Source organism: Mesocricetus auratus, unplaced genomic scaffold, assembly GCF_017639785.1.
Source record: "Mesocricetus auratus isolate SY011 unplaced genomic scaffold, BCM_Maur_2.0 Super-Scaffold_100008, whole genome shotgun sequence".
NCBI lineage: Eukaryota > Metazoa > Chordata > Mammalia > Rodentia > Cricetidae > Mesocricetus > Mesocricetus auratus.
Window position 1 is genome coordinate 37401645 of NW_024429192.1, and position 246190 is coordinate 37647834.

General features: G+C 38.9%; 2 long non-coding RNA genes across 2 annotated transcripts; both read left to right on the top strand.

Moving 5' to 3' along the window:
• The first annotated feature begins 11931 nt into the window (after positions 1 to 11931).
• On the top strand, positions 11932 to 231705 carry LOC121141930. The gene is made up of 3 exons (XR_005878900.1): positions 11932 to 12062; positions 92093 to 92234; positions 231590 to 231705. It is a non-coding gene; the product is annotated as an uncharacterized LOC121141930 (long non-coding RNA).
• On the top strand, positions 60593 to 77191 carry LOC121141931. Its single transcript, XR_005878901.1, has 3 exons — positions 60593 to 61264; positions 72861 to 73063; positions 76578 to 77191. It is a non-coding gene; the product is annotated as an uncharacterized LOC121141931 (long non-coding RNA).
• Positions 231706 to 246190: the final 14485 nt, after the last annotated feature.

The following is a 246190-nucleotide window of genomic DNA, read 5'->3' on the forward strand; positions in this document are numbered from 1 at the left end:
TCTCCCACTCTTACACCAAAGTCGGCTGCGATACTTCCTCAATAAGTTATTTGCATGTAAGTCCTTGTACTGTTCCAGGGTCTGTTTGGGGGAAATCTGGCCTGAGGTACCCTGTTTTCAAGTGGGTTTGAATTTTATTATTGCTATTTTTAGAATGTATAAACCTCTTTATATAACTGAAATTCTACCAAACACAAACATCCACTCTTATCCTATTTGAAACTAGTTTTAAACATATTATTAGTAGGTGTATAATCATTCATTGGGGTCTAAGTTTCATTAACATCTTTGGATTGTGAAGTATTTATGTTGCTTAAATTTATGAACAATTCTATGATTGTTTAGTATTTACTTCATTTTATTATTCTATGATATAGTTACAAAACATGTATGTTCCTATTGAAGTCAACAAAATTTCTGTATTTTTATTGTGTACGTGTCTTGAAATTTGTATATTTCTGTAATGGCTAAATCAAGATAATTAACATGTACATTATTATCTCACATAATTTTTTAAATGTCTTTGAAATTTCAAGAATTGTCATTAGCTGTAACCATCATATTGTACAACATATTGTTTTAAATTTATCTCTCTTACTGAAATTTTGTTCCTCTTGACCAACATCTTCCTAACATACCCTAAATGAATAGCCCCTGTTAGCCATCTTTCTTCTTCAAGTTTAACTTTTCTAGACTCCTGGCCTCTGACTCATTATGCAGCTAAAACTAGCTTTGAGCTCCTAATCCTCTGTTTTAAGAGTTGAGATTTGTGACCTAATTTGCATTTCTCAAATCACTTGATGATATGAACATTTTTGCATATACTTCTTGGCCATTTGTGTGACTACTTTTGAGGAATATCAATTCATGTCCTTCACCCATTTAAAAGCTGCTGTTTGTTCAACTATTGCACTGTTTGATATCTAACATATTTTGGAAATCAACTTGTTATCTGATGTGTAGATTGCAAGTATTTTCTCATGTAAAACATTTATATAACTTGAATAACTTCAAAAGACTTTACTGAATAGACATCCTAAGTTTGCCATCAACCTTGGAAATGCTGGAAAAGATTAAAGTCCTAGATGCTACACAATTTTAATGATGATAGTAATAACCATTATGTAACCACCCATCACCACTCCAGTATTTTCTATTAGGTATTGTGTCAGATGCTTCACCAAGATTATTTTTTTAATACATATGAACACCCACCCACACACCTGCCTACATACCCACCCCACAGTAGTGTCAGCATGCTGGCCATTTTACAGGCAAAAAGAGTGAGTTGAAGTGGCATTGCTTTTGCAAACAAATGTGAATGGGGTTGTGTGAAGGAAGAAGTGACCATGAATGCAGTATGTACTGGGTGCTCAACCGTTGACCACAGAAAGCATAGAGTCCGAGCAGAGACATTCTCCTCTTATATATTAGTGGTCGAAAGTAGGGGCTTATACTCAGAGAAAGATCAGAAGAAAGCAGCTCTCTTTTCCCTGTGCTGTGCACGATGTCTCCAACCCTGTATCAGATGGAAAAATCTCAAAGATTTCCTAGTAATTATGGGTTTTGCATAGAAAAATGTTACTGTCTGTGAGCAATTTAAATAAAAGAAGATTTACTCAGCAGTAAAGTACTAACTGCTCAAATAGAGGGAGCATATTTGCCTTTATGCATTGTGAGCATTTTCATGATGGCCATGCTACGGGAAGATGACATTGACAGGAAGTCATGTGCTGCTGCTTTTCAACTGATGTCAACTCCCATGCTCTGCTTCCTATGACTTATTCCAAAGACTTTTTTGTTTCTTTTTGGTGTGGTATAAAAGATAGGCAAGCAGAGTACAAATTAAAACTGGACTTACTTAAAAAAATAAATTTATTTTACATTCCAGCTGCAATTTCCTTTCCCTCCATGACTTCAGCAACCCCCACTCCCTCTGTTTCCACCCTCACCCCTCAAATCCATTCTTCCTCCTTTCTGTTTAGGAAAGGGCAGGTCTTCCATGAGTGTCAACAAAACATGGCATATCAAACAGCTGGCCTTACTTTAAACTGGTCAAACTAGTTAATCCAGTTAATTTTAATTTGAGTGACAAAGTTTTATAATATTTAAGGAATATAAGGAAATAGTAAAACTAACAATAGTTCCATTTATATAGAAATTTATATAAATTTTCACATTATTATTTGATGTTACAACAATATAAGATAGAATTATCTTGAGCCTTAACTATGACTTCAATTTCTACATATTATGAAATGATAGACTGAGTAGAAAAGAAATCCTGAAGTTGCTTGCTCCACAACAAATTTATCTTATAAAGGGTTTGTGATGCAATGATACATGGTATCTTAGTTTAAAGAAACAAAAGAAAAACCTAAAAAGTGTGCATTAACAGTCATGTTTGTGGTGAGACTTTATGGGTGTGTCTTCTGACATTCATAGGAGACACAATCTACAGCAAACTCCCTGTTCCTCTTACAGTCTTTACGGTCCCTTCTCCTCTCTACAACAGTTCCAGAGCCTCAGGTGCAGGAGTTGTGTTGTTATCAATTGGGACAGGACCCTAGAACTCTGCATTTTGATTGGTTGTGATTTCCTGTAATGGTTTCTATCTGTTATAAAGACAATTTTCCTTAATAAGAAGTAAGCACAGTTATGTATGGGTATAAGAACAACTATTAGAATCTTTAAGTAGTGACATTCTGCTCTTAAAGTTGACCATAAAGGTAATGTTGTCTGAGAATTACTGTGTACTCTGCTGACAGATTTACAGGGACTGTGTTATAATCTCTACAATATTCTGATGAAAGACACTCCATTAACTTTATTTTCAAACAAAAGCAAGGGCAGCACAGAGAACTTGTTGACAGGCAGTGATCATCTGAGCATCAACTGGATGTCAGAGATACGAATGTTGAATTTACTGATTATTTTTTACTACAGGACAAATATTAAGGACATCCAACAGAGATATCTACATAAAAACATTGCTATTTAGTAGTATTTAGTAGAACAACCAAACTAGGTGAACTGTCGATGTCACCATAAAGTTTTCAAGTTAGTAGACTTTCTCAAGCAGTCTGGGAAATTCCTAGTGTATAGGTCACTGGGCAGGCCTCAGTTATGCAGTAGACTGCTGAGAAAATGACTAGCATCTCTCTCTAGCAGTGGCATCCAGAGGGGGAAGGAGGAGGTTTAGTTCACTTACCCACAGATGCCATGTCAATGTTTGCCTCTGTGTCTGTTACTAATCATGTTTTCTTTTTTAAAAAATCACAGTTTTATTAGTCTGTCTATTGTGTGTGTGTGTGTGTGTGTGTGTGTGTGTGTGTGCCCACATATGTGTGCAAGGACTACTTTTGAGAGTCAATCTTCTCCTTCCACCATGTGGGGCTCAGGGAAGCAGCAAATGTCTTTACCTACTCAGCCATCTTGCTAGCCCTGATTATAATTTTTAATGCACTGAAACTCCTGAAGCTGGATCTGGGGAGACAGGAAAGTCAGTAAAGTGCTTGCTGCATAAACATGAGGCCCTGCTTTAGAGTCCCAGAATCCTTGTAAAAAGCTGGGTGTATTGTGTAGATCTCTAACTTCAGTTGTGGGGAAGTCCTCTACCTTCTACTAGAATCCTAGGATTCTAGGCTTTCTGGAAAGCTAGTTTTGCCAAGCCATGAGCTCCAGAATCAGCGAAAGATTTTGTTTCAAAAAATTAAATTGTACATTGATAGGGGAAGACATCTGGCATCTTTCTCTCTTCTGCATATGCACTAGTATGCAGACCTGCACAACAGACTCTCTCTCTCTCTCTCTCTCTCTCTCTCTCTCTCTCTCTCTCTCTCTCTCTCTCTCTTTCTCTCATTTTTTCACTCTCTCTCCCCCACCCCCACCTCTCTCTCCTGAACTCAGATAGATTTGCCTTGTTTTATTAAATATTTATGTTTCTTGAAGATAAAGGAACAGTGAAGAGTTAAACATGATTTCTGTGAGAGATAACAAGGTCTCAAGACTTCCTTTGGAAAGCTGCTGTATAAATCCCATAAACAGCACATCATCATTCAGACTAAATAATCTCTCTAGAGTGTAAAACCTTGTCTACATTTGACTCAGTTCCAAAAATACTGGATTCTCATAGATATATTTCTCTTCTCAGAATGGCAACTTCCTAGTGTCCGGCATTTTGAGAAAACCTGTGTTCTGTCAGCCTCTAAGAGCACAGATCTGTGTGTTGATCAAGACAGAAGTGAGACTGAGAAAACCCAGAACTGAGGTAAATAGTTCCAGGAAACACCAGAAGGTCTGTCACGATGTTCTGTGGTATTTCAAGTGATTTTTAAAAAGGTGAAGTTGGGGTGAATACGAGAGAAGATAATTTGAGCTTAATATGAGAAACAAACAAACAAGAGTCTGAAAAGCACAATGTGGATTTTATTTTCCGTGTAATGTTAAGATAACTTTTCCCCTTCGTGGAAATAAGAAACTGTTGGTGAACTTGAGTTGAGGCACACTTTGAAAAATAGCCACATCCTTTGTCATAACTCCCTCCATCTTGAGTGCTTATCCCTGATGAATGACCCTCTCTTCTGGAACAGGTGGGAGTATTTCTTCTTGAATTCTTGCAGCGAGGTACAATTCAGGGCCACAATTTTGAACAACAGAACAACACTGAGTCCCCCTAAAGTGTGGTATGTGAGGGCACAAAGAAACCAGCATTTACTGGAAGATTACCATACATGGGATAGGGATGTCATAGGTTATTTTTATTGGGGAGAAATCACTTACATGAGAAACCGATAACCCAGAGTCAGCACTCCGAGCATCCAGTCTCAGCTGCTCTCTGAGACCCGACTAGAAGCCTGAGAGAGAGCTCACCTCTCTCTTCTCAGGCCTATATCCCACATGCCCCATATGCGCCTGTGGCCATGACCAAATGGGCATGGTCAGAGCCACAGGTACCTAGTAAGATCTCTCCCTACAAACTTTGCTTTCTCAAAATGAAGCCTTTGCAGTTGTTTGCTACTGAGACACATTTATGAGACAGGTGGGAAGGACCCACCTCTCCCTGGGCACTAGTAGTTGTGAAACACTCTTGAACATTACTAGATGCTATTGAATGCCATTAAACACTGTTAGAGTAGTTAGCTCTGTGTTGAACTCTTTTTTATTGTAAATATCCTTTCAATGTTTTCTATGAATAAAGAAAATGTTCGAGAGCAGGTTGCTTGATGACTTTCTATTATGCCCTAGCAGTCTCCAGTGGGGATGTTCTAGCCAAGAAGCTGACAGTTGGCTGGACTGCCACCCTTCATGCATGACAGACTTGCTTCTCTTTCCTTCCTTCCTTCCTTCCTTCCTTCCTTCCTTCCTTCCTTCCTTCCTTCCTTCCTTCCTTTCTTTCCTTTCTTTGTAACATGTTATAATCTTACAGAGGAAACGAATGGCTGTGGCGAATCATTAAACTGTGGCTGGAGAAGACATGCTCAATTCACAACTACACCAGACAGTCTGGACCAGTCTTTGAAAACTGCATCCTAAGCAAGATAAGTCTGAGTGAACTCTGAATGTTGTTTTACTCTAGCCAGGGGAGAAAAGCTTTCTTTGGTGTTCTAGCAGGTGACTCATGACTCGTGTTGACCACAATTCTTCACTTACATATGGAACTGTGCCATGATAAGTATGAACCTCTTCGCCACACCACTTAGCCCTCCTGGTTGTATACCCAGGTTGTCTGGCTCACTCTCAGAGTTAGTGGGGCTACCCCCAGCATTGCAGTACGAGGCGTAACAAAAGGGTTTTTCTGAATGCTTCCTTTAAAACAGTTTATTTTACTATTTTTGATTATCTGTAGGTGTCTGTGTGTATGGGCACATGGATGAAGGTGGTAAATCCTCTGGAACTAGAGTTATAGGCAATTTTGAGACACTTGATGAAGGTGCCAGAAACTAAACTCAGGTCATCTGTAAGAGCAGCAAGCTCTCTTCATCCCTGACCCCTCTCTCCTTGGATTGAACTGATCTGGCAATATGAAGAGAGGATAGGAAAATGACAGCAGCAGCAGCAATAGCAGCACTCAGGGTGGCCAAGTGGTAGAAGCTGTGGTGGTGGCAGCAGCAGTAAGAGTGTGGCTGAACAGTTCCAGAGTGGCCAGGGACAGAGGCACTGGGAAGTAGTGATGTAGGAGATGGCAAAGTGGAGAGGAAGTGGAAGGCTGCAGAATGTTAACGATGAAAGACTGTAGACCCCACTTGCTCAAAGAGTTCCAGGGGGCTACAAAGCCCTAAGAGCTGAGAGTCTGACAGCTAATGCCTGGGAGATCTAACACTGTCTGGTGCTGGCAATCACTGCTACTAAGAGCCAGGCAGTGTACTGGCTGCCAAGTGCTGGGCTGTTGGTGATCAAAACCCAGAGCAATAAAACCCTGAAAGACACTAGTCTGTAGAGTTTGGAGTCATAAGCCTTTAGTTCTCAAGATTTGGAGTTAGAAGCTTTTAAGTGTGTAGTTCAAACCCCAAAGTCTTTGGCATTTAAAAGTACAAGTTTTCCAATATAAGAAGAGCTCCTTCCAGTTTTCTCATGGTTTCTATTACCCAGTGGATTAAGTGACTCCTATCCTAACACCATCCTTCATTTCCAGCACCTGTTGTCTCTCCTTTTTGAAATGATTGCAAGTATTTGCTAATATCTTACTACCCCAGTCCCTCAAGGTGCATTAATATGCATGCAATTCTGTAAGAGATTGCTCAGTCACAGGCTCATGCTAAGGTAGCTTTCTTATACATCCTAGGACCATCTGCTCAAAGACAGTGCTGCCCAAGTTAGCTGGTCCCTCTCTATTGCTGTTAAGAGTCAAGCTAATCCCTTACAGACCTACCCACAGAGCACTTTGATAAATAAAAGTTCTTAAGAGACTCATTAAGAGACTGTGTTGAGTTGACACATGTTACTGGATTTCAATAAAAAAAGACCACATCCTTAGTAATGGAAACAGACTGACTTCAATGTAGAGATGCTGCTATACAATCAGCTTATCATGATGTGATTGGATGTGTAAGATCCTGTTTAATAGAAAGAGCTCTTCTCCACCTCCTGAAAAGTCATTTTTATTGTCACCTACTAGGACTTCTGGTGTTTGCTGACAGCTACTGTACTTCTGCATATCACCTCAGTTCTGTCTCTCTATGTGATTTTTGGTTTAAGAGATAAAAAATGATAACACCTTAAACACAAAGCCATAGTTCAATTTTCTAATCAATGCTTTTGATTTAGGAACAATAAACGTAAACATTGTCAGATATCCAGAGGCCTTTTCTTGCATGGCTGAATTGGATAATCTTATTGTCCTCTGTAATAGCATTCTTTATCCTGTATTCCATATTCTCTTATCTCTATCCAGAAATGTTCCATCTGTCTCTCTTGATGTTTTCCCTCTATCTCTACCTTTATTCTTCCTTTTTCTCTCTATTTTTCCTCCTCAGCTTATATACCTCAACAAAATCTTTCTGGTAATATAGATATTACAATGTGATTACATTCTATTTTTCAAGTAAATTATTACAATGAATGTAAGTAAAAAACTGCACGTTATCTGTATCCCTTACATGACTAAACATTTTACATATTACAGGTGAAAAACAAATTATCCCCAAGAACCTACATACATTCATACCCAAAACAGCTTGTTATAGATTAACAGAGTGTAAGCAAGAAAGGTATTCATCTCAGTTAGTTGTTTTATTGGAGGAATGTATTTTGTGGTTACAAAGAAAGGACCAATCACTTTATTACATCTGCCAACATTAAGATGAAAAGAATTTAAGCTAGCTGGGCTACTGGGACTCAATTGCTTTTCTTAATCATTAACCTAAGCCACAGTCTATGTGGCTCCTCAGTAGAAACTCATGTGCTACAGCTGTGTGGCACTTCCTTGTTTTATTTTTTATTCTATACAGTGTCTGCTTTATCAAATACAGGGGCAAAATTTTGTCCTACCTTTGCCCATGTTAATTTTTCTACTAAACAAACCTCTATCATAGTTCCTTATTATGTTTATTAAAAACCCTCACTCATCAAAATCCTATTTAAACTAACACTGTGATATAAAATCATTGTTTCAGTTAAACTATACAGCTTAGGAGGAAATCTTCTTCATAATAATTCACAGGTAAAAATGCCCAGTAGAACAGGCAAAGAGCAAAAGTTTCCTTCTATGTCTTTATGGCCCATATTAAAGGCATGTCTTTCTGACTCAAGATTTGGATTGCAGGTTTGTGTCTACCAGCCTAAAGATCTGTGTATTCCTCTATCAAAGTTCCAGACTAGAAGTGAATTTACCTACTTCAAACAAAGCAGAAAATCTCTCACAGGTGTGCTCTCCATATCTGGATTGTAGTTCATTCAAGATATTGTCAAGTTGACAACTAAAAATAGCCATCACCTTGTCTCAACCTGATCAGTCATGGTCTAGATGTTTTTATAATAATAATGATAATAGAGGAATTACTGCTTTAGTGGTTGGAATTGGTCCAGGTAAATAGCAGCTGTGGGGTTAAGTTCAGGTTATTGAAAACATTTTCTTGAAAGAGATTGCATTTGTTAAGTTATTTCAGGGAGTTGTCTCTGGGAGAACTCAACTGAAAGATCTCAGGTTTTCTCCATTCTAAAGGGAAGTTGCAGTAATAAAAAAAGTAGAGTGGTATGTGGTAAATTTAACAAACTATTTAAAGTCTAATACAATACTGGTGCCACTTAATTGGGTTTCATATCCATATTAAACTCTTATCTATATGATATATATACATGTATATATAATAATGCTTTAAATCTATGTTTTCTAATTCTTCAAATTACCACTTGTGATTATTACTGAATTAGTTCTTTAAATGGTAGGTAGACCACAGAAAGTTCCTGCCTTGGCTTCTTACATAGTTTGTTGTCATGAAAGTGATGATATCTATAATACTATATTTCAGCAGAAGAAAATGGGCAGATGTAGAGTATTGTGACTTATTAAAAATATTCACTTCTCCTTGCTTGTCAAGAACAGTCAAAATAGTTTCATATTTGATCATATTTACCATATTCCCCCCAACTCTCACCCAATTTTTCTCCTTTCCTAACCACCCAACTTTGTGACATTTTTTTAATTCTTCAAAACCAATTTTTTGCTGCCCACACATTCGACTTGTGGTCTTCTAGTGGACAGTGGTTTACTTACCAGGTGCTACAGTTCTAGAGAAAATTGACCCTTCCTTTCCCATCAGCTAACAATTTTCAACAGCTCCACATCAAGGGTTGGGATCCCATGCCCACCTCCTCTCTCTTTGCTACATTTTGTTCTGACTTGCACTTACACCGAATTTACATATGCTGTTGCAACTACTGTAAATTCATATATGTAGCTGTCCTGTTGTGTCCAGAAGATAATCTTATAATATTCTTGTATAACGGGCTAAGAACTTGCTTGATTTCACAGAAGAAAATAGTGTTGAACCCAACTTTGAGCAGTCAAAATGTGTAGGTCCAAGCTTAAACTCATGCTCTCTTACTCAAAATTTCTAATATAGATATCAAATGACTTTTACTGTGAATATTCTCAGGATACGATGTTCCCTTCAAGCCCTATGGTAAATAAGTGACTCCTTATCATGAGCCATTACACGAGTTAGTGTGTTCTGTGGTTTCTTTATCCCTTGGCTTAACCTTCTGACTCTTCAAAACTATAGTCTGCAAAGCCCATTATTACTTTCACTTGTTGAAAGTATGGCCAGTACAACCCATTCACCAGAGTATAATTTCATTGCTAGATAGTGTGGACAGTTACATAACTCATGGAATACTATTATCATTTGGAATAACAGGTTTTGTTGATCATTTATTTTTTGGTACTGTTTTTAAGGAACTTAGAAATACTGTGCTTAATTTTTATAATGACTATGTGGAGTAAGTAGTAATAATATTTCCTTTTCTGGTAGGGGGATTTAAATCTCAGAAACTAGATAAATTTACCCAACACAACAAAAATCCATAGCTCATAAATACCCTGGATACACATATAATTATGTGATGGGGAAGTCCTATGTATATGTCAATAAAGCACTTTTGGCCAGTAGGGAAGCAAGATAAGTGGGACTAGGAGTCCAGGAGGACTCTGGGTAGGAGAAACACAGGGAGTCACGATGTAGTCGCCATAGGGATAAGAAGTTCAGAACTTTTCTCCAGTAAGAGAAATACTTAGATTAACAATTATGGGTTAAATACTTAAGTCAGAGCTAGCCAGCAAGAAACAAACAAACGGCCAACAGCTTCATAATTAATATAGCGTCTTGTGTGTTATTTGGGGACTACAATGTGGCAGAGCCCAGGCAACTGGTGGGGAAAAACCAAAGCACCTGGCAAGGAAAAGGCTTCACTCTACAATTATGTTTTACTAGTTTCTCACTACATAGCTTTGGTTAGACTACTTAACACTTATATTTACATTAAGAAAATCATAAGAATTTATTATAGATAACTTGGAAAATATATTAAACATACTGGGAAAAGGAAAGTGATTATCTAGGTTATAATGCATAGTAGGCTTCTACTTATATTTACTGATTAGACTATTGCTTTCTTTTTCCTTTTAAAATTTCAATCTTATCACATGTAGAGTTAAAATGTATGTTTGGAAATATTTTCTATTTATAAAGAGCATTTTGCAACATAACAGAATTACCATGTATCCCAAATTCAGTTTCCCCTTGTATTACCTTTTCAAACTACGCTTAGAAAGGAAGATACTACACATAGTCCAGACTTAAGGAGAGCTTTTAAGTATTATGTATGATTTTAAGTGTCAAACTTTTACTAATTATTTTCTGTGCTTTTGTATATTTTGTACAACTGTTATATTGGCTACACACTATACTGATGATTTTGCTATAGTTACAGATTTAATTGTTCTTTTTGTTTATTCTTATTTCATTTAAGAAACGATCATAGAAGTAAAATTGCAGATTAATGGCATGGACAAGATTCTTGTTGCATGCAGTTGCATCAAAGAATTCTAACAGTTTGTATTTCAAATAACACAGCAAAATGGTTCTATCTCTTGTATTTGAACAATATTGCTTTCATTACTTACTTTTTTGGATAAGCTGTGTTTTATTATTTCCATTTGCATTGCTTTTTATAATTAGTAAAGTAGGCCATTTCCTCACGCATTTTGACTGTCTTTATCTTATCTATGGAAATAATGACCCAACTATATCCAAAGGGCTAGAGAGAAAATTATGAAGAAACAGGTCAGAGGCATACAGTCCTCTAAAAGTAAAACAGACTTAGGGAATTCTTGCCCTAAGTGATCTCTGGACAGTTAATGAGGACAGAAAGCCCTTATTATGGAGGTTTGAAAAGTAGACATGATGTAGACACTGGTGTCTTTATTTAGAGAACAGTCGTTAGCTAAATTTAATCAAGACTCAAGGAACTCTTTTGGTGCTTGGCAGATGTTCTGTGTCTAGCTTCCCATTTGCCTCTGGATGATTCCTGCTACTGGTTTCCTATGTTTTGAACATACTGCTTTCTTTCACTGAGAGACATCTTGTCCTTGTCTGTGGCAATATGGAATTACTCATTAGGTGTTGGCGTCTTGTTAGGATTTCATAAGACTACCCAAAGAGCTTTGGCGACACACAAACCTCCGAGCTGGAGAAGATCAAAAGTAGCTTGCAGGTCAAGAGCTATTCACTATTCATGTTCCTTCAAGATGACTTTGAGAATGCAGGACGTAACAGCTCACAATTACTCCAGTAGCTACATGTTTGTTATAGTGGAGAGGCAATTCACCTGTCTCTTTAGAAAGCCGGGCTTCTATGTTGCCATAGCGACCATTCAGTACACTGTGTAGAGTACAGCAGGAGCCAAGCATTAGCAAAGTGGGTGAAGGGTTATGATAGAAAACATGAGATTAGAACAAGAGGGATATCCAGGAGAGCAACATCAGGATGAGCTCACTGACGTGTGAGAAGATGAGAGTGAATGGAGGACAACAGGAAGGATCAAAGTTGATTTGGGCCTCAACAGTAAGCTAACAGAACTGCTGCTAGGAACAGAGAAACTCAGCAGAGCCTCTGTTTGGGGGTCACAGTGTGGATTCTGTGTTCTACCCTGTTCCTCTGTGTAGTTTCTGGAGGAGGTAGAAGCTGATTACTCAAGCTGAGAGGATAGTCTAGCTACCACAGTGTAGTTACTAAAGTGCTTATTGTAAACGTCTTCTCAGCCACTTAGTGAAAGGTTTGGATTTTAAAATCAGTGTCTGTGGGAAGTGTATAGAAATAAGCTGACTTTAAAATGTTGTCTACCTGGAGAGGAGCCACTCTTCACAGCCCCATGCCTTCCTGTTCCTGCGTCTGGTGACCACGACTTCTAACCATAAGATTAATGGAGCTTCATGCTTTCAAACATTTTCCCATAAAAGTTAAACAACATTATCATTTTCAGGTTAAAAGAAATGTCTTTTCAAACTGGTCAAATTATATCCCAGACTTGCCAATTCAGCAGATTACTGTTGGAAATTGCTATGTGGTAACCTTCCTGCGTCACTGAATTTTAATATGTTAATTTTGTAGAGTGAGGCCTGTTAACATATGCTGAGACATTCCTAAGAGATGTGGTATGTTTAGATAGGCAAAGATGTTTGACTCTGCTGATGAACCTTCATGTTAATTCATTTTTTAAGGTTTTTTTTTACTTATGGCAAGGGTGTGTGTGTGTGTGTGTGTTTGTGTGTGTGTGTGTGTTTAAACTAGAGGTTGACATTAGATATGTTCTGTTTCTCAATCATTGTCTATCTTGTTTTTGAGACAGGGTCTCTCTTGAACCTGTAACTCACTTGTTTGCCTAGACCAGCTGGCCAGCAAGCCCCAGGGAGTCTCCTGTCTCTGCTTCTCTAGGGTTGAGGTACCAGTATGTGTGACTACAACTGACTTTTATGTGTGCTTTAGGGATCTTTATATTGTGTCTCATTTGTTTACCAAGTGAAACATTTTTCCATTCTGACGTTTAGCTTTTTGCTTAATAAGTTGCTCATGATTCCCACCCCTAGCTAAGGGCCTATTGATAGTTGATGGTTTCAGGGGATGATGAGCCAAATTTTTTAAGAGTCCCTAGTGGATGAACCATGTTCTAGTGAATGACCCCACAACTAGAAGAATATTGTCAGTGCAAACAGAAGTTGGGAGGGGTGAAGAGGTGTGGTGTTTCCAGGAGGAGGGAGAGGAGAAATAGGGGTGAATATGATAAAATATATTGTATTGCCCCCTCAAGAATTAATAAAAATATATCAAAAGAGTAATTAGACATTTTCTTCAAGCTTAGGTATTATCAGTCATGTCAAAATCTCTCAATAGATCATCCTAGATTCCTTAGTGTCTTATTACCAGCTCCTTCAAATCCTTCTACAGATTAGTTTGTGTGTGTGTGTGTGTGTGTGTGTGTGTGTCTTTACTACTTACTTTTTGCTCCAGAAATCTTTTTTAACTTTTATTTATTTTTGCTTCATGTGCATTGCTGTTTTGCCTGCATGGATGTCTGTGAGAGGGTGCTGCGTCCTCTGGAACTGGAGTTACTGACAGTTGTGAGTTGTCATGTATATGATAGGAATTGAACCTGGGTCCTCTTTTAGAACAGCAAGTGCTCTTAACTGCTTAGCTTCTCTCCAGCCCTACTGATTTCTTCTCAAGAAGCTTTATATTGGTTCTTGTTTATTAAGACCTGTTTTAGAGGTCATATATTCTCTCAAGCCTTTATAATGTTTTGGGGGGGCAGGAAGTTGTGTGTATGAATTAGTGGACTTCAGTAGAAATCTCTCTCCCCCAAGTCTTAATGTGGGAAGTGAATTCAGCATTGGTTGCAAACATTTTGTTTTTTCTGTTGTGGCTGAAAAACTTCTTTCCATATTTTCTTAAGTGTCCCCAATCATTGGAGCACACATGTCAGTAATCACTCAAAACAAAGCAAGATTTAAAAAAAAAGTGAACTACAATTAGAAAGTCAGATAGATATCCAAGACCTCTCCTGTGAGCTGTTGCAGCCTCCATGAATTGAAGCTGCCTTCTGACTGGACTCCTATAGATGCTGTAAACTGCAGAAAAATCAGGTTGCTTTTCTAACGTGTAGCTAGCTACTCAAGCTAGAATTTGGGAGGCCAACAGTTCATTGCTTTTCTGGCCGTCTTTTGATAAGCTTTGGTGATCAGCCTTTTTAGCTCATCTTCCTTAATCTGGAAATAGAAGTTTAAATACCCATGGCTCAGGGTGCTTTAAGGCTTTGTTTCAAGGGAAGAACAGCACATTCTTCATCCACAAATCTTTGCATCTTTGGAAAGCAGCTTAGCTTTTTGTACTATATTCCCATCCGTATGTTCTATTGAGGCATGGGTGATGACTTCCCTGTGTCTCAGACAATCTGTACATTTCACTGTAGTGATCTAAGATTAACCACTCACTCTTCATCTCTATAACACTAAAAACCTTTTTATTTTTCCTGCTTCCTGGGAAGATGTTCACAGTGAATGAAATAGCATTTTGCTGTGAACAGCCTCTGCTGTCCTTCAAGTGGGTCTTATCCACTTGCTCCCTTTCACCCCTAGTTTAATTCCTTTCTCTACCTGTCACCTTCTGAGGCATGTTTAGAAAGGTGACTTGCTGGCATCTGTTTCTAGCAGCCACTTAAGTGTTGCTTGGTATTAGGAAGCAGAGAGAGACAGCTGAGGAAAAAAGCATCTTAGGTCGTGGATGTTTGCACATACAAACTTTAGAATTCAGGGTCTTCCCTTTGCTCACTTTCTACTTCCCTATGTTTAGTTTAAGCAAAAACAAACAAATAAACAAACTAAATAAATAAACAACAAAACAACAACAACATATGTAGTTAGTCAAAATAATAAGTAAGAACATCTTGCTTACACCAGAGGCTTATGAAGTATGGGTGACTGTCTTTCCATACTCTGGCTGATTGGCAGATGATTGGGGAAGCTGATTTGGATGCCTTTAAATGAACTGAGCTGTGATAGATAATTCAAAGGGACTATTTGTCACTACTGAGGGATCTATAGTAATATGGCTGACAGAACATTGTTTCGTTGATTTCTCTGGAGAAGACTGGTCTATAGGTCAGTGGATTGAACGGGGAAGAACCTCTTGAAACATGGTGGAATTCACTGAATCTTCTGGGGGTTGGGTGAAAAGACAGAACTGCAAATTCTCATTCTTTCCCATCAGAGTGGGTCATTTTTCTTCTCCTGTCTCTGAAGATCCAGATTGTAGACTTTTTCCCTTTGGACTCTGAGACTTGACCCAGCAGCCTCTTGGAGACTCTCAGTCCTTTAGCCTCAAACAGAATTGCATCACTCAGTTTTCTGACTTGGGTGGAACCATGCTATTGAGTTCTCTGGTTCTATATTATGCCGATGACCTATGATAGGACAACTGTGCATCCATAATGTGAACCAATTATCCTGAAAAATTAATTTATATTCTCTCTCTCTTTCCATCATCTATGTCCCATTATTTCTTGTCTATCTGGAGAACTCTTGCTAATACTGCTGTGCCTGCCAGGAATCTTGTCCTGCTTCAAGGAGGCATACAATTTTAGCATTCTTAGGGGAAAGCTTTCAAAATTCTAGGGATGACTTCTCAGTCAACTTTGGAAGACACGGTGTTTTGCAATCTCGAGCAGACATTAAATTAGTATAGCTCTTCTGGGATGATAATATGAACACACTCAGATGCATGAGTCCCAATAGTCCTTTCAGGTTAGTTACATAGTGTATTCTCACATCTCTGTGACTAGCAGATACCTATTTGCATCTATTGGCGTACCTAGGTGAATAATGTTACAGGTTGTTTATGAAGAAATAGCAAGTCATAGAAACAATAATAATAGCAGTTTATAATAAAACTTTAAAGGCATTGAAGAAGTCATAAGAAGATGGAAAGATCTCCCATTTTCATGTATTGAACAGATTAATACAATGAAAATGGCCAAACTACCAAATTGAAGAAGTCATAAGAAGATGGAAAGATCTCCCATTTTTATGTATTGAACAGATTAATACAGTGAAAATGGCCAACCTACCAAAAGCAGTCAATCCCAACCAAAATTCCAAAACAATTCTTCACAGAAATTGGAAAAAATCTTCAATTTTATATGGAAACAAAATTGCCAAGATAATTAAAACAATCTTTAATCAGCATCTTCAACATATGGTGCTGGTCAAACAGGATGTCGGTGTGTAGAAGAATCAAAATAGATCTATATTTACCACCCTGCACAAAACTCAACTCCAAGTGGATCAAGGACCTCAACAGAAGACTATATACTATGAGTCTGATAGAAGAGATAGTGGGGAATAAGCTTGACTTATTGGTACTGGAAAAAGTTTCTGAACATAATACTGATGGAGATTGTGACTACATGCACAAGATCTGCACAGGTTCAAGCCAGTAGATCCCAGCACAGTACAGGGGAATGGATACATTGCACTACCCTTATCAAGAAGATTTCTGCAATGGATACCCTCTGGTAAAGGAGAAAATTTTTCTCCAATTAATTCTCACTGGGTATATCATATCAACCACATGTCAGATTAGGCCCCGTACCCAGGAGCAGTGGGCTGATCCAAAATAAGATCAATGGCATTTTTGCCAATTTGGCATTTTTTTGTCTTATTGGTCTTTTGCTTGTTTGTTTTGATGGAGTTTCTTCTCTCTCTCTCTGTATCTTTTTAATTCATTTCAAAATTGATTAATTAATAATTTAAAGATTAATTAATAATTACTTTTTCAAAGAGAAAGAATAAAGAACATAAGATTGGATGAATAGGGAAGTGGAGAATCTGGGAGGAATTATCAAAATATAGTGTATGAAAATTTTTTTAAAAAATTATGATAGTTGTATTTTAAAATTAATTACCCTCTGTCAGACACTCAAGTAGAGATATTCATTAAATTATCTCACCTTATCTTTAAATGGTGAGGTAGGTATTTTCTACACTTTACATATAGCTAACTTAGATTAAGGAGCCTGGTTAAGGTTCATGATTTCCATATGGCTTGGCAGGTGTGGCTATAAAACTCTTGCAATTTACTGCCCTTCATGGAAACAAAGGTGGTGCAGATGGATAGCCCTGGAAGTGCAGAAACTCACACTTTGCTTTATAAGAACATTCTTAAGTGGAGACATGAATTCAAGGGCACTTTTCAAAAATAGCCTTTCATCTCATAAGCCCAGCTCAAGCCTTCCATCAGTTGCACGGATATTCTGAGTCCTGAAAAATGGAGACCAATGTGGTGGAATTTCTAAAATAGAAAAGACCTTTTGGTCTGTATCGGAAGTTTTTGCTGGCTGCTGGTGGTGGTTTCTTCATTTTTCTCCTAATTCTTGATTTCTCCAGTAGAATGTAAGCATCTTGGAGGAAAAAGACATTTTTTTATTGCTGGGTAGTGGGAAATAGCTACACCAAGAACACAGAAAATATCAAATCTGCTATGTATTTGCTGTTAGTTGAACTAGGCTGGTCTTGCCGCTACTGTGTGTAATATGCAAAACCTGCCTTCTACACTGGAGTTGTAGAGATCTCAGCACAAAGTCGGCTGCAGGGTTTGGCTGGAGGTAAGGTGAGCTTGTGATTCTGTGTGCATCTTGGGGATTCCCCCAATGAAAGAGGGAGTGGCTGGAAACACTGATCACATTTTATCAACAATCCCTTCTCTACTAGAAGCACTGTGTCCTTCACTTAGCCTCTAACTTCTTTCTAGATTTCAAATGCCTACCTTTCTACAGAATCATGAAAGTATGAAGTATGATTTTTATTTTACATCCATTTCTCTCTGTGTGTATGAGTGAGTATGTGTGGTTGTATGTATATGCGTGAGTGACAGTGTGTGTGTATGAACTCACATGCATGTGCTCATACCTTAGCACATACGTAGAAGTCAGAGGGAACCTGCAGAATTTGGTTCTCTCCTTCCATCATGTGGGTTCTGGGGATTGCCTTTACCTTCCTAGCTATCTCTCTCGTCCAGGTATCTAGTTTTCTGATGTGTTATATTGTCTTTTACTTAAAATTGCTTTTAGGATGCTGTAAAAGGATGTAATCAATAGGTATGCTTACAACTGTTGATGTTACTAAGTAGAACCTCCTGAAAGTGGAGCATCTTTTGAGACAGTTCCTTTGTCTGGGACACTCTCTCCCTTTAAATTAGCCTCCTCATCCTTGGAGTTATGAAATAGGTCCCAGGCTAGAAACCACATGTCTTAGTTAGGCTTTATATTACTGTGAAGAGACACCATGACAACTCTTATAAAGGAAACTGGTGACTTACAATTTTAGTCCATTATCATCATGGTGGGACATGGTGGTGTGCAGGCAGACAAGGTGCTGGAGAGGTAGCTGAGAGTTCTACATCTTGCAGGAAGTGGGAAGTAAACTGGGACAGTGGATGTGGCTTGAGCATGTATGAGAGTTCGAAACCTGACTCCACAGTGACAAACTTCTCCAACAAGACCACACCTACTCCAACAAGGCCACACCTTCTAATAGTGCCATTCCCTTTGGGGACCATTTTCTTCCAAACAACCACTTTCCACTCCTTGAAGTAATATTGCAGTGCAAAAATGCATTCAGTCCAACTTCAAAAGTTCCCACAGTCTATAATAATCTCAAGCTTATTTAAAAGATAAAGTTCAAAGTCTCTTCAGAGATTCCTGCAATTTCTTAACTATAATCCCTGTAAAATAAAAATAAAAAATCAGATCACATACTGCCAACATATAATGGCACAGTATATACATTACCATTCCAAAACAGGGAAAGGACCATATCGAGGAAATGCTGGACCAAAGCAAGACTGAAAACTAGCTGGGAAAACTTCAAACTTTTTATCTTCATGTCTGATGTCAAAATGTTCTTCAGATCTCCAACTTCTCTCAGCTTTGTTGACTGCAACACACTTGTCCTGTGATGGTTCCACTCCCTGTTAGCAACTCTTCCCAGTGGTATCCCAGGGTTAAGCTGTGGTATCTCTAACATCTTGGGTTCTCTGAGGCAATCTAAGCTTCACTTTGTTTTTTAAAGATCCATTTAAGACTCCAGGAGACATAAAAAAGATTTCTCATATCTCATATATACCCTCCAAAACATATATAACCCTCTACAGACTGTCATCAAACCAACCCAAGTGGGCACCTGTTACAAGCAATCATTATCAAGCAGGAATAACACTTAAATTGTTTTCTTTGTCATGTTGTACTTACTAATGGCAAATATGTAATGATAAAAATCTACCTCTGAAATGTCCATAAAGAGAAATATCATTGTCGAGTGATTATTTGGAGCTCCATCTATCCACTTCCCTTTTCAAACTTCAAGCAGCCAAAAATCTTTTCATTAATTTTACTTTTTCTAGAATGGCATATGTTTGGTTGGATTTGTATACATCTTTATGTCTGGCTTCTCTCACATAGCAGTATGCAGCTAACATTCCCTTTCTTCTTTGCTGGTGTATTTTCTTTTATTATTGATTGATATTCAATTGTTCTTGTGTACTATAAATTATTTAACCATTCCCTCTGAAGGGTATCTTGGCTACCTTCAATGTTTGACAGCTGTGGATAAGGCATAAATAAACAACTCAATACCAGGTTTTGTGAGTTCAATGTGTTTGTCAACTGCTCTGTTTGCCTTTTGCTTAGGAGAAATATGACCTGCTACAACTTGTTTCCATTGGTGACCTGATCTGGTTTCCACGTTGACTGTCTCTGAATGTATAAAACCATCCATCAGGGATGTTCCATGTCATCTTTTTTAAAATTTAAATTAGAAACAAGCTTGTTTTACATGTGAATCCCAGTTCCTTCTCCCTCTCCTCCTCCCCTGCCCCACACTGGCCCCCTAACCCATCCCCTTTCTGCTCCCCAGGGAGGGTGAGGCCTTCCATGGGGATCTTCAAAGTCTGTCATATCATTTAGAGCAGGGTCTAGACCCTCCCCCATGTGTCTAGGCTGAGAGACTATCCCTCTATGTGGAGTGAGCTCCCAAAGTCCATTCATGTACTAGGGATAAATACTGATTCACTACCAGAGTCCACACAGATTAACCAGACCACCAAACTGACATCCTCGTTAGGGGGTCTGAAACAGACCTGTGCTAGTTTCCCAGCTATAAGTCTGGGGTCCATGAGCTCCCCTTTATTCAGATCAACTGTTTCTGTGGGTCTCTGCAACCTGGTTTTGACCCCTTTGTTCATCACTATTCCCTCTCTGCAATTGAATTCCAGGAGTTCGGCTCAGTGTTTAGCTGTGGGTGTCTGCTTCTGCTTCCATCAATCACTGGATGAAGGCTCTTGGATGGCATATAAGGTAGTCATCAATCTCATTATCTGGGAAGGAGCATTTCAGGGAGCCTCTATACTACTGCTTAGATTATTAGTTGGGGTCATCCTTATAGATCTCTGGACATTTCCCTCACACCAGATTCCTCTTCAACCTATAAAGGCTCCCTTTATCACGGTATCTCTTTTCTTGCTCTCCTCTATTCTTCCCCTGACTCAATCTTCCTGTTCCCTCATGTCCTCTCCCTTACTCTTGTCCCATTCTTTTCTTCTAACTCCCTCTCCCCTCTCCTCATGTTCCCAATTAGCTCAGGAGATCTGTTCTTTCCCCTTCTCTGGGGGACCATGTGTGTCTCTCTTAAGGACCTCCTTATTTCCTAGCTTCTCTGGCAGTGTGCATTGTAGGCTGGTAATCCTTAGCTCTCTGTCTAAAATCCATATATGAGTGAGTACATATCATATTCGTCTTTTTTGACTGGGTTACCTTACTCAGGATTCTTCTAGTGCCTTCCATTTGCCTGCGAATTTCAAGATTCCATTGTTTTTTTTTCTGCTGACTAGTACTCCATTGTGTTAATGTACCACATTTTCTCTATCCATTCTTCAGTTGAGAGACATCTAGGTTGCTTCCAGATTCTGTCTATTACAAACAATTCTGCTGTGAACATAGGTGAACAGTTGTCTTTGTTGTATGAATGTACATATTTTGGGTATATGCCTAAGAGTGGAGTTGCTGGATCTTGAGGTAGACTGATTCCTATTTTCCTAAGGAACCACACCATACTGATTTCCAAAGTGGCTGTATGAGTTTGCACTCCCACCAGAAGTGGAGGAGTATTCCCCTCTCTCCACATTCTGACAGGGGCAAGATGGTATTTCAGAGTTGTTTTGATTTGCATTTCCTGATGGCTAAGGATGCTGAGCACTTTCTTATGTGTCTTTCAGCCATTTTAGATTCCTCTATTGAGAATTCTCTATTTACTTCTGTACCCACTTTTTAATTGAACTATTTGGTGTTTTGGTAACTAGTTTCTTGAGTTCTTTGTAGATTTTGGAGATCAACCTTTTGTCAGATGTGGGGCTGGTGAATATCTTTTCCCATTCTGTGGGCTGCCTTTTTGTCTTGTTGACTGTGTCCTTTGCCTTACAGAAGCTTCTCAGTTTCAGGAGGTCCCATTTATTAATTGTTGATCTCAGTGTCTGTGCTACTGGAGTTATGTTCAGGAAGCATTCTCCTGTATCTATTCGTTTGAAGGTACCTCTTACTTTCTCTAAGAGGTTCAGTGTGGCTGGATTTATGTTGAGGTCTTTGATCCATTTGAATGTAAGTTTTGTGCATGGTAATAGATATGGATTTATCTGCAGTCTTCTATACACCAGCCTCCAGTTATGCCAGCACCATTTGTTGAAGCTGTTTTCTTTTTCCCATCGTATAATTTTAGCTTGTTTGTCAAAAATCGGGTGTTTGTAGGTGTGCAGACCCATATCAGAGTTTTCAATTTGATTTCATTAGTCTAACTGTCTATTTTTGTGTCATTACCAAGCTGTTTTCAGGACTATAGCAAGTTCCTTTATTGTACAGGGTTGTTTTGGCTATCCTGGGTATTTTGTTTTTCCATATAAAGTTGGGTATTGTTCTTTCAAGGTCTGTGAAGAATTGTGCTGGGATTTTGATGGTGATTGCATTGAATCTGTAGGTTTTCTTTTGGCAAGATTCACATTTTTACTATGTTGATCCTACCTATCCAAGAGCATGGGAGATCTTTCTATTTTCTGGTGTCTTCTTTAATTTCTTTCTTTAAAGACTCAAAGTTCTTGTGATACAGGTCTTTCACTTGTTTGGTTAGCATTTCCCCAAGGTATTTTATGTTGTTTGTAGCAATTGTAAAGGGTGATGTTTCTCTGATTTCTTTCTCAGTCCTTTTATCATCTGTATATAGCAGGGCTACTAATTTTTTTGAGGTAATCTTTTATCATGTGACTTTGCTGAAGGTGTTTAACAGCTGTAGGAGTCCCCGTGTCGAATTTTTCAGGTCACTTATATAAACTATCATATCATTTGCAAATAGTGAAAGATTGACTTCTTCTTTTCCAATTTGTATCCCTTTGATCTCCTTTTGTTGTCCTATTGCTCTAGCTAGAACTTCAAGTACAATATTGAAGACGTATGGAGAGAGTGGACAGCCTTGTCTTGTTCCTGATTTTAGAGGAATCACGTTGACTTACTCTCCATTTAGTTTGATGTTGACTGTTGGTTTGCTGTATATAGCTTTTATTATGTTTAGGTATGTTCTTGTTATCCCTGATCTCTCCAAGAGCTTTATCATGAAGGGGTGTTGGCTTTTTCAGCATCTAGTGAGATGATCATGTGATTTTTCTTTTTCATTTTGTTTGTATGGTTTCTTGACATTTTAGGTTACCGTTTGGTCAATTTTCCTTTGTTTAGAGGGTCTAATCAATATTCCAGTTGTCTGCTTCTTAGTAAGATCCACTGTCAAAGAAGATGACCAAAGAACAGATAAAATAGGATCAGCCTCAAAGGACTTAGGAATTCCCACTTGCTTTCCATTGTTCAGGATGTCATTTTAGCTTGTATTCACTTATTGGGAAACTGTTCCAGTTGATTCATTTAAAACTACACGTATTTATCCAACCTAGGTTAGTCTTCTCCAAATTTTATCCATTCGGAACACTTGTAGTACTTTTAAAACTCAGAATAAAGCATCCTATATTCATATTTTGAGTTTATGATTTCCCATTGGGACTGAAAAGGTGGTTCAGAGGTAAAGAACATTTGCTGCTCTTCCAGAGGAACCAGGTTCAATTCCTAGCAGCTACATGGCTCACAACTGTCTGCAATTCTAGTTCCAGGAGATCTAATGAACATTCTAGCTTCTGTGGGCACAAGTCAGGCAAGTGATACACAGAGATAAATAAAAGCGAAACAGCCACACACATACACATTTCTTTAAATAAGAAAAAAATAGATCATTGATCACTACTTTATATCTCTGGAGTGTATTCTCTTCCCTCTGAGTATTTGTTATTATATCACATCTATTCCCCATTACTACTTGTTCAAAATGTTGTTCTTAGAATAAAGAATCATCTATTTATGGCAGGGCTTCTGGAAAGTCTAGATGAGATTTAAAAAAAAGGAGGAAGAAAGAAAGACAGAAAGACAAATAGATGATATGATATTCTAGTTTCTTTTAGATTGTTGTGGTAAAGCACTCTGACCAAAAACAACTTAGTGGGGAACTTGACTTATTTGTCTTAAGCTTCCAGGTCACAAGCATCACTAAGGGAAGTTAGGATAGGCACTTAAGTAGTGTCTTAGGGTTCCTATTGCTGTGATGAAACACTGTGACAGAAAGCAACTTGGACAGAAAAGGTTTTATTTCTGCTTATGGTTCACCACTGGAAGCAGTGAGGGCAGGAACTCAAACAGGGCAGGAACCTGGAGTCAGAATCTAATGCCAAGGCCATGGAGTAAGGGTACTTACTTGAATACTCCTCGTGGCTTGTTCAACTTTCTAATAGAACGCAGGACCACCTGCCCAGGGTGTCCCTACCCACCCTCCTCCATCAATCACTAATTAAGAAACTACCCTACTGGCTTGCCTGTCTACAGCCTGATCTTACATAGGCATTTTCTCAATTGAAGTTCTCTCCTCCCAGATGAGAGTTTGTGTCAAGTTGACATAAAACTAGTCAGAACAAACTGGAATTGGAAGGCAGAAATCATGGAGGAGCTCATGCTTCGCTAACTTTCCTACACAGACCATCTGCCTAGGGATGGTGCCACCCACAGTGGGCTGGGACCTCCTGCATCAGCTAATAATCAACATTGCCCCCAGCCCCAGCTTGCCTATAGGCCAATCTGATCTAGACAGTTCCTCAGTTGTCTAGACTGAAGTTTTCATCTCAGATGACTTAATGATGTCTCAAGTTGACAAAGCTAACAAGACAGATGGTCACTCAATGTCATAGAGTTAAGCATTTTATAAAAGATAAATATTTACCTTTTCCTGTACCTCTTCCTGGTCTTCTCTGAACACACATACATACACAGACACTTACATGCACACTAATAATATTTATTATGTATTTATTATAAAGGTTAGTAGCTTTTGATTTATTTTATTGTCTTTTTCTATAAAATTCACTCATTTTACTCTGTCTCTCTCTTTAATAATAGTATTGCGTTCACCTCTAGTAGTGCTATGGAGATCCATGTAAATGAGAGTTATTCAGTGTTTTCTATTTCATGAAATTCACATTTCTCCAGTTATTTTTCTACAGGTAGCATGCATATAATTAAGTCCTTGCAAACATCCATGATTTTTTTCACAGAGAATATAGAACTGTGAGACATAGAGAGGTATTATAAAAGGTTTTCATGTATCTTACCAAACTGACTTTCAGAGAGTTACAAAAATAATCTCATACTTAATTATTTAGAAACTTTGTAACTGTTTTATTTAGCAGGTATATCAGTGACAAAATGTTGAGTAAGTGGTGTAATGACAAGATTTTGGAGTTAATTTACTAGTTTGTAGATCATTCTTTCCAAACTATGTTTTCCTTCCAGTCAATACCATACAGACAATTATTTATGCAGCTTAATAATGCAGATTGTCCACTTTTCTTTATTTTAACAACAAGGACTTCAAAAAACTGTTAGATATTTTGCTGAAGTCAAGATACTCTACATCACACTGTTCCTATCTGTAAAGATATTTTAGTGTTTCCAATGGCTAGAAATTTTATTAGTTTGATGTAACAGTCTCAGTTAATTTTGCTGATTTCTAATGATTAGTTTTTCTTTAACAACATTGTTATATGGAACTTTTTGCAATGATGGAAATATTCTATCCAATATCACAAACATTCTGTGTGTGTGTGTGTGTGTGTGTGTGTGTGTGTGTGTGTGTGTGTGTAAAACAAGTGGTGAAAATGAGGCTGGTACAACACAGCAATGTATTTTAAACAACAAGAATCATACAATTTCAAATAATGGGATGTCAATGGGGTCTTCTGTATTGGGCAATGCAGGTATACAAGGTAGGACAAATTATTTATCAGATAACCCATATAGTCTAGTGGAAGTCCAGTATTAGTCTAAGAGATTCACCATTCTCCAAATACCTGGGTTTCTCACACACTTTTTGCTCACTCTGTTTTTAAACGCAAGTTTTTGTCTCCATACCTTTGCATAATTTCATCCTTCATAATTTGTGATACATGGCTGACAGTAATCTCATTCAATTGGTTTATGTCAGCCAGTTGTTTTTATACACTGAGATAATTGAATCTGGTGTTATAATTTCTTTCAAGGCAAACTGGTTTCATTTCCTCTAACAAGGTTTATCTGAATCTTACATTGTAAATATCCTTCTTGATAGAAAAAATATTAAGCAAAATGAAGGATAGATAACTATGTGCTGTATATTTCATTCTTGGCATTATTGCCATCTTTCTCAGAGCCTGGGGCTTACCCTACTTTCTCTTCTTGAAGCTGGTGTTGCTAACAGTGCATTTTCTGTCACCAGTAGCAAGTTTTGTTTCAAGCTGGTATTGCTTCTTTCATAAGCATTTTGAATTTGTGTACTTGGGCATCCATATTGCTGTTGTCCATCTAGAATCACTGGCATTTTATTTCTCTCTGGTATTTTGTGCAATTTGAAAATTGGAGTTTAATAGGGGCACATGTGGCCATTGATTTTCTTTAATTATGACTCCCTTTGCAGCTCTAGGAATCACATACATTGTGTTTTCACTTACATAGACTTCACCAGGCGTGGTGACTGACCCCTAAGAGTCAAGTCTTGAGTCAGGGCTGAGAATTTTCAAATGCTTAAGATACCGACTTTGCCATCAAAGGATTTACACGCTAGCAAGAGAAGCAGTCTCATGACTTAACATTTCATGAGCCACGTGTCATGGGTATTTGCTCAATAACTGCGTTCACAATTTCCTGGATGAGTATATGGGAAGGACAGTGTTAATTATCCTTGCAGACCCTGATGTACACAGTAGGAAGGTTCCAAACAAGTCAGAGAAGTCCGTTGAAAACAAAACAAACAAGCAAACAAACAAAAAACAGGATGAAGAGTTTGTAGGACAGAGAAGGGTGCTAATGTGGTAGAATGGCTTGGAACAGAGGTCAGGAGATGGTATGATCTGGAATTCATGACTGTTCTTGAAGCTCAGACAGGTAACTGACTTCTTGGAGGAGTACAAAGAGATAAGGATGGTGTTTAGGGGTTGCTCAGTATTAGTAAGGGAGCTTGCATGTCACACTGAGGCATTTGGATGTAGTCTAAATAAAATAAAGTGTAAAGTTCTGGAAGCAAGGAGATAAATGACTGGAGTCCTCCGACCCACATAGGACGTGTTCAACTCCAGAAGGTTCGTGCAGGACTAACGATTAGTCAAGGGGAAGTGCAGGAACCAGAGTCCCGCAGAGGAGCCAAACAGAAGGTTCAGATTGATGGTATTGGATAACCGACGGCCGTGGGGCAGGAACAGGCCAGAATGTGACTCACCGGAAGGTGACTCACCTGCCTCAGATGGTTCTGCTGCTTCCATTGCTGTGCACTGTTTTTCTTTAGTCACTGTCCCTTTAGGGTCTCTGAGTGTGAGGTCACGTCTACCCCTTCTCGGCAGACATTGTTCCAGTGGCTGACATGAGTTAATGGCAGCCAGTGTTTTATTCTTCCTGTCCTGGCAGTTCCAAGATGTGATCATCACACCTAAAAGAAAGTCCTCATTTTTGAGGTCATTTTAGATACACAGAAGAATTTCACAAACAGTCCAGCAATTTACCCCCTAGTGTTCATTCATCTTTACCCTGTTAACATCTGACATAATGCAGAAATGTTAAAAATTAATGTTTACCTTAAAATTAAGATATTACTAATTCTATCATGTATTTGGATTTCACTAGCTTTCCCATTAATGTATTTTCCTATGGCACATTTGTGTGAAATTATATATACATAGCTTCTTCCTGTCACAGAACTCGGAAAATATTTCTGTACTTTTTTTTAAGTTGTAAATATTTTTTTCATGAAATATATGCCATGGTTTCCCCTTCCTTAACATCCCACAGACCTTCCTCACCTTCCACACATTCAGTTCCAAGCCTTCTTCCTCTCCAACCAAGGTTTAAAACAAAAGTCCAAGCAAAGCAACATACGACAAAAAAAAAAGATCTTCAAAAATACCATTCAGTTCATTTTGTCTTGGTCATCTACTGCTAGGCATGGGCCTGCCTTTAAGTGTGGTTTGCTTAACACCTAATAAGACTCCATTGGAGTTGTCAGTTGGAGATAGCTTCTTAGTTTGAGATGGAAGCTCAAGTTCATACCCCCTTCTTAGTGCTGGGAGCACGTCTGGCCTGGGCATGAGCAAATCCTGTGTGTGTTGCCACAATCTCTGTGAGTCCATGTGTGCATCAGTCCCATGTGTCTGGAAGACAGTTTCCTTGGTGTCATCTAACCCCTTTGTCTCCTATAATCTTTCTGCCTCCTCTTTCATAGTTTTCTGAGCCTGAAGAGAGGATTTGATGAAGGCATCACATTTAGTAACTGAATGTTTCAAGGTCTCTCATTCTTGGCACATTGTCTGGCTGTGGGTTTCTGTATTTGTTCCCATCTACTACATGAGGAAGCTTCTCTGGTGATGACTGAGCAAGACACTGATTTATGAGTATAGTAAAATGTTATTAGTCGTTGTATTGCTTTGCTCCTTTAGCAGAACAATTGTATTTGGTTTTCTCCTAGGTCCCTAACCTATCTAGTCTCAGGTGTTGGCCACTTAAGCAGTGTCAGGCATGGGTTCCATCTCATGGAGGAGACCTTAAATCCAATCAGATGATGCTTGGTTTCTCTCACAATGTTTGTGCTGGTATTGCACAAACTCTGAAAATTCTTATAGATAGGAGTGCTAAGAGAATATTCTAATATTTGGTCATTGACCCCAGTTGCTGACACACGCCTCCTCAGACTTTTTATTAAAAAATATTGTATTTATATATGCATATGATGAATTCTGATTATGGTAACTCCTACCTACTCTCATTTCCCTCTATCCCTTATTAACTCTCATCCCTTCCCCACATTCATGCCCTTTTGTTTGGTTTGAGGCCCCCCAAATTTAACCAAGGCCATCTGTGTGACTCTGAGCCCAGTAGGTTCTTCAGTGGCTATACTGCCAAAGATGATGACTGCCCTTTACCTAAAAATCCAGCAGTGGTTCAGTATGGAGAGGTACAACCTCTTGGGCCTCGATGATTGGCTATTAACAGACCTGGTTTTGTGCAGGCCCATCACATTCCCTTCCCTGCTGAAATTTTCTACTCCCACTACCCTCCTCTCTCTTTTCAAATCACTTACGCTTGCTATCCCTCTCCCTTAAGATGTTCCCTATTCTGTGGCCCTTTTCTAGCTTCCTGGCTTCTATAGGCACTCAACGTTAAACACACACATCCAGAGAGGTGACACTAAGATCCATATATGAGACAGAACAGGAAGTAGTTCTAAGACTATTTCAAGTTCCTGGGTGTTAGAAGCATCTGACTAATAGATCCCTTGGGAAAGGCCCATGGGGTTTCCTTGGCAATAGAGACACCTTTTGTTCTAATGAGGTATCCCTTGTTGTTCTGCTGGATAGTCTCAAGACAGTAGCTGGGTTCCAGGGAATTAGTCTTGCAACTAGAAGGTCAGACCTTTCAACAGCACTCATCCTCTAACCTCTGTGAAGACGGAGTGGGACAAAGGCTGAAGAGTGAGGTGGTCACCACAGATCAACAGTATAGTTGATAATAATTTCATAATAAGGCCTCCACAAAACCCCAAAGTAGTAGAGTTTGGGGCACTGTCAGGATGCTGAACATGTACCTGGAGTGTGGTATACCTTGAGAGAACATAATGTCTACTGCCCCTTCACACATATCTTGTCATGTGTACCTCTCCATCTGGCTATTCCTCTGCATCCTTTATTATATCCTATGCTATTATAAAAATAGAGCAAGTGTTTTCCAGGGTCTAAAGAGGTGGCTCAGAGGTTAAGAGCACTCGTTGCTCTTGCAGAGATCCTCAGTTCAATTCCCAGCAACCACATGGTGGCTCAGAACCATCTATAATGAAATCTGGTGCCCTCTTCTGGCATGCAGACAGAACAGTGTATACAGAATAAATAAATCTTTTATAAAACAGAACAAGTGTTTTCCTAGGCCATGAGAATTATTTTACTAAATTAATTAAATCTAAGATGGGAGTCATGGATACCCTGATTTATCACAAGTATAGGGGACAACTTATTACTTCCGGTTGACATTTGTTGTGAGTGGTGGTATTGCTTGACTAAACTTTTAACCTGTGGGATCTGATTCTGAGTTCAGGTAAATTCTCCTGGAATTCAATTGAATCATAGGGCATGTAGTTGGGGCCCACTAGAGAACTCCCTGTTGTTCAGGGAATCAATTTCACATCTGTTGTTTTACTTACATATTGCATTATGTAAGTAAAAAAAAATAATTTGATATTCCCTTTTTGCAGCATTGTGTCTAATTTATTACAGATCTTTAGTTTTTCTTTGTCTTTCATGAATGTGATGCTTTAAAAGCACAAGTTATTTTTTAATTAAGTATTTTTTATTTAAATTAGAAACAAGCTTGTTTTACATGTCAATCCTGGTTCCCTCTCCTCTCCTTCCCTGCCCACCACTGATCCCCTATTCCACCATCCCCTTTCTGCTCCCCAGGGAGGGTGAAGCCTTCCATGAGGGATCTTCAAAGTCTGTCATATCATTTGGAGCAAGACCTAGGCCCTCCTCCCATGTGTCTAGGCTGAGAGACTATCCCTCTATGTGGAATGGGCTCCTAAAGTTCATTCGTGTGCTAGAGATAAATAAATACTGATCCACTACCAGAGGTTCCATAAATTGCCCAGGCCTCCTAACTGACACCCACATTCAGGGAATCTGGATCTGTCCTGTGCTGGTTTCCCAGCTATCAGTCTGGAGTCCATGAGCTCCCCCTTGTTCAGGTCAGCTGTTTCTGTGGGTTTCTCCAGCCTGGTCTTGACCCCTTTGCTCATCACTCCTCCCTCTCTACAACTGAGTTCCAGGAGTTCAGCTCAGTGTTTAGCTGTGGGTGTCTGCTTCTGCTTCCATCAGCTACCGGATGAAAGCTCTAGGATGGCATACAAGGTAGCCATCCATCTCATTACTGTGGAAGAGTATTTAAGATAGTCTCTTCACTATTGCTTAGATTTTTAGTTGGGGTCATCCTTGTAGATTTCTGAACATTTCCCTGGTGCCAGATTTCTCTTTAAATCTATAGTGGTTCCCTCTATTATGGTATCTCTTTTCTTGCTCTCCTCTATTCTTCCCCTGACTCAATCTTCCTCCTCCCTCATATACTCCTCTCTCTTCCTCTTCTCCCCTTCTCTTTCTCCTAACTCCTTCTCCCCTCTCCCATGCTTCCCATTAGCTCAGGAGATCTTGTTCCTTTCCCCTTGTATGTCTCTCTTAAGGACCTCCTTATTTCCTAGCTTCTCTGGAGGTATGGATTGTAGACTGGTAATCCTTTGCTCTATGTATAAAAATACATATATGAGTGAGTACATACCATGTTTGTCTTTTTATGACTGGGTTACAGCCCACAGAATGGGAAAAGATATTCACCAACCCCACATCTGACAGAGGGCTGATTTTGAAAATATACAAAGAACTTAAGAAGCAAGTCTCCAAAACACCAAATAATCCAATTAAAGAGTGGGGTATTAGAACTAAATAGAGAATTCTCAATAGAGGAATCTAAAATGACTGAAAGACACTTAAGAAAGTGCTCAACATCCTTAGCTATCAGGGAAACACAAATCAGAACAATTCTGAAATACCATCTTGCTCCTGTCAGAATGACTAAAATCAAAAACACCAATAACAGTTTATGCTGGACAGGATGTGGTAAAAGGGGAACACTCTGCCACGGCTGGTGGGAGTGCATACTCGTATAACCACTTTGGAAACAGTATAGAGATTCCTTAGGAAAATGGGAATCAGTCTACAATAAGATCCAGCAATTCCACTCTTAGGCATATAGTCAAAAGATGCACATTCATACAATAAGGACATTTGTTCAACTATGTTCATAGCAACATTATTTGTAATAACCAGAAACTAGAAGCAGCCTGGGTGCCCCTCAACTGAAGAATGGATATGGAAAACATGGTACATTTACTCATTAGAGTACTATTCAGTGGAAAAAAACCAATGGAATCATGAAATTTGCAGGCAAATGGATGGTACTAGAAGCACCAGTTATTTTCATGGGAGACCCCTCAAGATGCATTGTTCATGACTGACTTGAGATTATCCTGTATTTCAAAGTACACCATTGGCCCTTTACAGTCTTTCATGCCAGAATATATATTTTCTGTATATGTTATTTGTGATGTTTTCGTTGCTTTGTGAAATAATGTCTGCCAGCGTCTCTACCAGAAAGTTTCCATTTCTCCTTTTTATTACTCAACACTTCAAGGAAGATAATTTTAGATATACAAATATATTATTTCTGCTTAAACTTTCACCCACTAATTTTAAACTTCCTTTGGTGAATCATATCTCCAACAATTATTTCTGTAAATGTCTGATGGCTATTTTATATGTATTAAGTAAAATACTTCTACTAGGAAGGGCTACCTATTTATATGTCAATAGACATTAATTTTGTAATTAGAAATATAATCTAGCATCACTCTTATTGAAATTCTGACATTTTGTGACCAGTAGATGCTTTTGTAAGGCTCTCTTGACCTTTCAACATTGCTGAATTTTTAATTTCAAGACTGTTCTTAACTTTCCACCCCTGAAAGACAGTGCAGCTTCTGTGTGTGTTTTCCCTGTGCTAGCCCTGGAATCTACCAATTCTCCAGGGAGCACTCATGACTTTTGAACATGTTCCCATCACTTCTCTTTTGCCAAGCAGTTCTTCATTGAGAACTGGAATTGAGTCAAAAATAACAGAATGACATATTAAGTGATCTCTTTTATGCTTCCTCAAACTTTGGGAAGGAGAAGTTTTTATTATGATATTCTGAGTTGGGATTCAACACTGTTAGTGCCCCTTAGTACAGCTGGAGTATTGTAGATAAATTACTCCACTTCTTGATACTTTGCTCTGGTGAAACAATTCTCCTTTAAAGTGACCTGATGTTTGCTTTTTCATGCCTCATCTCGTAATAAAAGCTTCTGCTAACTGCAAGTGTCCCCTAACTCCCAATGTGTTGATTGGCACACAAGTGATTACAAACAGTGCCAGTGAGTCATTTTCAGTTACCATAGAGCCTTCACAGTTTGTTCCTTGTCCTATGGTTTCCTTCCTCTCTTGTGAATCAATGGAAAAGACATTTTTCTCTTTCATAGCTTCTGGTAAGAACGGCCATCTGTAGGACTCCTTGGGAACCATTAGTGTAAATGGTGGAGAGCAATGAACTCCTTGGTTCTTTCCGTTTGACCTCAGCTGTTAGACATCACAAGCTAGCACACCTGCATTTGATTTAGGCTTATAAAATGCTTGATGAAACATATTCAAAGTTTTAGCATTTTCCAAAACAGCGTCATTCACGAATCTGTACTTTAGGGAGGTCTTAGCAGGGTAGGGCCCATCATTTCTGATAGAAAGATTTATTTCCAAAAGGGTTCAATCACACAGTTGTTGAGTTGGTGCCATCTGTTACCTACAGCTCAACTGCAACCATTTTTGGGGCTTTCTGCAAGACCCTCTCCATAAGGGTTGTTTGTGCTGCGTCACAGTATGGTGTTTTTATCTGAAGTGGAAATATTCCAACAGACAGAAAGTGGAAAGTCTCAGTCTCTTCAAGATTGCTTCTGGAAACGATCAGATCTCATTTCCATTGTTTTCTGTTGGTGCAATCACAGAGCCCATACACATTCAGACAGAGGGACTACACAGGCCATGTCTTAATGATAGGAGCATCAAAGAATTCTTGGTGATGTCCAATCTGCTACAATGACAAACAAAATTATGAAACTAAAAAGTAAAATCGCACTAGCTTTTAACAGACCCTATAAATTGATAAAAATATGAAAACCCAGTAGAAACATGGCCAGAGAACATGAGTAGATATTTTACAGAAGAAACAGAAATGGTCAATAACTATATCAAATTAATTTGTTTAATTAAATGAACTAGAATCAACAAAATTTTATTTTCTTTCTTATTAATTTAGCCAATTTCTGAAAAGGATAGATTATTGGGTTATGTGTAATAATTCAGAAAAGTAGATATATATTATACATGTAAATACTCTTTCTATACATTATATAAAAATGGAAATGATGAGGGCTTGGATATAGCTCAGTGGAAGGACACTTGCCTAGCATACACAGGAACTCAGGTTCAATTCCCAGTACCACATATACAGGAAAAGTATCACATAGTAATATGACATGTATGTGTGTATATGTGCATGCATATATGTATTTAATTATACTTATGTACTTATAATCCCCCAAATGCAAATGAAAGTCAGAGATTTGGGTGAATTATTCTAGGACTTTAGTGTTACAGTTTTTAAAATATTAATGTGTTTTTATATTATAAAGGTAAGTAATGATTTGTTTTACTGTAATAGAAGTAAAAATATTCTCATTAAATAATATTTCCGTTGAAAATCATGAGCCATTTTACTACACTGATGAGCTGGCCCTGGTGAAATAATAGCTTTAGGCAAGGACCATCAGTGACTGACAAAATGAGCAACCAGCTTGTACCAGCCTTCTCTGCCAGTCCACATCAATACCTAGGAAATTACCTGCCCCCCAAAAATTATCAAACTTTAATCTGATTAAGTCTGTTTTTCTCAAGAAATAGACCCTTATCTCAAATTTCAAAGATACAGATTGAGGAAATCTTCTTGTGAACTTGGCCAAGTTACATTTCTTCTTGTTCTGAAAAGTGAGAGGTTAGACTGAAAAAAGAATGAAGTCTCTGTGGACTTCCAGTTTCCAGTAATCTGTTGCTCAGCTGCTAGAGTCACATGCTGTCACTGAGCTTTTAATATTTCATGTGCCCTCTGTTTGTTTAATACTTCAATGTGGTTCCACCTGTGTTCAAACCTTACAGAAAGTTGGAGAAGGAAGGAATGCATTACATGTAAAAATAAAGAGCAATCAGTAAATCCCAGAATGTGGGAAACTAAATGTTAAATGAAGGAGGGAGGAAGAAACAGAGAGAGAGAGAGAGAGAGAGAGAGAGAGAGAGAGAGAGAGAGAGAGAGAGAGAGAGAGAGAGAGGTGGGTGATAGGGGAGGTAGAATCCCCTTTTGCATACCTCGGGATTTCTAAACCTTATGACTAGAAAATAACGTTTTGGTCTGGATATTTTTCAGTTTTTGGCACCCCTGCCACCCACCACATCCCACCTCTGCTTTGTCGGGATGATGCCCCCTTCCCAGGCAAGTTGTGCCAACCAAAAGTGTATTCAAACATTGATATGTCTCCTGGGAGCAAATATCCTCCAAGTTTAGTTCAGTTATGTATGTATGTCCAAGAAGCCAGGCTGGAGAAGCTTTCAACTGAGTTCAGAATGTACAGCTTTGCTCATTTCAAAGTGTAACTATCTCCGCTTTATTCTTCGTCTTTTGTCTTAAACAAGCTGAGACAGCAAGGCCTTCTAAGGATGTTCTAGTTAGCCTTAAGTTATCCATCAGGAAAGCCCCAATCAAAGAAATGCCTACATCAAATTGGCTTGTTGTCATGTTTGTCGGGTATTATCTCAATTATTAATTGATGGAGAAAAGCCCAGCCCACTGTGGGTGTTACTGTCCCTAGGCAGGTGGTCCTGAGCTATAAAAGAAAGCAAGTTAGCCGGGCAGTGGTGGCTCACCCCTTTAATCCCAGCACTCGGGAGGCAAAGGCAGGTGGATCTCTGAGTGTTCGAGACCAGTCTGGTCTATAAGAGCTAGTTCCACGATAGGCTCCAAAGCCACAGAGAAACCCTGTATCGAAAAAAAAAAAAAAGAAAAAGAAAAAAAGAAAGCAAGTTAAACATGAGCAAGGGAGGGATCCAGAAAGCACTGTTCCTCCTTGGTTTCTGCCTCGAGTTCATGTCCTAACTTCCCTTAGTGATGGACTGTGACCTTGGAGTGTAAGCCAAATTAATCCTTTCTGCCTCTAAATTGCTTTTGGTCAGAGTGTCTTATCTCAGCAATAGAGGTCAAACTAGAACAAAGAAGGTGGAATTTCTTGACCAGGCAGGGCTGCTGGCCCTTTGGGCTCATCAGCTGGCTACCTTTCTGTGACCCAATAAATGGACCATAGAGCAAACAAGAGTCTGTTTGCTCACTTAATCCTATTTTATGAGTTTTTTTTAAACCAATAACTCCTGACATTTACCTACTAAGGTTTTTTTATTTGTTGTTGTTTTGTTTTTTTTGGGGTCCTTAATACACAGGGAGGGTGAATGTTTGCCAAGTTACTACTAAAAGCCTGGTTGTTATCTCTACTTCACTGGATGTGTGATGCATTGATAGGGGCCCCACTCTGGTCAAATAGATTCAGACTCAAACCCCATCCAGAACTCTAACAGCTTTTATAGTTACAAGCAAAACAAACATTTCTTTCAGTCTTCTATTCATAAACAACTTGTCAAACTCACAGATGTTTCATTTCTCATGATAACAGCTAGGGTGCCTAGGAAATAGATCACCTAGCAACACTAGGTTGAGGCAGGTGAGCAGACCAACAGAAAGGTGTTGTGCAAGCATTTTCAGGTCTGTTCTGTAAGGCTCTCGGTAAAGGTGCCTAAAGTTTCCACTGAAAAGTCAACATTTCATGTAAGTGCATGGTTTCTCCAGAAGTCTTTAGCTACATTACAACATGTTATCATGGAGAAAGAATGCACCAACTGCATACATCCATGCACATGCTACTTAGCCTCTGGTTGCTTATTAAGTTTATAGAAATTGAGAGGAAAGTCTTCCTATGGGTTGAAGTATTCTCCTATTGAATACTTGGTCCTCAGTCCATGGCACTGTTATGAAGACATTCTGAAAACTGTCATTTGATTCTCTAGTAAGTCTTATTGAACACCAAAGTCTGGAATTGGACAAATGCAGCTGTATAGATCTAAGTATCCTCCTGGTTGACTGGCAGCAGATATGTAATAACTCACAAATATATAGGTTATCATTGAGACCCTTAAAATAGTTGGAGAATGCTAGAGAGATGGCTCAGTGGTTAAGAGTACTTGCTGTCCTTGCAGAGGATCTGAATTTGGCTCTTCACACCCATATGGTTAGTCACAACCATTTATGATTCCAGTTCCAGGGGATCTAACACCTTCCTACCTCTGCAGAAATCAGGTAGACAGTGGTACCCATGAATACATCTGTGTAAAACACCTATACACATAAATTAATAAGTTGTAATCATCAAAAACTAGTTGGAGGATGCTCTCTCAGCCTGGACCCTTGCCCTGGATGAAATGATAGACTCTGGAGATCCACCATGGAGAGCCTCACCCTCCCTGGGGATTGGAGTGGAGATTGAGTGGGAGGTCTGGGGGACCTGGTGGGGAGGGCAGGGGAGGAGGGGAGGGAGATGAAGCTGGGATTGACATGTGAAACAAGCTTGTTTCTAACTTTAATAATAATAATAATAGTAATAATAATAATAATAACCTAAGACGGGCCAAAAAAATAAAACACAACTAGTTGGAGATGGAACCTTCTGAAGATTAAGTACCACATTATATGAATGGGATTGAGGCTTTGCCTGCTGTTACTGAGGAGTAAAGAAAGACTGAAAACTTGCAAAGTCCTCATAAATGGATGGAAATCTGACTCAGGTCAGAAGTACAGCAACCATCTTCCAGGATGTTACTGTTTACTTTGTTTGGTAGCCTCAGGATGCTCAGTGCAATTCTTCAATCATAGCAGTTATTTCAGTAAATAAGCCTTCAGTACCATCATGAAGTTAATGATGCTTTATTCCCCTAATGAATTTTAGTCCTGTGCCAACCACAGATCCAGAACCTTAAACTACAATTGATCAAGAAGTCAGAAATGTCTAATTTTCAAATGTACTTGAAACATGAAAATATATAGTTTAAGTAAAATAAGTAAAATGCATCTTGTGGTGAATCCTGCAACTTTTTCCACTAATTTTTGTCTATCATGAATATTTTCAAACATTTCACATTTCAAAAATGTGAAAAACATCACATTTTTCAGGGTACATTAACAGATACACTTAGGTGAGACTGTTAGCATTATCTGGGTTTATAGTTAGAAACAGCAACAGAAATTCAGAAAAATGGTGGTATTCAGTTTCATTTTAAGTCATGTGAAGTACTCATTATAAACTGATTTTTAGACCCATTATTTTCTGCTTTCTTCTAATTTCTAAGGGAGTCATGTTACTTGAACTAAGTCCTTCTCTTGAAGTGTTTTAAAGATTTATTTTGCCTCTTTGGGATGAGATGAATTATTTACTCAAATGATATTAATCTTTCCAACCAATCTTATAAATTTTGCCTAGATTCTGCATCCAGATTATTTATTGATCGATTCATCTTTGAGAGGAAAGTATTACTTTATTATACCTTAGAAGCTCCTCCTTTTATTTTTAAATTTTATTTTGTGTGTGTATGTGTGTTTGTGTATGTGTGTGTATATGTGTTTGTGTATGTGTGTATATGTGTGTATGTGTGTGTGTGTGTGTGTGTGTGTGTGTGTTGCCTATGTGTCTTTCATGCAGCATGTATATTCCTGGTGACTGCAAGGTCAAATGAGAGCGTTGGATCCCCTAGAACTGGAGTTACAGATGTTTGTGAGCAACCATGTGGGTGTTGGGAATTGAATCCAGGTCCTCTTGAAGAGTATCCAGTGCTGTTAACTGCTGAGCCACTGAGCCATCACTCTATCCCTGCTCCTATTTTATAAAAGTAATCTTTTTTATTTTGTTTTGAGAATTTGAATTATAGTCACTTCCAACTTCTGCCCTTAATTTCTCCGAGATCCATCCCACTTCCTTATTTCCCCCAAAGAAGCCTTTAATTGAAGCTGAACTTTGCATCTTCCATATAAATTGAGATGATTGAACTGATTATAAACTTATGCAGGCCTAAAATGTAATTTCAGCAACTGTCCTGCAATTTATAAATACTATATTACAAAAATTAAAGAGGAGTCATTTAAACTCTTAACAACAATAACTGTAAGAATTTGAAGGAATTTGTAGCTGGATTTTGGATGCACTTGTGTGTGTGTGTGTGTGTGTGTGTGTGTGAAAGAGACAGTGAATGTGTATATGTGTATGTATATGTGTGAGAATATATGTGTGTGAAAGGGTTGTGTATGTGTGAGTTTGTGTGTGAGAAAGAGTGAGTGTGTGTGTAAGGAGATAGAAATCAATGATCCATAACTTACCTAAAGAACACCTGTTCTTAGATCCTTGACTTCTGACAGTGAATTGGTTTTCTCGATAGCAAGTTTAATTAGTATCTTTGCTGCTGTTTAAAGAGTTCTTGTAAAATTCCCCAGTTGTTAGAGAACTTAATAAGAAAGTTTCAGGTGTTAAAAGTCATTAGGTACTTAGAGCGATAAGCCATAGAAGGACTAGGTGATACCTGATAGAGTCATTGTGGAAGGCATTTCTGAAAACAGAACATTTGGAGCTTGGGCCTGAGTGACAAGCATGGAACTATTTATTTAAAAAATAAAAAGAGACTTATTACAAATGGTATAGTTTAAGGGCTTAGTCCACATCTCAGAACCATTAGGAAGTGGGAGAGTCTTTAAGAAGTGGGGTTACTGTGAGGTGTTTATAGGCTGAAATTGTGTCTTTGAAGGGGAATGTGGGACCTCACTCCTTTCCTCTACCTCTCCTTCACTTCCTGGTGGTGGGTTGTGTGGCTCTGCTCTCTTACATCCTCCACCATGATTCACTACCACTGGCCCCAAGGAATGAAGGTAACTTACCATAATCTGAAAGCTCTAACACTGTCAGTAAAAGGAAACTTTTTTTCCATATAAGTTTTTTAATCTCAGGTATTTTTTTATAGTAAAGTTGACTAGCATGTCAATGCAAGGGAAATGGTAAAAAAAGGCATTTGGGTAGGAACAGGTATTTTTTGTTTGTTTGTGTTTTGCACTTGAGGAATATCAAGAAATGCCAGTGGTTGAATGGAGATGACTCAGACAAATTGCTGGTGAAAGAGGAGGGGGCGGGGCCAGGTTATGTATACAGCCTTGCAGGCTATGACGAGTTCTGCGCTTATGGACACCGAACTATTACCAAGATATGATTGATTGAAAACATTATTTTTAAAATGTTTTGATTAATTAGAAAGATTCCCATCATATAAAACTGTATATTGACTCTTTATGGATAAAGATACATGGGATATGCGTCCCAAAAACAACCTCTGAGGGTTGACTTTGGGTTGTATGATCTCCTTCTTTTCATTTTTCTATATTGTTGTAATTATATACTAGAAAAACATAGCCATGCTTGTCAAATGTACATATTCCTCTTTGACTAAGATTTCATGTCAAGAAAACATGTGTAGTAAAGTAGCTTCCAAACTCAGGTGTGAGAGAGGGAGATTTAGAAAGAAAATTTTGTCAACTTTAGTTAGCAATTACAGAAATAAAATGTGTTTGTGTGTAGGGAGGATTTCAATGGATATAAAATATTTAAAAGACACAAAAAGTCTGCCGTACCCAGAACACAATCAGTGAAATCCCTTTTGTTGTATACCAAAATCAAGTTTTTTACAGGCGAGTGACATTTTGAGGGTAAATATTTATAAGCAAAAAAAAGCATAAAAATATGTTTTAAAAGATAATTCATTTGAATGGAATTTCCCTGTGTGTGCAAATAATGTTGCTTCCAGAAGTCATTGGTTATTAAACAGAGGTTCTAGAGCTAGGTGTGGAATAACACCCTAACACCTTTTTGTTTCTGTGATAAAATATCATGATCGAGGCAACCTATGAAAAAAATAGTGTTTATTTGGGGTTACAGTTCCAGAGGGATATGAGTTCATCATCGTAAGGGAAGCATGGCAGCAAGTGACAGGGACAGGAATCGGGTAGACCACATCTCCACAAACAAACACAAACTTGAAAGAGGGAACCGGAAGGGGTGCCAGGCATTTAATCTAAAAGACCATTCCTAGTGCAGTACCTCCTTTAGCAATGCAGGACATCTAACCCTCCGCAAGCAGGGCCGCCAACCGGGAACCAAATATACAAATGCCTGAGACTGTAGGGGTGTGTCTCATCCAAACCACTGCACGCCCAATGAGCTATTGGTTACAGAGCCTCCCTCCACAAGTCGTTGCCATCTATCTTGTTAGGCCTGCAGAACTTGTCGGTAAGACCCTCATGCTGAAGACACCATAAGTTTTGCCTTATAACATGGAGAAACCAAGGTGGAACTTAGTTGAAAGTTTCCTCCACGCTGGCTAATTTTCATGGTGCCAGAAGGTGCTATATGGTTTGCTGTGAGAGAAAAAAAATATCACCAGTGGTCTTACCCTGTGGTCATCTCTGTGTGCTACAATACTTACTGACTTGTCAGGCAAAAAAGTGTTTCCTGGAGCAATAGCGAATGGCTGTCTGGGGATATCCAGCTTCTCTGTGATTGGTTTTGAGGCTCTCCTCACGGGAAGCAATTCATGCCTGGCACTACAAACATGACCAGTGAGGTCATAGGCCTTAGGGTGGGATCCTACACTGTTGCTTTACTAAACAGTGTTGTCAAACTGTTTCCTAAATAGCTGTGTCTATACAAATTGATAGGGCTGCTCTCAACCTTGGTCAGAGAAACTTCTGCTCACAGTGGGTGGCAGTCAGTGTAGAGATGTGCAACTGGTCAAAGGGCTTAAATGAGTGACTGCTAAATGCTCAGCTCTGGTGTCTGGAGAATACTTGTGCTCCTGTAGAGGACCTAGATTCAGTTCCTGGCACCCACATAATGCATCACAACCATGTGTGACTATTGCACCAAGGGACCTGGTGCTTTCTTCTAGCCTCTTCTGGAATCAGGCACACATGTAGCCCACATACATAAATGAAGGGAAACACTCATGAACACAAAATAAAAATTACTACATTTTTTAAAAGGGCTCAGCCCTAAGAAGGATGTCTGTCTCTATTACCCTCTTAGTTGCAAAGGGAATACTGTTGATAATGGGGTGGGATGATTCTGAAAGCTGGAAGATGAGGAAGAGAGTTGTGAAATACTGTCTTCTGGCATGGCATGGCCACTGCACTCAGGAATTCATAGCAGCTGCTGTTAACTGAACAAGGCCTGCTCAATACGGAAACCATTAACAAATGAGCATGCATGGGGAGGGTACCACTCCTGGAAGAGGTACTATAGGCAGTTAATGGTTGCTAAAGGAGGAAGAGTAATTTTTTGTTGTTGTTTTGTTTTCCCGGGATGTAGCCATTTGCATATTATCCATGCTCTAGTAAATAACCCTACAGCCACACTCATGGAAGCAACTTTGTTTAAACCTGGTGGGTCATTAAAAAGTAGACAAAAAATTGGAGAGATGCATTGACTTGTTTGGAAATGAAACAGGTTCAGAGGGAGGGAAATAAACGAGAATATTACTGACGGTAAATATGATCAAAACATATACATGTATGAATACGTAAAAAGCTTTAAAATGATAACAGAAAAATGGGTAGGAAAAGAAAAGTGATATGTTGTTTTGACTATGCATTTTTTCAACAGAGATTTTAACATAATCTGTACTAAATAAACAGGTAGCAAGTGTGAGTTGTAGTTAGTGAGATTCTGGTGGCTGTAGAATAAACATGAACACAAAGGGAAGTAGTGAGGATAGAAAGAGGGTCAGGAAGCTGTCAGTTTCAGATGAGACTTGTCAAGCTGAGGAGTTTCAATACTGTAGTAATAAATTACTAGAAAATTATTTTTTGTGTCTTTTCTCATGAAAGCATTTCTGTTTTTCTATATGACTCTTTTTTGTAATCTATGGTCATCTTTTGTACCAACAAATTACCACATTTTTGTGGTATCAATGCAGTTCCAATGTGTATGAGCTTGAGCTGGGTTTGCATTTCATATGTAAGAGCTGTATGTAACAGTCCCAAACAAACTAGAAAGTGTCTTTTAATGCTATCAGTTACTTATGGAGTAATAATTGAATGAGAACCTCCATTTTTTTCTGCCTGTAAAATAGCTTACACTTTATTTTACAACTGTAGAAGCAGCTTCTGTGTATACAATTAAACAATCATTTGTCTTTTAGCAAGAAAGTAGAGAAGCATTCATCATTTCCAGTTCATCTATATCAGGTTGTTTGCTCCCCAAAGACAAATACTGAATTTCTTCTTAGCATCTCTAGGTATCTTCTTACCTGGGTGGTAATTTTAGAAAAACATAGAAGGGTTTATTTGCACCTGTGTCACGCTCAGAAGAAAAGCATGTGGACAGGAGCACAAGGAAACCTTGCTAATTCACATAGATAGCCCACTGTTTGCATGACTGCCACATAATTATAGACTTTGATTTGAAATCAATCATATTTGGTGAGTTTTGAGGGTGATGTTGCTTCCCACTCCCTGTCACTATCTCTTCAGATGGGCTAGATTGTTGTCAGAGTTGGATTGTATACCTGGTCATATTTAAACACACACTTTATTCTTCAACTTTGGTCCTGTTTCTTTATCCCAAAGGATTGCACCCGACCTTTTGTTCACTTGGGTTTTATGGGCTTAGACTTGACTTTTAATTCTTAACCTAGGAGCTGCTGCTGTAACTGTGGCAACCATTGCCAACCTAGCTCCCACTTAGACTCTGACTTAGGGATTGTGGAATAGAGCTGAGTGAGGCTAGTCTCAGACTGGAGTCTCAGGCAGTACCAGTACTGTGTATAAGGAGAAGGGGTGAGACAATGATGAGTGGAAAGCATGACAGTCTATGAGTCAACCCATGACCATGACAAATACAGCAGCCCAGGCTTGTGAAGGACTATAATGATTGCTAGTGACTTTCTGTAAATATCCCTGTCCACCCTGTCACTGACACACGATAGCCTTTTCTCATTCGTTTCTGTAAGTCTAAACTGAATGGGTTTTTTGTTATTTAGCTCTGACCAACACTTAAAAAAAATTAAACAGGCTATGAGACTTACTACTGAACATTTCTGACTTAAGATTTGAGGATTGAGTCACTTTTTAATTCAATTAGTTACATCCCCATTAGATTCTAAAAGGAAGTGCAATTTTTGATAGATGGGAGTTAATATTTATTTAACTTTTTATGTTTCTTACTAAAACATAGACAATGTAACAAACATTTTCAAAATATTTAAATATATGTAGATATTTAGAGAAATAATAGATATCCTTTACATGGATTTATAACTGCATTATAAATTCTGCTTAGTGTAACTTGACCTTATTCTTAGATTTTTATTGAAATTTTCTGTAGTCTTAGGTCCCTTTCTACTTGTATTTAGACTTTTGGGCTCATTTACATTAGTTTGGTATTAAAAACTACCATAGTCACCCAGACTAACCTCACAAATCTGTTTTCAAGCACGTGACATTTTGACTGCTTTCACCCATAGTTTTCTGCTGAATCTTCTTAGCTTTATGGAACAGAAGAAGCAGAAGAGAGAAAAAGAGGGAGGGCATTCCATCCGAGGGCACAGTGGTTACATTTCTATAATTACATGGATGCCTTAATGAAAAATGCTGAATTCCTACCAATTTATAATCTCCTGGGAAGTATATGGTATTCACAGTTGAAGCACTGTACACAGCATCCCTGTCTTATGTTATGTGCTCTTGACAATATATTCACAAGTTCATTGTATAAAGTCTATACCGAAATGGGCTTGGACCTATGAAAATCAAAAAGAACAAAAAATATTTCTGCTCCACGTAGGTTTTTGGCAACTGGGACCCATTGCTAAGTGATGCACAAATGTATTATGGGACCCAGGAATAAGTGGCAGGTATACATTCTACAACAAATGTTCATGTTCAGCAAGTATAATCCACAGTAATCACTCAAAAAGACTGGTACTCGTAAGTTTACAATTGTTTTTGCATTGTGTTCCTTCCTGTTCCTTCTGCAAATTACAGCCTGGTGATTCTCTGGCTTAGGAACCAGAGCATCTGCATTCTCTGAAGTAGAAATTTACTTTCACTGCTTCAGGACTGAGAGCAAGTAATGGGCTTTCGGTGGAGTGTCTCAAGAATATGAACAATTTAGACTGACACCATTTAATTTCCTTTTAAAACAAACACATAAACAAATAAGTGAAATAGGTTGAGTAAAGAAACACCTGAAGAAACGTGTCATCCATTCACAGGTCAGTTCTGGTCTTTGCCTCAGGTACTATTATTGCTGCTGTGATTATCAAAACTGAGTGTGATCAGTAGACTTTTAAAGTAATTACGTTTACAGTATCATGTGTCTACTCAGCAGCTGTAATCATTATTGCTCAAAGGATAAATGTACTAAGTTGTCTTTGACTACCTAGCAATGGCCTCTGAGAAGGATAGAGAAGCGTGAACTTCTTTTTTTTTTTTTTTTGGTTTTACGAGACAGGATTTCTCTGTATTGTTTTGGAGGCTATCGGTCCAGCCTGGCCTCGAACTCACAGAGATCCGCCTGCCTCTGCCTCCTGAGTGCTGGGATTAAAGGCGTGAGCCACCACCGCCCGGCAAGAAGCGTGAACTTCTTTATCTACTATTTTTTTTAAGTTTTGCAGGAAACCAGAACCTCTGTAGCTTTAGCGAGCCCACTGCTGCTCTGCTACATTAATGTTTATTAAATGTAAGCAAGGAGGCACCACCTTTGTGAGTTCTAGGTTCCTAGGCTTGCAAACTTCAGAACAGGAAGGAAGCAGTTACTTATAACCCACAGGCTGAAAAGTTTCTGCAAAAATGGTTTCTCTTTTTTCCTTGAAAAAAAAAAGACAGGTCAAATTATTCCTTGGTTCACGGCTGCTCTTGGCCTACAAACCTGGACATGGCCCATGTCAACAGTCTGGGACCAGGGCCTGTGTGGCTACTCTGATTGGCCTGACCCCCATGATAGCAAAACCCTCAGACACCAACATGTCCACAGTTGGCAACCCAATCCCCTAGCAACGGCATTGCCTTCCATGTTATCAGGATCCATGGACATCAACACAGACCCTGGCTGTACTAGGGCCACGGTCCCAGACATGACTCTTGACAGAAGCCCTGGCCCAGATGGCACCATGGCTTCAGTAGCAGCACAGCCCTTGGACACCAGTAAGGCCACGGGATGCAACCTAGACCCTTGGCATCCATGTGGCTCTTTGATGGCACCCTGGGCCACGGACATTACAGACCCCAACTGTGATAGGACCACAGACCCGGACACAGTCCCAGCCAGCAGCCCAGACTTGGACATCATTATGGCCCTAGGTGACAGGGAAGGCCACTCAGATTGGCATGGTCCCTGTGGTAGTGTGATCCTCTGACACCAGCATGGCCTCAGGTGGCAGCCCAGCCTCCTCGCATAGACATTGCCTTTGATGTTATCTCAAGCCACAGACATCAACACAGCCCCTGGCTGCTGTAGGGCCACAGACCCAGACATGGTCCTCAGCAGACACCATGTCCCCTGTGGCAGGAGGACCCTTGGACACCAACATGGTCACAGGATTCAGCCTAGACCCTAGGTGGCACCATAGACCACAGACATCACAGATTCTGACTGTGATAAGATTACAGACCCAGATACAGTCCCAGTCAGCAGCCCAGCCTCAAAAGTCACCATGAACTTAAGTGGGCACACAGATCCCTAGCTTTAGTGTGGCCTTCAATGGTGTCAGGAGTCATGGACATCGATTCAAATCCAGCATGGCTGTGATAGGACCACGGAAACAAAGGGTATTTTAAAAATACAAATCCATTTTGTGTCTTAGATTATTTTGTGAATGGAAATTTGCATATATTAATTTAATCTTAGGAGGAAATGGTAAGTTTCTTGGTTCTTTGCCAAATATTAGAAGGATTAGCTCACTTTGTAGACATACTATTTGCTTAATGGTCCAGACTTCGATACAAACACAAGCAGAAATGCAGAATAACTGAATGTTACCCAGGTTATTCCCAAGTCTGCTGCCAGGAATTTTAATGCCTTGTAAGCTCCATTTGACCCACTTTGCCCTCTGTCTCCTCTGCAAATAAACACCAAAGAACTGGACAAGCTGAAATCTTTACTGAGAGAAGAATGCTGAGGTTAAAGATCATGGATATTTTCTCCAAGTCATGATGTACACAAGGTTTTCTGATTTATTTCACAGAGCACATATCACAGCAGTGCTTTGGAGTTGCCTGAATTAAACCAGATAGTTCAGACTGGAAGTAAACAACAAAAATTCCTTCTGTACCAATCATTTCAGATTGTGGAAATTAATACTTCTTCAGATAAAAATCTTTGTTAGGAGTTATCTTCATACCTGAAAGCATCTGTTGCCTTAAAAGACTATTTTTAAATGTGTGTGTGTGTGTGTGTGTGTGTGTGTGTGTGTGTGTGTGTTTAGACATATTTTAGGGTGTAAAATAAAAAGCAGAAAATGATGTAGAAAATTTTATATATTGACTTGCTATTTTACCACTCTTGCTATCTCTCTTTATTACTTCTTTTTCTCTTGAGTATTTGAAAACTAATACCAGGAATTATATCATTTTGGAACATGCACCTCTAGTCAAAGAAGTTTTCATATTTCATAACTATGCCATTACTCAATTTTATAAAAACTGAAAATATTCCTTAATGCTGTCTGATATTGAATATCCTCCACTATATCTCCAGCTTGGACTCTGATCAATCCCTTACCCATTTTAGTCCATTTAGGACCCTGGTTTCTCATGAATGGGCCCATTAAGGGAGAAAGTGAAGTGTCCTTTCTTCATTCCAAGGCATCAACTTAAACCTTCATTTCCAGCTTTCTATTTTTGAACTCAGGTGCCACTGCCATAGGAAAATGAGATAAAAAATGAGACTCACATCAAGTTATTTTTCTGCTCAAGAGATATTAATCCAAAAACCTTAGAGTGCTTTCTCATTAGAGTCAGATTCCTCGGCACTTTGGGAAGTAATAGAAGCAGAGAGTGAGTCCAGCTGCTGTGAATAAAACAGAGTTCCCTCCTTGCTTCCCTTTCATGGGCATGACACACTTGTGTATACTTCCAAGTATCTATATAGCTCTAGCTATAGTGGATCACTGTTTCTGCATGTAGTGGACTCTTGTTTTATGCTTACTGTGTGCAGAGTGTATTAACAAAAACACAGGGCATGAAGCAAAAAGAACGCAATGAAGTACAAAGGGACTCAAAAGAAGTTTTCTTTTTATTGGGATGATGCTGGTCCCAGGGGGCACTTAACTTGGACCTTAAATGAATTCTAAATTTTGAATGATAGGAAAGAAAAGAGGTCCATTGTAGAAGAAGGTGTGAGAAAAGGCAGACAGGAAGAGAAAAGCAAAGCTCTTCCCGTGAATAATGAGAGCAGTCTGGAGAATATGGTATTCTCTTCAGGTCAAACATCACATAATGCCGTGACTAGCCATGTCACGCAGCTAGGTGTAGCTATATAATAACACAGTAAACAGAGATTCCGGTAACTCATATCCCTTGCTGCTGCTGGGAACTGTTAGTCATCCAACATACTTAGGATGTCAAGACAATGATTGTTAATGAGTGACCAAGCAAGAAAACTGATGACTGTTCAAGGCATCCAATCCAAAGAGATATAATAATTAATCCAATATTTTACCTCCATGTGGTTGGGGATTTCTCAAGTACCTCAGAAAGTTTCAGGAGGTCACATTCCACTTTTTGTATGACACTAGGGCCTCCTCTTTTAATAAATGGCTCGGTCATTATTCTCCTGGGATTTTTTTGTTTGCTTGCTTTCTTAATTTTTCAGATTTTAAGCTATGTTATTAAATATTGCTTAATTATTATGATATTATCAAAATCTTGTTGATTCTGTAACAAGGCTTGTAACTGCTGTCATTTCATGGCTAAAGAATGGATTCAAATAGGTGATGGCATTATTGCTTTGAGTTTGTTGTTCTGTATTTGGCGTTGACCTGCAGAAAATTATTTCATATGTAGGCTATCCATCATCCAAAACTAGACAATGTTTGTGCCTTATGGTGCTGTAGAAAAAGTGTCTTCTGTCATTCCCAACATGGCCTAGAAATGCATTTTCAGCTGACAGTGTACCATATGTTGATTTTGTGCTAGTCACTGCATCAGGCAGATCATAATTAGCTGATGTAATCCTCATAGCTATTGTACAACAGAACTGAACATAATTGTCTTTAATGCAGAGATGAAGAGGCTAGATCTTAGAAAGTGTTAGTAATTTATGCTGGATCACATAACAAGTGGCAGAACTGGTTTTGAAGCTTGTCTTGGCTGTTGTGACAGGGCACAGAGCACCTGCATGTGACGGGGACTGCGTATTGAGATGGGAAGCTGGCGGAGAGTGATCTGATGGTTCTTTCCCCCTTTCTGTCTCTCCCAATCCCCACCCGTTTCCTCATTTCTTGTTCTTTCATTTTTCAGGCTTCTATCTCTCTGCTTCTTTTATATAATTTTCTGTTTGATTACCATTCATTTATTTTATTGATTTACCTTTATGGTGTTAGACCTTGCCCATGGTAAAATTAGGATGACAGATAACAAGCAAACAAATGAAGGAACACATATCACACACCATTGTGAATGTTGGTTTTGCATTGCCCTATGGACACAAAGAAATAAAAAGAGAAAAAGAAAAAGATCTGAGGTCTAGGAGACTATGCTGTACTAGTGTTGTGTCTTTAAAGCAAGAGAACCATGCTTGTCGGTGGAGAGATCCAGGGTGCCTCCTGATAGTCCTAGGAGATAGAGCTGGAGAGAAAGGCAGGGGCCAGATCTGAGGCTAAGTTAGAATCTGGGATTCACTATCAGGCTTTTACATTAGGGAAATGCAATTGTGGTTTGTATAGGTAGCATTTCATATGATTGTTATCAACATGACTAACTTCTATGTCTGGAAAAAGAAACCCCAAGTTAGTACCAAGATTGTCCTAGGCAAAAGAGCTTAGTGAGTTCTTCTCCTAACTCATCTAACTCATGGTCTCAGAAGTTCAGATCAGCTGTGAAAGAGGCAGCTTCTGTGAACTAATCCTCAAGAAAAGGTGTTTTACACACACACACACACACACACACACACACACACACACACACACACCCTACTTTCCCTTAGGCCCCTCTTTCCACATCCTTTTGTCTGCAAGGTTCAGAGCAACTGTATCACCATAGTAACGTTCTGGGCAGTTTTGCTCTGCAGTTACTCCTGAAGGCTGGGGGAAATTCAGGGAATTTCTCTGCAGAGGACAAACCCATGGAGGAAAGTGTGCAGGAGAAGCTATAGGAGGCACTGGAAGTTGCAAAGAACAGACAGATGGTAAGAGAACTGCAGGCCCACCATTAAAATATATTAGTAAAATTGTATCCTTCATCATATTTTAACCTGTGTGCCTGTGTCTATTTGTGTATGTGTGTGTGCATGCTTGTGCAAACCAGAGGTCAACCTCTGATGCCATTCCTCATGAGCTATTCATTTTGTTTCTGTGATAAGGCCTCTCATTGGCACGGGGCTCACTGATTGATTTGGCTGATTGGTCGGCCAGTTCCAGGTATCCACCCTAGGTATGGGATTACAAGTTCATGTTGCTTTGCACAATTTCTTAAATGGATTCTGGTGATCAAACTCAAGTCCTTTATTGGTCTGAGCTTATACATTTTAAAAATATTGACGACCTTGATTTTTTTTCACTTTTGTGTTTAAGAAATTACCAGTGGCAATTCTACTGTGTTGTATATACATTAGCAATTTTGTACTGAAATGAGAACTTTTCTCTTTTATCTGAATATCATGGAATCTAGGAGCTCTAACAATCTAATGCCCTCCAATATACATCTGGACAACTAACCCATGGCAATCAAGCATAGTGAAAGTAAATGATAGTCGATCCAGTGGTCCCAAGAGCACAGTGATTGAAGGGAATGATGATAATTGCCTGAGAACTTGCCTCATTTCAGGTACTGCCACTATGCTGATACTGATTTAACCAATACTTATCAAAGCAGTTCCAGCTCACTTTCCCCCGACTTCTTCTCTAGCTCAGTTCCAGCTCACTTTCCCCCGACTTCTTCTCTAGCTCAATGATACATTCTCCCTATGTCCTTTCAAGTGTTTCTGTGACAACTCATATAAACAAGCCTCTTAGGAGCACAACCTTCCAGAGAAGAATTCTGGTAAAGAACTGATCCTAAATAAGGCAGTGGTGGTGCACACCTTTAATCCCAGCACTCAGGAGGCAGAGACAAGTAGATCTCTGTGAGTTTGAGACCAGACTGGTCTACACAGAGAATTCTGGGACAAGGAGAGCTACACATAGAAACCCTATATTGAAAAACAAAAACAAAACAAAGATAGTAATCCATGTGTCTGGTGCTCCTATTTAACTACAACACTCAGGGAATCCGATTAAGGCTGCTGGTTGAATGTTTCCTCCCTCGGATTCATTAATTGAAACTTGATGGCCCAGGTGACAGTGTTAAGATACGGAGTAAGGCAACTTTGATGGTGTGAGTTATTACTACTTCCCTGACTGCCCCAGCTGATTTTTGTATACTTTGAGTGTGACCAGTTCTAGAGTGAAGGAGATTCAGTATGCCTGTAGTTCTCACTTTTTCACTATTACAGATGCAGCTTTACATAAAAATAAATGTCAGCTGAGGACTTTCATTTCAGCTGGTTTAAAGCAACAGAGACTGCACATTCAGAGTCAGAGTTCACATTCATGCTCAGGCATAAAAGTGACATGTCCAAATGTCAATCATTGGTGAGGTATTGGTGTCCTTATATGTAAAAGCAGAGTGTGGGCTAGAGGGTTTTAAAATTCTCTATAGCATGACCTTTCAATAATAAAGTCCGTTAAAGGTTTGAAGAAGATGAATCAGTTAGCTGAGGTTCAATGCCATAGGGAAGGTTTCATGGAGGAGATAAAATGTGAACTAAGGGGTCACCGGATGCAGATGCATGGTGTCATCAGGGCAAGTTGACGTTTCCTGAGTGAATGTTTCCTGCCAAGGGCTAGAAGCACTAAGGTGACAGGCATGGTATTACTAAAGTATTAAGATTGTAGATAAGGAATTACAGCCAATATATAGTGAAGTTAAGTTACTCACAGTAGTTATGTTCCATTGAGTCACAACACTCATCAAATACTATTGTTTGTTGGGGAAATACAGGGTTACATTCTGGTAGCCTTAGGCCACAATATCTTCTTCTATAGATGAATACATAACCCTTTTTTTAAAAGAGCATTTAAAGGTACTTTATTGAATATTTATTATTGATTAGTTAATACTGAATTCACAGATAGCAAAATTACATCTCATTCCTGGATATGACTTAAACTAATATCTACATATTATCCCTAAGGAATATTACAGCTACAATGCAGTCAGAAACACTAACTGATATTTCAACAGTATGATTGATGACCATCTTACACAGTGAAATCTCTAAGCAACAGAACAAAACACGAAAACATCCATGGTACACATGAATAAGGCTGCATGAAGGAGACTCTTTTACAGACTGATAATTGAGCAAGAAGGGAATGTTGCCCTGCTTGACCTCAGTAAGAAACATGCATGTTAGATAATATAAAGGTTTTGATGCTTAGAACACTGTAGCAAATAATTTTGAGAATACATTACTATCAAGTGAATTCAAGGTCCAGAAAAAAACATGGCATGTAAATACATGCTCTTGTGTTTTAGCAAAATAAGATGTCTTTCTCAAATTGGGAGACATCTACAGGGAAACCAGTCCTTTATTTTTATCTGGACTACTTTTTTCCCACATTAGCAATCTTGATGGTAAATTATGAAAATTGAGCTGATTAAAATTTTATGTCTCAGGGTTTTATTGCTGTGAAGACACACTATGATCATGACACTCTTATAAAGGAAAACATTTAATTGGAGCTGGCATACAGTTCAGAAGTTTAATCCATTATTGTCATGGTGGGAAGCATGGCAGTGTGCAGGCAGACATGGTATTGGAGAAGGAGCTGAGAGTTCTACATCTGGATCTGTAGAAGGGACAGTAAGCTACAGTGGGCTTGAGCTTTTGAAACCTCAAAGCCTCTCCCCTAGTGACACACTTCCTCTAACAAGGCTATATCTATTCCTAATAGTGCCACTGCCTATGGACATATGGGGTCATTTTCTTTCAAACCAACACAAAAATGAAGAGTGAAGTAAACTCAATCCAAGACACAAGATCTTCATGTATATGAAATACACAAGCTTTCCTGATTACAAAGTTCTTGTTATTTTATATCTGGACCAGTTTTGAAAAATGTGGTAATAAAAGTTGCATTTGTTGACAACCTGTGTTCACACCATTCATCTATATTAGTCCAAGTTCAGCAACAAAGTGCTTAAATGTTAACTTTCTCTTAGTGCCTGCAAGATTACTTGAATTATGTTGTATATTGTTTACTGATGGGATACATTTTGAGAAATACATCATTAGGCAATTTTATGACTCTGTGAACATCACACAATGTATGTGTGAAAACATATTTATACAATTTACTGCTGATGTAGGCTACATTGACACATACATTAGTCTTTTGCTTTTAGGGTATTGATAAAGTAAACAACATGATAGCAAATTAAAGCATAAGAGAAAATGATGTAACCAAGAAATGTAAACTTGAGATTTATGAAGCTGTGACAGGCATAACACAGCAACTTTTAAACTATAAACTTTAATAAACAAAGTGTATTCTGAAATGGCATTAAAATATAGTATGACAAATACACAGAGCAACTTTTCATTTATTTTTATCAAATGTATTGTGTGTTGTACATATTTGCATGTGCTGTATCTTTGTATAACTATCAGCATGGAAGGCTTATTTATACCAGCATTCCAACAGTTATGAGACTAGTACATTGGACTGTGACACTTGAAGCCCATACTGTAAATAGGTGTAGAGATTTTAGCTCCATTAAAGTTTTATAGTACAATCATCATATACACAGGCCATTTTTGACCATTGGGTTGGTGGCTAAATTTTCTCCCACTTTCAGATTTTTTCAATAATGGTTTCCATGTGTTTAGAGAGTTATATCATGTCTGAGTTTATTAATTACTAGCATCCTATTTGTGATGTTTGGGATGGACCTGACCATTCTATGTCTGGTACTAATTGGGGCAGCTTTATAGTCCATAGAATGTCTCTTATTGGGCTGGGTCGCCAGTTGGATGTATTTGTTAATTTGGTAGGCACTGCAGTAGGCTCTGAGAAGAAGAAGATAGATAAAATATCCATCTTTGAAATGTCAGTGATTGCCAAAAGCATAATAAGGGAGTCTTAGATACTAAAATACCGGTAGCATTTTACATTACAGGTACCTATTTATCACTGTTAAGGTAAATGGTAAAGCAAGAGGATCAACCTCCTTGACCAATCCTCTGGTTTCCCATGCTTCAGACAACTTCTTGAACTTACTTTGAAACAAAGGCTTTCAAAATTAATCCCTTATAAGGAGACAGAGACAAAAATCAAGTTCTGGGGGGAAATGTGACTCAAGACAGGAACGTTTCTCAAAAAGGTTTTCCCCCTGGCTTCTTTCTACTCATATACCCCCTCCAAAGTACTAGCTCATGGGAACACTCTACAACTCTCTTGTTCATGCCATGAGCACTTTCCTGTTAGGTAATAAACAACAAACTCAGTACATTGTCAAGGCACCATTTAATGTAAATTTATATGTAGAAGCGCAAACAATAACTGAAGATTGCAGGCCAACTTCTCCTAAGAACTGCTAATGCAGGAAAGGGCTTGTCTAGGGAGTGTGGAGTGTTGCTGTTGGTTTTGACTTGTGGAGACATGCTCAGAGTTATCCTGTCCTTGGTACCTGGGGACCAAAGTCTCATGTTCTGCTGTGGCTTTTCTTACCAGATAGGATCGTCTTTGTTTTAATACACATCTGTCCCCTGTAAAGACTTCTTCTAGGAAGACCATTTTACCTATGTATTTCTTTATAGGAAAATTTAAAACATAGAAACTATGTTCCAATGGAAACCTCTGCAAATGAAATAGCGTGGGTGTTGTTGATAGATGAAGATAACAGAATTTCTAATGAATGCCTCTTCACCCCATTGCTGAGAGCTATATGAAATCATTTGATCGAATCTGCTGATACAATGTATACAGCAGGAAGGGGATGGTAATCACACAGGGGTGAGGTATGTGGAAAAAAGGGCCTTGCTACTCTATTAATGAAAATTTCTGGCTCTCAAGCCCCATTTTTCTAGTTCCACAAGAAGAACACCCAAGATAATTCCATGGTTTCTTAAAAGACTAGTTAAGATTGAAACTCCTCATTTTATGAAGTTATGACAATAATTCTTTACAAAATTTTTGCAATGTGAAGTAAAATGACACATATTATATATGTAAAGTGTACTGTGTATATATTTTCACTACTATTATTACTACTGCTATTAATATTCTTATGTGCACCATATAGTTGTACACTTTCTACCAGGGTCTGAAGAAATTGCTGGTAAAAGTTCACTTCTTTTGAAGAGATTGCTCTCTGATTTCATTGAGCACTCCTTGGTTTTCGTTAAATTTCCACAAGAGTCTTGCGGCCCTTTAAGAGGTAGGGCCTCTTGACAGGTCTTTATATTAATAAGGTTATACCTTTGAAGGGATAATGAGATTCCAGTCCTTTCTTTTCCCTCTCTTTCACTTCCTGACCCCCAAGTGGGCAGTTTTGTTCTGTCCTGTGCTCATTTCATGATGCACTGCCTTACTACATAGTCCTCAAAGCAATGGAATGAATCAAGTGTGGACTGAACCCTCCAAACCTGTGAGCACAATAAAATTTTTCCCGTACAAGTTCATTCATTTCATGCATTTGTGATGATGACAGAATACTAAAAATGCATGCATTATAAATAGCTAACACATACACATACATGTACACACACATGCACCACACACTAAACATTGATTCAGGTCACTTGCTCAGCTGACATGGGGTTGCTCCTGTGTCTAATTTATTAATGTGGTGTCCTGTATTTTTACTGTTGACTAGATGATATGAAATCAGAGTGGAATAACTTGAAGTCTAACCAACCATATTCCATGTTAAGACATATATTCAATTAGCAGTATCCTGTCTATTCTACAAACAACCTGAATCTGATTGTTGTTATTATTATTAATTACCATTATTATTACTTTTTCATTCAGAGTTTACTAACAGACCAAACAAAGTATGATGTCTTGAGTTATTCTGTGATTAGGATTCTTGGGCTCAAAACCATTGGCAAAGGATGATTGTGGTGGGAGGAATGGTCTTATGAAGTGCCAACTCCTGAGTACTTGCAGGACCAGGCTGGCAAGATGGGGGCCAAAGAGAGGAGTGTGGGAGGGTACTTTGCCAAAGGCAGTTGGGTGATTGGTACATCACTAAAATTCCTCAGCAAGTTGCCTGTGGTTCTCTGGCTTGGGGGTCAGCTGCCAATGCCAGAAGTGAGATGTCAGAGCTAGTTTGTAAGAATAAATGTTCAAAATATTTTGATTTTTGGCCAGCTCAGTCTCTTCTAATCTAGTTTCTATATACTGTGACCGCCCCCCCCCACACGGCACCCCAATTCAGTGAAGTGTTTTTCCTCTTAGTTTTAGTTTTACTTCTGGAAAGTGAAGTTAAAACAGAAAGAAAATAGAAAGCATCAAGGAGAAAAAAAACAAACAAAAAACAAAACCAGCCTTGCTTCTGCTGGAGGGAGGGTTGATTAGAGCCTCAGATCCCTTCTTCCTGGCTTCTTCATGTTTATTGCACACATAAATCAGAACTTTTGAAATGCAACCCTAGAAGTGATTGCTGCCTTTGCATTTTTTTCTTTGCTGAAGAAGTGAACATCTCCTCTAACTGATTGTGGAAATACAATACTTGGAAAAAAATTCCTTTTCTTCATATACAGTTGGATATAGAAAGTTACTGTTAGAACATTTTTCACACTTAGCATGAGCAGTATATGTGATTGTGTATAGTTATGTAATCAGAAGAAACTGAGAGGATCGATTGCCGGATTCTTTTGACTTTAGAAGTGGCAGACTCTTGGAATGCAGCGTTTCGAACATTCAGCTGGAATGGGGGAGCTAAGTTAGGAAAAACAAGTAGATATGAATGTGTTTATATCTCAGACTGGCAAAGTGGGTCAGGCCACTTGCATTCCCAAGGGGATTATGAAAGTTCATCTTAGAGAACCTGAGTGATTACTTGGACTAAAACCGAGGAATTGCAACAGAACACTCATGTCAGGTTCTCAGGGTGCATTCCTGTGACAAATAAGTTTAGTTGGAGGGGAGAACAACCAGTAGGAGTTTTTCACCTGCCAGGGAAAGAGCTATTTAAATCTTATCTAAGACCTAACATCCTGAAGGTGTGTTTCATGGCACCGGAGCACTGGGAAGATAAAAAGGGGCATTTTCTGAACTGACCATTTCAATGCCCCTCTCCTGCTCCTGCCCCAACCATGTAAACTCTGTGTTAGCAAGAGGCTTTGACTCTGCTGAATACTAATTTCTAGTATGTGACTAGCTCCTAAGACATACACAGTAAATTACATATTTTAAATTGAATAGATATTTTAAAATTAAATGAATAAATTTACACTTGGGGTAACATGGAAGTCATTTATAGAGTTAGAATTTAGATGCCTATTGGCCTTCAAGCTGAATATATCAAGATTAATCTTAGTAGCTAAAAATAGAAAAGCATTGCCCTTGGGTCCAAAGATTTATTATATTGTGTCTCCATATAGGGAGACAGAATTTGTCAGTGTCTTATATAAAACAATATAGTTGGTCATAACACAACACAAATTGACAGTGGGCTGTGCCTGGAATAAAAGTTCCATCTGATAGTAGGCTGCACTGCTAAAGATATATCTAGACTAGGAAATGAGATCATATTACACTTGTCTTATGTTAATCAGGTGGTACATGAACTTCTATTCTGGGTAACTAAACTAAAGCAGATGTAACCAGCTGAGTAGGCTAGCCAGGGCAACAAGAAAATGGGAAGTCAAGAGTAATTGTGGTGTTGAATATATTTGTTCAGGAGACCCCAATAAAATTTAGTAAGGTTTAAAATACCTGAGTGCCTATTCTTTGGAAGAAATATTTGTTTATTCATTAATGTTTATTTAAATATTTGCTTATTTTAAATATTTACTTAAATATTTAAATATTTTTAAATATTTATTTGTTTTCTGGTATGGACGTGGGTGTGTTTACCAGTCAGCCACACAAGGAATGCACAAAGGTTCCAGTGCCCAGTTGAACCTGAGGATCTATAACATGTGTAGAGAGAAGCTATTAAGGCAGACAGAGCTGGCCTGAAGGGTAGGATGCTTCGCTGAGCAAGCCTTGATATTGGGATTCTTACTCTAGGCACCACACTACCGGTATATAATTTTAAGAGTATTTTTGTTTACATGGTCTGCTCTGTTCTACTTTAATAGTATAACTCAGAGCACTTGGAATTTATACGTAGGAATGATTATTTCATTGACCAAGTGCTTACCCTACAGCAGCTCTGCATTCTGAAGTATTTTCTAGAAGTCAAGATAGAAGAATGCACAACCTTCACCCTCTTTCCTCAGAAGCCTTCTGGTATTGTGTGTACAGTATCTTTGCCCTGAATATCAATGTTTTATCTAGAGGCCTTGTTCTCAGAGTTTGCTGTGTGATGTGTATGCTATTGGTTTTCTAAAGAGGCTGGCATTTCCTTGGAGGTGAGAATAAATCCTCAGTATCAGTTAACGCGGTGATAAAGTACAATGGTTGGCATAATCATCGATACTCAGTAGAAGCAGGTCAACCTGCATAGGTCACAGTCCTACAAATGTACTGAGAAACAGAACACAGCCTGTGGAAGTATAGTGGAGGAATGGTGGCTTATAAACAAAAGGAATCCTTAAAGCTTCATGAGCGGCACCCTGAGGAGTGTACGAGTGAAGTAGGAGGGGAGGAGCTGAAAAGGCCAGACTGCCTTCATGGATGATGGAATATTAAGCACAGAACCTTAGGTAAGTCATGACCAGACTGTGAGTCAGGGCAGATAGGCATTGTGGGTCTTCCCTAGAAGGTCTTTTTTGCCTCAGAAACCACTTAGCCAAATATAACATTCAGTAGCAAGTAGCACAAAGAGCAGGTTGCAGAAATGTTAGAGTATCCAGGGTTGAGGTACATAGGAAAAGGAGGAGACAGGGTTAGCTAATCTTAGTAGGAGCAGTCTCTATAGGGGTCTTAGACAGTAAATGTTTTCAGGGGCTGCTACAGTGGGCATTTTCTTCACATACTGTCAATATTCACTCTGGAACCCCCAAGGAAGGCTTTTCCATCCCTCTGAGCCTTACCTGGAAAGGTTTTGTCACCCCCTTGGGACTGAAGTTTGGTGGGGGAGGTGCTTGATGTGGCGACACCCATGTTAACAGCACACACTCACTCAGGGCTTCCAGCCCCTCCACATACTCCACCTCTTAAAGGTCACATTGTCTCTTAGCACTGGCACTGACTCTAAGGCCCTCCCACACACAAACCCTGGGAGGAAAACCACACCTAAGCCATAGTACACAGTACGTGAGTTCAACAAATGTTTTCTGCGTGGTTATTGATGTGTCTAAAGTGAAGAGACCATGCTGTGAAGATGTCTATGTGAGTCTGAGGGCAGACAGCTTTAGGTTGGAGAAGAAAGAAGAGACAGAAGGTTCTGTTTGTAGCATGATGAATTTAATGAATTAGTGGAAGACTATACTGAATAACAGCTAAAGGTTGAGATTCAGGAGGCAAGACAAAGTTTTTAGTCTGATAAAACTAACAGAGGTGGTAGAGAATGCTCAGAGTGTTTATAATGAAAACTGGGTGGATCAAGATAGCAGTGGAATAAAAATCTCCAGAAAAACATTTGGCTGGCTGGGCAAATACTACCCTCCTTTCATGTGGGCATAGGAAAAGAAAAGAGTTGTCATAGCACTTGGTTCTAGTATAATATAAGAAAACATACAATGAAGTTGAGATAGAAGTCACAAATTTTCTTTATCATCTTCCTTCCAACTCAAAGAAACACAGCACAGAGAAGGATGCCTCCCAACCTGGGGAAGGGAAGGAGTTAAATCCAGGATTTAGATGAGGTCAGTACCAGGTTTACTGTGGGGGAATCTCAATGCAGGCAGAGCCTGTGGCATCTATTACTAGGTAAGAGCATGTACATGAAGCCTGTGTTAGCATGGTAATCAAAGGACTTCTTTCTTAATTTCTCTCTCAGGCCCAGGACAGGGAAGGAAATGCCAAGCTTGGTCTTAGAACTCTGGTGAGCCAATGAAAGCCAACATCAAGCAAATTCCATTAGTTTCAGTACCCAGGTCAGTACACAGGAACAGAGTCTCTGGCCACCCACATCCACCTTCTACCCAGTGCCAACTACATTGGCCCCAGTTGAACAAATGTGTTATAGTCAGCATCAGTCATAACAGGTGTCTGGGCCATTGGTTCATTTTAGCAGCAGGTAGCCCATAGTATCTTAGTCATGCATCATTTCTGCATTGGATTCAATGGTTTGTGAATACCAGAAGAAACAAAACAGTGTATTGTTAATCACATGACTGTCCACCCCATCCTGCTCCCAACCCCAAGAAGTATGACATCAAGGGAACCATTGTCCTCCAGGAGAAGGAAATAGTTGCCAAGTTGTTGCTTTGGAGCTCAGGACTAGACTTTCCACAGTAAGGTAAAGTGCTAGGGAGACTCTTAGCACGTAACCACAGGCACCCAAGACTCCGACAGTTTATTATTGAGCTGCATTACCTTTTTCCAGCATTTTATCAGATCTTTCTGAATAGCGCATCCGCTGCAGAACTGAGGACAAAAATAGAATGTGTAGCTTCAGAGGTGAAATCGTGACTATACTCCAATTATACTGGCAGCAAATCTGAACCTAGAGTGTCATCTAGTGCTCAAACAGCAACGGTGACCAAAGGTCAGATACAACAGAAAACCCGTTTAGAACTTCTGGATTATGAAGACTGGGACATTTAATTATTGGTTCCTTTCACTCAAAGCTATTATTACTCCTTAATAGCTGTTTAAAACTTCCAGGATATTGGCCTCACCTAAGATAAGACACCAGAGAGACTGATCACATAGCAGCTAATATAGGCAAAGTCTTGTACGGAGACCTCCAAATAGATGTTTTCAGGAAACTCAATGAGGTTCAAGACAACTCCAAGAAAACAATTCAGTATTTTATCAGCAAAATGGAGTGGACAAACAAACCATATCTAAAGCAGAAATACTTGAGCTAAAAAAAAACTGTTTTCAGCTACGTGAAAAATGGGATGGAAGGCATCAAGGACAGAACAGACCCAACAATGGCAATCTGTTGGGAAATACACAGAGAAGAAAAAAGAGAAAAGAGTGAAAATGAAAGAAGGAAGCTCATATGGGCTTTGGGATAACTTCAAAACAACTAATCAGGTGATGCTGACACTACAGTGCTACAAATGTTACATCAGACAACTTCCCAAACCTAGAGGAGGCTACAGATATATTCCTATATAGGAAGATCAAAGTCAAGGTCACAAGTCAGATTCTACTCAATGGAGAACAAGCCAAGATACCTCACAATTAAGATGAAAGACTGGGAAAAAGTCCTCAGGTGAGCGGGAGAAAATACCCTATCCTTGTTATCGGAACTACCCTTCTCAATGACACTTGGAAGGCCAGGGACGAGTATGACTGTGTGTTTATAGTATGGTATAGTATAGTATAGTATAAACAGAACAAAACCTGGGCTGGTTAGGAATATCATGCTTGGAAATGCTTTCCTTTACAAATGAAGGCAAGATAAAATTCCTGAAGAATAGCTGAGACAAAGTATCGCTTTTAGACTTGTCTCATAACAAATGCTAAATGAGGTTCTTTAATTTGAAAGAAAAACCTGCCTATAAGAAGAAAACAACAAAAGGCAGGAAACCCATTGATAAGAGTAACTATGCAGAAAAAGTTTAAGTTTATTAATACTTTACATGTTGTTTCAACAATAAAAACTGAAAAAAAGCAATAATGAAATCAGTATATTAACACTCGGGTGATGCAAAACATGTAAAATTAGACACATAAGTTTGTATTGCTCCCGGGCATGAACTGCATGCGTAGATCTCTTTTTATCGTAGTCTTCTGTATTTCCTCTTTTGTTTCTCTTCCTGTCTTTACACTGTTAAGGAGCTAGCATTTCAAATTAGCTTCTTATAACTGAGTTTTTAAAATTCAGCTCCATTGTAGCGGTTATTGATAACAAAATGGCCACTACAGAGGGATTAAGACACATGTTGGTGGTGCCTGCCACTCAGTGAGCTGACCCAGGGTGGAGAGGAAAGATGGAAAATTCCAGCAGCTGCCAGAGTCATTTTGCTCCAGGGACATATTCCTCTTTCCATTGTGCAGAATCAGGTGCTTTTACTTCTATTTGATGAAGAAAAAAAATGAGTTTGAACTCAGAATCTTGCCGTTGGAAAATCGCTCCCTGACCAGCTTTGCCTTGCTGCTTGCTTTTGGATTCTTTTGAGCAATCTGAGGTTCTTTTGAATGATTTGGAGCAGTTGCCATTTCTTGACTGGCTTTGTCTTTCTGTGTTTTTCTGTTGAACAGTATCAGTTATTATTGTGGTGGAGTTGAGAGCTCTCCATTGCATTTGACACCTGACCATAACTCAAAGTCAAGGACTGCAGAGATAGGTAGAGAGACACAGCTCTACCATTCCTGCAAGCCAGAGGCTTAGGGAGACATGGTTAGATCTGTGTCTAGGGTTTGCATTTTCCCTGCTGCATCCTTGTGTATGGGGGCCTGTCAGCTCTAGGAGGGAACAAGACAAGACATAACTTTCCAGAGTGATAATCGTCTTAAAGTGTTAGGTCCATAATCTAACAAGAATGCCAATTGTAGGACAGGCCTTGTCAATTTGGAAGCTCTCCTGAGAAAATTTGGAGTTCGGTTGAATGATCTGGGGACATCTAGCATGTGACAGGAAAGGTCTGGGGCTTTCTTGAGCCACTGGGGCTGTAATGAACAATTTGGAATAGAGAAATCACAGTGTTGAGACCTATCACGATCTAGGTAACCATAAAAATATTGGGTTTACTAGGGAGAACTTATATAACTGACTAGTCTTCTATGAGCTTGTAGTGACTTCTAAGACAGTAACAGGGAAGAACCCAGTCTCTGACCCTGGAGCTAAGAAGTGAAAACTGCCTGTTCTAGAATTAATATGCCCTCCCAGTGAGAACTTCTACTATACACTTAGAGATTAATATAGGAAAAAAGTTCTTTCATACAGCATGTGTCCAGCTCCAGATACTGTTCACAGAGGAGACTGCTGGGAATAGAAGGTTTTACTTATTTATACTTTAGGCTCACTCATTCAACATATGCTGTTATCCTTAAATCTCTTTTAGCTCCTGTCCCCAGGTTATACTTTGAACAATTTAAAAAGAGACAGGAGTCTGGCTACTTGTGTAGATGTGAAATTTATTTAAGTACACAGTGTTGTTCTTTTCCAATCCTTGCCCAGGTTTATCTTGTCCACCTGGCACAGGGAACTTAAGGGCAGACCAGGACTTTCCCTGTGGCCCTGTGCTGCCACTCTGAGTTGCCCCTTAGGATAGGCCTAATTGCTGGTGGAAAGTCAGGGTCATCTACTTTGGTTGTGGTAATGGAGGACAAGCATTGTGAACCTAAGCACACTTGCACCCTAAATTTCTGCTTATCTTTAGTAGATTTGGTTAGTAGACGACTTATCTCTGGAGTATTCTGGAGGCAGTTTTCCTTTAGCTAAATTCTGTTTAGTGTGACTGGTAAGCAAATCTGTATGTTAAGCCTTTATAGCATCAATTTTAGGACTTAGCATTTCCTCTGTGTCAGGACCACTGAGTTTTGCATTCTCTTTTATAATTGTGCATTGTTGATCATGGTTGACATACTTTTAAAAAAGTGAGTGAGTGTGTGTGAACAAATGTGTTTGGGGTAATTTGAGACTTATAAGAGTCAGTGTTTGTATTTTTAAAGTTAAAAATCCAAGGATTCAGAAAAATAGGAAAAAGAAACTGGTTCTCTATTTATGGAAAGGTTTTCTAAAATTAATTGAAACATTAATTTTAAACTTATGCCTTAAAACAATTTGAGGGTGTGCTGGGTGAGGCCTTTAGTTCCAGCACTCTGTAGGCAAAGGCAGATGGATCTCTGAGTTCAAGGCCAGCCTGGTCTACAGAGTGAGTTCTAGGACAGTTAGGGCTACACAGAGAAACCCTGTCATGGAAACTCAGAAAACAAAACAAACAAACAAACAACAAATGAAATAAAGGAAAGAATAAGAAGATTTGAGGATGCTGCTTCCACATATCACTTATTGAAACTTAGGCTGAGGGGAAAAAATCTGGTTATAGAATTTAGAAGAGATAACTTAAAGATAGGTAAACATTTCTTATTAAGTGCTCAAAAATGTCTGAATTGCTTTTGCTAGACAAACGTAAAATTAAAAGATTAGCTTCATAGTTGACCTGTAAATAGAGATACATCTTTTGTCTTGGCACATTTAGAATGTAGACATATTGATAATACTGAGATAGTCTTTGCCTCTGGAATTAGTTGCTAAGAGATAATACACTGTGTTGTAAATAACATTTCACTATTTATATATGTCGTTAGGGCTCCATTTCCCTGGTTGCTAATATGGAAATTTGAAAACAGGAAGCCTGAGGGACATTATGAAAAGGTGTGTTGGAGGGGAACAGGCATATTTGGTGCTTGGAAGTCCTAGGACCTGCTGCTTCTACTGAGACAAATTGGGAGACAGCAGTTGGTAGAGGAGATGTATTTAAGCTTGGGCTTGGGAAGCTGGAGCAGAAACTATATACAGTCCCTATTGTCAAAGCGAGGAAATGGTTCTGGAAGTTTTTGTTGGGAAAATAGATGAAAAAACAATGCTTAGATGAGTTCTATGGCAAGAAGGTCCTTGAAGCACACTGACTTGCTCTGGTTCCAACAGAAGGATTTTTTCTAGCCTAGCATAATCTTGCATCTCTATTAACATACTAAAGGAGGGAAGTCTGGGAAAGCTAAGACACCAGGTGAGGAAAGTTTAATTTGCAAGTCAATAACAGTGAAAGCTGAGTCAATGGGTGAGTCTGGTGGGGCACTGCCTGCTTTGCATATCATTGCTCTTAGCTGAGGCAAGCCAAGGTTTAGGTAAGATGATTTTGAGGCAGAAAGAGAACACAGCTTATATAAATTGCCTTACAAAACCCTGTTTCTACAAATGCTTTGCTTCTGCTTCATGGTATCCAGTTTTGAAGACTTTTCATTAAAGCTAGTTAATATCTCAGTATTTTGACCTGTTGGCTGGTTTTAAAATGTGACTGTGTTTGTGTATCTTGAGCCCTCATCTCAATAATGTGTGATTTAGCAGACAACAGGATAGCTATTCAACCAATTTATAAGTTTTCATTTTTCTAAACTGTGTAAGTCTTCTCTGCTTTGAACTGTAGTTGTGTGGGTCTTAATGTATGATGGATACATCTGGGTAGTTTGTTTAAGAGTAATCTGTGAACAACTCTGAGATACCATCTTATTCCTGTCAGAATGGCTAAAATCAAAAACTCCAATGACAGTTTATGCTGGAGAGAATGTGGACAAAGGGGAACACTCCTCCACTGCTGGTGGGGGTGCCAACTCATACAGCCACTTTGGAAATCAGTATGGAGATTCCTCAGGAAAATGGGAATCAGTCTACCACAAGACCCAGCAATTCCACTCTTAGGCATATACCCAAAAGATACATATTCGGAGGCAACCTAGATGCCCCTCAACTGAAGAGTGGATAGAGAAAATGTGGTACATTTACACAATGGAGTACTATTCAGTTCAGCAGAAAAAAAACCAATGGAATCTTGAAATTTGCAGGCAAATGGATGGCACTCCCTGGTGGGGAGGGCAGGGGCAGAGGGGAGGGAGCTGGGATTGACATGTGAAACAAGCTTGTTTCTAACTTAAGTAAAAAAAAGGGGGGGGGAGAGAAAAGAATAATCTGTGCTTTGTATGGTGTCTGTTGGGGATGACATGAATGTGTTGCTTGTAAATAGATGCCTCCCATATTCTAAAAGAAACTGTTTTATTCTGTGTGAACTCCATACAAGACTTTATGTTTTATTAAAAAATGTATTTTATGTTTTCTGTTGCTTGTTTTTTAAACCATTGACTACTTAGGAGAGTTGCTTAGAGCCAAGCTCCATTAAAGGACCTGGTCACATCTTTCTTTAAATGACTACTTTGTAAGCAACGATTCTGAATTGATTTTAGTACTTTTAATGGCCACATTAGTGTTCATCCCAAAGATGGGAGAAGACCACTGACCAAAACCATCATGGCCAAATCAATAATTAAAGCAAACATCTTTGTACATGAACATGGGCTGCTTTCCACTAAGGTGAGGTGTAGGGAGAGATCTTACATACACATAGCACTGACCATATCCCACTTCTTACCCCAGACATTGCAGAAATATTAAGATACACAAAGTAGGGATGTCTTAGATTTTATTGAGGGAGAAGTCACTAACATGACAAGTCAAGAAAGCTGAGAACCAAAGGTCCTCTCGCTGCTCTCAGAGACTCAACCGGAATTCAAAGAGAGTGAGTCTTCTTTCCCCGAGCTCTTTTATTCTCCCTACCCATGTTTTACGTACCTGTGACCACGCCCAAGTGGACCTGGTCAGTACTATGGGTTCGTAAGATCTCTCCCTACAGTGAGGTTTGAGAGGTCAGCCTTGGGTGTAAGGAAGAAAAGGGTTTTTTTTTTTTGGTTTTTTTTTTTTTTTGGTTTTATAGCTCAGGGGCAGAGGGGTTCAAAATGAGGTATTTGATGGGCAAAATATACAGGGTTATAGGAGCAGAACATAGGCATAACAAGTTAGTCATAATGCTCTCCTGAAACAAACAACCCTTTTGAAACAAAGGTAGGATTGCAAGATTGTTACTGTTTGAAACGAAGTTTCAAAAATCCCAAAAAACTATGATTGCTATTCCTGGAACAGGCAATGCAGAAACACTTGTAGTTAAGGTTACAGATGAGGCGTAGCCCAATCCTTGAAAATACAGAGGTTTAATCATAAACAGGAATGAGCCTATTTTGTCTTTACTATAAGATGACTTTTAAACCTAAGATACATGTATTGCTGTGAATCTAAACTTTATGTATAGTACAGAATAACGAGGGCTGTTGCTCAGCACAACACCCTTGCAACAGTCAAGTGTGGCTAAAATAGAGTCAACAGCACCAGAACCAACCTGAACAATGGGCACTACAGGCCAGAACGTGCCCTGCTTCCCTTTGATGGTGGATCAGGCTGAACAGCCTAAGCTAACTAGGGATAAAAAGATACAAGAAGCCACAAGACAGCACCTGCATAGGAAAGAGAGACAACTCATGGGGAGTGTGGATGATGGAGAATTAAACAGGGAAGTCTTCTCACCTGCACAGCAGAATCGACTTTGCTCCGAAAAAACAAACAAGCAAACAAATAAAAACAACAAAAACCCTAATACAATCTTTTCAGTGTTGTATTGGAACTTGCTAACATTTTGTTCTTTACTTCTAGTTACTGGCTCCTGAAGCCAAATGACACCTGTTTAAAATGAATAGTGACAGGCCATTGGAGATGTTCCCACCTTCTGTGAAAAGGTTTCTTTACTTGTAAGGAATGATGTTCACCTCTTCATGTCTCACAGACTTAAAACGGGCATTTAAAACCTGCTGTTCTGGCCTGAGGTCTATGTGGATGCATGCAGTCAGTGCTGCTGCCTGGTGCCTTGGTGATGTCCTTGGTAATGTCCTGGGGCTTTGCTACCTCTAGGAGTCATCCTGATGAGAGCGGCTTTGTGTAGCTACCTGAGATCATGTTGAGACCAGTAACCTGTAAGTGGGTCCGTGGGTCCGGTGCAGTCAAGGGCCATGTTGATGTCACTATGGAAGCCCATGTGGATGCCTGTGGACTGGGGCTGTGGCCTGAAGCTGTGTTAATGTCTGCGCACTTGGGAGAGTCTCACCCCACTCCAACCGTGGCAGGGTTCTCCTCGTTGATGGCTTCTAACTCAGATGCAGAAAGAGAAAGACTCATGTTTAGTGAATATATGGACAACACAAAATGGACTCCTTTTTTGGGTAGGGGGCTAGGGATAAGGAAGGTCACAGGATAGGTAAGGTGGACATAGGAAGACTGAGAGGTGATCAGGGCATATGATGTGAGATTCCCAGATAATCAGTAAAATTGATAGTAATAATAATAATAATAATAAGCCCTAAAAACCATTGCTCTGGTCTCTTCTATTGGACCAGAGATTTTCATTTTTTAATTAGAAGAAGCTTTTATATAGTTCTGTGTGATGAGGCTAATTGCTGCTAGATCTGCCAGACCTATGTGTAGACGCCTCTGGAACTGTGTAAGTCTTCTTAGGATTGAACAGTGTTAGAGTCACGAATCCATACACAATTAGTTAATTCCCAGAATAGTTTTACTCTTGTTGCCTGTGTATTACTTAATAGTTGCATTCAGTAAAGCTCAGTTACTGACTAAGCTGTCTTCCAGCATTATTCAGAAGTGCAGCTTCTGGCATAGGAACTGGGACATCTTTGAGATGCTAGGACATTATTCACAGGACAAGCAGAAGAGACATCAGGCATGCATGACCTAAGAGTTGTTCTTTCTATGACTCAGTGGTTTAAACCTACTCTGAAGGGCTTGCTGGCACTAACTCCTTGCCATCTGTCACTTGTCCCTCCAATTTGGGATCAAATCATACCAACTAGGATGACTCTTTCCCTGATATTGTGGAATTATGGAGAGCAAACCACCAGAGGGTTAACCAGCAATGTATTCAGCAAACATTGTTCAGAGACAAGAGGGAGAGCTGTTGGAACTGAAGTAAAGTCATGGAGGGCATGGTAGTTTTTGCCTATAAACCCAGCATTTGGGTCACTGAAGCAAGAGGATTGTAAGTTAGAGGCCAGTCTAGGCTTCATAATGAGACCCTGTCTCAAACTGGTGAGATGGAGTTGCTTGTGCCAGCCTTCCAAATGTAACTAAAAGACAAGAGGTTTATGGAAAATGGTCCTTACTCATGACTACCTGACACTTACTAAACATATTCTAACCTTAGTCCCTACCCAAGTTTCATTTAGCTCCTGATTGTGTGTTTGTTTCAGACATAGACATATGCCACTTTATAGCTGAGGTGGTGAAACAGAAAGCAGGGAAGTGTAAATGGTGTGGCAGAAATGAAAATGTTCTAAAGAGACATTTATGCCTCAGTGTGACTGTCAGACTATTGAAAAGATGAGTGTCAACTGCTTGCAAAGGAAACATTAGTTTTCTCCGATGGAGACTTACTGGGTATAAAAACCAGACTTAAGGGCAGGCCCCATGTCCAGCAGTAGACTCTCATCACTAAACTAAGTCAATGATATTTTTGGAGGCTTTTTTTCCCCTGTATCATAATGCTTTGTTTGCGCATTTGTTAAACCTTACATGTAAAGAGAAGCTTTTTCCTTGAGAGGAGCCTTCCCGCCAGCCTGGTTCTAGAGCCGCATCAGTCCCAAATAAACACACAGGAGGCTATATTAATTATGAAGCTGTTGGCCTTGCTTGTTTCTTACTGGATAGCTCTGACTTAAGTAATTACCCCATAATTGTTAATCTAAGTATGTTTCTTACTGGAGAATACTTCCGGGCTTCCTACCCCATGGCATTACATGTTGACTCTCTTGTGTTTCTCCTTCCCCTAGTCCTCCTGGACTCCTAGTCCCACCTATCTAGATTCCTACTGGCCAGCAGTGCTTTATTGACAAATAACAGGACTTCCCACATCATCTCCTCTTTTCTGTTTAAACAAAAAGAAAGGTCTTAACTTTAACATAGTCAAATTATATATAACAGAACAGTTATCAAGTAAGAACATAGTTACAATATTTTGGTAACATTAGCAAGATTTAAAGAAAATATCATCTATCCCATCCTTGTGAGTCCAAAGTTCTATATGTAGCTTATCTTTTATCATAACTAAGGAAAACCATAACTATCTATCTTCAACTCCATCAAAGACCACAGAAGGATAATATATAAACACTAGGATTGACAGAGACATCTTACTGCCTGGACAGTCACCCGAAGTTCCTCTGTAACATGTAACAATGTGTCTGGAACACTTCTCAGCAAAGCAGGAAATTTCAAACTGTCCATCTGCATTGGCAGTCTGTCAGTCATTTTTCTGTGTCCTGCAGAAAGTCTGGTAGACTCTTCCATAAATCAGGAACCCTGTAAGACTGAGTTCAGCAGTCACTTTTCTGTGGGTCCTGCATGTTAAGTTTATACAACAACAGTCAAGCATTATAGGCAAGAACAGTTTCTTGCCCAAATGGCTAATCTTGCCATGTTGAAAGCAAACTCCATAACAAGTTTCTTCGATGCCCATCTTCCTCTCAGACGTAATTGGTGCTGCCAGGAGCAGACATTTCTCAGAGCTATCCAGTAAGAAACAAGCAAGGCCAACAGCTTCATAATTAATATAGCCTCCTGTGTGTTCATTTGGGACTGATGCGGCTCTAGAACCAGGCTGGCGGGAAGGCTCCTCTCAAGGAAAAAGCTTCTCTTTACAGAATGGTGTCAGGAGTGGGATCGATGATGTGGGGCAGTTTAGATGTATCCAGTCAAATCAGGCGGAGTCGGGGAAGTGAATCCACATTCTCTTTCTGAAGCAGTTGAAGATCGCTGTCAAGAAATCCCTTTGTCTCTGGAAAACTGAAATATTAATGTTAGCACAGAAATTCTTAACTTTTATGTGTATGAATACTGGGAAAGGCGACCCTAAGGAAGATAATACACATGAAGGAAATTAGAGTTTTAGAAAAGAATCAAATATACACCGATGACAGTCCCCATATATATATGTGTATATATATATATACATATATATATTTGTTGTTGTTTCTGTCTTATATCACTTACATATTGTGCATATATATTTTGGTTTATGTGTTTATCATGCTCTTTCTTCTTCCTTCCTTCCTTCCTTGCCTGGAGTTGGATGGATGGGGAGGTAGTGGGGATATGGCATGAGTTGGGAGAGGGGAAACTGTAATCAGAATATATGGTATGAAAAAGTTATTTTCTTTTTATTTAAATTATAAACAACCTTATTTTATATATCAATCCCAGTTCCCTCACCTTCCCATCATTCCATGTTCCCCACCAACCCCTCCATCCCACCCCCCATCTACTCCCTAGGGATGGTGAAGCCTTCCATGAGGGGTCATCAAAGTCTGTCACATCATTTGGGACAGAGCCTAGGCCCTCCCATGTATGTCTAGGCTGAGACAGTATGATTCCATGAGGAATGGGCTCCCAAAGGCCATTTGCCCACTAGGAATAAATACTGGTTCCACTACCAGAGGCCCCATAGACTGCCCAGGTCTCCTAACTGACACCCACATTCAGGGCACCTGGTTTGGTCCTTTATAGGCTCCCTAGCTGTCAGACTGGGGTCTGTGAGCTCCCATGTGATCAGGTCAGCTATTTCTGTGGGTTTCCCCAGCATGGCCTTGACTCCTTTGTTCATCACTCCTCCCTCTCCACAACTGGATTCCAGGGGTTCAGCTCAGTGCCTAACTGGAAAAAATTATTTTCACTGAAAAAAACAGATGTTTTTTCAGTACTTTTATTTAAAATAGAATGGGGGGAGTTGGTGCTGGCATTGCAATTAGGCAACAGAAAAATGAAGTTCATCCAAATTGACGAGCAGGATGTTACTTTGTCCTTGGGAGCATATTGCATGATTTAAAGAAAACCCAAAGACTGCTACAGTGATTAGAGCTAATAATTTCATTCAGGAAAGTTACAGGATACAAAATCAACACACGAAACATCAGTAGTGTTGCTGAATGCCAAGTAGAAATCAAGGAGGCAACCTTATCTGCAATAGCTACAACAATTACAGGAGAATAAATTCAAACAAAGAGTAAAAATTACAAAACACATTAATCAGTTACAAAACTTGATTTGAAATAAGTGAAAGGCACAAAAACAAGGCCAGAAACTATAACTTACAAGAAAAATGTGTAAGAGGGAGCACTTCAGGACATTGGATGAGGATTTGTTTTTCTGTTGTTAAGATCCAGAAATTGAGCTGGGGATACCCCTCAGCCATTAAGAAGGCTCAAAGACCTACATCTAACTCCCAGAAGCCACATGAATTGCCTGGTATTGTGGTGTATGCATGCAACCCCAGCACAGGGCAGTAGAGATAAGAGGCTTGAGGGCCAGGCTAACCTAATCACCAGGGTCCAGATCCTACTAAGAGATGCTGAAGTGATTAAAGAAGACACTTAATGTTGACCTCTGGCTTCCAGAGTCCTCTCCTCCCCCCAACCTCTTTCTCTCTCTGTCTCTGTCTCTGTCTCTCTCTGACACAAACACACACACACACACACACACACACACACACACACACACACACACACACACACAATCTCCAAGCCACAGGAAACATAAGCAGCAGTAGACAAAAGAGATGACGTTAAAAGTGTTCATATAGAAAAGGAAGCAAGTACCACATTGTTGTACTCATAGTTGAAGTAAAAAAAAATGTTGATTTAAGTAGTCCTTAAATATATTTAATTTGCATGTGTTAACTAAACATATCAGGACTAGTTAAAGAAGCCAAAAGAGAATAAATATAGAGAAGTGGTGTTTTCAGGGGACCTGTTTTGTGTATTTATCATTTATCAGAAAAAAAAATTTAGAAGCAGTTAGATAGAGATGAGTGAAAAACTCTGTCTAGAGAAATACTGAGCAAACCAAATAAAGGATATGTGCTTGAATGGAAAGGGTGGTAAAGAAGACAGTGAGCTTGGACTGGAGATGGCCAGGAGCTCTCACAATCATTGTACTGTTGACTTTCTTCGTTGGGGGAGGCTGTAAAACTCCAAGTGCTATAGGTTAAAAAAGTACAGGATATATCACGGCTCCCGGAGGGGGGAAAAATCAGACATCAAGGCCTTGTATGAATCGTTTTTATCGTCAGTAAAAACAAATCTCTAGTTTGGTGATGAAAGCATATTTATTTTTTTAAGTACCATTATTTGAATTATTTGTGAACGACTGAAGACCAAACTTCCCTAATTTTCAATCCTGTGCTGTTTCTGATTTTTAGGCCTGGTCTGTAGTTCCTTCCTGAATATCCTAAATGGCTGAACTCTGCTTCCTGTGGCTGATTTTTGGTGCTTTCCGAAGGCGGTGTGATTACTTCAGGTTGTTGTAGTAACACACTCCACCCAGGGGACACATATCCGGGCACAGGAATGTACCCACCGCAGCTGACTGAAGAAGGCTAGGCAGAAGCCGTCCCCTTGGGAGGTGGGTGATGCAGCTGTGAGTCTATCTAATCTTAGTGCTGAGTGACTGGAGCCACAGCAAACGGCAACCTTCTAAGGGTAGCCTAGGAAATGCGTTCCCACAGACATACTTCCCACTTTCTCACGGTGAGTCACGCCCTGGTTTTGTTTCCTCAAGCAGATAACAGCTAATGTCAATGAAACATGGAACTTTTTAAAACAAAACCACTGATAACAGCATGTTATGTATTTAAAAGTTAGTTTCACTTTTAAATTCATCCATGAGAGAAGTCAGCCAAGAGTTTGGGGAAAAATGTCTCTCTTCCCACAAATGCACTCACTTATGCATACATAATACATACATACATACATACATACATGCACACATACATACATACATACATACTCAAATTCACACCTTACTATCAGGTGAGATTCCAGGATTCAGGAGAAAACACCAAACTTGGGGAAATTAAAATACATTTCTACCACCCCAGGGGCCTAAGTAAGAGACCTATTTCTTAAAACTGAAATAGAAAAACAAAACAACAACAAAAATCCCATAACAAAAAGCCAGAATTCCAAACTCAAAGATGGTTATTAGCCATCGTTTTCCAGTTACCTTACCAGGCCCCTCTTTTCTCTTCCCCCCTTTCCTCTTATCCCCACCCCCATGGCTCATTTCTGTCTCATTCCTTACCTCTTCCCTTGATATGTGTGTACATTTTGGCCTCTTCTCATAATGATGATAAAAAAACAAAACAAAACAGAATGTAGGTCTTCAAATCTTACTGATCTTGTCTGCCAGACTCTAACCAGCACTATTTCACTTAAGTAGCTCTGGACTCCTCGGTCACTTCTCATTCTGTTATTATCTGTTAGTTCCTTTTCTTTTCTTGCTAGTGTTTTGCCCTGGAACTCAAGCTGGACTTCCATTGGCGATCCTCCTGCTTCAGCTTCCCTAGTGGTGTGATGTACAGGTGTGTGCCTCCATTGCCTTGTGCTAATCACCTTTTGTCTTCCACACTTCTTAGATGCTTCTGTATAACCTTGATGTGCCGTTCCTAATTCCTCTCCAATTCCCGAAGTGCTCTTATCATCCTTCTAGAAGCCATGAGCATCACAAACAACTCACAGTTGCATCAGCTGTCTGGATCCTACACAGGCCTGTCTTCAGGCCCATTTGCTACAGCTCTTCTCTTCCATACAGGTGGCTGAATGCCGTGGAAACTCCATGTGGACTGAGTGTCACAGAGGGGAGGCTGAGTCAGTAGAAAGCATTGATGGGACATTACAGTGCATCAGGAAAGGAAAAGCCAGGCTGCTCCATTCTGCCTTCCTGCTGTGACCAACTGCAGTGGCTGTGTCTTTTTTTTTTTTTTTTTTTTTTTGTTCTGCCTCCATCTAGGTGGTTTTCCTTTGTTTCATCTCGGTTCTAGTTTCTGTCAGATGGGCTTTGTCCTGGATTCTAGTACTATCTCCCCCAAATGTCCCAATCAAATCAGGGACTATGTCCTTCTATTCTTTTTTTTTAATTAATTAATTGATTTTTATTTAAATTAGAAACAAGCTTGTTTTACATGTCAATCCCAGTTCCGAGGGAACTCCCTCTCCCTGCCTCCCTGCCTCCCTGCCCCCATTGACCCCATATGGTGTGTGTGGGGGTGAGGCCTTCCACAGGGATCGTCAAAGTCTGTCATATCATTTGGAGCAGGGCCTACGCCCTCCCCTGTATGTCTAGGCTGAGAGAGTACCTCTCTATGTGGAATGGGCTCCCAAAGTCCATTCGTTAAGGTATCAGTTTCTTCACTAAAACTGTTTGGGCTTCTCAACTCTTACAATATTTTTTCCCCGAGACCAGTTTGTGTAGCCCTGGCTATTCTGGTACTCACTCTGTAGACCATGCTGGCTTAGAACTCACAGAAATCCACCTGCTTCTGTCTCCCAAGTGCTGGGATTAAAGGAGAGCACCACCACCACTCAGTTTTACAATTCTTTTGTAATTAAAAAAAACATTTCATCTTTTCTGTATATGAGTGTTTTGCTTGTATGCATGGATTTGGAGCACATGTGTGCAGTACCCACAGGTCAGAAGAGGGAGTTGGATACCCAGAATTGTAGTTTCAGATAGTAGTGAGCTGTCATGTAGGTCCTAGGAATGGAACCCAGGTCCTGAACAAGAGCATCCAACGCTCTTTACCCCCAAGTCAGCTCTTTAGTACCTAGAGCTAGTAGTAAGTTGTAATAGGGAAGAGAGGAATGAAGAGGTGAGCTACATGGGGAAAGGCTCTTAGATGATGGTATTGAATTAATGAGCTTGCTGTGGCTATTAAATAAAGACAAAAGTGTGATTACAACTTAGTACCTTTCACATGACTTGTTGCTTTAAAATGTTAATAAGGAAGCAAGGCACCAGATCCAAGCTGACTATGAGACAAGTAACTACAGCATGGAGTCTATCAGGCAATACCAAAAGGAAGGAATGTCTTCTGTATCACTGAGGAAATGCTCAGGAGGGGATGATGGAGGTTGCAGGGAATGAAGCAAGAATCCACAGGAAAGACGAGCATTATGCCGGCTGGCTCAGAGTCAGGCTCCAAGCATACTTCACATGCCCCAAATAGCAGCTTTCACTGGGCTGTCTCACTCCTAATCGTTTGGCATTTCCTCAGAAACATTTTTGCTGGATAGGGTTGAAGCTGTGGGGTGAAAATCAGCCAAGAGTGCTTAAAATGGGCTATTTCTTAGAATTCATTACTTCTCAAAATCTGTCAGTAAAGTGGGAGTGAAGTGGATGCAACCTTCCTGGGAATGGAGAGAACCCAAACGCTCTGAAAGCCTTTAAAAGTTTCGGTGGACACGAATTTCCCACATAGACTATTGTTTTTGATGTGTGCATAGATCAGACAAGTTTCCTTTAGTGGGATCTCTTATTGATGATATCACAGAGGGGGCTATATGAAATCACAGGTCCATAGACCCCACTCTCAAAGGAAGGGAGCTTTCATTCTTAACTCCAGGTTTGATGTAGGCAAATGTGCCTGGCTGGGCACTCTTCCAGATTTTACTTTCTCGTGAGTCAACTAGAGGCCTGAAGCACCTGCAACATTTTAGTATAATAAGCTCTGAACTCCCTCATGTATTTGCGGAGTGAAAATGCACCAGTCTGAGTGATGTTCCTCATCATACAACACATGAAGATCCTCATTTTCTCCGGGTTGTAGGACAATGTTTTATGCCAAGTGTGATGTTGTATTCCAGTTATGATGTTTCCCTTTCTGTCTGTTGAATATGCTGTCTCTCACTTCCTGAGTTTCATAAACTATTTTAAAGTCAACATTGATCAGTTACTAGGTCCTCTTGTCTGGCTGGTTTCTCTTCAGGAGTTTTTCTGTCTTGTACACTGATAGCAGGATACCGTGGTGCTTGCCTATATGGGGTTGTTCTGCTTCATCTGATTCCTCCTAAAGAGATGAAGCAACTAGAAAATGAGAGAAAAGGCCACAGACCTTATTATGTGTTTTTATCCACAACAGAGCTGCCAAGACTGAAAGCCTTAGCTACCAATGGATTAGGGGACCAGGCATTGCAGCAATGGATGCTATGGAAGCTGCTGGGCATTGAGGACCTGGGCTTTGCTCAGATGCCACCGTTTGTACTGCTTGTTCAAGCTTCTCACTCCGTGTTTTCCTCAACTGCAAAAAGGGAAGGATTGTGGTGCTCGCTGCATAGGATTATTTGCAGAATGAAGTGAGGCCATCCAAGTAAGATGGCATTGTCCTTACTGGACACAGTGACCATTAAGAAATGTTAGTAACTCATTATCTTTTAAATCCACATCTTCTGGGACCAAGAGTCAATGCAAATAATAGTCTTTTCCAGAAATACTGCTGTGGGACTGCCTCACACCGACAGAAAGTAGATGCTGTGCACGTCATGAAGACTCCCCTTTGAGGGAAGACATTGTTTCCGTCTCACATTGATAACCCTTCCTCCTCCAAGCAAGTGACTCACCATTAATGTAAATGGAGAAGAAAAACAAACTCAGAAAGCAAAGGAAATAAAGCCTGCCCCCTTTAATTATCACTCACATATTTCATTATGTTGGATTCCCTCAGCCCTGAAAATAAATATACAAGTAACACAATGAGACAGGAGATGCAATACCTGTTTGTTACTGATATGAACAACAGAGCTGATAGGGGAAACAGATGATGGGGGAAGAAATATGCAGACGAGAGAGAAAATTTGCTGGAGAAATTTCCTAAGAACCAGAGGTGAAACAGGACTTATAAACACTAGAAAGGTTGGCCTAGAAGTAATAGATGTATAGGACATCTATGGGTAGAAATTTTAGCTAAGAGGCCATAATAGAGACTGTATTCAAGTGTAGAAGACTAGATCTTGCAAGAAGCAAACTTGAGTAAAGTAAAAGTAGACAGCAAGAAATTTATTAGGAAAATGTATAAATAACGGTTGAAGAGAAAGCAAGAGAGTGGAATCTGTACCCATGAAAGAAGAAAGGTGTGTTGGCAGAGCCTAAGATGCTGAGAGAGAATTTGAGAGACCAATAAAAAGATTCCCCTTACAGAAGTCTTGCATCTGCTAAGAAGTGTCTCCGGATAGTGGATGGGGGCAGTGAGGGAAGGACTGGCCACGGCATGAGTGCCACTGAACTGTGAGCACACAGAACCTACACGTTATCTGACTCAGTGCTCCACTTTGGAGGTATTCTCAGCAGAAGAGCTCAGTGACAAGCCTTTATGAGTGTCACAAAAGCTCAGGAGAGAAGTACACTACCATTGGCAATGGAAAGCAATGTGTGGCAGTTTTTCAGGCAGAGTTCAGGGTCTTCGAAAATCATGTTGCTGATTCAGGTGGTTGTGTCTTTGCCTGAATGTATAAGGATGTTCATATTTAGGTCCAGGGCAGAAGGAAAATGATTCCATCAGGGTTGAAGTCTCAGCATTCGAACAATAGGGACCTGAGGTATGTGAGGATATATACACAGTAGTGAGCAATACAGACAGAAAGAAAGCCATTGGGGTTTAGAAGAAGAAGAAGAAAAACAAACCAGTAACAACAAACAGGAGATAATAGTGAACTGAAACCTGTGCTAAAATAGATGATGTTTAGATTACTAAGAGAGGGCATCAGAAATAAGACTTTACAGCTAGTGATCAGAAGATGGGGTATATTAAAATTGAGATACTGAATTGTAGCTATTAGAACTAACAAGGCCTAGTACATTACTAAGAGAATTAATGGTGATGGTGGATTAAAGGGCAATTTGGTATTGAGAGGAATTTCAGACAGAAAGGGCAAAGTTGGAGGCCTCATTTACATGTGTGTTAAAATTAGCAAAAATAAGACAAGAGTAACATTAAACGGACTAATAAAGATTCCACAGCTAAAAATCACCCAGAAACGAATGATTCAAAAAGCAGTAGGTGAAGGGAAGTATGGAATACAGACAGAATGAGATCCTGGTTTGAAGGTGGGTAATGGGATGTGTAAAATATCAGTAAGAAACAAGCAGAACCCTTAGCCTGCAGATAGGCCCAATGGTGCAGTGGGTTATGACAGAAAGAAGAACCTTAGCCAGGGAAGAGCCCTGGTAGTGGGGGAGTGGACTGTGGGGCTGAGGAGGGTGGAGGAGTGGGGGATAGAATCCTCAGAGCAGATCTTGTCTGGGTCAGGACAGGAAGGTAAACAAATGTGTCTTCTCTTCCAAGTCTTGAAATGGGTCTTAAATAAACTGTCACTGTTCATTTTTCTTTCTTTCTTTCTTTCTTTCTTTCTTTCTTTCTTTCTTTCTTTCTTTCTATTTCATTTTCTCCTGAGCAATTTAGACTCTTAGAATGTTGAGGGTGGTAGCTCTTTCAAGATCTTATTTCTCACCAACATAATCTGAAGATAAACATGCTGAAGTTCAGAGAGGTTACATGGTTTGACCAAGTTAGCACAGAGGCAAAGAGACCCCAGCTACTGTTTTCTTGTGCTAAGCAAGCTCTTTCTTTCTGTTGTGCCAAGACTTGGCAGAATGTCAGCTTAGGGGAGAACTTGACTGACTTGCATGTAAATAAATAAATTAAAAAACACTAATATTTTAAAACAAAGGGGTTTGGAGGTACAGCACAGTGGCTGAGCACTCACTGAGCTAGAAGTTCTAGTGAAAACTTTTATGTTACTAACAGATTACCATGACAGAGTGAGCTGGTCAAACTAACTCCTTTTTTCATCTGTGGTTGACCAGTAGTCCTTATCTCACTGAAATGTTACAGAAATCGGTGAAGGAGTGTGGAAAATGCATGGGGACGATCCTTGCATACAACAAGGCTTAACCACTTTTTCAATATGTTGTGTGTCAAGGGATATTTGATCTCACTGTGAAACTCTGAGACCATGTTATTAAAATTAACTTGGATCAGGGGTGGAATCAGTGACTAGTTGACAGGAATTAGGCATAGAGAGAATGGAGGAGCCAGGAATACGATAGACACACAGGAAGCGGTAGGGAGAGACGTAGAGATTCAAGGTTTTTTTGGTTTGGGATGAGTAGAGAGACACTTCTCTTGCTGGGTCTCCAGCCAAAAAGGAAGGTCAGCTGTTTGCTTTTTGACTTCTCTAATCTAGAAGGCTTTCACTCCAACATCTGACTCACAGGTCTTTATTAGTAAATAAAATGGTATGAACTTAGTTAAAACCTCTGTTTGGTGGCATTGGCCAATCTGGTGCTGATGATGTTATATTCCTACCCAAAAGCCTGGTGATACTTTAATAGTTTATATGTATACTAATATATATTATATACAGGTTACATACCTATACATTCATATATATACATACATATATACACACACATACACACATATATGTTAACATGCACACACACACACAGTCCCTGTAATGTAACCTGTGTGTATATATTTTAAGGCTGACCACTTGGTATTGGATAACAGTTGGTGTGCTCTTCCCTGGGGAAGATTACTTCTCCCACTTTTAGCATTCCTTAAATGACTATTTAATTAAATTCATCCTTTGACAATTTCACACATCTATGTAATGCACACTAGCTACTCATTCTCCAGCCTCTCCTGTCTCCTTGTTATGAATCTGTATAAGTTTATTTCTCTCATTTACATCTATATTTTATTGTTTTGTGAGCCACTGATATGGGTTTGGAGATATCCATTAAAACCTAGTAGACTTCAGATACAACTGAAAATAGTGGTTCTATTTCTCCCAGATTATATCTCTAGTCAATAGTTTAGCAGTAATGGGTAGAACCTCATTAGTCATGTTGTCTTCCATGACTGATTTTTGACAGAGCCAGTCTCATGGGGACCTAATACAACTAACTACAATTATGAGTACATGGTTGAAATGGTTGCATAATGTATAGAAAAAGGCATTTTGAAGCCCTTTACCTTATCTTATGAATCTTGCATACTTCCTTTGCCCTGTTCATCAGTATTCTTTAATACTTAAGTGAAAATATTAGAAGGTTGGTGTGTCTTGTTTTGGGCTAGGCCTCCAACTGTTACTTATTCTCAGCATCATATGCAGCCATGAGCCTCTGAATTCACTAGTGTTCACTGCAAAGAGAGGTTCTCTGATTAAAACTGAGAGTAGCTTTTGTCTGTGGGTGTGAACCTAGATATTTAGAAGGCAGTCTAATGCTATGTCAGATTAGTTAGACAACAGTAGTCAGTTCCCCTGGTGGGCCTATGGCCTCCTGAGTCATAGATTATTGACTGAGACTACAGTACCTGAGTTATCTCCCACGAAGCAGCCTTAAATCCAATTAGTGGATGGTTGATTACACCCACAACAATTGCGCCACTATTGCACAAGTGGACACAGACTGGCAGGTTGATTTTCTTGTTTCTAGGGTTCATACCTAGGTAAGATCATTGATGTCTTGATGTATATATAAATTGTTTATACATTTTTTGTTTGTGAATAATGCTAGGCTCAACATGAGAGTACTAGTGATTTTTGGTATCCTGATTTCAATTCTTTGTGTTTATATATTCTGAAATGTGATTAGCCAATTGTATATTAGTTTTATTTTTATTTTTTTGAAGAATTTTCACATTGTTTTCCATACTGATTGTATTATTTTGGATTCTTACTTCAAATGCTCAAGGGTTCTAACTTCAATCTCTGAATGTGCTCTTTCCCAAATGCATTAATCTCTTAGGAGAGAATATACCAGAAAAATTTCATAACTGGGACAATGTTTTCTTTGATGTGATATCAAAAGTATAAGCAACAAGGGAAAGAGGATTGACACAGACTTCAAAACTTCTGCACAACAAAGAACACAAACTCAAAATGAAGAAGAAACATAGAAAATGGATAAATGACCATATATTGCAAACTGCATATCAGATGGAGTTAAAGTATACATCTGAGTATATTTATACAATTCAGGCATAAGGAAATAACACAATTAAGAACACAAAGTGTCAGAACACCCATTACTCTAAGGAAAACATACAAATGGCCAACAGATATATGGCAAGGTCTCCAACATTACTAATCTACAACAAGAGTCAGCTTATATCAGTTAGCATCATGATTAGGAGAACTAACAGATAACAAATGAAGTTTCTTTTTTCATATGAAAGAAGATATTTTATCCACTTATGTACTTAAATCATGAGCAAGGGTGTATTCTACCAATAAGCATACATGATTCAAGTTTTTTTTGGGGGGGGTTTGGTTTTACAAGACAGGGTTTCTCTGTATTGTTTTGGAGGCTGTCGGTTCAGCCTGGCCTCGAACTCACAGAGATCCGCCTGCCTCTGCCTCCCGAGTGCTGGGATTAAAGGCGTGCCACCACCGTCCGGCACATGATTCAAGTTGAGCAAATTTGAATCATCTTTCTTTTCGGGAAAAGAACAGGAAATTTCACTTGTAACTTATCTTTTAAGTACTTTGTGAGAGTAAGGAAGAGTTTCATGAGTTACAAAAGCTTTTCATAGTTGCACTACATCTCATTATAAACTATCATTGCGATCTCCCAGTTGCATCAATGAAATTCAGAAGCACTTTGTGCATGTCTGCTTCATCTGTTTTGTTATAATTGCTTGCCTTTGCATAGCGCAGTGTATAAATTTTGTGTGATTTGCTTTCTCTCTTACTCTGGATGTCATTATTAATTTTCATTGTATTCAAAGCAGCTACTCCATCAGCACACATGCACATGCATAATAGAAAATTGGGATGAATGGAATACATCTTCAGATAAACTTTTGGTGCGGCTACATTCAAGAAAGTTGGTGTACTATATTACATTTTATGGTATATTGTGTGTGGTTGTGTATGTGTGTGTGGATGCACAAGTGTATGCATGCATGTGAGAGCCAAAAATCAGCTTCCAGTGTTGTTCCTAAGGAGTTGTTTACTTTTTATTCTTTTATTTTGTGAGATTTGAGATTACAATATAATTGTACCACTTCCCTCATTCCTTTCCTCCCTTCAAACCCATGAAAGTAACTCTCCTTTCTCTTTCAATCTCTCTCTCTCTCTCTATATATATATATATACACATATATATATGTGTGTATACACACACACACACACACACACACACACACACACACACACACACATTCCCAAATACTACCAGCTCAGTCTGTGCCATGTTACTTATATACATGTTTTCAGGACTGACCATTTGGTATTTTGGAAGAACAAACATTGCATATCCAGTTATCTTTATTTTTTTTTTTGAAACGGTGCTTAGCTTTTTTTTAAACATAGGTTTTGAGGCTTGAACTTAGATTCTCAAAATTTTATGGCATGCACTTTACCAATTGAGCCAGCTCCCCAGCTCAAGTGCTTTTACGTATGCCTTATTTTAAGTCTAGAGTATTCTGAAAGCACAGGATTATATTTTCAGTCAAATATATAGCAATTTTTCTGTCCTGGATAATGCCTATTTCTTCAAATCTGCAATGTTTTTCTTTCTTCCAACAATATTTTCCAACAAGATAATGTGATGCTCCAAATGACGCTGTAATGATAAACGGCACACTTACTGAAAGTAAAACTAAGTATTTATTGTAGAAATTACTCACAAGATACCAGATGAGCCCAGTAGTTTTCTGCTGCCAAACCGGAAGCCGAAATCCAGGAAAAGAGACCAAGACTTCCTTTGTGCTGTCTTTTATGCCTTCCCCCCGTAACACCCCCTAGCCATGCCCAAAAGTGGGCCTGGCTAGTGACGTAGTTCACCGCCTACGTACGTATATGTCTTTATGTCCGTCCATATACGTCTTTAGTCATGGTTAAACTGGGTGTGGTTAGTGGTGTGGTAAACAGCTCTTTCATTACCTCATCTGTATGCGCCCCTAGTAAGTCACATGATTAATGGTGGCATACAGGCTTCCTCTTACAATAATGCATTTTAATTTGTTCTCATATTATTTCTATCGTATTATGTCAGTTGACTTTATGTGTGAAGAATGATGTTTCCCATGATATATGCTTTCCCCTAAGACCCAAGTTAGAGACATTTATGCTATGTTTAATGAAATAATATAAAACCTATGTTAAGCATTGTATGACACCATACTCCTACTCAAAAACATGGTAATACTTGTTTCATCTTCTGTTAGTTCATATCTTACTAATTATGATGGTGACATGGACTGAATAGGAAATGTCCCTCATTGGTTCATGTATTTGAACACTTGGCCCCCAGCTGATGGTGCTGTTTTGGAAGTTGTGAAACCTCCTGCTGGAGGAAGTGAGTCACTGAGGGTAGAACTAAGGTTTAATAGCCCAGCCCTACTTCCTGTCTGTCCTCTACTTCCTGACTACAGAAGCAATGTGAACAGCCCTCATACTCCAGCCATTATGATAGACTGTAACTCCCCATAAACTGTGAGCCAAAATAAGCCCTTCCTCTTTGAAGTTGTTTCTTGCTGGTGTACGGTCACAGCAGTGAGTGAAGTAAGTATAATATAGGTGGCTCTCAAATGACCACTAACTAATATTTTAATAATAATATTATTAAATTTAATTATTATTATTAATAGTTTAAAGGTATATCTACTCAGAACAAGATTAATCTTTCAAAATAGTGATTATAAAGACATGTATTGTCTCCATGGTTATTAGTAATTTTGACTAATTCTTATCCAGTTAAAGTCTCATTGTTTTTACCTGTTAATATAACTAAATTACTTGGAATAAAAGCAAAAAAAATACTTGGGAGAAAAGCACAAAGTCTATTATAATCTTATTTCTGTACATTATCGGAGGCAACATATTTAGAAGCTTTCTATAATCTTACTATGGAAATTATAATGCACTTGGTATGGCCCATTGCACAGCTTCAATAATGATCACAGAACAACATATCTTGATCTATAACTACTCACTATATCTCAGCATACAAACGGACTTTGGGAGCCCATTTCTCATGGAGGGATACTCTTAGCCTAGATACACAGAGGAGGGCCTAGGCCCTGCCCCAAATGACTTGATAGATTTTAATGATCTCTCAAGGAAAGCCTCACCCTCCGTGGGGAGTGGAAGGGGGATGAAATGGGGGGTGGTCGTTGGGGGGTGTGGGAGGATGGGAGCGAACTGGGATTGATATGTAAAATAAGATTGCTTCTGATTTAAATAAAATTTACACACACACACACATACACACATATCTTGATTCATCCTCTCACCACAGAAGCAACTGGAAATTATAAATATCTGAGACCACAGGTCAGATCATGTCCTTTTACATTCATTCTGAACACCATGCCTGGAACACGTACTCTATCTTCTGACTGCACAGTCACATTTCATACTACGGGAGTGACCAGGGAAGAGGAAGGAGTCCTATGCCACGGGGCCTGGCCATGCCAATGGTGTTGAGACTCCAGCGAGCTTCTACTCATGTCACCGTGAGTTCATGGTGCGAGTCAAATGTTACTCATAGATCAAACATTCTCAACACAGTTCCACCTAGGTGCACAGAGTGTTTTCAGGCAAAGGCTTTAATCTTCGGCAATTCCAATTCTATGCGACTGATTGATTAACAGAGCGACAAGAGCAAGCATGAAGCAGAAGAGCTTCAGGTGACACATTCAATTAACGCCATTCAAGCCAGAAAGATAAGCATTCTGGCACGAGGCAATTACGAGTTACAGATTAATGAATGTAGTTTCTGCTCTCAGAGATTTTTGTGTCATAGTCTGTAACACTGGGGTCAACATTCAATCAGCTCAGAAGGAGGTAGGAGCAGGCCTGGGCAGGGCATCAGAGTCACTGAGGCTGTGGCTTTTTCTCCATTTACAGGCCGGATTAGATAGAATTACTAAACGTAATCTGACCTCTAGTGGCACCCCGTGTTAATGAGCACACTTGAATTCCACCTAGATTTTTTTTCCTCTTCTTGTGTGAGTCCTACCGCCATTTCATCTTTGTCTGGATAAAAAACTTACAGTTGATCTGTTGGACAAACTTCCACCAGTACTCCATTTTATTGGTGAGGAGACAGAGGCTGTATTTAAAGATTTGATCAAAGCAGAATAATTAATAGAAAATTAAGATCATAGGTTTTGATGCTGTCATGGCAGTGCCATCAGAGGGAAAAATGTCAACACACAGATATATAAAATTGTTGATAATGAAAACATTAGAGCTATTGAAATTAATGGGTTTTTGAATAACAGTCAAAGGCATCTATGCTTTTGGATTTAGTATCAAAATGTTTTACTTCAAAGTATGTTTTTGGAATTGTCTAAGTCAAACTTACTGACTGATGGACATATAAATTGTGAATATCTTAGATTTTTGTCTTAAAATCAGTAAAACCACCCTTAAAAAAGCATGAGTAAATGAAACATTTTTGATGATTGAGTCAGTAACAATATTATCACATAATTCAATATTTGAACAATAGTTTTGTTCAAATCGGGACAAGACATACCTCCTTGTGAGCATTTTAAATGAAGTCATAAATAGTGTGGAATAGTGAATAGATGGTAGGCTTCAGGTCTGAGTGACAGGCTAGAAGGTTGACCTTGGTGTTGGAATGTTTGACTGCTGTTTGAAACTAACATGGCCTCCACAGGCTCCTGTGTTACTCTCTTGAGAGGGTTTGAAACCTTTAGGAGGTAGAACCCAGCTGGGGGCAAGTAAGAAATGGTGGAGCTTCTTGGAAGTATCTTGTACCCAGTCTTCCCTGTTGCCCCTTCTGCTTCTTGTCCTCCATGAGGAAGCTCCCCTTTCATAGGTTTTTGCTTCCATGGTGCTTTGCTGGAGACCATGGGACCAAGAAACTATGGATTGAAATCTCTGAATCCCTGGCTAAAACAAACCATTCCATCCTTGAGTTGTTCCTTTCAGGTATTTGGCTATGGCTTTCTAAATATGTCTAAACAATGTCTGTATTTGTTTCCATCACTGCTCAAACAAATCATTATATGCTGACCTGAAGAAGCACATATTTATTGTCCTCCATTTCTGAAAGGAAGAAGTCCAGCATATAATTGAAGGGACTGCAGTGTGACAGTGGATGCTATTTTAAGGCCAGCAGTGCCTCTATCTAAAGGCTCTAGGGAGATCCTGTTTTAGATGTCACTAGCACTTTTTAGGTGTCAGTCACTTTCTGTCATAGGACAGCTATTCTGTAGTCATATGTGCTTTTTATAAAAATGTAGAGGCAGAGAAGAGGGTTAAATGTCTAATTTGCAGCTCTTATGGAGGACTGTTCAGTTCCCATTACCCACAACCATCTAAAACTTAAGTTACAGAGACTCTGATGTCCTCTTCTGACCTCCAAGGGCATCAGGCATATATGTATTGCAATACACTCAGGTATTCACATATCCACATAAACTAAATTTAAAAGTAGTATGTACATGATTGCATTAAAAAATCTGGATAGGACAGGCTATCCTTGCCACCTCAAAATGCTTAACCATGTTTTCAAATCCCTTGTGCCAAGTCACATAATGTCTGCTGATTCAGGAGCTAAAGAGGAGGACATGTCCAGGGGTTCCTTATTAGTCTGCCACGGTCTCTTACAAGCTTTGTGGTCTTGGTTTAATCGTGGTAAGCTCCTTTGCAGAAGTTGTAAGGATTAATGTAAAGGATAAAGTGTACATAGAAAAACCACCTAGAAGCAACATGTGATTAACAATAGTCCCTTCTTCCCCTTAGATCAACAGTTGGTTAAAGAAAGCGGTAGCATCAGGATTTCTACATAAAGAAGGGGTTTCCATTTGTCGTGTTCAAGGTCTCATATCTGAGATTATCATGCAGCAGATGAAGCAGAAACAACAATGCCAGAATTACAACTTTCAAATTCTGCCTTTCCAGAGAGACAGCTTCCTCTCTCCTGCCTCCTGAAAACACACACCTTGCATTTTGATTTGGAAACTTGATTACTTTCTTTTGCCAGATTGTCCTTGTAGTTTGCATAGATAAAACTTCATTGCTGGTAATCAAATTAATTGCCTTTTAAAATAATTATGTCCTGTGGCAATCAATCCCACAAGTCTACAGATGGCATATAAAGTGTGTGCTAAATGGAAGGGTAATGAAACTAGGTTCAACTTTAGCCTCTTTTATGTTTATTTGGGAGACAAGACAGCTCTAAAGTTTGGTCTATAGGTGTCTTAGTTAGGGTTTTTATTGCTGTGAAGAGACACCACGCCCCACAGCAATAAATAAATAACATAAATAAATAACTCATACATAAAAACATTTAATTGGGGGAGTCTCACTTACAATTTCAGAGGTTTAATCCATCATCATCAAGGCAAGGAGCATGGTGGCATGCAGGCAGAGGTGGTGCTGGAGTTGAGGGTTCCATATCTTGACCCAGAGACAACAGGAAGTTAATTGACGGCCACACTGAATGAAGCTTGAAAAAAGAGACCTCAAAGCCGCCCCCCACAGTGACACACTTCCTCCAACAAGACCACACCTACTCCAACAAGGCCACAGCTCCTAATAGTGCCACTCCCTTTGGGGCCTATTTTCTTTCAAACCACCACAATAGGTTTCATCTTTATCTTTTAAAAAACAGTCAACACTAATTTAGAGAAGACATATGGGGTAAAGCTCATAACTCATTGCTAACTGATAAAACTAACTAACCAACCACTAGACGGTAACAACTGACTGACATCTCACTGAAAATCTCTCATAGAGACTCCATAAGCTGAAGCCTGGCTGTCCCAGAGATCAACACGGCCTTAAAAGTTAATTTGTGTGGCCGGGTGGTGGTACACGCCACAGAGAAACCCTGTCTCAAGACACCCCCCTTCCCCCCCCATCCCCCAAAAATGTTAAATTGTGCAGCATAGGCTTTTCAATTTAATTTTTATGCTTCCAGATACACAAATGCCAGTTTCCCCAGGGATAACACCTGAAAGACCCCAATAGGGATACTTTCACGGAAAGGAGACCCGAACCCAAGGAACAACGAGACCACGAGCTTGGATGCAACAGCAAGAGGCTTTATTGATAATACACGGGTACCCGCGGCGTCTCAGTCTCGGGAACTGAGAGCCCCGAGCTGGGGACTCAGGGGTTCTTTTATAGCAAAAAGCGCAGTACAGAAGCGAGAAGCCTAGTAACAGGACCCTGATTGGGCAATTTAAATGAGGCTAGGGCTCAGAGCGCGGGCAAATAGAGGTTTTGCTTGGAACTCAAGTCTCGGCCTTGGCCCTATCTGAGGAACAATTGGTCTCTGTGCTTGCCCAATCTTGCTGAGCTGGCCATCTGGTCAGAGCTCCCTTCTGATAGCAATGACTATTCAGCTGTGGGGAAACGGAATTTTCCATAAGCCTCAGCTGCCTGTTTAGACTGGGCCAGGGTCTTTCACACCCACTACTTTATTGGCTACTGTATGGTTGGACATGAGGCATGTAAGTCAAATGCCAGCTCTTACAGAGATTTTCTTTAAGGTATAATCTGACATTTTTGACAAACAGTGAACAAAGAAAGATTTGTGAATTGAATCCATTGATATTAAGGGATAACAATGATCAGTGATTGTTAATTCTTGTTATTCTTTGTTGGTGTTGATGGTGTGTGTTTGCCTTCTTTGGGATTTGCTGGTGTGAGATTACCTATTGTCTGTGTTTTTATGGGTGTAGCTAATTTCCTTGGGTTGGAGTTTTCCTTCTAGTACTTTCCGTAGGGCTGGATTTATGAATAGGTATTGTTTAAATCTGTTTTTTTTTTTCATGGAATATCTTGGTTTTTTTTTGTCTATGATAGATAAAAGTTTTGCTGGGTATAGTAGTATGGGCTGGCATCTGTAGCCTCTTAGTGTCTACATAATGTTTGTCTAGGATTTTCTGGCTTTCAGAGTCTCCATTGAGAAGTCAGATGCTATTCTGATGGGTATGCCTTTATATACTACTTGGCCTTTTATTTTATTATTCTTTATGTTTAGTGTTTTGATTATTATGTCGTGAGGGGGACTTTTTTTGGGTTGAGTCTATTTGGTGTTCTGTAAGCTTCTTGTATTTTCATATGCATGTCCTTTAGGCTGGGAACATTTTCTTTTATAATTTTGTTGAATATTATTTTCTGTGCCTTTGGGTTGGATTTCCCCTTCTTCTATCCCTATTATTCTTAGGTTTGGTCTTTCCATTGTGTCCCTGATTTCTTTGATGTTTTGTGTTAAGAATTTGTTGGATTTAACATTTTCTCTGACCAATGAATCTGTTTTCTCTATCGGATCTTCAGTTCCTGAGATTCTCTCTTCCATCTCTTGCATTCTGTTGGTCATGCTTGCATCTGTAGTTGCTGCTCATTTACCCAGTTTTTCCATTCAGAATTCCCTTGGTTTGGGTGTTCTTTATTGCCTCTATTTCCGCTTTCAAGTCTTGAGCTGTTTCCTTCACGTGTTCACTTGTTTTTTCCCCCTTGGCTTTCTTAAATGGACTTATTGATTTCTTAATTTTTTTTGACTTTTCCTCATTTTCTTTAGTGGAAATTTTCATTTCCTTTTTAAGGGCCTCTATCATATTCATAAAGTTTTTTTAGGTAGTTTTCTTCTGCTTCATTTGTGTTGGGATGTTCAGGTCTCAGAGTTGTAGAACCACTAGGTTCTAGTGGTCCCATATTGCTTCTTGCGTTGTTGAATGTATTCTTACGCTACCATCTAACTGTCTCTTTCTCCAATCAGTGCAGGTAGTACCTGTGCCTCCAGGGGCCTCTGCTCACAGGTTACTCGGGGCTTTTCCTCCAATTGGTGTAGGTGTGTCTCTGGGCCAATGATGCCGTGGGGGATGGCTGGATGTGTGTGTGTGATGGGTTCCGTGGGTTTGTAAAGGTGGAGTGGGACTTGTAGGTTTCAGAGTCCAATGTGTGGTGTGGCGGGGGAGGCGGAGTGGCCTGCCTGCAGGAGTCTTACCTGCTGACTGGGAGCTTCCCTTCTTCAGATGCACATTCTCGTCAGACTCACTCGCCGGCTCTGTGACTGACGGATTTCGTGAAACTATTAAATATACTTGGGTCTGGTAAAACAAGAGACGTGGAATTGGTAGACCTAAGTTCTTTTTCTGAAATTTGTGCAACTCTTTGTTTTAATAATGTGGCTGTTGGTAAAGGTAACTCCGTCAATACGGAACAAAAGCTGTAATAAATATGGGGGTGGGGAGGGTGGATAAGCAAACGTACTGACCTTGAGTGAAGTAACATTGAGACAGCTACTGTTCTCAGCGGTAGGGAGTCCGCACTGGGAGAGTGTGGTTCGGAAATGATTCCTCAGCATGGGCTACCGCCTTCTCTTGACACTACATTGTTGTTGTCTTTGTCAGACAGACAGGGAGATTTTCTCGGCTCAAGAATTCTTGGATTCTTCATTGCCACATCACTGTTTGACCTCTGTGTAGGTTAGATTCTGGAGACAACACAGAGTCACATTCGTACACAGTAACGTTGAGCTCTTGCAACATTAATCATTTCTTTGCATTTATCATTTGTTTATGACTTATTTATTTAGTTACTTATCTGTTGCAGTTCATCTTCTTGGTAAGATAAAAAAAATACTCTAAAGGTAGAATTTTAACTGGTAAATACCATAAATTTAAAGGCAGCAAATGAACTTGCTCAGATGTGCAATTATGTCCTGGGAAGAATGAATCATCAAAGGTATTGATCTTCCACAGCTGCGTGGATACCCCAACACGTGACAGACAGGAGTGCTTTATAGTCACAAAAGCCAAAATAGACTAGGGAAACAGCCTGCTCTAGTTACTCGGTACAGGGAAGGTAGGGTTGCAGTTAACACTCTGTCCACTAGATGGTAGTAGAGGAGCACAGACTAAAATGATGTCGCGGTGTTAATTATGTTGACTGCATAGCAGCTAAGCCCATCTGTCCTTAGGTAAGAGCTGAAGTTAGAATTTATAGATTTCATACCTTCAAACACTCATGGAAAACATTGGTTGGGGGGGCAGAAGTCTATTCTAAGGCCCTCTGAATTTTTGCACAATTTCCATTCCCTCACCCACTACCCAACAGCCTTTCTTGCCTTCGTTTGATTGAGTTACGTCCAGCATTTTCCATCTAAATCTGCTGACGGGCCCCACTTTCAGCCCATGTCAGTCCCAAATGTTCAACCAGTCCCGACAGGAGCAGGAGACAGCTTTGCCCCTGCGTAGCTGCGTGTGAGCAGTAGTACTGGGATCATATGATCGAGGGCCTGGCATTTCCAGATTCCTACTTGGGATCTGTTTCTGCATCTTACCAACATTCTTCCATTGAATGGATTACATGCTGGATCGGACAGCTTAACAATGATGCTGGGATACTGACCCAAGCTAAACTCAGGGGATCATCTATAAAGAGTAAGACACTTCAGTACTAACTAGCAACTCAAATTCCTTCTTCATCTCTCTTATGCCCCTCCCTTATCCCCCACCCCTAAAGATAAGAAATCTGGCTTGTCTTCCCTTATATCACTCCGGTATAATTCTGAATCTGAAACCTGAAGGATGAGTCTTTGGTACCCTTCCGGGTTTACACTCTTTAACTGTTTTCTCTCTTGTTTTCCATTGCCCAGGACTATTCTTCTCTACTGCTTATATGGAACTTCACCTGCCGATGGAAGCCAGGCTACCTAATCCCCAATCATCCCTTATGAACACGGACAGCTCATCTAACAGCACTGGCAAATGATGTCTTCCTCATAGGCCTACATTCTGGTGTGTATATTATCTGGATCCCATCTAAGCCTTTTAATTAAGTATGTGACCAAGTGAATTTCCTTGGGGGTGGGAGGAGAGGAAAGAAGGAGGGTGCAATTCGTCCCACCTAAAAAGGATATATATATATCTTCTATTTTATTTGAAAAATCTGTTTTTCTCACTCTTTTCTCACTTTAATGTGTTACAATGTATTTACTAATTTGGTCTTTGAGTCAAATCACCCCGGGAAGATGTCGATTGTTTATCATGTATCATTGAGTCTTCCTGGCCACATTAATTGCATCTCACACCTGAGCTTGGCAGGAGGAGCTAGCAGCAATGGTAGGTTCTGGTATCAGGACAGGACTCAGCTCCGCTCCACAAGGTAACTGGCTGTGAAAACTTGGCATGAAATCGACCCTCGCTCACTCTCGTCTTTCCTCATTCATAGACAGAGAAAACTTGTGGCCACATAGGGTTGTGGTGAGATTTAAATGATAAGACTACACAGCTGTGATAGAAAGTAGACACCGAGCTCAGGCAAGTAACCCGGATGGTGTGAACTGGCCGTTTGGACACACCACACCTTACACACGCTCTGATTGCTGCATGTGAACTCAGTGTTGTATTTCCAATGCTCCAAGTTAAACTATGGCTCCTCACAATGCAAAGGCAACCTGTGAAGTACTACAGTTCCTTTAATATTGTTCCCTGTGGTTTGTGCCCCCTTCAGCTCCATGACTACAGAAATAAAACATTTCCAGTGCAGAGAAAAAGCCTAGGATTGGGACGAGGACGGGGCTTATATTTTACTTCCATAGATGAACTATTTGGCTGTGGAATGACTGGGTGACTTGGCAGTGGGCAGTTAGCTGATGACATAGCTTTTTAGAGGCCTGGGCAAGACAGCATTTCAAAGAAGATGGGAGAGCAATAAATACTTGGCTTGGCTGCAAAACAGTTTTAAAGTTTGGTTTCTGTTCCAGTAATGACTATATTCCTCTTCTTACTTTTTGCTCCCAAACTAAATAGGAGTGGAAGTTTTATATGGCTCAGGGTCTAGTTAACCCTTCATGTTAGTTGAAAGATTTTGGAACAGAATCAGAGAAATGATCACCTGAAGTAGTCTCTTGGATGGGAGTTCTTAAGATAGAGAAGTAAGGAAATGTGTTTGTGTTTTGATTTGGTTCCAGTTCATTCACCCATCAGTAGATGTTGTTAATACCTAACACAGGTATCGCCCAAGTGTTTGCCAGGTTTCCCACAGTAAGTTCTTGAAGACATGAGGACATTTATTACCCTAGCCTGGCTCTCAAGTGATGTGGGAGGTCTTCTGTATGCTGCAAATGTGTGTTGCTTTCATCGGTTGATGAATAAAGCTGTCTTAGCTAATGGGTAGGTAGGATGTAGCTAGGCAGGACTTCCCAACAAAAAGGCAGGGAAAAGAAAGACAAAGGACAGATGCCATGTAGCTACTAGGAATATAGGATGCTCTGGCTTTCTCCAGTAAGCTAAGACCACATGGAGATACACAAATTAATAGAAGTGGGTTAAAAATTAAGAGAGAGATAGCCAATAAGAAGCCTGAGCAATAAGTCAAACAGTTTATACTTACTATAAGCCTCTGTGTGTTTATTTGGGACTAAATGGCTGCAGGACTTTGTGGGACAGAAACTTCAAGTCTACATTCAAGTTTGTTAGACACGAGTAAAGAAACAGTTCATCTGTGTGTACTTCTACACTTAATAGATAGTTGACATCACTTCCCTCAGTACAGAGGCTTTCTTAATCAATATATTAATTTTTCAAATATAGAATAATTAACAGGTTATAAAGCAGTGTGGCGGGGTTGGCTGTGACTAAGTACAATGGCTCTGTGCTAATCAGTTTCTGTCAACTGGACATAAAGGAGAGGCGCCTATGAAGAGAGAACCTCAACTGAGGAGTTGCCTCCATCACGGTGGTATGTGGGCATGTCTGTGGGCATTTTCTTGATTAATGACTGAAGTGTAGGTCTCAGCTTACTGGGGCTCTGGGTTATACAAGATTGTAAGCTGAGTAAGCCATGTGTCCTAGGTAGTTTTATGTCAGCTCACACAAGCCAGAGTCAGTTTGGGAACTTTAGCTGTGAAAATACTCTCACTAGATAGGCCTGTGGACAAGCTTGTGTCGCATTTCCTTGATTGGTGGTTAGTGTGGGAGGACCCAGCTCCCTGTGGGCAGTGCCACTCCTGACCTGGTGGTCCTGGGTGTTATAAGAAGAGCAACTTATGATGAGAAAGGCAGTAAGTCTCACTCCTCTGTGGCCTCTACTTCATTTCTTTCACACAAAAAAAAAACAAACCCTTATAGCATTGAAGGAAACTCAGGCAAGAGCCTAGATATAGGCTTCAGTAAGCAGAGACCATGGAGAAATGCTGCCTAGTAGCCTGCTTCTGTGGTGTCTTAGGGCCCTATGACAAGACACCATGACCAAGGTTCTATCTCAGCTTGCAACTCTGGGGTCACACACCGTTACTGAGAGAAGTCAGGGCAAGAACTCAAGCAGGGTAGGGATCTAGGCTTTTGCCTTAGCTTCCTTCAATGCTATAAGTTTTTTTTTGGTTTTATGAGACAGGGTTTCTCTGTATTGTTTTGGAGGCTGTCGGTCCAGCCCGGCCTCGAACTCACAGAGATCCGCCTGCCTCTGCCTCCCGAGTGCTGGGATTAAAGGCGTGCACCACCACCACCCGGCTCAATGCTATAATTTTTAAAACAAAATAAACACTTCTCCTCAACTTGCTTTTGATCACGGGATAGCATCTAAAAGCTTTCTCACTGCTCATGAAGGAGCTAGAAGAGACATTTCCAGGGAGGGTCTTGAAGACTCTTGCTTTAACAAGGCTTATCTAGATTGGAAGCAGATTGGATTAGAAAAATTCTTGTGGGATGGAAGACTAGGTATGGGAACAAAAGGATGGTTGCTGTACACATTTTATTTACCTATAATTTATTAATTTGTTACTATGCTGGAGACTGAACACTATAGACACTTTAATCTTCAAAATCTAAAGGAAATCTTTCATGTCTCTGTGATATACAGTGTAAGGCGTTAGAGGTGAAGGAGAATTCCAGAGTGAATCTGGTTAGCCTCAGTGTGCAGTGGAACGATGCTCATAGACAGGAAGGGAGGAACAAATGATGCCCTGCCAATTTTAGCTTTGAGAGTAAGACGGAGGGTGAGAGGGAGATCAATGTTGCATTAGCAGGTCAAATTTCAGATATTATTTCTATTAATATATTAAGGGATATATTAGTAGCTAAGGCTTTTGGGACTTATGAATGAATAGGTTCGTATTGTTGGTCTCAACTTAAAATATGTTACACATCCAAAGTTGTAAAATTAGAGCATATTGCATATGAAGTTGGGAAATGTCTGAATACATTAGAAGGCAATTTGAAGACATTTTAATACTCCTATTAATAGAGATATAATTAGGGAAGTGTGGAAGTAATAACTGAATGAGTGAAGTGAGAAACATTTAAGAAAAAAATCCTTGGTGACAAATAACGAATTTCCTTAAATTCTTTTGCTCTTATTTCTAGAATGTTCCTCAAATCAGATTCCTTGTTGTCAACCACATTTCCATGGTTTAGAAGAAACTTTCATCCTCCACCCTTTGCGTCTTTTGGGCTAAAGAGAGGTCACTGATTTTTTTTTTACTTTGCTTCTATTCTTGTAATTCCAGTCCAGCATTTGCAACATCATGATTATTCTAAAGGCCATTATCATGTTATACCATCTACTTGAACTAACCTACTGACTTTCTTTGATGTCTTTTTTTTCTTACATTCTACTATTCACATTTCCGCAGCTGATTTGAACCATAGATATTCATACATATATGAGTCTCCCTCTGTTAAGAGATGCACTTTTTGAGGTCAGGAACAATGCCTTACTTATTTCTGTATTTCCCAGCTCTTGTACCATATCATTTTTAATTCAGTTTTTAATAGATATTTGTTTGTTATGGTCTGGATTGGGTATTCCTTCTGCAACCCCCAAGTGCATTCACGTGTTGAAGTCCTAAACCTAAGTGTATTTAGACACAGGTCCTTTATGGAGATAACTAAAGCTAATTGCAGCCAAAGGGTAAGGCCCTCATCCAACAGGGACAAGAAAAACCACCAAGAGTGTGCAAAGGGGAAAGCTATATGAAAACACTGAGAGTGTCCTACACCATGTACCAGCTGAGGAGAGAGACAGCTCTGTAGACAGTTGATAGCTTGACCTTGACTTTTCTGACTGCAAAACAGAGAGTTTCTGTTCTTCATATCACTTAGTCTGTCAGTTCTGTTGTGCGAGGCTGAGCAGACTGACACAGGGTTAAATTAAGTAGACATGATAGTTGACTGTATTAGCCATTTGTCATGGAAAGGCATTATCAGTCCCTCTAGGTTGTTTGTTGTTCCAGGACGTCTCAAAGTTTGTATCAGAAATACAGAGAAGCAAGATAATGTGTCTCTGACTGAAGGCTGAAGGGTAATACTAGGAGGTCCATTGCAGTAAACATTCCACCAGCATTCAGCTGCTTTGAAGAAAAGTGCTCTATCAGGGCCTTCTTATTTTTCCTTTCATCCTGCATTTTCTATGTGAACTGCTGAGATATGAAGATGACTCAAGGGAAGCTTCTGTGTTAAAGAAAACAGCAAAATGATTATTGGGAATCTAAGAATGTGTTTATCTATGGCAGGACTTATACAGCTCTCTAGGTCTACTAATCAAGCCTGGGGCATCATGGTTTTGATTTACAATTCCTGGGGAGGGAATTTGGTTTGGACTTGGCTTATACATTCCCAAGCCCAAAGGTTCCTCAGATATGCTCTGTGCCTTCCTCTGTCTAATAACATGGAGCACTTGAGGGTGGATGTTTCACATAATTTACTGCCGAATCTGCCGGATTGGCATCCTGCTCACTGCATACCAGACCTGTCTTTAGAGGGGGCACTGCTGGCAATCTGGGCTTCAGTTGTAAACACAGTTGCTACTTTGTATCATGCTGGGAATTAAGACAGAAAGAAAAACACAGAGTCAACACGCTCACACATACACGCTAGAGTAAGAGGTTTCATCAAACTGCTTCACACTGAATCCTCAGGCCAGAAATTGGTGAGAAGTCTCAAAACTGAGATCTATCTTCGCTTTCAGCTTTGCTGTATATTTCATCTAATTACTTTCCCGCCCCTGGTCAGACTCATATCCATGTCTATGATGAAGCTGTCCTCTGCAGTGATGTTTGTGTCCTAACTCTTCTTTAATATGAGGCCAGTGACTCCTTCCTTGTATGATTTATGAGTTTCTGAGCACTTTCCCATCTTCTGTCTCACTTGATTTACACATAGGCTGCCTCAGGCCTTAAGCTACTGCAAGGGCAGTCATTGTTTTATTTAACTCATCACTTGCTGCTGCATACTCCAGCACCCTTCACATTTATTCATCAACGACTCACTCAGTGATTACACAGTTGACAGTGAGTGGCCGAAGCAGGGATATACAGACATGGACATTCTATGGAGTTTTGGACAAAGGACATAACATAATGCATAGAGAAGTTTGTAGAACCACTGGAACTGTAGGAGACTTAGGTAATTAAGAACGATAAGATTTACATAGATGCTTTGGGTTTGCCTTATGATTTTGTCATTTGATGAATTTGGCTTTGGTCTTTTAACTTCTCTTACAACAACTGAATGTTATCTATAATAACTCAGATAACACAAAGGTTTTCAACTTCATATCAGTTGGTATGATATCTTAGATAATACAACTCCTACCTTCAATTATGGTTTACAACTAAATGTTTAATTGAAAATAAGAACCAATGGTAGATTGTTTTTAGTGTTAATAAGAAATGATGACATCATTAAACTCTATACCTTGATCTATTTTTGATTATTGGTTTATTGAAATTTGACCCAAATTACAATCTGTTGAATTAAGTAGGCTAATACATCACAGCTTTATGTCCTAGCTGATGCTTGAGAGTGTGAACAATTTCTATAAATATCCATTTATATGCAAGTAGAGAAATACAGAAATGGATACAAAGTATATTTTTATATTGTTAGTTTTGCTTTATTATTTGGTTTTATATTGAGTTAATTTTATGTTGTTTTAAAAAATCGGAGCCATATTCAAAAACTTGTCATTGTCATTGAAACCACAAAGGCTTGGTTTACTTTATCAACCACTAAACAAAATTTCGGTACAAAATTTGGTTTATGTCTAGCGAAAACAATCTTACCCAAAGTTGATTGAATTACATAAACTAATTAAAAACATTTAATATCAGAGAAGGCACATCTATGTTAATTTATGAGAACACCTATTATCTTAATTTCTTGCCTGTATTAAATAAAGATGCCTATATGTCTTGACATTTGCATAAACAGTATTTAAATAAAGGATGCAGAAAATGATGACTTTTGTTGTATAACTTGATTTTCCCACTGAATTATATTGAAGTTGATGATACCATGAAAAATGGCAACAACACAAAGAGAAGCTGGGAATTCGACTCTTGGGTGATGGTCAGCAGATGGCAGTGTGCAGCAAGGAATGGTGGGAGGCTCTCTCTGCTGGCTTAGAGCCAGGATATCTAGCTCACTGCTGTATACCAGTGACAGGAGTGAAGATGTGGGAATGTGAAAATCTGCAGGAAATCTGGAAGAAGAACCTTTGCCAACCAAAGGTACTTGACAGACGAGACTGAATCCTAGCTGATTCAGGATGGAGCATTTGTTTATTGGGTTGTAGATTTCTTGAAGGGGGACATTCCTGCAGCTTTTTGTGGGGCTGGATGTGTAGCTATCTTAGCTGTGCCTATCTCCTTTCTCCACATTCTCTCTGTGGATGATCTCATTGACTCCACGATGCCATTTTCATCTATACAGTAATAATGACCCACAGATCTGTTCTGCCTAGTTACGGTGTCCTGTTTAGTGCTTTTCATAGACACTTTTTATTCTGCTAGTCTCTAAGTTAACTTTACAGCCTCTTTCCCCCAGCATTTGCAGGTTAATATCCAAAACAATCCTTAAAACCAGAAATCTAAGAGTCATTTTAAAAGCTACTCTTTTCAAATCCTTCTGCTCAGTAAAACGTGCAGATATTCAATCCTTAGGCCTGTTCTTTCTCTACTTCTTAGTTTGACTCCAGTCTGTTTCCTAAAACACAGTTCTGCAAGGGCTCCCTGAATATCTGAAATGTTTGCTATGAATCCATTCTCACCCTTTCCCTGTGAGTGCTCTACAAACAGAGTCACTAACACGGTGGCCTTACTTGGATCTCTGCTCATCTCTGCTCTATCTCCATAAGTGAGTCTTCTAATTTTTGTTTTGGTCTTTTAAGTTTCAAAGCCTTGGACTATGATGTTACCACTGTTTGTAATCACATGCCTTTTTTGGGTAAATCTAAAATTAATCTTATCTTTTAAACACCCATGTACCACTCCCTTAGAGATTCTGATCTAGCTCAGGAGACTAGGCCAGGCCTTCTTGCTTCATCATTTGGTACTTCCCTTGTCTTGTAACTATGGTGCATGTAATTGCTTGTTTATTGTTTCCCACTAAAGGGTAATTGCCAAACAGAAAGACAGCACATATGTCTTATCTACCACATTACCTTTAGAGGTTAACATACAGCTGGGGATATACTTGCTTATCAATGAGTGTTTTTAGAATGGATGACTTCGTGAGTAGGAGTATTTGTGAGAGCCGGATGAATAACCTAACAGACATAGTTGAATTCTTTTTACTGGTGACCATTGTGGTGGTATAGGCGTGGAGTGGGGATGCCCTGAGGATACAGAATAAAAGGAGAACATGGGTCATGGCTAAACCTGTCTAACTGTATTTCTTTTGGTGTGTGTTTTGTGTCCATGAACTCCTTGTAATGGTAGAGGAGTCTCACTCCAAATCTTGGAGCTGGGCAAAAGAGGGGACTCTTGAGAGTTAATGTGAAGTTGGCTCACTGATCTTACAAGCGTAAGTAAACCTTGTTAAACAGCAGCAACATGATGAATACAACTAAGAGGGCTTGTGCTAGTTACCTAAAGAGAGAATAGTAATATAAAACAGTAGTCTTTCCTTTTATGCAGGAATTTAGGGAGGGAATACAGTGTACTGGGAAAGTATAGAGTAGCTCCTTTCCACAAGACATTCCATGGAACTTGAAGTATTTAAGGTCTGTATTTGTATCATGCCAGGCACTAGTGATATGTGGCACTTGAGACTTAAACTGTAGGGAATGCAAATTAGGAATTAATTCATAGATTTTGTTTAATTTTAATGATTTTATATTAAATGTCAACTACTGTATACTTAAATTTAAATGGCCACACATGACTGGTGATCACTGTGTTAGTTTGTGTCGCATAAGTAGAGAGGATATAGGTATGCTGAAATGGAAATGGCTGAGCCCATCAATTCTTCCCTGGTGCAATGCCTAGCATTGCAAAGAACCTGATTAATGCATCTGATGTGCTTTTATATTTAGTGATGCTCCTTTTTCAATAAGCATGCAAAATAAAATCTTTCTGGAGTAGAGGTAAGATGTAGGTTTTTTAAAGTAGCAAAATATGAGGGCCTACTTTATTATAAACTTTACTTTCATTCTTGGAGTGCACAATCTTTTTTTTTTAATTCAATAGAGTGGGTTTTGCTTCCTATCAGACAAAAAGAGATGTCTCAACCTATTCTAAACACCACTCTCAGAAAGCAGTGAACTAGAATGCCATCTTGTCTCTTGGTATATAGAAGTAGGTCCTCAAACAAAGAGGTAGACACGTTATTTACAGACTCCTGGTGGAATCATTTGATGCTTACAGGATATTTCACGACATGGAAGCACTTTGTGAAAATTAGCTCATGTTTTTGACACATACTCATAGCCAATAGTTAGGATGGCACTTTCTTTCTAGTGTTTATCACATCAGTGGGGGTATGGAACATACATGTTATTTTCTGTGAGCACCACCCATAGGAAACCAGGTCTGTGTTTTTATGGCATATGAGATGTGCACAGGGCATCAGAATGTAGGAGGGAGGTTGTTCCTGTGACTTTGAATGAACTAGGCTGTAATGACATAACTAGCTCTGCTGATATCTGAGAAGATGGTTAATTCTGCACAGCTATAACTCATGTGTCATTCGGCAGCTCGAAGCTCTGCTTGGTGCTCATGTGGTCTAGGACAACGCTTCCCAAAATTTAATGTGCATAGGATCACTTCTGCATCTGAAATTGCTGATTCTGATTCTGCACGTCAGTGTTTAGGAGACCAAGACCCTGCATTCCTAAGAATCTCTTGAGAAATGTTGATGTTGCTGGACTTCACATTGAATAGCAAGATGCTTAGGCATAAATTTGATTTTAGTTAGTTTTACATTGAGAAATCTGCCTCCGTCACCACAAAATTTATTCCTAAATCCTGTCAACTGTAACATTGTGCGATCAGTTCAGCTGAAAGTGTATGGAAACACACATTCAAATTCTTTACTGGGGCTAGGAAAACAGCTCAATACAAGCTGATAAGATGTTGGTGGTCTGGTGTTTACATTATCAGTGGGAAATAGTAACAGATGGGAGTAACATGCTCATAGCAAAGAAGTGTAGAATTTATTAACTCATGCCGGGGGCAGGAGCAGTGGAATAGCTTTGGACTTGGAAAAAGGAGATTGCACATTGGATTTTTAACATATCTTTAACTACCAAGTGGAAGGGATTTAGTTTTTTTGGAACTTCAGATTTTTACCTTTCAAAGACAAATCATATTCTCTGTGAAAGGACAGACTCCCTTGCCTTTACCTCCTGACACAGGTGTGTATAGTGCCGTGTGTGCAATAGACATCAGATTACTTAATAGCAGCCATCTTCCTCCTACGAAGCCATACTTCCTCATAGTGCTACCCCCTATGGGGGCCATTTTCTTTTAAACCACCACACTGGCTGTTATAGTTTGGATATTAAAAAGTCCCTAAAGCCCACTGTGTTGAAGGCGTTTTCCCCAAAGGGGAAGAACCTTAAGGGGTCTTTTTAAGTTGCAAGTCACTGAGGTGTAGGAACCCAGAGCCTTTCTCATCTCCCACCCATTTTCACTTTAGGGCTATGAAGGAAGGCAGACTCAGAAAGAGAGAGTAGAATGTTGGCTTCCAAGGGCCAGGGATTTAAGAGAACTGTAGAGGTGTTGAAGGATGTTAAGTTTCAGGTATGAAGGGTGAATGAACTCTGGATACAGGCTACAGTAAATGATACAGTATTGTGTAGTTGCAAATTACTAGGTAGATCATGAATATTTTCAGTATGTACACACATTGTATTTATATCCCACATACAGTATTTGCCAGTTTTATTTCAGTAATGCTACAAGTGGTAATGCTAGGCTTGCCCTCCAGAGTTTTGTTGATACACTTAAAATTTTTCAGTTTACTCCATCAGTGTATGGATAGCTGGCATAGTGCCAAGTACAAGGTAGTTAAGTTCCTGATAATAGTAGTAATGAGAGCAGAAAGGATCCTGTTATCATAGCCCAGAGACAGGCATACAGTAATACATAGTAACCAGCAGTTAGGAGAGTCAATGAATCAGGATCCTGTAGGCTTTTGTGCTAATTTTATGTCAATTTGACATAAGCTATGGTCATCTAAAAGGAGGGAACCTCAATTGAGAAAATGTCTCCATAAGATTGGGCTGTAGGGCATTTTCTTAAACAGTGGCTTATGGGAGGGACCAGCCTATTGTGCTTTCTATAAGACAGAGGCTGAGCAAGCCAGTAAGCAGAACCTCTCCATGACCTCTATATCACCCCCTGCCTCTAGGTTCCAGTCCTCCTTGAGTCCTTGTCCTCACTGCTTTTTATGATGAAGTATGTGGACTGTGGGTGAAATAAGCCACCTCCTCCCCAAGTTGCCTTCAGTCATGATATTTCATCACAGCAACAGTAACTGTAAGACAGCTTTAGAGTCACTGCAGAGTCCTTGCTTCGTTCTGAGAAGGGCTCTAGCAGCCGGGAAGATACACCGTCCTCTGATTTCAAAGAATTCCCATAGCAGCTCATCTGTCTTTCAGGTGACCCCTTGTCACTTGTCTCAACACTTGTAGTTTTATGAAATGCTGCCTAGTATTAGACAAACGGACGAGAAGGAGCTGTATCTTCACAGCTGTCCTCAATCTAGCCTATTCTACACTGGTATTTTTTCAGTTATTAGTATGATCTTGTGCAATTATGACCTTGAACTCTAACTTTCCAGGTTATAATTTTCTAGATAATCTCATGCCGTGTACAGTAAAACAACCAGAGAAGTAAAGTATCGAGCGACATGAATTGATCCACATAAATGTGAACACCTGGGTCACTACACAGGTTTGGATGTTTAAGCAGAGATTACTGGAAAAGAAAGTGATCAACTAGGGCCAGGTGTGAACTGTCCAGAGTCTGCCTGTTTTCAAATTTTAAAAATAAGCATACAATTTTGGTAATTTCCATAAAAACCCTTTTCTGCTGTATATCGTTTTTCTCTCTTCCCACCTCTCTGTTAAGTGAAACAAGATGGTTATTTTGGCAATTGATAAATAATTTAGAAAAAATTGTTTCACCATTCAAAACAATGCTCCATCTTTCTTTTATCTTTCACTCCAGCATTGGCCTTGTTAGAGTTGCTTTAGGTGCTCTGTACTTGGAGTAGCGACTACATTCTAGTCAATGGCATTCTTTGATGAATTTCTTAGCTAATACAAAACCCAACTAATCCTGATTGGTTTTTAGGAAAGGCTTCCTTTTTTAAAAAGTAGGATCTTCTTTATTTTTTTCTCAAAGTTTTTTAAAATTCTTGAATTATTTAACTTTTTACACATGTTACTCCCAACTGCCTCTCCCTGCCTCCTCCCTGCCCCCAACCCCCAGCACCCCACTCCATCCCTGCTCAGCTCCTCATGGAGGGTAAGGCCTTCCATGGGGGATTTTCAAAGTCTGTTATATCATCTTGGGCAGGGCCTAGGCCCTCCCTGATGTGCCCAGGCTGAGAGATCATCTCTCCATGTGGAATGAGCTCCCAAAGTCCATTTGTATGCCAGGGCTAAATACTGATCTACTATCTGAGGTCCCATAGATTGATGGGAGGCCTCCTCTCTGACACCCAGGTTCGGTGGGTGGGGTGTGAGGGGGGGAGGGTCTGGATCAGTCTGAAAGGCATCCTTTTAAAGATTAAAAACTTCAAGTTACAGACCCCCCATCCTTTAAAAAGTTCCAGGCTTATTTTTTTCTCTTCACATAATTTTTTAATTGCAGATCATTACTTAAAACCTGCTACTCAATCTGCCACCCTGCAGGTCCCTTCACTGTATTTTGTAGTTCTTGATCTAGAATCGCCACTTCGGAAGCTTAACCATGGGGCAAGGCTGTATTTAACCAGCTTTACTTGCCATTGTGAGTTGACACCAGGTTGTTGTTGTGGGTTGAATAAGAATGGCTCCCATAGGCTCCCATATTTGAATGCTTGTTCACCAGGGAGTGGAACTCTTTGATAGGATTAGGAGGTGTGGCCTTGTTGGAGGAAGTGTGTCACTGGGGGTGGGTTTTAAAAGGTTTCAAAAACCCTTGCCTGGTTATCTCTCTCTTTCTCTCTCTTCCTCCCCCACCACTCCCTACAAGTCAGTATGTTGCTCTCAGCTACTGTTCCAGCGCCTTCCTGATTGCTGCCATGCTTCCCACCATGATCATGATAATGATGATGGACTAAACCTCTGAAACTATAAGCCAGCCCCCAATTAAGTGATTAAATGTCTTCTTTTTAAGGAGATGCTATGGTCATGGTATCTCTTCACAGCAACAGAGCAGTGGTTAAGACAACTGTTTTATTCCTTCACTGTTCTCTGAGTTATCTGAAGAGAAACTGAGAATTAATTCTTTCTAATTCCTTTCTTTTAACTGCCACATTAAATTCATTTTCTGAACCCTCAGAAAGTGCTCACACTGCCACAGGAATGGTCTCTATCAGCTTTTCATTCTCTGTACTGCGAATAGAGTAGCCCTTTCAAACAAATGCGGATTTATCCTTTACAGTAAGCCCCCCCCCCCCGTGCCTGCCTGAAGGAATCCATGCTTGTGAGATAGAAGATAGTGTTGTTGCACTGTTTCTATGTAAAATGTCCAAGAAAATAACTTATTAGAGGAAATATTTGGTTTTGGTTTGTGGGTCAGATATATCATCTATAGTCCCCTGATGCTGTTGCTTCTGGGGCCATGCATATGGAGGAAGAATGTCATTTGTAAAGAATTTGGGAAAGTAGAGAATAGTATGCTTCACAGTGGATGAGAGAGAGAGAGAGAGAGAGAGAGAGAGAGGGGGGGACAAGGTGCATCTTTGAAAGGTATGCATCTAGTGACCCATATTCCTCAAACAAATCCCACCTTCTGATCATCCATTCAGCTTTGATCCCAACAATGGATTAAATTGGTGAAGTCAGAGACATCATGGTCTAGTCATCTTTCAGTAGGGCCACCAACAGGGAGGTGACCCTTAAACACATGAGCCTGTGGAAGATGTTTCCCATCCAAACCACAGCACTGTACCTCTGAGTCTCAAGCCTGCTTCTTAATTCCTTTATATTTTTTATGAGGTCATAAAGAGGAAGACTGGAACAAATCAAGACTGAAACTCAGCAGGGAAACATAAAAGCCTATAGCTCCATTTCCAGCATCTGGGGTTTTTCTTGGTCTGGCTTTGCTTGACGTCTATGGCTTTCCTTGGCAGATGCTTCACATTCCTGGCATTTCTAATTTCTTGGAGTCTCCACTGCAATGATTTTAACTTCATAACTTTGTGTAGGTCTTGGGGGTGCCAACAGGATGCTGACACCGCCTCATACTGCTCTGTCTCACAGGTCTCCTGTAAAATCTGGGTGGAAGCTACTCTGACCTTCCATGTCTTGCATTCTGCATCTCTGCAAAGCCTATCATTGTGTGGCTGATTGCTGCCAGCTTGAGGAGTAGCTGTGTCCCTGTAGATCATGGCTTCAGGGAGTGCTGAGAGCTTTGAAGGATCACTGGGTGAGAGGGAAATAGTTTTTAAAGTGTTCCATGGCAAGCAGGGTTAGAGTTTCCTTCTTAAAGCAGGTTTTTCTTCCTTTAAAAAATTAAGTTAGAAACAAGCTTGCTTCACATGTCAATCATAGCTCCCTCTCCCTCCTCTCCTCCCCTGCTCCCCCCATCCAATCTCCACTCCGATCCACAGGGAGGGTGAGGCCCTCCATGGAGGATCTCCAGAGTCTGTCATTTCATCCAGGGCAGGGCCTAGGCATTCCCCAAGAGTCCAGGCTGAGAGAGCATCCCTCATTGTGGGATGGGCAGCCAAAGTCTATTTGTATGCCAGGGATAAATACTGATCTACTACCCAAGGCCCCATAGATTACCTAGGCCACCTCACTGACACCCACATTCAGGGGTCTGGATCAGTCCCATGCTTTCCACATAGCCATCAATAAGATCCAAGAGCTCTCCCTTGTTCAGGTCAAGTGTTTCTGTGGGCTAAACCAGCCGTGTCTTGACCCCTTTGCTCATTAGTTCTCCCTTTCTGTCACTGAATTCCAGAAGTTAGTTCAGTGCTTAGCTGTGGGTGTCTGCCTCTGCTTCTGTCAGTCACTGGATGAAGGTTCTGTTTCCCAGACTCTCTGGCAGTGGGATTGTATGCTGGTATTCCCCCGATTCATGTCTAAAATCCATACATGAGTGAATACATACCATGTTTGTCTTTTTGTGACTGTGTTACCTCATTTAGGATGGTTTCTTCTAGTGCTGTCCATTTGCCTGCAAATTTCAAGATTGCATTGTTCTTTTCCACTGAGTAGTGCTCCATTAGAAGGAGGTGTTCAGATTTGGGTGTTTCTTTCGGATAAGTTTAGGTTTAGATAGAATAGATGTTTGATACGTTTTGTTCATTGACACAAGTTAGTTGTCCTTTTTAGACTAAAAGGGGGAATTGTAGGAGGAAGCCTGTATGCCGCCATTAACCATGTGACTTACTAGAGGCGCATACAGATGAGGTAATGAAAGAGCTGTTTACCACACCGCTAATCACACCCACTTTAACCATGACTAAAGACGTATACGGACGGACGTAAAGACGTATACGTACGTAGGCGATGAACTACGTCACTAGCCAGGCCCACTTTTGGGCATGGCTAGGGGGCTTTACAGGGGAAGGCATAAAAGACAGCACACAGGAAGTCTTGGTCTCTTTTCCCGGATTTCGGTTTCCGGTTTGGCAGCGGAAAACTACTGGGCTCATCTGGGTTACTTGTTTGGTATCTTGTGAGTAATTTCTACAATAAATACTTAGTTTTACTTTGAGTAAGTGTGTCGCTTATTGTCACAGTGCACCACAGTTTCTCTCTCTACTCTTCAGTTGAGGGGAATGTAGAAGATTGCAGATAGACCCATGTCTAGCGCCATGTACAAAACTTAAGTCCAAATGGATCAATGACCTCAACATAAATCTAGCCACACTGAACCTGTTAGAAGAGAAAGTGGGAGGCATCCTTGAATGAATTGGTACAGGAGACTGCTTCCTGAACATAACTCCAGTAGCACAGATGCTAAGATCGACAATAAATGAGACCTCCTGAAACTGAGAAGCTTCTGTAAGGCAAAGGACACAGTCAGCAAGACAAAACGGCAACCCACAGATTGGGAAAAGATATTTACTAATCCCACATCTGACAGAGGGCTAATCTCCAAAATTTATAAAGAACTCAAGAAGCAAGTCTCCAAAACACCAAAGGATCCAATCAAAAAGCAGGGTACAGAACTAAATAGGGAAGTCTCAATAGAGGAGTCTAAAATGGCTGACAGACACTTAAGAAAGTGCTCAACATCCATAGCCATCAGGGAAATGCAAAACAAAACAACTCTGAGATACCATCTCACTCCTGTCAGAATGGCTTAAATCAAAAACTCCAATGACAGTTTATGCTGGAGATGATGTGGAGAAAGGGGAACACTCCTTCAAAGTAAGTTTTTCAAATGAATTTACACATTCACATTCTTGAAACTGCAGTGAGTAGGAACTGGTCAATTGCCATGTTCCTCCAAAGCATGTTTTATGTTTTTATTTCCATTTTTTGTTTGTTTTTGAAGACAAAATTTCTCTACATAGCCCTGGCTGCCCTGGAACACACAGAGGTCTGCATCTCATCTCTCTGCCTCCTGAGTTCTGGGATTAAAGTGCACACCACTATTACCAGACACACCTTTTCTATAGTCCCAGGTGAAAAATTTTGCTTCATTTATAATTATGATGATGATTTGTATGAAGGTTTTGTCCGCATGTTTGTCTGCATGCTGTGAGTATGCAGTGCCAGTGGAGGTCCGAAGAGGGCATCAGCTTCCTTGAAATTGGAGTTACAGACCATTGTGAGCCACATGTAAGTGCTGGCATATGAACCCAGGCCCTCTGTAAGGGAAGCCTGTGTTCTTAGCTGCTTAGTCCCCTTAATTTATATTTAAAGACAGTAATATCTTTCCTAGGCACCTTCTTGGCATCTTTTCTGGAGAAACTGGATTTTTCAAATCATTGTGTTCTGCTGTTTGCCCCCACTTCCTATTACAAGTGTGGCTAACAGCCAGTGGTACCTATGCCACAGACTCAATGCTGCAATACTTCAAAATTTCCTTAACTAGATTTGTCTTCCACCTTAAATTTTTTGAGAATACAATAGAATTACATTTCTCCCTTCCCTTTATTCTTTACAAATCCTTCTGCATACCCCTCTCCACTCTCCATCAAATGCATGGCCTCTTTATTTACTGTTATTGCATGCAATTATGTATACACCCACACACACACACACACTTCTAACATAACCTGTTCAGTCTGTGTAATGTTACTTGTATGTATGTTCTCAGGGCTGACCGTTTGAACTGAACAATCAATTGGAAGATCATTTTAAACTCAACCTTCCATGAAATCAGGGCATGGAGAAGACATTCCCAAGTTCTTTGGCAGACTGCAACTCAAGTGGTCTATAGTCTCATTGCCATTAGAGTCCTCATCTCCATCTCTAACCTAGGTACAGTCTTTACTGTGGGAGTTTCTTTTGCAACCAGGTCTGCTGAGCTCCCACCAGAAATGCCCATTAAGCTCTCATCACAATATTCTCAAATTTCCTTTGTGGATATCTTCTCTTAGTGTATCAAATGCGTTGAATCACATGGTCAGACACAGTCAACAGTAGAAATTATTTCTAATGGTTAGTTTCACTGATGTGATAAAATAACTGGGAAAGCTATTTCAGTTGATGATTTTAGAGTCTTACATCCACAGTCACATGGATCCATTGCTTCTGGGATCATGCATAGTAAGGCACAAATCATGGAATGGTGCATGTGAAGCAAAGTGTCTTACTTCATGGTGAACAAGAGACAGAGCAACACAAATGAGACAGAGACAAAATATGTCCTTTACAGGCATGCCTCCAATGACCCATTTGGTCTAAATAGGCTCCACCTCCTAATGGTTGGTTCAGTTTTACATTCATTATTCATTGATGAAGTTGTAACACTTGTGATTCAATCACAGTTGGGCACCAAACATTCAACATATAAATCCTCCTGTGACATTTTATATCCAAAGTCCAGCACCAGTTCTCTACTGATTCATCTTAACTTTTAGATTCTCTTTTCCTCTCTTCTTTTAGCAAGTATCTCAGGCTGTAATTACTCTGAGCCAAGTCAAAGTTTTCTAATACATGGCCCTCTCTCCTAGTGCTGGAGATTCATTTCAGGGCTTCATTGAATACTGAACCACTGAGCTATACCTTCCATACATTTTTTGTGTTTTGAGAAAACTTCAAGAAAACATGAGTTTTGTGACCTCAGTTTCTGCAAAACACAGGATTGTTCTTGGAATGTGTTTTCATGTTCCTCCTGGGTGTAGTGAATAGAAGTGATTTTACTCCAGCATTTGTTATTCACATGTCTCTATGGAAAAATGTGCTTTTGCCATGTGTGACTTGTTCTTGTGACTGGACACTTTACTCATGTGATTCTTCTTAACCCTCAGAGTATAAATTATCTGATGCTCTGAATAAAGTTAGCTACTGCATAAGACTTTAGACTGCCCGATTTTCAGGTTCTAGTCTCTTAGATTTATACCCCCAACTAGAATAGAAAGTGTTTGTGTGTGTGTGTGTGTGTGTGTGTGTGTGTTTGATATATTCCTATTGGCATTTCAAGATTTATTTCACAGACTCATTATTTATGGAAATAGGTATCACTCTCTTTCTGTCCATATTTCTCAGCATAGTTACTTCTCTATCTCTAAGGTACTATGTAAGCATGTTTTAAATAACATTATCAATAAGGTTAATTTATGAATACTTGTATCTGTCTTCTTTAAGAATTTAAAATCTTTGAAAGTATTTATTAGTTTTTTACCTGTCAATTTCTGATTAGCATTTAGTAAAGTGATCTATAGTTTGTTGAATTTGCTTTGTTAAATATTGTGCTTTCCTTGAATACATAAGGCAGCTCTATCTCCTATCTTGAAGTTATCTTTTCCTTTCACTCCATTCATTTATATTCTTCTTGGGGGAAGCACCATGTATCTTTTATCTCTGTATCCTTAAACCCTAGTTGTAGTAATGTGGTGAAGGCTCAGTCTCCAACAAATGGTTTTATTGTTAGATGATTAAATCATGAGAGTAGTAACTTCACGAATGACTTAATCCATCAATGAGTTCACATTGAGTTGACCATTAAGGGATGGAGACTGGCCGGAGGAAGTATTTCACTGTGGAATGCTTTTATATCCACAGTCTCTTTACCATTCCCTGCTTCCTAGCCACCATGAAAAACTTCCTCTGTCACAGGCTTTTGTTGCCATGATTTTCTATTTTATCACAGGTCAATTGCAATGGAGCCTGTTGACCATGAACTGGAATATCTGTATACATGGACATTGTAGAGTGTAGTCTTCCTTGCCAGCCACAGTTGCAGTCCCCAAATAACACACAAGATGTTATATTAATTATGAGGCTGTTGGCCTTTTGTTTGTTTCTTACTGGCTAGCTCAGACTTAAGTATTTAACCCGTGATTGTTAATCTAAGTATTTCTCTTACCGGAGAAAGCGTCCAGACCTCTTACTTCTCTGGTGGCTACATCATGTCTGACCCTGCCTCTTTTTACCAGGATCCTCCTTGACTCCTAGTCCTACCTATCTTGCTTCCCTATTGGTCAACAGTGCTTTATTCAACAACCAATAAGAGACAGATTTACAGAATGACATCTCCCATCAGGACATATTTCTTCTCCTTTTATAATAATTTATTTTAATATGTTAACAGGTACTGGAAATCAAGACTAGAACTACAAATACACACACAATCTCTCTCTTTCACCCTTCTCTTATTTTATTCTCTTCTTTCCTCTCCTTGCTTATTTCTTTTCACTTTTTATATTTAAATGCACACATAAATACACATACCAATGCACACATGTATATTTATTTGGTCACAATGCTGGGATTACACTCTTGTACTTAACATAGTAGTGCAGCATCTGGTTCATACCCGAAGATCACAGCACTTTGTGCAAGGAATAAAGATGAGTTGTAAGGGAGTGTGTCACATCTCAGGGATCCAAGCTAGTTAGAATAACTGTGAAAGTGATGGTGATTGACATGTGTTGGAGGGATGTAACGGAGAAATAGCTTGTTAAGAATGGAAAGTGTCAGTCATGGGAGTCAATGATTGATTTCACTGTTGGGGTTAGTGTGCCAGGCGATCCTAAGGTAACACAGAAAGCACACCACAAAGTGCTCATAGCCTTGTATAACTTTCTCCCCCTCGACTGTGGGAAGGTATTTTGAATTGCTTCTAGGTAATAAAATGTAATCAAAGTGACAAGATGTTACTGCTAGGATTATTGATCTGTATGGTAAACATGGTGGGATGTTATTTCTCTGGTTACCTTACGCTTTATAAGATTTTAGTCTTAGTATATTGGATCTGGATGCTATGCTTGTGGACTCTACAAAGTAAGTAGCCATGCTGCAGGTGTGCCCTGGGAGATAAGCAGGCTCCAGAACCTGGAGGTGACTCCTGGCTAAGAACCAGCCAATGCTCATGGTGCTTGTCATTAAGTCTACAAGAAAATCAATTTGCTCAACAACTTGAGTTTATTTGAAACAGACTCCTCTCCCCAAATTCAGATGATCCACCATCCAGAAGACAGCCTATTTCATCCTTGTAAACCCTGAACATAGAGCTGAGATAAGGTATACAAGGACTCCTACCCTACAGAGAGACTGAGAAATAAGTGCATGCTGCCTTAAGCTGCTAAAGTCATGTTATTTTGTATTTATCAGTTGATAGTGAATGCCAGAAGTCTAGGAATCATGGAAGGAATGGATGGGGGAACTGCTCTGTCTGTGCTTGAGGAGGAAAGAGTTCCTGACTGTAAGTGAGAACCACCATGCTGAAGTTCTTCACTCTTTATCCAGCTGTCAGTGAGAAAGGAAATTCTGCTTGGATTTTCCCACCCTCTCCTGAGGCTTTGTCTTTCCTTAGAATGGATGATAGAAGTGGACTTCTTCTTTACCAGTCTTCACCACAGAGATGTGAGATGTTTCATGAAGGGCTTGGGGATTTTTTTATTTCTATCCAAAAGAATTGAAGAAAGGTATCATTTGCCTAAAGTCACAGAAAGATTTAGGTGAATTTCTGTGTCTAGCATACAAAAAAAATACCAGCCCTTATCCTAGCAGCCACTAAACTTAATAGAAACTTCATGAAAATATACCATCTAATACCTTCACGCTGTTTAGAGATTGTCTATAAAGATCAGTCAAACCTAGGGCTTTGGAATTTTACAATGCATTTGTTTTTGAATGAGATTGATTTCATAAATGAAAATGACTTTAACAATTCTCTTGCCCACCTTCTCTCGTTATTTAATGGGATTAATGGGATTAATGGGATTACTGAGTGTAAAAGTGACTTTCCCCAAACTGCCACACAGCTAACTCTTAACTATAAAGAACTCAGTAGCAAAGATCAGAGTTTCATATTGTTTTCACATGTGAAATGTGGAATCAGAATTTATAGAAGAAGTTATTAGTCTACTAAGTTCATACGTCTGCTTTAAAGAAAACCACACACATCTGAGATATTCTAGACATGTAATCATCGCTCTTTAGAAATCACTCCCAAAGAGGAATATGGTTGTTTGGTGCTTCAGCTTCCACAGCTGATGTCTATTAATATTTGAATAATAACCATGCTTAGCTTCCTTAGTTGGGTATTGATTATGGTCTGAAGTGAAGTTCCATTTTTCACAAGCAGTAGACTCTTGTTCTGGACCAAGGAAACAAGGACAAGAGGGCAAGTTGCAGTAGGTAGGCATTTGCAACAGATATAATGGGGGTACTTGTGTGTTTGGTAGGCATGAACTTTCTGTATGACAACATGAAGGGTTCAAAAGTGGGACCCAGAATGAAAAGTTGGCTGTTTGTTGATGGCTCAAAAAGTGGTAGGGGTAGATTCAGTAATTACTTTTTTCCCCAGGTATAAACAGAACCACAAAGTGTTAGAAAACTCAACTGAAATTAATTTCCTCAAAATGCATAGATGGGTGATTTTCCCAAAACCACATAGCTTTGAGTCATGAGCTTAGAATTTGGTTAACTTCTAAATACTACAGCTGCCATTTGTTGGTTACTTATGTCTGTGACTGATATACCTTTTCCCATCTCTCCAAGCCCTTGATACAACAGATGCACATACTCCTACATATACATCAGCTTTTCCACCAAGTTGCTGATAGCCATGGTGAAAAGTCATAATGCTTTGAGTGTTTGGGATGGAAGCAGTGTATTTTAGATAGGAAGGTTCTTAAATTTAAAGGTGGGAGACCAGGGCTTACTTTCAGTTCTATTGCATTTATATGGAAAATAACTTTTCTGAGTCATCATCATTTATAAGACGCAAATGTGGTGTGATGAAGATACATGGTGAATTATGTGGCATCCCACCTGGGAAAGACTGGAGCCCAAAGATAATGTGAGAAAAAGTTTGGTTACCTTGAGAACTACCTATGAAAGTGTTTTGTGTACCCCACAGTATTCTATAAGTGTATTATCTTATTGTTATTTCCACATACTGGACACTCTGGTGAATGCAGGAGATGCAACTCTAACCACAAACAAAATTACAATCTCGGAGTTATCAGGGAAGAAAACTGAATGATGGACAAGGGCCTTTGTATATACCGAAATGAATTGATAATGGTATGAGGGTTTAGGGAAGATGACAAAGGATTTTGAAGTGCATCATGAGGAAAATGGAGCAGGAGAGGGCATCAGGGGTAAATAGAAACATTAGGCATAGGCATAGAAAAGATCAAGGATTAACTACTGAACCAAACAGAGCTAGAACAAAAAAATATTTAAAGGAGTAAAATCAGTCATGAATAGTAGCTGTATCAAAACCTTGAGTTTTATTGTGCAAGCAATAGGAAACGATCGGTGACTCTTGAGCAAGGATAACTTGATTGAGTGGTGGTTTAGGAACATCCCTTTGTGAGGATGGAGTTTGGCATATTGAGAGCAATACAGGCAAGAACTGTGTGTTCTTCCTCTTCCAATAACTTGTGGGGTCTTTGTGCTGATGTCCTTCAAAATAATGTATGAAAGGGGTTGGGATCGAGTTGGACTCTACATGCAGATGATTTCTGGAGCCCTTCTCGGTCCCATCCCTGCATGGATCTGTGTGTCCTGTTCTGTGCTAAACTGCACTAGACCCTAGGATGACTTTTAGCCAAGTGATCTTATTAACTTAGTAATTACACTGTAGATACACTGACAAAAAACATCAGCTTTGTTCAAAGGCAAGGAAAGGTAACAGAATCCTGAAGCCTTGTAAGAGAACAAAAGGAAACAAGACCTATTGTGTCCATTTCTGACAGAGCAGGAATTCCCCATTGCTCTGTGTTTTCTATGTTTTGTATATTTTGTTCAACTGCCTGAGCAATCACTATTTTATCAGTTTTAGTGGAATATTCTTCAAGAAGTTAATTCTTTCCTTTATCACCACAGACAATTTCCTAGTTTTTAATAGAATACTCACAGAGAGAGGACTGGGTAATATTCCTAGAATTATTTTATATAAAAAGTATTGTTAGAGCGAATATGAAAGTAATATTTTCATATTTGGTGCTGTGATTTTAAAAGCTGTAGCCAACAAGAATACATCATCTATATTTGAACTTTCTTCTTTCATAAGCACAGTAGTCACTAACCTTAGATTAAAAAAAGAAATGAATGTGCTTCCAATTTTTGAAGTGACAAATGAATATAAGCATAATGGGGAAAGAATAGAATTATTCAGTGAAATATTATTTTTATTTAAATGAAAAAAGTAGAGAAAGACAAAATGCATCATTTTGTGCATAATTAAAGTAGAGTTTAGTTGGAGAATATTGCTCTATGATTTATGTAATTCCCCACTTCTCCCTTGGAATCATCAGATCGTAGACTTTGATTTAAGAAATGACACCTTCACAAAGACAGGGAACTTTTAAAATAAGAAAAGAAAATCTTGAAATGCATTCAAACTCACATAGACTTGTCTTGATTCTATACTATTATATTTTTATGAGACTGATTATTCTTTGATTCTTGTCACATGCATTAATTTATAAACCTCAACTCTCAGTTTCTTCTCTGAAAAGTGAAGTTGAAGGTACCAATTCTCCTTTCAAATATGTTGTTAAGAAAAAGTTGTTAAATGATCATGAATATCAATTAATTTTAAGTGTTCTCCACATTCTTAACAATTAAGAATTTCCCTTATGAAATGCCTTTTTCAAATGGAAGCCAATTATAAATGCAAGAACGAAACTTAGTAGAGGGGAAGTTGTTACTATCAATTTTGGATTTATTTTATGATGCTTGGAAAAGTCATTGAACATTATCTTGGTGCTGTACATCTGAACCACTAATGAGAATGTGTGTCGGTACATACGCCCAATTTTAGTGTTTTTTCTTCCACATGTACCTAATACCTGCTTTATATTCCCAACATTCCTTTACCAATGAGATGTGAAAGACTGAGAAATCAATAGCTTTATCTTGCCATTGTGTGTTAAGAGAAGCTTTTTCTTTGCTAGCCACTTCGGTTTATCCCCCGCCAGTTGCCTGGGCTCTGCCGCTTTGTAGTCCCCAAATAAACACACAGGAGGCTATATTAATTATGAAGCTGTTGGCCTTGCTTGTTTCTTACTGGCTAGCTCTGACTTAAGTAGCTACCCCATAATTGTTAATCTAAGTATGTCTCTTACTGGAGAATAGTTCTGGGCTCCTACCTCATGGCGTTACATCTCGAACTCTTCGTGTTTCTCCTTCCCAGAATCCTCCTGGACTCCTAGCCCCACCTATCTAGATTCCTATTGGCCAGCAGTAATTTATTGACATATACACAGGACTTCCTCAACAATTGTGCAGTGATTTAGCACCCTAGATACACAGTATCCTGTGTTCATATTCATCCTGGGCCTGCACAGAAGTCAGTGATGCTTCATTATAACCTGTGTGTATAGATTGGTTTCATTTGGGTTTGATACTGGAACTTATCCCATTGGTCATTGATATCACAATAGGCAGTCTGTTCACTGTGACAAACATAGTTGCTGTACTTGTGCTCCTTTCATAACACTTTTATGGTCATTAAAGTCCTTGGATATTTCATTAGGCAGAAGAATATGGTGGTGGCAGCTGTGGAGTAAGTACTCTGGGTCTCCTGAAAGCAAAGAACTCTCAGGATGTGGAGATTTCCACCATGAGCTGCATACCCACTAGCTCTTGTGTTTGTGAATAATTGAGGAAAAATCATAGGTTGAAATGTTTTTAAAGTAGTAACTATGATGAAGAGGTGGTAATGGTTGGAGGTCTCATTTTCATGGCAGTCTACTGACTTCTTTCTCTGTTTAGATTTTATTGGTGAGATTTAGTGAAGCAGAAGCTGCCTTACTTATTTAGCGAACATTGGCATTGCCTGCCTTCGCTTGCTCTTCCTAGCACTGTAGAGGACAGCTTTGGTTTGGGCAATTTCAGAGAACTCTAAGGAAAAGCTAAGATCCAGAATGGGGAGAATTTTAGAAAATATATCCATATTATAACTCCTGAAAGTGGAAATTTTGAGTAGAATCTCTTTGAATTCCACAGAGAAATAGCAGACTATTCATTTTGTCAAAATGAAAATCCAGTCTGAATGCTCACTTTGGGAGCTTTCTCTGAGCTTTATAATTCCTTTGCTTGACCTTTTAAGCAGAGAGAAGACAACATGCCATCTGCAATATCTGAACCATGAAGGAAAGCATAGATATAATTTAAAATGTTTCTCTTTTGATGGCATCTTCTGGAGACATTTGGAAAGTATCAAGCATCTGGAAAGAAACTGGCGCTTCTTGAGGAACACAGGCAGAAAGTAAGAAGTAAAGCCTCACAGTGTAAATGTTGAGGGGCTTAGAATAGATTAGGAGAACCATAATTTTATGTGCTAAAAATTAATGTATTTTTACTGGTTTAATACTGAGAAGCAAAATCATTAAGCACCCTGATTTTTGGGGGGCTGAAAATAAGCTCAAAACACGCTCAAGGAAATGATGTCCTTCATGGTGATGCGTATTAGATAGTTTTAAATATTGGTTATAATCTAGATTTTTGAGATTTTGTTCAGAGTCAGGCTTCTGAGAATCTACAGAAAAACCTCCTTTGTACCCTATACTAGTAAATTTCTGCTGGCTTGCTTGTCACCTGTCTCTTATAAATGAAACAGTGCAGATGGCTAGCACACTCAGGCTGGTCTTTTCTTGCCTTACGAATGGTGTGGGAGATCAGGGTGTCTAGACTTCTGAAGCTGGTTGTAAAGAATTGGACTTTAACAAAACACGTGGGCACTGTGCTCATCAAGTGGTCTTAGCTATGCTTCTATAGCTTCTTCCTGGGTATTTGCTGAGACCCTTACTTTTCTTTTGCTTGATCCAAACCAATTCTTCAGTTTTTGCATCTTAGAAGAAGTGAAGTAGGATGAAGGCTATGCTTTCCTAGTTGGGGTATTTTTTTAATTAAATGGTAAATCAGAACTAGAAGATAAGCAAATCAAAAAGTGAACTAGGGGTCATAGCCTCTAAAATATGATTAACATGCATCCCTTCTTCTCATTCATCCAAATGAGATCTGTCTTTCAAGAGAATCCTATTTAGCAAATTCTGTGTAGTTTTTGCTTTTCATATTATTCATTATTCATATTATTCATTATCCTATGATTAGCTTGAGCCATACTCTCAATTTCTTGTGGATTTGAGTTAAGGTAGTTATTGTTTCAGCTTAAACATATAGGGCCAGGGCATTTTACACTTGTCTTCTGTTCCTGCACACTGCATTCATGTGCTAAATCCCCTTGGATGCAAAGTATTGCTTAAGAGTAGAATGTCCTCAAATGCAAGGATTTGTGTAGCCCTAATGCATCTCACTAAGTGCCGGTGGCCTCCCTGTGTGTTAAATATCACAGCACCACAGCAACTGAAGAAAGCAGTTTTCAGACTCTAACACAGCCTTTGTGTTTTAAATTTTAGTCCTCAGTTACATTTTGTCTTGCTGGAAATAGCAACCACATTTTTAGACTAGACATATTTCTTCTATCTACAGGCAATTGTTTTGAATTAAGGAAAACAAAATTAGATAAATTCTGAGAAGGGAATGAACAACTCTAACAGGCTCAACATTCTTTTGTTATGAGATTAAAGCATTAATCATCCTATTATCTGTTATTTTGAGCTTTGCTGAAGGGACTGGAGGTCAATAAGCATTAGTTTCAATTAAAGATCTTTCTTTCTTGTATCACCTACTGTTTTGGATTGAGGGAAGATGGATGATGATAACATGGTCCCGGTACTCTAATTTGAAGCTTCTTTCCATTTTTTCTAAGAAATTGTAGAAAAGGTCATTTCAGATTTAAAAAAAATTGAGAACATCATTGTTAGAGAGTATCACTAATGCATATAATTACTATTTTAGATTATCAAGAAGGTCCAGAGGCTGGCATTTTATTTTAATTCTTGCTACTTAATTACATTAGTGACATTTGCTAATAATCCAAGGCAGCTACCTACCATAGTTGTGAGTTTTTAAGTTACAAAGTCTAACATTTTTGACATAGAATGCCATACATACATACATATATACTATAATATATATACATGTATGTATGTATATATACATAAAGACAGTAAGAATCAATAAACATGTTAATCAAAAAAATGTTAAAACCCAAACAAGCCCCCAGTAATTTGGCTAGGGAAGACAAAATGCAGTGGACAGTAGCAGTTTCTCTTGACATGCTGCTCAATAGTCTGCTCTGCAGATTTACTTTGCTTCACATTTAAGTTAGGACAGACCCAGTAGATTGAGTTTGGCAGGTAAACTAATTTTCCTAAGTGGTGGACATGGGCAGTTAATGGCTGCAGTTTCAAGATAACCTTCTCTGGAACTATGCTTCCTTACCTGCTGTATTGATTAAAAAACAAGAATTTTCCTGTTCTTTCTGCCTTTACATTTCATCATTAAGAAAATACTGGATAATTATTCAGGTTTTGGTACTTTTCACTTATTCCTCAAATGTCTTTCCTGGGCAGTGAGATGAAAGCTCGCTGTCTCATTGCCAGATGTTCAGCCTGATTGAACATACTATTAAAATACTTAGTCGGGAAGTTTATTTATTTATTTGGAAAAAGAAGAAAGATGACTCAGTTGAAAGCTTCTGTTTACTCCTGCATGGGGTTTTGGCTCAAAAAATTGACCTTAAGCCTACTGTGGAGACATCTATTTCATTATGCAGAGTGAGATTCTATTAGTATACACTTAAATGCTGCTTTATTTTCAGAATATGAAAGTAACAAATGCTTGTCATGGAAAATATGAGTTGGAAGTGGAAGAATAACATAAAAATGTCGTGATTTGAAGAAAACCATTAACATTATACTTATTTATTTAGCTAGTTTTTCTGTGCAGGCTCTGTTCACACATAGGTATCCTTCTCTGTGTTTGGACGTCCTTTTTAGCTCACGTTAATTACCCAAGAGTGACCCTTTGAGGACTCGAATTATTAACACATATATCAGTTCTCTTGAGCAAGGCTTCTGTAGTTTACTTTACTTGGCTGTTGGGTATTTTAAACGATTTAACTCCCCATTCCCACCTCTGCTCCATTGTTTTCGTAGAGTTCTGCTCATGCAAATTTTGGGAAGTGTGATGGTTTATGGGAGAACAGCCTCCAAATGAGTTTGAATACTTGGTCTCCAATTGTAGAATCCTTTCTGGGCAACCAGGAGGTGTGGACGTATTGGAGGAGGTGTGTCCCGGGGTGGGCTTTGAGGTTTCAAAAGACTTGCATCATTCCCAGTGTCTTTCCTGGCATCATTTCCACTGTCTATCCTTGCATCGTTCCCAGTGTCTTTCCTTGTGCCTCCTACTTGTGAATCAAGATGCCAGCTCTCAGCCATTACTGTTCTTTGTTCTGCCATCATGAACACCAACCCTTTTTAACCCTCTGAAACTGTAGATCCAATTAAATACTTTCTTGTACAAGTAGCCTTGTTTTTGTCACAGCAGTCAAAAAGTAACTAAGACAGAAAGCATTTTAGTATTTTAGATTATTTTTCACTTTAAAGAAAGACCTTTTTAGTGTTTTTCATTACTTTTCACTGAGATAGCATCTTTAGTCAAATTGTATGATCTTATAGAGGGAAATGGAAGCTTTGGCTGACATATTAAAGTATAAAAGATGACATGCCATACATCATAAAACACATCAAATTTAGAGGGGATTACTGAAAGCCATTGTGCTAATCTTAATCATTTTAGAACAAGAAGAGCATAAAACTCATACTTTGAATATTTGGGGAATTTAGAGGCACATTCTTCATCCTCTTTACCCTCTTTCCAGGGATATGAGTCATGTGTGCTTGCTCTTCCCCTCACTTCAGATAATTTAATAAATTTGGTTGTCATAGTGAGTCTGTTTGTGAGTCACATCTGAGAATTATGTCTCAGGGGTGAGTGGCTGTCTAGATGCTGTGGTGGCAGCTCAAAGGAGAACACACCAAAGAAAACCTGAACCGGCAGAGTTGTTCAGAAATGAGCATGCGGCAGTTTCTCCTGTTAGCCACATGCTAGTAGAATCGCGAATGCTTTGTCTTATATTTGCCCTACAAAGTTATTTGACACTGTAGCAGATTCTTGGAGGCCAGGAAACAATAAGCGACATACCAGGAGAAAAGATATATTTGCTTCTGCCGAGGACTTTGTAGGCATGTGAAATTCATGAACAGGAAATGAGAGAGAGAACAAATACGATGATGTAAGAAAAAGCACTGTAAATTTTGAATGCATTAAGATGTTGGTAGTTGTGAAACATACAGATGATAGTGCCTCACAGGCACTATCTCACAGGTTAGAGCTAAGAGAAACCTTGGTTAACGATATGAATATTTGCATAATCACATGGAAATGGGCACAGGAGGGTGAAATGGTCTAAAGAAAATGGAGAGTGAGGTAAGAAGAGGAGGAAAATAAAATTATGGATTGTACCAGTCTAGAAGTGGCTGAGAAACTAGCAAAGATATTAAGGACCAAAAGGATAGTGTAAGTGAAGAGGGTAAGGAATGACTTGAAAGTGAGGCCAAAGAGAGTTAGAAGTGATTGAAATGAAGGTCCCAGAGAGTGAGTTTTAAACTTAACTTGTTTTAGTTAAGTGGTGAGACATTGGTGATTATATCTAGCTGAGCCCCATTGCCATTTTGGAGGATGGGACGTTAATATAATAAAGGTCATTCCTTGCAGGATCGCAGCTGTTAAAGGAAGGGGAGAAATATGAGGGAGAGACACTTAAATGATCCAAGGGAAGACTTAAGCATTGTACCCGGCATTGGGAATAGTGCCAGCAGAACAGGGAAACAATATATTGGGAAAAAGGAGTAATTAATGGCTCTAAATCCTGGAGATGACAAGGGAAGTACATCAGGTTAGGAGTTTCATGGCCTTTTTATTTAGAAATTTCAACAACTTAAGGCACATGCGGCAAGGAATGTATCTTCTAAAAAAAGAATTATACCATTCTTTAGAACTGACATAGGGCAGACTTAAGTGTATTTTGTGAATGCAAAACAGGACAATATATTTCCTATGTGATTTTTGGCGTGATTAATGACCATCGAGAATGCACATTAACATGAGAATAGTGTCCCTCTGAAATTGTGCCTTTCCTGGTTCTCTAGATGGCAGGTTCTGGTGCGAGGCAGCTCCCCACATTACCTTTTCAGGAAAGCTGCTTTTCAGGATTCTCTGTATTTTTTGTTCTGGATAGTAGTCACAAGGATAATCTTTTGATGATTTAGCTTTCCATTTAGCTATTTAGGCATACTGTGGCAATCAGACTGATGGATCAGATTGCTACCCTGCTTGACAGCTGTGCTTTTAAAATTAAGCACTAATGAAGTGGCCTTCTGATGATAATTTGGTTCTTCATGTCAGTGGTTCAGAGTAAAGTAACACACTGGCATGCTGACATGCTGATGGCCATGCTCTTATAAATGAATGTATTGTCTTTCCGTTGTATAATATCAACCTTTGAGAACTTGATTAAGGAAAATCCACTCTTCAGAGTCAGCATGCTAGCAAAGTGATGTTTCTTACCCTGTTCCTTCAAGCTAAGGACCAGTTCCTGGACTGTGGTGAGTTCATTAAAGTCAGTTATACTTTATGTAGGCTCACAGCAGGCAGTCACATGACTGTTTTAGTTTATGTGTCTCTGTCATATGGATTACTTGCAGTTCTCATGGATTAGCCTGGTAGTCTTGGCCTTCTCTGTAAAGACACAAAGAGTCATATGCATAAGGAAACACAAGACATTAGTGGGAGTAGATGTGTGAAGGAAGCTGGAAATGGAACTGAGATATAGAAAGGATTTGTGAGCCTGGTAGGGATGCAGCTGGGTTGTTTCCAGTGTACAAGAGCTATTCTGGTCTTCATATCCAACATCCCAGCAAAATCTTCAGTTCCTGGTCCCCAGGGACCACTGGTTATCCCAGATTCAGCTGATATTACATAAAGAAATTCATAGAAAGATGAATGTCTGTCTTCATAGAATTTATGTAACTAGGGAATAAACACAAGTATTTAAACTGATGTTAGGTGTTAGTGTTGCTGGAAAAAGATGGTCTGTGGAAGACACTGAAAAAGATGGAATGATGTAGGTTTAGCAAGGCAGGAGAGGAGGCCAGGCTGGTCACCTTGTTATTGTCACAAACACTTGACTGAAACAGCTTAAGGCGGAAAAGTCCATTTTGGCTCATGGCTGCCCAGAGATTTCAGCCTGTCATTGTGGGTAAGGTATACAGGTGGGAGAAACTCCATTCAGGGTGACAGGAGATTGAATCAACAGCCATTCACATGTTGACTGCCCAGGAAGCAGAACAGCCAGAACTAAGAGCCAGCATACAGCCTTTGGAGGTCACTCTTAGTGACTTACCTCTACCAGGTAGCCCTCACCTCCTAAAGAACCCACAGCATTCCAAATAGTACCCCATGCTGGGAATCCAGTGTTTAAATCATGAGCCTGTGGGTCATTTCATGTTCAATTCAAAATAACTTTGTCTTGGTGTCTCCTGTGCTGAAAAAGGAAGCTGCATTGACTGGAGAATATCAGATTTTGTGTGTGTGTGTGTGTGTGTGTTTTCATATATATATATATATATATATATATACATATATATATATATATATTGTTCTCAGAGGGTTGGAAGAGTGCTCTTGAAGGAAAATTAAGGCAGGTAAAATGATGAGATTACTTAAATAAGAATACAAAGGAATAGTCCCTATACAGCATTTTTGGGGGGTTTTATAGAATTATATAGCACATTGGGTCTTGATGTGTCTCACTTAGAATTGTCAAATTACACTCTTAGACACTGTCTAAGAATATTTGCAAGGAATATTTGCATCATCAGTGAAGATTAATAATTTGCTTTGTGGTGTTCTTGTGAGAACAACTGATATAACCATGAAATAGGAACTTTAACTTGGTTACGAAGAGAAAACAGAACAAAACACAACAGAAACTTTTAGCCACAATACTGAAAGTAGTTGGACAACAGGGCTCAAATATTTAACACTTCTGAACCACTGCTAAAACATTATATATTGAGGAGTTGGATTAAGTCTACATAGTTGAAGATTTGTACCAATAATGTATCCACTGAAAATAAGTGTTTCAAATAATAAATTCATTGTTCAATGCCTAAAAATCCCTCGAGATTGGTGTCTAAAATGGCATGTGGGCTGTTGCTGTTAAATACAAATCATAAATGCAATTTATGATGTATTTATAGCTGAGGACCAATGTTTATAGCTGAGGATTAAATGTTGTTAATCATCAGGTAGCCTGTACAAATGAATTCTGTGTAATATGCAAGATAAACCTACCCCATACTACCAAAAGGCATCAATGTCATCATCACCAGAACCTATGGATATATTGTGTTACATAAACATATACTTGTGAATTAGGGTGACTTCAAAATGAGAAGAGTTTTCTGAACTACCCGGGTGGATCCTATATGTTAATAAGTCTCCTTAAAAATGAATGAGAATGGTAGAAGTGTCACTACAAATGTGGTGCAATTTCAGGAAGGTATCATTGACTTTGAAGACCACACAAGGCAAAGAGCCAAAGAATGGATGAAGGCTCTATGAAACTGGAAGAACAAGGACATGGGTCCTCCTCTATATTCTTTAGAAAGAATGCAGTTGTACGACAGTGATGCCTTGTTTTAAATTCAGGGAGACATATTTTAGATTTCTGAGTGCCAGACTGAGGACTTAGACATTTTGTTCTGTAATTTGCTGTATCAACAATAAGAAATGAAAACTGGAAATCTATGTCCACTTGCAGAATGCCTTCCCAACAAGTGTTCCTATTTGGCTGTAGCCAATATGTATTTAAAGTAATAAGAGTCAATGCTCCCACATTTTTGATTTTCCAAAGAAATGTAGAAATGTAGATATACCTTTTTGTTTTTGGTTTTTGGTTAGTTTTTATTAGAAAATAATTGGATTGTATTTTTCTTCATTAACTTCTTTAACTTTTTGGTGTTTCTTTTTTAATTTTTTTATTTAAATTAGAAACAAGCTTGCTTCACATGTCAATCCCAGCTCCCTCTCCCTCTTCTTCTCCCCTGGCCCCCACCAACCTCCCCAGCCCCTCACCCAATCCCCACTCCATTCCCCAGGGAGGGTAAGGCCCTCCATGGGTGATCTCCAGAGTCTGTCTACGTGCAAGTTACTGTTTTAATAATTGCATTTATTTCAAGCAATAAAGCAAGCATTTACAAATATGGACTGATGCATGCTTTTAGGATATTCATCATAGTGTAGTTTGTGATAATAAAGAATTAGAAACTAAATGCCTATCAAATATGAGTATAAGTAACTAAAGGTAAACATATGACAAAATGTATATTTTAGTAAAAATCATGAAGTATGTATTACGAATATACTAAGACATAAAAAATGAGATACGTAGCATGACACACATTTGCTGGGATAAAAATATACTGATATGCCATAGTGTGAATGTTTCTCACAGGTGTGAAATGCATGGTTCTCCAATGGTGAGGCTTCTTTTGAAGATGGCAGAAACTGTGGGAGGTGGGACTTGACTGGAGAATGTAAGTCAGGGAAAGCATGATTTTGCAGGTTATCCTTGGTCATTGGTACCTTCCTCATGCTTGCTTCTCAAATGTAAAGAGGTGGGGAACCTTCCACACCACATAGTTTTGCTGCCATTGTGTTCTACGTAAGTACTGAGGCTAAGCAACCATGAACCAAATCTGTAAGCAAAATGAAAGTTGCTTTTTCAATGATTTTAGTCATAGATAATACAAAGGTAACTATACAGAAAAATTGGTAGGAGAGAAGCAACATCATCACATGATTCAATATGACTCTGCCTTGTAATGTGTAGGCATGGCTTTACAGAAAGAATTTGACAAAGTTTGGAGGAATGAGATAGAGAAAGCCTAGGATGCTAAACGTATGGCTTCATTGGTGATTATGGTAGGAACTCAGAAAACACATTATTGACAGGAATGCAAATACTAAAGACTAGGTTCATAAGATTTCAGATGGGAATTAGACTAAGGGCCATTCTTTTGGTAAAGTGGCAAAGAGCATATATATATATATATATATATATATATATATATTGTCCACACTCCAAGATTTCACGGGGAGGTTGAACTTAAAGTTGCATTTTAATTAATTTGATAGAAGAAATTTTAAACAGCCAAGACATTCAGGCTCTGACATATACTTTTCTGGCTGCTGTTAGTCAAGCTGATAGTGAGACTAGGAGAAAAAAATGCAGAGCAGATAACTTGAAAAATTGGTAGTTTGATCAGGAATGTCTATGCTCAGTTGAGGCTAGGAAGTTATGGATTATGAAGATATTAGAGTCATTGAAAAGAAGCCAAGTGTCTTTCATTAGAGCAGTAGGAATGATCTCATGAGAGCATCTCAAGAGTGGGACCAACACTACCTTAAAGTCACCTCAGATGTTTCTACAGACTACATCTCTCTATGCTCAGCCATCTAGGTACTCACTAATAGACTGCTGCAGCAGTGATCCACAGGGACCTTGATATTTCTCAAGCTTGATGTCTCCAATATAGTACTGACTTTGCAGTGATGAAGCACGTATAAGTTGTGGAGATAGCTAAGGAGACAGTCATATTGTTGTGGGTTTCAAGGCAATATAGGTGGGGTACTTGAACCTATTGGTGATCACATCAGGACACCATGAGCTTTAAGTGTAGGATATTGGATTACAGGGTTTAATATCTGCCTTTCTGGATTTCAGTGTTGCTTTCTCCCATCCCTTCTTTCTCTCCTCTCATTTCTCCCTGTTGTAATGGTAGTATGTACTCTGTGCCAGTATACTTTGGAAATACATAACTGACCTTTGATGGTTACATTGGAGCTACTGCTAAGTCTAAGAGGACACATCAGACTTGAGATTATGAACAACCTTGGAACAGTGAAGACTTCAGCAACTCTTGGAGATGAACAAAACAAATAATCTATTAATCTGATCATGAACCTTTGTGGACCAGCGGGGGAGTGTTCTAGTTTGAGTATGAAATGCTCCCCACTCACCCATGTAGGCTTATGTGTTGAATGCTTATTCTCCAGATGGCAGCACTGTTTTAGGATCTGGTAGAAACATTAGTGGGAGTCTAGTTATAGGAAGTAGGTCATAAGAGGCATGCTTTTAAAGGTTATACCTAGTTCTTTGTTCCTTATTCTTTAAGTTCTTCTTGCATGCAGTAAACGAAGAGATCTCTTCTATCACATACTTCTGCTATCATGATGTTTTCCCCAAGATTACCGAGTCGGGTCATCATAGACTGAAGTCCTCTGAAAGCAGAAGCCCAAATAAATCTGTTGTTTTTTAAGTTGTTCTCCAGATCTTTGTCACAGCTAAGCAAAATTAGTCAAAATATAGCAAAATTATATACATGTATATGTCTGATATATATATATATAATATTAAGAAAGTGAATTAGGAAACATTAATTGAAACAATATCCATGAGAGAATTAAAGAGAAGAATATGTTCAGGAATGGTAGCTGAATGGGAACAGAAAGCCTGATGAAAAGCAGGACAGATGAGGCAGGCATATGAATGGACATCAGGCACTATTAACTGAGATGTGCTACTGGTCTTTGATTGACCATTGTGTGTGTCAGAACAGACAAGAATGTAGGTTGGGTCACACCCATGAGTTTCTACCTTGGAATCAATGACATTCAGTGAAGAGACTACTTACTCCTCATCAAAGGCTTTATGGAGAATTTGGAAGAAAAAATATCTAAATGAGGAGAAATTGGAAAAGATCCAGTAACTTGTTAGGTATGATCATTCATTCATGAAACATTCATTTAAAGACGTACTAAGCACCAGATATGATCTCAGTAGACTATTTAATCATAGAGTTCCTCTATCTGCAGTCATAAGAACTGTGTTTCATTTTATTTTATATCTCACCTAGTTTATATTTCAATTCGTGTAAGCCTTTCTGAGCCTTAGCTTCCTGTGAGAAAATAAATGGCAAGGTTCTTGTGAACTGTTCTGTGGATGGGAGGAAGGCATCTGTGGTGGCTTCATGTCCACTTTTGATTCTTTTGGTATGTTTCTCCACCTTCCACTCCCTTTTCCAAACTGCCATAGTCATGTCAGGTCCTTGCTGGTGCCAAAGTATAACGATGGACATAAATTTTCTCTTCCTCTTTCTCTTCAGTCTGGTTTATGATTCAAGCAAGATGGACAGTCATATTATACCTTAATTATCAGTAGATCATAAACCCATGGCCTATGATTATTGGAAGGGATTTGGATGATGTTTCCTCTATCTGTGTGCATTGCAGGACTCCCTGGAGGCTCACCTGGAAGGCTCATTCTTTCAGTCTGTTTTCATCATTCCCATTACATTTTTCTAAATTGCCTACTGTGGTGAGGATGTGGTCATTGTTTCCCTTTGATCTATACAATTCCTTTATTCATGTTTCACCAATTGGCAAGAATATTCTCCTCCATAGGCAGTTTCAATGATTCATTTGTGGGGCAGTTTCCTGGAACAGAAGCATTTATTTATATGTTTCTTAGAAAAGTATCCTTGATAATAAGCCTCAGAATGTCTGCTTATTTCCCACTGATACACATCTGTTCCAAAAAGAGGCTTTTCTTTAGAATCAGTGGGATTTTAGAAACTCCTCAAAGAAAATATGAAAATCAAGTTAGGGGCAAATTTTCATTTTGGAGCCAAATACCTCTATCATAGTAATAAAACAATCCATATGTTGGGATATATTAGCTCATATTGGCAATTTAAAGACAAAGGCTTCTAATGAAACGAAACATCTACTTTAAAGTTCCTAAGTGATGACTCCGTTGCAACATTGCCTTTCTTGAGTAATTTTGGTTTTCAAACGATGCATGGTATAGGGTATGTTAGCTATAAATGTAAGCTGTTTCCTGGAGGGAATACATCTTGCAATAACTTCCATTCAACAGAGTTCTTTGCAAACTGAGAAAGAGCAGAATTCCTCGTATTTACTTTTTATTGTGTGAAAATTGCTATTGCATTGCAAGTGTTATAGATGTTTGGGAAAGAAGAATGGGGCATTATTAGAAACATATCTCTGGGGCATAATTTAGCATTACTAGTAGGGAATGGGTGAAATGGCTTCATACTAAAAAACCAATGTCTGAGAAATATTATCAGTAACAGGCTACTAAAACCAAAGGCCGGACTGATTAGAATCAGTGGGAGTTTGGCTACATAAAAACCACATTATTAGAAGTTGCAAAGGGAAGGCAAGTGGGAAGTAGCTGTGCTGTTAAGGTGGGTGGTTCTGGGTGGTAAGGAATACATCCCAGAAATCTACTAAAGAGGGAAAACACATTACTAAGTCCTGGGTAGAGTTATTACCTGGCAGTTTGCTTTCTGAAGAACTATGTGCTTCACAAAGTGTAGTTGTGAGTCAGGGACTTATAGGATATCCAGAGTAGTAAAAGTCATGAATAGAAGAAAAACTTCACTCTTTTGAGTTTCTTATGGATGTGGAAAGTGGAAGCTTATGTTAGTACTTGAGTCTTGGTGTATTGTTTATTTTATGGAAATTCTTTTGTGACTGAATGTGATTTTTTAAAATGCCTTTCCACCAACTGAGAATTCACTTCATAAACCTTTAAGTTTTCATCCTGCTGTCCTTTCTGCATTTGTTCTTATAATATAAATTATTTCAACTCAATATACTTGGAGGAAAAAGCAATCAATCCAGATGATTTTGGCACTAAAATATTAATTTTGAAGTTATACCTTGTGAACCCCAGGTTTATTAAAACAAGGTCTTGAGATGTATGCCTATCACCTTAGCTACTTGGGAGCCAGTCATAGGCATGCTATGTCAGAAACATAGATGAAAACGTTTGTGTCTTTACACATCGTCAAATTTTATTGAATAAATAATTCATTGAATAAACTCATGAGGCATAGTGGTTGCATTGGCAACAATTTTCCAGATATTCCCACTGTCCCTCATTGTTCTAACCAAAGTATATGCAGATTCTTTTATTAAAGTCTCAATTATTAATATTAATGCTCTGATCACACATTATACATCACACAATAAAAAACATCTTTATACACATAGGTTAAAGTATGACTACCAAGGATCAAAGAGGCAAGGAGTGTTAGAGAGATCTGTGAAGTCATAGTTGGTTAAGTTGACAGGCATACAAATTAGGCTCTGTTGTGTGGGCTGTAGAGATGCTTGAAGAGCAGCAATGAATGCTAGCTCTTAGCAGGATACAGATGCAGAATTGAGTCAATTGCAGAAGTAAAAGATAGGGCCTGGGTCTAGACAGATGAATGGGTGTTGTCCTTTGTCATGAGATCCTGCATCTGTAGGATCAGCCCCTTCATGCTCTTCAGCAGATCATAGAAGGGTGGATAATGGGATGGACCACCTCGTAGTTCTGGTTCTGGGTCCGGGTGGTTGCTGGGTTGGTCAGCCATGAGCGTTCCCTCAACCTCAAGACCAGGGTGAGCTCCCCAGCACTGTCTGGCTATCTCATTCACCCTTCTTAGTGAGCAGCAAGGGGCAGGACTGTTTCTCCTGACATCACATGGTCAGGACTGACTCACCCGTACAGATGCTGGCAGGACCAGCTCTGTTCTGTTGCCCAGGCAAAGTATAGGGGCCACTCTGCAGAGCAGCTGGTGAGAGGCAGGGCCAGATGTCTTGCTCCTGTGACCTCAGCTGCAACTCTCTTACCTGGAATAGGCCCTGAGGGGTGTAAGAGGCCTTCTTTCCCTTGCCCACTGCCACCGAATGGCAGATGATGAGTGGGGGTCACATCTCTCAAGCTTATGTTCTGAGGGCTGGGCTGGCTCACCCCTGCCATCAACCATATCAGCTCTACCAGACAAGGTGCAGGGCCCGCTCTGTTGCATCTGGTGAAGGGTAGGGTCAATTCTCCTATCCACTGCAGGCATCAAGGGGCAGGATTTTAAATATTAGGTGCATTTTATTTCATTAACTTGACAAAGGGTCGGGGAGTTGACCTGACTGTTACTTCTTGTGCCTACTTTTTAATTTACCTTTTATGCTATGCATTCTTGTGCTCTTTGATACTGTTAGAGATAAATGGTCCTGATCTTCATCATAGATCTTACTAGTTTAAAGATCTGCTTTCCTGTGTAATGCCTTTTCTTGTGCAAACTCATCACTTAACAATGCTGCAACACAATGTTTTCAGCGTTTCCATTCTTTGCTTGATCTACCTTTATTTCTCTTTCAAATATTTTATGTCATATCTTGTTTTTAACTTGGCTGTCATCCAGATGCACAGTTATACTTTAAAATCCAAATTTTTGATAATTTCTGTTTTTATTTTACATTTTTTTGTTTTTTTTTTACGAGACAGGGTTTCTCTGTATTGTTTTGGAGGCTGTCGGTCCAGCCGGGCCTCGAACTCACAGAGATCCGCCTGCCTCTGCCTCCCGAGTGCTGGGATTAAAGGCGTGTGCCACCACCGCCCAGTGTGTTTTTATTTTACATTTTATTGTTGGAAAGTTCTCAGTCTGTATTTGTCTTTTGTGAGTAGTGTTCTAGTTGTGTACTTAGTTCAGTTTCTTGACTGAGGATGATTTGTATTGGAGTCTTCCTAAAATGTGTGAAAACAAGCACACCATTTATACTACTCTCTGAGTTCTTCCCTAAATGGTATGCCCACTTGAAAAATATTTACAATCTGTCCTATAATTCTTGTTTTCTTTATCACCTAGACCTCTCCAGTTTCCCCATTCCGTAGCATCTTTCTTGAGCTTCTTACTATAAAGCCATTTTGTTCTCATGCAAATGAAGTTGTCAAGAATTTCCAAGAGTTTGGATATTATTTGAAATAGTCTACTTGTTTTTTATTTCATATGCATCGGTGTTTTGCCTGCATATGTGTCTGTGTGAGGGTGTCATATCCCCAGAACTGCAGTTATAGACAGTTGTGAGCTACTGTGTAGTTGCTAGGAATTGAACCCAGGTCTCCTGGAAGAACACCCAATGCTCTTAACTGCTGGACTGTCCCTCCAGACCCTCAGAAATTACTACATATTTATTATGTTTTTCTTTTTCTGATGTTTTCTTTTTTTCTAATTAGGCATTGGTTACATATTCAAGTATTTGATGCAATTCACTTCCCATAACAATTTGTAGACATTGATTCCCAGAACTGGAAAAAGTTTTCCTCAGAAATATTAGTGAGAGCCTATGTGTCTCTTTCTGATCTATAGTTTTCTAATTATATGCATTTCTAATCTTCTTATTTCTTTCTGACTATATTTTAAAAATGGTCTTCTCATTTTAGATTATTAAATGTAGTTTTTCATTTCTCTTGTGACATTATTTCATTTTTTTCTGCTTGTTATACTCAAATTATTTTCTTTTTGATTCCCCCATCTTCTGTGAGCATTCCCTACCTGCCACCATCACCCTAGTTATTTTTATGTCTTACTCACTTTCTTCAAAATTTTCTTTCTTAGAAGTATTTTTTAATGTCCTTTGGGTATTAATTCAACTAATTATTATTTCTCATATTCTTTTTGTATTATTTATTATAGACAGTATGTGGGGTTTTGAGAACTGTTCATGTTTAAGAATGACTTCCTAAGTCTGGAACACTTATTTGACCAACAGTGATATAGGGAGATTACTGGTGGAAATTAATGTACTTCTCTTTCACCTGTGCTGAAATGTTGACAGATTCAACATTGTGAAGGCTGTGTGATGCTAACCACAGGTGTTCACAAGTGCGATGTCTACATAATTAGCAGAAAGCAATGCTTTACAGACTACCTGCCCATCCCCCATCCATCCCTCAGTTCTTATATTCTTTCTGCTTCCTCTTTGCCAATGTTTCCTGAGCCTTGGAGTAGGTAATAGAACTCTCCCCCTTATCTTCAGTTGGGCTTGGCTTTCTCTTGACTGTGATAAAACACCATGACCAAAATCAACTTGATGAGGAAAGGGTTTATTTCATCTTATGTCCATCACACTACAAGTCAGGGCAGGAACTCAAGGCAGGAACTTGGAGTCAGGAACTGATTCAGAAGTCAGAGTATGCTGCTTACTGGCTTGCTCCCCGTGGCTCTCTTAGCCTGCTTTCTTAAAGCACCCAAGACCACCAGTCCAAGTTTGTTACCACCCACAGTGACCTGGGCCCTTATACAATTGTCAATCAAATTCTCTACATGCTTTGCTCACAGGTCTGCTTTGTGGGAGCATTTTTTTTTCAACCGAGTATCCCTCTTCCCAAATGACTCTAGCTCGTGTCAAATTGACATAAATGTAACTAGAACACTTCTTTTTTTATCATTTTTTATTTTAATTTTAAATAGCTTGTTTTACATGTCAATCCCAGTTCCCTCTCCCTCCCCTCCTCCCGCACTCCCCTTCCCCCCCTCCCTCCCACCCTATTGCCAAATCCTTCCCCATAGGGGATATCTAGAGTCTGTCATTTTACTCTTGGTAGGGTCCAGGCACTCCCCTAAGAGTCCAGGCTGAGAGAGCATCTCTCTTTGTGCTATAGGCACGAAGACAGTTTGTATACCAGGGATAGACACTGATCCACAGCTCAGGGCCCCATAGGTTGCCCAGGCCTTCTCGCTGACACTCACATTTGGGGGGTCCAGATCAGTCCCATGCTGGCCTCCCCACTGTCAGTCTGGGGTCCAAGAGCTCTCCCCTGTTCAGTTCAGCTGTCTCTGCTGGTTTTGCCAGCCCATTCTTTGCCAATTTGCTCATCACTCCTCTCTCTCTGTCACTGGGTTCCTTGGGTTCAGTTCAGTGATTAATTGTGTGTTTGCCTCTGCTTCCATCAGTCACAGGATGAAGGCTCCCGGATGATTATAGACATCAAGTTCATTATCAGGGATGGGCATTCGAGGTGGTCCCTCCACTATTGCTTAGCTTGCCAATTGGTGCTATCCCTTTAGATCACTCGAGGTCACTCTGGTGCCTGATCTGTCTTCGAACCTATGATTCCCTCTTCCCCCTATTCTACCCCCACCCCCTCGACTTCCTGTTCCCCCATGACCAACTCCCTTCCTCTTCACCCCCTCTCTTCTTCCCAGGTCCCACTACCCCCTACCCCTCGCCGTGTTCCCCATCCATTCAGAGGATCTTGTCTCCATCCTCTTCTCTTGGGTACTATGCATATATGCATATCTTTTAGGTTCTTTCCTGTTTCCCAGACTCTCTATCTGTGGAAGTGCAGACTGGCACTATCCTGATCCATGTCTTAAATCCATATATGAGTGAGTACATACCATATTTGTCTTTTTGCGACTGGGTTACCTCACTCAGGATGGTTTCTTCCAGTGCTATCCATTTCCCTGCGAATTTCAAGATTCCATTGTTTTTTTCTGCTGAGTAATACTCCATTGTGTAAATGTACCACATTTTCTCTATCCACTCTTCAGCTGAGGGGCATCTAGGTTGCTTCCAGGTTCTGGCTATTACAAACAATGCTGCTATGAACATAGTGGAGCAGATGCCCTTGTTGTATGAACCTGCCTCATTTGGATAAATGCCTAAGAGTGGAATTGCTGGGTCTAGTGGTAGATTAATTCCCATTTTCCTAAGGAATCTCCATACTGATTTCCAAAGAGGCTGTATAAGTCGGCACTCCCACCAGCAGTGGAGGAGTGTTCCTCTCTCTCCACATCCTCTCCAGCATAAATTGTCTTCGGTGTTTTTGATTCTAGCCATTCTGACAGGAGTAAGATGGTATCTCAGAGTTGTTTTGATTTGCATTTCCCTGATGGCTAAGGATGTTGAGCACTTTCTTAAGTGTCTCTTGGCCATTTTAGCCTCCTCTACTGAGAATTATCTATTTAGCTCTGTACCCCACCTTTCAAGTGGATCCTTTGGTGTTTTGGAGACTTGTTTCTTGAGTTCTTTGTAAATTTTGGAGATTAGCCCTCTGTCAGATGTAGGGTTAGTGAATATCTTTTCCCATTCTGTGGCCTGCCTTTTTGTCTTTTTGACTGTGTCCTTTGCCTTACAGAAGCTTTTTAGTTTCAGAAGGTCCCATTTGTTAATTGTCGATCTCAGTGCCTGTGCCACTGGTGTTATGTTTAGGAAGTGGTCTCCTGTACCAACTCCTTGAAGAGTATCTCCCACTTTCTCTTCTAAAAGTTTCAGTGTGGCTGGATTTATGTTGAGATCTTTGATCCATTTGGACTTAAGTTTTGTACAAGGCGGTAGACCTGGATCTATCTGCAGTCTTCTGCATACCAGTACCCAGTTATGCCAGCACCATTTGTTGAAGATGCTTTCTTTTTTCCATTGTACAGTTTTAGCTTCTTTGACAAAAATCAAGTGCTCATAGGTGTGTGTTCAGGTATGGTGATGCCTCCTGAAGTTCCTTTATTGTATAGGGATGTTTTGGCTATCCTGGGCCTTTTGTTTTTCCATATAAAGTTGATTAATGTTCTTTCCAGGTCCTTGAAGAATTGTGATGGAATTTTGATAGGGATTGCATTGAATCTATAGACTGCTTTTGGCAAGATTTCCATTTTTATTATGTTGATCCTACCAATCCAAGAGCATGGGAGTTCTTTCCATTTTCTGGTATCTTCTTTGATTTCTTTCTTTAAAGACACAAAGGTCTTGATATACAGGTCTTTCACTTCCTTGGTTAACATTATCCCCAGATATTTGATGCTGTTTTTGGCTATTGTAAAGGGTGATGTTTCTCTGATTTCTTTCTCAGTCACTTCATCATCTGTATATAATAGGGCCACTGATTTTTTTGAGTTTACCTTGTATCCTGCCACATTGCTGAAGGTGTTTATCAGCTCTAGGGGTAACCTTGCTGAATTTTTTTGGGCCACTTATGTAAACTATCATATCATCTGCAAATAGTGAAAGTTTGACTTCTTCTTTTCCTATTTGTATCCCCTTTATCTCCTTTTGTTGTCTTATTGCTGTAGCTAGAACTTCAAGTACAATATTGAAGAGATATGGAGAGAGTGGACAGCCTTGTCTTGTTCCTGATTTTAGAGGAATTGCTTTGAGTTTCTCTCCATTTAGTTTGATGTTAGCTGTTGGTTTACTGTATATTGCTTTTATTATATTCAGGTACATTCCTGTTATCCCTGATCTCTCTAGGACCTTTATCATGAAGGGGTGCTGGATTTTGTCAAAGGCTTTTTCAGCATCTAGTGAGATGATCATGTGGTTTTTCTTTCGCAGATTGTTAATATGGTGGATTACATTGATAGATTTTCTAATGTTGAACCATCCCTGCATTCCTGGAATGAAGCCTACTTGATCATGGTGGATGATTTTTCTGATGTGTTCTTGAATCCGGTTTGTGAGTATTTTATTGAGTATTTTTGTATCAATGTTCATGAGGGAAATTGGTCTATAGTTTTCTTTCTTAGTTGTGTCTTTGTGTGGCTTTGGTATCAAGGTAATTGTAGCCTCGTAGAGTTTGGCAGTAAGCCTCCTGCTTCTATTGTGTGTAATACTTTGAGGAGTATTGGAATTAGCTCTTCTTTGAATTTCTGGTAGAATTCTGCGCTGAAGCCATCTGGGCCTGGGCTTTTTTTGTTTGGGAGACTTTTGATGACTGCTTCTATTTCATTAGGGGTTATAGGTCTGTTTAAATTGCTTATCTGTTCTTGATTTAGTTTTGGCAAGTGATATCTATCCAGGAAATTGTCCATTTCCTTTAAATTTTCAAATTTTGTGGAGTACAGATTTTCAAAGTATGCCCTGATGATTCTCTTGATTTCCTCAGAGTCCGTTGTTATGTCCCCTTTTTCATCCCTGATTTTGTTAATTAGCATGCTCTCTCTCTGTCTTTTGGTTAGTTTGGACAGAGGTTTGTCTATTTTGTTGATTTTCTCAAAGAACCAACTCTTTGTTTCATTGATTCTTCTCAGTGTTTTCCTGGTTTCTACTTGGTTGATTTCAGCCCTCAATTTGATTATTTCCTGGTGTCTGCTCCTCCTGGGGGAGTTGTGAATGCTATAGTTACCTATTCTCAGCATTTTCATCAGTTATGTGTCCCTATGTTAGCAACCAACTAGTGCAAAAAGAAGTTTCTCTCTTTGAGTATGAGAGCATCACTCATCTATGGGTATAAACAAATATTTATGAGACAGTTTGACACATCCATTTAGTAATATAACAGTAATTTTTACCAGGAGTAAATCCCCTCATTTGGAGCAGGCCTTGATTCCAATCAGAAAACGATTGTTTACCCCCACAACAGTAATGCCACTAGGCAAACCAATGTCTGGCAGATTAGCATTAATAACCATTGATGGCTTTTCTCCTATAGCAGCCTTCATAGGGGTACTATGACATCTAGCCGGCAAGAAGGAAAATGCTTCTTTTTTTTCATCAACTTTTTTTGGAGACAGGGTTTCTCTGTGGCTTTGGAGACTGTCTTGGACTAGCTCTTGTAGGCAAGGATGGTGTCGAACTCACAGAGATCTGCCTGTCTCTACCTCCTGAGAGCTGGGAATAAAGGCATGCCCAGCTCATCAAATGTTTTTATTGACAATAAATTTTTAAATATTATTGATACAATGACATCACGAAACTTAGGTTGGAACCAGATTGTGAAGTTTTTAACACCAGGCATATTTTATTACTTTTATTAACATTTATTACAAATGCTGTTTGTTATTTAGTAAAATAGTTTTAAAAGAGTAATTGACTGAGGAATAAAGAAAAGATTAATTGGCAGAGGATAATTGGGAGGCCACTGAAATCTAGTTACCATGGTGGCATCTATATCAATAAGATACAACAACAAAACTAACAGATATTTTGTATCTATTCTCCGTGGTCCTTTTTTTTTCAAGGACTGCTAATATATGGTATTTTGCAGATCCTTGTATATATTTAAACTACAAGATAGTTATGCCTAGCATGTAATTCTATTTATGAGAAATTAAATTAGTTTAATCACATTCCTTCAATGATTGATAAAGGTACTTAATCTCTTTCCCCATGTTGGCAGAAATAGTGCTATTTTCTGGAGTCTTGCTGCTTTTCTTGGTTGAACAGGAGGAGTCTCCTAAACTCTAATGTCCTTGGTGCGGGCAGACTTCTCCATAGTACCAGGCTATGGTCCTTGGATTGTTCCAATTCTCCCTTGAGCTCACTGATCTGAGCTACAGTTGCTCTCTCTCCTCAGTTGTGGGAGGCATGACCTTCAGGGATCTTCAACACTCATTGGTGTTTTGCCAGTATAACTCACTTTTTAAAGCTTATGTTTGTTCTCTTCCATTTTCTTGCCAACTCTGTTACCCCGTTTTCCTCGAAGAGCACCCCCCAACTGGCCACCACACTCTTTGACTTGGCCCTCCTTGTAAACCCAGCATGACTTGGCCCACTTTGTAAACCCAGCAGCTTTAGTTCTCTTTTTTCAGAGTCATCATAGAGGAGAGGCAAGGTGAAGATGATGGGATCATTGCCTGATTGCTTGAGAATAAGGACTGTGAGAATGGGTGGATGAACATGGTTAGGTTATTTCTGACTTCAGTGCTTGGGAACTTCAGTTCATTAATACCTAAAGGAGAAGGAAGAACTGGGCTAGAGAATCAGGGATTAGTTTTTACAAGTTAATGCTGAGTCTCTAAATGCCTCATCCCAGTGAAACAGCTAGCAGACATTAAGGAACCACAAAGGCAATGAGACTGCTGCACAATTTATTAGAATTTTATGGGGATGGTAACCTTAGAGGGAAAAATGTGTGAGGAGACACACGGCAGCCAAAAACATGAAAGGCCAATGACATCATCTGGATTTGGTTTGAATGTGTCCCTCAAAGGTTCATGTGTTGCAAGGGTGACCCCAGTGTGGCAGGTTAGAAGTGGTGGGACCTTTAAGAGGTATCCATGAAAAGCAGGCTATTAGGGTCACTGTCCTTAGTGAAGTTCTCTTGGGTCCCCAGTTAGTTCTTCAGAGAGTAAGTTGTGAAAGGATATAGCCATACCCAACTCGCTCTTGCTTCCTGCTTTGCTGTAAGGCTCCTCTCTTTTTCTTGCATATGCTCTTATCATATGCTTTGTGCTGTGTTGTGATATAGTCTCAAAGTTGTTTTCAAAGGCTGAACAGATGGGGCTACTCAATTTTGGATTTCAGTCTTTGAAACTGTTAGATAAATAATCTCCTTGCTTTCTTCAGTATCCAGTCTAAAAAGTTTAGTTACAGCAACAGAAGACAGGTCAATGCAATTAACATACAGATTGTTTTTTTCATTATTTTTGGGAATCTTCTTGTCCTTTAAAGTCTAGTTGACTCAGAGTGGGTGTTCCTCTTGCCATTTCAGTAGCTATAAGGGACTGTTCCTCTTATATCCACTGTCTTTCCCAATATCCAACAGCCTGGGATGTAGGGACTTGACAAAACTGAGTGCTCATGGCCTATCTTACTCATGTTTGGTTAACCTACTTAAGTGAGAATTCTGGGAACAAAATAAGACACATTTTAGGATCATACAGAGATCATGGGAGTGGGAAGGAAAGGTTATTGGGATTCTTGGCACAATTGCAAATTGCTCCCCAATGTCACTTTGGGATATCCTGCTACTTTGTCACTTGAATTACAGGTGCCAACCTGAGTTGCATATTCAAATTATATGCACCGTCTGCAAGATATTATGAAGAAAAAAGCAGAGGGGGAAATCCCAAGGATTCTTTTCCCTTGAGTACTTGGCAATGAGCAGTAATGAAAATGTTTTCTTTGTGAATGAAAAAACTGGTCTGCACCTATATTAGTTTGCTCTGGGGAGGCTTCAGTGCTTCTAGACAGCTTTTACTCTTATGTGTTTCTTCAGAGCACTGGCTAGCTCAGCTGTACCCACGTGAAAAGCTTTTAATTTAGGAATATTTATACTGGGAGTGTCTGGAAACTAGAAGTTTGTAGGGTTTCCTCCCCTCTGCTCATGGTAATTCTCACAGGAATTTCTCCCCTGCAAAGTTATGTGGCTCACCATCTGGCCATATTCATAAGCCATCCTTCTCACAGAACTTTGATAAAACACACCCGCTTCCTTGGAATTAGATTAGCATCTCGATCCAAGAGTTTTTTGGCTCTTCCTGCTGACAGGAGATGAAAGGCTCATAAATAAAAATGCTGCTTTGTTTGCCTTTGTGTTTTAATGTACCTCATGGAAAAGGAAGACAATTAGGTCTAAGTGTCTTTTCATTCAATGTTACAGAGTCCCTTCTCTCATGGTTTAGCACTAAACCCCTCTCTTACAAGGAATAGTGAGATTGTATAGTAGCACTAGAAAACAAAATACTACCCCACTTCATTAGCATTTATTTCTAACTACTCCAGAAATCTCGGCAAAGAATGTGGGATCTTTGTCACTGTCAACTATCACCATTATAAATTAGATAAAAATGAGTCAGTGTTTTATTTTTATAACTTCTTGTCCTAGAATAATTGATAGTTAATGTGGAATAAAACACCATTACAAAATCTCCTCACCTTCAATTGGAAGTCGATATTTTAACCAGCATACACTAGTAATCTGTTATCATAGAAATATTAAGCTACACAAAGTATGGATGTCTTAAGATATTTTATCGAGGGACGTCACTTACATGAGAAGCCTAGAAAGCTGAGAACCAAAGGTCAACTTGCTGCTCTCTGGGACACAATCAGAACCCAAAGAGAGATAGTAAATATGAGGGAAATTAGCCTTTCAGAGAAAGAACCGAGTATAAACAGGTGACAGTCCCTGGATTTTGTTTTCTTTTGTCTTACATAAATTGGCTCCTTGATATTATACAGAAACTGTGTTTAACAACATACTTGAATTTAGAGGAGGAGAGCCAAATCCAACTCAAAAGCCAGCATTGGTTTAAGGGAATTGGGACCTAAAGAATATTAGAAAGTGAAGAGAAATAGATTTTATAAGGATGTAAGTTAAGAAAATTAGACATTGATACCAAATATCAGATTCTTTTCTGTTTGATGATTCTTTTGGCTAGCCATCCTCTCTCATTTAGGTATCCATATGTTCTTTATCTTCTCGTTGTTTGGAGATGGGTTTTCCTGTGAAGACAAGAACAAAACACTTCCCTTTTGTGAGGTCTCCTTACACCTTGTAGAATATTACTTTGTGGATGAGGTGGTCATCTTTCCTCCTCTTGCGGTTTCTTCTGTTTACATCAAATCTTGGTCAATTTTGATGGAAATCAAAGTTTGCTTCTCCTGCAGAAACAAAGGCAAAATCTCTTGCCCAACGTAGCACATATCCTGGTTTCCAAACCAAGGTCATTACATCTTTGAAATACACTGGCTGATTTAGTCCAGAAGTTTTTTCTGTCATGCAGTGTCTTTCTGCTGCAGTTTCTCTACAATGCCGATAATTACCTTATTATTTACCCTAACTGCTAGCTTGAGTCTGTGATCCTGTATAGAAGTTTGCCAAAATAGACATTTTTTGTTTCCTCCAGTTATGTTTGATTCATCCTCAGTAGCTAATCTATCATCCAGAGCAGTATTATTCTTTACAATAGGTAGTGGATCTTCTAATCGTCCTGAGAGAGATTGTCCTCCACAGTGACTGGGAATGACTGGACCTCTTTTGACATGGGGGCCTTCAAGAGGTCCCCCTAAGGAGTTTGACCAATTATAAAGGGTTACTGTATCTGTCTGGGGTCGACCTACATGCACTGGTCCAGTTTTGGCCTTTGCTCATCTCCTACATAATCCAGAAGGCTGAGGCCTTCTGTTTGAATCATTCCTAGGAGGAGCATTATTTATAGGAATGCTTTGTCTACAATTTCTTTTTAGATGTCCTGCTCTACCACAGTTAAAATATCTGGTATTTTGATGTCTTTTTAAACCTCTGGAGATTGCTTATCCTACCCAAGTTTCTATATCCTTATAGGTAAGGCATTTGGCATCTTGGTGCCTCTTGAAACCTTTAGAAATTGCCTCTCCTACACAAGCTTCTGTATCTTGATATTTATACTCAATATTAACTGTATACAAGACCCATTTGTCCAATGCTGCTGATCTGATTTTTAATGGCCAAAGCACCTGTTTGCATTGTGGATTTGCATTCTCATAAGCTAGAGATTCTATTAGTATTCTCCTAGAATCTGGGTCAGTTACCTATAATTCTACTGCTCTGACAGTCTTTCCAAAATTCAGTGAACTTTTCTCTTGGACCCTGTACCACCTTGGTATAGGACTCTATTTTCTCTCCTGGTTCATGAACCTTTTTCAAAACATGCAGAGCTGCTGTATGGCATAAAGACAAGATATGTTTATCATTTGCAGCTGGAGCTTGTGGGTCAGCATAAGCACCCTCATTGAGAATATTCTCTTGCATAGCTTCAAAACCTTTTGTTAAGCCTTGAAGCTCCATAAAGCTCTCCATTGTATTTGCGACAAATTTTTTAGCACCGCTGAGATCAATTGACTCCAATCCTTAGAGGTCACTCTATTCGTGCTTGCCCAAGATTTCAGAAGTTCCCTGACATAAGGAAGGTGAATACCATAAGAAACAATGACTTGTTTGATTTCCTTTAGGTCCTTCATCTGTATTGGTTCCCATTGATAGGCAATGAAACCATTTGAATCCTTCTTTGTTGCTGGTTTTTCAGTCATAGACACTGGGAAGACCATGGAAGACAGCATAACAACCTTAAGAAGATCTTTCTGGTGTCTGAGAGGTGTATGTAAACCTCTGTCATGACCTGGTGCTAGTGCTTCTGATTCTGATGTATCAGATTGGAGATCATCTAAGACCTGCAGCCTATTGACCATTGTTTCTCTGAGTGCTTGAACTTCCTGGGTCAAAAAAATTTCTACAGACTTCATAGAGTCTGTCAGTTTCTTGGATTCATCATTTATATGCGATTCCAAGCATTTAATATTCTTATCTTTATATATTATCTGGGTGTCATGTAAGTTGCCTTCTAGGAACAGTGTTCTATCTGATAGCTGGTCATTATCCTCAGACATGGAATGAATTGTTTCAGTAAGCTTACCAATCTTATGTTCCAATCTTTGAATTTATTAATTGAGTCATCAGACATGAAATGAGTTGTTCCTGAAAGCCTGATAATGTCCTCCTGAATTGATCCTATTTTGGCCATTAGGGCAGTAGTCATGGAATCAATCCTGTCTTGCAGGTGGTAATTTTTAAGTTCTAAGTTATCTGCCTTGTTAGATATTTCCCTGTTGACCTCCAGATTTTAAATTTTTGTCTCTAATTTACCAATAGTTTGCACAATTTCTCTGCTTTCCACCCTGTTATCAAGGTTTCTCTTTCAGGATATTATGTGAATTATATAATATTATTAGCATTAGGCACAAATATATTTGAGGCATGTCATAATTCTCATTCATGTAAAAGGCAATGAGATCCCTAATGTTCAGCCTTGTAAAACTATTAACCATGGTATAGAGTAGGTAATCTTATCACCAGCTTAAAGTACCAGAATGCAAGGCTTACCTCCAATTATCTAGGTGAGGTGTTGACTTTTACTTGCAGTAACTATGCTTGGCCAGCAGGTGACACAGATGTACCACCAAACACAGCTCCATCATAGGTGCTCTGTATTTTCCCAATGGAATCTTTATTTTCCCAGTGGAATCTGAAAAATCCTAAGTAGCTCTTAGAGAAATTTAACGAGTAGGATTTTGTTAAAAGGAAGGGAAAAGAGCCCCGTGCAGATTGTGGGAACCTGAGGGGAGGAAGGCGCCAAGTTTGGCAGGCTGCCATTAAGAGAGAATGTGGCTGCTGGAGAAATCCAGGGTGAGCTCCTGCGGTTCTGCAGTAGCAGTGGGAACTGGACTCTGGGGCATGTGGGGCTGGTGCCGGCAGTAGCCAGAGAACAAAGGAAATGGAACTCCGTTTGGCAGAAGACAACCCTGTGGAGCCAGAGGATCAGACTGAATTGGGAAACCCCAGTGACTTAGGAGGGCCTTTGGGGTGCTGAGACGTACCGGGTTGGAGGCCAAGCATGTAGGCTGGGCAAACTTACTTCCTGACTCCTGACACCAGATATCTCGGAAATATTAAACTACACAAAATAGAGATGTCCTATGATATTTTATTGAGGGAGAAGTTCCTTACATGAGAAGTCAAGAAAAGCCAAGAATCAAAAGTCTGCACACTGTTCTCCGGGACACAACTGGAACCCAAAGAGAGAGAGGTCTCCTTCCCCCCAGCTCTTTTATCCCCCATACGTTCTATGTTCCTGTGACCATGCCCAAACATGCGTGGTCAGTGCTATGGGTATATAAGATCTCTCCCTACAATCTGTAGGTGACATTTTGGCTCATTAAGGAATCCCGGGACCCACAACTTAGACTTGCTATCCACCTAATTTCAGGTATAACTGAATAAGCTTGTGAGATGAGAATCAGTGATCTGGAGGAGGACTGGTTCCAAGATCAGTGTCTCAGGATCACAGGTAAATAGTTTTAGGAATGAAAGGGTGGAAGAGGGAAAATGAGAGAACAGAAGAAGTTGGAGGTGGTGAGAGAGCAATAGGGAGAGAGACGTTGAGAAAGGAAGGGTGAAGGGCAGCACAGAGATACAGCAGGTGAGCAGTTGGGTAGAACACAGCTCCTGCACTTGGACAGACATCTGAACCTCAGGGGTGATGAGGAGCTCAGCCCGTGACCATTAGTCTCAAGAAGAAGGCTGGTGGACAGATGGCAGTAGCTCTAGAAATCAACTGTGATCTTGAAACCTTTTTGAGTATACCAACCTGAGATGATATATAGACTTCTAATACTTTGATTTTGGAAAATAGATTTTTAAATGTGACATTTGGCTTATTCATATTCATAGGACTGGCATCTGTTTCTCTGTTTTTATGTTTTCAAACTCTAATTTTTCTTTATTTTTGAAAAATATGCTAAAGAAAATTTTAGTCATGAATAGTTTATTTTCTAAAGTATGTAGAAATTTTTAGGAAATTGTGATCATATATGGAGACTACCTGAAGCTGAGCTCTGTTTCAGAAAAGAAAAATTCCCCTAGAAGTAGGCAAAATTTAAGCTGTCTTTGATCAACAATTTATGCCTGTATTATGCTGTCTAGTTATAGAGAATGAAGAGTAAGTTTTCTTAAAATGCCATCAATGACTTCAGGAAGCTGCCAGTCTCATCATGTTTTCATTATAGGAAGGAATCAGAACTGTGACAGCAAAAAGGAGAAAGAGACAGACAGGGGCCATATGGAAGGTTATCCATCGGCTGCCAAGAAATTGTGTTCCATTTTTAAAAGCCAGAGACATGAAAAATAGATGGAGGGATTTAAGTCTTTATATACAGTGATACACTTGACTGTGTGACATTGATTGGAAAGACGGAAGCACAGTTTGTTTCTAAAACATTATTTAAATGTACTGGTGGTGAATTAAGTTATCCTAAGTGAGTTTTCTGGTCAGAAGATTTTTCTTTTCATGTGCAAATGCTTATGTAGCTTTAGATTTCCATTCATAAGATTTCTTCAGGCTTATGTCATTTATTACTCAACTTTTATAGGCTGTGTATGCATGTGTATATGGGAGGAGCTAGTGTAAACTGGGGGAACAGAGGTGATTTTATATTTTGTATACATTTACAACAGAGACAAAGTTATAGGAACATATTGGTTCAAGTACGTTATGTTGGTCTGACTTCACAACATGAGTCTGCAAATCTTATTTGATATGCCGACTCTGATTGAAAGTTATACATGGAGGAGCAGAGGAACTAGTGGGTAATGACTGTGGTGATCACAGTATGAGCAGGCTGGGGAGGGAAATGGGGCCACTAGACACCCTCCTGCCCCGACAAGGATGCATCTTTCCTTGCTAGATAGCTAAGGCTGAGATGACGTAAAGCTGCAATTCACCATCTTTCTCAGAAACAGAACAACTGTACAGACAACTGCTAGTTAACTTGTGGTTACTGAGTTTTTATTTTATGTAGGTATATAATGGACCCGCAAGAAGCCATCTACGATAATCCAATAGCTAGGCTACTGGTGGGAGGTGAGTCTATGGAGAGGAGAAGGGCCCATGATGAAGTAGGGACAGTTTCCTATTTGGAGGGAAGTATACGCTTTCACGAAGCAGAAAACCAGATGGCTCACAAATGCAAAGTAGAGGAAGGTACACAGAAATTCAGCTTTTTAGGTTGTCTGTATTTTCTGTGTGGAAGCTTCAGTTTTTTGTTTTCATCTCTTTTGGGCCACTTATATTGTGGCCTCCTCTTGCTGTCACTCTGACTTTTGTAGGTCTCAGAGAATCACTTAATTGAATAGCATAGATTTATTTATTTGTTAAAAATAGACTTTTTCCACATAATATATCCTGATTATGATTTCCTTTCCCTTTACTCTTCCCATTTCCTCCTACCCCCCTCCCATCTGGATCCATTCTCTTTCTGTATCTCATTAGAAAACAAACAGGCTTCTAAGGGATAATAAAACAAAATAAACTAGATGAAACACAAACTTAACACGTCAGAATTGGACAAAACAAACAATCAGAGGTAAAAAGCCCAAGAGGAGGCACAAAGAACAGAGGCTAACTCCTTTGCACACTCAGGAATCCCATAAACCACAAAACTTGAAGCAATGTTATAAGTTCCTGGCACAGACCCATGCAGACCCTGTGCTTGCTGCCTCAGTCTCTGTGAATTCATATCAGCTTTGTTCATGTTGATTTACAGGACCTTGTTTTCTTGGTGTCTTCATTCAAACCTGGCTCTAATACTTTCTGCCTCCTTTTCCATCCTTCTCCGAGCTTTAAGGGAAGGGATTTTATGGAGACATCCCATGTAGAGATGAGTGTTCCAAGGTTTTTCATTCTCTGTATAATGTTTGGCTGTGGATCTGTGTATTAGTACCCATCTGCTGGAGGAGAAAGCTTCTCTGATGATGGCCAAATAAGGCACTAATCCATGAATATTGAATAGGAGTTATCTATCTATCTATCTATCTATCTATCTATCTATCTATCTATCATCTAATTTTAGGATAGTAGCAATTGGTTTTCCCTAGGTCCCTGGAATATCTGATCTTGGGTTCTTGGTCACCCAAGAAGTGTCAGTTATGTGTTCCATCTCATGGAGTGGGCCTTCAGTCAAATCAGATATTGGTTGGTTACTTCCACAGCTTTGTGTTTTCATTGTACTAACATATCTTGCAAATAAAACACCATTGTAGCTCAAAGACTCTGTGGCTGGGTTCATGTTTATGTTTCTATTTCGGGTAGGGTGTAGAATACCTTCCTGTACCAAAGAAACTATATCTCAAGAATGACGGCTGCATGTAGTCTCTAGCTATGACTTCAGTGAGCTATATAGGGATTGTCTTTAGCAATGCAGCATTGGCATCTGTTTGTGGAAAGGGTTGCTTGAGAATTTCAATGGGACCTTTTTGGCCAATAACTCAATTATATGTAATCCAATCTCATTAGAAACTTCATTTGGTGACAAGAGATGGTCAGTTGGGGCTTGTAGCTGGTTTTCTTAGACCACCAGTCCCAAAATCATGATATGGAGAATTATTATTAATTATGAATGATCAACCTTTGCTTAGGCTACTCATACAAGCTCTTTTAATTTAATTTAACTTGTTTGTATTTATCTACATTTTTCCTAAGGGCTTTTTACTTTCCTTTCATTCTGTATGTCCTACTTTCCTCCTTCCTCTATGTCTGTCAGGCTGTCCCCCAGAACTGGCCTCTGGTGGTCTGGTCCCTGGATGGCTGGCTGACTTCTCTTTCTTTCTGCCTGCCAGCATTGCTTATCCTTCATTTGCCTAGCCATTGGCTGTTCAGCTGTCTTTTAGACCAATCAGGTGCCTTAGGCAGGCAAGGTGAAACAGCAACACATCTTTACATAGTTGAAGAATTATTCTGTAACATATCTTTACATAGTTAAACAAATATACTATTCCACATAAGGAGCTCTGTCTCTCCCATTATTTGGTGATTTCACTTAGATCACCTTCATATAAGCATATATTTTAGGATGCTTCTATTGTATTAGTTTTCCACACTATGCCTCAAATGGCTGTTAACTTTAGCTGTTTCTCCCTATATCTCCTCCCTTGTGCCCATCTCCCCTCATGTTCCCACTTAGTCCTCCAATTCCACCCATCCATCCATAACTATTTTATTTACATTTTCTAATGAGATCTATCTGTTCCCCCTTAATAACTTACTCTATACCTAACCTCTGTGATTCTGTATCCACATATAAGTTAATATAAACATATCTGTCTTTCTGGATCTGTGTTACATCACTCAGGATGATTTTTTTTCTGATTCTGTCCATTAACCTGCAAATTTCATGATTTCGTTTTTTAATGGCTGAGTAATAGTCCATCGTATAAAATGTATCACACTTTTTAAAAATTAACTTTTATTTAAACTAAAAACAATCTTATTTTACATACCAATCCCAGTTCCCTCTCCCTCCTGTGCTCCCATTCATCCCATCAACCCCTTATCCCACCCCACATCCACTCCTCAGGGAGAGTGAGGCATCCCATGGGGAATCATCAAAGTCTGTCACATCATTTTGGACAGGACCTAGTTCCTCCATGTATTTAGGCTGAGAGAGTATCCCTCCATAGGGAATGGGCTCCCAAAGCCCATTCATGCACTAGGGATAAACACTGGATCCACTGTTACAGGCCCCATATACTTCCCAGGCCCCCTAACTGACACCCACTTTCAGGAGGCCTAGTTCAGTCTTATTCTGGTTTCCCTGCTAGTGGGAATGCAAACTTGTACAGCCACTTTGGAAATCATCATGGCGATTTGTCAGGAAAATGGGAATCAGTATACCTCAAGATCCAGCAATCACTCTTAGACATATACCCAAAGGATGCACATTCATACAATAAGGACATCTGTTCAACTGTGCACATAGCAGCATTACTTGTAATAGCCAGAGCCTGGAAGCAATCTAGATGCCTTCAGCCAAAGAATGGATAAAGAAAATGTGGTACATTTACATAATGGAATACCACTCAGTGGAAAAACACAATGACATCTTGAAATTCATAGGCAAATGGCTGAGGTTAGAAGAAATCATCCTGAGTGAGTAACCCAGACACAGAAAGGAAAACATGGCATTTACTTACTCATAAGTGAATATTAGACATAGAACAAAGCATAACCAGCCTACAATCCACAATACCAGAGAAGCTAGGAAAGAAGGAGGTCCCTATTAGAGGCATGCCTGACCCCACTCCCCCTGAAGGAGAAAGGGATAAGATCTCCTGAGTGAATTGGTAGCATGGGGGGATGGGGAGGGAGGTAGGAGAAAGAGGAGAGGAAAAGGGGCATGGGGAGGAGAACATGTGGAATCAGGAAGGTTGAACTGGGGAAGAACAGAGAAGAGCAAGGAAAGAGATAGCTTAATAGAGGGAGCCGTTATGGGCTTAACAAGAAATCTGGCACTGGGAAGTATCCAGGGATCCACAAGAATGACCCCAACTAAAACTCTAAGCAATAGTGGATAGACTACCTTAAATGCCCTTCCCTTATGATGAGATTGATGACTATCTTAAGTGCCGTCATAGAGCCTTCATCCAGTAGCTGATGGAAACAGAAGCAGAGTACCACATTTTCTTTGTCCATTCCTTTGTTGAGGGACAGCTAGTTTGTTTCCGATTTCTGACTATTATGACTAGAGTAGCCATGAACATTGCTGAGCCAGTGTCTCTGTGGTAGGATGAAGTGTCCTTTGGGTAAATACACAAGAGTTGTATAGCTCTATTTTGGTATAGATTGATTCCTGTTGCCACACTGATTTCCATAGTAGCTGTAGGAACTTGCATTCCCACCAGCAATGGTGGAGTGTTTACCTTATTCAATACCATTACTAACACGAGCTGTCCCTTGTTTTGTTGATCTTGGCCATTCTGACAGGTATAAGATGAAATATCAAAGTAGTTTTGATTTGCATTTCCTTTATGGCTAAGAATGTTAACATTTTTAAGTGTCTCTTAGCAATTTGATTTTCCTCTTTTTGAGAATTCTCTGTTCAGATCTGTACCCCATTTAAAAATATTGGGTAGTTTGTTTTCTTGATGTCTAAATTTTCAAGTTCTTTATAAGTTGGATATTAGCCCTCTATTAGATGTGTAGTTTGTAAAAATCTTTCCCCATTCTTTGTTTTGTCTGCATTATGGTGTGCTTTGCCACGTAGAAGCTTTTCAGTTTCATGATGTCCCATTCATTAATTGTTGATCTTAATGCCTGTGCTAATGGTGTTATGTTCAGAAAATATTTTCCTGTGCCAAAGCTTTTAAGGCTATTTCTCACTTTGTCTTCTATGAGGTTCAATGACTCTGGTTTTCTGCTGAAGTCTTGGATTCCTCTTGGCGTTGAATTTTGTGTAGGGTGACAGATATGGATCTATTTGGATTCTTCTACATGCAACCTTCCAGTTTTACTAGCATCATTTGTTAAAAATGCCATCTTTTTCTAGTGTGTGTCTGTGACTTCTTTATAAAAATTCAGGTGACCATAGGTATGCATTTATGTCTGGGCATTCAATTTAATTCAATTGATCAACACATTGTTTTGTGCCAATGTTACACTATTTTTATTACTATAGCTCTGTAGTACATTTTGAAGTAAGGGATGGTGATACCCATCGCTGTTCTTTGATGACTTAGAATTTTAAGAACTATCCTGAGATTTTTGTGTTTCCATATAAAGCTGAGAATTGTCCTTTCAAGAGCTGTGAAGAATTGCATTGAAGTTTTAATGGGGATTGCATTGAATCTGTAGATCGCTTTTTGTAGGTTGATCATTTTTACTATATTAATCCTAACCATCCACAAACATGGAAAATCTTCCCATATTCTGTTATCTTTTTAAATTTTTTTTCCTGTAGGACATGAAGGTTTTTTTTTAATCATACAAGTTTTTCAGTTGTTTCCCCAAGATATTTTATATTTTTGGAGGTTATTATGCAATGGTTATTTCCCCAATTTTTAAAATTAACTAATTTGTCCTGTGTTTTTAGGAGGACTAAGTAGTTCTGTGTGTTAATTTTGTGTCCTGCTATTTTTCTGAAAGTGTTTATCAGCTGTAGGAATTTCCTGGTGGATTTTTTTTAGATCCATTACATATATTATCATATTATTTGATAGCATTTTGTTACTTTCTCCTATGACCAAACAGGTTCCAAATGATTGCTTTTCCTGACAACCTCCCAGCTTTTTCTATACATAAATGAGTCCCCCCCCACCATTGCTTATATATTGATTTTTGTTAAAACTCATTTATTTAGCTACTTCTGGTTTCTCTGGGGCTTATGCAGTTGACCAAGGCTGTGGAATTCAGCACCCAAACCATCCTTTGCAAGATATAGCTGCAAATGCCTCTGCGTGGCCTGGAGCTCCAGATAGCTTTTTCTTTAAGAAGTCCTGGCCCATCAGTAGGAACTTCATTCCATGAATGAATGATCCCAGGTAGGCATTCTCCTATAACAAACAAAAGTAAAATGATAAGCATGACTGAAGCACAATTGTGCCACACTGTTTTTTTTTCTCCAAATTGAATTCTTTCCTCTGTTTTATGCAGTTAACAGGGTATGTGAGTGAATGTGTGTGTGTGTGTGTGTGTGTGTGTGTGTAACTTTACAGAAATGAATTTCAGTGAGAATTTGTTTTTCAAGTATGAGACCACATCAAAGAATAAGAAACACTTTAATTGTTGACTAGCTTTCACCACTTATTATGTGAGAAAGGAAATGTCAGTAACTTAAAAGAAATTCTAAGATCAATGGGTTGGAGCCTTTCTGATTTTAAAGTTCTTTACAAAAACTTGTCAAAAAGATTATGCAATGAAAAAAATGTGGGCTGGAACTTCTATTGATACTGGGGCAATTTCTTTGTTTTCTCTAAGTATAAAGAGAAACACAAAAACTGGAATCTTTTTCTGCCAGGCTCCTAGCTGAGAGTTGGCTCACATGTTGTCTTATATGGTCAATGTTTCTTAGGAACTACCCCTGACTGAACACAGAAACAAAAGCTGGGCTATCTTATGTAGTCAAATTGAAATAATTTGTGAGACAAAGGTGGTAAATCAACCAATTTGGGGATAGTTCAGATCTAAATGGACTCTCTGCTGAGGAGACCTGCAGTTGCTCTAATCCTTCCTTTGTTCTTGTTGTATGGGACTGGTTTTATACATTGGTAGGGGGTTAATGTGTCAGGCTGTGACACACTTCTGTCCCCTGAATAACTAAGTATTCTTTAGAAAATCAATTTGCTCTCTTTAGTGGGAATCTCCCAAAGGACACTTGTGTGGGGAATTGCTCCTTGAAAGACAGACACACTTTCCTTTCAGTTTTATTAGCTGCTGCTGTGGAGAAGACGATGGATAAACTTAGTCATTTGCTGCTTTTCTTACTAAGGTTTTTATAAATTTCTTTCCAGTGTATGAGCACATGGAACCTGAATGTGATGGCTGCGATCTGTCGTTTACAGGGCTCAGGGATCACCCTGGAATAAATTAACAGCATTTGCTTTCAACACCCATGTCTGTAAAAACCTCAAGTGAGAAGGAAATGTGTGAACCTTCAAAGCCCAGACACAGCTGCCTATAAAAGCAACCTTGTTATGAACCCTGAAACACAGCATGGTGTGTATATATGACTTTGTGCGTGTGCATGTGTGTATGTGTGTACACTCAGGTATGTTTCTCTTATTGAAGAACTCAAGAATTTTTTATTTGAACTTTTGTTTGACTGAGGGATTGAGGTCTATACAGCTTTTAGCTCTTTTATAATGTATCACAAATTGTGTCTGAATATTTAATGTAAAATGAAGAACCAGTCACAGTTCTTATTCATGTAAACATCTATATACAGACACAAAATATAAGGGCATATCTACTTTCATTTTCTGAAATATTTGCATATTTAAGCAATTTAAGACACCCCCACCTCCACATTGTCCTTCTAATTCTGCCTTACAAAAGTAGTACCATTTTTTTTCGAGACAGGGTTTCTCTGTGTAGCCTTGGCTGTCCTGGAACTCACTCTGTATAGCAGGCTGGCCTTGAACTCACAGAGAGAGATCCATCTGTCTCTACCTCCCGAGTGCTGGGATTAAAGGCATGTGCCACTATTGTCCAGCTAAAAGTAGCAACTTTGTAAAGAGTGAACACTCTTCTTTAAGATGAAATGGAAGGAAATGAAATAAAACAGCATGGAATCAAAACGTTCTTTTCCTGTTAGTAAACAGCAGGAGGAAGAGGCCTGGGGGTGGTGTCTCTGGAGACCAGTTCTGTGGGATGGAGATGGCACGGCCTAACCTTCATTGGCTTTGGTTTCTTCACACACCGTGCTAGGGCGACGGAGAAATAGCCTTGCTGGCCTCCCTGGCACCTCATTCCTGGCTCTAAACAACTTGACTTGCTTTGATCTGCTGTGCTCACACACTGGCTTACGTTCCCTAGAGAATGACATGTTCAGCATCATTTTCAAATAGTGTGCAAGACAGAGGAAATTCCCAGGCCACAGATGTAGCATTTTCAAAACTGAGGACTCAACTGAGAAGAAAAGAGTTCATCCAGAGTGGAGTATAAAATCCACTGGCCAAGTCTTTGCCTATCCCTTAATTTGGGGAGGAGTTGACAATAAACACCATCCCATCTTTAATGGCTGTGGCTGAGGTCCTTGATGGTGCAATATTTTGTCTTGCACTTCATACTTTCCTCAATGTCTCCATCTAGGTTCATAGGAAGCTTGGTACTACAGCAGCTATACCATCTGTTTCAAATATTATTTCAGCCTTTGCTGTTTTGGGATAAATTTCATAAAGTGTATTGCATACACACACATTTAATTGAACAAATGAGAAGCCTTTCCAGTTTAAAAAGGCTTCCTAAATGACAAGAAATGTCCAATTTCCATTCAAATGGTTACTCCGGGGCTTTGAAATGTGTGAATTCATCTAAAAGAGGCTGCTGGTGTATTTTGAGGCAGATGGCTTGGTTCTGTGAAGAAAAAAATTAAGTGGATTTTACTATCAATCTTGTGCTTTTTTTTGGCAAAAGACTGACATAATAAAGATGTGTGTATTACTAAGAACGCTTTTTAATAATGATTCTACCTTATGTTTTCCCTCAAGAATATGGTTAACTGACTAGGAAAATCTATTTAGAGATTTTATGTTTATCCATAATGATCAGTTTAGGATTAAAAAAAAAACAAAAAAGAAGCCCACTAACAGAACTGCTGAAACACAAAAGGAAGATAATTTGCTACAACTTTGTAAAGGCAGCCAAGAGGGAGGGAAGGCTAATGTAGATCTGATGTTTCTCCTGCTAAATAGTCATGAAGGTTGTCAATTGATGATTTCTTTGAGGAGGAAAAGGGACTTCATTTCAGAAGACTGCAATTAGAGGAAAACCTTGAATATTGTGTTTAAGGTGCCTTCTCATCCGGAAGATTGTGGTTTTGAAAGTAACCAGCATTGTTCTCTGTTGTGACTGCTGTATACTCTCAAAGTCACTCCCTGCATCCACCAGTGTTACCTCAAAAGTGTTTTGAGGATTCTTTCTTCTGCCATTTGTGTTTTGCACAATTGGTTGGACTTTTGCTTAGCTCTGATTAGTGCAAACAAAGTATTGGGTGTCTCTTCACTTGAAAATGATTGCTCAGACGCTGAACCCTGAGCCAATCCACCCACCCCTTCCTTTGGTAGTAATTATTTATTTAGGGATAAGCATATAAACTCAGTGATCTCAACTAGTCTAAAAGACAGCATGTCTTCTGAACACTGGGGAAATGGAACTATCTCTTTTCTAGTGAATATAAACTAGAAAACTCCAAGTCTTTATTTTTACTAAGAGCATTCTGGAAAAACAATGCATTTCCAACTGTAGGGTAAGATGGACAGTGTGGATGGCGGGATAGAAAGGAGATAGCACCCATGTCTTCAATGTAATAATTGAGGCTCTGCATCCACTCCCTCTATGGCATCAGTACAATTCTTATTTTTACAGATGTGCTCAAGTGTGTTGTTCAGGATAAAGCATACCTGTGCATGGCTGAATTGATCATGAACCCTCACAAACAATGTAGTTGGATGCTCTCTCTCTTTTCTGACACATTGTGTTGTGTTAAATAAACACATAAGACACTGGTTTAGAGAAAAATAATACAACAATACAAAAATAATAGAGCAACAATAAAACAATTATTAAGAAGAGTATTGGAATTATGAGTTATCATAAGATGTTCATGTATTCTAATGTTAGCTGAAGATGACTACTTCCTCACTTGGAAGGTGGTTCTCTTTATTACAGTTCTTAAACAGTTCCCATTTTTGGCTTATTCTTGGGCATATAAAGAAAAGCTTAGAAACAAACCCTAACATTAAAAAAGTATACATAAAACAAACAAAAAGACTCCTCAAGCTTTAAAGGGCTGATTCTTTTTAGACTGGTCACACGGTTGGTTGAGTCTTTCTCTTCGGTGTCTCCTCTTCTCTGCTAATAAATGTCTTCTGTTTAGTTCAAGAACAGTAGTCTACTCCTACTGTCAGAGGGCTCCATTTTTACATAGAAGAAATGAAGTCTGGGAGTACTGGTATTTACCTCATTTACTAAAAAACATAAAAGTATAGTAGCATGTCCCAGACATTGTTTATTAATAGCAAGAGCATCATTAAAGGGTTATTTAGTTTTACCAGTTTTTTAAAGATCATGTTTATTAAAAAGGTATCTGAATAAAAAACCTGAGAATTTAAATTAACACAAGAAATAAAGTTAAAATAAGAAATGGAAAAAGAAAAATAAGAAAGAAAAATGTTTTGGGAAGGCTAATATTTTCTCTAGACTTGCACAGTTACTATTTGGTCCTAAAATATACATTAGGGTAAACTTGAAGGACAGCATTAAAGTTGCACTAGGAAATTTGAAGGGTACCATGTACAGAAGCAGCAGATATCAGGAAAATGTAAAACAGATGGAATTGGATTGTTGATGTAACCAAAAAGAATAAGTACAATTAATATAAAATTAAGACAGTAGTAATGGAGGAAGAAGGAATTTGTCATTTTTTCAATAGACCTCTGGCCACCAGGGGACATGTCTGTGTCCTTGGTCCTGCTACAGCCAGGGGCTATGTTGATGTCTTTAGCCCATGTTACCACTAAAGTTCATGCAGATATCCATGGGCTGTGCTGCTGCTGGGAATCATGTTGATGTCTGTGGTCCATGCTGCCTATGAGGGCCACGTTGGGATCCATGGTCCTGCTGCAGCTAGAGACCAAGTTGAAATCTGTGGCCTCAGTAACCCCAGAAGGTCATGCAGATGGCCACGGTCTGTGGTGCCACCTGAAGCCACATTGACACTGGTGAGTTGGGCTGCCACTGGGAACTGTGTTGATGCCAATGGCCCATACTGGCACTGGAGACCATGCCAAGTCCATGGCATGTGATGACACCAGAGGCCATGTGTATGTCTATGGTCCATGCTGTCACCAGATACCATGTGGAAGTTTATGATCCATGCTCCTGATGACTGTCAAGGACAAGGAAGCTTCTGCGGTGGTATAGATAACTGCAGACTCATAGTTGAGAATGAGAAACATAGAAGGTTTCTGTCACAACCCTCACCATTCTTCCCTCCAATAAAAAGTAACAACCTAGACAGGAAGCCATGGATGAAAACTCTTAAAAATTGTGATAATGATGCTGACGTGTAGCTCTCCCCAATAGAGGGCTACTGGCAGGCTAGGAGTGGAGATGGATTCACTTTCTTTAAGGGACTAGCCACTGGGTGTTTGAAAATGCTGCAATGTGTAGTGATATGTTATTTATAATTTATTGAACTCGACTGAGGATTCAGAAAAACAAAGTCAGCCTCAAGCTATATAGATTAGGCAGGGGTGATACACACCTTTAATCCCAGAAGCCAGAAGCTAGGAGGTGGTGGTACATACCTTTAACTCTAGGACTCAGGATTAAGAAATAGATGGATCTCTGTGAGTCCAAGGCCACCTGGACTTACACAAGATTGAATCAGTCTAAAAGAGAATTATAGCTTGTACTTTTAATCCCAACACTGGATGGGTATATAAGACAGTGGTAAGTATTCAGAGAGGCATTCATTCTCCCGTCACACTGAGGAGACACAACAGTTTGAGACTTGGTGAAGATCTCATGCATGGATCAGCCCTTTCAGCCTGAGTTTGAGGTGAGAGTTAGTGGCCGGCTGCTTTGCTTTTCTGTTATTCAGCTTGAATCTTGAACCCCAGTTTCAGTCTCTGGGTTCTTATATGAATAACACAAATTAGACTTTTTAAATTGCCTTTTTGGGGGAGTGGACACAAGGGTGGGGGCGTGGTGGACCTGGGAGGACTGGGAAGTAAGGGTGATCAGCATTATGTGAATTTCAAAATAATCAACAAAAATATTATGTTAAAAATAATAGACTTTTTGGAAAACTTAAAGATCATAATCATTAGGATCTAGGAACTGAGTTCATCTTTACAAGATTGACAGTTGAATGATGAAGCCAGAACCTGTATTGTTCAAAGTACCTGGCAAGGCGTTACTACCCCTCTCCAGCAGACCAAGCACAAATAGTTTGATAGTAAAGATGTGTGTGTGTGTGTGTGTGTGTGTATGTGTTTGTGTCTGTGTGGTTTAAATGGAGACAGATTACATGAGTTGCTAATATGCCTTCCCTCTCCCCCTTCCCCAAAGGACCTAATGCCAAGCATGGGAAATCTCCCTTCAGGTTTTGGTTTGGGAATCCAAGAGACTCCCAAAAAATAAGGGCAACTGCTTCCCAGAACTTGAAGTTAAGACCTTATTGCTACACCTGGAACTGATATGGAAGTTTGGTACCATTCAAGTTGCCAAGAGAGGAAAAAAATCAATAGTCCTACCTTGTTGCGAAGTTTGTGAACCACAGAAATGACCCACTCCAGTGGTGCAATAATGGCACTTTGATCTTTTGGGTGACTGACAAATTTATAACTGGACTTAAGCCCTAAATAGAAGGGAATTCATGCCTGTTACTGTAATGCTAGTCAACTGCCCACAGCTGGAGAGGTCACAGACCTTAGAGGACAACCTACTACTGCCATTTTTATAAAGCAGTATAATTTCTAACCATACAATACTAACTTATGCTGACAGGTGTTTCCCTCACACTTACATTGAGAGTAACAAGGAAAATAACAACATAAAAATGTGTAATCATGCATAGCCAGTTGAAATAATAGTTGACAAAATAAAAGAAACTTTTTTAAAGAGGGAGACTATTACAGAAATCCACAACTGGTCAAAATGCAGAGAATAAGGGACTTTGGGATACTTAACACCAATTGACACATTTACTATGCAACCCCCATAAGCTCAGGGAAAACCATAGGACATCGAACAAATGATTGTAAGAGCTAGAGCACCAGGATGTCTCTTGCTAGACAATGTTTACTAGACAAACCAGAAAAGTTGTATCTGTGAAATCTCAATGCTAAGTTTGTCTAAATAAGACCATATTAACAAAAACGCTAGTTAGCGTACTGCAAGAGAGAATAAGCTTTCCTTCAGGGATGGGCTTCTCTGAGTGGGTTATCTAATCCCAAGTGGTTATCTGTAAGCATGCATGTATATGAGCAACACTCAATGGACTTGGTAGGTTTTGTGTGTGTGTGTGTGTGTGTGTGTGTGTGTGTGTAAAAAAGAAAACAATAGTTAAATAGTGAGGCCCTCCATGGGGGATCTCCAGAGTCTGTCATTTCATCCAGGGAAGGGCCTAGGCCCTCCCTCATGTGTCCAGGCTGAGAGAGCATCCCTCCATGTGGAATGGGCTCTCAAAGTCCATTTGTATATCAGAGATAAATACTGATCTACTACCCAAGGCCCCATAGATTGCCGAGGCCTCTTCACTGACACCCAGATTTAGGGGGTCTGAATCAGTCCCATGCTGGCCTCTCAGCCATCAGTCTGGGGTTCAAGATCTCCCCCTTGTGCAGGTCAGCAGTTTTTGTGGGTTTCACCAGCCCAGTCTTGACCCCTTTGCTCATCAGTCCTTCCTTTTTGCAACTGGGTTCTGGGAGTTCAGTTCAGTGTTGAGCTGTGGGTGTCTGCCTCTGCTGCCATCAGACACTGGATGAAGGCTATAGGATGGCATACAAGGTAGTCCTCAATCTCTACGGGGAAGGGCATTTAAGGTAGCCTCTCCACTATTACTTAGTTTGCCAGTTGGTGTCATCCTTGTAGATGTCTGGAAATCTCCATAGTGCCATATCTCTCCTCAAACCTATAATGACCTCCTGTATTATGGTATCTCTCATCCTGCTCTCCTCTATTATTCTCCCAACTCAAAATTCCTGATCCCCCATGTCCTCCTCTCCCCTCCTCTTCTCCCTCTCTCTTTTTCCTAGCTCCCTCTCCCCTCCCTCCATGCCCCTAAATGTATCTCAGGAGATACTGTCCCCTTCCCCTTCCCTGGAGTACCATGTATATCTCTTTTAGGGTCCTCCTTGTTTCCCAGATTCTTTGACTGTAGGCTGACACTCTCCTGATCCTTGTCTAAAATCCATATATGATTCAGTACATACCATGTTTGTCTTTTTGTGACTGGGTTACCTCACTCAGGATGGTTTCTTCTAGTGCCATCCATTTGCCTGCACATTTCAAGATTCCATTTTTCCCCTCTGAGTAGTACTCCATTATGTAAATGTACCACACTTTCTCTATCCACTCTTCAGTTGAGGGGCATCTTGGTTGTTTCCAGGTTCTGGCTATTACAAATAATGCTGCTATGAACATAGTAGAATAGACATCCTTTTTGTATGAATGGGCATCTTTTGGGTATTTGTCTAAGAGTGGAATTGCTGGATCTTGGTGAAAACTGATTCCCATTTTCCTGAGGAATCTCCATACTGATTTCCAAAGTGGCTGTACTAGTTGAGATTCCCACCAGCAGTGTAGGAGTGTTCCCCTTTCTCCACATCTTCTCCAGCATAAACTGTCATTGGTGCTTTTGATTTTAGCCATTCTGACAGGAGTGAGATGGTATCTCAGAGTTGTTTTGATTTGCATTTCCCTAATGGCTAAGGATGTTGAGCGCTATCTTAAGTGTCTGTCAGCCATTTTAGACTCCTCTATTGAGAATTTTCTATTTAGTTCTGTGCCCCACATTTTAATTGGATCTTTTGGTGTTTGGGAGACTAGCTTCTTGAGATCTTTGTAAATTTTGGAGATCAGCCCTCTGTCAGATGTCCGGTTGGTGAATATCTTTTCCCATTCTGTGGGCTGACTTTTTGTCTTGTGGAGTATGTCCTTTTCCTTACAGAAGCTTCTCAGTTTCAGGAGGTCCGATTTATTAATTGCCAATCTCAGTGGTGTTACGTTCAGGAAGCAGTCTCCTGTACCAATTTGTTTAAGGGTAGCTCCCTTTTTTTTTTTCTAAGAGGTTCAGTGTGGCTGGATTTATGTTGAGGTCTTTGATCCATTTGGACTTGAGTTTTGTATATGGTGATTGACATGGATTTATCTGCAGTCTTCTACATGCAAGCATCCAGTTATGCCAGCACTATTTGTTGAAGATGGTTTCTTTTTTTCCATTGTATAACTTTAGCTTTTTTTGTTAAAAGAAAATCAGGTATTTGTAGGTGTGTGGGTTAATATTAGGGTTTTCAGTTCGATTCCATTGGTCTACCTGTTTTTGTGCCAGTGCCAAGCTGTTTTCAGGACTATAGCTCTGTAATAGAGCTTGAAGTCAGGGATGGTGATACCTCTGAAAGTTCCTTTATTGTACAGGGTTGTTTTGGCTATTCTGGGTCTTTTGTTTTTCCATATAAAGTTGAGTATTGTTCTTTCAATTTTGTGAAGAATAATGTTGGGGTTTTGATGGGGATTTCATTGAATCTGTAGATTGCTTTGGCAATATTGCCAATTTTACTATGTTCATTGTACCTATCCAAGAGCATGGGAGATCTTTCCATTTCCTGGTATCTTCTTTAGTTTCTTAGAAAACATTCTTACTAGAATAATCCTTTTAGGGAAGGATGCCTGCTTCCTTCCTGCAGCTTGCTATCAGGACTGCTGTCCATAGCACTTAGGGAAGAAGGTGAGGCTATATTAAAGAGTTAAAGATATCAGACAAATGTATACATATATTTCTACTGAGAAGGAGTAATCCAGCAAGACATCCCTTCTCTGATTCTAGGTAAGGGTTTCAAAAGAAGTCTAACCATCATGGGAAGAGCTCTTAAACCAATAATCTGAAGACTGGCTTTATCACCCTAGGTCTGACACTAAAAAAATGACAAAGCCCTGAACAAGTTCCTTATCTGTTCTGAGAGACAATTTTCTTACCATTTAAATTGGTCAAAAGGATCTCAAAGATGCAGTCAGGCCTAAGGATTTAAGGAGGACATTTTGAAAAGTGCAAGTATGATAAGGGTATAGATGAGAATTCACTGAAATGCACTTGCAAAATTAGGATAGCAGCTGATTTATGAAAAGCAGTAGCTAGTTCTCTATGATGAATAATTACAATTGAGTAGTCGCTATTGATATAAGAATGGATAGGCCTCATGAATAGACCCATAAAGCTTAGTCTAAACCAGAGTTCTCGCTTGAAGAAAAGAAGCAGCACGTTAATCTAAATTTGAAAATACCAGTACTATATAATTTATGAGTAAAAAAAGAGTACAGACTGTATGTCACCGATTAGTGTGTAATTAGAAGTGATGACCTAATGTAAAAAAATTAAGAAATACTGTAGTGAACCTTCCCTAAAATATATCCTTTCTAGTTTTCAAGGTGTCTCACATATTTCCTGTATTGTATCATGGCAAAGTATTGTACTCATTTGTTTCATCAACTCAAAAAGGCTATGGCTGTGTTCCAAACATCTCTAACTTTCTCTCTCAAGCAGTTATAAATCCACAACCCACTAATGTATATGAATAAACATTATAGATTAGATTTATATATACAATGTGATTCATTTCACTTGCTAGGACTAGCAATATATCACATCTTTACTTTGCCAATTAATCATTCAAGCAACAATGTGTCCTTGACAGCAGAAAGTTCTGTATCTCCTTTTGCTGTGTGTATTCTTCCATGTCATCCTAGGTTGTTAAGGTGACTTGATTTTTTAAGACCAAAGGCCATCAATTATATATCTAAGGCAATTGCAAATTGCATCATTCTTATGGTCTATCACTTCTCATTGACATATAATGTCACTATCAAAGACTGGCTCCATAGATATCTTCTTGGTGGTGACATGTATTTCTAGCCTAAGCTCTTACATTAGCTTCTTTACATACTTAGGTTCAATACATAAAATGTCTTGTTATGAATATGAGCTCTGGTATTTTGTGAAATTAGGTGTGATACGTCAGTCAGAATGCCTGGCCTACATAAGCTACATGGAAAATGTATATTCCTGTGGTCTCTAGGCTACTGCTGTTACTATTGGTTACCATTTCAAAAATTTTTGTGCCATAGTGTACAAATGAATGCCTTCAATACTCTTCTCTTGGGAGGTGCCCATTTTCTCTAGGTAAAATAGTCTGCATTTAACTCATGGCTCTCTGTAACAACTTGGCTGACTTCCTGTTTGTGTAAACCTCACAAAAAATAAAGAGCAATGTATATGAAAAAGTGTTTCATGAAAGAGGAAACTTGATGTTCATTCCATATAACAGGACAAGTACTCAGGAATCATATAAGTTTGATAAAATATAGCTTCAAAAATTAACTTTGGTTAGCACCTGTTAGAGTTTTAGAGGAAATGTGATGTTTACGTGCTGTGAGATGGTTCACATAGTCTCTGAAGAGCAGGAAATGAACACACTGATCACTTATTAAACAATATTTCAGATAGATACACCAAAAAAGCATAATGGCAAGCAACAAAAAGCAAATTGGTCAATGCTTTCTGGACTGTATGAGTACATATATATTGAAGTACAGCTTATAGTTACATATCAGTTCTAGGGCATTAACTACTTCTGGGTTATGATACACAGGATGGACAGTGGGGATTGCAGTTCTCTTTAGTAACATTTTATTTCCTTGAATTTTAAATATAATAGTATAACAGGTTAGCATCTATTACATACATGTCATGCATTCATACATATCTAGGAAGTCACTTTTTTCCTTTCAGTAAGAATAAAGTATCTTATGAAATGCTATAAGAAAAAGAAAGTTGGAGGGGAAATAATATTATTTTGTCTTTGAGATGATCAGAATACATTCAGGGAAGGATTAAATTAGTTTATTTGTGAACATTTAAATGAAAAGAACTGAATAGGAGAAGCACCGGTCACTGTAGGACATATCTATGATACTGTCAGTAGTGATTCAGAGGCAAGAGGATTATAAGTTCAAGGCCAGCATAGGCTACAGAGTAAGATTCTGTCTCTACAAGTCCCCTAACAGGTAAGAGGATGGTAAAGGTGATTATTTGTCTGATAATGGGAGAAATATCTCTGAGAATATAGAAAAAAGCAATCTACATAAAAGAATAAATTATGTTTCTATATTAAATTTAAATCTCTTATATATTAAAAACTATAAGCAAAATACAAATACAAATGATGAACTACTTCAATCATTATTATTAAGTTGTAAGGGATTTTTAGGAACAAGAGATATAAAATCATCTCAGGAGAAAACTATGATAATGACACAGTGTGCAAGAGAATACATAATGAATCATGATTAATGCTATGTAAATGCTAGATGACCTAAGACCAACCTTGGTCTGGGTAACTAAATCAATCTCTCACAGGATTTTTAATGGAACCAACAAATTGCACATTATGTTGAATAACAGAAAGAGCTTGATTCTATAAATCTTCAGTAATTTTAATTTAGGACTTAAAAAAATAAAATCAAGCTTTAAGAGCAACTAATGATAAAACAAATGTCACTAATAATGTTTATTAAATCCTTATTTACTCATTAATATTCTAACTGTAAGAGGCAGATATTGCTTACAGTTAATAGCAACAATCAAGATTTATTGCTTATAGCTAGATATCGTTTGAAGTTATGTTAGATTCAATATAGTCTCAAGATACCATTGGTCTTGAATGAAGGCTGAAAGTCATCAATGTCTCTACCATTGTGTTCTGGTTTATAAAAATCTAGGTTTTATTTATTTATTTTTTTAAATCTAGGTTTTATAATCCACATATTCATTCTGAAAAAGGATGTAAAGTTTTCGTGGTCCCTGTTGGAATTACTGACATAGTGTGAGACCTTAAAAATTCTTTCTCAAACTGGAACTTACTTGTATTTCAGTGACGTTTTTGGTAGAGTGTGGTTGAGTCTGGACTGACACTTTTGTTAGTCATAGAAACTGCTAGAGGTAGTTATAAAGGCCCAGAAAAACTAAGAAGGAGGACACAGCTAGTGGAGGTCCTTTAGATTTTACTCGGGATAGTGTTTCCCTGTTCTGTACAATCCTGTTATACATTTATGGTTCTATCACAATAATATAGGAAAGAAGTAAACAGTAACAGAAGTCGCAGAGAACATCACAAAAGATCCAAATATTCTCAAGGAACATTTTAGAACATTTCTAGTAGAGAAGAGATTGCTAAGTATAGATTAAAAATACAAATTTTAAGTGTATCAGTGTCTGCATGTTTGTATGATCATCACTTGCACACAGGGCCCATGGAGGCCAGAAGAGAGAGCCAGATCCCCTAGAACTTGAGTCACAGGAGGTTTGAGTCATCAGACGCAGATGTATCAAATACTCTTATTGGTCAAGTCATCTTTCCAGCCCCTAAAACACAGTCTTGAGAGTCAAGCTGAATTTGTTTTAGAAATCATGGGCTTAGAATAATACAAATTGACTATTGGCAAAAAATGAGCTACAGTCATCAATCGGTAACGCAAAGAAAGACCTACATAAACTCAGAGTGAAAACTTGCTGGAACTTTTTCCCATAGCCTTACCCAACTTCTACTAAATCTACCAAGAACACTCAATATCAAATAAACTAAACAAAAAAATCTTCATTTAAATATGCTTTGTAGGGCATTTCCAAGTGGATGCATCATTCCCTCCTTCTCTCTCTCCCTTTCTCATTTCTTCTTTTCCTATTGATTTTTTATAGGTAACTATACGAAGTAATGGAGTTCCTCACAGCATCTTTACATTTTCATAAGCAGCTGTTATACGTGGTTGTCATTCATTCTTCTCTCTCACGGCTCTCCATCATGCCTCTTGTCATCTCTAGCTGTTTTGCCCTCTTTGTTTTCTTGTTGCATGCATTCCTTTACTACCTCTATCACCCAACTCCTTTAATATCTCTTCGTCATTTGTCATGATTCAATTCCTAGTTTCATGACCTACACTTACAAAGACACACAGTTTTAAAAATAATTGAAAGTTCCCTACAGAGGCACTAATGTGATGATATGCAGTGACCTTGTTTAGCCATAGGAAAGAGAAAATCATTACATCATTGAGTCTTTCAAGTGAAATATTTATAAAACCATGAAAAGAGATACTTCTTTTATTTTTAAAAATTGACATGCATTTGTGTGTGTGTGTGTGTGTGTGTGTGTGTGTGTGTGTCTGTGTGTGTGCACCTTCTATGGTATAGCGGTTAGAAGGCAGTTTGTGGGAGTTGATTCTCTGCCTTGACCATGTGGGTCCTGGGAACAGAAAACTCATATTGTGAGGTTTGACTAAAACAGCCTTTACCCACTGAGCTGTATTGTGGACCGAAGGGAGGCTTTGAGGATGCAATTCTATTTCTACAAATTTTTCCTAAGTAAGTATCAAGAAATTTAGAATGCTAAATATAAAATTATAAGATTTACTGTGGCATTATTTAAAAGAATAAAAACAGGTAAACACTTTAACTGTGGAACTGAGGTTGTTTTCTCATGCGCCTGAGCTCTATGTATTCTTCTCTGTTCTTCTAAACTATACCAGATTACAAGGCTTGCATGTTTTTAACAGTGAGTAAAGTGTCTGTAGACAGACATATAGGCAGTTGGGCTGATCAAGGTGACCAGATTACTCTGAAATAATATATACTCTTGTGTACTAGTGGTTTCAATGGCTGTTGCATCTTGGAAAGTCCTGGATTTTTGGTCCTGGGATCCTTCCTTCCCCTCCTCTGCAGGACTCCTTGAGCTTCACCTAGTATTGACTGAAAGTCTCTGCATCTGCTCCCATTGGTTGCTGGATGAAATCTCTCTGGTCTCTCTGATGAGAATTCTGCTAGGCTGTGGTCTCAGAATATTCTGCAGGCAAGACAAACTGTAGGTCTAAGGTTTTGTGGCTGGTTTGGTGTCCCAATATCTCCATTTGAGGCCTGTCCTGGTTACAGAAGATGGCCAGTTCAGGCTCCATGTCCCCTATTACTAGAAGTCTTTGCTAGGATTAAATGAAGTTTCCATTGCATTAGGTTTCCACCTTGCCCCAAAATTCCACTTATTTCTTCCATCATTTTCTCCACATCCCCACTGATCCCTCCTGTTCCCAATCTCACTCACCTAAATCTGTAGGTGAAATCTATTTCCCCTTCCCAGGAAGATCCTTCGTCCCCTCCCCTCATTCACTGCTTAAGCTCTCCTAACTACTTAGCCTCTTTGGCTCTTTGGATTGTAGCATTATTAACTTTCACTTTACAGAAAATATCCACTTATAAGTGAGAACATACCATGTTTGTCTGTCACTCAGGATGAGTTTTTCAAGTTCCATCCATTTGCCTGCAAATAAAGCTGCTGTGAACATAGTAAGTGTCCTTGTGGTATGATTGAGCATCATTTGCGTTTATGCGCAAGAGTGTTATAGCTGGGTATCGAGGTAGATCAATTCCCTATTTTCTGAGAAATCACAATATTGATTTCCAAAATGACGGTCCAAGTGTGCACTCCCACCTGCAATAGAGAAGTATTCCCCTTGCTCCATATCCTCTCCAGCATAAACTGTCACATGTGTTTTTAATCTTAGCCATTGTGACAGGTACAAAATGGCATTTGATTTGCATTTTCCTGATGGCTAAGGATGTCCAATCTTTATTAAAGTGTTTCTCGGCTATTTGAATTCCTCTGCTGAGAATTCTGTTTAGATCTGAACCCATTTTTAATTGGATCATTTAGTTTTCTACATCTAGTTTCATGAGCTCTTTATATATTTTGGATGTCAGCCCTCTATCTGACACGGAGTTGGTGAAGATCTTTTCCCATTCTGTGAGCTACTGTTTTGCCCTATTGACGGTGTCTTTCACCATACAGATGCTTTTCAGTGTCATGAAGCCCAATTTTTAAATTGTCGATCTCAGTGTTTGTGCTACTGGTGTTCTATTCAGGAAATTGCCTCCTGTGCCAATGCATTCAAGGCTACTTCTCACTTTTTCTTCTATCAGGTTCAGTGTATCTGGCTTTCCCTTAAAATTTGAAGATTTTAATAGGAAAAATCTTCTTAACAAACCCAAACATGATGTGTAGCACAACTAATAAAAACACGAAAGCAGATTTGGGGGTTCAAGCTGAAGATCAGAAAAGTAAAGTTGTCAGCCACTGGTGACTTACCTCTACCAAGGCTGTGGTCATCCTGTCTTCAGCATGACTGCAGTCTGAATACACTGCACTCCTGTCACCACTCACCTGGGACTTGATTCTATTGCCTATTTGTGGGACCTTTCCCCTCCTACTGGGTTGCCTTGTATAGCCTTGATGAGATGGTTGTACCTGGTCTTACTGTCGTGGTATGCCACGTTTGGTTGATGTCCCTGGGAGGCCTGTTCTTTTCTGAAGGGTAGTTGAGGGGGGATGTGGATCTTGAGGAGAGAGGAGGTTGCAGGGAGACTGTGGGCAGGGTAAGGAGAGGAAACTTTGGTCAGGATGTAATATATGAGAGAAGAATAAAAAATTCTGCAAACCTTTTAGGAAATGAATTATAAATTGAAATAATTAAATTTAACTCAGAGGTCAGGAAGTGAATCTATTTTTGACAAAAGTCTGTGTAGCAATTTTGTATTAACATCTTTGATTACTCTCTAAAAGTATTTACCTTTTTTAATTTTGAGAAGCATATATTTAATGTAGTTTATAGACTATACTTATCATTAAATTCTGCACAGCCATTTTCTTTTTTTTTAGTTTATTGAGGTCTGTAGATAATGACACAATTTGAATACATTTATGTATTGTGCATTCTCCCCACCAGCCTGGTTTCAGAGCTGTGTCAGTCCCAAATGAACATGTAGGTCACTATATTAAATATTAAGGGGTTGGATGTTTGCTGTGGTTTCTCATTGGCTAGCTCTGACTTAATTATTAACCCATAATTACTAATATATATTTTTATAAGATCTTATCTTACTGAGAGCACAGCCTCATGGGTCCTCTCTTCCTGGGATCACATGGTGACTCTACTCTTGACTACATTTCCCATTATCCTCCTCGACTCCTAGTCCCATCTATCTTGCTTCCCTATTGGCCAACAGTGTTTTATTTATCAACCTATAGGACAACATATACACAAAAGGCTTTCCCCATCATATTTAATTTTCAGTTTGATAAAGCATGACATGAAAACATATTAAAATATCACCACAGCAAGTATGAAGAACAGTATAGTACACCTAGAAGTTTCCTTTTGGTCCTTTAAAATTCTGTCTCCTGAGCTTCCTGATTCTGCTGGCTTCCTCTGCTTATCCTTAGACATTCCATGGCAAATTCATCATAATTATAGCTTAGCTTGTCTTTTCATAAGTAAATACAAGTAGAGTTATGTAATAGATACTCTCATGTTGTTCTGTTTATTTCACCAATCTAAATATTTGGACATCCCACCTTGTCTTTGTTCACCTTATAGTTCACTTGTCTTTATTACTTCATGACAGTTCATTATTTAAATTTTTGCAAGTTTTTTTTTTATTACCTATAAGGAAGCAGTGGAAAGTTCTCCCTAAGGATTGATGTAGATGGTGCTTTTTTTTCTAGAAAGATAACTAGCATTTGGATAACTGAGTGCTTGTGTAATTAACTAACTGTAGAACAGTTTAACAAAATAATTCTGATGTTTGAAACTATACAAAAATCCTGAGATTTCCAGTTGTTTCATGTCAATACCCGTACTTGTCATGGACTTTCATAGTTCAGCTTGACAAAATATAATATGTGCAAATATTAAAATATTACCACAGTCAATATGATGAATATTTGCATGCCCAGAAGTTTCCTTACTTTCCTTAGTCTGGTAAGACAGAAGCTGCTTTATCAGAATCAGGAGTGGTGAGTCAAGGGCATCTTAAGTATTTTTAATGAACATATAAATTACTCTAGGAAAACAAAGAAAGGCCAGCTTTCTAATTTAGTGTGGCCAGTTTTCTGAGGAAAACTTTCTGGTCCCTGTTTCACTGTCATCCTCTGCTCCAGTCTTAGTCAGGCTTAATTTAATACTTACAACTTGAAGTGAGGAAGCTGGTGAGCAGTTGAGTAAAAGAAGATAATGTTCCAGCATAGTTATTTTTTTTTCCAGAAATGCCCTTGGGTGGATGTAGGAGATGCTTACACCAGATAATAGATGGCAAGTCATGTTATAGTTACTGGACATTTTGATGCCTAAATGTCATCAGTAAAGCTATATGTTTTCTTAAATGGATCCATTAGCAGTGAAAACCAAGTTGCTTTGTGTAGTTTTTTAAAACATTTTCTTCTTTTTTTAATTTAAATTAGAAACAAGCTTGCTTCACACGTCAATCCCAGCTCCTCTCCCTCCCCTTCTCCCCCGCTCCCCCACACCTCAATCCCCCCAACAAATCCCCACTCCACTCTCCAGAGTGGATGAGGCCTTTCATGGGGAATCTCCAAAGTCTCCATATAATCATGGCAGGGTCAGGTCCTCCTCCATGTGTCCAGTCTGAGAGAGCATCCCTCCATGTGAAATGGGCTCCCAAAGTCCATTTGGATGCCAGAGATAAATACTGGTCTAATACCTGAGGCCCGGAAGATTGCTGAGGCCTCTTCACTGACATCCAAATTTAAGGGCTGTGGATCAGTCCCATGCTGGCCTCTCAGCTATCAGTCTGGGGTCCATGATCTCCCCCTTGTTCAGGTCAGATGTTTCTGTGGGTTTCACCAGCCTGGTCTTGACCCATTTGCTTATCACTCCTCCCTTTCTGCAACTGGATTCCAGAAGTTCAGTTCAGTGTTTAGTTGTGGGTGTCAGCCTCTGCTCCCATCAGCCAATGAATGAAGGCTATAGGATGGCATGCAAGTTAGTCATCAATCTCATTATCAGGGAAAGGCATTTAAGATAGCCTCTCCACTATTGCTTATATTGCCAGTTGGTATCATCCTTGTAGATCTCTGGAAATCTCCCTAATTCCATCCATTTACTGGTGAATTTCAAGATGTCATTTTTTCCCTGCTGAGTAGTATTCCACTGTGTAAATGTACCAGATTTTCTTTATCCAGTCTTGGTTGAAGGCATCTAGGTTGCTTCCAGATTGTGGCTATTACAAATAATATGAACATAGTTGAACAGATGTCCTTGTTGTATGAATGTGCATCCTTTGGGTACATGCCTAAGAGTGGAAATGCTGGATCTTGAGGTAGACTGATTCCCATTTTCTTGAGAAAATGCCATACTGATTTCCAAAATGGCTGTATAAGTTTGCATTCCCACTAGCAATCAAGGAGTATTTCCTTTCTCTATATCCTCTCCAGTATGAACTGTTATTGGTGTTTTTATTTTAGCCATTCTGACAGGTGTAAGATGATATCTCAGAGTTGTTTTGATTTGTATTTCATGGACAGCTAAGGAAGTAGAAGCAGAGATTCACAGCTAAGCACTGAGCTGAACTCCTGGATTCCAGTTGTAGAGAGGGAGGAGTGATGAGAAAAGGGGTCAAGACCATGCTGGGGAAACCCACAGAGACAGCTGGCCTGAGTGAGTTGGAATTCATGGACTCTAGTCTGACAGCTGGGGAACCAGCATAGGACTGAACCAGGCCCCCTGAATGTGGTTGTCAGTTGGGGGTTTTGGGCAGTCTGTGGTGCCTCTGGTAGTGGAACCAGTATGTATCCCTAGTGCATGAATGGGCTTTGGGAGCCCATTCCCTATGAAGGGATACTCTCTCAGCCTAGATATAGGGGGAGGGCCTAGGCCCTGCTGCAAATGATGTGACAGACTTTGATGATCCCCCATGGGAGGCCTCACCATCCCTGAGGAGTGGATGTGGGGTGGAATAGGGGATTGGTGCAGGCATGGGAGGACAAGAGAGAGAGGAAACTGGAATTGGAATGTAAAATAAGATTGCTTTTAATTTAAATGAAAATAAAAACCACACACACACACACACACACACAAATAAATGATCCCATCTACCTTTTGCTCCTCGGCTTTTACCTTTCGGTATTATATGTGTCTTTCTTCTTCCTATGTTTCTGGATGAATGACTAGGTGGCTGACCCCTGGTGTCCTCCTCTCCTCCTTTGTTCACCCCCCCATCTTATTTATCCTCTCTGCAGGTCGCTCTCTCCTGCCTACCTATTGGTTGTTCATATCTTTATGAGACCCAGGTATTTCAGACAGTCAAAGTAACACAGCTTCACAGAGTTAAACAAGTGTGGCATAAAGAATGCAACACGTCTTTGCATCATTAAACAATTATTCCACAGCATAAACAAATGTAATACATCTTCAGCTAATATTTCACAACAGTTTTTGTTAAGGGTAGGAAAATAGTTTTACTTTATATGCTAGCTTCATTTGTGTATGCTATTTTTTGTTACAGAAATTAAAAAAAAATCGATTTCAGAAGAAAAGACAGAAACCAAAGTTCTAGGTCCCTTGAGCTGCAGAAGTCCCTGGTACTCCAAAGCCTGTGCCATTTCCCGAGCTGCCAGTTTTGTATTTCCCTTGGTAGTGGTCTTCAGAGCCCGGTTACTGTTTGTAAAATGCTCTTTATTTTGTGCCTTGTTGTTCCATGACCTTTGAAGATTAAACAAATTTAAACTATTGTGTAAATGTTGATTCTAGGTCAAATAACTTCTTGAAGTGTATTTGATAATGCTCCCAGCTTTTCATAGCTGAAGCTGGGTCATTCATCAATAGCATTGTCCTGCAGCATCCTGCAGTGGTAGGCTTGAGTTATGTTTACATGAGCTGATACACTCTTTACTTAGAGTCAAAGGGCTGTGGTGCACTAAAATACTTCTTGCATGAGTAAGGAACTGCTCAATTTTAATTTTAATTTAAACAGCCTCATGTGGAGATTATGTTGGGTGGTACTTTACTAGACAGTGCATTTTAAACATTGAATAAAGCTTTGGATCTCTGTTGGACCCTTTCATTTGGTGTGGTTCTTCATTTTTAAAGAATATGAGTAGACTTTTTTCCCCTTTCTTCCTTTTTTTCTTAAAGGTAAACAGATAAGCAAGCCCCAGCATAGGGAAGAAATGGTTTTGTAAAAGCTCAGTATTTCAGGCCAAAGTATCCATTTATCTTTAGTGAGATCTAACTGAAAATTTGTTGCTGTTGGTACTCAGCGAAGTTTCAATTTCTACACTTGGGAAATGGCGTGGATGGCTCATGCAAGTCGTCTAGAGAACAGCCTGGTATTTTGGTCTGTGCTTAACAGTGCTGCCTCAGGAGCCCCGCGGAGTTCTGGAGTATCCTCTTAACTGTCTGCGATCCTTTTTCTGCGAGGAGCAGATGATCTTCCCTTCGAGTGCAACCAGCGCAGTTCAGGCGGTAGAAGAAGGCAGGCTATATTCATATTTCTTTCCCAGTGCAGAGTACATCAGTAGTGCTTAAACCAGACTTCTCAACAGCCAGCATCTCTGTCTTAAACACTGGCTTCAGTTTGGGCCAGATTTTAACTTAGAACAGGAGCTATTCTCGAGGTTTCCTGTAGCGACTTTCATTGTTTATTATTCATTTTAATGTAGGACTTCCCGGCGCACTAGGGGTTTTATTTTAAAATGTGTTTTCCAAACATTTCTGTCTGTATGAGGAAACTTGTTTCTTTCTGTTATTTTCAATTAAAATAATGTTATGTTTAGCTTTCCAAGACAAGGGTAATCCCACAGTAAAAACCAGGCAATACATAAAAAACAAACAAACAAACAAACAAACGAACCAACAACAAATAGATACTCAGATTTTTGTTTTGTTTTGTTTTGTTTTTTTTTTGTTCAAGTATAGCTTTGGAGCCTGTCCTGGAACTCACTTGTAGACCAGGCTTACCTTGAACTCACAGAGATCTGCTTCCCTCTGCCACCACTGCCCAGCTAGGTGTACAGATCTTAAATAAAGATATTAGAACATCAGAAAAAAAAGATATTAGAACATCAAGCTTGGCATATTTCTTTATGGACCATCATCGATGAACAAAAATCTAGTTTCTAAAGCTCCCTTGTCCATGAATATTTTCTGGATTTAATTTCTTTGCCATATATGTGTATAGCCAGTATTTCCCCATCTGCTTTATTGTACACATGCACTTACATTTTCTCAACAATGTGTCTCACAAAAATCAAACCTTTCAAATATAATTAAACCAAATTTATCATGATTTTCTTATTTATTATATATATATTTATATGTTTTACCAACATTAAGAAATGTTTGTTGCTCCAAAATCATGAAGACTTTCTTTTAATTCTTGTGAAGCCACCAGTTTAACTTTTATTTTTAGACATGACAATCTTGCCACTTAATAGTAAATCTAAGAACTCACTCCTTAACAGAAACAGCAAATAACTGATTACATACTTTACAAGAGGTCACATCTGTCAAAACTCTTGTTAATATAGTTCAACTGGGTGAATTTTCTCATATTTAAGTATCACATAGCTAAATTTGGACATAGTCGATTGTTTTACCATTGAATGAATGAATGTTCAAAATTTTATTTTAATCACAGTTTTGATGTAATTATTAAGCCATTATTAGAATGGATTGATTTTCTACTCATAACATATGATGGCCGGACATCATTTAACATTTGCAAATTTTACAGTTAATGGAGCCAGCGCATTATCAGCTATCATTTCATATTTCATAGGTTTTAAATAAAGGAGTGAAATTGATTTAGAGGAAGAGTCAGGATGATAATGAAAAGTTACGCTTGGTAGAGTTGTTCAGAGGTACACGGCAGACTGTTGTTTTTGAATTTGTTTTTCCAAAATAGCTATTAATATTTGAAGTGGATGCTGGGTATCCAGCAGATTTTGATGCTTGGTTTGTTGAGAGTCAATAAAATTACAATTCCTTCAAATGCAGGTAGTAAACCCTGACAGACACTGTGGATCATATGAAGTAACAGAACCTCAGGACTTAAATTTTAAAGTAAACATGATTTGTGCCCTTTTAGTTCATTAATAAAGTAGTGTCTTGAATAACAAACTAAAATGCATTACCAAGCATCATCATCAGATATATAAATATATATGTACACATATATATATATACGCATATGTATACACTCACACTCACACTCACACTCACACTCACACTCACACACACACACACACACACACACAGACAACTTTTGGACTGCTGACTGCAGGGCTCATGGTGTATGATTTGTTTCCAGAAGAGGCTAGCCCGCTTTGCTTGTGTATTTTATCAACCCCTAGGATCAATCCCCCAATTTCAGATAGATCCTGCATCATGATGGTGTGTAGTCTTCTTTCCTTTCCCAGGATAGAACCGGAGGTTGCCTTTGTGAGCATGCGAATTCATTGTTGGGAGGCAGGGCATTTGAAGGGACTCAGATTAGGCATAAATTTTTCCATTTGTTGCCCTCTTGAAATCCATCATAATTTGACCATTGAAACAGTGTTCTGGGAAAAGAAGTTCAAGGGAATAAATAAACATGAGAATGAGCTGAGGAGTTAAAAAATGTAAGAAACTCAAGGAAAATAAAAGTCACGCTTTTCTATATGTGGTAGAATAATATGATGTGGGTTTCTCCTAACCATGCCTGCTAAAGGCAACCTGCTTCCACAGAGTGGGCTGTGGATTCTGTATTTCCAGCATTGCTCATTTCTTTACATTTTTAACTGTCTCACCTGTTTTAGCTGTGTATCTATGTGGTGAGTTGTTGGACAGTGTTCCTAGTTCTTATGCTCTGTGAAAGGCTTGCTGTATTGCAAATAAACTGTCTATATTTTCAAAGAGCATTTACCTGCTCCCTGATATCCATTTTCATTAACTCAAAAACGATAGTTTTGAATTGTGTAAGTAGTACAGATTTATTGCAAAGAGAAGGAATATAGAAGTACATGAAACATAAAATTTGAAGCCCTGTTCTTAACTCTGTCTTCCCTATAATTCCACTTCCCAGAGGAAACTGCTGTTAATGCTTCTGTATTTTCCCTTTTGGGATGTCACTCTCTTTGTGCCTGCCTCATCGAATCCCGTAGCTTGCTTTTTTAATTTTTGGCAAATCACAGTTATCCTTCAATGTCAATATATACATATTTTATTTATGGTTAGACTATAAATTTTTAAGTTATTCCCAAATTGATTAGTTAGAGGGTTATTCTTAAACATGTATAACCTGCCCTGAACAGATATTTTTTTCATTTATCATTTACAGTAAATCTGAAGGATATAAAAATGACATAATGGGCATAAGGACCCTGGGATGAATTCATTTTCTTTTGGTGAATATTAGCTATCACAGGAAAATCAAGAATTGTACTTCTGCATAATGTCAAAAATAGCAACTCTACCTACCAATGGGTGCTTTAGGGTAATTCACTAGCTCTGAAGACAAAGGTTCTCAGTACTGAAGATACCATAGTGATAATACCGAGTTTACCTTCTTGCAAGTGAAGGCATTCAAGTAAGGACTTATGCTTTCTGCTCTTTCTTGAATTCCTGCCTTAGGGCAAAAGATCAGAAGCTCTCCTGCTGAGTTGCCCTAACCATATTTCAGGAACAGCAGGAAAGCTGAATACTCTGTGCCTAAGGCATCCCCAGTTTTTCTGAGAAGTGAGATCAGAAGGATTAAAGCCTAAAAGGTGTTCTTTGTCATCCATGTGCAACTTCTGATTCCACACATGAGAGGGCCTCATTAAGGCTGTTGTGGTACAGGCCCGGGAGGAGAAGACTGACAGTTATTTTGATGAGAAAGGCTGAAGGTTGTATTTGGCCATTTTTTAATGGAGTTGCTTTAATATTCAGCCCATATCTTCCCAGAGCTGCCTGTTGCCACTCTCTTATACACTGCTGACCTATCATGTCCTTGACCTCCTCTGACCACAACTCTGTCCTCTTTTTCACATCCTCACTCCAACAATTACCTGTCGTCCTACAGTGTATCAGTGAGTTGAAGATATTCTTTCTGGACACTACATGCACCTTTGCTGAAATCAATTTGGAATCTCAGTGGTTTGTAGGTTTCCCTCCCTCTCCTCTGTCTGTTTGGGTGCAGAATAGATGCCTCTAAGGGGTTCTGTATTCATTTTTTTCTCTTCTGTTTAAGCGTTTCTTCAATTTTCTTTAGAGACTCAATTTGTGTTGTGAGTTCTTGAGGGTTCATATAAATATGTGTTCATATGGATGCATATGTATGTGTGGGTGTATTGCACATGCATATGTGTATGTGTGTAGGCCAGAGGTCAAGTTTGATGTTCTCTTTTATTGTGTTGCTTACTTTTTCATCCTTCAGTTCTAAGGTTTTCTGTAATAGTCTTAGTTAGTTTTTTTTTTTTTTTTTTTTTTGCTTTGAAGAGACACTGACCATGGTAGCTCTGATTAGGAAAACATTTATTTGAGGTGGAGGTTTACAGTTTCAGAGGTTCAGTCCATTATGATCATGACAGGGACAAAGGCAGTATGCAGGCAAACATGGTGCTGGAAACTGAGAGTCTCATATCTTGCAGGCAACAGGAAGTTAACTGAGACACTGGGTGGTATCCTGAGTGCAGGAAACCTCAAATTCTGTCCCCACAGTGACACATTTCCTCCAACAAGGTCATACCCACTCCAACAAAGCCATACCTTCTAATAGTACCACTCCCTATGCAATTATGGGTGCCAATTCCATTCAAACTGTGTGTGTGTGTGTGTGTGTGTGTGTGTGTGTGTGTGTGTGTATGTGTGTATTATATGTCTGTTTATCTATCTATACCTAGGTCTAGATATATCCGGTAAAAGTATTGTTAATTTATTATCAGGCTACCTTAATCCATCTTTTATGTTTCTCATTGGAAAGGATCTTACTCATCTCCTTTTTGTAACAGGCTCCCAGACTTTTAGACAACTGATGCCATGATAGAAGCCCATTCAGGTCTTGGATCCCAGAACATAGGCAACAGCACCTATCAAAACAGGGAACTAGTCCACCCACCAAAAGGAACAGAGGCTAGGATGCGGCTGGAAAAGTCTCTAAAACAACTTGGCAACTATGATTGTTTATGTTCATGAGTAAAATTATGAAAAGGAATGCTGGCTCACTGCAGGGATATTAGTTTTTTTCAGGAATTTCAGTGATTTTATTGATTTCCTTTTCAGAGATACACAGATTCAAAATTTGCAACTGCAGTCTAGATCATTTTCTTGGTTTTCAGTAGGCTTATAAAACTCCCCTCAGCCCAAAAGTTGGTTATTACAAATTGAAGAAAAATACTTAAATATTTCAGTAGAAACTACTTCCACAGGGGGATTAACTTTATCATCAGTCCTCTCATGCATAGTTTCAAGCTGCAGCATTAGGAGCTGACTGTTCTCTTGTATGTTTTAGTATGTGTTAGGATGTCTTGTCTCTGGAGCATTTCATTTTCTTCATGGAGAAAAATTTTCTTCACTTCCTTGAAGAAAAATTTAATTGATGGTTTCTGACCTTTAGGTGTTAATTTAATTTTTATATACCTTCTCCCAATGTGTCTTCTTGCTTTTACTTTCAGAATAGAATTCTTATTGCTTGATCTCTATGTACTTTGACTATCCTACTGACGTACATCCTAGGGTTAAATCCCACATGTGTATCATTCTGTAAGGATTCTGAGGGAGGCTTCATACTCTTGCCTCCCTTGGTTACAGATGTTCTTTTGAATATCCTAGTCTTGTCTCCTTGAATTATTTTCTTCTAATGGGAATCTATGCTTTTAAATCACTATACATTTGTTGACTAGGATTTGGGTGAGAAAGGAGAAAATGGTAAGCAACTTTGTGATTTGGATGTGCTTTTGGGTATTTCAGAGTTTTCTCTTTCTTGCATCACCAGTTTATCTAGTCTAGTTTAAAACCTGGTTTAGTTTTGATGTCTTTTAATTACAGCTGCGCAGAACCTCACAGTAAAACATTAAAAATACGTGGTATTAAGGAGTTAAAAACAAGACACATGTTGTTTTGCTATACTGTTTTTGAGTTAAAGATGTCTAAAAGGTAGTAGCTGCAATATAATTCTGACCTTCAACGTCTTTCATAAAATCAAGATGGAGATTGTATGAAATTTTAATGTAAAAGGTATCTTCCCTGAACCAAAAGGAAATGAGTTAATTTTTTTTTGAGACAGGGTCTTGATACATATCTGGCTGGCTTTGACCTAGTGATAATTTCCTTGCTTCTGACACTGGGCAACAAACTATACCAGACTTGAAATAAACAGAAATGGAAAGCTGAATCCTGGGAAATCTACATAAGCACACCTTGTTAAACACACTCTTATCTTACTTGTCCTCCTTGTATCTCCCAATTACCTTCTAGCTTCAGCCTTTTACATTGTCACACTTGACACCAGTATTCTGTGTCCTGTGTATAAGTGATTGCATCCAACTTCTTCTTTGGGACCTGATTTTTTTTATGAGACATCCCATGACATTTAATATATGTTAAATACATTTATATGGTTTTATTCTGAATCTTTGATTCTTGGGCCTACCTGGGATCCTAAAAGAATGGGATCGTTTTGTATTCTCTACACTTGTTGTCTATTGATTTTACTTAAAATATGTGATAATCTATACCTTATAGTCAACATTGACATCATTTGTTGTCTTATGTGGGTATTACATAAATTCACAGTGACATTCTGAAGCCCAAGATACTTTGTTCTCCATGTCTTTGTTACAATGTTCCCATCCCTTAAGAGTCAATGTACTGGGAATGAGAAATCTTCAGATCTGATAAGTGTTTTTTACTGTGCTCTTACTGCATACTTTGGACACATTGTTCACCATCATTTAGCTTCTAGAAACATTGGATCAAAAACCGACTTTACAGTCTTTTCATTATTAGAATTTTATACTTCCCTAATTCTGAACAGGATAGTTGCTTTGCCTGAATTCCGTAGGCTGCACAAATATCAAGAATTTGCCTGAAGATGGCAGAGAATATTCAGTAATTTCCCTGTATGAAAACATCTAGGATTAAAATTTATGTTTATTCATTTAATCAATAAACGAACAAATTGTTTAGGTAGTGCTTCCTTTGTGCCAGACACAATTCAAGTTGGAAAAGAAGCAGTAAATCTTCATGTAATATACCTTCTACTGGGGAAAGATGTTAAGTAGCAAAATGTGCATTTAAGACAATCATGAGGGATTCTACAAGGAAGTACAAAAGTGAGGAACTCTTAGCAGGTAGTCATGACACATGACATGGGACACCTAGGGAAAGCATTTCCTGAGATCTGAAAGAAATGAAGACTTATTGAAATATAGTTGAGAGTTATAGTGAAGATAACAGTGTAGAACAGCGAGTGGTTTTCAACCTTCCTACTACTGAGACCCTGTTCCTCATGTTGTGGTGACTCTGGTCCATTTGCCAGGTGTTGTGGCAAATGCATTTAGTCCCAACATTTGGGAGGCAGAGGTAGGCAGATATCTGTGAGTTTGAGGCCAGCCTGGTCTACAGGACAAGTTCCAATATATCCAGAGCTGTCATACAGTGAAACCCTGTCTTGAAAAACCAACCAACCAATCAACCAACCAAACAAAAAAAACCCCAAAACCCCAAATTATTTTCATTGCAACTTAATAACTTCAATTTGCTATTGTTATGAATCATAATGTAAGAATCATTGTTTTCCAATATCTAGGGTTTCTTATTGACTAGCTCTGTCTTAAGTTTAACCCATAACTACTAATATTTATATTTCTATAAGGTCTTATCTTACTGAGGATGCCAGACTCATGTGTTCTCTCCTCCCAGGTCACATGGCAACTTCCTACTACATTCCCCAGAATCCTCCTTCTATCCTAATCTCACCTATCTTGCTTCCCTATTGGCCAACAGTGTTTTATTCATTAACCAATAACAGAGACATATACAGAGAAGGACTTCCCCCATCACCCTTGACTGAAGACCAGTCTTCCTCTATTTGGGGAAGATCGTCTTCTTTGACTGAATGCTCAGCTTTGGTACAGATGCACATGGAGTGGTGAAGGAGGAAGGGGACAGCCTCATATCTGAAAGTTCAACTTTATTTGGAGGATCAATAGATCGCACTACAAATTGGATGGATGAGTGTTAGGGAAGTGGAAGCTATCAAGAGTCAAGACCAGCTCCTAGGTTTATTTTTTATAGAAAAATTACATAAAATGATGGTATAATTTTCCAAAATAATAAAACTAAGAGGAGAAGCACACTTTGGCGAACAACTTGGTACAGTAAATGCCAAGTAGCAATGTCAAGCACAAAATTATATCCATGTATCTAGCATTCAGACAGAAATACTGCTGTTGAGGATGTTACCTTTACTAAGGAAATCTATTCATGTCAGTAGAGCACTCAAGACCAGGAAATGAGACAGAAGTCACTTCAATACAGTGACCTAGGGCGAACTCTGGAGATGGAGAGTCAAGAAAGACATAAACAACTTGGTTGAGTGTACTTGAGAAACAATAAGATTAAGAACTCCCACTGGCTTTGACAGGCACAGATGATCTTTTGGCGTAAAAGCTAGGTGGCAAAGAGTACAATCTGAATCTGAACTGAAGAAGTCAAGTTTGTGGGTGAAGAGGACAAAGAAATGTGACAATAGGGAAAGGGAGATCTGTTTATTCATGAAAGAGAGGGATGGCCATGGGAGAAAATTCTTCAGCAGATAATGGGTCATTGGGGAAGTACCACATGGACACGACTTAAGTAATTTAGAGAGATGAAGTTTTTATGAGTATCCTCCATCTAGGCTACTCAATTACATTATTTTTTAAGATGACTTCATAATAAATAATTTCAGGGTCAAAAAAGTGATTTCTGTTGTTTCCTTTACAACAATGCTTTGCCTAGAATTTTGGCTGTTTTTTGTGACCCTTGACTCTATGAGACTATGTTTTTCTTTCTACTGAATAAAAACTTCAGGGATACCCACTTCACAGGTTTCTTGTGAGTTAATACTTGCAGGAATAAACCTATATTAACTGTTTTTGCCCATAAAGAAAAAATGGATGTTTTCTGAAAGATAAATGGAAGTACCCAACTGGTAATAGTACAGCTTTTATTTCAGACCTAAAATAATGCCAAATGATAAATGCTTTAAAGGAAGAAATTATATATTGCCCTTCTTTATATCTTTAGTGTGAATAACTTGCTTAGCTCAGAATATGTTTCTCATATATGTGTAGTGAATTAAACTGCAAGAAGGAAATATCAAACAACTTCCTGTAGGTTGTAGAACAAGACAGAAATGGATCTAAAAGTATTCATTCTCACTTGGAAGTTCTTTCCGTGATGTGCTGGCATGGTGGATGCTTTCCTGGCACAGATCTATCTTGTCTGTGAGTGAAAAGGGCAGCTGAAGATCACATGTGACTTCACTATCTTTTTAATTTGCCTAAAGTCACAGAACAGTGTCTCAATTTATACCCTCAGAAGTTTTATTATTCCCCCATGACTAGTTAATAATTTGTAATTTTACCTGCAACCATATTCCAATACCTACACTTGATTTCAGCCCCAAAGTCCAGGATTCAGAGTTTCATTCTGAATATTTTATTTTTTATCACAAGTTCTAAATGAGTCTTCTGTAGTTCTCAGGATTCTTTAAATCCCAGAAATTGAATCTGTTCTAAAGTTCTGGAAACATGATCTTCCTTCAAAATGCTTTCCATTGCCTCAACTTGTTAGAACAACATTGAAAATATATCTTTGAGAATATTGTCTAAATGTGTGTCTCTGTGTGCTAGTTTGTCTTATTTTGTCATTAACTTTCCTTTGTTACACCTATTTTCTTTTCTCATGGTCTTCTTTTGTCTCAGGTGGTCAAATACAAAACAGGGTTTTCAGAAGATGTGTTTTTCTCCCAATGTAGAGATACATTTGTAAATTTGTGTCTTTCAGAGGCCACTATTGATTAATTGGATTTGGATTGCATAAGCTTATAATTAAGAGAAGGGAAATTTTCATTTGAGTGGACAAATTAAAATTAATGCAATAAAGTATTTAAGTTAAGCATTTATCTCCTGCCCAATGAAAGAATTTTGCAATTAAGAATATCGAGTTAAAAAAATTCAGTGTTTTCCAAGGATAAAAAAAGACACTATCTACATTTATAGTATATTGACATAATCTATTAAATTTATTGCAGATTACTGGGGTTGTGTTATGTATTAAAACATAAAAATCTAAAATGCTAGACCTATTCTTAATCGTGGCATCAAAGTACCAGGGATCATTAAGCAGAACTAGTTTTCAAAGAATAGTACATGGATCAGAAAGTGGCGATTTCTTTATCAGATTTATGAGATATACCACCACCCTAAAATATTCATATGATTTAAGTTACAGATGAGGACAAACCCTAAGTAAGAATTGGGAAAGGTTTGTTTTATCTCCCCAAACTAACAAAACTAGCCACCCCCACATCCTAGGATCATTTAAAATGTTATTAACTTAAGACACTGAAAAGCGAAAGCTGTATCATAGTATAAATGAGGAGTTAGATGAGGTAATATGTAATCACTAAAAGTATTTTTAATGATGTGTTTGTCACAAAAACTTCCATTATACTCTCAGGTGTGAAAAGCTGTGGGTGATCTTCAGATTGAATGCAAGGAAAGTGGAGCCAGAGAAATTCAAAGACACTCAGTGATTATGTCATTCATATATTTCCCGTAACTTCACACAGCTGATGTTTTGCAGCTGATGTGTTACGTTTAAAAATATTTTATTCTTATTTTATGTGTCTTTTGTCTGCATGTATGTATAATACATGCATGCGGTGCCTTTAGAGGTCAGAAGAGGGCATTAGATTTTCTAGAACTGTAGTTACTGAAGATTGTAAGCAGCCATTTGGGTGCTGGAAACTGAGTCCTGATCTTCTGCAAGAGCAGTAAATGTTCTTAACCTCTGTTAATTTAAACATTAGAGAAACATGAAACATGACTCTGTATACCACCTGGTTTTACAATCATGGCTTAGCTGTGGATAATGGTCACTGTGGCCCCTTGATTTGTTGTCTTACTTTTTGAAAGTATTTTATGTGCTCATGAGCCCTTAGATTTCATTTGCTTTGAGAGCAGTCTGACCTTGTAAATATTGGCTTTGCAGCTTTCTTACATGAACGGTTTTTGGATATGCTTTTTTATAAAATCAAATAATTCATAAAATACTACTTCCCTCTATACTTAGAAACATGTTTGATTTAAAAGTTTAGCCAAAATCCAAATGTGAGGTTATTTGTTTTGGTGGTTGTGAAGCCTATTTGTATGTTTCTGATGTTAGCTTTTTGTTTGTTTCATTCTGAAACTTTTATTGGAATGGTGAACTTCATCTTAAATTGAAGCTGAGATTGGGACAAATGTGGAAATATTGTAACATAGTCTGCCTACTTCCAACAAAGGATTTGGTATAAAATTGTTCAGTATACAACAGCTGCCTCACACAAAAGTTTACAGTTTCTACTAATCAATAGGGCCTTATCTCCAGTTTGTATGAGCAATCAATAATCTTGGCAATAGTTTGAGTTTTTTTGGGCTTTCTATGGGGCCCTTTTGCTAACAAGGCAATTTGATCTTACTCTTTCCTGGAACTGGAGACTTCATCTAGTGATGAGAGATATCCAGTTGGGGCTCTGTCTCTCCTGTTGTTTGGAATTCCACTTAGATAACCTTCAATTATGTGTATACTTAGGAAGTTTCTACTGTACTAGCTTTCCACAGTTCCCTTTAAATGGCCCTCAGTTTTAGATATATCTCCCAGTACTTCCTCCCTAACCCCATTATTCCCACCTTCTACCTGTTTGACACTCCCATTCCAGTGCCTTCATCCACTCATAACTATCTATTCTTATTTCCCATTTGTAGGGTGATCCTATGCTCTCTCAAGATCCTTATTCTGTATCTAAACTCTGTGGTTATAAGAATTGTAGCCTGCTTATAGAAAGATAATAGCTAATATTCACATATTTGTAAATACATACCATAATTGTCTGTCTGAGTCTGAGTTACCTCACCCGTTTACATGCAAATCTCATCATCTCATTTTTAATAGTTAAGCAATATTCTATTGTATAAATAAACCACATTTTCTTTATCCATCCATCCACTGATGGACTTCCAGGCTGTGTCCAATTTTTCGCTATTGTGAATAGAACAGCCATGGAAATCTTTGAGTAAGTGTTTCTGTAGTAGGCTGGAAGAAGTGTGTCACTGTGGAGTGCGAATTTGAGGTCTCATGTATGTTCAAGTCGTGCCCATTATCTCAGTTTACTTCCTGTAGCCCAAAAGATGTATAACTCTCAGCTTTCTTTTCCAGCACCATGTCTGCCTGCATGTCACCATGTCACATCATGGTGGTAACGTACTAAACCTCTGAATGCGTAAGCCGCCCAAATTTGATGTTTCTCCTTTATAAGAGTTGCTGTTGCCATTGTGTATCTTTGCAGCAGTAGAAACCCTAACCAAGATATCCTCTTTATTAGTTAATCTTAGTGGCTGTGCTATTGATGTCTTACTCAGCGAGTCTTTTTCTATGCCTATGACTGTCTGTCTCTTCTATTAGGTTCAGTGTATTTGGCCTTATGTTGAGGTCTTTAATCCATTTGGAATTGAGTTTGTGAAAGGGTTATACGTATGGATCTCTTTGGATCCTTCTATATGTAGCCATCCAGCTTGAACTGTACAATCTGTTGAAGATGCTGTCTTTTTTTCTAGTGTATATTCTGGTTTCTTTATCAAAATCAGGTGTTCATATTTTGAAAATAATTGGATAGTGTTCTGTTTCTATTTTGTGGATAATTTGAGGAGTATTGGAAATAATTTTTCTTTGAAAGATGACAGAATTCTGTGCAAAAAACCAACTGGCCCTGTGCTCTTTTTGGTTGGGAGACTTAATGACTACTTGTCATTAAGTTAACAGGTTAACTTTGGTAGGTGGTATATTTCAAGAAAATATATTTCCATTTATTTTAGATTTTCCGATTTGGTGGCATGTAGGTTTTAAAAGAATGTCCTGCTTCTCTGGATCTTCTCAGTGTCTGTTGTTATATCCCCCTTTTCATTTCTAATTTTGTTAATTGGATTTTCCTTCTCGGCCCTTCAGTTAATTTGGATTAGGACTTGTCAATTCTATTTATTTTTTCAAAGAACCAACTTTCATTTAACTTATTTTTTGTATTTTTAAAATATTTTTGAGATATTCATTATAATGGGGTAAATTGGACTAATGCAGTGTTGGGCATACATAAAATCACTTGTATCACATTTTGTTGGTTCACATAAGTCACAAATCCAACTAATTTAAAAGGAAATGAAATTATACTTTATTCATTGATGGGAAGAATTGCTCCAGTGCACAAGGTAGATGTAATTATGGATTGCCATGTTTTCAGATAAATGATCACAGAAAGTAATACATAATATCACTTATATGTTATCTTTTGATTCAGTCATTCAAGAGTTTATTCTTTTCCTTGGCCCTTTGTCCATTTGCATGAGTGGACCACTTCAAACTTGACCACCCATTTCAGCAGTTATATCCCCTTACTTTATATTCATTTGCCTTATACTATTTGTCAATATTTTTAATCACTCCTAATTATATTTGCATACTTGTCATATCTAAATATAAATAATTTTCCAAAATTTTGTAAAACGATAATTAGCAAAATATTAATTAGTGTTGAGAACCAAAATATTTCTACAAAGTGTACATTGACTATTGGAAAGCCACAAGAAACTTAAAACCTTTATATATTTTATTTCCTAATGCACAGCCACCAGTGAGTAGTTTACTAAAAAATTCTAGCCCTTTGAATGAAAACTATGGTATATATCAATTTAGCTACCAGACTAAAACATACAAAACTGTGACTTAGTAAAATTTAATTACATCTCAAGTACAAAAGGTTAATTTTATGTTATTGAATTTGCTAATGAGAAACTAAGTGAAAACAAGAATAAATTCAAATTAACAGCCATGAATAATCTTTACTTTGAAATTCAAATGATATAGTTCCAATTGTGCATAGCTTAGGTACTGAGAACTAAGGCTTAATAAACTTTCAAGAGGTGATTGCAGCTGATTTTTAAATTAAGGCACTAGAACATGGCATTTTAGAGTAGTTGAGATTATTGTCATGCTACTTGGAGATGACTAGTTTTTGTTCCTTTCTGAAGGTTTAAGTTTTACATTTGTATCACTGTTGACAGATACTAAGTTAGTCAGTCTACTGTCACTACTGCATTCATAGGTCAGATCTGGATGATGGGCATCCATGATATAACTGGAAGTACAAAGGCCCTTCCCTCCCCTACAGCAGAGGGGAGAAGTATGAGGTCCCAGTTTAGGGATTTCTGCAGAGTTAGGGGAGCTATAAAGAAAAATAAAAATATATAAACATTCACCTGAGAAGTAAGGTCATTTCCTATGTATTTATGAGAAGTTAATAAAATAATTTGATTTTTTTAGCTTATACTTTGTTTCTAGACTGAAGTTTACAAATGGCATGTCTTAGTCCCATGGGAGTCTGTTAAAACTCAGTGAACTGGACAATATCCATATTGATTATAATTCCAAAATGTGGTAAGGGATCATCTCTTCTCATTATGTTGTTGTTACTGGTACAAGGACCTTCTGAAAACCACTGGTCTAGCTGCTCTTTGAGGGAACCAATCTTGTGTTTGTGTTGGTAGAGAAGAGAGGAGAGAATTTAGAAACTGGGAGTTAGATGGGCCTTGAAAATGAAGAACAATGGAGTATGGGCATAGTTTTATATTCTTATTGTTATCCTTATTTGTAAAATGGCTAACATTACCTTCTAATATTATTGTTGTCCCCTTCCAGAACATTGAATGCAAAGAAAACCATCCATGTTGCTGTTTGTTACAAGCTTTCCTCCTTTTATGAGGTTACAGAACCCAAGCTGAGGTTTGAACTCTATGCCATGTGACCACTTGCTTCATGAATTTGTCTTGGGCTATAGTGCTTCCCTGTCATACAGGGGATAATGTGTGAAAGCAAGCTCACAATTGCCATGAGGATATATCTATGTGTCACAAGCATTCACATGCTCAGGATCTTGTTCTTGTTATGTTATTATAAGTCCCTTATCCGAACCTATAACCTCATGGGACATTGCCATTATATGATTAGTAGATTTGGCCTTGTTTATAGACTTCTTCATAAGTCAGTATGACTAAAGGGTCAGCTACTCTAAAGTACTCTAAGCTTTGGAGGTCAAATTTGGACAAATTTTTAAGACAAATGTGTTTGTCTTAAAAGAAGGATTATTGAAATATACACCTAGAAGAACGATAAGACAGGCAGTTAACAGTATGTCAGGTGATAAAAACTTAGGTATCATAAATTGTAGAGTTTTTATACAAATAAGAAAGAAGTCCAAGGAAGAGATTGCCTGATAGGAATCTTGTATTAGGGACATAGTAGAGAAAATTGGTTACCAGTTAGGCCAGCTGATACATTCCATGGATGCTAGGCAACCTTTTTCTTTAGCCATTCCTAAGCTAGTTCAGTGGGCTGATTTACTCAGTGGTCATAAGTTCAGGAATAAAGGTTAGTATGCATGGGCCAAAATTATGGCTTTATTTATATCAAGACTGAACTTAACCTGCCAATCATAGGTCTTTGTTTTGAGTCCTTTCAATGCTTCATAGAATAAAGCCGTTCATCTGATAAATATTGATCAGGGAAGAGGTAGCAATTTGCCTTCATAGCAAGGATGAAAACCCCACAAACAATAACGAAACCTTTCATTCTGCCTTCCTTGCCCTAAGTACTTCTAATACTTCCAGTCAGGCTCCATTGCATGCAGTAAGATAACCTACATAAACTTGATTTTAACCTAGAAATCTGCTAGTCAAATAGCCTTAAATACAAATCCAAGAAGGTGGCAATAGTCTCTGGTTCTAATTAATTAATACCTCCCCTCTCCCAAGAACTCAGAAACTCTTATCATGTAGTTATATGTCTTCCTGGAAAATAACATCTGTGGATTTGAGCAGCTATCATTCATGATGCAATATATGCTCTGAATGAGTGACCACATATGTCATATTTCTTCTACAACCAGACTATCAGAGCCTACGACCAAGGGACTCTAATAGAGTAGATTTATTTAGTGTTATCAGTCCTCTTATAAATACTATATTTCCTTCTCCTGCATTTGCCTTTATAACCATCATTTCCCAAGGGAGGAAATACCACACTAGCAGACTATAGATTGGTTCCATTTAATTGTGAGCGGAGATTGTCACTTTTCTTAAAACACAGAATGGGAAAAAACAGAAAAGAGAGCTGCTCCTGAGTGTGAGGGCTAATCAATCCCATCTATTAATGAGAAATGAGCTTCAACTACACACTCTTGCTTAAGAAGATCATGAAGAATACAGTGTTCTTTGAGTATGTTGTGAATGTGTATGTGTGTGTTCATGAATATGAGTGTATATGCTTGTATGTATATGCATGTGTGGAGACCAGAGGTCAATATTGGGTGACTTCCTCAATAACTCCAAATCTTATTTTCTCTCACTGAACTTGGGTTCATAGACTCGGCTCATCTAGCAAATTCTCTACCAACTTAGCCATCACACAAACTCTGAATATTCCATTAAGTATTTGGTACTTACACGAATGGTGGTAAATATAATGGGTGACTATGACAACTTACTAATAAAAGCCACAGATAGCTCAGAACATGGAAGAATGACAACATGCTGAAGGCTGAACAACATAGAAAGATGTGTGGAAGAAAGGAATTATCAGTTACAGAAATGAAGGTTGCTATAGTTGGTAATTGAATGTCCTCCAAAGACCTATTTGCTAAAAGGTTCCATCTAGCCTGGTACATCTGGGAAGTTGTGAAAATGTTGAGAGAATTGACCTACTGGGAAGTCTTAGGTCATTGGGGCATGGTTTTGAAATGGATATTGGTATGGTATTTTGGTCCTTAATTTTCATTGTTGCTGCTTTTTTTTCTGCCATGAGATGAGCATTATCCTTTTTCAGTGACCTCCAGCAGATACATAGGTTGCCACAGGCCCAAAAGCAGTGAGTCAACTGACCATGGACAAGCTTCCAAAAGGATGAGCCAGACTAACACTTCTCATTTTAAGTCAATGATCTCATGTATCCTATTACACTAAGCACAGCTTATTAATACAAGGATAGTGGCAATTATGGATATTTTTAGTTTTACTTATTCATTTAATAAACAAATAATTATTTTCCTACTCTCTCTGTTACTATTTTGTATAAGTAGTGTGACTGATGGTTAAACTTGTATATTAGTCCTTTAGGACTACAAAACAATATACCTCAGCCTGTCCAACTCAGAAAACAAAGACATTTCCCTCACAATAATGGATTAGTGTGGAGTTCAAGACCAAGTGCCACCCAGAGCTAGTTTCTCATGGGAGAGTGTTCATGCCATATAGATGGACATTTGCTTTGTTCTCACATGGCCTTTTCTTAGCACTTCTCCTTTGTCTTCATCTTATCAGAAAAACACTAGCACTAGTGCACTAGGTGCCATCTCTGTGACTTTATTTAATCTTAGTTGCCTCTTTAAAAGGTCACAGTCACATTGTAGGGAACCAACCTATCATCTGGTGAGGTAGAGATGGACTCAGTCCTTATTAACTCCGAATACAATATTTAGAGCGCTGCATAGCAAAGGACATTTTTTATAGACATCAACAGAGTTGGACACAAAGAATTATGGGACTTGAGAAGCATATCATTAACAGGAAGGGCAGGCATACTTGTTCATACTAAGGAGAGGGTCATCAAATTAAAGTGGAAACATGCTGCTGTTTGCACTATTGTTGCTTGGAATTTTAAGTTGGTACAGAGAATATGGTGTGTAAACAGGAAATCACATATGTCCAAGGGATATAAATGAAGGATGCATGGGCTTGTTCCTGTCTTCTCAGCTTTGTCTAGAACTGCATTCCTGGACTTCTCACAGGTCTCTGGTAAAAATCAATGAGAGAAAGTTGTGCACTATGTGGACAGTGGTAGAAAAGGTGGCATTACAAGTGGTGGAAGAGGAGCTGGTAGTGGAGGGTGTGGGTTGATGTGTAGTAACAGTAGGGGTGGATTTGGAATTTCCTTTATCCTGGAGCAATTCCTGAGAGCCACTGACAATGCTACCTGTGTCTAATACCTATATCTAAACAGTGATCACATCTTTCTTTGCATTTCCCCTTCTTTCTACACCTGTCTTCCTTCCTTCCTTCCTTCCTTCCTTCCTTCCTTCCTTCCTTCCTTCCTTCCTTCCTTTCTTTTTTCTTTCGCTGGAACTGGCAACATCTCTCTGAATCCTAGAATTGGTGTTCCCAGGAAGAGATTGAGTTTGAGATCAACAAAATCCTGTGTATTATAAAAAGTTTATGTTTTGAGAGATTTTATTGCAGTTTCTCTTCCTAAGCAACTGTTTTTGATAGTTGACTTGTTTCGATCAAATGCACAATTTTATTATTCTTGATTTTAGGTAGGTAAGACCACGTCAACCTTCAGATTCTTAAAGATTTTATTTTCTTCTCACAGAACTATCTTATGATCATCTAAATGGTTATGGCAGAAGAAATTAGAAAAAAAGACATTTTCTCAAAACAGCTTGTTCAATTACTCTCCAAAACTTGAATTTATTGAATTAGGTTACATGGTAGGTAGTTAAGTTATATATTCAATCAGCTTTCCCTGCAATACACTTTTAGCTACGTATCAGGGTTGTTTAAACTTAATGTTGGGGGCTTTCAGTAATGGACAAAGTTTTAAAAGTCTGTGGAGTACTTTATGGCTATGCACAAAGCCATATGTGGACATGTAAAGTAGAAAATGGAAACAATCTATCTATCTTGATAATTCTAATAAATGTTCTAACATTTACCTCAATTACCTTGGATCTGCAAGAAAATGTATTCATCTTTGGATTAGTCTGAAAACTGCCTCAGTGTTTTATTCCAATTTACATGTCCAGATATAGCTTTGGGGTAATAATAATAGTGATGGTTTCCATTATGTACCAGGCACTATTAGGTGATTTTCATATATTATTTCTAACCCTCATCCCAACTTTACAGCCAGGCATTGTTATTCCCATTTTACCCATGAGGAAATGAAGCCCAGAGAGGTTATAGGATTTATGGAGAGCTTGAAATAGTAATTTTCTTTGAAGAAAATTGGCAAAGTGATGAAAGAAAGCAATACATGTTGTTAAGTCTTGGGAAATAAATAAATGCTAGCAACATTGTTTGTCACTTTGTAAAGTCAGGAAGTAAAGCTCAAAGTCTTTTTGCTTACACTACTTCTCACTACTTTTCCATGCTTCAGAGAGGTACTGATGTTGATTTTTTTGTATTTCTGTGTTTTTGACTGTATACCTTCAGTTCCATGCTTGCTTCTTTTCTTTTTTTTTAAAGTTTAATTTCATTTTCCAAATATTCAAGTGACTAATCTGAAACAAATTAAAAACCCTTAAATATGGCATTGTTTTTTTATATGAAATGGCATATGTCAAAATATCAAGTTACAGCATCCTTCTTAAGCAGTATTTTGCACAAGTGAGCTATATTGGAATGCATTAGCTTGCTGCGATTTTGACAGAGGCACAAATCCCTCGAATACTGATCGGACTGTGATTATACCCTGAAAAAAGGAGAGTCTGAATACAAATGTTAGAAGGCCAGAAAGTGTTTAATGTCTCATTGTTTGTATCGGGATTCTACATCACATTCAAGCTGATGACTCTGATCTTCATATCAATGCGCAAATGGGAAGGCAGATAAAAGCCAGGAAAGCTGTTTTCTGAGTGAAACACTGATTTTGTTCTCATGTTACCAGCAAGACACCATTTGGGATATTTAAGCCTGAGGTTGAGTGCTTCCCATTTGTTCAAGCTCCTCAGTGTTTGAAATGGGTTTTCCCTTTAGGGAGCCCATCCATTTGGACAAGTGCTGCAGCAGATCAAAAGACATGGGAAGAGGTATTTTGCACACAGATTGAATTTTTTTTTGGCAAAATAACATAGCCTTTTAGCACAACATTGTCTCTACTGAGTGAGTGTGCTTTTTTTTCTAAATGGTTGGAGTTTTTTTTTTTTCCTCCCCATGTAACAAATGGTTAGCAGCCACCTGGAGATCATTTGAAATGAAAGCTGGTGTTATAGGATTGGATTTCTCAGCTAGTTGGTACATTTTCCAGTTTATTGAATGCCTATCAGATTGCTCATTTTATTGAATTTATTATTTGATCACACTTTTGACTATTTGAGAAACATAAATATTAATTGAAGGCTTTATACTTTAAATTTCAAAATGATTCATTTATTGTTATTTTCTGTGTATGAGTGTCTTGACTATATATATATATATATATGTGTGTGTGTGTGTGTGTGTGTGTGTGTGTGTGCACAATATGTGCCTCATATTCAAGGAGGACAGAAGAGGGTATGTGATAACTGGAACTGGAGTGACAGGTGTATGTGAGCTGCCATGTGGATACTGTCAACAAATATTGGGTCCTTTGCAAGAGCAGCAAGCGCTTCTAACAACTGGGCTGTCTCTGCAGCCCTCACTTTTAAAAGTTTTGGTTGTCAAAATAGTCTGTTAAAAGTACTTTGGAATTCTTAGTATAATTATGTCTACAGTTTTTGTTTCTTTTAATTCAAAGAAAAGCAGCATTGTCAGGTTCTTGGATCTATTTTTACCTTAAAATGATTTAAAGGAGGCACTTTGATCTCAGTTGCTTTCTTAACTCCACAGAAGGGTTAATGCAGCAATAGAAGGCAGGAAACAATTTATTTTTTAAATGGCAATACAGATTCATTTTACATGATCTTTATTTGTAAGAGTCTTAAACTCAAATTCTTGGCTGTGTTCACTGCTAATCTAATACCTGGTAGTTGGATCAGCACAGGAAAAAAATCCACTGTGGGAAATAATCAGAAAATAAAAACAAGGTGGAAAAAGATATGAATCTGCTTTCCTTCTCCATTCCCTTAGGAGAGTTTTTGGCATGGTCCATTGAGTTCTTCCCTGCTACCACTAGCAATTGTCACCAATCATGGGTAATCATCTACTTCTCAAATGAAAAGAGATTAGGCCAAGGTGTAATTGGAGCAACTTCTGATGCATCCCTGGGGACATTAACAGACACTTCATACATCCCTGTTGCCTAATTGCTGTTTTATGATACGCTGTGATTCAACATTGGAAGAACTATGCAAATAATATGTGAAAGCAGTACATTTTCACCTTTGCCTCTTCGAGAAAAGTCTCTATCTTTAGGTTAACATTTTCTTTGCCATTAAGCAGTTTTGGTTAGAACTCTTGTCTTCCCTTAAATTCTATTTAATTTGTGTTTGTATTTCTCTATAGATTGCCTTTCACAGAGCTTGGCATGCACTTACTGGATACTAAAACTTAATTATTTTCTTTGTAAATATGAGGTATAAATTAAGAAATGACATCTAGAGTTATGAAAACTGGTTTCAAAAATGGCTTCCTTCACATGATGTTTGAGATTGAAGTAGGATAATTCACTCAATTTTCTGCAGCCTTATTTCTTTATCTATTAAATGGGAAAAATATGACCACTGTCCAAGACGATATCCCCATGGTGCATACATGTGCAATTTGTCACAATCCTGAAACAGTCATGACCTGGTTGGTAAATAGTTGCCTTCATAGCTCCATAGCTCCACCTGCTATTCCTGCCTCCTTTTCTTACTTACTCAGTACAACTTTCCACACTGCAGTAGCCCAGCAGAGATTGTGCACTGAGTAGGGACATTCTAGTAGCCTGTTCCAGCCCTGTCCATCCTCTTTCTTCAGGTTCGTGTCTGTTGCTTCTGCTGATGAAGACTTTGTAAAATATTCTTTTCATGGAGCTTTATTAACTGAGTTAGTGCATGTTGATTGCTTATAATATTACATCAAACACTGTTCAAGTCTCCTTTATGAAATAGTGAGATTATGAGACCAGAAATGCATCCTCTGTGTAGTTTTGACATCTACTTAAAGTATATGACCCTTACACAGAGCATATATTCCTTTTCTTGTGTATATCTTTTCTATAATATTAATAAAACTTTAAGTATATAACAAAATGTCAGTAACTGTAAGCACAATGTTGTATAACAAACCACTAGAGCTGAGATGCCAAACATAGCTGAAATTTTGCAGCCAATGAATGGCAACATCCCAGTTCACTTTCCCTCATCCCAGCTTCTGGAGATAATCTTTTATGCTTCTATGAATGTCCTTCTGTGTCTAGGCTATTTCACTTAATTTCCAACCAGCAAGTGGCAGGTCTCATCTTTTAAATCTGAATTTTGTACTGTGTGTATGTAGTACATTTTGATTAGGCATTCATCTGTTGGTGAGCACTTAGGATGCTTGCATACCTTTGTTATTGGGAATAATGCTAAGTAAATTTTGGACTTCATTTACTCATTTGACTCCATTTACTTTGTAAATAGGTCCAGAAATGGGGTTGCTGAATCATGAAGTATTTCTGTATTTATTTATTTTAGGAAAATCCATAATGCTTTCGTTTGGTAGTTATACCATTTCTGATTCCTATCTACAATGTTCCTGGTTTTCAATTTTTTGCAAGTTATCAACAAAAATCATTGATATAGCCATCATTACTAGTTGTGAATTGCTATCTCATTGTGGTTTTGATTTGAAGTTCTCTATAAACTAGCAGTATTGGTCACCTTTTCACATATCTGTTGGCTATTGTGTGTCTTAAGTCTGTTGCCCATATCTGAACTAGGCTGCATTTATCCTTACTGACTTGTAGGAGTTCCTTACATTTTTTAAAACAATCTTTTATCAGGTATATAGTTTGCAAATATTTTGCAGTTCTTCAAAAGTTTTATTTTTTATTTAATTGATTGCTTAATTGCTTTCTCAGAAGTTTTTTAGTTTGTTGTATTTCATTTGTCAGAAAATGGTGTTGACTTTAAACAAATATCACAGGCAAATTTACAATGAATGGGTCTACTTAATCATCAATGCGAATGTATGTTATATATATATAAGCCATATAATTTTAAAAACAAATATGAATTATTCATCTGTAACTTAGCAGAATTAATTAACTTTGTTACCTGTGTATGGTTACATGTTCCATGATATATGTGCCTGCTCGCATGTGTATGAGTGTGGAAGCATGTATACATGAATGTGGAGGCCAGAGATTGATACCAGGTTTCTTCCTGGATCACTCTATAACTTATGCATTGAGATGATGTTTCTCATTAATACCCAGAGCTTTCCAATTATGCTAATCTAATTAGTTTTGGGGACTCTCTTGCAACTGCCTTTCAGGCATTGCCCCTATTCAGCTTTTATGTTTCTGCTAAGAACCTGAACTCCAGTTTTTACACTTGCACAGAAAGCTCTTTATGCACTGAACCACCTCCTAAACTCCTTATGCACAACAAGCTCAGATGCACCCAGCTATTTTCTAAACTCCAGAAGGAATTTCCTGAGTTGTTTTTCTTCACAATGTAAAGTTATCATAGGAAAACTAGATAATACTCTGTAGTCCACAATTGAGTCACAAATGGACTTTTCTCTAATGTTGTCAGTCACTTCACCATGGATGACTTCTTTCCAAAAAAACCAAATGGTCATCAAAGCTTGACATAACATGGAATTCTAAATGAGAGTCAGCACATGCCTACTCATCTCAGATATGGGCTAAAAAGCAGTTCTAATTTCATTCCTCTGCAGTGGAACTTATAAACTCATTCAAATAAAGATTTTTTTAAGTTTTCAATGAATTTTATTCCTGTTAAAGTATCAGTTAAAACTAGAGCATATACTGATATGGTAATTTGCACTTGTGAGTTCACAGAGGATCCTTAGTAAGTATGTTTTGTGCCATTTGATTAATTGGCTTCTGTTCTTGTGGCTGGAGAAACAAGGAGGTTATATACTACTCTGAGTTTTGCCTTTGCTTTTGCTGAGTTTCTGCCACTTTGTTTCAGTTGACAGGCTTATCACAGCCTTAGGCTCTTGGGTTTAAGATTACAAACTGAAAATTTAATTTGTGTGGCAAACTATCTTTCACACTTAATCAATTATCCCTTACTAATTTTTATTTTCCTAATATCATTGTCTTTAGATTATGACTTATATTATCTAGATAATTTTATTCATTTTTTCTTTTACAATTATTTTTCATCTCTGTGAGTTCTTGTACGTAGAACTCTCATTGATGAGAGACTTTCAAATCCTCACAGTGACTGTGTCATCGCTCTTATTTTTGAGACAAGAAAATTGGAGGGATGAAAGTTGTGAAGGAAGAAGTTCTGCACTTTTATAAACAGCAAGTATCTTCTCAGGCTCCTTGACTCCTGAAGTCTTGCCTGGCGTTGACATTGCTAATGTGTTGGAATTTGCCCATTGTCTCATCATCCAGACTGCTTCCAAGCTCCATGAAAAGAGTGGAGAATTAGAGGAAGGACTTAGACCAACTGAAGACCATTCTGTATGCAACTTTGAACGTCCTAAACTAACTTCTTTACAACTAAGGAAGAAGAATGAAGACAAACTCTATCTACTTTGTAGTTTCCTTGTAGGTTGGGAGCAAAGATCATATGATAAACATCATTCATCTATATTCTTCTATTGAAATCTTTTTATTGTTTTACTTTTCAATTGCATTGTATGTACATGGCTACCTATTCTATTTTATAGATAAAAACAAGACACAAGAAACCTGATCTTTTATCTTTCATTTTGAACAAAACAGACAGAATCATGCCTTAAATTAGAAAGCCAAAATGAATGGTCCTAGGTGACAGAGTCTCCAGGAAATATGGAACTCACACATAGCATACAATTGGGGCTCATCAACATCTTCTAGGCGATTGTCCGCAGCAATTGTGTGTGCATGGCTAGGCCAGATTCACTGACTTCTAACCAGAAATTAGAATAAACTTCTGAATTCCATGTGTACTTGCCATGGTAGAATTTTCTAGAGGCTTTCTCTAAGGTATATAAAAGACTCAATGATCATCCAAGTCAACACCCCTAGAAAATGACTTCAAACTATGGTAGACTTTTCTACCTATTTCCACTGAAGCATTACGCATTAGAGAGACTCAAGTGAAAGAATACCTCAGGGTTAGCTAAAGAAATTCAAGCCTTTGTTGATTTTGTTGCTCATGTATGCCAACAGAAAAGAAACCATTATTAAATTCCTTAAAAAGTAAACTATCATCTTATAAATTTCTTGGCCAATTAGTCTAATGAGCAAAATAGTTGTCATGCGTCTAGAAGAAAATTAAGACTTTCATAAGTCACATCCCTACATTTCTACCAATTACTTTGTTCAACCCAATTTATCATCATGGCCATGGGCAATTATAGCACACATTGTTTTGAGAAACCATCATAAACTTTTCCTAGTGTTAAAATCACTTACAAAACTGTGATTGCTGCATAATCAAGTGATGTCTGACTACAAGTTCTATTCCAATCATTACTCATGCTAGACATTCTAAAGGGAACTTTACAATGGAGAATATTGACTAAAAAGTAAACAAAACATTTTTTATGTCAGAAATGGATTTTACACTTGTTCATACTTAAATGACAATGAATAATAAATATGAGGACAGAATTACCATTACTTATTTGAATTTAAGAAATCCAATTATTTCCAAATGTGCTGATCCTTAATTGCAATTATGTTTCTTAACATCTCAGGGCACGAGGCCATCTGGTCTTGTTCAGTGAAAGGATTGAAATGAGTGAAATTTGCCTTCACATAGAATTTCACTTTTTCTTGATTCTCTAATCTTTGCTCATTCATTTATTTTCTTTACAAGTGTGGATAATTTTACATTTCTCATGTATCTTTAATTCATTAACTTTTGCTTCGTCACAGTACATCTTAACACATAATTAACCAATTCCTTATCTAACTGTATTTGGTCTTCTGGGTTGATTTTGTGTAATTCAATTGTTTCACAATACTTTGTTAGTCATATTGTATGTACTATAAAGGAAAATAGCTCAAAGCTAAAAATGGCAGCCTATACCTGTGCTTCCAGCACATGGGAGGCAGTGGCATGATGAGCAGGAGTTCAAGGCCACTCTCAGTTATATAACAAGCTTTATGTCAGCCTAAGCTACACGAGACCTTGCCTTAAACAAATAACCAAAAATATGTATAGGTACTTGGGTTTGAAGCAATACATGGATCATTGATAACACAAAACAAAGTGATTAAACATTTGTGCTTTTGAGGAAGAACATACACTTATAAAAGTGAATGTAGATTAAAGATAAAGAAGTCATTAGACTGAGAAGCATGGAGGGGATGCAGTTATGAGAAGCATGGAGGGAATTCAGTGATAGAAAAATTAAACATTGAATTTTAAATATCATCCTCTCTTCTCAAGTGATGATTAACATCACATTATTGTATATGAGGATTGAGCAGTTTGGTAAAATGTTCTTTTATTAGTGTTTATTTAGAAGTTGCAAATAAGGTAAGCATTCCAATGAAATACAATGAGGGTGTCCCACTCGACTGTTCCTATAGTACCCACTAAAGTGACTTTACTGCAGTATCTAAGTCTCAACCATCATGTTTGTTGCTCTTATGAGTACAGGCATGTCCACAATTGTTAACACATATGCTTGTTTCTGTAAGTAGGATCAATGCATTTTCGAAAATTATCAAAGACAGGACTGGGAACATAGCTTAGTTGGGAAAGTGCATTTTAAGCTTAAGGACCAAAGTTTGCACTCCTCCACTCACTAAAAAAGCAGGACATGTGGCATGTACCTGTAATTTTCAGTACTGTGGAGGCAGACACAGGAAGCTAGTCTAGTCTAATGGCTGAGTTACAGGCCAAAGACAGATACTCTCTCAAAGAAGGTGGAGAGCTTCCCTGGGAATGACACACAAGGATGTCCCCAGGCCTCCACATGCATGCACACACAAATGTGTAACATAAAATATAAAAATGCAGAGACAGATATTGGGGTTCAAGGTGAAGATCAGAGAAGCAAAGCAACCAGACACCAGAGCTCTTACCTCTACCAAGGTTGGAAAGATCCTGTCCTCACCGTGGCTGGAGACTCATTGCTGAGTACATCCAGCATGAGACAGTGAGCTCCTTATATTCCTCTCTAGTGGTAGAATTAAAGGCAGATATCACCTTTGTGTTTGTCTTTAAGACTGATTCACTTTGATGTAGCACAGGGTGGTCTTGGACTTGCAGAGATCCATCTGTCTGTCTCCTGAATCCTGGGGTTAAAAGTGTGTACCATCACTGCTCAGCTTCTATGACTGTCTAGTGTGGCTGGCTTTGTATTCTGATCTTCACTGGTTTTGTTAGATCATAAACCATATGTCAGCACACTAATGTACCACCACACATATGTATATGGACACACATACATACAAATTAAGAAATATAGAATGTTACACATAGTGAGAATTTTATTTCATCCATTTAAAAAGAAGGTAATTTATAAAATGCAACGACTGAAATATGGTATTTGAAAATGTAACAGTATTCTCTATGATAACATGAACAAACTCATATTCTGAAATTAGAAGCCTGGTCCTTCCCCACCCCCCCTGGCTACATAGATATTTCCACTTCAGTTGTTTCTAATCTATACTTGGATTTTACTTTTGTAGAATAAATGTTAATCTTACTTAAATGTATTTGTGACTTGCTTTCTATTTTCAATAATTTCATTCTCTGTTACATTGTATTTATTGCCACTACTCCTCTGAGCGTTTATTCAAGAAGACATATCTTATTTTTGTTTCATTTAAGTGATTCTTAGTTAATCATATTATGATTTATGAATTTACGTTCAGATACAGTATCACTATGCAGTCCAGGTTGGCTTCGAATTTGTGATGATATTTTTTGCCTCAGCCTCTCAAGGGCTAAGATTTTAGGCATGAACTACATTCACCTTATGAATTCCTAAAGTATACCTAGTTATATTATGAATTAAGACTGCAGAATTTACCAATACATCAATGCAGCACTATAGGATTAGACAGTTAAGTAGAATTTAATAATTTACTAATATATAGTGGTTACAAATTTAACATATCCAATAATAGCTAACATCCATTAAATGTTTACACAGGATGTTTTAACTCTAAATTTGTTTCACTGTAGCCACCACACTATGAGGCAAATAATTAGTTCAAGACTTTGCTGATGGAGGGATTATGATTTAGAGAGATAAAGATCTGACCATATTACTGAGATAATGAGTGGGAGTCCTTCCTTTTCTACCTACTCTGGACCTCAGATACTCCAAATGTAGAGCTTCTTGCTAAGGAGCAAGGTTCACCAGCATTCTGTCAGCATTTAGGGCAGCTGCTAGCTGTACATCACAGCCTTCTGTTAGAAGACTCAAAGGAGATGTTCTCCCGGTGAAATGTACAAGAGAAATGATTTACAACTTATGTTAATATCCAAGCAGGCAAAACTGTGGTTTTGAGGTTTGTAAAAGCAAGGCAAGTAAGATTAGTCCACATGCCACACTTAATCTCATATATGTCTATTTCAAACAGAAATGTCACTTTGCCAACAGCACAATGCTCATGAGGCTACTGTGTTGAAAGCAGCTGCAAGCACGTACCTAACACGTGCTGGAGGAACAGTGCACAAGGAAGGGAATTTTTGTTTTGTCCAATCCAAACCAATGTTGTCCCAGGAGAGTCAAAGACAAGGTCCACTAAATGGAGAAAACACAATAACATTGACTGTCTTCACCATTATCAAGGCCATTAATGAGATGTAAAAAGCATAATATCTAACCACATTCATAAATAGTACACTAGCCTTTGAGAAGGCCATAGGAATGCAGTCTCATAAGTAACTTGATGTTTATTAATTTAGTTTGATTAGAAGGATAAGTAGGCAAACATAAAACATTAATCACCATCTCAGGAATGATTTATATCAGGGATAAGGAAAGTTGTTCACGTTTGGTTGTCTCATGATACTTGCTTCCTTCTTGATCATTAAGAAGGCTGGGGCCATACGTTTTTCACTTGTCGATAGTAATTACTCCTGATATGGAAACACGGTACTTTTGTTTGTACAGACTGACTTCATGGACATTCTTGTTCATGTATTGATGCATCTGGAATTTGTAATAAAGCTCTTTGGGCATCAGCCTTCTGGGTCAAATGGTCTTATTTAAGGGAAGTGCCAGATGCCCAAGTTATTATTCTCCCCTCAAACTATATGAATGGCCTTTTATAAAAATGTTCTTTTTGTTAGATAGCCAGATATTAGAAGTGTTGGAGGACAGCCAACAGCTTGTAAAATAGAACGCTGAAACAGTAGATGATTACTGGTCACCAGAATGGGATTTGAGTAACTGTGACCTTTGAAGGGACTGTGACATCCTCGGTTTCCTTAAAGGCCATTAATGACAATGACATAACCTTGGATTCAGGAGACTTAAACCTGATAAGATTATTGCATAGCAGGAGGCTTTCAATAATGAACAAAACAATACTAATTTGTGATATGTATCACTGGGCTCTCTCGTAGAAGAGTTGGGCCAAATATGTTATCAATCACCTGGGCAGAAAAAAAAAGTCCATCAGGAAAAGTTGCTTGTTCTAGAACTTTTAGAAAATTGTATGTAATCTTTTTGAACATAGTCATGGACAATTGTCTGTTTGCCTAGCATTTTCTGTCTTTCATTGAGACTGTACCACAGTTTGCAACAGAGTTTGTCTTGTGAAGTACACCGTGTCTCCTCTGAAACCTTTTGATGACTATAGCAAGGACTGGTGTGAAAGGGCAGTCTAGGCTGGGACCTTGGTGACAGCACTGACCTTGAAAATTTCCTGACTGACACATTAGCATGCACTATTTTTTTTCTTAGACAGTGTTTAACAAGGTGTAACAGCCTTGTCTGGAACTCATTTTGTAGATCAGACTGGCTTTGAACTCACAGAGATCTGTCTAACTCTGCCTCTTGAGTGCAGACATGAGGATTAAAGGCGTGAGCCACGAAGCCTGATTTAGCACACAAATTGTATTCTGGCTGAGGGAATAATTTCCCACTAAGTGTGTCTGAAATGCTGTTCTAACATATTGAGAACACACTACTTTGGTAGACAGTTCAATTTTTTTTCTAGCTAACTCTTACATTTATTTTTTTCACAGTTAACATTTTTTATTTAAATTAGAAACACTCTTATTTTACATATCAATCTCAGATCCTCTGCCTCTATCCTTCCCTGCTCCCCCACCAAACCTCCCACCTATTCTCAATCCACTCCTCAGGTTGAGTGAGGTCTTCCATGGGGGATCATCAAAGTCTGTCACATCACGTAGGGTAGGACCTAGGCTGAGAGAGTATCCCTCTATGGGGGAATGGGCTATGAAAGTCCATTCATGGCACTAGGAATAAATTCTGGTTCCATCTCAAGAGACCCTATAGACTGCCCAGGCATTCTAACTGTCACCCATGTTCAGGGGGCGTGGTTCGGTTGTATGCTGGTTCCCCAGCTGTCTGGCTGGAGTCCATGAGCTCCCACTTGCTCAGGTCAGCTGTTTCGGGGGGTTTCTCTAGCATGGTTTTGACTCCTTTGCTCATTACTCCTTCATCTCTGCAACTGGATTCCAGGAATTCAGCTCAGTGCTTAGCTGTGGGTGTCTGCTTCTGCTTCCATCAGCTACTAGATGAAGGCTCTAGGGTGGCATATAAGGTAGTCATCAATCTCATTATCAGGGAAGAACATTTAAGGTAGCCTCTCCACTATTGCTTAGATTCGTAGTTGGGATCATCCCTGTGGGTTTCTGGGCATTTCTCTAGTGCCAGATTTCTCTTTAAACCTATAATGGTTCCCTCTATTAAGGTATCTCTTTTCTTGCTCTCCTGTATTCATCCCCTGACTCAATCTTCCGGAACCTTCATGTTCTCCTCTCCTCTCCAATTTTTTACCAACCTATAGGTGTCAGTATTTTAGGAAGCAAAAGAAAAACTTCAAACTGGAACCAGTTCACACCATTCAGTGAACAGCAACTGTTTATTACTGTGTATCAATAAGCTAAGAATAATTACAGAAAAGCAGTGGAGAGAACAGCTCACGTAGAATAAGGTCACTTGTTTCATTAAAAACAATTACCAGAAAATATTCAACCACTCAATTTAATCAGATAAACAATTTCAAAGAGTCTATTATTGGACAAAGCTACTGTTTTAAAAGAATGTTTAGTTATAACTTCAAAATACAATTTCTCATGTCAACCTTGCTGAAAGGTATATTTTTTATGGAAACATTCAAATACATGTATTCTGGATGTATGTTTTTAAGCCTGTATGATTGAGTCTTACCTCTTAAAACATATGAAAAGATTACAAACCCATTGTGTATCCTCTGGTCTCTCCAGCTGGTCCCACTATAACTAGGCACGTTATCTTGAGAATATCTTCCTGTAATCTTCTGAAGAGGCTCCTCTTGCTTTGATAAATTTGTTGTTTCCAAAGACTAGAAGAGATTCTGAAACAGACTTAATAGTTAAATTGAGTTGTTGGATAGATAGCAACATATAATTTATTTGATGCAAATGGTGCTTTGTATAGTTAATAAGCTAGCTCTGAAAAAAACTGCAAAATGATTTTAATCAAGTTTTGAGTTACAACACCCTTTGTCAGAATAAGTAGTTGTATGGATTTTTTTTGAAAGACAGCATTCACTAAGAACCATGTGTCAGTATGTTTGTTAAATGCTCACTTACCTAAAAATTATTTAATATAGCAAAAACCAATAGTAATTGAGCTAAAAGAACTTTCCAATTTCCCTTATCTATAACTAGTCCGTCTCCTGGATTATTATATAGTACACAAGAGACAAGTATTTGAAAGCAAAATCTTGTATGTTTGTGGCTACTAAACTAGAATCTGAATCATGCCAGATTGATGGTAAATGGAGAATTACTCATGATGGTAAACTTGGTATTCCATAAAAATATTGAACACCTTTTACTTCTCAGGAAACCAATCATACTCTTTGTTGAATATCAGTGAGAATATTGCTGCTTACAAATAATAGGTAGAAAGTGAAAAATTATAATAATACACTTGAAGTATTTATGCATTAAAATCTAAGTGTTTTTTATAAAAAAAATGGAGTACAATTAAAATGCCCTAAACCACACACACTAAGAAGTGATAGTCTCAAAGTGACAGACATATTATGGTAATTTTTTGTATCAATAAGCTAAAATGTCTGCTATGTTGGAAGTCTAGAACTACTGATTTGCACACCAAAGGAGGATGCTGATGTGGCCTCTGAGAACCGGTGCGTTTCAGGACCTGTGGTACCTGCTATAGCTCCCTGCCAAGCATTTCTCAGAGATTGCATGACTCCTTAATGACTGACACCCTGAAATTTCTGGTGGCTCAACCCTAGGTGTAGGATAAAAAAGCTTACCTCATCCTCTTCCTGATAGTATGCATGTTTCATTCCATGGTAGGGACAGGAGTGTAGGACTGAGCTGAAGAGCACTTCCATACCACATGAAACCACTCTCTATCAAATATGCCATATCTTCCTCATTTTACTAATTAAGACAAACAGATAATATGTATTTTGCTAAGGTCATACTAACTGGATTGAGAATATCAGCCTCTGGCAAAAAAAAAAGAAGGGGAAAGGGGAGTAAACATTCACCATCCCTATATTTTGTTCTCCACTCTTACTTAGAAGTAGATATGCATGGTGTAAGAACTCTTTTCTTAAAATGACAAGCTGTACCTGTCTTTTCTCTAGGTTGTGGGGTTGCCTTCTTCATCCTCTGAGCCACCTTGCTGGTCCTCACTCTTAAGATGCTGTTTTTCTGAGACCTTATACAATACTACATTAAGCACTCCTGGAAGCAGGGATAATTTCAAAAGAGTCTCTGGTTGTATGGTACCCAGAGAAACAACACTGATGGAGCTGTGCAAATCAATATGAAGTGTGTCATTTAGATGATTTGCAAGGCTACTGCTAATACTTTTAGGGAAGAGTCCATATGGAGGTCATGCTACTGTATAGCTCCTGAGCCAAACCATGGACTGGTGTTAGAACTGTAACTTAGTTATAGTCTTTGTAGTCCCTGAAAGGTGATTTGAATATCAGTTAGCTTTACATTTTCATATCTTTTTTTTATTTTCTACTTCTTTGGTTCTGTGTTACATTTTTAACCATCTGCAACCATCAAAAAAACTCAACAATATTTTCGAACAATTTAAAAAATAAAACCATAGAATTTGTAAACATCTACACATAAATTATTTTTTATGATTTGACCTCAATCAATTCACTTAAACTCAGTGTGCCCTCTTCTCCATTTGCAAATGAAAGGATAGTCTTGACTCAATTTTCAAAACAGTCAATAAAAATGATTAATTGCACCCTATAGTGTGCTTTAAACATATACAATGTCTCAGGATTTAGGATAAACAAATAACAAATTCTAAAAAATATTTGAATATAGCTAGATGAAAATTGCAGAATTCAAACAGGGACTCAACAATGTTGAACAAGGCTGAGCAAACATTTTGGCAGGGACGGTTTATTAGCTTAAGTAAAGCCCATCTAATTATAAAGATCTATTGAATTAGTGATGGAGCTACTTTGTTTTTGTCCCTGTCTAATCATGGGGAGCTTGTCAGAATAGTCATGACCTTTTTCTGTTGTGCTTAGCCCAAGACCTACCTTTAAGTAAATGTGACCATAGACGTTTCCTTGATGAACAATTTAATAGACAAGCAAATAAGTAAATAAATATACAAGTAGATGAGTTTACCAGTGAGGGTGGCCAAACAAGTAAATGGAGTTTGAAATCCTTTAAGAGTAGTTGTACCATTAAAAAAAGTGTTTTTGGTTATTTAAAGTCTGCTTGTCTAGTTTTAATAGCTTACAGCCTTTTATTGTACTGCAGGAGAATACGGGCTTTGCTGATGCCTTAATCCAAACAGTCTTTACCAATAAAAATTCAGGAGTCAGATATCCAGGTAAGAAACCGAATGATCAGAGAAGCAGAGAAGCCACCACGCCTCTTCTACCTGCTCCATTCCGTTGTCCAAAATGGGCAGAGATTCCTCTCCACCACTTCACTGCTTCCTGTTCTGGATGCAGTCCTCCAAAGCCTCTGGGGTTAATTTTGGTCAGTTTATGGCTAGCTCCACCCTCTGGCTCCAAGTTTTATTTGTCAGAATACAATCAATACTTTGTGTTGAAAAATGTGGATTGAAATTTTAGATCAGTATTCATGGATAATTAACTTTAATTTTCTTGAAATTTTTATTATACCCATTTGAATTTGCTTTTCATTTGTACAGTGGGGATAGTAATACAAACCTCATTGGGTTGTTGTTAAGTATTAATTATGCTGTGTACGTGGATTCTGTGCTTTTGGTAAATATGTGATTGTTACGGCCCCTCTAAACCCAGCTGAGAAGGCTTATAAAACTTTCAGAAGTCTGTACACATTTGAGACATATGTGTCCAAGTAAGAATAATAATAAAAACTTAAATTTAATAATGATGAATAATATTGATTATGGTATAGCATTTATCACTCAGACTCCTGATGAACAATATAGAAGTGATAGATTATAGTATAATCAGTATTTTTTTTCAAGACACAGTTTCTCTGTGGCTTTGGAGGCTCTCCTGGAACTAGCTCTTGTAGACAAGGCTGGTCTTGAACTCACAGAGATCCGCCTGCCTCTGCCTCCTGAGTGCTGGGATTAAAGGTGTGCACCACCACTGCCTGGCTGTATTATCAGTATTTAAGGCAAGAAAATAAGATCTATGAAATTTTTACTGGAATTTCAAAGTTTAAATATTAAGAACATCTGCTTTACTGTTATATCTCATAATTTCAATCTTTTAAATAAAAAGCATACACAGATGGATGGGGGAGGGGTACCTTTGGGAAGAGTTGGAGTTGGAGTGATTATGACCAAAACACTTTCTATGAAATTCTTAAATAACTACTGAAACACTGCTGATAATAAATTTGCAATACAGAAGCTTTTCAGTTTTATGAGACTCCATGTATTAATTGTTCTTTGTGCCTGTTCTGTTGGTGTTCTGTTTAGAGAATCCTTTTCTATGCCAATGAGTTCAAGACTATTCCTTACTTTTGTGTCTATCAAATTCAGTGTATAAGGCCTGTCGTTGAGATCTTTGATCCATTTAGAGTTGAGTTTTATGCAGGGTAGTAAGTATGGATTTACTTGTCTTCTTCTCTATATACAACCATCTTGTTTGACCAGCACTATTCTCTGAAGATGCTGTTTTTTTCCAGTGTGTATTTCTGGCTTCTTTATCAAAAATCAGGTGCCCATGGGTGTGTAGTTTTATACCCATGTCTTCAATTCAATTCTAATGATCAGCATGTCTGTTGTTATGCTGAGACCATGATGTTTTTTTATTACTGTAGCTCTGTAGTACAATTTGAGGCAAGGAATGGTGATATCTTCAGAATTTCTTTTAAAATTTAGGATTGTTTTAGCTACTCTTGGATTTTTGTGTTTCCATATTAGGCCGAAAATTGTCCTTCTAAGTTTGTGAAGAACTGTGTTGGAATTTTGATTGGGATTGTGTTAAGTCTGTGACTCCTTTTGGTAGGATTGCCATTTTTACTATATTAATCCTACTGATCCCTGAGCATGGGTATTTTTTCCATATTCTGATATCTTCATCAATTCTTCTGCAATGTCTTAAAGTTTTCATTATACAAGTCTTTAGTTGCCTAGTTAGAGTTATCCCAAGATATGTCATGTTTTTTTGAGGTTATTATAAAAGTAATTGTTTTTATGTCTCTTTCCTCTAATTTTTGGTAATAATTAAAATATTTAACTTTGAATGGTTTTGTTTACTTTTTATTTCAGCTACTATTTTAATTTCAAGTTACATTATTATTATATTGTAGGATTCTCTCCCTCACGGATTCTCTCCTCTCTGCTTTCTGAGGATACAATTGCCATTACTTTATCTTTTTCACTGACTCTCTGTGTGTATTTCTTCTGGAATAATAATGTTTTTCTGTTTAATATATTTCTCTATTGCATGTTTTTCTAAAAATGTCATCATATTTTGTTGATTATCCACATTTCAAAATAAAGCAACAAAATAAGGAATACTCCAATTACAAATACGGCTAAAGCTGATTTCATGGAAATTGAGAGTAGTGGGTAAGCAAGATTGAAGTATATTAAACGGCAGTATGACAATGCTGTGATGGAGCTCATCATTTTGTGCAATTAACATGCAACACAAAAGAAGTAGAGGGGTGGTCAGTAAAGATTAGGATGGGTGAGCAGGGGGTGCATGAATGAAGGTTGCATTATGAGTTCCAAAATAGAGTTAGGTAAGAAGAATGAATCTTGGAGTTCTACAGCACACTAGGTGAATGCAGTCCATAGTAATTATTATATATTTTTATAAAAATGAGAAGACAAAAGTGTGAAGATTTTCAACATATAAAACATGATATCTGAAGAAATGTTAATTACCTAGATTTTATCACTATATGTTGTACATGTGCTCGATAAAATAACATTGAGGCCTATAAACAGGCATAATTATTATATGACATTTAAAAATGAAACAAAAAAGAACTAGAGAAATGTTCAGCAGGCAAAGTGCCTGCCATGCTACCATGAGGACCTGAGTTGGGATCCTGAGCATCCACTTAAAAATCCAGACATAGGTAGGAAAGTCTGTGACCCAGTGCTGGGGAACCATTTATCAGCAGGTTTCTCTCGGCTTATTGCCCTGCCAGGCTGGACCAACCAACAAGCCTCAGGCCAATGAGAGACTCTGTCTATTTGGATAGTACCTGACAAAGACACTGGAAGTTCTTAATAAATCTTCCTGTGTTATACCAGATCTTTCTGTTTAGGGGTTTTTAAACCCACCTCCTCCACATATGTTTTCAACTTTGTTTTCCTCAGTTGCTACCCTTTCAAGTATCATCATCACGTTTATTCATTACTTTTGTTTTGTTACTCATTTCATTGTGTGGGAACAAGTTGCCCACTAAGACAACTAATTAGCTTAGGCAGGTAATTAAAAATGAGTATGTCAGTAATGTTGGAAGTAGAGAAAATAGTTCAAAGCTATCATCAAGTATCTAATGAGCTGAAGGCAGGCCTGAGCTACATAAGACCATTTCCTGGTTTTAAAAAAAAGGAAGGAAAGGAAAAATTAGCACCATCACAATGCTAATACTTATTACACTTCAATTATTATGAATTATTCCTTTGTCAGTAATTCTGTGAAATTTCCTGGGGCAAAGACAATCAATGCGTGTGGTTGATCTGTCATTTTAACCCAGAGTTCTTCCTAGTACTAAAACTATAGTTTTCTTAGTGTGTGGGGGTGGATTTAGTCTTACTGCTTCCATTGAACTCTTGGAAAATCTTAAATAAACATAGGCTTTAAATTAAGCCATGTAATTTCTATGCACAAGTCACCTCAAGTCACACTTCAATGCAAGCATTACATTTCCTACTTAAAAAAAGTTTCACTGCAAGAGCCCTGAATCATCTAGAAGGTAGTAACTCTGTCTTTGTTTTATAGTATCATGAAAGCATACTTCATGTTTCATCTCATTTGGTCCCAGATATAAATTTGAGGTTGCATATTGAGACATAACTCAGAGGAAATGGTGCTGTGTGGTTCTAGTTTAATGTGATTCACTTATATAGTTTTCTGGTCCTATAACTTCATTCAAGTATAGGACTGAGTTATAATATATGACCAGAGAATCAGATGGGTCAAGTATTTTTATATGGTCACTTTTAATATAATTTTCTTTGCCAGCCCATCAGATAATGCAACAACAGAGTGTTAACGATTATGATCTCAGATAAAATCCTCAATGTGATGATTTTCTGATGCTGGTCAGAGGAAGAGTGACCAGGAATTGTTTGCTTAGAATAAGTGGTTACACTGAAAGAGTGTTGAGCTCTTGTAGGCTGTGGGGAAGACTCTGAAGGTTTGCTTTGCCAATAAGGCTAACAGGGGGATTTACCTTGTCGCTGTCCTTGAATATTGGGAACTTTATCAGATTTCAGAGTTGTTTCCAAAATATTACCCAATGGAGACTGGGAACTCAGGGCTCTTATATTTAAATATGGCCTTTACCAACTACCTGAAATAAATATATCACCAGTAAGTCCATGTGCTTGTTGAATAAGGACAATTTAAGCCTTTGCCAGTAGCCACATGAGAACCACATGGTTTTACTTACTGTAAGCAGCTTGAAAACATTCAACAAACATCTATCCCCTAATTAATTTTCACCCTTAAGTAACTTCTCATGTTTAAAGTGTGTCAGTATAATCATGTCATCATTGGGAGCATGTAGCCACAATATTCACCCTTATCTATATTCACAATTTGCTGAGAAATGTGGGTTTTTAAAATGACCACATGCTGACACTTTTAGAGCAAAGAATAAGGTTTTAAGGTTGAAGGGTTTTTATTTAATAATTCAATGTGGTGCAGACATGTCTGTTGAGCCTGTCAGCTTCTCCTTCCAGAAAAGTGCCAATCATCTCAGAAGACATGAAGTGCATGGTTTGCTACTGTGAGTTTTCATGATGAGTTTACATCTTTACATGTGACTCCATACAGCTGGAGTGGTAGCAGAGGCGGGAAGTACAACAGAGCTTGTTTCCTTGTTATGCACTGCTTAACTGACCACTCAGAGCCATTTGTTTAGATCGACACCCCAAATACAAGTGATGATTGGAACGTCCCAATCTGAAGCAACTGAAGGGAACATTTAGTCTCCTGAAGTGGATAAGCATCTCAGGCAATTAGACGTTAGTCCAGTGTAGCGCGAATCTAATTGGTCTTAATAATAAAACCCGCAGTCAGATAAAGGGGTAAACGCTGAAGGATCAGAGAGACAAGGAGCAAGCCACAGCCACGTTTTACCTCACCAACTCCTCAGTTGTAAAGGGGTGAAATCCTGTCTCTGCCCGCCTTATAGTCCTCTCTATGCCCAGCAATATCACTTCCTGGTTCCTGCTCCCTAGTGGATGGGATTAAAGGCTTGTGCCTCCCAAGTACTGGTATTAAAGAGATGAGATCTCAAGTGCTGGGATTAAAGGTGTGTGCCACCACACCACTGCCTGACTTCTATGGTTAATTAATGGCTAGCTCCTCACTCTGCTCTCCAGGCAGGCTTTATGAGAACACAAGCAAAATATCACCACAGTACAGGACTATACTTCTGACAAAATATCACAGGAAATTCTTTTCCTTTGCTTTTCGTTTGGTATACTGATAGGTGTTTACTCCCTTAGTCCATTTTAGATAGGCTCAGGTTTTACTAGGGTTTTCTTTGTGTGTGTGTGTGTGTGTGTGTGTGTGTGTGTGTGTGTATCTGTTTCTGTGTCTGTGTCTATATGTACATATGTGTTCCTATGTTTGTGTCTGTACATGTATGTATTTGTGCTTCTCTCTTTCTGTGTGTAAAAAGATTATGGAGTTTAGTTTCAAAATTTAAATCCTATAACTAAAAACATGAATACATTGTACTTGCAGAAAGTTTTGTAAAGGAGTCTTCATGCTTAGATTTCATGGGTTTATTTTACTTCCTTACTCTTGTGCAAACTTTCCTGACTCCAAAAGTAGAGAGGAAACATTCACAGGTACTGAGGTACACACCTATCTTGTGATTTTTTTTTTGTATCATGTTGTGTCCAAACAACCACAATGATGTCACCTCCTTCTACTCCCTCTTTAGATATGTCTATCAAGATGTAGGATGGCTATGTTTTTTCCTTGGCATTGGATAAAGATTGCAACTCTAACAAAATGATTTAATATGTCTTCTGAGGCTTGTATGAAGTATGTTGAGACTTTTGCTCTGTGTTCTGGAAAACTCACCCTCCAAACATGGTAGTGTTCTAAAGAACACACTATGAGGAAAACTGAACACAGCAAAACTTCTGGGTATGAGCAACAGTAAGTCAGTGCCCTTGTAGTAGCTCTGGAAGTGAGCCATTTGGGAAGGTTTCTTTTTAGTCACAGGTGAACCACTTCAGCTCGCTGCTGTATGAACAAAGGGGGCTGTTACACAGGTTTGTGAGAAAAATGCATGATTGCTCTTGTAGTTTTAAATTTTGGAAAGCTTTGTTAGGTTTCAAAGGTTAATAGTATTGGGGGTCAGATTTAAATTTATAGGGATTTAAATTTTACAATATCTTCCTTAAAGTGGAATAAGAAAACTATGGTCTGCAGGCTAAGTCCACAGAAAGACCCGATTTTTAGGGCTCAGAATAAAACATGAGTTTTGTCTTACTGCTGTCATTGTTTTCTTTGGGAAATGTGGTCTTATGTAATCCAGGGTAGCCTCAGACTTGCTATGGAGTTGAGAATGACCCTACTTCTGCCTCCCAATTGCTACAACAAGTTTGCCTGCCTCTCTGTTTTATACCATGCTGGGGAATGAGTCACAGGCTCAGTGCATGCTAGATAACCATTCTAAACATTTGAGTTCCACCTTGGGTATGGAGGCTTTACATTTCTAATGAATTATTGAAAAGCACAGTAAACAAGCAACAAATAATGTTATGTGGCTTTTATAAACTAAACTTTTGTTGTCTGGACCTTCAGGGGTAGCATTACTAGGTAAACTATGGAAAAAGGATGTTGCTCTCTGCTATAAGATGATGCTGTTCCACAAACCCACTGCTCTTAGGTACTTAGGAGGAACTAGAGTTTTGTACTGGAAGAAAAGCTGGACAGCAAAGAGAACTCTTAGAAACATTTTTCTGCATATCCTGCTACAACTGCCTTCCTGCCAACAGTTTGGATTCCAGGAACAGAATGTTTTTACTGGATATCCTAAAGCAAGAAAGGTGATCTTGTTTATTTTCATATTGAGATTCAATGTATCATAGTTCAAAAACATGTATTTTAAATATCATACACTTGAGAAGCACAAATTATGATAGAAATTTTTCTGAAAGTATCTCTTGGAAGCCTGGAAATACACATGCAACATTCTTTCCTTTTAATTGCATATAGCTTATACATTGATACTATCTTATCTGAGGCTAAAATACAATGAATTTATGGAAAGTTGTCTACATATTTTCTATATATTAGTATTATGTATTATGATTGTGCATTACAGCTAATAGTTTCATATTTCTTTTATATTTTATTCTATCATCTATATATATCATATCAATGTATCTATCTATCATCCATCTATCTGTCTTCTATCAATCATTTATCTATCTATCATCTATCTATCTATCTATCTATCTATCTATCTATGGTGGAAGACACTATATACTGTTACATGTCTATGGAGGTCAGAGGCAGTTGTGGGTCAGTTGTCACTCTCTACCATATGGGTATGGGGGTTGGGATTGGAGTGGAACAGGGTGAGGGGTGGGTCAAAATCAGGTTATCGGTTTTGACTGTAGGCACCCTTGCCCATTGTGCCAACTAGTCAGTCCAAGGAGCTAGAGATTCCTAAGACTGAAATAGTAATGGAGAATGATAAAACATGATGTGAAAAATTTTAGCACTTTTTCCTGAGGGGTGACTGAGCTTATGAAATTGTAAGACACTATACTGAAGTCAATGACTAGGCCAGGAGTGTATTTAACAGCAGTACTGTTCCATGACTTTACTCTGACATAAAATCACAATAGCCCAATTTCTGATTCAGCAATTGCTAATATCTGTACTTTACCAGTTTAATATAAAGAATAAACAATACAACGTGATTCTGGATGCTGACAAGCATTTGGGGTTTTTGACTTCTGATTATTTTTCTGCACAGAACTAGTAGGTGAGAATGGAGTTGTAAGACAATCAAGGGGTGGGGCATCTCCCTCACAGTGGATGGAATGAGTCATGCATCTATGCCTGTTACATTTGCTCTGTGGATTTGTGTGTTTGTATGAGTGTGGGTTGGGGGTGCCTAAGTGTGAGAGTGCACAAATGTGTGTGAAGGTGCTCTTGTATGTGTGGACTTTGTGCACATGTGTGTAGAGTCCTGGGACCAACCTTGGGTACTGTTTCTCAGGGGCCATCCTCCTTGGTTTTGTTAAACAGAGTCCCTCACTGGCCTGGAATTCAGCAAGTAGGTTAGGCTAGCTGGCCATCAATCCTCGGGGATCTGTATGTGTCTCTTCTTTCCATGAAATGGGATTACAACCAAACTCAAATGCCTGACTTTTTGTTTTTGTTGTGAAGACAATATCTCTCTGATTAACAGCCCTGGCTGTTCTCAAACTATCTTGGTAGACCAGGCTGACCTACAACTCACACAGATCCTGTTGCCTCTGCCTTTCAAGTGCTGGGATTAAAGGTGTGTACCACCATTGCCTGGCAGAAACATACTCAAATGCCCTACTTATTATTATTATTATTATTATTATTATTATTATTATTATTATTTATTTAGGTTAGAAACAATCTTGTTTCACATGTCAATTCCAGCTCCCTCTCCCTCCCCTCCTCACCCGCCCTCCACACCAGGTCTCCCAATCCCCCACCCAATCTCCACTCCAGTCAGTCCCCAGTGAGGCCCTCCATGGTGAATCTCCAGTGACTGTCATTTCAACCAGGGCAGGGCCTAAGGCCCTCCCCAAGAATCCCGGCTGAGAGAGCCTCCCATATTGTGACATGGGCACTCAAATTCTGTTTGTATGCCAGGGATAAATACTACCCAATGCCCCACAGATTACCTAGGCCTCCTCACTGACACCCACATTTAGGGGATCTGGGTCAGTCCCAAGCTTTCCACACAGCCATCAATCTGGAGTCCAAGAGCTCCCCCTTGTTCAGGTCAGCTGTTTCTGTGGGTTAAACCAGCCCACTCTTAACTCCTTTGCTCATCGGTTCTCTCTTTCTGACACTGGATTCCAGGAGTTCAGTTCAGTGTTTGTCTGTGGGTATCTACCTCTGCTTTCATCAGTTACTGGATGAAGGTTCTGTTTTCAAGACTCCTTGGCAGTGGGATTGTATTCTGGCACTCCCCTGATTCATGTCTAAAGTCCATAAAAGAGTTAGTATATACCATGTTTCTCTTTTTGCGATTGAATTACCTCACTCAGTATGGTTTCTTCTAGTGCCATCCATTTGCCTGCAAATTTCAAGATTCCATTGGTTTTTTCCACTGAATAGTACTCCATTGTGTAAATGTAACACATTTTCTCTATCCACTCTTCAGTTGAGGGCAATCTAGGTTGCTCCCAGTTTCTGGCTATTAAAATAATGCTGTTATGAACATAGTGGAACAGACATTCTTGTTTTATGAATGTGCATCTTTTGGGTATATGCCTAAGAGTGTAATTCCTGGAATTTGTGGTAGACTGATTTCCATTTTCCTGAGGAACCACCATACTGATTTCCAAAGCAGCTGTACAAGTTGGCACCCCCACCAGCAGTGTAGGAGTGTTCCCCTTTCTCCACATCCTCTCCAGCATAAAATGTCCTTGGAGATTTTGATTTTAGCCATTCTGACAGGAGTGAGATGGTATCTCAGAGTTGTTTTGTTTTGCACTACCTGGATGGCTACGGATGTTGAGCACTTTCTTAAGCGTCTCTCAGCCATTTTAGACTCCTCTATTGAGAATTCTCTATTTAGTTCTGTACCCCATTTTTTGATTGGATCCTTTGGTGTTTTGGAGACTTGCTTCTTGAGTAAATTTTGGATATCAGCCTTCCACCAGATGTGGGCTAGTGAATATCTTTTCCCAATCTGTGGGCTGCCTTTTTGTCTTGCTGACTGTGTCCTTTGCCTTACAAAAGCTTCTCAGTTTCAGGAGGTCCCTTTTATTAACTGACGATCTTAGTGTCTGTGCTACTGGAGTTATGTTCAGGAAGTAGTCTTCTGTACCAATTAGTTCAAGGGTGCCTCCCACTTTCTCTTCTAACAGGTTCAGTGTGGCTGGATTTATTTTGAGGTCTTTGATTAATTTGAACTTAAGTTTTGTGCATGGTGATAGACATGGATCTATCCTCATTCTTCTACATGCCAGCATCCAGTTATGCCAGCACCATTTGTTGAAGATGATATCTCTTTTCCATTGTATATTTTTAGCTTCTTTGTCAAAAATCAGATGTTTATACATGTACGGGTTAATATCAGGGTGTTCAATTCAATTCCATTGGTCTACCTGTCTATTTTTGTGCCAATACCAAGCTTTTTTCAGGACTACAGCTCTATAATAGAGCTTGAAGTCAGGGATGGTGATGCCTCCAGATGTTGCTGTGTTGAATAAGGTTGTTTTGGCTACTCTGGGTCTTTTGTTTTTTCATAGAAAGTTGATTATTGTTCTTTCTCCATCTATAGTGATTGATAGGTTTGCTGGGTACAGCAGTCTGGGCTGGCATCCATGGTCTCTTAGTGTTGGTAGAATATCTATCCAGGACCTTCTGGATTTCAGATTTTCCATGGAGAAGTCAGGTGTGATTCTGATAGGTTTGTCTTTGTATGTTACCTGGCCCTTTTACTTTGCTGCTCTTAATATTCTTTCTTTATTCCATATGTTCAGGGTTTTTACTATTATGTGGCAAGGGGATTTCCCTTTGCGGTCCACTCTATTTGGTGTTCTGTAGACTTCTTAGACTTTCATTGGCATGTCTTTCTTTAAGTTGGGAAAGTTTTCTTCTATCATTTTGTTGAATATGTTTTCTGCCCCTTTGAGGTGGTTTTCTTCACCTTCTTCTATTCTTAGGTTTGGTCTTTTCACGGTGTCCCATATTTCCTGGATATTTTGTGTTAGGGATTTGTTGGACTTAAAATTTTCTTTGGTCGATGAATCTATTTCCCCTATTGTATCTTCAACACCTGAGAGTCTGTCTTCCATCTCTTACATTCTGTTGGTTATGCTTGTATCTGCAGTACCTGACCATTTGCCCAGCTTTTCTATTTCCAGCATTCCTTCAGACTGTTTTTTATTGTCTCTATTTCATTTTTCAAGCCTTGTACTTTTTGAATTGTTTCTTGTAATTTTTGCTTTGTCTTTGAAATGCCCTTTCTTGCATTTGTGGAAGTTTTTGGTTTGTCTTTTCCATTTCTTGCATTTTTTTGGATTGTTTTTCCTCCATTTCTTGTATTTTTTCGTTTGTTTTGTCTTCCGTGTCTTTAAGGGATTTTCTCCTATCTTCTTTGAGAGCCTCTATCATCTTCATGAAGTTGTTTTTATGGTCTGTCTCATCTGTTTCTTCCGCAATGGACTGTTCAGGTCTTGTGGGTGTAGAGTCTCTAATTTCTGGTGGTGTCATATTGGTTTTTCTGTTGGTAGGTGTGTTTTTGTATGGTTTCCTTCCCATCATTTCTTTCTGTGGATGCAGAAGGAGTGTCTTCCTCCCCTGGTGGGTATGTGACCATGGTCCCTTTCCAGTGGGTAGGAGCAAATCCAATATTCTGGTGGTTTTCCTCTTGTGTGGATGGAGGCTGGACCCTCACCTTGCCTGTCCCGTGGGTGGAGATTGGGATTTGGAAGCTGGGCAGTCTCTGGGCATACTGAATCCTGTTGGGCTGGGATCTGGATCTGCTATGCGCAGTCCTCAGGTCTCTGGTGATTCTGCTCAGGCCACCAGAAAGCAGGCTGGAGACAAATCCACACTTACCTCACCTGTCCTGTGGGTGGAGAATGGACTTCGAAGCTGGCAGTCTCTGGGCAGACTGAATCCTGTTGGGGTGGGATCCGGATCCACTGTGTGCAGTTCTCAGGTCTCTGGTGTTTCTCCATGCCCTACTTTTAAAAGCTGAGTTTTAGGGATCAAACAGGTTTTAATTTTTGTGAGGTAAGGGCTTTTCAGGCCGAGCTATTTCATCATCTGAGGGTTTATTTATTTATTGTTATAATTGTAATAAAACTGTGTGTGTTTGAAGGCTAGAGTTTTGTTTCTATAAACTTTTTATTAGAAATATCTTTTCCACTTAGTCCACTATCCTTGTTGTAACAATGAAAAATCATAAATATCAAAGGAAAGGGATTGCTTTCATAATCAATGTGCCTTGCAGTGCTGTTGTTTCCTGAGGTTTTCAGAGCAGACAGTATGGTGTATACTTTGTAAGGCTACATTTAAGTACTAGGTATGCTGGAAATTGCTGCTGAGCTTTAATTTTTGCAATAGGGTTTCTGCACCAGGTAGAATTGATGCAATGACATAAAGAAGCAAAACAAGCAACAACCTTTCAAGGAGTCAATTTAATTGTTACAAACTGAAAAAACCTTTTAGGACTCCCATACATTCTGTAAGAACTGTGTTGTTTCCCATTATGTTTTTATAGAGCTTCTGTAATATTGGCTCATAAAAACGTGTGTCTGCAGAAATTATCTACGGAAGTTAGAGGTAGAAAAGCCCTGCAAGGGCATCTATTTCATTTATAAACCATCAATAACTAATGTAAGGCATGACAATAATGCAACAGTAAGGTTACACATTTAAACAGAAGTCAGGAAATGAAAAAAATCAAAGATCTCACAATAATATCAAATATTTATGGTGCACAGATAAAATATTTTTGATAGCTAATTATACCATTAGATGTTATACTTCAGCATTAAATACACGAAATATGAACGAACCATTATTTCCCTGAGACACTTCTATTTCCTGGCTTTTTTGTTTGTTTGTTTGTTTAAATTGGTAACTTTAAAAATTTCATTGACACAGATTTTTATTTTTCATTTCCTTCCTAAAATGCTTTTTGCTCACTGACATTAACAGTGTTAGGGGCCACCCTTGGCTTTTTATGTAGCTTTCGAGAGAAGTTATTTCAAGATTGGTTGGGTAAAATTGGTCTGAATCACAGCCTGGTCCTCATAGTGTGATCATCTAGGTCTCTGAGCATGGCTTGCTCATGGGATTAGAGTCTTTCATTGACACGTGGCACTGTCTTCCTATATAGTCTCCATGTTTCTAAATTTTACAAAGTAACAGTTGAAGGACTGGATGATGTCACTGTGGTATGACCATATCAGATGGATTTTTGTTTGAGAAAAATTGCTTGGAGGACAGCTTCTCACTTTTAAAAAACTGCTTTTTGTAAGTGCAGTAGGAAAGACAAATTGAGACAGAAAGTGGATTCCCAGACCAAGCCTGAAAGTCTTCCCAAATAAAAAGTCTTGTTTCCCTTTCTACCAAACTGTGAATGGCAAATGAAATGACAGCTTGGCCAATTAGAATTGACTGTAACTTAATACTATGTACCTGCTACCCTGTTAGTCCCAGCCAAACCTGCCAGGATGGTTCTAATTTCCATGGAGGGAATTGCAAGACAGAAAACTGCATGCCTGGTGGTTTATCTTAACTCAGTTGCTCCAAACTGAAGATCATCGTAGCCTACTGTTTAACACAAATCACTTCTCCTGCCATGACCACTTGTTCTTCATTGTCTGTTAAATAAACTCACTCTTTTAGTATGGCCTGAAAGGTGAATCTTATCAATTCTGATACAATAAGGACATTTAGGAAGAAGGCATAGAAAAGTCATCATTGGTATAAAGAACAGAGACACAGAAGTCCCTGATTCTGAGACTAAACCTTTAGTATAAATTTACATTACGTTAATGATGGTAAGCACATCAATAATGTCAAAGAAGAAGCGGCTCAAAAAGTAATGGCAACTTTTATTGACATTCCACATAAGATGTTAATGCTGGATGTAGTGAGCAACATCCTTCCCAAAACAACATAAGCTAATTTCTTGCAGTGAGCAGAATAGCAGATCCTAAAAGACACATATGTGCTAATCCATTGGATCTGCAATGATGTGAGATTTTGCAGGTATGAGTACCTTAGGGATCTTGTTGTGAAGATGGTTATCCAGAATACTTCAATGAACCCAATGTAGTCATGGGGTCTATATTAGGAAAAGGGGAAAGAGAATCAGAGAAGTAAATATGCTCATGGAAGCAGAAGTCAGAGTTATCGGATGGCCTGAATTGAGGATACAGAGGTATCACCTGCCAGGGAATGCAGATAGACTCTGGAGGCCAGATAGTGTGTTTCTCCAGGATAGTACCGTATGATACATGTGCCCACCCTTCTTCCTTCCAGGTCTCCCTCCCTGTCTCTGAACCTCCCCTCTTCTTTCTTTCTTTATCTAGGAATTGAATTCAGAGTTTCATGCATGGGTAGCAAGTACTCTACCACTGAACTGAATTCTAGACCTTAAGTTTTCTTTAATCAACTCTCTAGCAATAGATACTTTGTTTGGTTCTGTACATGGACAACTGTGAACAGCTTGACAATGAAGTTGGGAGTATAAGAATCTCTTGTGAATATTGATTTAATTAATTTCAGATATTTAGCCAGAAGTAAATTAAGGATTTTACTAACTCCCTATTTGATTTCAGGATTACATGAGAGAAGAGGTCTACCCTTGATCTCAGCAAAAAGGCTGAGAATGAACATTTTGAGAATTGCCCTGATCTCTCAGACAATGGCAATGTTAACTTATATGCTGCCTACCCTTTAAGAGAGTGCAGGTCTGTCTACACCTTTGCTTTAGTTCAATTCGCTTGTGCTGTTTGCAGCCACCACAGTTTGAGGTGATTTGTTAAAATAGCAACTGGAAAGAAAGTCAGCCTTGCACAGTCATAATAACAATGTGACATTACTTTGTCTAGGTGACACCACCTACTGAAAGACACAGAAATAATTTTATAGGGCAATTCTGTTGCAAATACAAACATTTGTTTCAGAAGTCAACAATAGCTTGTGTTAAAGCAGTTCCACAAGGCCATCACATTAAAAGCTGTATTCAAACACAGAGCCCGCTTCCTTAATAGTCAGTCCAGTGATTCTACAGATACAGATACTCTTTAGAGTTTCCCAAATTAGAGCTGAATCTTGACATTTAAAAAATAATATATGCTTATGACTTCTTCACAGGTAGATATCTCTAGTTGTTTTGTTTGCTTTTCCTACTTGTTAATTCATAGCACCATTCTTCTCTTAATTGAATTACATGTTGCTGGAAGTTTAATGGTTTCTCTTGAAAACCTAGTAGTGGCATTTATCAGGCAGCTGTTGGAGCCTGGTGACAATCCTTCATGATGCCTGAATCAGCTATGCTATGCTTCACTACCTTTAAAAGTCTGATGATTTATTCTGAAACATTGGCAATGTCTTCTGTTGCTAATTGCATTACCTGGACATGGCTGCCTTCTGTATATGCAATCTTCCTCATAAGCCCCATAGTGTAATCTGTTTTGAAGACATTTAAGTGACAATTAGAGATCCATATTTCAGAGTAAACTAAATTGTATGTGATGCTACCAATGCAAAGAACACAAATGAGTTAAAAAAAAAACGACATTTTGAACAGAATAGTTCTCTATCTATGGGCCCAAAGCAATAGTAGCAACAAAAACCCCAAACAGGATAAAACTGTACTGTGTCTTGTTCCTCTGCTCTTCAGATGAAAAGACAGTTTGATATTGATGAAAAGACATATAGATTTTTAGAGACTGTGAAAAAGTTTATCATTGACATGAAGAGAATATAATAGCAATATGAATAAGCCTAATATAACACAGTTCAGTTGAGAACACAGGTGCAGGGAGGAGGTAGTAAACTCTCCTAAGATGACAGCAGTGTAGTAGGTGGGCAGGGTTCAGAGGCAGTGATGCTGACTGAAGCGTGTGCTTCTCACCACTGCACCCCTCCATGCTCTCACCACTGCACCCCTTCATGCTCTCACCACTGCATCCCTCCATGCTCTCACCACTGCACCCCTCCATGCTCTCACCATTGCACCCCTCCCTGCTCTCCCCACTGCACCCCTCCTTGATTCTCACCACTGTACCCCTCCTTGATTCTCACCACTGCATCCCCTCCATGCTCTCACCACTGCACCCCTCCATGCTCTCACCGCTGCACCCTCCATGCTCTCACCATTGCACCCCTCCCTGCTCTCCCCACTGCACCCCTCCTTGATTCTCACCACTGCACCTCTCCTTGATTCTCACCACTGCATCCCCTCCATGCTCTCACCACTGCACCCCTCTATGCTCTCACCACTGCACCCCTCCATGCTCTCACCACTGCACCCCTCCTTGATTCTCACCACTGCACCCCTCCATGCTCTCACCACTGTAACCCCTCCATGCTCTCACCACTGTAACCCCTCCCCGCTCTCACCACTGTAACCCCTCCATGCTCTCACCACTGCATTCCCTCCATGCTCTCACCTCTGCACCCCTCCATGCTCTCACCGCTGCTCCCCTCCATGCTCTCACCTCTGCACCCCTCCATGCTCTCACCGCTGCTCCCCTCCATGCTCTCACCGCTGCTCCCCTCCATGCTCTCACCACTGCACCCCTCCATGCTCTCCCCACTGCACCCCTCCATGCTCTCACCACTGTAACCCGTCCCTGCTCTCCCCACTGCACCCCTCCATGCTCTCACCACTGTACCCCTCCATGCTCTCACCACTGCACCCCTCCATGCTCTCACCATTGCACCCCTCCCTGCTCTCCCCACTGCACCCCTCCATGCTCTCACCATTGCACCCCTCCCTGCTCTCCCCACTGCACCCCTCCTTGATTCTCACCACTGCACCTCTCCTTGATTCTCACCACTGCATCCCCTCCATGCTCTCACCACTGCACCCCTCTATGCTCTCACCACTGCACCCCTCCATGCTCTCACCACTGCACCCCTCCTTGATTCTCACCACTGCACCCCTCCATGCTCTCACCACTGCACCCCTCCATGCTCTCACCATTGCACCCCTCCCCGCTCTCCCCACTGCACCCCTCCTTGATTCTCACCACTGTACCCCTCCTTGATTCTCACCACTGCATACCCTCCCTGCTCTCCCCACTGCACCCCTCCATGCTCTCACCACTGCACCCCTCCTTGATTCTCACCACTGCACCCCTCCATGCTCTCACCACTGCACCCCTCCATGCTCTCACCATTGCACCCCTCCCTGCTCTCCCCACTGCACCCCTCCTTGATTCTCACCACTGTACCCCTCCTTGATTCTCACCACTGCATCCCCTCCATGCTCTCACCACTGCACCCCTAAATGCTCTCACCGCTGCTCCCCTCCATGCTCTCACCACTGCACCCCTCCATGCTCTCACCACTGCACCCCTCCATGCTCTCACCACTGCACCCCTCCATGCTCTCACCACTGCACCCCTCCATGCTCTCACCACTGCACCCCTCCATGCTCTCACCACTGCACCCCTCCATGCTCTCACCACTGTAACCCCTCCATGCTCTCACCACTGTAACCCCTCCATGCTCTCACCACTGCACCCCTCCATGCTCTCACCACTGCACCCCTCCATGCTCTCACCGCTGCTCCCCTCCATGCTCTCACCACTGCTCCCCTCCATGCTCTCACCACTGCACCCCTCCATGCTCTCACCACTGTAACCCCTCCATGCTCTCACCACTGTAACCCCTCCATGCTCTCACCACTGTAACCCCTCCATGCTCTCACCACTGCATTCCCTCCATGCTCTCACCTCTGCACCCCTCCATGCTCTCACCGCTGCTCCCCTCCATGCTCTCACCACTGCTCTCCTCCATGCTCTCACCACTGCACCCCTCCATGCTCTCCCCACTGCACCCCTCCATGCTCTCACCACTGTAACCCGTCCCTGCTCTCCCCACTGCACCCCTCCATGCTCTCACCACTGTACCCCTCCATGCTCTCACCACTGCACCCCTCCATGCTCTCACCACTGCATTCCCTCCATGCTCTCCCCACTGCACCCCTCCATGCTCTCCCCACTGCACCCCTCCATGCTCTCCCCACTGCACCCCTCCATGCTCTCACCACTGTAACCCCTCCCTGCTCTCCCCACTGCACCCCTCCATGCTCTCACCACTGTACCCCTCCATGCTCTCACCACTGCACCCCTCCATGCTCTCACCACTGCACCCCTCCATGCTCTCACCACCTCTATCACTTACACTCAACTTCTTTATGGTTTGTTAACTTGGTACTGTCTTTCCAGCCTCTACTTCTCTTCCTGCCAAGTTTGCTAAGCACAGCAGGTAAGAGAGTGTGTTAGGTTAGCGGTGAGTATAATACTTTCAAGTAAAAACATTTACTTACACTAAAATGGAGCAAAGCGAGTGATGATTGCTCTTTAGAAATGTTTCCTGCATTGTTGAGTTAATGCAAACAGATCACATTCGAAGTAAAAAAGAATGTGTTTATTTAAATACAACCACATGCATTTTATTCTCATACACACGTGCAGGTTCAGCAACAGAAGCAGAGGAGTTTAATGCCATTTAAATAACAACTTTAAGTTTTAAAAAGTTGGAAATTAGTAAAGATAAATCTCAAAGGGGAAAAAACAGAACAGAAGGAATCACTATTTTTTCAATTCTCTGACCTTTGGTATATTATTTAGCTAGTGGGTTGCAGCGAGCTTTAATATTTGAAAAAGGTCATGTGAATTGCTGGATTCACACATTGTATTTGAATAATGAAGGCAGCAGAAATCTAGAGAATTAGTCTACTTTGAGTAGGAAGTTTGATTTGCAGCCTGGCCTCATTTCTCCCTCTGACTTGTTTGACCTGAAGTGAGCCTTCTCCCCCGTGTCTGTCAATGGTGATAATGAGATCTCTTCTTTCTCTATCTAATAAAGATATTGAGAAGAACACAATAATATCCAAGCTGGCCTTTCTCTTTCATATGATACCTCCATATACATCTACTTAAAATTGTTTTCAGTGCTGTAGATTGGACCCAGGGTCTCAGGCAGGTTGAGGGATGTCCTCCTGAAATGCTTCCAAAGATACATCTTCCAGAAACATTGATTTACACTCGAGTCTTCCCTGTGTAAAATTCCCTCATTTTCTTCATGAAAATCTCAAATCATTGCTGACTCTTTGATACGCTGGACACTGTCCTGTATGATTTTAATGTGAACTGTTAATTTGTGTTACTAGCAATCACAAGCTTTTAAATAGGACAAAACTAAAATATTTAAAAACACAAATTTGAATGGCTGGTCTAGATTTTTTGGTGTCTTTCTTTCTTATTTTTCTGTCATACTCATGCATACACACATACACACCTCAATTTAGAACTTTATAATTTTATACTCTCTCTTCTCTCAGGAATACATGATAGGACAGTAAAAATAGAATATGTAACACAGTCAGAAATTTATTTCCAGAATGTTTTCCAAATAACTTACTTCATTACATTAAAAATATTTATTCTTTTAAATGTGTATGGGCATTTTGCCTGCATGCCTGTCCATGCATTGTGTGTTCTTGGTGCCCACAGAAGCCAGAAGAGGGCATCAGATTCACTGGAGATGGAGTAATAGATGGTTGTGCCACCATGTGGGTACTGGGAATTGAACCTGAGTACTCTGGAAGAGGAGCCAGTGCTGTTAGCCATTGAGGCAGCTCTCTAGCCCTGACATTTGTTCCTATTTTTGTTCTTTTATTTAAAAAATTCATACAATTTGATATGTTTTTCATTCCTCCAGCCCCTCCCACTCTGTCAGCTTTACTGCCACCATTCTAAATGCATGTCTTGGCTTACTGCGATGACCACTGATCTTGTATCTCCAGTCCACTGTTACTCCTGTGCGAGTCATATTCCCTAAGGAAGATTTAAAGCATAAGTTGTCACATCTGCTTAGAATACTGTCCTAATTCTCATTATATTTAGGATACAATGACAAGCTCTACTCGGCCCTTCAGGGCTTTTAGATATACTTGGTTTTGTGCCCAGTTTTCAATACTTTTTGTTTGTTCTTGATAGGATTTCACTATGTAGTCCAAGCTGGCTTGAACTTCTATTTCATTGTCTTAACTTCCTCGTTGTTGGGATCATAAGTGTGTACTCCATGCTTGAAAGTTCCTAGTTCTTATTCTTCTACCCCACTCTTCACCATTTCAGTCATTGTGATCTTGCATTCCTTTGATACACACAATCTGGAATTTGTGCTGTTGTTTTTACCATGTACTTTCTACCACTAGATATTAATACTCATGTCCATTTCCTATCATTTATGTACCATATGGTAGTGTGCAAGCTGCATGACTCATTTTTCATGTCTGGAAAGTATTTATCAGATAAGAGTACTGGAATACAATTATTATGCCTTCGGCCAATGGGGAGTTAGCAGCTGCTCATTCTCCTGCAATTGCAAAGACAACAAACAAACAAACAAAAACTACAATATGCAACATAAATGATCATGCCCAGATTAATGTGCTCAAGGGTGGCTACATATAGACATGACTCCTTGAGCTGGAATTACTAGATCAAGGAACAAGGAACTGCATAATGTCAGTCCAGACAGCTGAATTTTTTATTGATTAATTTTGTTATTTGACAATTTCATACGCGTGTGTAAAGTATTCTGATTACCCTCTCTTCCCCACTGTAGAAAGCTACATTTTTAAATAGTCTACACTAAGGTAACCACAATACACAGCTTTATGGAACTTGGAAATCCTGGAGAAACGGTCATCTTAAATGACTTTCCTGTTGTGCTTTTCTTAGCAGGGTTTTAGATAGGAAGTTTTATTCTGAAAGTAGCCTTTCACATTTCCTGTTGCAACTATAGGATGAGTCATAAGCTTAGCAGAACTGGAATAAAACAACATCTGAGTCCTATGCACACTGGAGTGTGTGAGTTGTCTTTTTACTGGCATGGAAGGGTCTTAGGTTTCTCTAACAAGTACCACCCTTTGCCTTTTTCATGTTCAAGTGTGTTAAATCCCAGGTCACCCTTTCCAGAAGTTTCTCCTGGATACACAAAAAGCTGCTCTTTCCATTCTTTGTCTTTCCTTATTTACTGTTTGCACTGCTTATTTGATCCTTAAGATGTGCTGTTTTATCATTTGTCCCATGCCTCTATTACATCTTCCTTCCTTCCTTCGTTCCTTCCTTCGTTCCTTCCTTCGTTCCTTCGTTCCTTCCTTCGTTCCTTCGTTCCTTCCTTCCTTCGTTCCTTCCTTCCTTCGTTCCTTCCTTCCTTCCTTCCTTCCTTCCTTCCTTCCTTCCTTCCTTCCTTCCTTCCTTCTCTTTGGTTTTTTGAGACATGGTTTCTTTGTATAGCTTTGGAGCCTGTCCTGGAAGACCAGGCTGGCCTTAAACTCACAGAGATCCACTTGCCTCTGCCTTCTGAATGTTGTGATTAAAAGTGTTCATCACCACCATTCCTCCCATTTCTTAACCTAATGCAACAACTGGAAGACATTAATTAATATAAACAGTAAAAATGATAATGCTATCGAGTTTCTACATCTGCTCAGAGGATTTGGATCTTTTTAATTTAAATTAGAAACAAGCTTGCTTCACATGTCAATTCCAGCTCCCACTCCCTCCCCTCCTACCCTGCCCCCAAACCCCCAACCCCCCAATCAATCCCCACTTCACTCTCCAGGAAGGGTGAGGCCCTTCATAGGGGATCTCCAAAGTCTGTCATATCATCCAGGGCAGGGTCTAGGTCCTCCCCCATGTGTCCAGGCTGAGAGAGCATTACTCCATGTGGAATGGGCTTCCAAAGTCCATTTGGATACCATGAATAAATACTGATCTAGTGCCCGAGGCCCCAAAGAATGCCGAGGCCTCCTCACTGACAACTACATTCAGGGGGACTGGATCAGTCCCATGCTGATCTCTCAGCCATCGGTCTGGGGTACATGAGCTCCCCATTGTTCAGATCAGCTGTTTCTGTGGGTTTCACCCACCTGGTCTTGACCCCTTTGCTCATCACTCCTCCCTCTCTGCAACTGGTTCAGTTCTGCGTTTAGCTTTGGGTGTCTGCCTCTGCTTCCATCAGCCACTGGATGAAGGCTCTAGGATGGCATAGAAGGTAGTTGTCAATCTCATTAATGGGGAATGGAATTTAAGGTAGCCTCTCAACTATTGCTTAGATTTCCAATTGGTGTCATCCTTGTAGATCTATGGAAATCACACTAGTGCCAGATCTTTCCTCAAACCTATAGTGGCTCCCTCTATTATGGTATCTCTCATCCTGCTCTCCTCTATTCTTACCTTGACTCAACCTTCTTGCTCCCCCTTTTCCTCCTCTCTCCCCCTCTCTTTTTCCCAGCTCCCTCTCACCTCCCCCCATGCTTCCAATCCCTTCAGGAGTTCCTAACCCTTTCCTCTTCTCTGGGATACCATGCATATCTCTCTTAGGGTCCTCCCTGTTCCCAGACTCTCTGGTGGTGGGATTGTAGGCTGGAAATCCCCTGCTCCATGTCTAAAATTCATATATGAGTGAGTGCATACATGTTTGTCTTTTTGTGACTGGTTTACCTCACTCAGGTGATATTTTGTTGATCCTAAAGCTGTTCTTTTACTACAGTATTCCAGCACTAATCTAGTGACCTAGAGTAGTGTCTGATCTCTGGTGTGGACAATTTTCAGCCCATATGAATGTCATACTCCTATAAGCCTATGTCCTTGGCTTCCTTGAATGTTTCTGACCAACTGAACTAAAAAATAAGTATATTTAGGGGAAATTTTCCATTACCATTCATTGTTAAGCTGACTCTATGAATAAAACTAATTATAGCCCTCCAGGAAAAAAGCACAAAGGATGTGCCAGTGAGAGAAAATTGGGGTTACATGGCCAGACTCTACGGTATTTCAGCTACAGTGTTCTTCCTCTGTAAAGAGCTATGGAATGTGATGTGATGTGGTGGTGGTGGTGGTGGTGGTGGTGTGTGTGTGTGTGTGTGTGTGTGTGTGTGTGTGTGTGTCTGTGTGTCTGTGTGAGTGTGTGTATGCGTGTGCAATTTTCACGGAAATCAAATTCCTAGATGCAGTCTGCCTATGTGTTTTTAAGTCCTGGCACAGAAGCATTTGACAGACCTACACAATTGTGTGAGGTGCATGGTGTGAGGAGATTTGTTTCCTGATATCTTCTGGATATTTTGCATATGATAGACATGTAATTCATTTGACTGACAATTTATTTTCACAAAACATCTGAGAAGGCTGCATGGACTTTTTTTCTGTTTCTGGGAAGAGAACATTGGATCTGTCTAACTCTGTTTGAAATGGAGACTAGAAACTTAGGTATCATGAAAAATGACAGGAAAAAAATCAGATGATTTCACTTAAATCTTAAATTAGATTTGGCCTTTGATGCTAATAATTACTGCCTGCTCTATTTGCTATGAAAAGAAAACCATCATGTAGAGTGCTTAATACAGATTTGGCCTTGCTATGTTGTTGTTATGTGTGGTTAGGATTATTTGAATTGTCAAGCTGTTACTGCTTAATATTTGGCATGTGAGATGCTGTATAGAAGAGTAAAAAGTTAAGAGGAGATTAAAAACAAATATTTTGCTAATTTCGACATCACAATCCTTTTGGTTTTGTCTCATTTTAGGTTCGAAAGTTTAGCTCTTTCAAAACCAATTCTATCAAATATAACAAACTAATGTCATATTGCTTTCTTAAATGTGTTGTAAGTAAAGAATTTTTCCCCAGAGATATGATTACTTCTGTTAGCTGCTCTTAAGCTAATATCTCATTTTAGAAGCAAAAGAAATCTTATATATAATCTTCTTAAGACCTCAATATACCATGAAATGTAATTCCCTTTAATAAGTTTATGAAGTATTTAAAGATACACTTGTTTTGTAAGTATTTATGGCCTTTCTTCTTGCATTTTAATTTTATATTTTTCTATTAAAATTCTTTTGATCATTTACCTACTTCTGCCATTCACAAATTCACTAGACATTTGTTGTGCACTATTATCCTATCTTGGAATATGAAACATTTCTACTTACAAAACAATTTCATTTTCATGTGGTTTAGTAGCAAATTTTTGTGTAAACATTCTTAGAAAGCCTTTGCTTGTGACACACAAATATTTAAGCTGGGGCTTTTGCAATAGTAAATTGAGTATTCTCAATCTAGGAATTGTGGAAAACACCAAAGTTAAGTCAGTAGTGAGGAGCAGTAGGTCAGTCTTGCTTATTCAGTGCGATATAAAGAAAACTCACCCTGTGGAGAGTCATTTGGCTTCGCTGGTTTTCTGGGGCAGTTTTATAATATTTGATGACTGAGGAGGCTTCATTAATTTTCCTTCTCTATGCAAACAAAAACCCAGAGTTTAAACAATGTCAAGCCATTCCTTCAGGTAGGGCTATAAGGGTGCAATGTCTTCAGTCTGCACTTCTAAATGTCAAAGATACGCATGGATTTTAATCATGAGTCTCACAGTTATCAGAACTCTGACTGTGAGATGATGGGGCAACCAAGCAATTGGCTTTTTAAAAACTCCTTATTATGAGGAGCTTAAAAGCATATAATATGTAAATAAAGTAGCATAATGAACTCTCTACATGCCTATTATTCAGCTTAAAAATGATCAAGATTCTGACGTTGTTCTAAGTTTGAATATACCAACTCTCTCCCCTATTTAATTATTGATGCTTACATTTTATTTTGAAATATTTACAGAAAAACACAAATCTTAGCTCCACAATTGTAATAGATTTTTTAACACCAATCATACCATGATGTGCGGTGGACATTGTGTAACTGTGGATAGCATGTATTCTGTAGGTACCCATTTAGGGAAAAAAAGGAAAGAACTCTATTTGATGTGCAGGTTACTGGGTCTCATATGCGGACTTAACAGCGGACGTAGATGAGCTTTTGCTTTCAAGCTATTAGCTAAAATTTTAATACTGACCTCAGATACAGCCTCCCTAAAAGAATCTTTCTTTGTGTTTCTTCAAGGTATTAAGGAAGAGACACAGTTCACTGTGATTTGGAGGAGAGGGAAACAGAGGAAGACAGAAGTCCACACCAACCCTCAGCGGCTTTCCTTGGCTAAAAAACTGGCTCGAATGATAGCACTTGTTGTGTGTTGGCATTTTTCCTAAGTGAGAAAATATGTTTATTTTAAGATCTCAAGGAATTCAGTTTTGGATTTTAACTTAGGAACTTATTAATACCATTGTTTTCCTATAAGTTCATCATAATGAACATGGCATAGTCTAGCCAGCGTATCACGATGTATCTTAGCAGGTACTATTAAAGAAGCTTTGGTTGGGGAATGGTTGGATAACTTAGAAGTGTCTCTGGGGTGTGTTGGTGGCTGTGAGCAGCAGACAGTATGGTTTAAAAGCCGAAAGCTGCCAGGTGTTGGTGGCGCACGCCTTTAATTCTAGCACTCGGGAGGCAGAGGCAGGCAGATCTCTGTGAGTTCGAGGCCAGGCTGGACCGACAGCCTCCAAAACAGAGAAACCCTGTCTCGTAAAACCAAAAAAATAAAAATAAAAAGCTGAAAGCTTTTCTTATGTGTCTTTATATTGGTTTTCCTCAATCCAAGTAGTTCATAGTACAGATCACTACTGACAAACAAGACTTAATCCACAAGATTTCTTTCCAGTGATAGTATGGGAAATTGCAAACCCGCACTCACACATACAAAAAAAATGAAGTCAGAGCTCTTTACTTGTTGCCAGTATATTATTACTTATTCATAGTGGTAATTTGTGAGGATGGTCATTATAAGTCTGCAGAAAACTGCGTGCATGCCTGTGTTGCTCTTGTATAATCAAAACTTGGAGCTTCAGTAAGGGTGCTCCTCATTTACAAGGTTAATTCTTCCAATAACAGTGTCTATACTCTCACACACATTTCAGAACTGAGAATTTATTGCACAGGCCAGAAACTCATTGGCTATGCAGTGTAAATAACCTTATCAAGAATGCAGAGAGAGGATCTGCATTACTGTTCTGTTGGGTCAGAAGGGTAAATACAACAGGAAAATGAGGCATTTGCCACCAAGTACTCCAAATGATTTATTTTACTCTGGCGTTCTCATTTTGAGCCATTTCACGTGCAAATGTTTGGATGCTCTGCCCTCACCTATGCGTTCAGCTTGAAATTTTAAGTTCTAGCAGAGGTGGGAACTGTCCCAGAGATAATTACAGTGGCCATGGTTATGTGTGCACCTGCTGAAACTGAGGTGAACATTTCAGGTTAGAGTGAGTGGAGACTGAATCTGCTTTGCGTTTTGCTCCAGGGGTTTTGTTTAGTTTCAACACAGCACAAGATGGAGAATGTCTCCTATCAGCATAAATAAGAATCAGTTGATCTAGTTGTAAACTGTGGCAGTTGATCAGAGCCAAGTTTGGGCAGTGTCTTAGTTAGGGTTTCTATTGCTGTGAAGAGACACCGTAACCATGGCAACTCATATAAAGGAAAACATTAATTGAGGTGGCTGTTTATAGTTTCAGAGGTTCAGTCCACTATCATCATGCTGGGACAGGGTGGCATGCAAGAAGACAGGAGAAGTAGCTCAGAGTCCGATATCTTGACTTGTGGGCAACAGGTGGTCTGAAACACTGGTGTGGCTTGAGCATACATGAGACTTTAAAGCCCACCTCCTCAGTGACACACTTCCTTCCACAAGGCCATATCTACTCCAACAAAGCTACATCTCCTAATAGTGCCACTCCCTTTGGAGTCATTTTCTTTCAAACCACCACAGGCAGCTTCTTCTAACTCTTTGGCAATATTCCACTGCTGATATTTACTGTTTAGCTTTAAGTAGATTAATAGAATAAAGCTGTTCTCTACAAATACTTAGTTCTCCATTGGCCATGCATTATCTTTGTAATTAACGTGGTTGGATGTGGTTGTCAGGGAGCACTACCCCAGGGACTGACCTTTAAGAATGAACTTAGTGATTACATGCAAATAACGAAAGCCAGGTAGCCACCTCTAGATTGGGGGTCTCAGAAATCAGTTCTGTTTTGGACTTGAGGCCACTGACCTTTCTGCATGACACCTGTAAGCCTGGGCTCTTCTGGCCAAAGTGAGAGCTGGCTCACCACTTAGTTTTTGCACTGTCCACTCTCTGTCAGCATCTCCTTCCCAGAAGACCTTAACTGATATGCCAGGTAATTCATATCAAGATGTAGAACTATCTGAATACCACCATACTACCCATCACAATGACAATGGACTAAATCTCTGAAGCTGTAAGTCACCCAAATTAAATGTTTTACTTTATAAAAGTTGCTGTGACCATGGTATCATTAACAGCAATTGAAAGCCTAACTAAGACAGCATCCAGACTTAACTTAGGTTTTCACAATAGTCACTTTACCCAATGAGCTATATTCTTAGGCAGTTTCATGAATTTCGAGTTCATACTCTGAATTGACAGCTGGATGATAATTCTGGTGGTAGGAGATCAGCATATACTATTTAAAAGGAATTATTTATTTGGCAAATTGGGTGTGTTTAAGAAAACTCATACAAAAATATTTGGCTAATCTTCAAAAACAGTCTTAATGGATTGTTACATACTCTTTTTTATTTTTTATTTATTCTTGTCTTATATATTACATCGTAACTTCAGTTTCCCCTCCTTCCTCTCCTCCCAGTCTCTCCTTCCAATCCCCTTATCAACTCCCCCTCCTTTCCCTTCAGAAAAGGTCAGGTCTCCTAGGAATAGCAACCCAACATGACATAGCAAGTTGCCATAAAACTGGCTAGCTCACCTCATATTAAGGTTGGAGGAGGCAGCCCTATAGACGAAAAGGGTCCCAAAAGCAAGCTACAGGTCGGAGACAGTCCCCATTCCCACTGTTAAAAGTCTGACAGGAACACCAAGCTACAGAGCCATAGCATGTATGCCGAGTACCTAGGTCAGACTGACGATTGCTTCCTGATTGCCAGATAAATATAAGTGGGCTCCTTTGCATCCAGGTTTGTTGATTCTACAGGTTTTCTTGGGGTGTCCTTTGTAGGAGTGAACCCCACAAAGCTATCCACCCATGAGGGCGGGGACATGTAAACTGACATGTGAAAGGAAAAGGAACCTCCTTTTTTCTCCTGGAAGCCAGCCATGCTTCTAACTCCTGATTTGTGCGACTCTCTCTCTCTCTCTGGTAAATAAATATATTGTTTTCCATATAGCATCGAATATCATTGATAGTCCTTGACTCCTTTGGATCCTTCTTCTCACTCTTCCACAGGATTACCTGAGCTCTGTCTAAAGTTTGTCTGTTTACAGCTTTTTTTTTTTTTGAGGGGTGCGCAGACAGGGTTTCTCTGTATCGCTTTGGAGGCTGTCCTGGAACTAGCTCTTGTAGATCAGGCTGGCTTTGAACTCACAGAGGTAAGGCCTGTCTCTGCCTCCCGAGTGCTGGGATTAAAGGCGTGTGCCACCAATGCCTGGCTTGTTTACAGTCTTTCTTATAATGTGAATAAACCAACAGAGAAGACCAGAGGGTCTCACATGTTAAATAGGGCAACCTGTTCTGCTGCTTATGCTAGAGATACAACGTAATTCACAATTTTCATCGCAATGTTTAATTTTAACATGTAATTCTCCCCCTATTCTTTTTTCCTTTTTAAATTAATTTATATTTAAATTAAAACCAATCTCATTTTACATACCAATCCCAGTTGCATCTCCCTTCAGTCCTCCCATTCCTCACACCACCTCCCGATCCCACCCCCATCCACTCCCAGGGAGGGTGAAGCCTCCCATGGGGGATCATCAATGTCTGTCACATATTTGGGGCAGGACATAGGTCCTTCCCTGTATCTAACCTCAGAGAGTGTCTATCCATAGGGAATGGGCTCCCAAAGCCCATTCGTGCACTAGGGTTAAATATTGGTTCCACTGCCAATGGCCCCATAGACTGCCCAAACCCCTCAACTGACACCCACATTCAACTTGCCTGGCTCAGTCCTATGCTGGTTTCCCAGCTGTCAGTCTGGGGACCATGAGTTCCCCCTTGTTCAGGTCAGCGGTTTGTGTGGGTTTCGCCAGCATGGTCTTGACTCATTTGTTCATCACTCCTCCCTCTCTACAACTAGATTCCAGGAGTTTGGTTCAGTGCTTAGCTGTGAATCTCTGTTTCTGCTTCCGTCAGCTCCTAGATGAAGGCTCTAGGATGACATTTAAGTTAGTATCAATCTCTTTATAGGAGAAGGGCATTTAAGGTAGCCTCTCCACCATTGCTTAGATTCTTAGTTCCCCCATTAACTTTAATGCCAAAGTTTTGGCCTTCTGAAGATATGGGTGGGGTATTATGATCTTGATGGTGCCAGGTTGTGTCTTCTTTCTGCTATATTTATAACATTGCCTTTACTATATGCCTCAATCCACATACTGTTGTCTTCAATAGCAACATATCTATAGTTTTTAGGACGAGCTCTTCCTTAGACCCAAATATGTTTGTTTTGGTTACTTTACTTTCAGAAATTTATTTATATATTGCTTATTTATTTATATATTTTCTCATACATTCCAGGCAATTTAGATTTTTTTCTGATATAACTTTTAAAGCTATCTACTATATTCACTAGTTCTTAAATATAAATGATTTTTGTATTCTCAACATTATTTTAAAACACCATTTAAAAGTATGGCTACTTACTCTAGTTATTCTGTAACTCACCACCATAATTCAGAGCCTATCTTCCTGAATTGAATTTACCAGTTGCTTATGGTTTCAATATGTTTCTTTTATTTATATAATACGATGATTAACTTGAAAAAATTTTGAGAATCTTTTTTTTTTATATTGGTGCTTTGCCTGTGTGTATGTCTGTGTGATGATGTCGGATCCCCAGGTACAGGTGGTACAGACAGTTGAGCTGCCATGTGGGTGTTAGGAATCGAACTCTGGTCCTCTGAAGAGCAGCCAGTGCTTTGAACTGCTGAGCCATCTCTCCAGCCCTGCGTGTTTGCTTTTTTTTTTTATCATTTTTTATTTTAATTTTAAATAGCTTGTTTTACATGTCAATCCCAGTTCCCTCTCCCTCCCCTCTTCCCGCACTCCCCTTCCCCCCCTCCCTCCCACCCTATTGCCAAATCCTTCCACATAGGAGATATCAGAGTCTGTCATTTTACTCTGGGTAGGGTCCAGGCACTCCCCTAAGAGTCCAGGCTGAGAGAGCATCCCTCTTTGTGCTATAGGCACACGAAGACTGTTTGTATATCAGGGATAGACACTGATCCACAGCTCAGGGCCCCATAGGTTGCCCAGGCCTTCTCACTGACACTCACATTTGGGGGTCCAGATCAGTCCCATGCTGGCCTCCCCACTGTCGGTCTGGGGTCCAAGAGCACTCCCCTGTTCAGATCAGCTGTCTCTGCTGGTTTTGCCAGCCCATTCTTTGCCAATTTGCTCATCACTCCTCTCTCTCTGTCACTGGGTTCCTTGGGTTCAGTTCAGTGATTAGTTGTGTGTTTGCCTCTGCTTCCATCAGTCACAGGATGAAGGCTCCCGGATGGTTATAGGCATCAAGCTCATTATCAGGAATGGGCATTCGAGGTGGTCCCTCCACTATTGCTTAGCTTGCCAATTGATGTTATACCTTTAGATCACTCGAGGTCACTCTGGTGCCTGATCTGTCTTCGATCCTATGATTCCCTCTTCCCCCTATTCTACCCCCACCCCCTCAACTTCCTGTTCCCCCATGACCAACTCCCTTCCTCTTTACCCCCTCTATTCTTCCCAGAATCTTATCATATCTAAGGATAAATATCAACTCAATGAAAATAGAAAGAGTCATTTTTGGAAGATATTGTCAAGTGGATGATCCTTAACAAGTCAACCCTACAGGTCCCATGGAGTCCATTTTGGGAATAATTCATCTTAAATGCCATTACGGTATGGTCCTCCTCAAATTTAAATTGTTCCCAGTACTCAGATGATAGAGACAGAAAATTCAGAAAATTGCTTAATTACACTCTTAAGTTACCCAGTTGATGTGGGAGGCAGAATTCTGAGTATTTAATTCCATTTTTGTATGTATAGACCTCTGGGAGATCCAAAATTGCTTTTGAAAAGTCTTGGACTTGCCTAAGTCAATTGCTCTGTCCCTGGTTAGGAAACACACAGATTTTCAGTAGTTATGTGAAAAAGTAAATCTCCTATCATATCAACTCTAATCATAAAGAAAATTAGTTCATAAAAGTTTTCATTTCAGGTACTTGTGAAGGCTTTGATTTTCAGTGTATATTTTACACACCATCTGTCCTTGTGTGCCTTCTGTACCATGAGGAGGAATGACTTTATTTGGTATATAGACTGCTGTCCATCATGGGGGGAACACAAGGCAGGAACTCAAAGATGCAGCCTGGAGGCAGGAACTGAAGCAGAGATCACGGAAGGAAGCTTGCTTACAGGCTTGCTTCTTCTAGATTGCTCAGCTGTCTTTATATGTAGTCCTGAGCCAACTGCCCAGAGACAACACTGTTTACACTGGGCTAAGAAAATGCCCCACAGACTTGCCCACAAGCCAACATGATGGAGAAAATTGATGTTCCCTTCCCCAGATCTATCACGTTGACAAGATTAAGCATTGCACCAACTTATAAGAGTAACTCAGACTCAGAAAGACAAACATGGTATGTACTCTCAAATAAGTGGATATTAGGAGTAAAGTATAGTATGACCAACCTACAATTCATAGCCCCCAGAGGGACTAGATAACAAAGAGGACCCAAAGAAGGATACATGGATTTCTCTGTAAAAGGGAAATTGAAGGGATGTCCTATGTAAACTGGGGGCAGGAGGGGGCTGGAGGAATGGGAACTTCAGGGAGAAGGTTGGGTGAGCTGGGTGTAGGAGGCAGGTGGAGGCTGGATGAAAGGGGAGAAGAACAAAAGAGATGTCTTGATGGGGGTGCATTTTGGGGAATCCACAAGAATGACCCCAGCTAAGCCTCCTATAGCAGAGGGGGTGACTGAACTAGCCATCTACTATAATCAGACTGGTGACTACCCTAATTGTCATCAGAAATACCCTATCCAGTAACTGATGGAAGCAGATGCAGAGATTCACAGGCAAGCACTGGGCTGAGCTCCAGGAGTCTCCTCGAAGAAATGGAGGGTATATGCCCAACAGTAATATTGCAAGGTTTTGAGGTAGGTTGATCCCTAATTTTCTGAGAAATCATCGTACTGATTTCCACAGTGATTGTCTAAGTTTGTACTCACACCAGCAATGGAGGAGTGTTCCCTTTCTCCACATCCTCTCCAGCATAAGCTGTCATTGGTGGTTTTGATTTTAGCCAGTTTGATCAGTGTAAGATGAAATCTCAGAGTGGTTTTCATTTGTATTTCCCTGATGACTAAGGATGTTGAGCATTTCCTTAAGTGCTTTTCTGCCATTTGAGGAGTGAAAGGAGAGGTGAAGATCTGCAGTTTGCCTGCCTGCATCCCTGACCAGAGTGGTAGTTTACATTTTGTTCTCAGATAATTTAATTGCTTAGTGTTGAGTTGAACATCTGTGTTGGGCAAATGCATGCATTGATCGGTCATTGGTGTTCTTTCTATGATACATTATTAAACATTCTATAGCTATAATTTTACATTTCTCATCAGATCTTGAAATACGTAGCTCTACCAAAACATCATTCTCAAAGAAATTCAGAGATGCTAAAAAACATGTGTGTATGTCTTTAAAAAAGATTTCTATGTACTTTTATTATGTCTCCACTGAGAACCCAGGAAAGTTCCATCACTTACTATCTATAGCCCTTGGGCTGCTGATGGCCCAGGTGAAATGGCCTTTCAGCAACCTAACACTGGGATTCAGAAATGGTAAAGTCAAGAATCCACTTAAAGTTTGATTCCTTCCTTATTAAGAATTCTTTTGAAAAAACAAAAATTGCTTCTTGGCACCTAAAAGCATGCAAGAAACCTGCTGACTGGAAATTGGCCCAGGGACTTTAGCCCTGAATGGATTCTTTGTTCATTAAGGGTTTCTATAAATGTCTGGCTTAAAAAGAGAGGCTGAGATGGGAAAAGTGGTCATACAAGCCCAACAAGTTTCCATCATGTTTTAAAATATTACAAGATTAAACTTCCACGATATTTGCTAGATTATGTAAAATTAATGTTTTGTCATAGTATTATTTATATAAATCTAAAGTATTCTTCAGTATATAATTTTCAAAGGACTTTAGTCCCTGAGATTTCCTGATGTCTGCAAAACCTTCTTTCAGAGCTTTTAGTATATCTATTTATAATCATCATAGAAAACAAATGCTTTGAGTTTAAAACAACAAAGTATAAAAATTGTTTAATATAGACAAAGTAACTCTAGGCTGAAAATTTGAGAGCTAGAGGCAAATAGCATTCAATGTCTTCAAAGCTAAAAGTATCTAATAGAAAGCCTTTGCACTTCAAGATTAGCTGATACCCTTTGGAATACACAGGCTCAATTTAATACCAACCTGGAATTACTTATTCAACAAGGTTGGCTTCTTGTGAGGATTTAATAAACAGTGTAACAATAAACCGTGTCATTTAATTTGAGCATTAGAGTTTGTCTAGTATGATTCAAAAGAGTTATTTATGCTTGGACAAAGCAATTAACAACATTCTCATTTGACTATTTCTTAAAAAGTCAATTCTTACACGGATTTAACTTTTAAAACTGGTCTCGGTGAAACAAGTGTGAATTTATGTTCTGTCCTGAGCTGAAGCAAAGCAGACAGTGAATATGTGAAGGACTAGAAAAGGATTCCAAAGAATTTTCAGCCAAGAATAACGAGCTGACTCAAAATAATTCCCCATTTTGGTCCATAAAATTGAAAAATAGAAAGAAACTGCATTTAAAATTATAAGAGAGAAAATAGTAGTAGGGTGTATAAACTTAGCCTGCTTTTTTTTAGTATACTTACAGAGACCCATCCACTAGGATATAACCAATGGTATATCATTCATTCTATCTACTATCTATATTTTACTTCTATTGCCTGTTGAAAGAATTAAAACAACAGCCCATTCAATTGTGAAGTAGAGGAAGTTCAAAGCAAAGTACAGACACTGTAACCCTGTAACCTAACAAAATTAATACTGAAAATTAACCATCATACTCCTTTGACAAATCTGCTGTACAGGCACTGATTTTAGTAGTGACACCTTCTGACTCTGGACTGTACATTTATTAGATCCTTACCAGTAGTAAACAAGACTGCAAAGGATTTGAGTTTATTCTAAGAACTGCTGAAAGAGCTAAGATGATCTCGTTCAAAGAAGGGGAATTTAGAGAGGACAGAATCAATGTATTTAATTAGCCATGTTGATGTGTATAGTATGTCACACTATCGCACCCATATGGAATGTATGTGAGAGGTGCTTCGGGGAGACCAAAGCAACTAGATTGGCTATACTGGTATTAAAATGGATTCTAAGTGATTATATGACTTTACAGCTAATGAATTTGAAGACTATATTAGTCTTATTTAACTAACAAGATATACTGTAATGTTTGCAGTAGAAACTTGTCCGACTTTTGCTAAAGTAAATCCCAGTTATTTGTCCTTCTGGGCTTATTGCACTTGGCTTTTTTTTAGCAAGAACAAACAGATAAGTGGATAAATAAACATCCATTGAGTAACAGATTAGAATATTCTTATCCCAGAGTTTACTATAAATTATAAAACTGAAATGAAAAAGGCAGGCTGACTACTTTTATCCCCTTTAAACAGTAAAATTTTTGAGAGTGTTTATTTATAGACTTGAATAATAACCACAAAGATCTTATGATTTTCATAGGTTCACATGTCAAGTAAATCAATTTGAAAAAAATAATAATTTGTTTTTCTGAAGTCCACTTTATGCATTTAATTTGCTCCATTGCAACTTATAGATACACAGTGACTTATTTTTGTTGTTGTTAATTTTCTTCATTAAACAAGTGTGTTATAAGAAAGCTTTTTTGGGGATAATTTTCTTTGTAAAATATTTTGAATAAATGGCTGTCCTGAAACAAAAATTATGTAGCTTTTTCATACATAAACACACACACATACACACACACACACACACACACACGTACTCATGCATGCATGCACACATACATAGACACACATACAGACACAAACACAATACTATCATTTATATAAAGTTGGCTATATGGAAAGAGGTTAAAAGGAAAAGAAAATTTATAAAGATGACAGAGAAAACTGAATAACAATATCTCATTCATGAAAAAACTTTAAGAGATTGAATTCTTTTTCATATAATTTGTATTTTCATCTATATGTTCTGTAGGTCAAGCCATACTTCAATATCTAAAAAACTTTAGGCTGATTAATTTTGCTCATCATCTTTCATCCTCTGTTCTGTTAATAGTTTCAATTTAGTATTCTTCTAGATGTAAAAAAAGTAGCTATAATATTATGACCAACCCATTAGACAACTGACATCAAGAATTTCCTATTTTGACTTATATTTCTCTTCAAAATGTCACACATTTTACATGATTCAATGGCATACATGAAAGTTTGATGTTGGACCAGTGGATATTCAGAATAATGAATGTAAAAATGGCACCGAAGATCCAGTTTTCAACTCAAGAGAACACTGCTGTTAGCTAATGGTGTAGTACTCTTCTAAAGGAACAAGAATTTTTAGCAAGAAATCATTCTGTTTTTTTCCTGGGATGATGATGAGAAGGACTTGTCAGACTTTGGAAAAACTGCAAGATAGAAACTCAAAGGCCTACCCCAGGCTAACTATGTGCAGATGACTAAAAAAACATGAGGCATAAAATCTGATGTGTTCAAACACAAGTCTTGATGTGCCTTTTCTTGGATAATTGGTTTGCTGGAAATGCTGGGTGACACTTTCCTCCATAACAACCTGTGTAGGAGTGTAGCTACCACAGCCCTCAGGCAAGCTTCCTTCCATTAGTCAAGCGCTGTTTTCTCCACTAGGACATGGTTCTTACTCCCCATGAGATATGTCCATAAGCAGGTTAGCTGGGTAGCTCACATTACAAACACATTACCTTCTGGCCCTTGCAGTACTTCATAATTCTCTTCTAAGAAAGAAATTTAACTGTAGGGTTCAGGACAAATATCCACATTTGCACCTTAAGTACCAAAATATGATAAGATCCCATTTCTAGCTTAGAAATTGCTTAAAATCCTTGATTTAAGAGGAATATGGTTGCCTTATTATGACAACAGAAATATGATTAGAACATTTTTCCCTAACATAATCTAGTTTGTGACTTTCGACAAAGAGTCACTAGAAATACAAACCACAATTCCAGTGCTTTTATTGGCAAATGGAGTACTACTGGTAAGTGGATACAGTAATTCCTCTACAACAGCCATCAGCACTTCAAATTACAATTATATTAAGTGTGATGGTTTTGATCATGCATTTCCAGAAATAAGTATGCTGAAGTAATCCAAGAAACAAGGAAATGCCCTACAAATATAGGATGATTAAAAGCTTTCTTAAAATTATTCAGTATTTCACAGGAGAAATCAACCAAGATAAAGTCTCAATTGTGAACATCTATACCCCAAACACAAAGCCATCCACGTTCATAAAAGAAACATTACTAAAACTCAAAGCACATATAAAAACTCACACACTTGTAGTGGAGACTTCAACACTCCACTCTCACCACTAGACAGGACCACAAGACAGAAACTTAACAAGGATATGAAGGACCTAATAGAAGTTATAACCCAATTCGGTTTAACAGACATCTATAGAACACTCCCAAACACAAAACTATATACCTTCTTCTCAGAGCCACATGGAACCTTCTCAAAAATCCACATACTTGGCAAAATAGCAAACGTCAACAGGTACAAAAATTGGAATAACTAGATGTATCTTATCAGACCACCATGCTTTAAAGTTAAAATTCAACAACAACACAAATCACAGAAACCCTGCAAACTCATGGAAATTGAAGAATACACAATTGCACCACTCCTGGGTCAAAGAATAAATAAAAAAGAAATTAAAGACTTCATAGAATTCAATGAGAAGGAAGACACAATATACCCAAACTTATGGAACACCATGAAAGCAGTGCTAAGAGGAAAGTTCATAGCACTAAATACCCACATGAAGAAACTGGAGAATAGTTAAACACTAGAGAATTAACAACACAACTGTAAGCTCTAGAACAAAGGGAAGCAAACTCACCCCAGAGGAGCAGATGCCAAGAAGTAATTAAATTGAGGGCTGAAATCAATAAAGTAAAAACTAGGAAAATGATACAAAGAATCAATGTAACAAAGAGTTGGTTCTTTGAGAAAATCAACAAGATAGACAAACCTTTATCCAAACTTATCAAATGGCATAGTATGAACATGCAAATTAACAAAATCAGAAATGAAAAGGGAGACATAACAACGGACAGTGAGGAAATCCAGAAAATCATCAGGTCATATTTTGAAAAGCTTTACTTCACAAAATTTGAAAATTTAAAGGAAATGGACAATTTTCTGGATAAATATCACTTACCAAAATTAAATCAAGAACAGATAAGCAATTTAAATAGTCCTATAACACCTAAGGAAATAGAAGCAGTAATCAAAAGTCTCCCAACCAAAAAAAGCCCATAAGCAGATGGCTTCAGCACAGAATTTTACCAGAAATTCAAAGAACAGGTTATACCAACTCTCCTCAAAGTATTGGCAAAGAATGGACTGGCAAAACCAGCAGAGGCAGCTGGTCTGAACAGGGGAGAACTCTTAGACCCCAGACTGACAGCTGGGAGGACAACATGGGACTGATCCAGACCCTGGAATGTGAGAGTCAGTGAGGAGGCCTGGAGAACCTATGGGGCCCTGAGCAGTGGATCAGTGTTTATCCCTGGAATACAAACAGACATCGTGTGTCCATAACACAAAGAGGGATGCTCTCTCAGCCTGGACTCTTAAGGGAGTGCCTGGACCCTACCCTGAGTGAAATGAAAGACTCTAGATATCCCCTATGTGGAAGGAATTGGCAATAGGGTGGGAGGCTGGGGGGGGGGGATGGTGGGGGAGTGCGGGAGGAGGGGAGGGAGAGGGAACTGGGATTGACATGTAAAACAAGCTATTTAAAATTAAAATAATAAATAAAAGAAAAAAAAGTATTCCATGCAATAGAAGCAGAAGGGTCTTTGCCAAACTCTTTCTACGAGGCTTCAATAACCTTGATCCCCAAGCCACACAAAGACACAACTAAGAAAGAGAACTTCAGACCAATATCCATCATGAACATTGATGCAAAAATACTCAATACAATACTGGCAAATCAGGTCCAAAAACACATCAGAAAACTCATCCACTATGATCAAGTAGGCTTCATCCCAGGCATGCAGGGATGGTTCAACATACAAAAATCCATCAATGTAATCCACCATATAAACAAGCTGAGAAACAAAAATCACATGATCATCTCACTAGATGCTGAAAAAGCCTTTGATAAAATCCAACATCCCATCATGATAAAGCTCTTGGAGAGATCTGGGATAACAGGAATATAGCTAACCATCATTAAAGCTATATACAGCAAACCAACAGCCAACATCAAACTGAATAGAGAGAAACTCAAGGCATTTTCTCTAAGATCAGGAACAAGGCAAGGGTGTCCCCTCTCCCCATACCTCTTCCATATTGTACTGGAAGTTCTAGCTAGAGTTATAAGACAACAAAAGGAGATCAAGGGGATACAAATTGGAAAGGAAGAGGTCAAGCTTTCCCTATTTGCAGATGATGTGATAGTTTACATAAGTGACCCAAAAAAACTCTACCAGGGAACTCGTACAGCTGATAAACATCTTCAGCAAAGTGGCAGGATACAAACAAGATCAACTCAAGAAAATCAATAGCCCTACTATATGCAGAGGATAAAAGGGCTGAGAAAGAAATCAGAAACACATAACCCTTTACATTTGCCATAAACAACATAAAATTCCTGGGGGTAATGCTAACCAAACAAGTGAAAAACCTTTATCGAAAGAACTTTGAGTCTTTAAAAAAAGAAACCAAAGACACCAGGAAATGGAAAGATCTCCCATGCTCTTTTATAGGTAGGATCAATGTAGTAAAAATGGCAATCCTGCCAAAAGCAATCTACAGACTCAATGCAGTCCCCATCAAAATCCCAGCACAATTATTCACAGACCTTGAAAGAACAATTCTCAACTTTATATGGAAAAACAAAAAAACCCCGATAGCCTAGACAACCCTGCTCAACAAAGCAAGGTCTGAAGGCATCACCATTCCTGACTTCAAGCTCTATTATAGAGCTATAGTCCTGAAAACAGCTTGGTATTGGCACAAAAATAGACATGTAGACCAATGGAATCGAATTGATAACCCAGAAGTTAATCCACAAACTTATGAACACCTGATTTTCAATAAAGAAGCTAAAATTATACAATGGAAAAAAGATATCATCTTCAACAAATGGTGCTGGCATAACTGGATATTGGAATGTAGAAGACTGCAGATAGATCCATTTTTATCGCCATGCACAAAACTTAAGTCTAAATGGATCAAAGACCCCAACATACTTCCAGCCACACTGAACCTGTTAGAAGAGAA